At 36.7% G+C, this 232425-nt stretch overlaps 1 protein-coding gene, 2 long non-coding RNA genes and 1 other non-coding gene across 5 annotated transcripts; 3 read left to right on the top strand and 1 right to left on the bottom strand.

The window, feature by feature from the left end:
- The first annotated feature begins 10762 nt into the window (after positions 1-10762).
- On the top strand, positions 10763-222852 carry LOC121734005 (serum response factor). 2 transcript variants are annotated; one of them, XM_042124417.1, is made up of 7 exons: positions 10763-11282; positions 39246-39488; positions 87077-87112; positions 219266-219393; positions 220165-220412; positions 221434-221554; positions 222635-222852. In XM_042124417.1, exons 1-6 carry the CDS (start codon positions 10887-10889, stop codon positions 221550-221552), a joined length of 1170 nt encoding a protein of 389 aa, XP_041980351.1. In that variant the 5' UTR covers positions 10763-10886; the 3' UTR covers positions 221553-221554; positions 222635-222852. The 2 variants fall into 2 exon arrangements, with proteins under 2 accessions (XP_041980351.1, XP_041980352.1); XM_042124418.1 differs by lacking the exon at positions 87077-87112.
- Positions 89795-110629, top strand: LOC121734006. Its single transcript, XR_006036641.1, has 3 exons — positions 89795-89943; positions 93553-93555; positions 110605-110629. It is a non-coding gene; the product is annotated as an uncharacterized LOC121734006 (long non-coding RNA).
- On the bottom strand, positions 93368-107420 carry LOC121734007. Its single transcript, XR_006036642.1, has 3 exons — positions 107326-107420; positions 106662-106666; positions 93368-93379 (listed from the first exon to the last, which is right to left on the bottom strand). It is a non-coding gene; the product is annotated as an uncharacterized LOC121734007 (long non-coding RNA).
- Positions 135086-135157, top strand: Trnac-gca. Its single transcript has one exon. It is a non-coding gene; the product is annotated as a tRNA-Cys (tRNA).
- Positions 222853-232425: the final 9573 nt, after the last annotated feature.

Here is a 232425-nt window from a genome sequence, read left to right as displayed (position 1 = left end):
TATTAATTATTGTTGTTATGTGTTTGACTGTACGCTCTACCACTGAAGTTATTGAGATATTTATACAGTCTCTCTACGTTGGTCCATGATGAACTAATACGGCAGATAATGGATGTGGACTGTAATTGAGGATCATATTCCCATTATGTGTTTGCCCATGATTGTCATAGCAATTATAATGATAATCATATATAATATCTATCATGAGCCAATGTAGAGAGGATCTTTATATTTTTACACAACACTATTATATGAAATTACAAGTAAGAATGACCAGGAAAGTAATTATTTCGCTCTAGCGCGGAAAATTATAGAACATTGCCATTATATTTTAACCAATCACATCCCAGCATTAAGTAGGGTTGCTACCATAAAAATAAGACGCGCATGCGTCTACTTTCCTGGTCAAGCTTAATATGGTGCATACTTCACACTAGTGTCTAGTGGTAGTAAGCGAGCTATTATTTGAATACCACATCCCTAGGCGGGTTTAGGAATGATATTCTAAAGGTGTTAGATACTAGCTGTTTAGGTGAAATTTTAGTCCATTTCGACATATCGGTGCTTGTGAAGGATTATTCCTAATATAGTTATATGTATTTGTAACGCACGATATATTATGGTAGCTAGTTAATATAGATATAGTGCATAATATTTTTTGTACGCAGTAACGGACGTTGCTATGACGTAGCCGCCATATTGAAATGTAAAATTCTCCTTCTTCTTTTTATGTCAATTTCGCACGTGGCAAAAAAAACTTATTTGATTTGTAAATATTAAGTTTTAAAATGAATAAGCATAATTTAAAAACTCTTAGCCAAAGACCCTGACGACTAGTCTCGAAAATGTATTTATGTGTTTCGCATTTATGTTAATTGGTAGGAATGTCTCATTGTAGGAGTTACCAACGCTATATCAAGACAGACTGACACAAAGTTTCATTTTATTGTAGTCATATTGCTAGAATCTAAATGTACAGTAGATAATTTAGATTTGTATTTAGATTTAATTTGTGCTGTAGTTTTCGTATTCAATTTTGAATGGCCTAAACGTGAAATATGCAATTTTTTTCACAATAGTAAAAACAGTGCTAGTAAGTATTTTGAAATAGTAAGTAATAATTATTGTAAAATGTAATCCTGACAATTTCCCTTATTTAAAAAATATTTTTGTTAATTTTGTTATCAGTGAACGACGTTTATTTCGGTATTATATTATTCTATTTAACTAATTATTATAAAAGTTCTAAGTTTCTATATCTTGCTTGCATGGGCAAAGTGGTGCCCTCTTTTACATAATTTGACTTTGTTTTATAAAATTAATAACAACACAGGTTTTGAGTTCTAAATTTTTACTTTTAATATTTTTTTTAACTTGAAATTATTATTAATATTTTATTATGTTTATTATTAAATAGTAAAATTCTAATACTCGGGCTTAGTCAAGTTTAGTTTAAAAACATTCTATGTTCTACTGAATTGAATTATGCATAATTTTAATAAATGAATTATAATATTTTAAATAATATTTGTTTGTACGAGTTTTTGTCGCATTCAGTGTATCTAGGTTTAAGAATAATTGTAATTTGATCTCGTAGAACCTGCCATCACTAATCACTAGCCGACTATTATTATTTTATTAAAACGTAAAAAAATGTTGTATTTACTAAAGTATTTAACTGCAGCTAACTTCGAGATATAAGCGAAAGAAACCTAGTCTATTTATGTATCTATGTATAGTCAAAAGCAAAACCTGAGAGGGCAAAGAACTATAACTCAGTGAATGTGACACCTAAAAGTAAGTTCAAAATGGTCCCAAACAACGTGATATTGTTTAGGGCCATTTTAAAACAAAAAGCATATTAAAATGAACGCATTTGATCACGCTCTATAGTCTATACTCTATACCTTGACTTGCCATGACTTTAACTATACGCAGGTGATCAATAACTTATAAAGTTTTGAGGCTTTTCTCAATGTTTTAAATGTACAGAAAATAGGTCCATTTTCTGTTAATTTGTATAACCCTACCGGCTAATTTATAATTAAAAACACTAACAGATTAATAGGCCTACCGCCTACTCATTAAGAGGCACATCGCGTGACATAAGAGGCCCTTAATTTAAGTAGCATTTGAGTATTTGACCAAGTACGCGAGTTATTATACATGTAGCAATTCTGAAAAGGCCTACACTGTTTGTACCTTTCTTGTAAATCGATCTACGTGTTCCGTGACCCGAGTATACGTAGAATTTTTTAACCTACTTTCAAAAGGGAGGTTATATTCGACGAAAAACTCGTACATAACTAATGTTTTGAATATTTTGTTATTTTTATACTTGTGTAGTTTTTTTGTATTTTATGTACTTAAGAGATACTTTTATTTGTTGCGATTTGTATATCCTGTAAATACTAATGTGAATAAAAGGAGACATATCAATTTGTAAAAGTGGTTTTAATTAACATTGTATCACACGAATTGGTGAACAGTCTGCTCGTTGATTAATTTGAGTCGTGTTCTGAAACTGTGAGTTTTTATTTTACATTTCAGTAAGTATCATAGTTGGCCCCGTGGAAGAAGCATAAAATTGAAAACGATAGACCTAGCTGAGTGCTACAGATATTACTCTGAGATTGGCTCACTGGCCTATGCGATCTGACTATATGTGATCAAAGGATCTGACGAAAGATTGGCTACCAAAACGTCTGATGAGTGATGGCTTGAGCCATCCGTTCCCGTCCGTCGTTAGGACCTATCGTCGTTGAAGAACCAAAACTTTTTAGGACTTATTTACAGAATTTTCCTGTAATTTGTAACGAAAATTATTACAAATATTTTAAGAACACACCATTGTTTACAACATAATTAAAAATATTATGAAACGTAAGGTATAAATTAATGAAGTAAGTTTACTTACATAAAACAATAGTTACCTACATAGAAAAATTATTTGCTTTTAATAAATTCATTCTAATAATGATTATTAATATAAGACATCATATTATTATTATTATGTAACTAGCTGTCCCGGCAATGTTGTTTTGCCTGTTTTCCTGCTTTTCTCTTGAAGTTTTGTCTGATTTTTTTTTTTCTATAACCTCACGGAGCCCGATACCTTTCCACGGAATGCAAAACCGTGGAAATCGGTTCGTGGGTTCTGGAGTTATAGCGTCAGGAAGGAAAACCCGACTTATTTTTATATACATATTATATAGAAAATAGCACGTTAAACAAGAATGTCATAATTATTTTAACAGCTTATCTACTACCGTACTACCGTACTTAATTACTACTAGCTGTTTGACCGAGAGACCGAGCTTTGCTCGGTCAAACGATATTTTTGGTGTTGCCAAAATAAAAATAAATTTTCCCATTAAGGTGTTAAATATTATACGTAGACCTCTTAAAAAATAATTGTATCCCGTTACCTCTTAAATAAATTTTATCTTAATTTAAATAAATTTTATCCCGTTCGAGTCACGGAACCCTACGTATTGTGTCGGGTGGTATTGTCCTACGCGGCTGCGCCGCGCTTCGTTCGGCCGCGGCTGCATAACGACGCGCGAGACGGGCGACACGACAACCACTTTTTACGCACTTGATTCTACCGACATTTTTAAAAATACTTTCTTCGACCTTTTGTTTTTAAATTTATTGCATTCGTATTTTTACAGTAAGGTTTTTGCTGAAAATTCCTCTGTTTTTCCGCCAAAAAGCCGGCTAGTTCGCTGAACCTAATAGGTGGCCTACCTAGTTAGGCTTTTGGCGGGCTAGCACTTAGCCAAAATAGAATATCATAGCACTTAGCAGTCAAAAAGCTTGACTATGTCCGTCTTTATCCTAGTTGCCAAATGCAATCCTAGTTTCGCATAATATGCATACGTATCTACAGTCTGTCAAAAAAGTCATGAAATTAAAAAGTGGCAACATCGTAGTGTCATCCCTTTTTTCTTAGATTGATTTGAAAGGGATGACACTACGATGTTGCCACTTTTTAATTTCATGACTTTTTTGACAGACTGTACTATCTATATATACTTACGGTCTACTTTTTTCTTATAGAAATTAATGAATCATGAATTTCATGACACAAAAGACTTATTAGCGTAGATATTGCCATAACAAAGAAGATATAGTTTAGAGTTTAGACTCTGCGCAGAATAAATACAACACAACAAGCACAATACAGCAGACCAAACTAAACCAAACAATGGGGAGCAACAACGATTAAATGAGAGCACTATCTGGGAACATTAAATTGATCTTAATAACAAATAACAATAATCAATGCTTCCGAGTTGGCATTCTATTAGGCGGAAAAGATGCAATCGGCCGAACAAAGCCGCGGCCCGTCCATATATCGGTGTTTACTTACGACTGGAGTGTATTGTCGTATACACCAGCGGTAGGCCGCAAATCGCTCGACCTGCCGCCTTTGTGGCACCGACAAGGCACGCATTGTAAGTACTAACACGGTAGGTGTTAGCGGCCAGGCGAATATGTAGCGAAAAACAAAACACCACGATTTATCGCCGCGTAACACGCCCCGAGAAATTTTAATTAGAATGGCCTTTTAATGAATAAAGACATAAACTATGTTTCGGCATACCGTCGGCCAGATTTGCGGATAATTAGCTACTAGATGACGATATTCCGCCAATCCGACTTATTTTAAATGCAACGATAGAATGGGTATTCTTGAATAATAGTCATTCCTCGTCATTAGCTCGGGCTTCCGCAGTCGTCTATTCGTTGTTGGCTCCTGAGTTTTATATCCGATATCTTAAAGTACTCACTACTCAGCTATCCTCTTTTTCTGCGTATCGTTTGCATTCAACCTTTGCTCGAGACCGTCTTAAAAGTATCAAGTTTCAGTATCATTTTGTCGCGAGAAAAGTTTTCTTTTTTTTTGTTCCGTTGGGGAATGGAAAACAAAGGTCTCTAAAAATAATTAGTCCAGTGTCTTCTCCTGGTAAATAGTTACCCGTGAAACTCATTAAGTAAGTAATTGTCGTTTTTTTCTTGTCTTACCGCCGTACTCTGAGACAGAATAGAATAAAATAGACAATTCTTTAATTGTACAAAAACTCAATTACAATGTAAAATATTAAATAAAACAATAAAAGAATCTGTACAAAGAGGCGGTCTTACCGCTGAAAGCGCTAAGAGTTAAGACATTTAATTACGATTAACCTTCAATTTAATGAAGAGTTTGATAATGTATAGGGCTTATGTCATTTGAATAATTACATTTAAGAAATTAATGATCCACTCTTAGTGCGGCAGTTAGACTGCGAATAACTATGAGTTTCTATGCATATGCATTCTATCATTATCAGCAATGATCCAAGTCTTACTTAGGCATTTTGGAGTTTAGACACCAGAACTAGAAAGTATCTGTAGGAGTCAGTCAATTGATAATAGTAATAAGTAAATCCTACCATCCAATGTATTATTACCTAGATAACTATACTTGGAGAAGAGTAATAAAATACAGTATTGAATGGTTCTTGGCTGGTCCTGTAAAATCTAGCACATTATTACGCATTCATCGATTTTCCTAAAGCAGAAGCCTTTCATTATATGCTATGATCTCATCGTGACAGAATAATAAAAATGGAAATTCGATTCACCAACGCAAGTTGAATGAACGCAACGTATCTACAATAAAATAACCTAAAAATGGAAAAATGGCGAAATAAACACAGCAGTGGGCGAATATCCGTAGGAATCTAGCAAATTTTCGCAAAATGTCCAATAAAATCCATACGGATTTAGAAATATAATTTTCCTAATTCAAACCTACTCGTTCTAATTTCAAGAAGCGCGCCAAATTCGTATTTTACCGTTAGCCACAGAATGAAAACAATCCTGACGTACGTGACTCGTCGCTAGGCCAAATTGCTACTTCGGGAGTGTTGCCTTAAAAAGACAACTTAATTACCAAAACTGACATTTATTGCAAAATATCCAATTTTTTAGCCCTTGAATTCAAATGAAAATCAGTTAATTAATTATATGACCATTTAAGCAAATCTTACACAAACGAGGTATAATTTCGTAAGCTCAATTGGTTTAGAATTAACACGACTTGAAAATATTAACTCTATTAAAGTAAAAAAGTGAAGAAATTAAAAAGTGGCAACATCGTAGTGTCATCCCTTTTTTTCTTAGATTGATTTGAAAGGGATGACACTACGATGGTGCCACTTTTTAATTTCATCACTTTTTTGACAGACTATACTAATACGTAGCCGTAATACATATTATATATTTCTTATAAAGAATAATTAATCTAAGTCGGTTTTCTTTGTTTAACATGCAACATTACTTTCTCTTCTTACAAGCAGGCAGGCAGGCCTTCTTTAGTTATTCGCTGCAAAAATATTTTTATCAGTAAGGTGGTAGGTATATGTACTTAATTATATTATGTAGGTGCTAAAATAGTAACATAAACGTTAATGAAGGTCTTGTTTCATTAAAATCGGCTACCGTAACTAAATACCACTTAAACGAATTAAAAGTATTACTGCTGCTAAATATCAATTAATATTCCACAAACGATCTCAACAAATTAAATTTAATGAATGCTCATCAGATAAGTAACAAAAGATCGGACTCGATGACGCAGGAGGTTTTGAATATAATAACGTTACCATTTTCAGCGCATGAATCTAACTTTAGTTCATCGAACTGCCATGACAAATCGCCGCAGTGACCACATTTCATTTAAAATTATAGTTTTTATGTGTTTTTATATTTGTGTAGGAAGTTGTTTTTGTTCATTTGGCTGGACATCGCAATTCACAACTTTACAACACAGCGAAGCTACTGGTTGCTGTTGTATCAGCTGGCTGATCCTTGAAAGCCTCAAGCATCAGTTTCAGTGGCTTAGGGCTTAGGGTATGGTAACAGTTGGTTGTAATCAGTGTCCATAATCTATAGTCTGTCAAGAAAGTGAAGAAATTAAAAAGTGGCAACATCGTCGTGTCATCCCTTTCAAATCAACCCAAGAAAAAAGGGATGACAATACGATGTTGCCACTTTTTAATTTCTTCACTTTTTTGATAGACTATAGAACTGTTACAGCAATAAACCTGAAAGAGTAGATATTTCGTCGTACATACATTCGGAGTCGTAGTCTGCATTGCTTTTAGATGATTCTTGCTGAGAATGTATCAATATAATTATCATCATAAGTGATGAGTTGATGATAGATGAATAGGGTTTGGAAACATAGGTGGTAGGTTTTTGTGCAACAGCCCTGGTTATTGGTTCACCAATCACCTTTATTTATTTCAGACTAGGTAACGCCCTCAACTCCGTTGCGTCAAAATTCGTTTATTCAAAGTATCTCTACACAAAATTTCAGCATAATTGGTTCAAAGGTTTGGGCGTGAAGAGGTAACAGACAATTCGCATTTATAATATCAGTAGCAGTAGGGATGTATTTTCTCCAATCCTAGATGGTCTTCATAGCACGTATTCAAGCATGGTGTCCCTACAAAGTGGCATACTGAATGGCATTGCGTCAAAGCATCCCGGTGTCTCCAAGTTTGGGTCGGAATGTGCACCAGCTGTGAAAGTTTCTGCGTATCGTATGTGGCTAGAGTAAGCAGAAACATTATCTCAATAGATACTCGCGTTACATATTGATCTAATGCACGCGCTATTCATATAGGTGTATTATTTGAAAGTAAGGAGCTGTATTTAGAGTACGCGCTTTTCTTTTCTTTTTAACCGACTTCAAAAAAGGAGGTTATCAATTCGACTCGTATGCATGTAAAATTTCTGTCTGTCATGTAAAGAACTGTCCAGTTTCATATAATTTAACTAAGATGAAAGAGACGCTTTATTCAACTTTTAAAATTTAAATTGTTTTGTAAATACTTACTTATTAAATAATAATTATACTCATATATATAATTTAAGGTGCCACCAGTGGTCATTGACCTTTTTAGTCTAGGAGCTATGTGAAAAATACATGCAGAAAAAATTGAACTGATTCGTCGGAAAACCACTTGGTAACTCTTAGGGTGGGTTGCACTAACTTAATTTACCTATAACTGTAACTTTAACTTTAACTACAATGCATAATGTCAAACCTTTGGTTAAAGTTAAAAATGGACGCCATCAAGACGCCATATTTAACCATAACCATAGAGCTCGACAAGGCTTTAAATGCACGTGGCGAAAAAAGGAACAAACGCTGTCATCATACAAAAACGCCATTTTCGACAGTTCTCCTTTACCAGCAGCGCCCCCGCCCACGTTCTATCTTATCTTATCATAAAAAGTCTTATCGGAGCAGCAACGTCTTCTGTCAAATTCTGTGGTCAAAGTTAAGGTTAAAGTTAAAATATTAGGCTTAACTATAACCATAAATTTGACCATAACTTTAATTTTAACCACGCCTCTGGTGCAAACCAACCTTAGTAAGATAATCTCCAACTATTTATGTGATATTACTTCATACTCAGTTCACATCGAGTATGCAAAGTACGATATCGCCCTTAAACTAGAAACATATTCTGTCAATTTTCATTGTCAATCGCGGTTTGTATAGAAAATGATGAAATATGACAAGTTTTTTGACAGGGGGTCAATGATCACTATGGACAGGATTCGGCAATTTGAGAATAACATTATGCATTACCTTATCAATGCTTACCAAAGATTTTCCTCATGTAAAATATAACAAAATTTGTTCGGTCATAGGAAGGAAAATCAAAAACAGAACAGAAATGAAAATTCTTCCGTGTAACTAGGTTAAACGTTGTGTTGATATGCACAGTATAATTATTGCAATGTATACTTATTTGTGTAATATCTGCAAATGCTTTCGAGGGCACTTGTGAACCAGACCACTAAATAATTTTGTTGGTTCAAACTTATTTTTTTTTTGCAAGAAAAACATCTATTATAGTATCTGGCATCTCTTCTTCTTCATGACATAAGTGAACTACCGTCGCCCTTGGACACCCAAAGGGAGTCACAAGTGCGCTGTCGACTTTTTTAAAAGGAGTAAGTACACTCTTTTCGTGTAGTAACATTTTTAACCGACTTCCAAAAAACGAGAAGGTTATATGTTCGGCTGTGGATATTTTTTTTGGCAATGCTATTTAGTAGGTTTGAAAAGGTTGGCAATATCTGATTGGATGCAAGACGGCATATGACGGCCTTTCATTATAAGTTATGCAAGCTAGACGGTCGACGGACTTCCCCACTATTGCACTTTTGGGCTAGAAATATTTTGCAGGTGATAATAATCAAAATATTAACGAATTGAACACCAGTTATAACTTATAAGTAAAAGGATCACTAAATTAATTACTTACGTAATCCAAGAAACTCCAAAAACTCCTTGGTATTGCCACTCTTTTTCAAGCGAGTAGTGTACAAAACGGGAAAAAATTGCCGATCGTTTTTTTGTAACAGGTAGTTTACATGTCTGTTTCTTAGGTCACACTAACTCTGCAATGCTGTTTTACGCACTGGGCCATATGAAACTAGTCATTTAAATATGGAAGTTATTCACGCTAGATGGACTTACCCCCCAGACGGACTTCCCCAAGTTGACCTTACCAAGAAAGTTATTATAAAAAGTACGTAAGTAATAATGATATCAAAAAGTATTGCTCTAAAATTATCTACTAACTACAAGATACCTGAGTCATGATATTTTTATTGGAAGTTTTCAAATTGTAATATATGACTTCCAGGCTCGTTTACTTTAATTAATAAACCTTGGTTACACGGTCCTCTAAAAAAGCTTATGTTGCTACGAAAAATTTGCACATTATCGGGAAAGAGTTGTGTAATTGGCAACATTAAATAAAATTCTTTTTTAAATTTGAAAATATTTTGTAACTGTTCTTTAATTTACAAGTACGGTAATTATTTTAGATATAAGAAATATCGTTAATTAGTTCATTTATAAAAATCAAAATGATCATGAATTTGAGCCTTTATCTAAGTACGGAACATGAAGCTATTATAGTAGCTTCATGGTACGGAACGCCCTACGAAATCGACACGAGTTTTAAAGTACCGTAGGTACCTACCTACCCTACTTACGAGTATCTATGAAGAAGTATTTTGATATCGTTGGTAAAAGTTAAGAAGTACGGTATGTAAAGAACTAATACATAATTTGTAAAACTTTGTTCAATGGTAAAACTTTTACAGGCAAATAGAATTTCCTGAGTCCTGACTCGTAGCCAAATTAGTAAAGCCAAAGCGCAGTTTGAGTTTCGCACCAAGGAAAATGTATTGACACCGTATCGACGAGTAGTTGGCGAATGACGTCAGTACGTAGGTAATATTATGTACTGGGCAGGTATGTAATGCACAATGAAGTATGTACGTGACAAAGTTTTAATTATTAGACGTGAAAATCGCCATCTGCGAGTAGGAGGGATTTCAGTGGCCCCCATTTGACCGCCATTGCCTTATTTGGAATGCCTCGATTCTAAATATGGCTCGGGGCCGGCCCACCGCTCCGCCGCCGTTCTAGCGCCGCTCGCTTCCGACTCTATTATTTCTATTTACGAAATAAACTCAAAATAAAAGCTCTATTTTAATATAGATTTCGGGCACCGAAACGTTCGCGGTATCCCGATTCCCTGCGGATGTGTCGGGTTACGCCGCAAGGCTATCCCCGTCCCTGTCGCGCGGTGCGCCGGCGGGCCGCGCTGGAGCGAGACGGAGAGAGGTGCAGGCGCGCGGGACGGTACCGCGCGAAGTCAGTCGCGGTCCGAGCGGCCGAGTCGTCAGTCCCGCCCTCGGTTCTTTCGCGCGTTCGGTCAGTCTCCGTTCGACGTTCGAACGGTGTGGTGTGATAGCGCGTGCGCGCACCGTTTACTGTGGCGTACTGCGAGGTAATCATGGACGCGCCCGGCGGAGCGCGGGAGCCCCGCTTCGGGTCGCCGTACGGCATGGGACTGCTGGGGGACGTACCAGACATGTACAACACGGGCCGGCCGCCCAGCGCGCTCGGCGGAGGCCTGCGGGCCGGCATGCAGGCCTGCCCGGTGCCCCGGGGGGTGAAGAGACCCTCGGACCAGTGCTACGACGACAGACCCTCACAGAGCATGGGCTTCGACCCCGGCGCCATGCCCGACATGGCCGACGACGGCTACGCCTCCCTCCAGCCCAAGAAGTCGCCGCCCTCCAACGGCAAGAAGACCAAGGGTCGCGTCAAAATAAAAATGGAGTACATAGACAATAAACTCCGGCGGTACACCACATTCTCCAAGCGGAAGACCGGGATCATGAAGAAGGTGGGTTGCGGAACCGCTTTTGGCAATATTCCATAAAGTTGGCCTATCCGGCCCGACGCTCGCTGTAATTGAAAATAGTGTGAAAGTGCTGTTCGCCTCACTGCAACACAGTACATATAGTGAATTGAATATGCAACCGTGCCTAAAATATAGAAAACTTTGGTGTTAAAATAAATATTAAGTTTTAACGGAGACACTGGTATGTTGTGCGAACTCTTGCAGTGTCAAGAACTTCTTAAGTTCAAGCTTATGCATTTCATTAAATTGTTTTAGAAGTATCTCATGGTTCTTTATATGTTACAAAAAAGTTAATTTTTAAATTACATCAGATCTCTTAAATTTAAAACACAACAACAGTAGGTATTGTTCTAGCAAGACTGAATTCTATAAGAATTTTTGATAATATGAATAACAGAATAACTTGGAAACCATAAAACTTGGTTGTTAGTAATATAAATATACCTAAAAAAATAAAAATATGAATAAATACACCAAACCAAACCATAACCAAAACAAACTCAATGTTATCAAGTGTCAGCGTGTATGAAGATTGCCAAAATAACCAAAAGTTTGGTGATATTTGTACCAAATAAAATATTCATGTGTTGGAGACTGTGCCCATGAACCAAAATGAGTACTAAATCTATATTATGTGCAAAAGTTCACAAAATTATACCAGTTGTTAAGTTCATCAGTTTTAGGTTATAAACAGAATTTTTGTTGTTGCTATGGAATATTGTCAGAAGTTGATCTCAAAGTATTTTTACTTCTACTAAAACATATTTGCAGTCCTAGAATACGATAAAATAGGTGATTTATTTGTGTTATTTGTGTATTTGTGAGCATTTGTGAAGAAAGTTTTGACAGTTGACAGCAGATGTCAAAATATGATTCGTAAGTAAACAGCTAATTTTTCATTGATAATAACGAATTAAAGCTATCTATACTACCTAGTCGAACATGCTTTATGTAATAATCGTTTAATATAAGTTATATTATTTATTTTTTACTACTTACATAAAAAGAAAATCTATATAAAGGTGCCTTACAAGTGTTGCTTTCTAAATTTACTAATAGATGGCGCTAGGGGTAGCGAATTTGTCTCAGGAATTTGTGTATAATTCTTGATTTTTTACCTTTTTATTATTTATTTTATGCACACAGCACAGGATTTATATTCAACATTTAATGCAATTTTATTGCACTGTCAATACTAAATAAGAATTAACAGTTTTAGGAAAATAAAATTTCTCATAAGTATGATAATTTTAAAATTTTATTCCTTACCTATATTATTGATATTATTATTATAATTTATAGGTAAGTACCTACTTAGTAGGTACGGTAATTAACAAATTCCTGTAGTTTTTCGTTAATTGTTCGATAAAATAATAAGTTTTTTAAATAAAACAAAACAACAAACATTGGCGTTATCAAATTGAAAACTAAACCGGAAAAAAGTAAAATGAAATGCGCATTAAACTAATCAAAGTTTTCCATATAAAAATTAGAATTATTTTGAACTTCGCAATGATGAAAAACTCAAAGCAGATATGTTACTACCGCGCGCGTTGTGAAGCTTCAAATACGGCCCAATTGGGTCGTCTGTTGTTTAGTCTGCATCGAGCGCAGTCAGAGTGCAGAACGTGCCGCGTCTTGTCTTACCTAAATAAATTGAAAATGACGTCGTGCGTGTTTCGAAAATGTACCAATTATGACTCAAAAGAAAACAAAACACATGGAATCTCTTACCACATGTCTTGATTGCAATAAATACCTCGATTATTTACATTTTCAATTATTTTTTCGAACAATTTGGAAAAAATCCAATTTTCGTCATAGCTCAGGCGAAGAAAGAGACAGCGATACGATTCGACGTTTAAAAATAGAACTGTCTCTTTTATGCAAATGGTTTTTCGTATCTTTTGTTTCACTTATCTGTCAAATTTGTCAATGTTTGCAATTTTGAATTTGAAAATTGTTCGGAAGACATTTTAGCCGGAAAATAGTATGGACGTAACAGATCTGTATAAGTAGAATATCATTGGTACTTCGTAAATCATTGGTTTTGTAAATTATATTTTGAATTCCAACCTTTTTTTTTATAAAAGTTTCCTAATAAATAACTGGGTTTTACTACTCCCGAGTCCCGATCATGTAATTTTTTCTTAAATAATTAATAATTTCTATAATCCGCAAACATAATATTTCTCTGCCTTTGCGACCGTCGTTAAAAATTTCTCACTTTCAAATTCGGAACTTAGAAAATAAAATGGCCGCAAGCGAGGGCATCATTACGCGGGAATCGGGATGTCCGTCTTGTCAGTGTGATGGACAGACGGACGCCTGATCGCATCTTTACATATCTGTGAAACATCTTGTGAGTGACCGTACTGCGGAGTGCGGCATTGCATTCTAGGATGTCGTTAAGAGTATTCGCATTTTTGCCTAAAGATGTTTTTAGTCTGTAAGTGTAGTAAAAGAGTAGTTTTTAGGTCCATACGGTTACAGTGTGGAGGAGTTGATAATTCCGAAATACTGATAGACCTATAATTCATCATCTTAAATTATTTTTTACCGATGTTCTTACTGACTGTAGAATATAACATTAACAGCTATAATCCGAGATAATAAGTATAATTATATTATAGTCAATTTTACTCGTTTCGACATTATTAAGATGAATTATTTATTGACACCTCATTATTTTCTTTTCGTTCGCTGGTTTAGACTGGGTGTGCATTCGGCCATTCAACCAAATGGCCGGTCAATACTCCAAAAACGTACGTAAAAATGTACGTCCATTTGGATGGAAGCCGGCCATGTCCTAAAATCAAAACGCCTGTTCCGTCAATGCATGCACATAGGCGCTACTGTTTGTACTATATCTGAAACATACATAACTTATGGCAACACTCAGAGAGCTTTAATGATTAACTTGAATTTAATGAAAGCTTCACACATTTAATCTGTCAAAAGCTTAATTAATAATGTTACAGTACTCCTAAATTAATAATGCGCATGCAAATCTTCGCTAATTGTCGTAATCACGGTAACACCTGAGTCTACGAAACGTAAGAGCCCCAAACAATGGACTTGCATTTTGCACCTTGTTCGAAAGAAATAGAAGTAAATATCATAATATTATAGTAGGTAGTCGGTGGCTCGAAGAGGGGTCTGCCGACCACCAGGCAGACGACCGCTGGTGGAGTTGCGGTCGCGGTGTCGTACCCGTGGCTCCGTCGTCGGAGAGAGGGCGCACCGCCAAGTTTTAGTGGGTAGGGCTTTCGAGTGAGTCCCACATATCCGCGTCAGGATCTCCCATACCCCGCGGAATGCGTAAATGCATTTCTTGGCGTAAAAAAAAAAAAAAAAAAAAAAAAAGGTAGTCGGTGGCTGTCGCCTGTCGCCGGTCCGTCAATTGTCTCTATTTTTGGCGCATGCGCCACAAAACCTTTTATTGCGCATGTCCAAATCATGTCATGCCATGGCAACGTCATCAAGAAGTTGCTAAATATTATTTGGTTACGGTCAAGTCGTAAACAGTTGCCGCTGCCATGGCATGACATTATTTGGACATGCGCAATAAAAGGTTTTGTGGCATCGTCTTCCGACGCTCGGGAAAAACGATCGTTGCCGAACAATGACACACAATGACGAAAATTTCTATATGCGCATTATCACTTTGGGAGCACTGTAAATCATAATCCTTCGATCGTGGATTCTTAGAAATCTATTATTATTCTATTGTGTCTCGCTCACCGGTGAGCTTATGGGGCTTGATGGGTGTCTCTGAGTATGGCCGATAAACTGCCAAAATCACCGTTTATTTTTGGTAAAATAAGAAGCGGCCTTATTATAGCAATGAAGGCCCCGTAAGCCAAATTCTAAATGTGAGCCTCAGCTAATATTGTCCGTCGTCAAACATATATTTCTTTGGCTTTGTTAGCTCATCTTTTATTTTTCAACTAAACTGTCGTTCGCAAGACGGATAAAAGGATAGGGTATTCACATAAAATGTTTCTTTATTCTCATGTCCGTATTCTTTATCTTTAGAAAACCCTTAATGCTACTTCAACTAATATTAGTAGCGTGGTACTACATGCTACTGGCTTTATGTGCTATGCCTCATTTTTTTATGGAAAGTATTTATTTAATTTATAACCTTCTAAAAATTACCTTTTGACTGCACAATGCACATCCATCGCATCGGACTACTACGGCTCAGTACGCAATACGCATACTATTTAAAAAACATTATCTATTCAACTACAAAATAAAAAAATATATATATCCATAGCCGAACATATAACCTCCTACTTTTTGGAAATCGGTTAAAAACAAATTTTGACGATGCAAATCGCAATGTAGCTGAACCCAAAAATAAAGAAGAAAGAGATAACATAATACAATCTATGACTAACTAATCTTTAAGCCAGATAAGAGTATGCACTGGATGTGTAAATTTTGACGATGCAAATCGCAATGTAGCTGAACCCAAAAATAAAGAAGAAAGAGATAACATAATACAATCGACTAACTAATCTTTAAGCCAGATATGCGCATGTTTTTTCGCTTGATGTACCACTCTCATGTAATATTACCAATAATATTGATAAATATTGTTCCTGGTAAGCCTCCGGGTTGCACGCAAACAGCGGGACGCTGTCGAGCTGAGTTAGCTGGTAACCAATAACCGTGTCCATTAACCGTCTTTATTACATGTTATAGATGCCCGCATGGAGCAGAAAATGGGTTTATCGCGCGGGACTGAGTATTTTCGGAAGAAAAATTGTGTAATGTCCTCTCCCGGAACTTAAAGTACCACGACCTTTATTCAAAATCTGTTTTAAATCGGTTTAAACACGAAGAGGTTAGATACACACACTGCATTAGTATTTATTACAAAATTCGTTTTTTATTATATATTTTTTCGGGATAAAAAGTATCCTATCTCCTTTCCCGGAACTCAAAGTATCTCCATACCAAATTTCAGCGAAATCGGTTGAGCGGTTTGAGCATGAAGAGGTCACAGACAGACAGACAGACGGTCAGACACACTTTCGCATTTATAATATTAGAATGGAAGTATGGATTACGAAAATCAGGTTTTATCCAGCGCCTTTGTTATTCTCGCGTAGCATTGTATTTGTTTTGGACAAAAAGTAGCTTAAATAAGTTAAAACAGCCTAAACGGTTACCAAACATCAAAACCGACGAGTAGTATTGCGTAACTAAGTAACTAACATCCTAGTAAGTAACTACATAGGTAATAAAATATGTATTTTGTAATAATACTATTTAAATTTATTTAAATCTCCACCCTTCCTGGTTCTGTATGACAAAACAAAATATTTTATTTATTAACAACTATAATAAAGCGAAAACGAGAAGGCCCCAAAGGTCCCAACCCTGAAGCATAATTGAAGAACATTTTCTTTATTGACACGTACCTCTAATCTTGAGAAATATCAAATGCCTCATTTATTACAATGTCGGGCAAGACCTAGGTGGCGAACCGATGTATCCGGCCGGTAAGCCACACTAAAAGCTCCGACTTAATTGAGCTTCGGGAGATCACGATCGAGCTCCGAGTGAAGCTATGAAAGCTCTCAGCTTTTGTCCGGAATGGGAATAAATTATACAGTCCGATATAGACTAGATATAGTCCTTAAGGAGGACATTTTAATAAATTTAAAATAACGATTATCGTCCGGAGTCGTGATTTCGTTAGTTCGTGGTCTAGACTCTAGGGTCTGGGCTAGGAATGAGTCGTCACGAGCTATTACTAAATTAATTAGGCTGGGATGTAGATTGCGCCCGAGATTATTTTCCCACAGCGTTGTCTCAGATCACAAGATGGTCCTACGACTTTATTAGCCCCTACCTATCACCTGGGTCGCGGCACGACGTCAGACAACTCCTCTCTGAACTAGAATGTTGATATAAAATATTATGATATAAATATTATAAAATGTTATGTTACCAGATTTGGCACTTTACTTGAGTTTTGATTAAGATCTAGCTTTCAAAGCTCCAAGTTTGTATGCCTGCATTGGAAATACTTATTTTATACTAGCGACCCGCCCCGGCGTCGTACGGGTATAAAATATATACCTATAGCTACTGCAAAATTATTAAAACCGATAGCCTTATATGATCCTTCACGTGGTCTACTTCTTATGTGTGCCAAATAACATAGAACTTGCTCCAGTAGTTCGCGAGATAGGCCTTTTCAAATAATTTCCCCCGTTTTTTCCACATTCTCCTAATAGTCTTAGCGTGATAAAATATAGCCTATAGCCTTCCTCAGTAAATGGGCTATCTAACACTGAAATAATTTTTCAAATTGGACCAGAATTTCCTGAGATTATCGCGCTCAAGTTAGCATTTTCAAATAATTTTCCCCGTTTTTTCCACATTTTCCTATTAGTCTTAGCGTGATAAAATATAGCCTTCCTCGATAAATGGGCTATATAACACTGAAAGAATCATCAAAACCCGTTGCATAGTTTTAAATATTAAAGGGAACAAACGGAGAATGAGGGAAAAAGCGACTTTGTTTTATAACATTATACAGTATAGATTCGTCAGCTCATCTAATACTAAATTCTTAAATTATCAACTTGATTCAATTTTAGAACATGACATTAGAACTCGACAAGTTTTAATTGCAGATAATATTTTAATTCAAATCAATAAAACGGTTACGAGGACGTATTTATAAATTGTTAATTGTTTTAATGAAATAATTTCCAATTGACCGAAGCTAAGTGAATTAGTGAATAATAAACGTGTACCCCGGGTATTTCGATTTTTTTAAGAAAATACCTTTTAATTGCTCAGATGGTAATGCCAGAACATTACGGTTCAAGTAATTAAATCTTTATTGCCCAGCGAAAATAATAATAATTATGGAAAGTTATTGTCTACTTTCCATATTTCAAGACCATTAACTGCCCTTTATATTAGCTGTATCTCTTATTAGGGCCATAAAGAATCATTACCAGCGGAGTGAGTTTAACGCCATGATTCGGCAATGCGCCGCTAGATGGCATGCTAATGTGGGCTGCAACTCCCTCGATAGCTATGCGCGCCTGGTACTTTTGGGATACATATTTGGCACTTTCGATTTTGTTTGCCGATTGGGATGGACTCGCATTTTCTTTTTTTTTTATCACTTGGTTCTTTAGTTTGGTATTTTGGTTGCGGATGAGATGAGTTTTTTTATTTAATACGGCATTATTTGCTTGATCGCAATGACGATTGGAAATTCATGGGAAAATGTAAAAAACAAGGTAGAGGTAGCGATGTGATATCTCCTCGCAATGTTAATGGAATTCCAACCAGTTTGTAGGCGAAAAGCGAAATAGCATCAAGTGCCACACAGCGAGCGGATTAGCATTACAAAACAGCAGACCGTGAGATATGGGTCGCAGATGCACCGTAATTAGAATACGCAACGTATAATTGTTTCATTTCGGTAAACCCTTTTCTGCACTTAGGCAATAATACCAGTTCTAATAGTCTTAATGCCTGGAGCCCTGGATAATATTGAGAATATTGCGAAACTTATAAACGTCCGGATGTGACCGCGCAACCAGCTCAGCTACCAGGGCATCACGCGGGTCGCGGAGATACTCGTAAAGATGTCTATCACGCTATCGCTCCGCGGCTCGATATGAAAGTGTGGTATCGGGGGGTAGAGCTCAGATCGATTGGTCGATAGAAAGGGAATGTCTGGCGCCGGCCCGCCTCCCCGAGACACCTGGCGTCACACCTCGCCGCTATGCGAGCCTAGTACCCGGTGCCCCGGCCTACCCGCCCGTGCCCCCAATAAAACCGAACTAATCCGTTTCATTAAACCGAATCTCAGCGCGCAGGCCGGAATTAACATCGAAATGTGTGTATTTATTCGTTAGGCGGCGACGGTCGCTAGTTTCTAACGACCGATCAAACCAGAGATTGACAGTTTGTCGACTAATCGCTGAATATTATATCTGTTAAAATCTCGTTCGTTAGTCGTCGGTTCATATCAAAGGAGAGAGGATCACGACTTAAACGATCACGCGGTAAGTTTTCCAGAAAATAGTTAAGTCGCGCCCTTTAAGGGTCTCTATTGTTTGAGTGCGACATGAGGTTATATTTTGGACCCAATTATTTAAATTTAAGCTTTGTCTCGTTCGATGCGCTGCATCTCGAGGTTTAAATTTAGAGTGCATTTCGTGTGGAGTAATTAATTCGGATTTCCAATCGCTTGCGTAACGAGTAAAAGTTCTCAAAAGTGAGTTAAATTCCGTCCGCGAAATATCCGAAAATTTTAATTAAAGATCTGTAATTATCTGCGCGGCATGCGCGGGCTATGTCCCCCAAGCGCCTGCCATTACCGCCATAATTTACCCACCGAGAACGTTTCGAATGTCTCGAGACTTTTTGTGGATGTTTGTCGGATTTCTGAAATCTCTGTTAAACGTTATAATTATACTTTTAGTGATGTTTTTATAAGTTTAACGGCACATTAACTTCGTTTGCTGTAGAGGTCGTAATGTTTCCAAATTAATTGAATTTTTTTATGATGCTGAAATTGTACCCACTTCTGGTATAAAATTCAAGGTTATTTAGATCAAAGGTGGGTTTAGGATTACATGGAAATTCATTGCAAGTTAAAAAAATATACTTTACTACTGTTTTTACTTTTAAGGTAATTGCTGAAACAATTAAGGGAACGTTTTAGTTAAAGTTAAGAGCTCACCTGACTCTAAAAATCAAACATCGTTCTTCTCTCTTCACACTCACGCCCGTCTTTCATATGCCAGGTGAAAAAGGACGGCGCGGAATCATCGCCGAGTTAGTTTTACTTGAATAAAAGACGAACTATAATGATTATGAAAAAAGTGTTTTGAGCAGGTTTTATCGTGTTTTCGTCTTGAGCATTTAATCTTCATGAACTGAAGTTACTTGTGTCAAAAAATCAGTTTTCTAGACCTTACAGATTTTGAGATCTAGGTTAAAGTATGTAGTCAAGTTAGGGTCATATGGGCTGTTAAGGGCGATCGTAAGATCTGATCATATTACACTTGCAGATAAATCCACTCATTATCGCTTGTAATGAACGCACTGTGGACAAATAGCTGCAAGCGACGTACTGCAGCGTTTAGAAGGAAAAAAATCTGGTATAAATGAAAAATAAAAATACTCATAAAATTTGAGAGTAAGATTCAATTACATCATATCAAAACAAGAAAAGATAGAGGCGCTGTTTTGATGACCACACAAAAACTGGAGTTTAACAAAGCAAGAAGCAATTCAAAATTAAACTACGCACCAATTCACGTTCCATTGCAAGAGTTTCGAGCCGAAATCACATCTTTACTTTGACTTTAAAGTGAATATTCTCCGAAACATTTAGCTCGTGTCAGCCCTACCGTCCAGTTCATAGTTCGTAATAGTCGTAGATTGTATCAAGACGTTTTGCCATGTGCCTGCAATTTGCGATACACTCATACATCTCCATTTAGGATAATAGTCTGTCTGCAAACAATTACTATTATAAATGCGTAAATGTGTCAGTCTGTCACCGTTTTAGGCTTAAGTTTTGGGACAGGATTTAAGGATAGTGTGGAAACAGCATGTAGCTTAAAGTTGTAAACTAATTTTTTAACAGTTAAGCTGCATAATTTACTGTCGCCTTATTAAAGCAATTCATAGGCAGTGACAATATTTTTCAATTTTAATAGCCAAACATATTCACAATACGTATAATATATTATTATTTATGTTTTTATTAATGTATAGAAATGCGCCATTGTACTCAGCGGGGAACAAAATTTATAAGCGTTATAATTTTAAATTCTTTATTATCTGGTTATTTTTTAATATATTGGACATATTATGCGATGGAATTCGTTAGAAATCAATTTTTACTTGATTTCGCATGACTAACGTCGAAAATATTTTGTGCGAGATACTTGTTACATATTTAATTTTATTAACACACAACGACCTTTTAATCAAAACATCGCCTACTTCACTTGATTACTTTTGAATTACTTAAGTAACTTTTTTATCTCTAGCCTCTGCTTAATTCAATTAATGAGAAAAACGATGTATAGTCTGTCACGAAAGTGAAGAAATTAAAAAGTGGCAACATCGTAGTGTCATCCCTTTTTTCTAAGATTGAGTTGAAAGGGATGACACTACGACGTTGCCACTTTTTAATTTATTCACTTTCTTGACAGACGAACTACATAATTTTGTACCACCCGTGCTCTAAACGGGAGTGAGTCGTCCCTCGTCTGTAGCTTGTAACGTAGTAATTTGTAGCACTTAAAGCGACAATGTGTACAGAACTAAGTCGCTAACATTTTAAAGTGCTAATCGCTTAAGCGCTTGTCGTGTGTCGCGAAATTTGTAATGCGTAAGTGTGATGCCCGAGCCGGTTCCCCCGCCGTAAGAACCGTGGGACAAACGCCATACTTCTTTGCTGAATTGGCGCATAAATACCCGACTTATCATTTGTCCTCCCATCGGCGAAATTCACTTGTAAATTGCCCAGATAATATCTACTAGCGTTCACTCTTAGCGCCGACTCGATTGTAACAAACTGACTACAGCTAATGACTGGCGGCGTTTAAATGTCCCCTTATTTATGTTTAAGTTGAATTATCGCATTAGCGGCTGATGTTTTAAATTATTTTATACGCTACACGGATATTAATGACGCAACATAGTCACCTCGCATGCTAAGTTATAATTCTCCGGAACCATCAATTTCGCGTCTAGACATGAAATATGCGGACGGTGCAGCGAAGACTGCATAATTACAGTAATCCCTTAATGTATAAATAAATTACGCGAGCATCCCCCAGCTGCTGAGTTCAGGTGTGCTCGTCGCACTTGGACATTCAAATTCCACCGCAAATGATCCACGCGAACGGTTCAACTTGTGCTCCCAAACTGACGACACAATCACAAAAACATCTAAATTGTTAACACGATAATTTACGAGAGTGGAATCTATAAATATTTAAATAATATTAAAAAACCGTGATCGTAAATCCCGGATGGCGACGGTCACGAAGACAAAAAGGCGAAGTTACTACAGTTATGTATTGTTCCATTTGACCTTTCGCTTCTAAGCGAGCTACATTTTCTATATAATGTTGCATATAAATTGATCGTTTATTTTTATCGTTTCATTTCTCTTTTGGAGCCGTGTCGTCTCATCTCGGGCAGAAGAGTCTTCTACAAACGAGCCTTAGATCTGCAGAATGTACTACACGCGGTCGTTATTCAGTTCAGATAGTATCGGGAGCGGTCAGCGGGAAAAAGGCTCCGGCATGCCCTCCATACTGTTCGGTGGTATCGGGTCGTCGAATATCGGAGCCCGCGGGGCATCCATTATGGATGGACATCGACGTCATACATAAAACATTAACGAGGAGGTTTTTATTTGATTGCGGCTCGAGCTGAGCGTGTTTGTTGTTTTTCGTCAATTAAAAAAATCCAGCAAACGTGGTCGTTTCGGTGGGAAAGCGCGGCTCGGTCGGCGTCATGCGCTCGCGGGAATGGCTCTTTTTGCCATTGTTTCCCGGAACGGGTGTCGTTTTGATTTAAAATTGGAGTCCGCCAACATCACGTCCTCACTTCGAAACGATCTCGTTTTTGTGTCGATGGTTTACGGGGACAACTGTTACACGCGATCCGTCCTCTCGTTTCAATCTAGTTACTCGCCACTCGACTTTATTACACGATTTCTGCTTGGTGCAAAATCGAAGCAATTTCTTCATCTACCTCTTAACTACTTCGTGCTTAAATTTCTTCTGTTTTGTTATGCATTTAAACCGACATTGTTTCAGGTGCGCAGAACATAACATGTAAAGTTAACAACCTACTTTATATCTGAACCAGAACAATTGCAGTTTCAAATCCGCAAAACCGACAAAATGGTAGATTTTAGCTGCGGATAAAGGCAAACGATGTCAGTGATGCCTGCGCCGCCCACGCGAGCGGTCGTGCGGCGCTAAGCTCAAAGTCAAAGAGGTCACGTGCCCTCCCACGTGACGCCTACGGCCGCATTGCGTTGCGAAAAAAACCAAATCTCGGCGTAACTCCCATACCGACCTTGAAAATTAATTCCTCATGTGGGCTCCTCGGGAGTATTTCCTCCTGCTCACTTCCATAGTTTAATATATTAAAGTCCATGTCGGCACGCCGAGGATTCAAAGGCAGCAGCATTAAGATCTCGTTTGCGAAAATGTAAAAAATGTAGAGCGACCTAGTGGCGGTGGCTCGACGTAATTGTGGATAATGTTCGCCCGGCCGCGAGCTCCGTAATGAACCATTCGGATAATCTCAATGATTCCCGAGTCGCGTGTTAGTCGTTAATTAAGCTATTTGTCAGGTGGCCGACAATTTACATTTCTCCCGAAGCATCCGTTCGCCGCGGACGGGGGCACGGAAACGACGTATTATTATCCTTTTAGGGAGGGCGGCGCTCTTAGAGGCGCGCGGTATCTACCGATCCTTTTATTGGGACCACCTGTGTTTATTTGCATGGACGTCTGAATCGTTCAGTAAATAAGCCGGGCCCGTTCGTCCCCGATGCGGTGAATTTGCCTGCCGGAATGGGAATTAGCATTTAACACGGCTCTCGCGATCGGTATCTATGAATTCGGGTTGATGTCCGCGAGGTTTGCGGTCAAAACGATACGACGGGCAGCTTGCGAGTCGCATTAACATGTGAGCAACGGCGAGACAGGGGTATAAACTGTCCTGCAGCACAATTCAAGGGAACCCGTTCCTCTGACGGGCCATCGAGTCGGCCGGTTCGCAGGTGAAATGTATTGACGAGTGGTCTTCCTTGATGTATATCGTCGTGATGGTATCGGGCGCGGCGCTTCAGACGGCTCCCGGTGCCCTGCACCGTTGGAGATCACCGATAACTTTAACACTAAAATCCGCCGAGGAGTCATTAAGAAGCGTGTGAGCCAGTTTTCATCTGCGATGAATTTAATAAATTCATCTCGCGCCACCTAGTCATTTAGCTCGGGGCTTCGATTTCCTCCGGCTCGTGTTCCGAGATAATTGGACGCGGTTTAATCCGTTCTCGATGAACTTCATAAATCAAGGTCAAGTTAGCGCCTCAAATGATAGGCTGCGACATTGGAACGGTAGCGGAGCGACTTATGGTAGTGCCGCTGATGTATTAAGGACAGGACGGCCATTCATAAACTTCGCCTACATTATGAATGAAACGAGTGTTGCTACTCGCTAGCGAGAGACTTGAGTATTGATTTTTCTAGACGAGACAAGAATAAATTCCCTTTAGCAAGTAGATACTGTAGATGTTCCCAAACGTTTCTTCCAAAATAGTTGGGTGAAAATCTTAATTTGAATCACTTACCTTGTATATATCTGGATTTCTAACTTGAAGATTATATTTATTACGTTAAGATTTAGAAAATATCCCAGTTTCTTAGTAAAACATCCATAAATCGAGTAGAATCGGGGTCGTCTTCGCCTGTAAATCACGGGTGAATCGGCGGGATCTAGACATAGGTAATTAGGTTGACAACACTTAACTACAAGGCCTCAATTATCACTACAGCTATTGAGAACTGGATCATTTAAATTTACATACTGTGGCGCACGACTCCATTATCATCATCAGCTTGGAGCCCACCAGTTGCGATTGAAAATAGAGGAAGCATTCTATACCTATGTTTAAATAATGATACTTCATTGATGTCTTTACATTTTGATCTTACATACGGTTAAAAAAAAACAATGAACATCTATGTTTTAAAATTTGGAGATGCCTTAAAGTTGGGGGTAGATGATAAAAATCATTTAAAATTATCTGAAAATCCGTCAGATTTATGTGAATAAGTCTGACCATTTACCATCTTGCTCCATTTTTAACAGATGTTCATGGTTTATTTTTTAACCGTATGTAAGATATATCAAAACTTGGGCGAAGTTAGTAGAAGTTGTACCAGTCAATTTTGCATGACCAAAATATCATATTCATTTTACGAACGTTGGGTAGTTAGGTTGTTTAATGTTTATATTAACATATCCTAAGATCCGACCGTAAAATCCTGCATGAATCGTTTTTTTCGATCAAATATATTTTAAAATAATCTTTAGAACGTATAGAATGGATTAATGTTGGGTTGCCTTATTAAAAGTAGCCGCAAGTAATTGAGTAAAATGAAAGCCCGTTATACAAACTTGCGTGTATTCAATGGAAAAATAAGAACTAAGAAGGAATGACATTGAGGAATGACAGGACACTACGCATAAAAATAAAAACGCCTGTTAAATAAAAATTGCAATCTTGCGTGTTCTCGACGTCCTCAAATTCTCCCAGGCATAATAATTGTAGGCCTGATCATTTGTCTTAAACAAAAGTGATGGCAACCCCAGTTTGCGGCTATCGTGCAACCGGCAACCATGGATATTCATGCACAAAATGCATAAAACTTTAATTTTGTATCAAAATTATTTAAAAAATCGATGCTTAAATTTTGATGATGAACTATGTCTGTTTACGGGCTGGAAACCCTAGGTTGCGGCCGACTTAGAGCTGGCAACCATTTACACCTTATTTTGTCTCGTCATTTTCTTTCAAATGATGTAAATTTTACTGAAAAAAATATTCAAACAAATTATGCATTTATCTCATGAACATTCAACTTAATTAGAGCTACTTTTGACAAGGCAACCCAACATTAATCCATTCTATACGTTCTAAAGATTATTTTAAAATAAATTTGATCGAAAAAAACGATTCCTGCAGGATTTTACGGTCGGATCCAATACTAACAGAATTTGTGCAATTTTGAAGTGAGACACAACAGTAGCTGGACCGATTAGTTTAAACGGTTCAATAATAATTGATTACTGTAACCAGATCATTATCGCGAGCGAATTGCGTCCAAGAATAACAACTTTTAGCGTTCACTGTTCGTGAAAGGGATAACATACGTGAAAGGCTCTTAAAAATATATAATTAAAATGATAGCTTATTCAACCGAGTTTTGTAACTGTCCACATTATGGATCAATTAAATTTATATTATATTGAACATTCAACTCTTATCATAAGTGTCATAAAATGCCTAATTTACGAGCTCGAGCTTAACACAAAACACGTTAATGACTTAAAATTTGTAATAATTAAAAATGAGTTTCTCTTAACATCTCAAGACAGTATTGTGTAGTAAATATTATCGTTAAGTCCCTTATGTCTAAATGCTTACTTAAGCATTGAGTATTGACAGAAACAATAGAGGCGTTCACACTTTTAAAACATTTTTGGGACTTTACGATAAGATTTAAGAAAATCTCAGAAAATTCTAATACTGAATTTAGGACAAAATAAAAACTTTTTAAATTATCTACTAATTGCAGCGTCAAAACTCATGTAAATGGAAGTTGTACCAGTAAGTACATAATATTATAATAATAAACTGCAAGTAACCTACCGCCCAAATGATATGCTTTACTAAACGCCATGTAACTTAACACTACTTGTTATGCCATCTGTGACGATTAAAACCTCGTTAACCGAGTCATCTGGCATAAGAAACATTATATTTAATCTGTCGCTGATCTCTTTAATCGTTCCGTCTTCCGTCTCTCTCTTTATATCTCTGTCCTGCTCTCAAAGTGGCTGTCAATTTGTATGATATATTGACACTTTGTTATCTTCATCAGATGTTAATTATGTAGTTGTTAATGTTAAGCGCGACGTCGCATTATTAATATTTTTTATTACATCTGTTTCTACTACTGTTTTCTTCGGTCTCTGAAGTTTCGTCTGTAACTGCCCATTAGCTTGGAAGTTGGAAGGTTTTTTCGGTTTGCTTCGGTAATTTTGCACTTCTATTACCTTGCTTACCTACCTTTTTACCTAGCAAATAAAGTTATTTTTTTAAATGAAATAAGGGGGCAAACGAGCTAACGCGTCACCTGATGGAAAGCAACTTCCGTCACCCATGGACACTCACAGCATCAGAAGAGCGGCAGGTGCGTTGCCGGCCTTTTAAGAGAGAATAGGGTAATATGGGAGGGTAGGGATAAGAAGGGAAGGGAATAGGGGAGGGTAGGGAAGGGTAGGGGATTGGGCCTCCGGTAAACTCACTCACTCGACGAAACAGCGCAAGCGCTGTTTTACGCCGGTTTTCTGTGAGCCCGCGGTATTTCTCCGGTCGAGCCGGCCCATTCGTGCCGAAGCATGGCTAAATATTCATCCACTTTTCAGGTACATCAATAAAATTATGCTTAAGGGCCCTTAAATTTAATACACCAATAACAAACACTTTATAATCGATCACCTTAATCGTCGTTTCTGTTTTATTATAATTTGATGTCCATTATATTATCCAGTTACTCAGGAGCTATTTTATCGGTACTTAATTAAAGTTTTGTCGTAATACATTGTACGGTTTCGGCGGCGTATCGCCGGGTTGCAATTTACATATAGTACCGCTATTCAAGGAAAGATCCGCCGACAGGTTTCATTACTTTTTTGTACTCCAAACTGCTCGCCTCTGCTCAAAACAAACAAGGTTTCGGTGCTTTTTGTACCGCGGTAAATCACAATTAAATTGGACTTTATGGTACCGTCGACAAAAGGTACTAATCCCAAAAGTTATTGCTAGATCACATACACAATTTAAACCACTGACTCTAAGGCTGCGTTTCCACCAGAGCTGAGCGGAGCTGTGTTGCGACCAATGTGTTTTTGAGAACCAATAGCATCGCCGCGCTGAGCGATGTCATGGCAAAGTCATGTCAATGAAGCGATTCTATTGGTTTTCAAAAACACATTCCTCGCAACACAGCTCCGCTCAGCTCTGGAGGCAGCCTAATTCCAGAAGTTATGTCAAATACACACAAAATCTTTCAAAGCCACATTTGAAATTCTATTACAGTTTATGAAACTCCCTGATCATTCTTTCAGGACAAAAAAGACCACGCCTTTACTTCTGGTACTCCTTTTTATACGAGTTTCTATTTTACTTACGTAACTAAACTATTTTTCTTTTGCACTTAAATACATAAATGTCGTAAGAGGTAAACTAGTAGCCGCATCTGTAATTACCGTCCATGGACACCCACAACACCGAGACGACACAAGTGCCGGCTTTTACCTGAACTTTTGCCGACCGTACCTCGGGTATTTTGCAATCGAAAAGTACGTTTTATCGTGATTAAGTGTGGCTCCCGATCTTGGACCATAATGAGTGACGAAGGCTTTCACTTTCGCATCATTACGGGTATCTCGATAACGGGAGCCTTCGAGACTTAATTATAAAAAGGATGCCTCCCGAAGAATGCAGTAATGATCGAGAAGTAATGAAGACGTTAAATCGTAAAAAAGCTACGTCTAATTAAGATTCGCTAGGTTTTCCCAAAGAATTTTAAGAGACGCATCGACCATCAGGAAGAAAATATATTGTGGAAATCGATAAGGTATCACTCGTTAGAAAATGCGGACAAACCGCTCGCCCATTTATTTTCGAAAATCGAAAGATATCAATAATTTCTGAGACTTCGCGTATTGGTTTCATAAAATGTATGTTATTTGCTCCATAAATTCCACATTTGCCGTAATGAACATGTAATCACCCGATTACGAGGAGGGTTAATTTGGCTTACTGTTCGTAAGCCGACTTAATATTCATTTAAACATCGGTAAAAACGTGGTCAAACACCACCATTTAATGCACTTTAGTTGTGATTAAAATTGATTTGGGTTCTCGGTTAATATTTTCGCATTTTTAATTCGTCTTTTACAGTTTCGTTTGTATTTTTAGAGTTCTTTGCTTCCGCTGGTGTAATCAATCCCAACAAGGTATTCTTTGGCCCTTTCGAGGCATCTCGCAATTCCGTTAAGACGTCTGGCCTTATGCAAATATCAATGATCAGTTGTGACGTGCCCCACGTGGAGAGTCGCTTAGACCATGTACAGCTACCCACAAATATGGCAACCCGATCGCAACCTGTTTTCGGGGGACTACGCTTGTACGCTAGCCGAGAATTATGTCACGCGGTTCTCTTTTTTTGACATTTATGGCGCCAAATGCCAATGTCAATGTCGGATGTTTTTTTTAATGAAACAAATTGCCGTGATATATTTTAGACATCCATATTAAGTTTATTGCAAAAAGGTGTGAGCAGGAAATGTTAGAAGGGCAATTTAACGAGCTAATAGATATGTAGCATGCATTTATTGTTTACGAGGTATTATCATGTTTTACAAGCCCATACATGTTACTGCATAAATTATAATAATTCACTTCTGGTGCTGGTGCAAAAGTATGTGCGAGTACTGCAGAGCAGATACTAAATGATTGAAAAAATTTCCTCAGTGTTGCCAGTGCGATACTCAATAATCTACAAGTGCAATTGACAGGTTCTTACTGGAAGCTTTTCGCTGGCCGGTCGCCCTGTGATTTTCTTTATAATTTATTGGCTATTTTCTTGTTTATTACAAAGTATAAGACCTTTTCTTCGGAAGGTGAGGCGCCAACTTTCTTCGTGTATCTGGCGTCTATACTGCGGTATTATCATTCGAATCGCCGCCATAATGGTTTTTTAACGTGTCGCCTAGCTCGCATAGCCAATTTGTTGCTTGTTTTTACACTTATATTTATAAATATTTTATTTATATGGTCATTGTTTGGGTTACCTTTCTCTATTGATTTTCTTAACATCTCCTTCATCTAAAAACAGAATTTTAAGTGCAATTATAAGTAGAATTTTTAACTGTAACGTAGGAAGAAATCATGCAAAAGCGTATTAAATTGTTCAGTTGTACCATAACGTCTGTTATGAATGTTTATTATGACGTTACACAGTATGTCTCTTTTATCAGTCATAATTTTCATGAACTTACGAGCGTTATACAGGGGGTCTTCTTTTATCAAACGTAATAATTTATTTAAACTACCCAAATGGTTATTGGCCAAATTGAGTCTGCTCGTATCTTATGCAATAAGGTTGTGAGTTGTGAGCAAAGTGACAAAATTATTTACCCCTGACGAGTAAAGCTGTTATACGGGTTTGAGCAACTTTCGCACGACTGAATATTATATTTAGTTAACATATTATTTTTTCGTTCCGAAAACGTGACTTAATTTCTTTTAGAAGGGAGACTTGGTTTTATTTTGGTTAAATTCTTATGACAAGCTACAAGCTTTTTGGTGCCACATTTTTCAGGATATTTCAGATTGTTTACAATATGTTTGGAAACACTGTGGTGGTAGGCCTCAATTGTTTTAAGTTCATAACATTATCAATGCTAATTGCGAATATGACAAATGGTAAATTGTATCTGTATCTTTTAACTATTCACTTTTAAACACTTGAACCGATTTTATTTTTTAAGATGAAGATTAAGTTTCTTGTAGTCCTAGGAAATAGTGATGGTCTTGGTCTTGCTTTTTTAACCGACTTCCAAAATCCAAAGTATCTTCGCAAACTTTACGGTTAGCGCACGCCAAACGAATAACTGCGCGAACAAAGTTGCATGCTCTACCTTTAGATATCACTTGGAGAAATTCATCTGCATCGTGGTTAATATTTGATTCATCATCCTCCATCAGGATTCAGGGCATATTTCGCGAAAATCTCAAAGCATCAACAATTACTTGTCGTAATTTTTGTCAATAAACCCGGCGCACCGGAGTACGTGGGAACAGCGGCGTCTTTGAGCTGCGCAAGCGCAATTACGCTTTTTAGCCGCGGCCACTCGCGAAATGTCACATTTGTCCTCCCAAATTTGAGGGCAATTTGTTAAAGTTACATGGTAGTTCATTTGAGCTATTGTCAGGTTTGGGCCTACGTCTGTATTTCGTTTCAATTAAATCTCATCTAAAATCAAAAAGTAGAGTTAGAGTAAACTAATTCAGTGTCGCTACAGTGAAATCATTTTAAAGTAATACAACCGCAAATTAATTTGGTAATTTAAATTGTTTGAGAGACGTGAGTATTTAACGTATTGCGGCTGAAGTGGATTGCTATGCACTATGCAGATGGGGGACCAACGTAGTTTGGTCGCGTTACGTCAAACCCAGCCGACAGATCACAATTAACATTGAATTGACATGATCCGACCAAATGACGTTGGTCTGTCAACTGCCTAGGAATCAATTTCCTCGATGGTCCATGTTCGTTTTAGTTCCATTTGTAGATTAGTACCTATAAAACTAATACTAGTCTAAGTGGCTATCATATACTTGAACAGGCCAATATTTATAATGCCTGGTTTTGTGTTAAGTTTACAGTAATTTACGAAGGTTTTTACAAGTAATGTTATTACATTTTTATTAATTCAACAATTAATAAAAATGTAATATCATTACTTGTGTTACGAAACACAAAATTACAATATTACGGCCAATTAAGTTACTTCACAACTTAACGAGCAATGCAAAACGTCAATCAAAGAAAAAAAAACAATTCCGACCCGATGATATTCACGGCTGAGATGATTTTGATGTGGTATGACGTGCACGTAGGTTTTGTTAATGAAAAACTGAATAATCTCTTGTTATTGCTTATTTAATGAACAATTATATCACGCTTATTAAGTTTGTATCTGCCGGTTAAAAAAATGCCTAAAGATATTTTTCACGTAGGTACCATCGAGGAAGTTGATTCCTATGCAATTGACAGACCAACGTTATTTGGTTGATTATGTCAATTCAATGTTAATTGTGATCTGTCACTGGGTTTGACGTAACGCAACCAAACTACTTAGGTCCCCGATTTGCATAGGAATCAACTTCTCTGATAGTACATATTCCAATTTTTTTTATACCAGAATGTCTTCCTACTGCAAAACGGCAATTTTTCTGTTTCTTCTATTTGCAATCGTTTAGAATTTCGAAAGATACACCTTCGGATAGATTCGGTTACTTCACACTATGAAATATGGATGTCAGCGGCAATAAAAACGATGAAGTCGTTATCACCTCGTTACTCGATACAAAAACGAATCGTTATAAAAATCGATATTAGTATTCGATTTGGCGCGCGCCGTCCCTTTTTGGTTTTAACGAGAGCTCCCGCTAGTGTGGGGCGGTAAATCATTTCTGATTTATCGATAACGCGTCGATAGACCGGTTGATTGGTTATTTATAGGCCAATCACGGTGAGACGTTTTTGTCGATGCATTGTCAAATGATCATGTTAAACTTCACAAAAATTACATGTTCCAGCTTTTTTCTTGTGATGATCCTAAAATTGGCAATTAACTGCATATTTTTCCCCAAAGTTGACATTTATTGTTCTAGTCTATGTAAAACAATTTCTTTGCACTAAATACTGTTTAAATTATACACTAATATTCAATACTCACATTACTTACAATATAGGCGTAGGTATTTCTTGTTGCTACAAACGAAACAGGAAATATAGTTTGACAGTAGAATATTAACGTATTGTCTATATCGAGTGGAGCTCGTGCTAAAAATTAGCACCAAATCATTAACATCGCCCCTATATGGAGATGTAGAAACAGAATCATCGATAAATGGTAATTATCGACAATTTTTTGGTGAAAAATCACATCACCGTTAGGCTATAAAACATTGGATATAATTGTCCATCTAACGATAATGTTTATAATTATTATAATTGCACTCAGAATTTTGTATATTGACTCATCTAATGATAGGAAATGATCGTATATTATATTTTTTCCTCCTTTTGCATGTACAGCGTCACAGAGAATGTTGTCTATTTTCCGCACCAATAAACTGATGTTCTTTTGAGAGAGACATTTATTTATAAGGCATTAATTAGTTCAATTAGGCATTACTTGGCTTTTGCTAAGATTGTCCTGTGCTTTTCTGTGTTTCTTGGCTCTACGTACTCTAGAAGTCTTTCTCACTCTTCATTCGATGAATCGTTTTATTCTTCTTGTCACAATAAAGAGTTGTGTTTATCTCACATTCTTCGTCATAAACAGCCTCGTTTTCAAGATTTCCAATATAAACTTTATGTATTTGGAAATTTCTTTAAAATTTCAAATATCAACTTGTTCGGTAACTTCTTCTCCAGAGATATTTTGCTTGAGGCTTCCACTCAATTTATTTTCACGTGGATCAATAACACTTTTAACACCTCGGTGATAAATCAATTTCTCGGCTTAACCCACTTGATTAATGCCGACTCTTCGGTGGTCCTTTAATTAAGCCAGGTTATTGTGTAACTTCATCATCATCATTGTCATCACTATTATCGTTCTCCTACCCGCCTGCATCGTGCTTGTCATTATTTTTATTTTATTAACAAAATTAACAATATTTAGGGCCTGTTTCACCACTTCCGGATAGCCGGACAGGCTAACTTGACAGATAGAGAATGGAGCATCTGTCAAAAAAGTTGTGGATATTCTACTCGATACTTTATCAAGAAGAGGTGAAACAGGCCCTAAGTATTGTCATTATCAAAATACGTAAAAAACAACATAAACTTACATTCTCAGCAAGTTATGGTGTAGACTGTAGTCAATGGTTGATCTTGTTATCTGTTTAATTCCTCGTATTAATTAAATAAAATTCACGAAACTCAAAAAATATACAAGGTGTTACAAAACTAAGTGATAAGAGTCTGTATGTGTTCCTTGCAGAAAGTTCACTGTGTAAATGGCAGCGTTGAAAGACCAAACATTTTTTTCACTTTTGTATGGGGAAACTCGTGACGCTAGGGCGCTTGAAAAACAAAAGTAAAAAAATATACTTTGATCGCTCAGCGCTGCTACTTTCACAGTGAACTCTTTACAAGGAACACGTACACTGTACACAGCCTAAAGTATTATCACTTAGTTTTGTTACAACCTGTATATTAACACTCAAAGGGTGAAAGCAGGACTAAACCTTCAAAACTATCAACTGCTCTACTTTTAATTGTAAAAGTCCTGTAACGATAAAAATCGTAAAGTTTAATACCACAATAAATTGTACCAGCAATAAATTAATAACTGTTATACCCGAGTTACGTAGCAATAAAGGTATAAACAACATAATAAAGGCATTATGCGTTAAGTGTGATTTTAAACTCGATATTTCTCAAGCCGATCGCTACTGCACTTTCTCGTTATTAATGGCATTATAGAATGCTCGTGACATGTCCAGATAATTTAAATAAAATTATTTTAAAATGACTATCATTATTGTTGACATATTTTTTAAAACTTTTTTAAATTTAAACATTTATTTTATTCGAGTTTCTGGTTCGTCGCTTGAGATTTTCTTAAATTTTTGCTGTACTTGTATTGTTATGTGAATAAATTCTTGAATTCTATTCTGGATACCACTAAATATAAATTGATAATTAGGTTGCATGTTATTGGATCACTTAAAAGAACTCTACAAACATTTTATTATAACCTACATTATGACATAAAAAGTGAAATGTTTTCGTTAGGTAATTTTTCAAGTCTTTTATGTTGTAGTTTTGAATTAAATTATTTAGATCCTAAAAAAAATTAAATTATTTAGATCTTAAATTATTTAGAAAAAAAATCTTGTCTAAATTCCTTTAAAATTAAACCATTACACTTGTAGATTTTATCTGTGGTCTATTTTAGTTTCACATGTTTCCATAACGTTTCTAAATCGTTTTTATTTCGACTTATATTGTAATAACATCAATCATTGTAGAAAACTGCGAAAAGTTGATGTTTTATTCAACCGCTTGTAAAACTTTACATATTGATGATATGGGGCCCACACACAGTGAAAGTGAGAGATTGCCATGTCGTTTCCAACACATAACCTAACATTATTATTTTTATGTAGAACAATAAAATAAGACCAATCTTATTTTTTATCTGTAAGTGTTAATGGTAACCAATTTTTTTTTATTAAATAAGGGGGCAAACGGGTCACCTGATGGTAAGCAACTACCGTCGCCCATGGACACTCGCAACATCAGAAGAGCTGCAGGTGCGTTGCCGGCCTTTAAAAAATTTAAAAAATTTTAGTGTGTACCTACCGTTAACACTTTTTTCAAAACGTATAGTCTGGGTAAGATTACTTTTTAAAATTTTGGACACTTCCCAATGTACTTACAAGTTACAACCTTTTCCACATATTTTTAGGTACAGATCTGTTTAAAAAAAAATTTTTTTTCGTTCTTAACGTGTGGTTGAAAATCTATTTCATAATGTATATCTTGTGGTTGTAAATCTACGTAGATTCAATATCTTCATACAATCACTCTTTATTTCATAATCCCCGGTTGGTTTAGCAAATAAATTTAAAATGTATTTTTTTAATACTATAAGGTGTCAAAATAAAATTATGCCTACCCTCAATTACACTCACTCAACTCTTGCGCATCCCCGCGGCCCACACAAAAAGCGTTATCAAAACGCGTAATTTCGTCCGCTGTCAATAAATTAATATGTCATTTCTTTTTTAAGTTTTTTTGCGCGTTAATTTACGCGCGCTTAAATTATACTTAAGTACGTAACTTTCCCGTTACGCCCATCGCGAATTATTTACGATAATTTGGCACGGCACAAGTGAGATGTTCCGTTTTATGGATTTTTATTATTATTTCGGAGGTCAGAGGTAAATATTAAAAAGAGAGACTTACAATTTAAAACATTTCGACGAATATATTCAATATTTGCAATGATTTCGTAATTATATAAATTCTGAGCTACTAAATCTTTAGTCTACAGTCTAGACTCTAGACGCCTTAACTTCCTTGTTCGGCAAAATAATGTCAACCATATCCGCAACGCGCAATACGGTGATGATGATGAAATGATCGATGGCCCGTCGATTTTATAACTTCACCAATTTCATAGTATAATAGTATGTTAATGATACAATAATGTGATTTTAAATTTATTAAGTGGTCCGCCTGACGCCCACGAGCGCGGCGCGAGGCGCGAGTGGCGCCGGGTTGGCCGATCCGATGTTTTATGTTTCAATTATTCAAATTTCAAACCAAATTTTATGGTCGCCTCGTGTGGTCAGCCTCGCAACAGCTGAAAATGGCAACGCACATTTTGATAGAGAAGTTGGATTGAACTACTTACATAGAGACTAGAGAAGATTTCTTTCCAGATGCAGTAGGTATAGGTCTACCAGAATCTCATGGCAAAAAGTGAGAAATTAAATTGACTCTAGCAATAATAATTTATTGTAATTGGAATAAAACATTTTGATCCTTTTTTTCCTTTAGCGGCTTATTCTGTGTGTAAAACATGCAAATATAAAAATGTATCCATTGATCAAGGATATTTTTAGGGTTCCGTACCTCAAAAGGAAAAAACGGAACCCTTATAGGATCACTTTGTTGTCCGTCTGTCCGTCTGTCAAGACCCTTTTTCTCAGGAACGCGTGGAGGCATGAAGCTGAAATTTATATCAATTACTCAGGTCTACTGTCCCTTGAAGCTGTGAAAAAATCAAACTTCTAAGCCAACGCAATCAAAAGATACAGCCGTTTATGCCGCAAATTTTCGACACTTGCAAAGGAATCAAAACCTACAGGGTGCTTCCCGTGAACTCAGAATCTTGAAATTTGGTACGAAGCAACGTCTTATAGCATAGATAAAGGAAAAATTACGAAAACCATAAATTTTTAGTTACATCACATAATATATTTTTTTTTAATAATTTTAAACTTACTACCCATTTCCTCATAAACGCGTAGAGGTATTAAATTGAAATTCATACTAAATACTCAGGTCTATAATACCTTTAAGCTGTCGGAACCCTCGGTGCGCGAGTCCGACTCGCACTTGGCCGGTTTTTTTATTTTAAAATCTGCCATCAAAAATTGCCATCAGATTCTGGTAGACCTAGACTAGACCTCTGTCAATCCAAAGAAAAATGGGACTCTTGAAAAAAAATACAAAACGTGGACCCTTATTAAACATACGAAGCAATTCAATAAATAATTATTATAATTTGTGCCTATTAAGGTACCTTAACATACGCATCATTTCAGCAGAATTCTACATACATCTTTTCTTGCATTGTCCAATGTGTATGAAGCTCTTTAACCACAAAACGAGTGACAGTTAAGTCATATCTAATCTTCGAGTTAAACAAACGTGTGCTCTATCTGTTTCCTGAGGAAATAAGGCTCGATGATCGGTATCTTATCCGTGGCCGTTTAGTTGCCTTTTATCTTTCTTTTGCTTTGAAACAAACCTTTTTGAAGCTGGTAATTTTAACAGCCATTGATTTTAACTAATTTGATCAGCTTCATTATTTATGGCGTACTCTTTTATAATAGGAGCATGCTAGAGCTCTAATTTGACTTCCGAAATTGTACATCTTACACAGGTTTTGTTCACGCGAACGGCTTGTCCTGTGCATTTGCTGCAAACAATAAAAAAAACTAGGACAAGATTCGAAGGATAAATTGAAAAATGTTTTGCGATAAACTGGTGTAATAAATTATGTTGTTGCTAATACGCAAAAGAAATGTATCAATGGGTATTTCTAAACACTAAATATGCATGACGGAAGCTGTTCACCATCGCATGAGCAATCAGCTCATTTGCACACATAAGGAGCCTGCATTTACATCTCAACTATTTTATTCCTGTCTAAGTTGTAATTAAAATCGTTCGTTTGATTTATAACAGTGCCTATGAATACTGCAAGGCTAGGTCCAAACAAAACGCTCGCGATTAAAGTTGGGACGATGTCGCATTTCAGTTAGCGGTCGGTCCGACTTTCTTCCATCATCCATCATTGTCTGAAACTGACGGACTGACAAGCTGACGGAGGACGTACGTACACAATATACAATATGCGGTACACGAGAAAACCCAATGCCTCCGCTCGCTAATGAAATCTTTGAAAATATAAATTAGCTGGCGACTTTTATCTTAAACGTTGAGGACGTAATCTCCCGCTTGAAAAACGATTTGTCTCGCGACTGAAGTAAGGCAATCTGTCACGAGCGATAGATATCCGTTGACGCTAAATAGATAGGAAATCGGGAGGAAGCGACGTTCTTTATACCGGGATAGCGATTTCACGTCAAATGTAGGGCAGCGATATTGACGACGTAAATCAACAGGAAGATTTTAAAGTCAATAAGGACAACAACAGTAAATCCGTGTTGAGAAATGAGTTTTCTTCGTTGGAAAAGATTAGTGCTGTCGTAATTACTAATTATTTATTACTGAATTACTTAAGGATAATTTAATATTTACCGCTAATTTCGCGAAAAAGGATACGTGCGTCGAAACAACGGTTTAAAACGGATCATGTTTGTTGTTCTAAGACCGGGTTCAACTTCACACCTATCACTATTGCTCACAATCCTCGCTTTGCTCTCTGCTTAGCATCAATTTGGGCGCCAAACAACTATTGAAGCTACCGATTTTGTCAATCCTTAGCGTCGCGACCGGGGATTTCGATATGAATTCTACGTCAAACATCTTAGGGTCCAGAATGGTTCGTCGGTGACATATTATGTAAATTGACTCGAATCGTGTAGGTGGCGCTTGTAGGTGTGATAATTCCCGGGACAAACACAAAGAGTGCCGTGAGAGAGCGATATTGCTCCCGAAAATTTGTTGAGTTTAACTAAAGCATTAGGGGCGTGGGAAAGGTGAGAGGTCACCTGTGTCTCGTTTAGGTGCTCCAAACGAGGCCAGATTTCAAAGTGATTCAAATTTCTACAGAAACACAAGATAGAGCTAAAATCTTAGTTTGAACTTAATATATTTTTTCAACGTTTCGTTTTAATTCTAAGCGTTCTTAGCTCAAGTTAAAATGTTTGTGATGTAAATAGTTCAATGTCGGATTTAATCTCTGCGTAGGAAACGAGTTTGTTCACAAATGCTCTTTTACAACGATTCTTTTTATCTACCTTCGAGAGTCGTCTACTTTGCTCGTTAGAGTGACTTACGTACGAGATAAAATTTCACCGAGTTCTAACCGTAACGTTTTCCGTTTCAGGCGTACGAGCTTTCGACGTTAACGGGCACACAAGTGATGTTACTAGTGGCGTCGGAGACGGGCCACGTATACACGTTCGCGACGCGGAAACTCCAGCCGATGATCACGTCGGACTCCGGCAAGCGGCTCATCCAGACCTGCCTCAACTCCCCCGACCCGCCCACCATCAGCGAGCAGCGGATGGCGGCGACGGGCTACGAGGAGACGGAGCTCACGTACAACGTCGTCGACGACGAGATGAAGGTGAGGCAACTGGCGTACGCCGGCTCCGGACAGTACCCCATCGAGCACCACCCGGGGCTGGCCCCGTCGCCACTGCAGCAGTACCACCAGCACCCCCCCTGCCCCTCGCCGCTGCCGCTCGGCTCGCTCGGCCAGCCCTACTCCCACCACCTCTCTCACCCCCACATGTCGCACCATCCGCAGCGGTAGTCGGCCCGTCGGATCCCCCCGAGGGCTCTATAGCGATTTAGTCACGTTCTAGATAAGTTTGTATATTGAGCGCGCTGTAAATATGTTTTAGTCGCCGTAAGATTAGATTGCAAGGATTTAAGCGAATCTCGAAGTCTCGAATCGCAAATGTCAAACGCATAAATATTGTTTCGTTATGCGATAGAACAAAAAGTGACCTAATTTTTGCATTCGACTCGTTCAATAAAACTAAAATAAGACCTCGAGGTGCCGAAAGCTCGCAAATTGAAAACGACGGGCAAAATTTAGTGGACGAGGCAGTCGACGGACTGATAAATGTCAGCCGCCACCTCAAATATTATGATTATGGAAATCGGTTCTTTCAATTATATATTCTTAAGGGCCGTTTGTAAATCATAAAATATGGTGAGCGGCATAGACACGCAGCGATAGATCAGTAGCCAGTGATGTCAGTGATCATATGAGTCTACATCGTAAAACCGGTTGCGCGCTTTGGGCGGAGGTTTAGAGGCTACATTGACTTGTTATAATGAATGAATTGGGTTTTCATTCTAATTGAGCTCATGATGGTTGAGTTAAAACGTTATTAGTGAGAGTAATTATATGTTTCAGTGAATCATTGTGTAGTTGCTGTTGAATTGAGACGTCTGAGTAATGATTGACGATATATACTGTCTATAATGCTATTGATTTTTTTCCTTGTTTTATTAATAACGACCGTTATATGTACTGTAGTAATTGGAGAATTGTATTTATTGCTGTCCTATTTTAAAATATTGCGGTTTGAAATACGTAGAGCATAGAGACGTACAATAGACAACCAAGTATTTTAATGCCGGTTAAAAACTTTAATTTCCGATACTTTTGTCATCCAAAATTAATTATCATAATATGAAATCAAAATTAATCTCGAAATATTAACGTCACTTCCATCACGTTAACGTAACCCGGATTATTGAATTTTAATTAAAAACGTATACGGCATTAACCGAGCCGTCGGGCTCGGTTGACGTGATTATAGATTTCGTTTTAATTACATATTTATATACCCAACGGTCGTGGGTGTAATTCTATTTAAATATTTGAAGCGATGGGTGTCGAACAATATTTATTCATCGATTTGTATCCAGTAGTCGTTTTCAATGGCGTATCGGCAACGATTAATCCCCGCTCACATTTGCATACAGTTTTAATTTCAAAGTCATTTAGCGCCCACTACCCTCGAATATCACTCGTCGGTGATGAAATTACCTTGGTTAAGTTATCTCTAGCCGATATCAATTACGAGCTACATTGTCTTTAACGCGCTTATTGTCTTAAGCTCAATTGGTTTTGATAATTTTAGTATCTTGTAATTCATCAATCGAAGTGCCTGTAGTGTGTCTTTTTATCTCGGAATAATGAGAAGCAGTATCTTAAAGTTGTTTACTATTTGAAGCTTGATTTATTTTGATATAATTTCATAATTTAGTACGCTCGTATAAAAGTATGTTATAATCAAAACTCCGACTCCTACAGAGACCGTTTGTTTGATTATTATTTATGGGAGCATGTTATTGCATAATTTGGCAGAAGCCAAACTGTGAATTACCTCTATAAATGTGGATGTCGGTCAGTGCCCTCTCCTCCATATTAGTTTCGTAACGACATAGGATTCGCTTCGGCATTGCGATGAACTGGATATTTATTTTCAACTTCGGACAAAAACAATGCAGCTACCGCTACTGGATGCATTCCTTTTTTTCTCGTCGTCTCGTCATGAGTCATGGATTTCCATAAGACATTCCCGTCTCTCGTCGCTCGTCTCGCGCGCGCCTCTCTATTAACTTATCACTATTGTTTTAATAAACACCTGAGCAATTTCTGTTGACTCATAGTATTGTGTGGCATGATTGTCTGCGTGTAAGCCTTTAGGGCCCTCGGTATCAACAATAAAGCTAATTTGACTAATAGGTGCGTCGTAATCATCGCCGCGTGTGGCTCGGGATCACATTCGACTCTCCGCCGCTCCTTAGCTCGATCAATGCGACTCCAGCTATTGTTCTTTGTACAGCTTTGTTTTTCTAATCTCAATTATGTAGGCTTTGTGTGCAGTTGTAATGCCATAAACTCGATGCAGTCATCTAGTACTCTATGCTCTGGTATGGCGTATTTAGTGTGGGCTACAACAGTGACGAAGGACCCGGTTAATCGTTTATTATTCTTCATGTGAACGTCGGCTCCCTTTTAATTATGAAATGTTTGTGAAATTCGCATTAAACGATCAGGTCAGGCCTGTAATTAGCGAGCCGCCGACCAAACGTACATAAAAAAGAAATTATACGAAAATTCAGCCGGACGACCTGGAAAAAACTAGCCGCGAAACCGATAAGATCTACTCACATTTAAATGTGCATCATTAGCGGGAAATGGTTAAGTACGAACTACGGCGATTCGCCGGATTGATGAGCGAACGCGCTCGGTCGGTGTATTTTCGGAGTTTCGTCCATTTACTATTACGGCCCTGCGCCCGCGTTTCTGTTGCATAATTCAGACGCGAGCCCCGCCGTTTGCATTCCGATACTCGATATGTGCTTTCACATTTATTTATGTACGAGATTTTGTGTCCCCGTAATGTTCGTCGAATAAATAAATCGCGGAGGCAGGGATACAATGGTGAGGGGCTCGTTACGTCGGCCGCTGTAGAGTTCGGCCGCCGGTCGCGCTTGTCACCGCTGAGATATTTCGCGGGATGATGGGCCCTCGTGTATCGTTGTTTAGGGACTTCGTTACACCGGCCGAGGTTTATGTCGCCGCGAACAAATTGGCTCAACGGATTTGTTTTCTAATGCGCGGAAAATATTGAAGGGATCTAGGAAGCGTGGACGTTTGCAATGCATTTGAAGGTATTTTTGTACACGTGTTGATATGAGGACGACTTGTTTACAGTTGATTTTACATGTGTGGTTTTGGAGTTAAAAGCTTCAACTGTTAACGAAATAACTTTTGCATACAAACTTTCCTCGAGTTGCTCGTGAAAATTAGTCTACTCTACCAATTCAAATAGCGGCTGCACGGCTATGTTGACGTGGTAAATAATTAGCAATTACATACCAGCTTAATTACGTCAATCTAAATCATATTAAAGCACTTTAATGCGATTAAAACTTAGTTTGTGTTTCTCTTGATCTAAAACAACCTCGACGGAAAGCAGACGGAGCAGAACTAATCCGAAATCCAAAACATTGTTATCTAACATTCATATCAAACATAATTCCGCGCACATCTCCGTTACCGCAATTCTAATGGTTTGCGGCGGAGGTCCTCCTTTGTATGCGCTGGCGTGACGACTTGTGTATGCGAGGTGCGACTCCGCTATCCCGCGCGCATCGGATCCAGAAACTTCCGCGCCCGATTGCTCTAATTGAAATTTATTCGCCGCGTCGCCCCCATTCCGAAGTTTAAGCGTTTTAAACTTAATGAATAGTGCGCATCGATTGTTGCCGTTTACTTATGTATGCGCGCTTATGCGATCTCGCCGGACGGACTCATCCATTATAGATCGGCCCTGCCCGTGGACGTCTGTGTCATTTCAGTAATTGGACCGCCGATTATGTTTCCAGTTGCGCAATTCACCACATCTGCGATAGATCCCCGATCGACGGCCGATGATTGCGTCATTCGCTCTTGAATCTAATCCACGTCCAATTAAAAGTTTTGCCCGTAATTCTATCCCGGTCGGGCTATTAACGAATGACTTCACGTCGTTCATTATTTCTGCGGAACGCAGTGTATGGGATTCGATTGAGTGTATCGCGCGATAGTTTTTTGTCCGCCGGCCGAGATCGTACCGCGAAAGCGTTAGATTCGGCTCGCTAGATTCGCTGAAACTCGTTCGGCCTAATTCTCTAAAACTAGCCGGAGAGACGCAGATGGTTAAAATTAGGCCCGCCGAGAATAGAATAAACTGAGTGCATGCCTCGTCACCACGTTTCGACCTCACGCGGATATTGTGTTACACGTTACACGCCTAACTCACATCATCGGGATTATAAAACTTTTATTGGAGCTTTTTCGAGGCAGCTCGAATGTTAGTGAATCGGTTTCGAGTTCGAACACAATACGAGCGTCGATATTCCACTGTAGATGGACAAAAATAATGGAGGTTTTTTCGTCACGACCAGAACATACTTTTTGTTATCGGTCAACCTTTTCAAAGGCTATCTGCGAGCACCGGTATTCGAGACGTTGGCACCTTTTGTTTCGTTCGCGCCGCTATTTTGACCGGAGTCTTTATTTTTATCGCGTCATTTACCTCGGAGAATCATTAGGGTGAGTCGAGTTCGGTATCGGGGTTGAGCTCGACCGTTATCTCGTGGGAAATGATTGGAGTTAACCGGTGAAGCTTTGTTAGGATGATTGTCCGGCGGTGGTGTAGATGCGGTGATAGCCGCGTATTGTGAACTCGCTCGTGACAGCTATGGGAACGAGGCGGGTCCGTTTGTACTAGCCGGATTTCAATATTTTCGAGCTCGGCGTATTCTAACGACGCCTCCTCTACACTTGTTATTTTAGTCTCGGCAGTAAATCGCGTAAGTATCTCACTTCAACACACACAAGATTATGATGGAAGTAATTACAAAATTAAGAGTTTACGGGATAACGTAAAATTAAAATTGAAGCAGATAAAGCGTAGCTGCAGGTGTTTCAAGGTTTTGCGTCGACTACAATGAGTTTCGTCTAACAACTAGATCCTGAGTGTCCTCGTTTTCTAAAGCTCGAAGCGCTAATATTTCAACAAACAGTCGTTCCAGTTCAAACACAACAGAACAATTAACACTCGCAACGACATAATGCTCATCCAAATCCGGCTCGATTCGAACACATTCGCGTACCTGCACGTCGTTACGTATGCGTCGTGCGTGCGTCCGACGCAATTCATCTCTGAAAACAAATCGTCGCGCCGTCTATCCATCATAATTTTTCTATTGATCGTCACTCGAGTTCCACAAACAGAACGCTTTCAAATGCTAATCCTCGGAACGTGCCACGCATCGGTTCCGCTTAGGACGTGGGAAATAAACGTTAAATGGTCTATCTTTACACTTGTGTCAACATTGTCTAATATTGTTTTGAAGCTGCGTATTAAAAATTTTAACTATTTTAAAGTTTTCAAACTTATAATATCTAAGAGTAATCAAACTTCTCTATCAATATTTTAGAAGTACAATATCCATTAAATATCGAATAGGGTACACATAAAATGTCAAGCGCGTTGTAAAGAAATCGATAGATAATAGCGCAGAAAATAGGTCAATAAATGGTTGTTATTTTAAACAATTGACCTTATATGGCCACCTACGGGCGGTGATATAATCCGTTCATTCACGTCACCGGCGCGTGGGCGGCGTCCTTCCGAACTGGCGCCAACACACCTTTCCTAGGACAATTTCTGATCGGGTACCTGTTTGGCCAAATTCAAGGTCGAGAATGGACGGAAGGGAAAAACAGTTATTACATCTTACGAGATTCACTTTATTAGCTTTATTGTTGAAAAAGCCGATTACATAATGTCCATACAAGGTGTACAAACGACAGGAGATAAAGCACTTCCAGTTAACAAGCCAAATATTTCACGTTCAAATCGAGCATTACTCGCGGTCTATATAAATCTCGGCGCTGAGGCGGCGCACGCGCACCGCATCCAGATGATTAATGTATGAAACCTTGTTCATTTAACTAGACGTTGTATTATTTGTGCTGTGAATATCTCGTTAATAGCCCGTGTTGATATAATATCGTGTTAATCGTCTCCTACATGTTTAGCTTTTAGTTTATGTTAATCATCAGAATTCTTCCATTCAGCGATTCCATTTAAATTGTTATTTTTCTTAGCGACATCAACGCAACTATTGAATTCTTAAACGGCAGTTTAAATTCAGCCATTGGAGTAATCTCTGACGCAGTTTATGGCGGTGTAATCACATCAACAACAATGCGTTGTAAATTAGTCGGGGCTCTAATTGAATCGTGACTTTGAATATCACAGACGTAGGAAGAACGCGAATTCCGTGCGTAGCTCCGTATCACTCGATTGAATCGTAAAGTGAGACGTTAAGATGTTTGTGTACTGTTACAAATCTTTTCAATAAATAAAAAGGAAATTTATCGAAACGGGGAAACGATAAACATGTGGCAGTTTAAGTTTATCTGATGTGAGCCTAAATTGTGTTTTTAAATTGCAACGATTTTGGCAATAATTTTTATTGCGTCTTTTAATACCTAAAATAAATAAAACTAGTTAAACTTAAGTAACACCGAGCATTGTATTAAAGGGTTTAAAATACGTCTCGAGCCATGCAACCGTCTCTTACTGCAGTGTTTTTATTTAAACTTTACTTTGTAACGAGTTTAATTTACAGTTTATTTCTTATTCGAGCAATATTTTGCTCTTACGTCGCGCAATATACTTGTACTTTGTGATATCTTAACAAGCTCACTCGTATCCATAACATATTTCAAAACATACCAGTCGGGTATCAGATGGAAGGATTTTACAAAAATCGTAATGAAGCCCACTCGCAAAAGAATTTAAATTACGTCATTGTAAATCGAAAGTGGTCATAAAGTTTAGAGCTTTGCCAATGTTGTATCATGTAGTCGATCTGTGACATTGTTCTATTTCACTTCCACTCGCTAGTTTTCGATCGTGCTAGACGAGGATGGCCGATCTTTAATCTCGTGCTCTCACTTCCGTCCGCCTACGGCAGCACAAACGCCGCCCACGCAAAACAAATGCCTTAAAAATTGCAAGCCGATGTGATAATTCTGTCAGATACGTCTTAAAGCCTTTGTGTTTTTATTCGATATTACATTTTTATTTATGTAGCTATAAACATTGTTCAAATTTACGGTCCAACGGATCTTTACTGACGATTCCATGATATAGACTAGCAGCGAATTTTTTGCTGCTGCTTTATCATATCTGTATTGAAGTTCATATTTTAGAATATTTAATGCAATTTGCGCGGAAAAACATCGATATTTTACTCCTATTTGCCGTATACGAGTAAAACCATCGAAATACACTTTGCGAAATAGATTTTTCGAATAACGTCCATATCGAGTATCTTTATCGGGGCGGACGAGGCAACAGCTACGGGCGTAATGTCCTCACGTAGGTGTAGTTTTAAGGCATCGGCCCATCTTAAATATATGACTTAATTCGAATTGTTTTCCGTTGTGATCCGATCTGCATTTCGCAACGGTACATTACCCACTTTCGAAAAGTCACGGTCATCGTCGATAACATTTCGGTTAATGACAGCTGATGGGCCGGCATCAGGTTCGTCGGGGTTACTTATAAATTACTATTAACGAGCGTTGCAATTTCGTTGTGCGTGAATTCTCGCGAAGTATGTACGAATTTTTGATTCATCAAAACGGTATTGTTGAGATAAGGTAAATCAGTGATGTGATGTTCCATAATGACGACGTAAATCTTAGTTGTATCTGCAGGCGTAACAACACCATATAAACTGTTTCTTTCTACGGAAGAATAGACAAAGTGACAGAACTAGACAATGGAAATCCGCCATTTTGTCGATAAAATCTGTCAGTATGTCGATTCTTTCCCATGCCTACTGTTTTTATGCTAGCCCTGCTGTATGCTAGCACATGCGCCTTATTATTTTCAATGTTTGCATCAATACAATATTCTGTTATTGTATTCACGTTAAGAAATGAGGCACTCAGTTGGGAAATGCGAGTTTTGTGAACAAAAAAGTTTGAATACATTATACTCGAGATGCTGCTTAAATCCTCGTAAATCTAGAAAGCACATAGGTCGTTATCATAAAATCTTCATAAATACACGAAGAAAACAATACACAAGCTACGCCGGAGACAGTAGGAGAACAGAACGTGACTCGGCTTACCAAAACGAAACGCGAGGCTTTAGTTCATTCGGAGTTATTTTGCCTCCGGCGGGGCCTTTATGCCGACGGCATAAAGGTCACATAGAGGTCAAATGGCTCTCAACGCACTGGAGCAAACGTAAAAAAAAACATTCGCTATGTAAATTGTTTATTGAAATTGTCGCGTTAACTTTAAGGTTTACTCTAATGCATTTTACTCGGTTAATTCTCAGGCCATTAACGAAGTGCCATCGTCTGTGTAATCACACGGAATACATCGAATAGGTTTAGGAACATACTCATACGACATTAGGGCTTACATACTTCTAAAGTATAGGTGCTGTTTCGATTGCTGCTGCAGTGGTGTCCGGTGATCTCTTAAAATTATTCTCAGTTATATATTTAAAGCTAATATATTGTTGTAATATAGTCGGTATAAGTGAGGTCCGTTCGGCCCTCGTCCTGATATTGATACCTGTATCGAAGTAACGTAACATTCCCAGTATGCGCTTTAGTGTTATAACAGTGTTTGTGATCCATCCAACGTAACTTAAAACTAAGTCCACGTCTCAACTGAGATTTCCCTGATTTTGGTATATTTTTCGAAGAACACCTTTGTTCTTTGTGCTAAATGGTTTTTGTGAGTCGAATGAGGGAAATCTCTGTTGAGAGGTTGGTGTAGAAATAAGGCATGATGTGTGTTTTTAGATTGACTATTTAACTGTTATCGAGTGACGCTGTATTCGTTAACGAGTGACTTAAATTTGGTGCTATGATCAATATATCGATTTTAGAATTACATATAGTTAATAGAGCGTTAATCGATTTGGAAATCTCATCGCGCAAGTTTGTTATGACACCTAGATTTAACGCTAGTGCGATTGAAGCATAATAATGAATATTGTATTTTTGTAATGTTATTTACGACCTGGCGTGATCAGAGACCGCACAGTGTCTTCTAGTGCCTTACAACGATTGGATTAGTACTTAAACGTCTGAGCCAGTATTATTTCCAGAAACTTTTTATATTTAAATTATATTTTTAGAATATTCCTACATCAAGTATTATTGGCCAGATCGATGTAAAAGTGTACTTCATAGCTAGTCTACAATTTGGTTCAGCGAAGTTTCCTATCTCGTTAGAGGGTAGTAGATAATTTTACAATACTTGGAGCTTCTAGCGTAAGGTTTAAAGTTTCAATGGGCTTCAGAAATTTGCAGCTCGACACGAATTCGATTTCAGTCTTTCCGGAGCTGTCGGGGTAATTATTCATGCTGATAAATGAAAGCATAATAATTCAAGACTCGCTTAAAAGTTTTCGTGTTTAGACCTCGCCGACACCTTAAGTAATAGCATTATTTTAAAAGTCCATTACAGGGCTGGAAAGGTTTGAACACGCAAATAACTAGAATATATTTTTTGAAATTATACACTTTAGAAGTATTTATTGTTAAAGTTTTTAAAGCAATAATAGAGATCTAGAACTACTACGTTTATAAAGGCTTACGAAGACTGAAGTCTATTACGTTAGATTGTTAACTCGTCTCGAAGATTTTAGTGGTTGTGATGCAATTTACAGAAATGCCTGGACCAATCTAACTGAAATAGCAGCAACTTATTGTCTTTTGCATAATATTGCGAACCAAAGTGTTCCATGTGCTAAACATTTCAGATGAGATGGTCCGGGCAAGCTCTGGTACCTATATCCTGCGTTCACTGTAGTGACTTAATTCAATTTGCGATGACGTCGAGCTGATCATCCCAAAATGACTCTTAAATGCAATGTGATAGAAATAATACCTAAAGATGCTAGATCATTGTTACTGTAAAATACTTTTTGTAAATATGTACAATAAAATAACAAAATAAGCAAGAGTAATTTTAATACTAGATGCAATGTTGTACAAGTTTTTTTTTCTATTTAATTTTTTAAAGATTTAATCGACCCTATTATTATTAATAATGACTTATTTTATCGTTTCCAATAATTTATATTATGTGTTTGTACAATGTCGTAGACAAAGAGGAGAAGATATTAAAATATATAAAAAATAATAAAACGTTATAAAATTTAACAGGTTTTATATGCTTAGACTAAGTTCCTCCCTTTTCAGCATTTTTGGACTCATTGGAAATATGATCTATCTTGTCTCCTGCATGACCAATAGAAGTTTCAGATGTAAAATTTTAATTTTTTTTATGAATGTAACAAAATTCTGCTTTCATATTATTAGAAACTTCTATTACCGTGCCTTTTAGTGAAATGTGGTTAGGAGTAGTGTCCGATGGGCCCATTTGTAATACCTCATTGTTGTGTCGTCTTATGTCACTCGATTCAAAGGCCTAGAATCGTGTGGTCTTAGGCGATATAATTTTGTGGTATTTCATTTTTGGACACTGCTTATGGAGCATACGGGTTATATTTCCTTGAAAGATTAATATTGAAAGAAGTAATATTAAGAAAAGTTAATTCACACACGTTTCAACGTCCAAAAGTGTTAAAACTAATTATATTAACCATTTATAAGGGCTTGTCCCTATTCTTAATATTAACTTAGTTTTTAAGTGCGTCCTTGGCAAAAGTTTTATCCCTTTAATGATTCTTTTGTGGTACTTTTGATTGTATTGTATTATTGTTTCAATCACATTGTTATTATATAAAACTTTTGGCAACGACCAAGTTTTTCGTTAGTTATAAGATTGGCCAATCTAATCGTGATGAAAATTTGTGCGTCGAAAACAGAAGAAAGAAGACGGCGTAAGGTAAGTGGCATTTGTTTTATCAATGGTTCAACTAACATTTTAACTTTTATAACTTGTGTGTGTGTATTTTCAGATGTACTGTGTACAGGTATCAATTGTTTATAGGAAAACAAATAATATATTAGAAAATATTCAGACATTTTATATCTACAGAGGTAATTCACGTCAAAACATAAAATCCGGATTTTTGTAGCCTTCATTTACATACACAATATTTTATTTTTAAGAAAGAAAGAAAGAAACTTTTACTGTTTATCTTAACATTCCTAGCAGTTCCTGGAAACTGTCTCCAGTGAACTGGAATACAGGTCCGGGATATAATTATTGCGACAGTTTTACCATACAATACCTGACGGCAAGTGCAAATGGTCCAGTAATTTCTCTCTGTGATAGTCGTTTCAATGGTCCCGATTTATCGAGGGTGGAGGCAATCCCTCTGCGGTCTTTATTTACCAGTGTTCCCTGCACAATGGCGTCCATGCTACGTCTATGCGAATATTAATTTCGTTTGCGGATCATTTTGACAAGTCAATTGCTTAACTGAATAATAACGTCCGCGATGATATAAGTAATGATTGTTGACTTCGCTCTGACTTATTGATTCGATTCGATCGTTTATCTCGACTGTCTGAAATGATTTCTAGTTCATTTCATCTATGACTATGTCTATTATTTCGTTTATACAATGATTGATATATTTTTGGATATTTGTCAGTTATTTTTATTAATGTTTTAGCTCTTAATATATTTTACTTTATATATTTTAAATTAAAATATATTCACTCAGTTTTTGTAGATGATTTACTAAAAATGGTTGTAGTCACGCATTAAAAGAAACTATACGGTCCTTTTATAGAAAATACTGGAAATGTCAAAGATAACGGTAACAGTATGATAATACTAGGAGCTACGACGCGATCATGTGTTACATTGTGTTCACTAAAGAATTCCAAGTCGTTACAGACCCCTGCGTCTTTTTCTACTCACTGTTAGGTTTTATGATCTCCTAGTATTTTTATATCACCTTTACGATTTTTCTTTCTTGTAAGTTGTAGGTGTCCTGTTTTCAAGCTTGGCAACGCATTTCATCCGTTACTGTTAAGTGTCATTATTTTTTTAAATAAAAACGGTTAATATCGGTTTATTATTATTTTATTTTAAGTACGATTTACAGAACACATTTTCGTTTTATTTAATAAATGTTTCGCAAAGTTTTCGTCTTCATTACGATGCCGCGATGCTATAGTAGCCAAATAGTGAGAGTAAATAATTTGACATTGTTACCAAATTCAGCCAAAATCCCGCCTAAAGCAGGAAAAACGGGAGCTTTTTGCTAAGAAGGGCCAAAGCAATTTATATTTATTGGGCCCTTTCCGACGTCACCTACGGTCGTTACTTTGGTGTTTTTGCTTGCACAGTTTTCACTTGCGAGGTTTTTTCCGAACCGTAGGGGGTTCGAGTCCAGTTAATTAATGAGTGAAATGTGTCCCTGCGATGGCCTCGTGCTGTGATTAAATGTGTAACTTTTATTATTTAAACGGTTATGTTGTAAAACAGGAACATCTGATGGAATTAATGTTATATTCATTAACGCGGATATAATGAGATAAATTTTCGATGCTGCGTCAAAATTACAATTCGAATTACATGTATTTTATCAACATTCGCTTTTGGTTTGCAAAATTTCAATACACAATTTGCTAAATGTTGCTAAATTGCTATTCATTGCCTTGGAGATCTGACTGTTACTATTGACGGAGACTTGTATCAAACAGGTGATGGGCGACGATCGTGCAGGTAAGTGGAGCTAGCGTTAGATTATTTATAGATCAGCGGCAATATTAAAACATAATTTTATATGGCTATGTTACATATATTTCAAAATATTATCTATTCAAAGACTATTGATTCCGCATAGCATCATGTTATTTGTTTAAGAAAAAAGTCTTAGAAAAATTATCCTCATAAACACTACAACGTCGGCTTCAGAATGATAATCACAATTCCCAGCGATATCCAACTAAATGCCATCGGTAAAAAACGGGAATTTCTAAGAATTAAAAGTGTTAGATCCCCAGTTTTTCCGCCGACGTCGCAGAACTGTTCGGAATTTTGTTGCGAGCTGCAATTTGTTGAAAGTGCTCGCTGCAAAAGCTTTTTAAGCGCTTCATTATGTGAATTCTCAGAAGAATATCGCTTAACTTATCTTCGTCTCTGCTTAAAGGAATTCGAGAGTTTGTGCCAAACTTGACGTGCCTCGAGCAAGTTTTAATTGAAAATTCAACGGAGCCTTTGTGCGAGATTTTGAACCAAGAATAAATAGAAATGTAGATAGCTTAATAAACGCGAGACGTGTGCAAACAACCAAATATGATGGAACTTTCCTGAAGCCAAGTCATGCGTTTCGTTGCAATTTACTTTAATTCTAATGTCCTTAAGCTTTGCTTTTGTAAAAATACCGTAACTGGATCCCTTTTCTTGCTCTTTTCCTAGTTTAAGTGCTATTAATAAGTCTCCATCGTTCTAGATGACCTCGTGACCCCCAATCTGCTGTTAGCGGTATCGAAGGACCGGCGCTGTGGATCGACAAATTGCGGCTATATCTCACAGGAATTTAAGAGGCTCAATTATCCTACTATCGCTATTACAGAACCGACACTAATATTATAAAGAGATAAATTTACTTCCCTTGTCAGATCGTCGAAGTATTCAATAATCCCATCGTCGACGATGGAATGTAGTACACAGTCCTCATTTGAAATTATTTAAATTTTAAACTAACGGACTCTATTTTTAAAATAAGGGATCTAAAAATTCAGTTCATTAGCACTGGATTTCTGTATCTCTATCTGTATTCTGTATCTGATTTCTGTATACTTAAAGCATGAAGGTAAATAATGAATACAAAATCCTATTAGCGATGAGATAGTCAGTAACACCATCCAGCCAGCCATCCAATGCTGCCTGTGTCTAATCAATTCTAACTATTTACACAACCGTTTCAATGCTCATCCTTATTATTAACACGGGCTTTAGGGTCCCGAAAAATCGGTAATAATGGTATTTATCCATTAGGGCTAGGACCGACGAAAATTGTAAATACACGACAATTATCACGCACCTGCCGCGTGTCACGGGCGTGACAGTTTGATTGCGGGGGCAAATTGTAGGGAGGACGATAATTGTCCCGTAATCTATTCGATAACGGATAATGTTTGATCAAGAGAACATCTTGTACTTTATGAGGTAGGCTGGAAAATGTTTTTTTGTCTGTGAATAACTAATAGTTGGAGAGGTTCGACCACTGCAGAACTGTTGGCTTTGCATATTATTTTCTATGATAGAGTAAGGTCAATAAGTAGGCAAATTTAGAAATAAGTAAGCAAATACTATTATTGGTATTGACCAAGACAAAGTAAATTGCAATTTACTTTCAAGTCCCAATAGTATACTCTAATTTCCATAAAACTAAAAAGCTAAAGCTAAAGGGCAATTGCCCAAAGGTTGAAACATTGCAGTAAGCTGATTATCTGAAGAAGAATGGGATACTCCTGGAACGTAAAGTTGCTGATCCGTTGAAATCCGTACTGAAAATTGCAGGAAGCTCTGAAAATGAAATAAAATCTGATTAATGACCCAGCAATTTATTGAAAAACCTAAAGATAAATATTACTTAAATATGACTGTACTTAATCTTAACAGTTTTATGCATTTTAAAAATATTAACCAAGCAAGCGGTAATAGCTTTTTAGTCAATGCGTTTAGTATTACTCCTTATACTAAATGCATCTTCAATCAATCTTAATACTCCTAAATCCTAATTTATCTAAGAATTCCAAAGTTGCGGGAGAGTCAATTGAAATTAGAACTAGGTATACACTAATTCAATTTTACTGAAAATCGATCACTCAAGTGTTTTGTTAGTGCACAGAGTTAATTTCAGTGTAAATTTTCCTTCAACTCTGGCAGAGTAGACAGAATGATATGTCTATTGTGACTCTGGAATTCCCAGTAAGTCCAAACCTATAACCTTCTACTTTTAAGCTAACGAAAAAACATAATACTTTTTCATACCCAAGTACTTAGTAAGATCACAAATTCGAATTTTGATTGCTCGCACATTCCTATTCAATCTTAATTTAAAAGACAGCAGGTTACTGCCTTAGAAATAAAATACAATAATATGAAGCCTGCAGGTCTTCTGTGAGATACACGAATTTCCCCAGTAGCCTTAGCATGGCCACCAGTAGAAATGCGAAAGTATAGACAAGCTGTGGATATAAACTTAAGGTGCCGTTACGATCTTTACCGCGGCTAATCGTGACCGACAAAAATTTAATTAAAATGCCACTTTATAACAGTATATGTCATAAAGTAGGATATTATTTTAATTTTTAGGACTATAGTCAGTCATAAAGTGGCATTTTAATTGAATTTTTCGGAACTAAAAAAGATCGGAACGGCACCTTCAGTTTATCTCCACACTTTGTATATACTTTCGCATTTCTACTGGTGGTCATGCTAGGGCTACTGGAATATTATGCCATTTGATTTAGGGCTCCTACACTTAACTGCGAATTCGCATCGCATCGTCATTTTTTATTATGAATTTTGTCGCAGATATTTGCGATGCGATGCGAAGTCGCAGTTAAGTGTGGGAGGGAGCCCTTAAGTCCAGATGCATCGTTTAGCGCGACGTCAATCCAATCTCGAGTACCAAGGAATTGCCGATTAAATATTACTCAGCGGAACGTGTCGTAGATCCATTCTGAAATTGATAGCTGCATCTGCGCATACAAATATTGGATCATTGTTATCATCAACAGCATTCACATGATCGGGATTGAATGGTGAGGATTAACGGCGGTTCCCAATATTTGATCTATCTCTGGTTTGGCCCTACTAGAGATAGGAATAGCTCACATTAGACATTAGAGACATATATTTTATGTCAATTGTGAGCTATTACCATCTCTAGTAGGGCAAAACCAGAGATAGATCAAATATTGGGAACGGCCGTTAGTCATATTACATTTGATAGTTCCTACAGAGAAGTTAGATATCAAAAATGTAAGATGGGATATTACATATCGCTATAAGTGCTATAATATAAATAATAACATACAACATGACCAAGGAACATTAATGACAAAACTGGGCGTAAATGGTTTAGGGTGTTATGATTTCTGCCCTAAATAATCGTTTCTTTTATTAAATAAGGGGGCAAACGAGTAAATGGGTCACCTGATAGAAAGCAACTTCCGTCGCCCATGGACACTCGCAGCATCAGAAGAGCTGCAGGTGCGTTGCCGGCCTTTTAAGAGGGAAAAGGGTAATAGGGGAGGGTAGGGAAGGGAATAGGGGAGGGTAGGGAAGGAAATAGGGGAGGGTAGGGGATTGGGCCTCCCGTACACTCACTCACTCGGCGAAACACAGCGCAAGCGCTGTTTCACGCCGGTTTTCTGTGAGCCCGTGGTATTTCTCCGGTCGAGCCGGCCCATTCGTGCCGAAGCATGGCTCCCCTACGTTGAGCATGCAAAAATTTCAATCTGCAAGTCTTTTCAGATCCAGTTTTTTTCTTTTCTACACAATTTAAAAGAGCATAAACATAATACTGTACCTTCTAGTAAATTCGTAGCATTCATACCTTATGAAATCGTGCTATATCGCTGACTACGTAAATTATAAAAGTTCTATGTCCTGGTCCAAATATGGCTTTTGTTGTATAGTTAATGGTCAAGACTAGAATTTAAACAAAATTGACCCCAAAAATGTTGGAGTCTGGAATGAAGGACTTCTCATTGTCATCGTTTAAATTAGAATATATTCTTATTATTTCGTAATTAAGGTCAAATTGTCTGTAATCACGGCTAGGAGGAAGGAAAGTCCATCGTCGACGAGTAATAATATTATCAGCAACGTCTCATGGTAACGCCTCGTCGGGTGATTAATCCGTAGTTTGGTTTCCCACTTACTTATCAATAATTTAATTGTAATTAAGTATTCACATTAGTGACATGTAAAAACTTGGTGGACGATAGTACGGAACGGTACTGAACCCCAAAATAATCGGATAAGTGCGAGTCGGACTCGCGCACGTAGGGTTCCGCACCATTATAGAGCAAAATTAGGCCAAAAATTGTGTTTTTTGTATGGGAGTCCCCCTTAATTTTTTATTTTATTTTAATATTATTAATAAATATTAAAGTACACATATGATTAAAGATTTTGAGAAAAATTCAAGTGCCTACCTGTTGTCATTATTGATATAGAGCAAAAAAGGCCAAAAAATCACGTTTGTAGTATGAGAGCCCCCCTTAAATATTAATTTTATTTTGTTTTTAGTACTTGTTGTTATGGCGGCAACAGATATACACAATCTGTGAAAATTTCAGAATTATAGCTATAGCGGTTCTTGAGTTACAGACGGACAGACGGACAGACATCGAAGTCTCAGTAATAGGGTCCCGTTTTTACCCTTTGGGTACGGAACCCTAAAAATAGAAAATCGAACAATGTACTGAGTGTCACTATCAGGATCAAGACGAATCGAATGACACCTCTCAAGCTAAAATCCTACAAACCGTTTAGATCTTTTTTTACATAGGGAAAAGCTTTAGGTACGTGTACCCAGCGGGTATGGGATATCGGCCGGGGTATGTGAGATTCGCCTGCGGTCTGCTTACTAGAACGAACCCCATGGTGCTCCCTCCTCCCGAGATTTTTGCGGGAGAGTTGCAGGTACGATAGAACCTACCGCAACTCTTCCAGCGATCGTCCACATCGTGCAGACTCGTAACAAACAGTTGAGGTCTTAGAGCCTGCCAAAGAAATGTTCATACGTAATATGCTGGAAAATAACTGTCATGGCGTAGTTATTTAAAAATATAAGCTAAGCGCCAACTAAAGGAAACATTTTAGATTAAGGAGATTCCGTAATTTACCATATTTAGAGCCTTATAAACTCATAATTCGAAAGCATGCAGATTATGTTATGCATTCAGTCATAACTTTTTACTGACAGCATAATTTTGATTGCGGTTTGGTAATATCGATTCAGTATTTAGTAGACAATTTTGTTATACTATAGGTCTCGTAAGTGGTGGACATTTGGACTAAACTCCATACATTTTTGGTCATTATCCTTTCAATTATTGTTAAAATCGAACTAGTAGATCAGCTGCTAGAAGGGCACTGTATACATAAAACATAAAATGTCAAAATCATTCCCTTCCTTTTAGCTTTAACGTAATCGGGTAAAAACGGAGCTCCATTCTCATGCCTCGAATGATGTGCGCGGTAATTTGACAGTGTCTCATAACCGCGCACAATATAATTACATGCTGTGTAAGTACTCACATATGGTTTTGCTCGATAGTTTTCTGTTCCGAATCGAAGGAAATGACATATTTGACATATTTAATTCCATCGAGCCGGCTCGAAGCGAGCCTTCGAGCTGTCAGTTTTGCGGTCCACACCACACACGGTGGTTATTGCTCGATTTGGAGTAAAACTAGCGAGCAAAACCTTATGAGAGTACTTAGCATTATACGTAGGCGGTAAGAGAATAATATTCGAGCCTTGAGAGTCGGGTCCCTATGTTCACGCTTCTCGCGACTTCACGGCGAGAACGTTCACGTGTTTAAGCGTGTTACCTCATCGATTCTACCAATAACACGCTACCCGATGCATGCCGTATACCTGTATACGATTACACGGTGCCCATATAACACATAATAGCTTACACAATAAAGACCTACGCTTCAAACGATACCAATTTATTGATACTAGAGATCGCCCAATGGTCGAAATTCGACCTTAGTTTCAACGCCATTAAAAAATTTTGTAAAAAATATTGGCTTTATAATTATTTTTTTTCAACTCTTGTCTCTGGGACTCAGCTGATCTCAGACTGGTCGTGTAAGCATTGTCTAATAGTATCTAAGATTCAATAAAAAAAACTATAATCCATTTTCAATTTGGCAACTTGTTGTCAACAGACTTCAACCATAAATAAAAGAGTATAATTCGTATGTATCGGCTTGTCACTCAAAAATCTGTCATTTTTCATGTGTGTGTGTGTTGCAGTGTGTGTAATGTTTTATTTGTTAAAAAAATGTATGATAAAAGCATAATTTCAAAATAATATTAGTTCGATGCACTCCTTCACCATATAAACTATAACTGTGCAAAATTTCATTCACCTACGTTTCCCCATTTTTCGTCAAAAGGGATAGAAAGTTTTTGGCTCACGTATTAATATATAGATTTTATTGTACTGTTAACTCTATTATTACCCCTTTGAGTATTTTATGTTCAGGTGAAACAAATGTACCTACTGATTGTCAGAGAAGTTGATACGCAGATGCCAGAGCTTTGTAATTTGGTCGTGCTATGTGAAGAAGACAGATTTTGAATATAACATGTTATAAAATATGCGAAAGTGTGTCTGTCTGTCTGTTTGTTACCTCTTCACACCCAAACTGCTCAACTTTTCCGATATCTGGTACCTATAGAGAGACTTTTAGTCCCAGGAAATGATATAGGATACTTTTCATCCAGGAAAATTGTACGGTTACGGAGTTGGAAGTGTGGTGGTGGTAAACATAAAGTTAATATACTTACCTAGCGGAATAGAGAAACAAAGGCCTGAGCAAGAGAGATGTCACTATCAGTAACACTGCGTGGTAAAAAGAGGCATGTAATACATGACAGCAGCACTCTTTTTTTGACGTCCAGTCGGCACGTGCCGCACGTTGACAATTTAATCTCATAGAAATCATGTTCAATCATGCTTGTGTAAGTGTATACGTAGTACGTACACATATTTTTCACATAGATGAAAACCAATTTCGGTTCCGTTTGACAGCTCGAGATTGCTGCTCTATTCCGCTAGATATATTAACTTTATGGTGGTAACGCAAAGAAGCGGGCGTCATCAGCTAGTGTCCCAATAATTTTCTATTCCTAAATTCGTGGCTTTTAGTGCACGTATTTATTTTGTTTTGATGCTGCTGAAAGATGAAAACTAAGAAAATTATTTTAATTATATTTTTAATCTTAGTATGAATAGACTAAATGAGAAACACCAATATGGCAAATAATCCCCTACTATAGAAACTAGAACAATACTCGAAAGTCGGACAAAGTTCGAGTTGTCTGACATTTGACATGCGCCCTAACAAGAACGGTTTTATTGGAACACTATCAGATAAAGTATAAAATCTAACACCTCCGACAGTTAGCTCGCCCACGCCACAGATTATATCGTCATTAATATAGAAAACTGGCTTTTTGTTATAGTTTTATTTTACTAGTTTCTTTTATGACCGTAATATTATAAGATCAATGCTGATTAATTGCTCTGTTGATACATTTATTACGTGAAAGTAATTTATGTGTGCCCTAAAAAGTATCATCATCTTTTTATTTTCTCCATGGAGTCGTATATGTGTTTGTTTTTGGCGCCCTCTACATAGTATAGTCTAGATTCTGGAGTAAAGATAGTTCCTAACTGACAGAAAAAAATATCTAGAAAGATCTAGGGCACATTTTATGAAATGTAGATAACAGAAAGGTATAATTAATTCGTCTTCGTCTTAACGACAATTTTTTAGTCATTTAATGGACCTACCAACCTAAAAAGATGAAAAATCACAACCGATACTCAGAAGACGAACTTTGGCATATCGGAGTTTATAATTCTAGGGAATATAAGTAATTTTTTATCAATTTTCATTCTTGCACTTTGTCTCTTCTTTCAATCATTAGCCTGATTGATATTGTTTATATTGAATGGGAAACATCAGCATTCCTGTCACTCGTCTCATTTAAATCTATTCACATAAATTAAACATGTCCACGCGTCGCTACGTGGCTTGCCGTGGCGTGCATTTCCATTGTCCCATATTATACGGGATCGGATGTAACCAGTTGCATAATTATCTATTAAATACAAAAGTAGGGCATAAAAATAGGTAAGGCCTAAGGGTAAGGATAAATATTGAGCCTTGTGTAACAAAACAAATGAATAATGCTTGAGGGTTCCTATGTGTCCCTTATACATAAAGATTTCACTTTAAAAGTAGCATAAGGGATACAATACGTATACTCTAATTGTGTTTTGTTACACCTCTATAGTTGCGACAGTGAAGTTAGAAAAATGTATGGGATTTTGACAAGACAGTTGCAATGCGCTTTGTCAAAATCCATACATTTTTGTTTCTACCTTTGCGAAATAATTAAATGCAATTTGACTAAGGGGCTGTTTCACCATTTTCTGATAAGTTGTGGATGGCTATCCACAACTATCCGGCACTTATCAGGAAGTGGTGAAACAGGCCCTAAGAGCGCAAAGAGAAGGGAAGAGCAAGTGTATCCAGGGTGCTGCCAAATTTTTCTTACAATTCTCTTTTGATTAAGTTAAACGAATATCTCAATTATTGTTGTTCCTATTATTTTCAGCAATAACAGAGTAGTTTTTTTTTTTGCAAGATTATTTTATTATTACAGTAAGGAGACTACCATGAAGTTATAAAATTTGCGTTAAGTGCAAAACTGATTTTTATTTTCTAGTAAATTAAACGGTGTTATAAAATGTGCTTGAATTAAGCTGTAGCAAAACAATTTATATGCAGAGTGGTAGACAATATTAGTGATAGACGAAATTAAGTTATTCCGTTCATGTTTACATAATATGAGGTATCCACTATCTGCTATCGAGATTATAATCTCCTATGGAAATCACAGTAAATAAGAAATTCTTATACAAGTCACGAGTCTCTTACTTTTATAGGCACATATTAGTTCCCTCGAGACGCGATGGATGGCGCCGCAAGGAGGTGGTCTGCTTCTTTAGCTCGTCTTATTTGATAATTATAATTGCCAATACGGCTTATTTATCGGCTTTTCTTGTGGGTCATAAAGATGGCGACAAAAACTCTGTAGGTAGACGTCGTAGCAAAAAATAGCGGAGCGGAAAAAACGCGACTGAAACAGATCTTATCGTAGTATGAATATCGCATGAGACCGCTCATATGTGCTTATCAGTCGTAAAAAATGAGATCTTATCAATATCGATCGATTTAATGGACCGTCAGCGGGCCAATAAATATGTCAGCGGTGTGACGGTCTCCGGAAAACCGGAGGAAACAATAGCCCTCATATTCCTCGGATTTTAAACTTTTGAAACGCATGTAATAAAGATCTAAGGTCCCCGGGTCGATCGCGCGATAACAGATTTCAGATCATCACTATAGATAAGGCACCGACTATTTGAAAGTATAAAATGTTTGGACAGCTCTCGTATGGAATCTTTCACGTCGCAAGCGCACGATTATGACGCGATTCGCTCGTCGTCTCGAAACCGTGACTATTCAGGACGCCTTAAGGTCGAAAATGGCGGGCTAACGGTCGGCGTACGCTACGTATCCGAGTTGATTATCCGCGGACGAGGGAAAATGGATTTTAACTGGAACCCTGCAAGATCTAAAATGCAGCGGCCGGCGCACTATCGACTCCCATCACTCCGCGTTCGCACGATTGATCGATAGTATTTTTTGCGAGGGCTTTATTTATAAAACAATTGAACGTCTTCGATGCGATAAACGCGATCGCCCCTACCATTGGCCGCGACGTCGGCCCCGCAAAAAACGTTCGAGGGCAAAAAGGTAGGGCAAAAACCGTCGCATTGCAACGCAGTCGTAATTAATTTAACTTCTCGAAACTGTTTTATATTTATTTCCAACGTCATCCCAATCAGCTATTCATAATTGCAAATAAATCGATGAACTACCAGTCCTGCGCGTTCGAGGAATGTCTTTATCTGGTCGCTGCCAACGGTGACCATTTTAGTGATTATGTGCAGGAGCAGCGGTGGCTACGGTTATACGCAAGAATGTTAATTATAATAAACAGTGCCATTAGTTGGCTGTATTACAAAATGCTTAATGGCGCTGCGATGCGCTTCTTATTAAAACACCATCGAGACATTTTAATATTGAGCATAATTATAGTATCCTCGCTGAAGCGTTAAATGCTCTCACGCTAGTAATCGTTGTTTTTATAACAGCTAATGTTAATACGTATCTCCCCACTCCCCAGTTTAATCCACTAGAGTTAGACTGATCGTGTCTTACTTTGTTGCAAAGTTCAAGCTTTGACGTTGAGCATTTGATGTGAAAGCAGATTGTTTAATTCAATGCGCACACGTCTTTTTATGTGTTTACATTTTATAAACACCCATTTCTAAAGCGCATACTTTTTAATTTATTTGATAAATACTAAAAGTCATAAATACTGTAAATTTAACTTTCAAAATCTTATTCCTGAACCAGTCGAAAAATCAAAACTCGAAACAAAATCACGTTCGAGAACTCTAAGTAGGGGTGTTTCAGAATTCGAGTCCCGATTGTGTAACGTCCCCCGGAATCCGCCGGCCTCGTAGTAATTGTCATTTCATTATAGGAGTATTCGTCGAGGCATCGCCAGGCATTTTAAAGTGAGTTTTTTGGCGTCGCCGAAATTACACATAATCGAACCGATCGATAGTTACGATTTATTCAAGCAAATTGTGAGGAATGCTGTCCGTACGACGGGCGAGAAAATTGTGTTATTTTTGTAGTTTCAAAAGTGAGGGATTCTTATTAGTTTAATACTAATCCAGTCCTTAAAGGTTTTCATATAAGTAGGTAATAAACATGCAAATAATCTTTTAATTAAAAACGCGAACCCCAGAAAAACAAAAAAGCTTATTTCGAACGGTATGAAAGCCATCACACGAAAACACATCACAACATTGTTTTGTAATGCATAAGATGATATAATCCATGCTGCGGCACGAATGGGTCGACTCTACCATATCAATACGGCCTAAGAAAAAACCCCGATGTTACGTTTCGTAGAGTAAGTAAGGTAGTCGGAGGCCTAAGCGGTTAGGTATAAGACAACGAACGCATCTTGCAACTTGTAAGTTTATATACGAATTACGAAACTCTCTCTTGTTCATGCATCGGTTACCATCAGGTGATTAGTTTGCACGTTTGGCCCTATTTGTTAAAAAACCGGTCTCCAAAGAACAGCAGAATTTTCCATCATCCTAAAATAACGATACGCTAAGATTAACAAACAACATTTATTCCGTTATTTATTAGAGCCATCTAATAGAGTGCAAGCTTTTAATATTAATGTGTTCATAAGAATACGGTTATCCATCTTACACAGTTTGATGTATTACATTATGTACGGGTATTAAGTATATTACCCCCATACCAATAAAAACATTTACAGAAGGGGTCTGTATGTCTTTATCTGACTGATTATAAGCCACATTACAAAGACACTAACTTGAATGGTACATGTAAAAATATATATATTATAACCCTTTTTCTGTGAATACTTACATTATTTTCATCTAAGTGTAATTAAAGGAAGTCCACCATTATGCAACCTAATTAAAAATGACGTATTTAAACCAAATTTAAACTATAAAGAGATGTAAGGTTAAATAAAAAAAGAAAACGCCAATTTTGAGAGTTCATAAAGTGAATTGAAATGAAGTTCAAAATTTAAAAGTTCAAAATAACCCGCATGTCAAAGAATTTTGTTTAGGCTATCCCACTTCCTACTATATCCTACTTCCTACTTATTATTATATTATATTATTAATATTATAAAGGCGAAAGTTTGTTTGGATGTATGGATGTGCGGATGTGTGGATGTATGGATGTATGGATGTTTGTTACTCTTTAACGCAAAAACTAATGAACGGATTTTAATGAAACTTTCCAATAATATATAGCTTATACATCAGAATAACACATAGGCTACAATTTTAACCGACTTTCGAAATGGAGGAGGTGTTATGTTCGTTTTTTTATCTTCAACGATTACTCCGCCGTTTGTGAACCGATTTTCAAAATTTTTCTTTTGGCGTATAGATTATCATTCCAATTTGGTACCATATTCATAAAAGTGGTGACCTGATGAAGAGATCCATAAGTAATCGAGGGAACTCCTCAAAATTTATATGGAAATATGTGGTGACTTCGGTTTTGTGAGCAGTATTCTAAGCATACGCTACCAACAAGTAAGATTTTGCACCAAGGTATACCATGGTTCGGAAGGTGCTGAGAGAACTCCTGACTCTTTATAGATACAAGTTTGAGAATTTCGACGTTGTTTTAAGAGCGAAAAGCGTATGCTACTATGCAAATTACCTTCACCTTAATTATCATCACTACCATAAACCGTTATAGAACCATGTGTCGTCCCGTTTTGACCCTATTATTGGTAATTTTCATAGTCTTTTATGATATATCACTTAAACCGCGAGTAACACCGCGGGCACAGCTAGTAATGTATATTATGCTATAATAAAAACATACTGGTTTTGACTTCATACTACTTCTAGGATGTTTATTATTGTTAGTTGGGGTTAGGGAACGGGAGCTTAAAAATGGCAGTGTCACGTAGTTGGGGTACATTCCCTTATATGATGAGTATACTTTCTCCATTTACGACTGCGAGTAAAAACTTACGAGCAGCCATGTATATTCATAGTACTACTATAAAACATAATATGTCATCCACGTAGTATCAGACCAATACAATATGTCGATCAGTTTTTACTCTGTCATAACACTATGTTGTATGTTACAATCATAATGTAAACGTTAGGAACAACTAATTGTGAATTTAATTACTAGATATCCTATAATGGCCGTAACTTCATTTATCGCAGACACCTACATTTTTCATTATTAAAACTGCGGGGCTAAAATGGTCACATTTAGCAATTCCTCTCAATCAATTCAGCAAATGAATTGTCAAAACTGTCAAACTGACAAATGTCAAATTAGTAATTCGTACTAATTTGACATTTGTCAGACAAGGCTTTAAATGAACGTGGGCGGTGGTACTGCTCGTAAAGGAGAACTGTCAAAAATGACGTTTTTGTATGATGGCAGCGTTAGTTCCTTCTTTCGCCACGATCATTAAAAGCCTTGTCGAGCTGTAGACATGAATTGCAGGCAGACTTGCATTTTGCGATTTAAAAAAAATAATCATTTTTAACCCCGCTTTTATATGTTTCTTCCTGAATTCAAAGACACACCAAATTCCATCCAAATCGATACAGACAGACACTTTTAAGTTTAGCCACGTAACGCAAAAGTTGCTTTTAATAAAATTTTAATAAAAACCTACTTTCTTCTTCAAAAGCTTTTCAATTTGCGGTAGAGTTCTCTACTTTTCTCTCTATTCTCCTAAAATATATTTTGCTCTCTACAGGTGCCTAATACTAGGTATAACACTTTTTATTATCTCGATAATTAAAATTAATAAGCTCAACAGAATAACATCAAAATATTTCTCCATTTTGATTTGAAACTACGTCGAGCCACGAATAGCTTGTTTTGCTTTAAAAAGTTTAAATATATTTACCCTAAAATGTAAATGTAAATTCCCTAATATCTAAGAATCTAAATATTAATATTATCTTATCCCTAGTGGAGAAGTCAGATTAGATTTTTTTTTTTTGCTAAAATCTACCTACTGCACTGTATGTCTGCATAACATCAACGTTTTGTTATAAAAGCAACAATGGACGCCACATTTATCCTAAAATCTTATGTTCAGTAAAGCTATTTTTAAAGCTTTAAAAAATTAAAATATTTTAACCGTAAAATGTTTTAACGTTTAACTGTATACTCTGTGCATGCACGTTGCATATACATGAGGCTGACATCAGGAAAAGCTGATGCCAGACAAAGAGCTATGCAGATGCCTAGTGTTAATTTGGTAGGGCTGTCGCCTGTCACGCGCTATTTACCCTAAAATATATTCTCTCAGTTTTCTTGCAAATGGAAATATGTAATACTTAATATATTTACGCACTGTAAATACTATAATTTATATGATAATATTTAAATATACAGTGTGTTTCGACACCGGTGTCCGATTCTTTAATGTCATGATCTATGGCATATTTTATCGACAAATTGGCTCTCAAATTTTTTCTCTTCCTCACGGTTGTAAAATGGCAGCCATTTTAGTTTTTCTCGGGCTTTATCACTAATTTGACCAATACTTCTCATGTAAATATCCTATGAAGATAAAAATGTCTCATTTGATGGCTAAACTTGTGGACTACGCTTATATTATAGGCAATATGTTAAACAAATTGTGGAATTAAACATAGAATAACCAAAGTTTAAAGAAAAATTGTGTATTTTTTAATTAATGGCTTTTTGTGAAAAATCTAGCGCATTAAACTGGTTCTTTTTTGTTTTAAAAATATAGAACAGGTTTTCATTTTAAATAAATTCCTCAACTTTTATGCTCTAAGTCAGATAGTTTCTAAGAAGTTATAATGAAGAAGAATTTCTTATGAAGTATTGGTCAGACCGGCGTGAAACAGCGCTTGCGCTGTGTTTCGCCGAGTGAGTGAGTTTACCGGAGGCCCAATCCACTATTCCCTTCCCTACACTCCCCTATTCCCTTCCCTTCCTATCCCTACTCTCCCCTATTACCCTATTCCCTCTTAAAAGGCCGGCAACGAACCTGCAGCTCTTTTGATGCTGCGAGTGTCCATGGGCGACGGAAGTTGCTCACCATCAGGTGACCCGTTTGCTCGTTTGCCTCCTTATTTCATAAAAAAAGATTGGCATGAGAGCCAGAAACAATTTTTTTTCATAAGTTGGAGAAAAAAACTTTTTGAAAGCCAATTTGTCAATTAAATATGCCATACATCATGATATTAATGGATCGGACACCGGTGTCGGGACACATTGTATAACTGTAGACTTATAAAAATATAAGTCTACAGTTTATATTAAGGATTAAGAAACTTATTGAAGGCTATATTGGTCCATGATCTCCCACGATAAACATCTATTGTGCATGTCATCACTTTGCAATCATCATTCGCTATTAATTAGTACCTAATTATTACAACATGAACTTACTACAACAACAATAATAATAGAAATTACAGAACACTTATATCGGACCTGTCCAGTGTCCACCCACATCAATCCGCCAAAAAACAGACCATTAGTTGTCCATTCTGTGATCCTTATCAACCTAAAATGATTCAAAGCTATTTTTATTACGGCTCGGAAAATTAGGCATATATTAAGAAGGCGACTAATCCAAAATTGTCGATTTTATAAATCATTTTTGTACTTGATAATAAGCCCCGAATTGTTTAATTTTCTAAACATAGATACTACATTATATTACCAAGAATTCGATCTGAGCAAAAACACGATATCGTAAAATTTTCTCGATAGAAAAAAATCACATAAATGCATCTAACTTTGACGATTTTTTTCATATATTGCCAAAACCATGCATTAAACTGAGTTAATATTTTTACACATCATATAAAATTCTATCACCGAGGGTTCGACCTAGCGGATTTTTAATATTCTTTATATTTTTTAAGATATTTAAGAAAAACCACATTTGAGTTTCACCGCTAGATTTGTCTCACCTCTCAGTCGCCAACAGTCGCATTCGCGCGCGCCTGAGGAGAGGATGTACTTCTTTTTCCTTTACTCCGGATTGAGAAAATATTTAATCGAAACCATGGAAAACAAACAAAAATTAAATAGACACAGTAAAAGCAACCTTTACAGTAGAAAACGGGAGCCGATGAACAATTGTAAAAGGCTTTTTAATTTAATATAAAATATGTTTATTTGTTTACAAATATGATAATATTATCATGACAAATAATTTATCAAACCCATATGTTGCGGCCGCACATGCGTAGTGCTTGAGATGATACCATTGGACGATCTGCGTGTATCGTCCAATGGTATCGTCTCAGTCGCGTAAGCTTCGTGACGATACACGAATCAGCGGCCGCGGCAGTAGAGATTGAAAAAATAAATCGGCTTTAAATCGATATAGTTTTGACTATATATTAATTCTAACTAATAATTATAATAATAAGTAATAATTGCTATAAATAATGCTAAAATATAAAACAAAGACTAACTTTTGACAAAAAGTAGTGTATGACAGCGATTTGAAAATCGATTTGGTTTCAATGAATGTCGTACTCAATACTATGGAAATATCGAATAAATTTCTTCGGAAAAGATTAAATTGTCAAACAGTGATAACATTATAATATTAAGTATATGCAAAATTCACTACTTCGACCATTCGTTTGATAATAAATAATAATAAGAGTATGAACAAAGGTGACGGCACATTTATGTAAGGATTTAGAAGAGTAAATAAAATACTAATATAATAATATATTACAAGGACTTTTATACCTATGATATTGCCGTTTTGTTTGAAAAATGTTCTTTTTAGGGTTACTGTACCCAAAGGGTAAAAACGGGACCCTATTACTAAGACTTCAATGTTTCACTTGATATCAATAATTGCTATAGCTATAGGGACTTGAATTTTTTACAAAATCCTTATACTTTAATAATGGATAATAAAATTAATTTTTAAGGGGGCTCCCATACAAAAATTACAATTTTTGGGCTATTTTTAGCTCTATAACGGTAAGGAACCCTTCGTGCGCGATTTTCCCTCACACTTGGCTGATTATTTTGAACTTACTTATTTCTGTTATTCAAAGTAATCATCCGTGCAATCAATGCACCTTTGCCAACGCAGTGGCAGTGTATGGATGCCCTTCTTGAAAATATCAGCTGGACGGCAGACTACACAAAATCTTTGACATTCCCGAACACGTGATTTTAGTATATCGAGATGAAATTTGAGCTGGGTTTTTTATCAGCACCAGCATCAGAGACGATTTTAGTGATACCATGGCGGATAACTCCGCCGTTAGTTGACGGATTTGCAAAATTATTTTGTTACTGCATAAGATGTAGTCCGAATTTCGTAACATGTTTTATTACGTTATATGTCTGAATTGATTGAGAGGAATTACTAAATGTGACCATTTTAGCCCCGCTGATGGTGCAATTCATGAGAAATCGAGGGGAGCTAAAAGGAGGAAACTAGCTGACCCGGAAAACATATTATTATTTTTATAGTATCAATATAAAAAGTAAACAAAAATCTATTGTCAGGCCTAATGAATGTACATAGCATTATAATTGGTTGAACCGTTTTGGATGAGTTCGCGCACAGACACTGTGACCCGAGAATTTTATATACATATATTTTGACTAGATGACCCGGCAAACGTCAATTTGCCATATATATTATTTCTATTATCAATAATATATTATATCAAAAAGCAGATAAAAAATTATCCTCAAGCCTAACGAATGTATGTACGCAAAATTTCATTGAATCGGTTGAGCAGTTCGCTTACAAACATTGTGACATGAGAATTTTGTATATTTTAATCTGACAATTAATGTTAATATAATATTTTACGCAAATACATACAAAAACTAACCAAATTCGGACGTGGACGAAGACGTGGCTAGTAGATTATATTAAATAAAGTTATAATATTTTTGTAACAACTACAGCAGAATCGATCCAATAGTGTCAGAGCCTATTCGATTTCGATTAATAAACATATCATAAAGTATTACTAGTGTATAAGGCAAAAAGTATTAATAATTTGATTCTCAAAGTACAGATGGAAAATGTGACTCGAACTTCTCAAAATTTTATCTGATATATTTGGTTATACTACGTTCGAACAAAAAGTGGTTACGAGAATAATTACACAAAATAGCCGCGGTGACATTTTGAATGCGTTGGGCAGTACGGGGGGTATGAAGTGCGCGGGTAAAAACCGACTTTTTTCTGGCATAGGTCGCCCCCTTAATTACTGTACTAAAATTTTAAAAAAGCAATGCGCAGCACGCTTAGCATGGAAGCAGTTTTCTACGGTAGAATAGATAAAGTGACAGATTGACAAAGAAAAAGAACACTTTTTTAAGACGACAATCTTTCGCTTGCTAAAGCAGGTATGTCAATAAAAATTACAGAAGTCAAAATACAAGTCGAAGCACAGAAATTCGCCGAAAAAACTGGAATTACTAAAAACGAAATCTAATGAAAACGGTTGACATTTTCGAATATTTTTAGATAGAGATCTCGATATTTCATGAAATATACAGGACCCGTCTCGGAACAGCGGGGAACTGGAAAAACGTAGTGTAATGTAAACTTCTAATTAATTTTGTATATTCAAATATGTTTTTCGCTTGTGGCAGCCCTGCGCGGTCGGCGGTCGCGGTAAGGCTGTGATTTTATATTCATTATACCCATATGCGATGTTTGTGATAGACGAATTTTATATCTTACTGTTTCACCGTTTTTCTCTAAGCAATTTTTAACTGTAGATGAACTCAGAGAAGTCCTTTTGTTTACAGAAGTTTTATGCCTTCTCTTCTAATTGAGCCATGATTGTGTCACCATGATTATTCAGCTACCTACAGTATGTGCAATTAACGTCTGTTATAGGCGAATCATAGACGAATATTCCGCTTCTACTTTGTACTCATCTATATAAATCCAAAATAAATTAGGATCCAGTCTAATAAATAAAGAAAAAATCTGCCATCAAGACAAAATAAGGAAATCAATTTAATTTCGATCACAAATCTCATGCAGATCTGTTGTAATCAAAGAGCAGACCATAAAAGTCATATTAACATAGTGTGGGCGAAAACTAATAGAAAACCGAACGTCGATATAAATAATTAAGTACATAATTAACGCGGAATACGAAATATACAGCGCGTGCGCACTAGAAGACTTATCAAAGGAAGAAATATATATAAAAATAACACCAACTCTCGACTCTAGATCCTAGGCCAAAAACTGGGACTTGGGAGGGTGAATATGGGTGATGGATATGTATCATGCGATGACTAGACAACAGACGTTTGACTGCAAATATTGCATAATATCAGCTGTCATAATAGTTTTGTATATAAAAAAATAATACGCCTATAGGCTATACGGAACGTGCACGACAGTAGTGACATATTTCAAAAGAAGTTTTAGGGGCATGTGTCAATAAACAACAAGAGTTTGTTTATTTTGTAAAGATTATAGCAAATAAAATAATATTAGAACAATGATTAATGGTATTTGGATTAGATTTAGTTAAAAACTACTTGTGGATAAATGAATATAACCATAAAAACTGGTTTTGAGAATGTAAAACACTCATTTAGTTTCAAGGCCCAATCTATGCTAAAAGGAAATAAATTGGTCGTAGCAGGACATGTAAAGGATGTAGAAGAGCTATGAACTAATGGCAATAGTTATATAATGTGAGCCAATATAATTCGTTGAACATCGGTGACTTTAGCACGCTATAAAACAAGTTCAAACGTAAGTACTGAACCAACCAAAAAACGTGACTAAAAATTTAGATACAGCAAGTCTAAACATTTTTATTCATTCTTACAGATAGATAATGCTCGGGTTGTTGCTGGAGTAAAATGCTGAGCTGCGTAACTTATAACCAGAGTGGCAAGGGCAAACAGCTCAAATGTTTCATTAAAAATATTTACATAACAAAAATACGTGCAATACTTTTTACTTGAAGAAAATAAAAAGGAATGTTTTTAAAAATCTTGTTTTTATTTATATTTTACAACATTAATACTCTTGAAGAAGATTGGAGTCTTTAAATTTACTAAAACACTGCAAACATTGTTCATGTTTCTGCGTCTTTACTATATGTATTAATATACTTTCAATATTATGGATTCTTACTCGAGCAATATCATAAGCCCTTTCGGTTTCTTCTTGAGAGTACTCGTTTTGTTTTGCTCAAAATAGGGGCATACCTTGTAATTTTAACTTTTTTACCCCTTTCATCTAAAACTTGCTTAATTGAAAAACCTTTTTCATTCAAAACTCTATCTCCAGCTTCTAAAAGATCAGTTAAAACCAGATGTAGTATCTGGTTTATCATCACTTTTTGTGAGTCACTGTTTCTTCCACCTGATACTTTGAATTTAAATGAAATATTCTATGAAGCTATCACTGCAAATTTTTCTCGTCGGGTTTTGGAGACCATGGTGATCCACCAACCTAAAACAATAGTTATATCTACTGACTACCTACTTCTCCTGTTATTTTTGCAGCCCACGATACAAAAATAATTAGGATAAATTTCTAAAAATTTCAAAACAAAATTGACAAGATTGTTTGACTACGGACTAATGGCCCCTTTTGTTTCATATTTTTGCCGTGGCAAGCGCGGCGATCGCTTTCTTTGCCCCCTCCACCCACTTCGCACGCTCCGAACTCTTACGAATGAAACTGTAGATCAGGGTATACCATCTACACACTAGAATATTCATCACCGTTAAACTGATTAACCGATTTTGACGAAATTCGGTATGAAGATATTATGTCGGACTCGAGTCCGGACCCGAGTCTCGACATATATTCGAGTAAAGGACGTAGGATAGTCTACGACAAAAGTCGACAAAATGTACGGTTTCCTTCCATTTAAGCTATTTGGCCGCGAAAAAAGAAGCAGGCAACAGTGGTCGCCAAGTGCGCACGACTCACGAGTTTAGGGTTCCGTGGGCAGAGATGGTATAAAATTGGCATTTTTTGCGGCCCACTGAGATTAGTCAGTTTCGACATTACGCCCACACAGACACACAGACGGATTAACATAAACGTTACTAGTGCACAAATGAGATCTTATCTACGGTAAGCGACTCGTTTTGGCTGATAGGCATCTTGGAGGCTTTTAAGTATGTGTTTTACAAGTTTCTGGCTACTTTACAATAGGACTAAGATTTGGGCCGACCGTCGTCGTGCTGATGTTATAGATTTTCAGAATTAGAATTTAGGCCAGCGCGCACTAGGGAGTTAGGGACTTTAGTCACCGTGACAATATTTTTTTTGTCACTGTCACGTCATCACAATTTTCTTAGGTTGAACTTTGCTTGTTTTTAAACGACCCAAAATACGTTTCTATTAACCTACCAATTTGGAAAACTTGCGTTTCTTGTAGCATAAGATCTAAGATATAGGAAAACATCATTAATTATAATATTTATCTTACAATGTTTAACTTTTATAAAGTTTGAACAATTTCCTTTGATAAGCACATGAAAAAATTGATTATCCTTTTCGTTTTATCCGGGAAAAACTGCAACCTCAGCCTTCTAAGAAATCATACAACGCAAAACAAATACAATAATTATTTGTATTCATCTGATACATGAATTAAGGGCGATAGTGCCGACAAAGCGCTCGCAAATCTGGCGATAACTATCTTATTCTTACAATGGCGGTCTCATAAGCCTAATTAGAAATATACCAGGCATTGTAGTGGCTATCTGCAAATGTACAATAAGAAATGCGTTATCTAGGCCGATACGGTTGCGCCGCGAGCGACAATTATCAGCCTTAAGTGCTGCGGAAGTGCCGCCCGGTGTAGCATCCATTGCTGGTTGGTTCACCACCTATAGTGTGTAACAAAATAGTCATAAAACTTTAGGTTGGGGGTGTGCATGTATTACATAGAATTCACCGTTAACGCAGCTCTGAAAGAGTTATTTTTTGACTTCTTTGATTTTATGAAGAGTGCCCCCATGAATTTTGTGAAACAGCGCTGTTCATCATCACTTTTTACTTTCTAAATGCCTCTACGTCGTTACCCACACAATAATTTAAAAAGTATTTCTATTAGCACTGCTAATTAAACAGTAAGCTCTATATAAATAACACATACATAACCTAAACTAGTGTCATTTTTTTTATTACCCCCTTTTCAGGTTAGTATCTTGTGTATTTACTAGATGCTAATACCAATTTTTCACGAAAATCCCCCTCAATAGTCCATATTAAACCAGCAATGGAAGTCGCTATGTGCGTGTTAATCGCGACATAAGGCTGCGCAGGTATCTTCATGGCGGGAATGCGTAATGCTCGGTAGTGCGCGCCCGTGTATTGTTGCAAATTGAATGCGTCGCAGATTATTTGAAATATTGCCGAAGATATTGCATATTTTTCGGTTTAATCAACACTTGGAGAGTAGAGGAAGGTAAATTAAACTGGAAAACGGATTGAGAGGGCAAATTTATGAAATGAATGCTGTAACTAACTGTATAGTAAAATTTATGTGGAAGCGGACAGGATCTAATAAGAAAATAAACTTCATTAGAGCGCTTTTCCTGTCACACGTGTCATCGCCCGCGCGCGGATCTGGTCCGCATTAAAGTTGCCCGCAACATAATATCATTTCATAGATGTTTTTCTTGTCACACGGGCAACACGCGCGTCCAGGAGCATGTTGTCACCCACGTGCGGAGCAGGCCTTGTACCATGAAACTATTTTGAGACTCCAATAATCGGACGAGAATGCTGCGTCCTACTCTAAAAAACGTGAAATGACGTTGTTAGAGCAGGACGCGGCATTCTCGTCCGATTGTTTGAGTCTCAAAACAGTTTCGTAGTAGACCTACAGATCCGCGCGAGGGTGGCAACACGTATTTTTTTAAATATAAAATTAGAAGGCAAACGAGCCAACTGGTTACCTGATGGAAAGCAACAAATGGCAGGAAAAGCGCCTTATATGACATTTCATTTTAGTGTTTTCGTAGTCAGATTTTCTATAGGTACTCTAGTTTGCACTGAATTATTGTGTGTTGTCTTGACACAAGAATGAAAAATTGAAAACACAGATTGTCTACAATCAAAAATTCAAAATGTCTCTAGACATTTTGAATTTTGTATTTACTTCCGCTGATAGGTAATGTCTATAGTGGTTGTATTAATTAAGCCCCCGTAGACGACCTCTCATACGAACTGTGGCTCAGTTGGTGGGCTGTGGGTAGCTCAAGCCGGGGGTCGCGGGTTCGAATTCCGAAAAAGTTCCTGGGTCATGGATGTGTATTAAATATGTGTATCATATTATAATAAAAATCTTAAATATACGTATAGTATAAAAGTACATCTATACATATAAATAAAATTGGAGTGTTTGTTTGTAATATTGAAAGAACCGTTTTTTACTACATGCATACGAGTATGAATCTATATACGCTACATACACCAAAACATGTTGTTTTGGTGTATGTAGCGTATATAGGTTTTACAATTTTTGTCTGTATGTTTGTCTGTCTGTCTGTTTGTTCCGGCTTATCTCTGAAACGGCTGGAGCTATTTTGCCGGGACTTTTTTGGTAGATAGCTGATGTAGTAAGGTGTAACTTAGGCTACTTTTTAACCGACTTCCAAAAAGGAGGAGGTTATATTTTACTTTTTTCATATTTGTTAGCGGACTATCCATCTTTGTTATTATACTATTTTGTCGCGGAAGAAAGTCGCGGGCAACAGCTAGTATTAAATATATTTCCGTTGTCTGGTAATATAGGGTGTAACAAAACTAAGTCATAATACTTTAGGGTGTGTCAATGTGTTCCTTGTAAAGAGATCACTGTGAAAGTAGCAGCGCTGAAAGACGAAATTATTTTTTGTGATTTGTATGGGCAAGCGCCGGAGCGCGGCGTCACGAGTTTTCCCATACAAAAGTGAAAAAAAGTTTACTCTTTCATCGCTGCCACTTTAACAGTGAACTCATACACACCCTAAAGTATTATCACTTAGTTTTTTACACCCTGTATATTATGCAGTAAGGACACGTTATTTATTTTTAAAAAGAGTGCCATGCTCACAACACCACATGACTCATTTTCGGTGGTTTCCTTATTTTTTGGAAAAATATTTAAAGTAAGTAATAATAAAAGTTACTTCTAGAGGAAAACCGTGGTTTGGTCGGGTTGGTGACGTTCGTAATGCTAATTTCTTAGACCCTCCACTTACCGGAAGAGATAATTTTGCACTAGTGTTAATGACCCTTAATTTTTTACATGGATCTTTTTTCATAATCGTCAAAAATGTCCTTTTAGTAACTGTATACTAATTTAGGATTGTCGTTTAAGTAATAAATGCAACGTTTTCTGTTATTCGTAATAATTTAACGCCCTTTATTAATTGTTTTTATTCTAGCGCCCTCTTATGATTTCCTATCAGAAATTCCACTTTAGGAATTGGGATAGATGCCTAATTGCCTAACGCCTGTGTTTAAACTTAAAATGTTACACCCCGGCAAGTGCATTTGCGTTGGTTTGACCTCTACGATTTCCTTTATCAATCTGTCGCTTTGTCTATTCTTCTGTAAAAAGAAACCCTTTCTATGGCCATGCTAAGTGCGTAACATTTAGCGTTTTATACATACACAGATTTTGTCCTCACAAGGTGTAGGTTTGAATGACGGAACTACAACAAAAACAACTTAATTTTATATTAGTAATCTCTGTGGGCGTCGCAGGTGCAAAAATCGTGAGTGGGCGCCGCGGGTAAAAGCTAGTTATGTAAATATACGATTTTGTGGGCAAAATCCATGTCATGTGGCGTCATGCTTTTGTTATATTTTAGGTAATATAGCGGGTCAGTCACCTTCGTTGGCGCTCGAAGAGAGAACTTATGAGGGAGCGCTAACGCTTCGTCCACAACAGAGCCCGTACTGGTTTTTAGATGGTTTTGAGATTCAAAAAATCGGACGAGAATGTTGCGTCCTACTGTAACAAACGTGTAATGACGTTGTTAGAGCAGGACGCGGAATTCCCGTCCGATTGTTTGAGTTTTAAAAACGGTTTCGTAGAGGTCTACAGTTTCGTGCTACGGCCCCTGGCGACAATACTGCGTTTCGGCGTCCTATCGCAAAAACAATATCGCACAAAAATGCGATGCGATGTCGCAACGCAATAATTTCATATAGTATAGTACTCTTTACATCGGAAATTTTTACGATGCGTTCTGCGGCGTTGTAGATTCATACGATGCGACGCCGCAACGCAGTGTTGTGACCTGGCCCTGTAAGTGTCCTTAGACTTGCGACATCAACATTTATTTTTATGACCTCAATGATATGAAAATCCAGGGATTTTCTGTCCTGTTACAAATATTATTATCTTCTTAGCTTAACTAGCTAGTAGCTGAGTTTAGACGGCCATAATGTGGTGCTCAGTTCGATAGAGTTCTACAAGAGATATTATAGTTTACTAGACTCCGTTGCGCCAAAATTCGTATATCGCGCGGGAACCGTACATTTTTCCCGTATAAAAACTATCCTATGTCCTTTCCCGGGACTCAAAGTATCTCCATGCCAAATTTCAGCAAAATCGGATCAGCGGTTCGAGCGTAAAGAGGTAACAGACAGACAGACAGACAGACACACTTTCGCATTTATAATATTAGTATGGATTAATAAGGCAGTTACGGATTTCGGATGAGAAAACGTTCACGTATTTAAATTTAAACTTTTAACATTTAAAGCCTACAGTGGTTATCGAATCGTTTAAATGGGCGGAGGGATATAATTTCACAGCTTGAGTCAATATAATTAACACGTGTGGACACGACCCATCACGACACGTCACATTCCCAAACTTTCCAGCTCATTAAATTCAATCAATAATTGACAAAAGTAATAACACGTGTTGGGAACTTTCGTTCGTGGAAGCTTGTTACACCCGACGCCACGCGTACAAGTTGGATGGCTAGTTGTATAGGGTAGTTGCGTAACGATGGTTAAGTGTTAACTGAGTATTTACTGCCGCACTCAGAGACGAAAATTTTGACACTGGCCCCATACATTATCTGTGAAACTCATAATTAAATGTCCCTGAGTGCGGCCGTTCGCGTTAGTCTAAATGCGTCTCTAGTTTTGCCATTACACTTAGCAGTTAGTGCCTTATCACACTGGCGATTAGCGAGCGATTTGAAAGCGACGTGACTGAGCAGCGCACACGCCGCGGTTGCGCGGCGTGCACGTCGCGACAGCGCAGTGGCGTGGACGCCATTTTGTACACTCGTCTACACAGATTATTATTATATATAGTAGACTCGTCTAGGGAGTGACGTCAGAATCCATTTTGCTGCTGAGTGTCCAAAACCGCCGAAGGCAAGCTGCGTGCACGCCACGCAATCGCGGCGTGTGCGCTGCGCAGTCGCGTCGCTTTCAAATCGCTCGCTAATCGCCAGTGTGATAAGGCCGTCAGCGATGCGTTATGTCAAATCCCACACATTTTTGACATATTCGCTATCGAAACTAGCGATGCATTTTGGCTAAGCACTCTGTTGTATTTACTGACAATATTTTGCCACTTTCACGTTCCCTATGGTCCACTATGATTTTTTTAAATGAAATAAGGGGGCAAACGAGCAAACGGGTCACCTGATGGAAAGCAACTTCCGTCGCCCATGGACACTCGCAGCATCAGAAGAGCTGTAGGTGCGTTACCGGCCTTTTAAGAGGGAATAGGGGAGGTAAGGGAAGGGAAGGGAATAGGGTAGGGGATTGGGCCTCCGGTAAACTCACTCACTTGGCGAAACACAGCGCAAGCGCTGTTTCACGCCGGTTTTCTGTGAGAACGTGGTATTTCTCCGGTCGAGCCGGCCCATTTGTGCCGAAGCATGGCCTTCCTACGTATGATATTATATTGTTCATCTTTATTAACTTCAGCTGTCAAAATCTACTTCATTTCTTTTTGACTATAAAAAAAGCTGGGTACTTACTTAATAACGACTTCAAAACAAGAGTTTTATCGATTTTTTGAACTGTCAAAAACCTAGGTACCTTTTCACCGACTTCAAAAAGGAGGTTATTGTTACCTGATGCCGAACCCATTAGTACACGTTCGGCGCAGTTTTGTCGTCTATAAAATATCATTAGGGCGAGGAGCCCCGCGGGACAATACAATGGCTGGGCATTGTGGACCGCGGGCTGGACTGATGATAAATTCACCAGGACCGACAGCAGAGAAGTTTAGCCGACTTTTAAGGGGGTTTTCTTTAGTATGTATATGTAGCTGTCTGCGTGAGGGAGGGTAGTTTTTTTGCATTGCCGAATTTTGTTCGCCGAGTTTGCAAGAAAAGCTTTACATAGCTTTTACTAACAAGTGAGTCTATGTAAATGAGTTAAATAAACTTTTTCATTTTATAAACTATATTTTATAATAAGTAGGTACGTTAAGAAGGCGATTAACCCAAAAAATCAAACATCGTCCTTCTCTCTTCAAACTCACGCCTCTCTTTCATATGCCACGACGCGGATTCATCGCCAAATTTGTCTTTTCTCAATAACCCGATAAATATACAACATTTTAAAAATCCGCTAGGTCGATCTCTCAATGATAGAATTTTATACAATGTGTTAAAATATTAACTTAGTTCAATGCACGGTTATGGCAATAAATAAAAATTCGTGAAAATTAGATGCATCTTTGTGATTTTTTTCTATCGAGAAAAATTTAAGATATCGTGTTTTTGCTCGGATTTAATTCTTGGAAATATAATGTAGTATCTATGTTTAGAAAATGAAACAATTCGGAGCTTATTTTCAAGTATAAAAATGAGTTATAAAATCGAAAATTTTGGTTTAATCGCCCCCTGTAGCAAATTATGGAGGAAGAGATTAGCGTGAATTGTGTGTACGGAGGAGGATTGTGAAACTTAGTAATTATTTATTATAATAGTAAGTTATGATTTCCTTAAACTAACTCTTAAAAATACATAAAACTATTGAATTATGTACAACGCAATCCAAAATAACAGCAACATTATATTAAGTAGTGAACGATGCGTCATCGGGTATCGGTATGTAGCTTGAAAAACTCAATGTCAAAGTCAGAGTCAAAATGCATTGCTGTCATCCTTCCACTGTTCATGTGGGGGTAAAAATTACCATTAGTCAATCCGTTAGCTCGTTTGCTTTATATTCTAAACTAGATGACGCCCGCAACTCCGTTGCGCCAAATTTTTTATCGCGTGGGAACCGTACATTTTTTCGGGATAAAAAGTACCCTATGTCCTTTCCCGGGACTCAAAGTATCTCTGTACCAAATTTCAGTCCAATTGGTTCAGCTGTTTAGGCGTGAAGAGGTAACAGACAGACAGACAGACAGACACACTTTCGCATTTATAATTTATAATATTAGTATGGAAGTATGGATAGAGAACCCTGTTTTGCTGTCGCTACGGACGTGTGAGCGGACAATATGTTCGTACGTCCATTACGTATACAATGTGAACTATTTGTGACACATATTCTGTAATAACTTCTATTTATCCTCCTCCAAAACTTCACTTATTGCTGTCGCGTTGGCCCATGATGGATTTGGTGATGGCCCATGTGTTAAAAGAATCTTATATCTTTAAACGGAATATAATTGAAATCTCTGAATCGGCTTCAACGATTTTCATGAAATATAGTAATTAGGGGGTTTCGAGGGCGATAAATCGATCTAGCTAGGAATCGTTTTTAGAAAATGTCATTTTATTCGTGTTTAATCGAATACCGAGCAAAGCTCGGTCAAATAGCTAGTATTATAAATGCGAGATTATTAGCGCAATTTAAAAGTCTGGAATAAACTGCCACCAGCAGTGTTTCCGGACCAATACGACCAGCACTTCAAGAAGAGAACGTATTCCCTCTTAAAAGGCCGCACCTGCAGCTCTTCTAATGCTGCGAGTGTCCATGGGCAACGGTAGTTGCTTTCCATCAGGTGACCCGTTACTAGTTTGACTATAATTGCCTATAATCGATATCGATTGTGCATGATTCAAAATCATGGTTATTCTTCTTGGAGACAGTCCTTTAAACTCATCTGCCTTAGCCCCAATTTCACCAACGTATGTTAGTGTTAACAGCTTGTTAAAATGTCATGTCTTCTCTTTCATTCATAAGAAAAATGAAAGAGGTAACGTGATACTAATTCGAGCGTTAACTTTAACAGTCGTTGGTGAAATTGGGAGTCTGTTACAACTTACAGCCAAGCCTGGTCACTAAATAGATGCACTGCATGTATTACATGGCGGTACAAACAAAATCATTATTTTGTATCATCGAATAAATTGATTCAGCGGCAGTTGACGGACCTACGTAATTTGGTCGAATTATGTCAATTAAATGTTAGAGCTCGACAAGGCTATATAATATGAACGTGGCGAAAAAATGAAATAACGCTGCCATCATACAAAAACGCCATTTTTGACAGTTCTCCTTTACCAGCAGCGCCCCGTCCACGTTCATTTGTAGCCGTCGTAGTACTTTAATCGTGATCTGTCTCTTGGTTTTGATACAACGCGACCAAATTACATAGGTCCGCCATCTATTAACTTCTCTGATAGTACTTTGTAATAGAAACTTTTTACACAAGTCTTATAATATTCTGTTTTAAGTTATAAATTAAGAGCGTGGGGTTATAATGAAGAATACAGCCGTATATCACACCCCACGCGTCAGTCCTTGGCCGTATCAACACTCAACACGTGTTGAAATCTAAATGTCCGGTTTTTAATTAAACTATTTCTTAAATTTCATATTTCTTTCGAATTTAAAATAAATAATAAAAAAATAATAATAATCAGGAGATATGATTATTTCTGGTGATCACACAGGCTACCAGCTCCTCAAGTCTTCACCTTGTATATACTACAGCATCATAAAATGTATAACTTTTAAAACAGATTATTTTGAGGACAAATAAATAAATAATATTATTAAGAGCTTATGAGGGTTTTAAAGTTCGTGACATATGACAGCTGTTTGACACGACACACCCTACCTAATAGCTGCGCCCGGTATTTATTAAAATTTCAGGGTACGCGACATATTCTGAAGAAACTAAAAAGAAAAGCACTTTGCCATTGCATATAAGATGTATGCAAACATTAATAACTGTGTCCACAATTAATCTTTGTTTGACTAATACCCCGATAACCGTACATATTGATGGTCTCAACATTCTCAATTGAAGACGAGCGGATGAACTGGGTAAGTAATATTTTACAACATAAGAGCAATTACAGTACTCCCAAATTAATAATGCGCATGGAAATCTTCGTTCATTGTCGTAATCACGAAAACACCCGAATCTATTAAACTTGCATTTTGCACCTTGTTCAAAAGAAATAGAAGTAAATATCATATAGCCGGTCGCTGTCCGCTGTCGTTAACTCACCGAGAAGCCATAGCGGCGTTACCATGGTAACGTCCAAGCAACGTCAGGCGCCTCTACGTCGCTCCAAAGCGCTGTTTTTTTTAAAGTTAAGTTTAATACAGAGCGTGCAGCGACGTCTTCCGACGCTCGGGAAATACGATCGTTGCCGAAAAAATACGAAAATTTCTATGCACTTTGGGAGCACTGTACTCATTTTCCCCTTACAATTTGAACAAACCTTGTAACTTATCTACTTCAACATCTGGCTAATAGCTATAGATAGAATCCACATTTTTTATTTAAAATAATTTTCCCGGTCCTATAGCCTCCATTTATGCAAAGACAGTATGTTAGTTATTCGCTTCATCCAATCATGTCGTCAATTAAAATATGGCAGGTGAGAAATAGTGCGAGACAAAAACTGCATTAATATTTAAAAATAGGCGGACCTCGTTATGCGTAACCAATGAATATTTTTTGCCATCCCTTATTCATTAGGCTACGTTTTTACACTGTTAGTTTTGTTCACGCATAATCTACAGGACTTTTATTTTCTCCGCTGTGGAAAGGTGGTAATTGAATATGACGTCAGTAAGTTTTGTACCTCGTCTACCTAACTCCTTCGGGTTGACCGATGTATTAAAATTATGGTCCTACATCACTATACCTTAGTAGAGGCGTTTATACTTTATACCCTACATGCCAGTTCGATAGTTTTATGGACCATTTAGAAATTAAAACCTAACTGTCCGATTTTTTCAATTAAATTATCCTTTCTTCTGTCACGAACTGTCAAACCATTTTCAAAAAAATACTTTAGAATAGTCTAACTTCCGCACTCAGAGTGGATCGTTAATTACTTAAATGTAATTAATTCAAAATTTTGACATAAGCTCCATACATTATCTGTCAAACTCTTCATTTAATTGAAGGTTAATCATAACGTAATGTCTCTTGAGTACGGCGGTTAGACGCCCATTTTGCGCGCTTGACAGACAAGCTATTATTATCAACGTCAATGCTTAAATAAAAATATGCTTAATTTAAAACCTTGAAATGTAATTCAAAAGATCTAATAGAATAGTACAAGTAACGATTACACACATTGAGCGTCTAGATCTACGTAACATAACAATTGTGATCATAAACTAGTATAACATACGCTCGAAGGACCAACAGACCAGATGCACGTGGTACATAAACGTCTGAACAGCTGGCTCTCCAGATAATTACATGTGCTCCTGTAAGTTATTTTGATCTTTTGCTTCTGTTACTTTCTTTTGAGTAAAGACATGTAAATTTGGGATCAGTTTAACCATAGATAAGTGATAAGTAGCTTTTTCTCTATCGCCCTGAACTTTTCAAAACGAAAGCTTTAAAAACTTCAGAGCGATAGAATAAATAAAGAATAATTAATAATTGCCTTAAAACTTATCCAAAACTAGCCTTTAGCATAATTTGGGAGTTTTAAGAAGTTTCTGCAAAATTGATGCACATGATTTGTAGCTACTCCATTTAATTTTACTTCTTACTTTTACGTAAAGCGACTAGTCAGATTTGAGCTAGAGGCGTTTAACTATCATCAAATCAGCTTAGTTCTGAAATTGACAATAGGTATTCAATGAACAGGTACGCAGGTAATTTTTTGGTTAAAAGAAATACGGTCTCAAATCTTGATTTCAGAATGTCACCATATTACATTTTCCCTCGCAATTTAAAAACCAGTGGGCGCGATGGACTCGTGATGCAACTGAGGTGTCTGAGGTCATCTGACACACATACATACTTACTTCACGCCTCTGCTATATGTTATCTATTATAATATGATATACTTTCGTTTTGTGCTTTCCATTTGTCATATTTTATTAGTTTATATTGTGTTCGCGGTGGCCTATGATGAATAGCCATTATTGTGCAGAACATTCTACAGAAAGCTCATAGACAATTATTCAGACTAACTCTAGAAAGTTTTAAAAGTTCATGATCACCTGTATTTGTCAATTATTTTCTTAAGCTTTGCCGCTCTGATTACTACTTATTACATGCTAGACACTCTAATGTCTAGTCCTTTCAAGACTAGCGTCTGTTAGCTAATTTATCAGTTGATAGGTACAACTACTAACAAAATATGTAATTCTGTATTTACCATGTTTAAATTTATCAATATTCATAGTCCAATAAGAATGCAGCATTCTTGTATAAAATATTCTAGGCAGCAAAAATAAAAATCGCTTAAACAATCAAAACATAATTCTACCTAATAATTACTCAGTTTTTGTGATCTCGGAATCCATTCGAAGCGTGAAATTTTTAATGATCTATGGCAAGAACACGCGAGAAAAAACGAGAAAATTGTTAAATCACTTCTCGAATTAAGCGCAATTATTACCCGACTGTGAAGAGAGGAGTTATGTACAAAGCACAACGTACGTCATAAAGTTAGTAATACCACAGAATAGATAATAGTACAGTAATACGTACAGCTCTTACAGAGGAGTTATAACTTCTTAGTATCTACTAGGTACCCTACTTAGGCCTTTTAGAGCGAGTCTGGGTTATAGCAAATATTTTCTTAAAATTAAAAATAATGTTAGATGCAACACTACAATTAAGTAGCTAAATCAGATATTTAAGTGTATGTTACGTGCTTTAAGGACGCTATCACAAAAATTATTACAAAAAAAAAAGATGCATACAGCCGAACGTATAACCTCCTCCTTTTTGGAAGTCTGTAAAAATTAGCAGGTCAGTACGAATAGGTTATGGACATTAAAATAACATTCAATATCAGCGCGCCTTGTACAGTGGCGGTTACGACGATCGCCGCGTTCTTGATAGGGCAAAAATGTATGAAGAAATTTGAGAGCGTATCTTATTTTTCTTATAAATGGAAATGTTATTTATTTTTATATAAAATATTTAGCTATTCGTACAGGGGACTAATTAAACAACAATTTTTTTCGCATATTTATTTTCCTTAGTTCAGTGTATTTAGCTATAATAGTACCTAATCAAACCCCATTTTTTAAATCTTTTGCGATTAATGTGATGGTAAAAACGTATTTATGTAAAAATTTTGTATGCGGCTATAAGAATTTTTAAGTTAAGAGTTAAGAGTTAAGTGGTGTCAAGATCACTCTGATCAAATTAAAATGGACATATTGGCAGAAAAACACCGGGCCAAAGATTTTAAGGGTTTTTGGAAGCAAACGAGTTACTTAAATTCTAGGCCGAGCATTCCTGTAAGTGTCGGAAATGTAGTAGGTGCAAATGCAAATGAGCGGGAAATTGGTATGAAAATACCTAAATAATAAGTGGGAAAGCACGAAATTACAGTTTATATTCCGAGAAGGCGCCATGGACAGGGTACTAAGGATTCAATCGTTTTCATCTCTCGGTGACATGTGCATTGCGTCGTGCATCGTCAAGGTCCACAATTACGCATGTGGGTCGACCGGTCCGCGTTTTTAACCCGCTGGTTGCGAACGACTGGACATTTCGCCATAAGTCTCCAGTTTTGAGGAAGATTCGTTTTTACACCGCCATGCTGGGTCTTTGCTGCCATAACACACGTTCTGTTGCACCTGTAATTGACATAAAATTAGTTGTTACAACATAATAATTATTGTTAAGATCTCTTATGGTTGGAGCTAAACTTTTCATGATTATTAAGAGCTAACTGCTGCACTCAGAGACATTTAATTATGATTAACCTTCTATTTTCATTTAAGTACTTAAGTAATGTTCGTGAGTGCGGCAGTGAATTAGCCAAGTCGAGCCAGTGTTCTCGAGCTATACAGACATTCAAACTTGATATTCAGGAAATAGTGAGTTTTGGAAGAGAGAGCTTGTCCAAAGGAAGCTGAGATGATTTTCGAAATTGATTTCATGTAAATATTACATTATGTAAGGTAAGTACAGTCCTCCATGACTGGTGTGAAAGTTCGACGACGGCGCGTAATATGACAGCTGTCAATGTCAACTGACACCTGTCAAAGTGACAGTTGCGAGCGCAGTAAATATTTATATTTATTTGGTCGGTTTTTGCTCGCGCTGGCCAATTAAACGCGGCTTAAAATATTCTCGGATGGCGTCAACTCTCAATATATTCTATACGGTATTTACATTTGACATAAATAAAACCGGACAAGCGCCTTCGTGGCACCTAAAGGGTTCTGTAGTCAAATAAAATTGATTTTATATGTGTATTTTTATTAATTGCTATCTACCTACTATCTTTTTTCCTCAGCTAGCTTTTGTCTAAAAGAGAACATAAATAAAAAAATCCATTTCTTTTCTTAATTTTCTATCACTTTCTAATTTCTATACTAACGTGGATGGCTTTAAACACTGTTACAACTTTTCAACTAATAATACTGGGGTCTCGGACTTAGTGCTTTTCTTATTCCCTTACTAATAAAAATATTATACAGTCGATTACTTATCTATGGTTCTTCCTTCAGAAACTTTAAATAATAATTTTATTAGTATGAGGGTACAGTCTGTCAAGAAAGTGAAGAAATTAAAAAGTGGCAACATCGTAGTGTCATCCCTTTCAAATCAATCTGAGAAAAAAGGGATGACACTACGATGTTGCCACTTTTTGATTTCTTCACTTTCTTGACAGGCTATAGATGATAAGTCTTATTTCACTTACTACCAGTGTTTCTTTAACAGTGTTTCTTTACAAAACCCTCTTTTCTTACTTTTCTCATGTTTTACATAATATTGTGGACCTCTTTAACTTCTGTGGTGATTGGTTTTCTTATTAACCTATTAATTTTATTAACAGGACGAGAAACTGAACGGAGACCGAGAGAGCTCTAAGGTGAGTTTTGCTTCATTTTGATTATCATGCTCAGTATGGCCATAGACTAAGAAAAATGTATGTCTACTAAGTAGTCTCTGGTATGGCGAATATAATATTTTTTTTTTTTATGAAATAAGGGGGCAAACGAGCAAACGGGTCACCTGATGGAAAGCAACTTCCATCGCCCATGGACACGCGCAGCATCAGAAGAGCTGCAGGTGCGTTGCCGGCCTTTTAAGAGAGAATAGGGTAATAGGGGAGGTTAGGGATGGGAATAGGGGAGGGTAGGAAAGGGATTAGGGTAGGGGATTGGGCCTCCGGTAAACTCACTCACTCGGCGAAACACAGCGCAAGCGCTGTTTCACGCCGGTTTTCTGTGAGCCCGTGGTATTTCTCCGGTCGAGCCGGCCCATTCGTGCCGAAGCATGGCTCTCCCACGTATAAATCCACGTATTTTTGAGATACAAATAGTAATATACTGCCAGAATGAAGTTACCATAATAATCAATATTATGACATACGAAATAATGTAATGCCATTTTGTTTTTAAAAACTTCTGTCGTTTTTATTATTTTCCGTTGTGGCCATGCTAAGCTTGGATCATATATTTTTACAGCTTTTATTATTTAACTTGCATGCTAGTTAAATAATGTAGTAAGTATTTACTTACCTAAACGATCTCGCGGTTCAATATTAAACCAGAAAAAAATGAAATGTTTAATTTCTGCTGATCATAGTTAAATATCGTACTATGACACTTTAATTTTTTAAGTTTTTATTTTCTACTATTCAGTATGAAATAAAATCCGACAGCAGAAAATATAGAACCAAAATAATAAATACACAACAATAAACACAGGTAAAATAAAAAAATAATGAAAAAATACAGCATAAAAAACAATCAGTTGGGATTTCTTACAAGTAATTTGTGCCAGTAATCTCAAAACCTTGCAGGTAGAGCTCGGCAAGGCTTTAAATGAACGTGGCGAAAAAAGGAACCAATGCTACCATCATACAAAAACGTCATTTTTGACAGTTCTCCTTTACCAGCAGCGCCCCCGCCCACGTTCATTCTAATTTTAAAGCCTTGTCGCACTTTAGAGCTGGCGCGCACTACGACTTTTTGTCGCGCGATTATTTTACCGACCGACCAAAATTCAAATAAAATGTTACTTTATGAAATAGGCTACAGATTTCATTTTCTACCGACATTTGTCTAGCGACCCATGCTGCCGCTGCTTTTCAATGGCGTAGAGCTAAATGAAATCTATATAGCTTATGTCATAAAGAGGCATTTTATTTGAATTTGTGTAGGTCGATAAAATAATCGCGCGACTAAAAGTCGTAGTGCGCGCCAGCTCTTATACAATATTTTAATCATGATATTATCAGGTGACAATTTGGCTTTTATAAACTTCATTAAAACACTTAATTTTACGCATCCCATATTACTAATTACAGAAATAAAAATATGAGATCAATTTCAACAGGTGGTTTCGGCCATAGATATAAATCATCTAGATAAATTATGAACAATATAATTACATCGATGACAGGCTCGTAGATTATGTATCGACGATTAGCGCAACCTTTACTTAAACTGTGCTTAAGTTATGGTTAAGTAGGTACTTAATTGGTTGATTTAGTGGTAAACTTAATAGGGCCTATTACAGTGTACTAGAAAGTAACATAATATTATAATATGATAAGGACGCTATCACATTTTTTCACAAATATCTGCAATTTTCAGGTACCATTTTAAAGAATTAGTACGAATAGCTAAATATTTTATATAAAAATAAATAACATTTCCATTTATAAGGAAAATAAGAAACGCTCTCAAATTTCTTCATACATTTTCGCCCTATCAAAAACGCGGCGAGTGTCGTAAGTTACGACACTCGCCGCGTTTTTGACGCCTTGTACAGTGGCGGTTACGACTCGTAACCGCCACTGTACAAGGCGCGCTGATATTGAATTTTATTTTAATGTGCTTAACGTCGATATTCGTACTGACCTGCTAATTTTTGTGATAGCGTCCTCAAATTCTTTATTTTCAAAGATTCGTTTAATTTTTTTTTGTAGTTAGTACTTTAAAAGTCATCAATGTTAATTTTTCTAAGGGGCTATTCATTACCTTAGTATCATTTTATTTCAGTTTCTATGATTTTAAGTACTTATTGGACGATTTATCCGGACGTTTTGTCTCTTTCCCACCAAACTTCTGGATAAGTTATTAATTGTTGCTTCTCCTAAAAGTGCCTAAAGCCCGTCACAGACTTAGCTATAATAAATATTAATATTTTTATAGCTAGGCATATTACTATAAATTTTCTATACTAATTTTCGCGTGACCGCACAGTCAGCTATAATATATATTTCTGGTAGCTACTATATTATAGTACGGTATAAGTATTAATTAGTGATGCAACGGAAGTGCCTTAGTGGAACCAGAAACGGAAACAGATGTCAAAAGTAAATTTTTGCAGAAACGGAAACGGATGCAGAAACGGAAGTGTAAATAATATGAAAAAAAACAAATGTACAAAATATATAATTCTTTAATAAGTATCAAATACACCAAATCTAGATTAGAAATAGATATATTAGAAATCTATTAAGAATCTTATAGAAAACAATATTACAACTTTGCAACTGAACATATTTTTATTAATATTCAAAATTTAGTAGTTATATTTTATAAAAAGTAATTTGGCCGCCGTCGGTTGTAAACTTCCGTTTAAATCTCCGTTATAAAAGTTGCGGAAACAGAAGCAGAAACGGATGTTGAAAATCGCGCGGAACTTCCGCACTTGCGGAAACAGAAACAGAGATCCGTTGCATCACTAGTATTAATATATATTATAGCTAAGTCTGTGACGGGCTTTGAACAGACTTCAAAGTAAACAAACAGATAGCTATTATCAAAATATTGTCAAACAGTAGACTAGAGACCCCGCAGACTGCAGACTTTGAGTCGGCCGATAGTTTCGTCGAAAGCTTAATCAGTACGAAGATGTATGAAGGTGCGCATACTAAACGATTTGTATCGGCCAATAATAATGTACTGAAACCCCGAATTGGTGAAGCTATCGGCTAAATCTGGGAGCACTTAAGAGGAGTCCACACCGCCCCTTTTTCCATACAAACGTTGTCCCCTGTTTCCTCCCTGGATAATGCTAGTAGAGTTATAATTATTTTCCTGAATATCTACGGCCACTAATAAAATGTCCCTATGTTTTCTTTTTTTTTTTTCATAATTTAATTATTAAATAAGATATGAACGTTCAAAAACCCAAAAAATGGCCAGATTTTCCGCTGTGTTCAATCATCCAGAAAACAGATTTGGCTAGATTATACAAAAAAAAACTAAAACATAGGAACACAGCTCAAGCCTTTCTTTAATCTTTAATGAAAAAAGTACTTAAATCGGTTAAGTTTTGGAGAAGGAATCAGGGGACAACGAATCGTTGATTTTCTGCAACTGTCTCTATCGCGTTCTGCGGTATAGGCTTGAGGTAAGGGAGACAGCTATAGATATTACACCGTACACGTACTTTTTTGTAATTTCTCTAGCCCCTGGTGTATCCTCTTAAGGCACAATACGCAAAACAAAGGGTAGAGTTAGTTCACTATGCGGCTTCAGTTACTCGTGTCCCATTGTCCTTAAATTGAGGACCAGCAATATTTATGACAAAGTAAGTACGTGAGAGTGAAATAATTACATTAGATAATGTTTTTGTTGTGTTAAAACAAGCGATATTTCAGCCCCGTATCGCGCAAATTGCTTTTGAACTGCAGACCCATCTTGACATGGTGACCATTCGTTTGGTTTAAAATAGGACACGGATACATTTTTAACTAAGTGGTAATATAAGCTTCAAAGGAAGTACTGTTATTCGTAAATCGTAATGGACTATGTAGGGTCTGTTAGGTTTGCATAGTTTAGCTTTTAATGCTTACTAAGATTACTAAGATAGAATAAGAAAAAAATGAAAGACTTGTGATAGCATAGCTACAAAGTATAAAACTGTCCATAAGGCCCAAATAGGTGAAAGAAATGTAGCAGTAGTACCAAACCTAATAGTTTATGAGTAGTCTCAACGTGAGACCAAAATACTCCAAAATGAAAAAAATAACAGTCCTACTAAATCCACATGTAGTGTTCACCCCACTTATGTTTTTATCGTACGTCAAGTTAATCTGGCATATATTTCGGGCGTCAACATAACGGTAGCGTCGCGCAGATTCATCTCAGCTATACATCACCTTTATCACCCCATCACCGCTTATCACCGCAGAACCACAGGTGAAGAAATCGCTAGTCCTTGGCCTAAAAAGACCAGGTTTAATCTTCATTATTTTCTGCAACGTCGGCCGGCGCGTCAAAATATTTTCCACAAAAAAATTGACGGCGGATTAATAATGATGTTTCTTTTTAGCGTTTAAAATCGATTAGCTCGGATCGCCCCTGTCGAAATTTGTAGTGTAGGCTCGCATGGGCTTATCGGCCGACACAAAGGCAGATCGAGTAGTGCGGTGCCACCGTCGATAGATACGCCTAACGTTATCGATTTACAATGATGCTCGCGATGTAATTTAACTTGTTATCGTAAAGAACACGAGGCGCCTGGCCGTAATGAAGGGGCCGATATGTCGACACTGCGCCTGATTTAACGAGAACACTCCCAATTAACTAGTGATGCGACCGGTTCTGTTGCGTGCGCGCCGCGCGCAATGATGCGCTTTTTTGTTGCATATGGAATAGATGTTTCGTAAAAAGTCTTAAATTTATTATTATGCGTTCGAGTCCGTAATTTATTTAACTTTACGCACCGTCGGCTAATCTCGGAATAGAATTACGCCGCGGCACAAATGATGAACGTCATGAATAATGTAAGCGTTTTGTGTCAAAATAAATCTCGTATTGGCCGTTCGGTCGGAGTTCTTTGATAAATGCCGAGCCCAACAATCGATGGACACGGAGAATTTATGATAAAAGCAAAAATATTACATAATAACATATTAATGCGACACATGATGCTTATTTGTGAGCTTAAACAATGTAAATAGAAAAATTCCGGATTGTGTTTATGCTCACTTCTTAAATAAATGAATTTATAAATAAATAAATAAATGAACTATCTTCAGATGCAATAATGTGTATTTGTTTCGCTTACAATGACTAACGAAGTAAACTTATGTTTATTACACATCTTTTATTTCGCTTAACTGCGACGATTATATTTCATCAAAACAAATGATTACTCAAGTTCTTATTTATTTTGGCAGCGATTTATCGTGCGTTCAAACGAGACATTAACAAATTGTGTTGTTATCGTACTCGTGCGTAATAAACAACAAAAATGTATTAATAAAATGTCGATATATCGTGGCACATCACTAACTTAAGTGAGCGTTGATACTGAGTTGATTTAATATAAAATGTGCTAAATGCCTCGAGTGCGAGCTAGATTTTTATAATATTTATGAAGTTTTCTACTATGTTCTACTAATGAATTCTATAAGTTATGGTGTTGGGTTTGTCTCAATAATTCTGACTCATTAACTAGTGTGAGTCGAGTGGTTGAATATGATATATTCAGAAATATTATTTCCTCTCAAAAGACATAAATTAAGGAAAGAATTATTGAACTTAGACGGAGCATTTCATACTACGAGTATTTCGCTGTCAAAAATTGATTTTGTAAGATCTTTTATGGTCTGCGCAAAAATGAGGATTATTTATTTTTTAGAATGTGTTTGTGTGCGTTTAGGCTTTAGTGTCTAGGCTCTAAAGAAATATTGTAATATCCTAAAGCCTAAACGATCATTTTTGAACAATCGTAACTTAATAATTTTATTTGACTGTATGATGTTAAAGAGTTTTTTAAAATAAATCTGTAATCCATTTTAAAATTCACTGTACATAACAATCATAAACTTTAAATTACCCAGTGTACAACAATATTATGATTTAAGACAGTCTCACAATAAATCAGAAATCTACATAGTCGCTCTCCGCATACAAAATCAGGACTTGTCCGGACTAAACAATAGATACAGTGTGGTGACCGTAACGAGGATATGACATACAACCGTTAGACGACCACTTCCGGTGCGTGACATATGTCGTAATGTATGACGTCATATTATGTCAGTATGTTAGACTGTTTAGAGAAGAAACTGTCGTCTATAAAATGTACAGATCACTGAGTTATTTTTGAGACTTCACAAAATGAATTCTGTTCTGAATATGAGCTTCTTTTTTTGCTAGCAACTTTCCTTCTTAAAGACAAATCTGTTCCATTTTGTGCTATTTCTTTAATTTTAGTTAAAAAACTTACATCGTTATAAAGTAGGATATTATATTCATGCTTTTCTATTGGCACCAGAAATATGTAAAACGTATTTAAATATTTAGGTCGGTAGCCAGATCACCTAAAATATTGTCAAAGATAGTATCTAAATTCAAACGGCATCTCTACAAAACTAGTTATACACAAACATAGCAATAACTTTATTAAGACGTATTTAATAGATTTAGATTTTAGACAAATCTGTACTCTCTGGCGCCGACCGTATCTTTACAATCTGCGCGTGCGCTCTGCAAACGATCTATTCTTTGATTTCTCTTTCACAACTCAAGCAAAATTAAACCCTGAATCTGTGCTGTAAAGTTTAAAATCGACTGGTCTTGTTGTTAACAAATAAGTCATATCACAACTAAATTCTAGGTGTTGATTAAATTGAGCAGAATCTATGAAAATTAATTTATCTCTTTCCAACGTATTGAGATTGTATATCTGTCTCGATAGTAATTTATGTCTTTATTACGTCTGACTAAATACATTATTATTGGTGATATTTGGTCCTTGATTTTAGATAATTGAAATGTAGGTTTTATCTCCTTTAAAATTATAATAATTTTAGGTAATTGTTAACAACATTAAAATTATTGTTTTATTATGATTACTTTATGAAAACTTTAGGGATGGCGAAATCTTTTAAAAAATGTCCACTGTATAACAAAAACACGCCAGAAAATAAATAAAAAGGGAGTAAGATAGTTACCATATATTTTTTAATTTTGCAAATTTTCACCCCCACGGACGAAATGGGGTCAAACTGTAAATCGAATATAATACAAAAGCAATACATTTTCATGTCCAAGTGTACATTCGAATTCACAATCACAATAACCATTGCGAACCGCCACATAAACATTGTCCGTCCGTCTGTCCGTCCGCATGAATAATAAATGCGGCTACCTGGGGATTCTGTATGCGAAGGTTTCGATGGTACTGTGAGGCAATGTACGTTATTACATGATATCAGATAAATTCATTTATTCCACCGAAACTTAACATTTTTCGCGGCGAAAACTGTTCTTTTCTGAGTGACTTTTCGTCTACTCAAAGTATCTCGAAACTTTTTGGTTCAACGGTTTAAGAGGTAACCCGTAACAGATAAACATTTTTGAGTTTTTATAATATATTTTTTTTATGAAATAAAGGGGCAAACGAGCAAACGGGTCGCCTGATGGAAAGCAACTACCGTCGCCCATGGACACTCGCAACATCAGAAGAGCTGCAGGCGCGTTGCCGGCCTTTTAAGATACGCTCTTTTCTTGAAGGTTTGCAGGTCGTATTGGTCCTGAAATACTGCTGGTGACAATTTGTTCCAGAGTTTTACAGTGCGCGGCAGAAAGTTATTACGATGGATACGAGGGCTGCTATTTATGTATCCGGAACTGGCCACTTACAAGAACAATATTTAAAAAGTAATTACAACATTTGAAAATAGAACTCTTTGGTTGAAGAATACATTTTGTTTCATGTGACTGTCAATTATTTTTCCATTGTGGCGTCATTTTGAAAATTGCGTGTCTTCATTTGCCATGGATTTAACGCGTGAACATTTTCGTGCAATGATTTACTACGATTTTCGGCGTGGGCTAAATCAACAACAGTGCTTTATTCAACTCACCGCAACTTTTGGAGATGAAGCACCATCAAAAACCACTGTTTATCACTGGTACAGTGAGTTTAATCGTGGGCGGTCTATGCTCACGGATGAAAATAAAGAAGGTCGCCCAAAAACAGCTGTTGTCCCACAAAACATAGATGCTGTGCGGGAACTAATAATGCGTGATCGTCATGTTACATATCGCGAGATAGAGGCGTCCTTAGGCATAAGTATGACGAGCATACATAAGATATTACACGAACATTTGGCTGTAAAAAAAACATGTTCGCGTTGGATTCCGCACAACTTGACAATCGATCAAAAACGGGCTCGTGTCGATTGGTGCAAAAAAATGATAAAAAAATACAACCGTGGTACGTCAAAAGCCCCCTAAACTAAACAACAGTCAACGGTGTGGGTGTTCCAAGATGAGCCGAAACCAACAAAAGTTACTCGTGCAAAAAGTACTTTGAAGCAAATGGTCGCCTGTTTTTTAGAATTAATGGACATGTGGCTACAGTGCCATTAGAGAATCGTAAAACGGTTAATTCTGAATGGTATACGACCATTTGTTTACCAGAAGTCTTTGAAGAAATAAGAAAGGACAACCGACAACGCAGAATCATATTACATCACGACAATGCTAGCTGTCACACCTCAGCTGAAACAACTCAGTTTTTGGAGGGTCAAAAGATCGAATTGACTGGTCATCCGCCGTACAGCCCTGATTTGGCACCTAACGATTTCTTTTTATTTCCATACGCGAAGAACAAATTACGTGGTCAACCATATTAAATGATATATGTTTGTTTCTTTTTTTAATTCCGGATACATAAATAGCAGCCCTCGTAGCTATACTTTCCCGTTTTTTAAATCGGGCTTTGGCCCACCACACATCCCCACCACTGTATCTCCTGTGTCGCCAGAATCGACAGCGGTATCCAACCACGAAAACCCTTTGATATGATCTCAGGGACATGCTAAAGCTGTCTTGGGACCCGCAACGAAATTAATCAGAAGAAAATAGGAGGAGTAGGAAGAATTCCAATTTCCCTCCCCAAACAAACTTTCCCGTTGTCATCAAGTGGCGGATTTATGCTTTGTAGTGGACTGTTTAGTATTCTGGAGATAGACAAATTGGAAGGAACATTATTGCCCATTACGTATTGGCGAATTTTTTATCTTTCCGGTCAGTGTTCGTGTCTTGGGAACTCATAAATGGCCTTATGTCATAGGCATAAAGGTGTAGGTAGAGGTAAATAACAATTACAAAGAAGTAGCTCTTATGCCGTAGCAATAAAGGTATTGTTAGAGGTAGAATAGCTCATGAATGACCCGGGCTATGTGGTCAAAGTGGAGCAGTCGGACGGACCGCGACGCGCTTCCTGGCGCGTGCGACCGAGCGGCGCGACTCACAAGCAGAAGCGATTTTCATTCTACAATGTTTAAAACCCACATCAATTCATATGCTAAAACTCAGAAACCAAGTATTAACTCGGTATCTGAGTTCTTTTTTGACAGAAGTGAAGAGTTTATTTATTCAATTTCTGTCAAAAAAAACCTTTAGAAACTGGGCATAAGTAAACTGTAATTTTTTATATGCAGCGTAAAATAAAGACCCAAAAACTCTTGACATCTCATACCCTATAATTACGTACCAGTTTTGTAAGTTTTTATTATAGTAATTGAACTTAGAAAATTAAGAACTTAACAGCCAAAACTCACATAAATTATTAGAAAATTATTTATATTATTAATAAAGTATTTGAGTAATAAATAAATTATTAATATTTGTCCACAAATGTACCACATGCTACGAGGCCAAGCGACTTCCGCTACCAAACACTCGTCAATATAAACCCTATCACCCACACATAGGGTTCACATTGAGCGAGCATTTGGAAGTTTTTGCCGCGCGTATCGGCTCTCAAAAGAGTTCAACGCGAAGGAAGTCCGTCTACACCTAGGCCTAGAATGTGACAGGCATTTGAAATCGTTCGAAATTTGACGTGTTTTTTTACGCGGTTACGTAATGGCAAAGGAACGATAGTGGCAAATCCAAAATTAAAATAGGAGTATTAGTTTTAATATAACTTTTCATATTACTATAATTATGATAATTTTATTGTCAATAATTTATTAAGAGAATTATAAAGTTATTTACGTACTTGTGTTAATATTTTTATTTTTTCCTGTTTACTGATAGCTAAGAATTAGCTTCTATAATGCTTATAATGTGTAATTATATAATTTGTTTGCTATTGAAGTGCTATTAGTGGCGTATGTTTAAAAAACGGTTATTTAACTAAAAATTGCGCACAATTAGAAGTTTAATTAAAACTCAAAGGGATTAGGGTTGTCAAAATGTGTAAAGTAATTCGTAATCTGTAATATTATAATATTATGTCATTTACTTCACTCTATTAGTGGTTGCGGTAAAAACTGTGGAAATATTTTTTTATTAATTTAGGTATTCAGACATTACTTGGTTGGATGTGTATATCTACAATAAATAAATCTATATTGTTCAGTTAAGATGGTTAAATGCGTATCAAAACAGGAAGTAGGAGAAGAAAGGCAATTTGACTTAAAAACACGATTCACGAAGCGCCGGCCGCACTCAGAGTCATTTAATGATTAATTTAATGAAGAGTATGACAGATAATATTTTTATACGTGGGAGATGCCATGCTTCGGCACGAATGGGCCGGCTCAACCGGAGAAATACCACGTTCTCACAGAAAACCGGCGTGAAACAGCGCTTGCGCTGTGTTTCGCTGAGTGAGTGAGTTTACCGGAGAACCAATTCCCTTTCCTATCCTCCCTATTCCCTTCCCTTCCCATCCCTACCACCCCTTATTACCCTATTCCCTCTTAAAAGGCCGGCAACGCACCTGCAGCTCTCCTGATGCTGCGAGTGTCCATGGGCGACGGAGTTGCTTTCCATCAGGTGACCCGTTTGCTCGTTTGCCCCCTTATTTCATTAAAAAAAAATGTAAATGTCGAAATCTCAATTTAATTACAGTTAAGAAATAATATTCGTTTCTGAGTTAGACCGGCAGTTACAGATTTAAAAAATAACTGATTTCATATTTGACAACCCTGTGGTAAGAAATATTATGACGTCACAATATACGTCTTTCAACAGTAATCGACTAATAGTTATCATTATCTCTAGATGATCATTAAAAACAATTAACTATTAAAAAAAACTAATTGCATCCGGAACAAATTTTAATTTAATTGTACTTATTGAATTATTATTAATATTTTTATAAATAATAATTAATATATCTAATTATTTAGTTACGTAGGCTTTTTAATGATAATTATAATAATTAGGATAAAAATATTAATTTAATGTTATTGTGGCTTCAGGAGAGCTTCAGAATCTGGAGTAGAAGTTTCAAAAGCTCTCAGCTTTAGAACTTAAAGCAGAGGTTTCTAAACTTTTGCACAGTTTACATAATAAAAAAGCTTTACCTATATTTACTTAATAATTATACTACACAAGGAGACATTGTTCGAAGTTGAAAGAAATAGAAAACATATATACAAAAATAGTCCAAAGCGTGGGATTTCCTTGGGATATTACCATGGTCCCAGCTGAATCCTTATCCTACAAGGCTACTATTAAACTACATAACTGCTTATAGAAAACTCTGTTGCCTATTGCCTACAAATCCTATGAGTTTACAAGATTTTCTCGTTTAAAGTGTTATAACATTATGTCATAACTTATAATATTATGTTATATATTTTGATCACAACCGTATTAAATATCGTCACCTCATCACGATGAAATAAGCTGATAATAACATACACATATAAAGATATACACGATACTAGCTACGTGATGCCAACACAAACACTGACTCAGATGTCCTAGGACCTAGAAACTAGATAGTAGATACAGCCCGTACCTAAAATATAATTATTTTCTACTTCTTAATAATATATTATCATTTCACAGTATAACAATATATTTTCGTAGTATATTGTCAAATACATATTAATAATATTGTCAAAAGTGTTTCTATTGAAACAATTTGAAAACTATTACCATGCTGCAATGGGTTTGGAACACTGACCTCCATTATACAAGTACGCTGGACTTATGATACCCACCTGCTTTTTGTGCCTATTTGAAGCGGAATGCCCAATGCGGGAGAAGAGACCTAAATCAGACGTAACTTGCAAATGGCCGCTTAATCGCTATCGGTTGTCATCACTAGTATTAGTTCCAAATACTCCCACTACTGCAATCAGCGCCAATATGGCGACATGATGGCGACTTTCAAACGTCATTTTTACGTCAAATTTAGTTCTCTTCCCCCGCATTGGGGGCGCTGATTCCGCTTCAAATAGGCACAAAAACCAGCAGTCATTTCAAAGGGTATCGAAAGTCCAGCGTACTTGTATAATGGAGGTCAGTGGTTTGGAAAAAACAAAAATAAGTATCGCTAAATGCTAGCACCGTAAGAGTTTCCAACGCCGGTTCTTTGTAATTTGAAATTTCTACAATATTTTTGATTTATTCCTTTCGTAGTCGGGTATAATTTAATTGGCACGACAAAAACTTTACTAAAACATGTGTTAAAGGTGCATTCAGTAACGAGCAGTTAAAATTAACCGCTTCTGACGTTAACTGGCACAAAAACTAGATGAGCACTAACTGTTGAAGTTCTTTGTTTTTTTTTTATGAAATAAGGGGGCAAACGAGCAAACGGGTCACCTGATGCAAAACAACTTCCGTCGCCCATAGACACATGGAACATCAGAAGGTGCGTTGCCGGCCTTTTAAGAGGGAATAGGATAACACGTAAAAACGTCTTTGTTTTTCAATTAGAAATATTTTGATGTAAGTAGATGTAAGTCTTCTAGTATTTGGCTAGCGTAGTAGATTACTTAAAATACCAAATCTCTATAACAGTGATTCCTGAAGTCGTTTCCGTCGCGTAGACCTAGAGAAAAAAGTTGCCCCCTTTAATTGTATAAAACTAGCTAAAAGCCGAGCTTTGTGAGTAATTACTAATAATCTTTAAGGCAGTTTTATTTATATTTTAATAGTAACTAAACCTTGACTGACTGATGATAACACATATACATAATATAATATTATATAAAATTTACTTTTTTAAAGCACACATTACTAGGCGTGATAGTTAGACAGTTAAGTGTAGAGTGCTCAAGTTGTGGGATATAGTAGGGCTCGCTTCGCTCGTTCTGAAATGAAGTTTACCGCTACCCCACTTTCTACCCTTACCCTGCCAATTCAGGGAACATTGAATTTGTTTAGCTGGGTGTTTATTCCTCTATGTGGATAGGAATGGTAAAATTTTAAATTATAGTATATACGTGGGGGAGCCATGCTTCGGTGCGAATGGGCCGGCTCGACCGGAGAAATACCACGTTCTCACAGAAAACCGGCGTGAAACAGCGCTTGCGCTGTGTTTCGCCGAGTGAGTGAGTTTACCGTGCCGTGGTCACGAGTGGACTGACCACGGCCACCACCACGGTCAGTCCACCCGTGACCACGGCCGCTGTAAAGTAGCCGAAACGTCTTGATTAATAAAAGTGCTCCGCGACAAAATCCGTAAGTGTTTGAACCTTGTAATATAATGAGTGATACTCGCGTAAACCTAAGAAATCATTAGATAAAACCGACTTCAAAATTATACGTAATTGAGAATTAAAACTCCGTATCTCCAAAACTACTGAACCGATTTTGATGAAACTTGCACTATTCACTAAGTTGAACAATACCTAGTAGAACAAAAAAAGAATTACTGAAATCGGAATGGTAGTTCCAGAGATATGCGAACACAAACATAAAAACATATAATACATACACTTGTAATTTGGCATATTTTTTCAGACGCTGATACATATTACAGACTAACATATACGAAAATTGGACAGTTCTGGAAATATTACATACATACGCGTCGAATTGATAACCTCCTTTTTTTTAAGTCGGTTAAAAATTTATTACTGAGAGTCGAGCGATTAAGATTATAAACCTTCGGCTTCGGCCGAAGGTTGTAGCGATTGCCGATTAATCGGCTTCGGCTTCGGCCAAAAATAGACCTTCGGTCGGACACTAAAATTCGTTTAATTCACACTAATTTATATAAAAAATAGTCAGTAATTATATATTTAACCCTTTGTCTGCGCTCGTCGACATTGACCCGTAATTGTTACATCATCATCATGTCGCCTGCTATTTATATCATTATCACTCAAGTAGTTATTTATCATAATATTATCCTTAAAAATCTACGCTGTACCGTGACGCCATTTAGCTTTTCCTAGGGTTGCCATCACCCAAATTCCCTTCGCCGGTCAGGCACGACAAAATTCCCGGACATTTGGCTGAAATGTGGTTATTTCCCCGGACACCTCAAACAGTATTTACGATAACGTCTTGTCAATTTTTGCTTTTCCAACAAGAATTTGTAAAAATCTGACTAACTCAAGTCCGTGCAAGAAACCGTGTGTATGCTTAGCGAGTTTTTATCTGTCGTTTATTGCTGCATGACTTAAAAGTTAAATTTCTCTCATCAAAGGTGTCTGGATCTCACCCGGACGCTTTTCAAAAAAACCGACCGGACGCCCTTCAAACTAGGCCGAATCCGGGGTAATCCGGACGGATGGCAACCCTAGCTTTTCCTACGGAAGAATAGAATGACAGATTGACGAAGGAAATGTGTCATTTTAACCCTAAAGTCTGTCAATATTTACAATCTTGTAGAAGCAATCCGAATACTCAACAAAGTCAACAACAAGTTGGACTTATTCATAATATGTCCTTTGAGTGAGTTCACAAAAGTGACACTATCGGTCATATGTTATACATGAATTAATTTAATTATTAATCTATTTACTACGCTATCGAATTGGATATTAGTCTGTAATGATAGTTGTAAGAATGTTTAATAAATAAATAAATAAATAAAATATGGCGGCTTGTCTAATGACACTATAGCTATGTCCACACTATGCAATTTAATCTTCAATTTTCGTCATCATCTTTTTATTCAACTTTCGTTTGGCATATTCATAAATTGAATGCGTCAAAATCCACCCGCATAGGAAAGAAAAGTGTCATAGCGTCGAGGGCATGCCTTACGTGCGATGTTGACTGCGCTATAACGCATGCTCTCGTGAACAAAAATGGCACAGTGTGGACAAAGCTTATGACTATTGTAGAGCTGTACGCAATACGTTTATGACTGTCACAGAATCCTGCCATTTGTAATACCCAATGCAAAAAGAAGAGTGTTATAAAATTGACGGGTCTGTATGTTTGTAGGTATGTCTATGTATCATTTCAAGCGATCTGTAAAGGTAACTTAACATGTGCGAGTGTTTTTAGACATGTTATTATGGTGAAATTTAAAAGTGGGGAAGAAAAATTTTGTGTCCGGGGTTTCCAATATTTTGTAACCGTTATTTTTCTGCGTTTAGTAATTTTTGAGATGTTTTAGGATGAAAAAGTATCTAGCGACACATGCTAAACAGCAGGAGACTGTCTCGGTGTGATGGTGACGGCGCGGCGCCGCTGAGTCACGCGGCCAAGGTTGAGGCTGCGCGTGCGCATGTGTCATGTGTGCTACTTACTTTCGGCGTGATCGCCGTGTAGTGTGAAGTTGATGTGATTTGGCTTCTAGCAAGTATTCTTTATTCTTAAAAATTGATAATGTAAAAAAGAATTCCAATTTTAAAGTAGACGTTTGCAGGCCAATGGCGCGTACAGCAAGTCTGTCAATTTAATGTGTGTATTCTTGTGTAGTGTTTTATGCACTAACAATTTAGTTTTGAATAGCTCGTTTTAGAAATTCATCGCATCGCTTCGTTACGTTAAAATATGCTGCAATGTAAAATTACCCTAAGTGATGGAGCAAAGTGGCTAAAAGCTCACTACTATGTCACATTTTTTTTTATGAAATAAGGGGGCGAACGAACAAACGGGTCACCTGATGGAAAGCAACTTCCGTCGCCCATGGACACTCGCAGCATTGCCGGCCTTTTAAGAGGGAATAGGCTAATAGGGGAGGGTAGGGAAGGGAATAGGGTAGGGGGTTGAGCCTCCGGTAAACTCACTCACTCGGCGAAACACAGCGCAAGCGCTGTTTCACGCCGATTTTCTGTGAGAACGTGGTATTTCTCCGGTCGAGCCGGCCCATTCGTGCCGAAGCATGGCTCTCCCACTTTAGCCTTTTGGATCGTCTTAGACTGCAATAGTTCAGGAAGCGAGCTTAAAATCTTTGGGAGTGCTAATGATTTTCAAGAGGTGTGAATGCTTATCCCGGCTTCGCTCGTTGTTTGGTAAAACCACGTAATAGCCAATTAAAGTACTTACAGTTCCCACCCCGCCCACAGATGTTTACACAAACTATTGTACTGTAGTTTATATTAGGTGGTAACGAACTGATGACCACACCAAACGTGATACGGGTACCACCATAAAGTTAATATACCTAGCGGAATAGAGCAACAATCTCGAGCTGTCAAACGAAACCGAAATTGGTTTACATCTGTGTGTAAAAATGTATTGTGTATACACTTACACAAGCATGATTGAACATGAATTCTATGAGATTAAATTGTCAACGTGCGGCACGTGCCGACTGGACCCCAAAAAAAAGAGTGCTGCTGTCATGTATCACACGTCTCTTTTTACCACGCAGTGTTACTGGTAGTGACATCTCTCTTGCTCAGGCCTTTGTTTCTCTATTCCGCTAGGTATATTAACTTTATGGGTACCACCCGTCTAGTTCTACAGTATAAACCTTCAGTAAAGGCGTGAACCGTGATTTCCGATATATTTTGGTAGCAAAACTGCACTGCAGTATATATTACTAGCTGTTGCCCGCGACTTCGTCCGCGTGGACTTTAGTTTATAGCGCGCGGTGTCAACAAAATGTGTGTCAAATTTAAAAACTTTTTAAAACCCTGGTAAGTGGTACCCCTCTTAGGGCCGCGCTACACCGGAATGGCAGCGCTGAAAGTGCTCGCCTCGCCGCTGCCATTCCGGTGTAGCGCGGCCCTTAATTAATCAAAATACCCAAAAACAGCTGTGCAGTGTGCACATAATCTATACTAACATTGTAAATGCGAAAGTATCTCTGTCTGTCTGTCTGTCTGTCAGTCTCGCTTTCACGCCAAACGCCAAAAGTATCTCTGTATGTCTGTCTGTCTGTCTGTCAGTCTCGCTTTCACGCCAAACGCCAAAACTACCGAACCAATTGTAATGAAATTTTGTATACAGATAGTCTAAAGCCTGAGAAAGGACATAGGCTACTTTTTTTACTGGAAAAAAGGGTTGTAAGGGGGTGAAAATGCGTAAATTTGTTCAAATTAAGTTAGTTCCAACAGTTTATAATAGATGGCGCCGTGCGTCTTCTACATCGCGCTGACGCTTGCTCAAAAGTCTTTCTATAAGACGTGGTATCATCTTACATTTAAGTTTCGATTTTTTTCGATTGTTATATCTATTCTACGGTATTAAATAAGTCAGTACTTTATCTGTGCAGTGACGTAACCTTAAATCTATCAATGATAAATAGTTTATGGGTAAAGTTGTGTAATTGGAGGGCTAAATAAGATTTAAAATTTGGCATAAAATATAAAGTTTAATATAAAAAAATGAAATACTTATTGTGTGCACACACATTGGTACGTGGGAGAGCCATGCTTCAGCACGAATGGGCCGGCTCGACCAGAGAAATACCACGTCCTCACAGAAAACCGGCGTGAAACAGCGCTTGCGCTGTGTTTCGCCGAGTGAGTGAGTTTACCGGAGGCCCAATCCCCTACCCTATTCCCTTCCATACCCTCCCCTATTCCCTTCCCTTCCCTACCCTCCCCTATTCCCTTCCCTTCCCTACCCTCCCCTATTACCCTATTCCCTATTAAAAGGCCGGCAACGCACCTGCAGCTCTCTGATGCTGCGAGTGTCCATGGGCGACGGAAGTTGCTTTCCATCAGGTGACCCGTTTGCTCGTTTGTCCCCTTATATCATTAAAAAAAAAAACACTGCACAGCTGTATTGATTTAAGGGGTACCAGGGTTTTTTATAAAAGCTTTTGACACCAATTTTGTTGACATCGCGCGCTATAAACTGAAGTCCACGCGGACGAAGTCGCGGGCAACAGCTAGTATTATACATAAAATATGTTTAAGATTTTTGAAATTTTATTTTAATACACATCCAAGACCCAGGAAAATTGAAAACTTTTTGTTTCGCCTGCGGGACTCGAACCCAGGACCCCCGGGATGAGCGTGGGCACGCGCAATGCGAATTCATTTTCATCGAAATTTTCATGGAAATAAGATATTTTCCCACATCAAAATGTAGCCTATGTCCTTTCTCAGACTCTAGAATAACTGTATACAAAATTTCATTGCAATCGGTTCAGTAGTTTTGGCGTGAAAGCAAGACAGACAGACAGAGATACTTTCGCATTTATAATATTAGTATGGATTAAACATCATATTCTTACGTATTAAAAACTATAAACAAAAACATACTAACTAATAAGTATGATTAGTTCAATGTTACAATAAAGTAAAAAATAAAACGCCATCTGTTGAATCGTATTAGAACTAAAATGTTCATTCCATCGATATATTTCTGGATTTTTTATAATATTATACATAAAATATGTTTAAGATTTTTGAAATTTTATTTTAATACACATCCAAGACCCAGGAAAATTTAAAACTTTTTGTTCCGCCTGCGGGACTCGAACCCAGGACCCCCGGGATGAGCGCTGGCCACGCGCAATGCGAATTCATTTTCATCGAAATTTTCATGGAAATAAGATATTTTCCCACATCAAAATGTAGCCTATGTCCTTTCTCAGACTCTAGAATAACTGTATACAAAATTTCATTGCAATCGGTTCAGTAGTTTTGGCGTGAAAGCAAGACAGACAGACAGACAGACAGACAGAGATACTTTCGCATTTATAATATTAGTATGGATTAAACATCATATTCTTACGTATTAAAAACTATAATCAAAAACATACTAACTAATAAGTATGATTAGTTCTATGTTACAATAAAGTAAAAAATAAAACGCCATCTGTTGAATCGTATTAGAACTAAAATGTTCATTCCATCGATATATTTCTGGATTTTTTATAATATTATACATAAAATATGTTTAAGATTTTTGAAATTTTATTTTAATACACATCCAAGACCCAGGAAAATTGAAAACTTTTTGTTCCGCCTGCGGGACTCGAACCCAGGACCCCCGGGATGAGCGCTGGCCACGCGCAATGCGAATTCATTTTCATCGAAATTTTCATGGAAATAAGATATTTTCCCACATCAAAATGTAGCCTATGTCCTTTCTCAGACTCTAGAATAACTGTATACAAAATTTCATTGCAATCGGTTCAGTAGTTTTGGCGTGAAAGCAAGATAGACAGACAGACAGACAGAGATACTTTCGCATTTATAATATTAGTATGGATTAGTATGGATTAAACATCATATCCTAACGTATTAAAAACTATAAACAAAAACATACTAACTAATAAGTATGATTAGTTCAATGTTACAATAAAGTAAAAAATAAAACGCCATCTGTTGAATCGTATTAGAACTAAAATGTTCATTCCATCGATATATTTCTGGATTTTTTATAATATTATACATAAAATATGTTTAAGATTTTTGAAATTTTATTTTAATACACATCCAAGACCCAGGAAAATTGAAAACTTTTTGTTCCGCCTGCGGGACTCGAACCCAGGACCCCCGGGATGAGCGCTGGCCACGCGCAATGCGAATTCATTTTCATCGAAATTTTCATGGAAATAAGATATTTTCCCACATCAAAATGTAGCCTATGTCCTTTCTCAGACTCTAGAATAACTGTATACAAAATTTCATTGCAATCGGTTCAGTAGTTTTGGCGTGAAAGCAAGATAGACAGACAGACAGACAGACAGACAGACAGACAGAGATACTTTCGCATTTATAATATTAGTATGGATAACTTCGTGTATGTAGAGTAAGTTCGTTTGTAGAATTAAAATCGATTATGAAGTCTTCCTACGTAGCATGTAGCTATTTCTCTACAGATTGTAACATAACGAAGTGATAATAATATTTTAAAGTGTGTATATTGTGTCCCTAAGGCGCAGCGCAGACGACAGACTATCCGTGACGCACTTTTTAGTCTGTGGAAATAGAAACTATGCATTATGCCACACGACGCGCAGCGCAGACGTGTGCGTTACTGCATTTGTTCTATTTCCACAGACAAAAAAGTGTGTCACGGATAGTCTGTCGTCTGCGCTGCGCCTTAAAGAATTTACTGTGAAAGTAGCAGCGCAGAAAGAGCAAATTTTCTTTTACTGATTTGTATGGGAAAGCGCCCCAGCGTCAAGAATTTGTCCATACAAAAGTAAAATAAAAATAATTACCCTTTTAGCACTGCTACTTTAACAGTAAACTCTATATATAAGGGACTAGTATACCTACATACCCTAAAGTATTTTCACTTTGTTTTGTTATACCCATGTTATACCCTTAGTACGAAAGCGCATAATATTTTTTTCCTCCGTAGTAAAAATTATAGGATTTGTAAAGCGGCTCAGGTTAAAAATGCATGTTATTTAAATTACAGCAATTAAAACATAGCGAGCGATATGAACGAGGTCGCACCTGGAAATTCATGTTGAAATTGCAGAACAAATTATAAAATTATGAATTACTTTGGTATTTATTTTTATTTATCTTTCATTATCATAATAATTATCACCTCCTACTTTGCTTGCGAGCTTGTCTACTGGTATCAGGGGGGATAGACTAGTATATTTCTATTAACAAGTAATTTTTAACCGAAGTGGTAACATCACTTATGTTAGAATTAGAATTAGAATAGCAAGTTGTAAAACTTACAAGCTATACAAATGGACCGGACATTTTACAGAAGTTTCTTGCAGTCAGCGCCACTATTATTATTAGCATTAATTATTCTAGAGGCACAGATTAGATACGCTAAAGAACCAGCCGCGAAGCTGCAAATAAAATCACAGAACAATAAACCATTATCACATACAGTCGGGTTCTTATCGCGCCGCACGCAGAGAGATGCAGCTGCAAATTTGCGGTACAGGGGGCCCACAGTGGTCCTAAATCGCGTAGTAGTCATGTATAAATATGAAATAAATAAATAAAAATAAAATAAAATAAATATGATCATTAAAAAGTTCCGTTAGTTTTTTGTGCTTTTTATACCCTCTATCTTTATTAACTTTTTAATTTTTAGGGTTCCGTATCCAATGGTTAAAATTGGGACCCTATTACCGAGACTTCGATATCTTTCCATCTGTCTGTCCGTCTGTCTGTGTCGATAATCGATAATAACAACAGATATGCACTTTTAATGTTTACAAAATACTTAATTACATTCGTACTTTGATATCTAATAATAAAATTACAATCAAATAAATAATTAAGGAGGGTCAAACACTTTTTTTCGCTCTATCACGGTACGGAACTCCTTCCTGCGCGAGTCCAACTCGCACTTGGCTGATGATTTGAGCTTTCATTACTTGATGATTTGTCACTCCCCCACTATTGTATGTGTGAGAGTTTCAAACGTTTCAACCCGCGTGCTGCAAAAGGATGTAAGTGCTGCGAGTGCGAATTTTCATAAATAAATAAAAATAAATAAAAAATGTTTTATTTCTGAGTAAATTTGAATCAAATTTTTTCAGAATGTCTACCTGATGCCTACCACCGGTTCGGGAACTACCCCGGCGAGAAGAACCGGCGTAAGAAACTCGCACGGGATCCACTTTTTGCTAAAAAAGTGAGAGAAAAATTATTCTTTTACTCGTAAAATAAAGTTTACAATAATTTTATTTGTCTTAAAACGCCATTCATTGAACATTTTATGCAACACATTTACTGTTGTTCGTACAAAACCCTATCGGAGGATATTTTTTTCCAAAGTTTTTTACAATTTTGCGAAAATCTAGTGAACATTATATTAGCGACTAGCGGCCCGCCCCGGCTTCGTACGGGTGGACATTGATTTTTAAATATTTTTTTTTCAATCTTTATTTCTTAGTCAATCTTTATGTTAAGCAGAACATAAAAATGGTTTACACATTTTTTTTTAAATTTTTTTTTAATGAAATAAGGGGGCAACGAGCTAACGGGTCACCCGATGGAAAGCAACTTTCGTCGCCCATGGACACTCGCAGCATCATAAGAGCTGCAAGTACGTTGCCGGCCTTTTAAGAGGGAATAGGGTAATAGGGGAGGGTAGGGAAGGGAATAGGGTAGGGGATTGGCCCTCCGGTAAACTCACTCACTCGGCGAAACACAGCGGAAGCGCTGTTTCACGCCGGTTTTCTGTGAGGACGTGGTATTTCTCCGGTCGAGCCGGCCCATTCGTGCCGAAGCATGGCTCTCCCACGTCAAAGCCTGTAACTACTATATTATAATTATTATACACATTTTTGTTTTTTTATTTTTTATTTTAAGTGTTATGTTTGATTTATAGTTATAAAATTAATTATAATAGCAATCAAAAATAATAGTCATTCAAAACGTAATGAATTAATGAAGCACTATAATATTATCCCATCAATGAAGCGGCACCCGGCTGTCGCATAACTATTATAGGTATTATAAATCTATTGTGTCTGCGATTCCCATGATCGAGTTAATAATAATTAATATTTACGTGGACTCTCCGGGCGAGCACACCCGCGCGGCGCGCCTTGACGACGCCCAATTCGCAACGTGCAGCAGAAATCGTAATATTTTAATTTCGCCATAACATTAAAACCAAACGTCCAATTTTAATCATTCAAAGACCAAATATTATCTACATTAACTGTACTTAGTAATGAAATAATTTATTTTGATAAGAATTAACGCCATGAGTAAAATAAAGGCATTTAAATGTAGCCCAAAAACATTTCAAGATTTTTTAATAAAAAAATGGTTATTGTGCCTCACTCAACATAGATAGGTATAGTGTGTAGCGGACTTTTTTGTAGATATTTAAAAGATCTACAATTACTTAGAACATTTTATGGTTCTATCTTTTATAGTTTAGGCAGCGTACGCGAAAAAAGTAACATTTCTGGTTGATTTTTTACACCTTGCGTCCGAAAATCCCAAATATCTTACGGAACCCTATTTTTTTCCAAAATAAAATTTAGCCTATGTTCAGCAGAATTAATGTAGGATTCCAATGGTAAAAGAATCTTTCAAATCGGTCCAGTAGTTTCGGAGCCTATTCAAGACAAAAAAACAATCAAATCTTTCCTCTTTATAATAGTAGTGTAGATTTGAGACCACTGTGGGGCGGTGCGAGCGGTGCGGGGGGCGGGGGCGGTAATTATTATGACAGCACAATAAGCGCGCGACAACGCGACGACAGCTGTTCCTGTCGCTCCCCGCGATACCATCGCGCAGGGCTAGGAGATCTAGGGAGTGGGACAAACTGGAGAGCTATAACAGCTATAACCAATATAGCAAGCATATACAGGGAGTAACAAAAATAAGTGATAATACTTTATAGAGAGTTCACTGTGAAAGTAGCAGCGCTGAAAGACCAATTTTTTTTTCACTTTTGTATGGGGAAAATCGTGACGCTCGGGCCCTTGCCCACACAAAAGTGAAAAAAAAAAATTCGTCTTTCAGCGCTGCTACTTTCACAGTGAACTCTCTACAAGGAACACGTACACACCCTAAAGTATTATCACTTATTTTTGTTACACACTGTATATGTCAGCTTTGACCAAGGTAAACGATTTAACTTATGACGAGACAAAAGTATGAAATACCAAGCTGCTGGAAATTACTGCAGACTTTGTTTTCCCTGACAAATGATTTCTAATTTAAAATGTTACTCACTAGCCACTCCACGGCTTTCTTAATCCGTGTTGCTAAATCATTTGAACAAAAAAACATAGACCGTACATTTTCCGAAATAAAATCTATCTATCCTACGTTCATTCACAGGACTCCGAGTATCTTCATACCAAATGTCAAAATCGGTTTAGCCGTTTAAGCATTGTGAGGGAACATACAGACAAAAGCTACATACATAGAGAAGTACTAGACCTTCCTTGTTTATCTTTTATATTAAGTTAAAATAAGGACAAAAACTGTATTCTTAATTTTCACAGCCCTAGTGTGTAGCGTTTGTATCATTAAGCTGCCTTGATTGTGCCCGTTATGATCTGTACTGACTTCGTAATGAAGATCGTATCAGAACTTATCATTGTCACATCCACTTATGATAAAATTATTAACGAAATCATTGAATCGGTAATTAAGATTTCGTCGATCTCATTTGTACACAATCTTTTCATTATTCTATAGTGAATTATTTAATAAACACCTCCGTGGTCTAGTGGTTAGAGCGTCGCTCTCGACTCCGGAGGTCGTGGGTTCGAATCCCGCGTTGGAAACATGTTATTTCCAAGTTTGGTTAGGACAATGCAGGCTGATCACCTGATTGTCTGACAAGTAAGATGATTCATGCGTCGGATGGGCATGTAAAAAGTCGGTCCTGCGCCTGATCTCTCACCAGTCGTGTCGGTCTTCCGTCCCACTGGGTTATGAGAGTAAAGGAATAGAGAGTGCTCTTGTGTACTGCGCACACACTTGGGCACTATAAAATTACTCCTGCGTACCTGGTCTGGTTTCAATGAAACCGGCCACCGTCAACCACCGAAACCGGTGTGGGGAGTATTATTATTATTATTATAATTATAAATCTGACCCCTTGAAACAAAAACCTCTACACTGTTTATTCTGACGTCTTTTTGTTTTGTTTTTGTTCTATACGTTAAAAAGTCTCTTCACAGACTCGGATAAACCATTGTGTAACTATAACATCCAATATAATGTTAATATTTTATCTGTAAGCAGGTAAATTGAAGTTCTGTTTGAAGTTAATTGTTGTCAGGAGTAAAAATAACTGAGTGTTCGTAATTGCTTTGTTTTCTATTTGCCGTATTTCTTAATTGTCTACTGTCACTGTGTTTACATTTTTCACGACATCTTTCTGGTGTTTTACATCCTTATCAGGTGCTGTAAACTCGTTTTCTGCTTCCGTAAAAATGTTTTCATTTCCATCCACGAATTTCATTTAAATAATACTCTCATTTCGAGAGCCTTATAATTTAAAAAGGTAATCATCTTTTGGCATTCCCTTTGCGAAATTCTTTGAAAATTTTTGCATTACGATGAAATCTTTTGAATGTAAGAATATTTAATATTCTCATCTCAGATTAGGCGGACGGGCTAATTCTGATGAAGCTCCGGAGACATATTATCTAATGAATGCCGCAAATTGACACTGGGCTTTTGTTTAAACAATCATAGTAATTATAATACTTACATTTAAAATCGGTTTTAGACCAACAGGTAGCACAATAATTCTAAAACTATTTCTTAAAAAATTAAACAAATGTCTATTTGTTGTATGAACCGGTGGTAGGCACCTTAGTTCCAACGTTTGAAAAAAAATTGAAAAAATTAACTCTGAATAAAAATTATCTGGTTTTGATTTTGCTTGTCCCTCAGACATCCCTAGTATTTTATATATATCATAGAGTTTTCGTGGTTGGCAAACACTGTTGATCCTGACACAACAAATACACAATATCATTCAAAAAGTGTATCATGATACCCATTTTGAATAAAAAGATATTTTATTTATTTCTTTATTTATATCGTTTGCGTTACGTACCATCCATTTGAAAAATATATTATAGGATGCTCTAATAGAAGTAAATACTGATTATAATCTCATTGGCGTTGGATGAGGTGCTTAAAAGTTATGATTTTGATTCATGTTGCATTACGCGAGATCCTTTTATATTGGCGTTAGATGTGGATCATAAAAAAATACGGTTTTGATCCAAGTCGGCTTATGCGGCATCCACTTTGTATGTCTGTAGAGTTTTTCACATCGTGTAGGCGTGCGTTGGCGGCGCAAAAGGTCAACTTTTAAATTGCGTATTTGGTTGTAAGTCAATGTAATTACGCGGCTAGTCATTGTTATATCAGAACATTGTCTTTTCACGAAAGGGAACGCCTAGATCTACCCTTAACAACAAAAACATAATATAAATATTAAATACTTGTATTGAGAAACCCCTTTTTGGAAATCGCTTTTAAATATGATTTAATTCAAACTGTATAAGAGCATGGTTATTTATTTCGTTTTTTTTAATAATGTACATTGTACATCTTTTATATTTTGTTACTTTATTTGGATTGAACTTTAATTTCAGTAATAGCACAACAATTACTAGCACGAAAACGGCAATGTTGTGACTTGTGATAATACGAGTATGTGAGTGTACTAGTAGTTAGTACACTCTGTGCTAAATAAGTAAATTCCTAATAAATGTCCTTTTTGTCCAGGAACTGTACATTTTACTGCGATTAAAAAGCCTTTTTTCTAATTTTATTCTTTTAAAATAAATAGCTTGGACCCCCTGAAATTACGCCGAGATGTAGCTAGCTTGGACCCCCTGGAATTACGCCGAGATGTAGCTTCACTCTGCATCCTCTATCGGTTGTATCACGGGGAGTGCTCTGAGGAATTGTTCCGAATCATACCACCTGCAACTTTTCGCTATCGTCCCACGCGAAAAACATACCATCCTCATCACCTTGATGAGTGGCAGTCTTCCACAGTGCGTTTTTTGCGTAACTGTCTGCCGCGCACTGTAAAACTCTGGAATAAACCAGCAGTATTTCCGGACCGATACGACCTGCAAACCTTCAAGAAAAGAGCGTACTGCCTCTTAAAAGGCCGGCGACACACCTGCAGCTCTTCTGATGTTGCGAGTGTCCATGGGCGACGGTAGTTGCTTACCATCAGGTGACCCGTTTGCTCGTTTGCCCCCTTATTTAATAAAAAAAAATATATAAATATATTTTGCTTTAAATAAAGTTGTATTCTTTTTTCATTTCTCCAAAATCTATTTATATTTTTTACAACTTTCGTAAACAATAACTTATTATAATTTAATAGAATGCTGAGCACATTAATAAAACATTAGCACGAGCCAATTTTGACTACAAATTGTGGTTTATCTGTGGTTTATATCCCCAACAACAGATTAGAACCGGCTCCATAAGTTATGTGTAGAATAAAGTCGTCAATATACTAAATATACATAAATTATCCAAATTACACTTATTTATACTTATATTATACATAGTTTAATAGAAACAATGGTTTTAAGAATCAGGTCATAAATAAATCGTAAAATTTAGTTTATAACAATTAAGTTGTGGAATGTTTTCTATTACTTAATTTATTATACTTTATTTGGCAATTTATGGCATATTTTACATCTTTTTTAGATCAATAAAAAAAACAAGATTTAAACCAAAGTTTTAGGTAAAATAAAAAATATGAAATTTTTACTGGGCTTGCGAGTACGATGATAATTCCAACTTACCTACTTTATTTTAATACAGATTTTATAATATGTGTAAAAATTATTAAGGTATTGATTTGATAGGTATAAATTGCAATGTCACAGCAAAAATGATACCAGAATGAAAAAAGTTCTTGAAACTATAACTTTAAGATTAAAACAAAAATAATGTGTACTTAACTTAAATTCTGTGCCACTTACAAAATGGATCATCTACCACATATTACCGCATTCTACACTTATCATATAGTATTGTAATTTATACACATTAGACCAAGAGCCCACACATAGACGCCACGTGGGTGGGACTCTACGAAGAGATGAGCGTATCTGCTAAACCACTCTGTCAGTATTATCATGCAGACAGAGTTTTTGTGTTAGCTAAACACAGAAGCATTATTGACTATTTTGTTCTTTTCTTTTAATAAAATTTATGTTATTTTTTTTATAAAAAGTGTATCAATATTGGAGAATTTATTGGTTTCCTGTTTGGAACGAGTTGATAAATTCGAAGTTATTAGAAACTAGATGACGCCCGCAACTCCGTTGCGCCAACATTTTTCGGGTTAAAAAGTATCCTATGTCCTTTCCCGGGACTCAAAGTACCTCCACACCAAATTTCAGCAAAATCGGTTCAGCGGTTTGGGCGTGAAAAGGTAAAAGACAGACATACACACTTTCGCATTTATTATATTAGCACATTAGTATGGATAGCCACGAAATATTGCTAGATGTTGCGCACAATTTTGCTCCGAAATCGTCCAAAGTTTATCGTGCTGTAGCATGTAAAAGTAGATTTAGCCGCAATAAAACCTAAAGGTACAATGTTTTTTCCGGGACTAAAACTGTATCTGGTTTTTCTCCTTATTTATAACAATTTTAAAAGAGCATCCGTGGCCTAATGAACCTTTGGTTCGCACTCGTAGAGGGTGGATCAATCCTGAAGGGACGTTTTCGTGAGACATTTTCTGATCTCAAGTAGGCACACAATGCGGACACTCGTACGGTGAAGGAAAACATCGTGAGGAAACCCGCTTTTACGTATTGACTAGTTCTTTCCTCTGGACTAGGCCGACTATGTTGTGAGAATGCCGTACGTGCTTGGGCAACCATACGGACATTTAAAAATCTTGTCCCAGGCAATATACAGTATTTGAGGAGTGGTTACTTCGCTCAATCAAAAAATCAACCACAACAGATGTAAAGGCCTAGGTTTTATAACAATTTTATGAATATTGATTGCCTGGTAAATATTATAGACTACCTAATGTTTAGAGAGTAACGTTGTCTATAGAATATGTTTGTTAATAAAATGTTTAATTTATTATGTACCAATTTTCGCTTTTTGATCATGAGTAACATAAAAAACGAATTATCAGATACGTCGTGTTACTCGTGTGTCGTGTGTAAGACAGTAGCGGTGTAGGAACAGTGAAATATTGTGTCGATGCCATCTATAAATTGTTTAATACATTGTAGGTACAACTTGATCTACTTAATCATAATATTATGTACTTACTTAGCTAAAGCGAAGCCAATAAGAAAAGTAATAGTTTTATGGAATGTTTAATTAGCGCCTAAATAAAGTCTTTGTTCTTCTTGTGGTATTTAAATTATTATATTATAATTATTTTCAATACTATAAATGCTTAATGTGTTTGTAAGTTTACCTTTTCACACAAAAAGTTCCTAACCTAACCTACCCCCAAACGCAGTTAAGTCAGTTAGAACTTAAAACATTTTGTTAACTATATTTCAGATAAGCGTGATGGCATCACTTTTGTATGGGTCAGCGCCCCAGCGATACGAGTTTCCCCATACAAAAGAAAAAAAAAACGCTTTTTCAGCGCTGCTACTTCCACAGTGAACTTTCTACAAGGAACATATACGCACCCTAAAGTTCACTTAGTTTTGTAACACTCTGTATTTTTTTTTATGAAATAAGGGGGCAAACGAGCTAACGGGTCACCTGATGGAAAGCAACTTCCGTCGCCCATGGACACTCGCAGCATCAGAAGAGCTGCAGGTGCGTTGCCGGCCTTTTAAGAGGGAATAGGGTAATAGGGGAGGGTAGGGATGGGAAGGGAAGGGAATAGAGGAGGGTAGGGAAGGGAATCGGGTAGGGGATTGGGCCTCCGATAAACTCACTCACTCGGCGAAACACAGCGCAAGCGCTGTTTCACGCCGGTTTTCTGTGTGAACGTGTTATTTCTCCGGTCGAGCCGGCCCATTCGTGCCGAAGCATGGCTCTCCCACGTATATTATATACTTTGTATATCCGCATTCCTAATGAAATTTTGTAAACTTAGCTTCTAAGAGACTGAATTTTATACATATGCATTAGACCTCTTGACCCATACATACATTAAAAAACTTTATATTGCTTAAAAACAAAAGGTTATACTTTATTTATTACTGTTTATCCTTATATGATATCGTTTATCTAAATATTGCATTCTTGCATGACATTATGACAAAAAAACTTCCCGGATTTTTTGGTATGTTTACGTACAAATCAAGCGTTTGACCCACTTTTGCAGGTTTTTTTTACTATTTTTAATATCATTTTGTTATTCTTTGTTTTTGCCTCTATAAAAAGTTCGTAGCTTTGTTTTGAAAAAAAAAACAGTAAAATAAAATGTTTAAGTTATGTTATGCTTCATATAAACAAAACATAACTTAAACATACTATTATTTTACTGTTTTCTAATGTCTAATTTAATTTAACTCCCTATTAAGAGCTCACCTGACTCTAAAAATCAAACATCGTCCTTCTCTCTTCACACTCACGCTCGTCTTTCATATGCCAGGTGAAAAAGGACGGCGCGTAATCATCGCCGAGTTAGTTTTACTTGAATAAAAGACGAACTATAATGATTATGAAAAAAGTGTTTTGAGCAAATTTAGGTTTTATCAATACCTTTTTAGATATTAAAAAATATTAAAGAAAAGACAGCAAACTTCGAAGATCCAAGCAAAAATGTGTCTAAAACAAGGTTTTTTGTAAAAAAGAAACTATCGAGCATTTTTTTGAGTAATCGTGTTTTCGTCTTGAGCATTTAATCTTTATGAACAGAAGTTACTTGGGTCAAAAAATCAGTTTTCTAGACCTTACAGATTTTGAGATCTAGGTTAAAGTATGGAGTCAAGTTAGGGTCATATGCGTTCTTAATAAACGGTACATTACGATATTTTATAATTAGTAATTTCGTACTGCTAAACTTACAATAATAATCTTTATACCTACTGTTTTAACAGTTATAATGTATTATTATCTTCTAGAATGAATATTATGAAATTAGACTAAAATATGATAAAAAGTTCTCTATATTATCTCTATAAGTACAATTATAATACGGTACTTTGCAGTTAGCACTGTGTGAATAAGATTCAAATGTAATAACTTTTAACTTAATAATATGCCAATATTGTTAACTTCTCTACATTGTCAATCTAGTTTTTGTTACAATTTGTGTACAAAAGACCAATGCGGGGAAATACGTTATTGTCTTAATCTGTCCGTCTGTCCGTCACAAATATTGACTTCCCGACACACATCCGCGCTAGATTTCCGAGCCGCGGTATACGTTACATTTTAACTTTCGTCCATATTATAAGTGATAATTAAATGATAATGATAATATTTTTGCCAGAGATAATATAATATTTAACTAAACCAACTTGGACTGGAATAATAAGTTTTACATACATGTTAGAAGCTTGTTAGGTACTCAAAATTAGGTATTTTCATGGTCCATAAAATCGGTGCTTGAACTGTAGCCTGTAAAGTACTTCGGATCTTAGTTGAATCTCAAGATGTAAAAACCTTAACATGCTGCCATAAGGAGGGTTTCTTTCTACGGTAGAAACAAACAAACTGAATAAAGAAAACTGTCATTTTGTTGTTTTCTTTCGCATTTCTACTATAGCCTATGCTAAGCCTGCTGAGATGCGAGTAACAGTGATGTTAATGCGTGCATCACCTCCAGGGCATATAGTCTAGGTTCTAGGAGATGACATAGTGTAGGAGTTAGTAGATCGCGGTATAGTCGGGGAGCAGGCATGTGTCACAATAATTTTTACGTAATCTAGGAGGCAACAAGATAATAGGGATGATTGCATTCTTTGCTCATAGTCTAGGAGTTAGAAGATCGGTATAGTCGAGGAGCACGCTGTGTCACAGTAATGTTTGGTGTTTACATAGTCTAGGAGCCAACGAGATAATAGGGATGATTGTATTCTCTGATGATAGTCTAGGAGTCGGGAGATGGCGGCGGCGTTTATAGTCGGGGAGCATGCACCCGCCGATGGTATCTGTGGCGATGGTATCACCACTGTAGTCGCCGCCGCGTGTTCGAAAGTACTTTATCTTGTCGGTACTTTCAAGTCATGTAAACAAAGGTGGTCTAATTGTGGGGGAATATTGTTGTAAAACTATAATATTTTAATAATTTGTCATCGCTAAAGTAAACCATTATTATTTTATCAAAAAGAGACTATATCGTGCTAGGGTGCTGGTTACTTTTCTGAATTATTGTAGATGTAAGTATATTTAATAATAATAATTGAATATTATAAAATAAATCTCATTAAATTCAACTATACTCTACGCTAAGCTAGTCATTCAGTTGCCACCATTAAAAATACAGCCGAACGTAGAATCTCCTCTTTGTATAGAAGACGAGTTGTTTTATTGACAAAACAAAATCTGTGAAATGAAAGGATATTCCTAAAATGTGTCAGTATTTCGTATTCTTTCGCATTTCTCCTGCGATGTCCATGCTAAGTTAGCTGGTACAAGTCGGGTGGCGAGTATAGTCTATATAAATATCGTATTATCATAATGCGGTATAAAATACGAGGTGTCATAACACAATAACGGCAGTGGGCCGGGTGTGGCCGCCGCCCACAACCTCACAGAATAACACTACAGTAGGACAAAATTTATACGTGGGAGAGCCATGCTTCGGCACGAATGGGCCGGCTCGACCAGAGAAATACCACGTTCTCACAGAAAACCGGCGTGAAACAGCGCTTGCGCTGTGTTGCGTCGAGTGAGTGAGTTTACCGGAGGCCCAATCCCCTCCCCTATTCCCTTCCCTTCCCATCCCTACCCTCCCCTATTACCCTATTCCTTCTTAAAAGGCCGGCAACGCACCTGCAGCTCTTATGATGCTGCGAGTGTCCATGGGCGACGGAAGTTGCTTTCCATCAGGTGACCCGTTTGCTCGTTTGCCCCCTTATTTCATAAAAAAAAAAACATGCTAAATGTAATCGCATGTAGTCGAATTATGAATGAAATATCGATTGTTTCATTTTGTTTGCCAGCTTTGCATTACCTTGACAATATTCTCTTGTCACAAGATTTTAGTAGCTCCGTAATTGCAAAATAAAGTTCATATTATATTATATTATAAGTATCCTCATGCAAGACTTAACGAGAAATAAAAAAAGATATATTGAAAAACCTTTTCTCTATAGTCTATAGGCATTCTAACCTACTATTCATTTGGTCTGCGGTAAAGCTATAAAATCACTGTTTAGGCCCGATACAGTTACCGATAGTTTGTTACCTCTGACGCTGAATTAGCGCAGGTAAACTGACGAGATTCAATAATCCATACTAATATTACAAGTGCGAAAGTGTGTCTGTCTGTCTGTTACCTCTTCACGCCCAAACAGCTACACCGATTTTGCTGAAATTTGGTATAGAGATACTTTGGAGTCCCAGGAAAGGACTTAGGATACTTTTTATCCCGGAAAAATGTACGATTTCCGGGCGATAAACTAATCTTGGCGCAACGGAGCTGCGGGCGTCATATAGTAAGATATTAGACAAGAACTATCAGAAAAGTCGATTCCTAGGCAGATGGGGGACCTACGTAGTTTGGTCGCGTTACGTCAAACCCAGCTGACAGATCACAATAATTGACATGATCCGACCAAATGACGTTGGTCTGTCAACTGCCTAGGAATTAATTTCCTCGATGGTACGCATCCTGTCTGCAAAGGTACAGGTGAATCTGCAACTTTAAACTCATTTTATGGTCAATTTATTTCCCAACCCCCAAACTATTAACGTCCTTTAGCACTATTTCTCTGTTTTTATCAGGTTAATATTCCCACCGCAGAATTATTGGCAATCAAGTTTTATTATAATGGTCTCAATTATCGACACTTTCTTTGCGCGATAAAAATATTTGAGATCGAACCATTGGGAGGCGATATATCGCCGGTCATCACACCTCCGTAACGACCTATTGATAAAGATGTTGGAGAAAAACTACCATACAATAGGCCGGTCGGTTAAGTCTGGGGTGCACAGGAGTTAGGAGTCAAAACTGAGCAACAAAGAGCCCGATTTCTCTCAAATTGGGCAATGAAAACGCTTTGGGCATAGAAAAGATCGACAGGCAAATCTGTAAAATAGATCCGTAGAACATTGGAAAATTGCCGTCTACTGAAAGAATGAAAATATCTGCTATGTCCGGACTCCGGAGAACCTTCCTGCTCTCTTCTGCTGCTCTCATCTTTCTTCACCGAGGGTGAACGAAGATGAGAGCGTCCATGAAGAAATACGTCAGTTGGAAGTCACAACAGTTCCTTGATTTTAATAAAGATCAGAAAACTGTGAAGAACTTTTACCCTTACAGTCTACAAAAACCTCGGCAAAGTCCCAGGCACGTGTGACTTGTCCCCGGGTAAAAACGCCGACGTGGACTTGCCGATATTCGCCGATACAGGCAAAACTTGCCGACAGTTGGAATATAAACAGTAGCCCATCTTCATAATTACTGCCGCAATCAGCGCACGCACATATAAGCGCGGTTTCATATAACTGAAGGGTTTTAAGGCCGGTATAAATAGTCAGTACTCAAGATGCATCTCGGTCTCGAGACACGGTTCAGGCTCTGTGATTGGTTGGCTGTCAAAATTTAGACCAATCACAGAGCCGAACCGCGTCTTGAGACCGGGTCGCATCTTAAGTACTGACTATTTATACTAGATTAAGTGCGGGCTAGCGTTCGCTCAAGACACGACAGTCTTAAGAGTTAAGACAGACGATAATTGCTATACAAAACACGTGAAAAAGTGGTCTTAAATAATAGTCTTAAGACTGATTTGTCTAAAGTGCGCGCTCGTCTTATGGAGATTAAAACGTTAAAATTGTCTCAGTGCTAAGCGAGATTAATTCCAAAGACAGTTTAGTTATAATCTACTGTATATTATTACATTGTGTACAAAGTGACGCCATACACACAGACAAAAGGCATTTCAGACACACGCAGACAAAAAACGCACAAATTCCGATACATTCCATCAATACAATGTTTTTAGTGACAATTGCCTTTTGTGATCAAGCGTGAAGAAATGCCTTTATTTTTCTCCAGACATCGAAAACTGAAAATTCCTTTGAGTTCAGTAAACTTATCAGAAGCTTAATATATCAGGGTATCTATTATTATTATTCGAAGTACAACTGAAACGCTATGTTACTAAACTCCACTCGGGCTAACTTGTCGCTAGCGGTCATTGACTCTCTGTCAAAAGCTTGTCATTTTCCATATAAAACCACGATTGACAATATCTGACACTTCATTGTCAATCGCGATTTATATGGAAAATGACAAGTTTTTGACAGGGTGTCAATGACCGCTAGCGACAAGTTAGCCCGAGTGGAGTATAGGCCAAAATTATAAGCATTTTTCGACATGTCGAGAACACCACTTTACTAACCGACTTCCAAAAGGGGGTAGGATCTATATGCTGTGGTTGAGGATATATAATTATTTAGTTTGATAGGAAACGAACTAAATAGATCAATGGCCGGATCAATAGAATCGGTGAACAGAGTTCAATTGCCTCAAAATATCGCGTTTTCTAGGCCACCTGCGAGGGAAATTTTTTAAACACTAATTTTAATCTTAATTTTATACACACCGTTACGCTGACGAAATTTAATTAAAAGAGAGAGTGCTCATCTGCCGCAGGGTCGTAAGTTATGAATTTAACTTTAATTAAATGTTTGTGCAACTTTCTTTATCGTCCTCATCGCCCGTAACTCGCCACTCCAAGCCACATCCAGGTTTATTCTACCTGTAATAGGTCTCTTATAGCCAACTCATAAGGATCAATATCGTAGAAATTCAGAGGAAAATTAATACTGGACTGATTATAGAGTATTTACACTGAGTGTGGTTAGGGACCTGTTACATGGGACGAGTCTTCAGAAAAGTGTTTACTGTATTTAGGTTATATGTAGGGTAATAGGGTTATATGAAGAAAAATGTTCAGTTTCGGCAATGTTTTGATAATATATTAAAGTCTACTCAAAGGTTGTCCTGTGCTTAATTTATTTATTATTTATTTATTCGTAGAAAAACAGATTTTCTATTTGGTAAAAGATGGCTCTGTTTGAGTTTCTTACACCGGTTCTTCTCGCCAGGCTATTTCTGAATCGGTGGTAGTCATCATCAATTTTAAGAGAGCACAGTTAAGGCGCTCCGCCTACGAAGATGCCTTAATTTACCGATTTTCAGAGCTTTATAACACATAATTTGAAAGCTAGAAAATTGTAATAAAAATACAGCAATAATCTTCAGTATATGAACATTCCTTTCTTTGTTATTAATGTCCTATTTTTGTTTATTATACTCATGATATAAGCTTCCAAAGTAATACCAATTTATTTAAATTCAAGCATACATTCAGCATCTCCATAGTATTTACAAATTACGTTTATTTGAAACACACGCCAATAGATCGACAATATTGTAAACTACATATTCCACTTTTGAATTTTTTTAGGTCAATTTTAAACTAAGATAAGTAAAAAAAACTAGGATTTTGGTTCGATCTCGGCAACGCGGCAAATGTACCATACATTTGCCGCGTCACAAGGTCGTTTGCTCAGGGGATGGCCTTAAGATTGAGCTCGAAACCCTTCGTATGGTGGCCAAGCTAGCCCATAACTCCCATAATATTGTGAGTCACCAAGCCCATGTACAGGGTCCGCTACACCTCGCCCGCTCCCACGGCCCGCGCGCACAAAAACGCGCTTGCGATGCGGCGTGCGACAGTACGTACCATCGTAACTTTTTACAAGCGTATTGAAATAACTGTAGTATTGGAGTATTTAATGATTGTGATAGTAAATACTTTTATAACGTACTGTGCTGGTGTAATTTTCCTGTCGTTTGGTGAGAAAAATCGAAATTTCTTTGAATGGTTGAAGTTATTACAACTTTATTCAAAAGTTTAGCAAACATGCATCGGTTTATGTTACAGATCTTTTAGTTAAATAACCGTAATTAATGAATACAAAGAAAACAGTAATGGAATATTATGCGATTTGACATAATAAATTATTATCCCACAAGCAAAAATCATCACCTTTAACCGGTGTAATTTAATGTGCTAGTTCCAATTTTGGCCACGCATCAAAACGCGCTTGCTTTTTGTCAGGATTATTTGAGTTTAGACGTTTTTTATAGTGTTTCTGAGGTTTCTAATTGTATTTTAAAAAGTACGACCTCTTAAATTTATGTTTACTGTCTATACCAGTAATAAACTGACATGAAAAAAGTTACTTCTGTATCTAATGAACCAAAATAATTTCTATCCAAAGAACCCTACATCGTCTGTATTTAATCAGGCATTTTTCATCCAATACATTTCAACGCAGTTCACAATTATTTCACCTCTACACTTCTATTAAAATGACCCTTACGTCTTTGGAATAGAGTCCTTGTAAAATCAGTATGCTCTAATCACCGTGTGTGAACGGTTTCCGTAGTTTTTGCAGGGGCATAGCTAATACCTGGGAAAGGGGGCGCGTCCGGCAGACCGGTGGGCGCCTTCGCGGAACCAACGGGAGTTCTAGTACGAGTTATACTTACTAGTTACTACTAGACGGTGCGGAAATGTAGAGGTCGTGAGATTTTTAACATTTTACAATATCTCTCTTTCTGGAGCAGTCGGGTAAAAAATTGAAAACGAGAGTCATGAAAATTTGTTTTGTGAAGTCGCAGAAACTCAAGACAGTTTTCTTGAATACTATTAAGATTTGATCCCTTTTTAATTTAATTTATTTTATTTAATTAACCTAAATTGTCCCAACTCCTAATGCTGGACAAAATGGGTCTTAGACACTGGATCTTCCATTTATAATAATTGAAATTCAGCTTATGATTCTTAGACAATTATTTTTGTGATAATAATTTGAAATGTTGATAAATGGTAACAAACATATTTTTAGACTTAAATATTTTGTTTTCTTTTTGCTTCATTTGTAAAAAGCTACGGCCTTAAAATTACACGTTCAATATAATACTACCCTTTTCACAGTCGAGTGAAATGAACTGACATAACTAGGCAGTATTCCGTAGCGGTGTTCCCGGTAATCCTTGACTTGCGGGTAAAAACTTTTAATTAGCGTCAATAACCCCACATGTCCTCATACTTCTGTTGACGTCACTGATAAATGATAATGCTGAGTACAGTACATACCGTCATACGGCATGAGTTATAGAAAAACGTTATTGTTAACTGTGTAGCAGCATCACGGTTCAAACTCACTAGGACTTCACTGCAACAGTTGACTTCTGACTTACTGAAACTCTCTGACACTTGCGAGTGAGTTGCGATCAAGACCTCTAGATTCGACCGCCTGTTTTCGGGTGTAATGTGAGTCAACTAGCGCCACTGGCCACAATCCTGCATCGCACTAGCGAAGTTTTTTAAGTGCGGCTGTATACTATGTACGAGTGCTGAAATCAATATTATAATCTTATGTATTGGTCTCCGGCGTGATCGAGCCGACCATCTTTCTTAGTTAAATGGTCTTCCTTTGTGGCCGCCGCTCATATTCCCACATAGTAAGTATAACATATGCCTCCTTTGGTTTGGAAGTCAAACTTTGATCCTATATTTTACATCCTAAGAAGAAACAAGTTTGAAAAATCCTTTCTTACGAATGCTTACATAAATAGCTCTTTGAATCATCTATGTCATCACCCTTTGCAAAAATCTTGCCCAATTTCTCTGTTACAATTACTCAAGCGACTTAACATCTAAGCTCGCCGCTATCTACTTTATATATTTCCTCGGAGTTTCAGCCTTATGTTGTGGAAATAAAGGTGCTGTAGAAGGTAAAATAAATCTGAATGTTATGTAAATTCCGTCGCGTGCGCTCTGCTCTCTGGCCTGCAACCTCTTGTGTAAATAATCTTTGGCAAAATCTCCGACTTTTGACCGCCACTTCTGATAGTATGAACTTGCGTAAATTTAATTTTAAAAGTATTTAATAAAAGAAGAAATGTGTTTATTTTCCAGTTATTTTCACATGTTTTATTACGAGTGCAATTTTCTTCGTCTATTCTTATTTCTATTTCTTTTAGTAACATACCTTATTATATCATAGGCATCGGATTCAACAATATACTACATATTTCTAGAATTCTGTCCTAGAACTCTTGTAGAATTCTGATGCCCCCAAGGCAACATCAATAGCGTAGAATTTCGATCCTTGCCTGGAATTTTGCATATTCCGGATCAAAACTACCCTTCATCCTTTCCAACTTGGTTTAACGGCTTCTTAAGCGTGAAGAGTATAAACTCTAACTCTAAGACAGACTCACATTTTTAATATTACTAGTAAAGATAAGCTTTCATTACGAATTTTCTTTAACCACCGTAACTCCAAATTAAAATTATGAATTCCACGATACGTTTAATGCTACCTTTAAGTTGTTTTAATGAGGACGGTAAGGTTTTTAAATTGTATATGAGCAATGAGAAACAATGGTGATGGTCCACAATAAAATAATCAGGCCGGTCGTGCGGTGAATCTTTTCCTTTCTTTTGCGATCTTTTCTTTTCTTTTGGTATCTTTTTTGTTATCTGCAGATCTGTGCAATGATCATACAAATGTAAATGCGTTGTTGGGGTTTACTGAATTTTACCAAGGTATGTTGTTAGCTACGAATAATCTTATAGAAGAGTTACTGACTCAAAGAAATGGTTCGACGAAATACGTAGGTGCATTTCGTAAAATTTTCGTAGTTTCCTTTGTCAAAGTCTAGTCGGTCATACAATTATCGTTTCCCTAGCTGCTTAATAATTATAATATAGTATTTTAGTAAAGTTTTGAGTGGTCAAAAGTACGAGGTAAGAGAGTTCTCTACTTTATTAATTTTGATGGTTGTTTGCATACATTTTCTTAAGTACCTATCAGAGTAAGCCCCAATATCACCAACGTCTGTTAGTGTTAACAGCTTGTTAAAATGTCATGTCTTCTCTTTCATTCGTAAGAAAAATGAAAGAGGTAACGTGATACTAATTCGAGCGTTAACTTTAACAGTCGTTGGTGAAATTGGGGCTAAGTCGAATTAGCTTAACGGTCGCAATCGGAGGCATTTAATGATGATTTAACTTCAATTTAATGAAGAGTTTGACAGATAAATAATAATATATGGGCTTATGTGAAATCTTCACTTAAGACAATTAAGCAATTAATGTTCGTCTCTGAGTGCGGCGTATAGACTTATTGTTAGGAAATGGAAGGTAAAATGGACCATTCCCAAAATTTTGTTCCAAATATCGGGCCTTGGTTAAGGCGCCTTATATAAATAACTGCTTAATGTGACGTCTTTGCAAATCTCATCTTGGCTAAGGATCCAACCATTATAATACATCCCTGTTCTTTAGACTTAACTTATATGTTCCTAAACGCATAAAGTAAATAAATATTAAATGGATCTGTCTGTAATTACTAATTGATGCAGTCGCGTCGTGCGGAGCGCCCGGGGCGAAGCCCTGATATAATTAGTACCCCGGCGCTTCGCCCCACCAGCTGTAATTATAATCATTGACTATTGATAGGATCGAGGCTGCTGTTTTCTATTCAGACTGTTATAAATTAAGATTTTATTGTTCATCTCTTTATGGCGGTCGGTAACCTTTTGAGTCCCAATCATAAAGTTAATATATCTAGCGGAATAGAGCAACAATCTCGAGCTGTCAAACGAAAAAAATTTGGTTTTCATCTGTGTGAAAAATATGTGTACGTGTACTTACACAAGCATGATTGAACATGAATTCTATGAGATTAAATTGTCAACGTGCGGCACGTGCCGACTGGACGTCAAAAAAAAGAGCTACTGTCATGTCTCTTTTTACCACGCAGTGTTGCTGATAGTGACATCTCTCTTGCTCAGGCCTTTGTTTCTCTATTCCGCTAGGTATATTAACTTTATGGTCCCAATACGATTCTTTTAAAAAGCTATTTTCCTTATAAACAATACTTTCTTAGTGGTTATTTATTAAACTAAACAATAGTGAGGCAAGAGACAGCGTTGTCAGCCTGTAGTCTTGTCCTCCGTAACCGCGCGTTTTGGGTTATATTTCTTTGGTGCTATTTTATTTATTATCTAAACTTAACATAGTGGCTAGACCAGGGGTTCCCAATCTTTTTCAGCCTGCGGCGCAGTTACACGTCACAATATTTTGTCACGACGCCCTACTGTACCTAGCTAAGAGTGCTAAGACAGAAGGATAGATAAATAAACATATTTAATGATTCGGCATCTACCGGCTTCACACAAGGGCGTCGCCAGGGGGGGGCAGGGAGGGGCAGCTGCCCCCCCCTAGAGACTCTAAAAAACGTTGCCAAATATAATGCAAAAGCAACGACCACTATAATATTAAAATCTGGTAATAGATGTAAGGCTCGTAGTACAAGTGAAAAGTTTCATGTGCTATCGACTTTACCTACAATTCATACCTACTTTTCTCATTTATAGAGAGTGAGTAAAGTATGAATTGTAGACTGTAGTAGGTAAAGTCAACTTGCTCCCCCCTGCGCCATCGGCTGGCGACGCCCTTGGCTTCACATTGTAATTAATATTATATTTTTATTCTATAATATTTATGGTTTTGGATAATGATGGAGGAACGACTCACGGCGCCCCTCTTGCCTTTCCACGGCGAATCAGGGCACAGTTTGGGAACCCCTGGGCTAGACAATAATTTGCGGTAGGTTCCGCCGTACCCGCAGCTCTGCTCTAAGCGGGGAGTGGAGCGCCATGGGGTTTTAGTGGGTAGACTTATACGGCAGGGGAGCCCCACATACCCCGGCCGATGCCCCCACTCCCCGATCCGCCGCGGATGCGTAAAGCTTTATAATGTTAAAAAAAGACAATTATTGTAATCTATATTATATATTATAATAAAATATATAATCTATATATATTATTATAATCTATAAATAAAAATATCGCTAAACAACTGAACCAATTTGACTTGTTTTAGTCTTGAAATGTTCGTGGAAGTCCAGAGAAGGTTTATAATATCAGGATGGAAATGATACGATGTCCACCGGGTGATCTACTTATCTAATGAAAATGTATGCATTATAGATTATTATAGCTACTCCCTTTTTCTCTTGACAATTACCATGTGAAATGTAATAAGCTTAGACAGCGCGGGTAATTAATTACTTCATTCTTGTTCGTATCTGTTTTGTGCCTGGCAATTTTGTATATTCGTCTTTCCTACAGATACAGCACAATCTGAATATACAGTAGTGTAACTCTACCGTTTACTAGATATCAAAGTGCATCAAAAAAATTAGTTTGCTGCGCGCTCTACTTTATTTTATAGGTTTAAAATTGAGTGAATTATATAATGTTTTGGGTAAAGCGAGTAATAATAATAAGGTCATTTTCAATTCACCTATTCGACATATTTTCAGCAGAATGTAATTCTATAGAAAACTATCAAATTACAACAACCAACAGAACGAAATTAACTATTGTAATAATATTTCATTGACTATCTATAATTGGAGGTTAGACAGCAATAAATTTAAATGTACGTCTTTCACTATTTTATTAAAATGAAAAAGAAAGAATGCAAAATTTTGATAAGTCTACGAGAACGCGCAAAAGCCTTATACGTTTAATTTTTCTTCCACACACAACATGAAAAACTAATTATGAGTCCAATTTAGGCCTGCTTCTCTTTAAATATGCCTCAGGCATAATATTGTCTGATTTTGGCGGTCTAGTAAAAGTTCATTTACTGTATACTATTTACACTGTGCCTATAGTGACAACTGACCGGAAATTAGTAACTGAAATTTGACTCATCCAGGATAATGATAACTCCTGAGTGATATTGGTGCTAAATATAATTTATCTCGGTTTCAAAATTAAGTACCATCGAGGAAATTGATTCCTAAGCAGTTGACAGACCAACGTCATTGGGCATGACATGACAACTCAATGTTAATTGTGATCTGTCGGCTGGGTTTCACTTAACGCGACCAAACAGTAGGTCCCCCATCTGCCTAGGAATCAACTTCTCTTAAGGCGCATTTTCATTAGTCGTTAACTCGTACGGTATACAGCATATGGGGAGTCTATAACAACTAATGGCGCATTATCATTGGTCGTGGCAAGGGTTTCAGAAATCTCCCGCACCCCGCATGCGGGCCCTATCGACCAGTGAAAATGCGCCATTATAGTAAGTACATAATATTATTACGAGGGTTAGCACAATCAGATTGAGGCATACCTTCGATAGTAGAAAAGAAAGTAAAAAAGTTACTCTTTCAGTGCTGTTACTTTTACAGCGAATTCTATCCCCGCTGTATACCCATACACACCCTAAAGCAGGGTTTCTCAAAATTTTATCACTTAGTTTTTTTCGCTTTGTATACTTCTACTACATACCGCGACCTACATACTTACTACCTAGTACCTACCTACTACCTACCTACCTATCCCGCTACCTAATCTACCCGCGACCCGCAGCTAATTCGGTTAGCGCGGGTCACGGTGGGTTTAGCGAATCAGCGCGTGCTCGCTACAGGCGTCTAGTGATGTACCGTGTTGTAACGATATCGATAAGTCCAAGTCGTAGTCGATAAAAGATAAAGTCAACAATTATATTTTAGATTACAATAGAATATTTTAATCTAAAATGAAATTGTTGACTTTGTCTTAGTACAAGAAAAAGAGGATAAAAATTAACTAAATTTGAATAATATACTTTTTGAACATTCAGGGCTTTACAGAAATTAATTAATGTTATGTAGATGGCACACCTACCGCGTTGCGTTGTTCGTGTTATGTGTATTAAGAGTCCGTATACGAAATTTCGCCAATTTCGCTGATTTAACAGACGTGATTTAACAGTTAAAATACAGTATTTCTATAAGTTTTAATGCACAACATGTAAGATCATTTCAATTATAATCTAATGTTGGAGCTAGATTTTTGTTTTTTTTTTTTAAGTATTTAAATAATCCAACTCAAACTCGCGACAGTTTTGTGATTTTTGCTGCAAAAGGTTTAGAATATCACCTGTTTATGGATTGTATTGACGTCTTAACGGTATGAAAAAAATACAATGTACTGTTGAGAAAGTCGTCTATACAATGTTGGAATTACTTTTTACCACTTTAATATGAAATAGTTGAGTAAAAAAATATGTAACTCGGCAAAATTTTAGAGAAAATGGGCAAAGAATTGCTGTTAATTTCGGCAACTTGGAGCTGTAATTCATAATAAGAAAACGACAGAAATAATCTATAGATAAAATTCTATCCAATTCGAGAAAAAAGAAAGCAAATTGTGCCAAAAAACATGATTCAAAACAACCTAAATCTCAAGGCTGCCTTGCGGCGAGTAATATAATGTGGGATTTAGGTTGTTTTGAATCGTATTTTTCGTCACAATTTGTATTTTTTTTTCTTTTTTCTCGAATTGGATAGAATTTTAGCTAAGTATTATTAAGATATTTCTATATAAGATTATTTCTGTCGTTTTCTTCAAAATTTCGGCAAAATTTCGTATACGGACTCTTAAATCGCAATCTTTTTGTCGACCTTCATAATATTATGACCAAATTATTTGTAAGGGTCTTTCATCTGCCTATTTATCCTAAATCTTAAAACTGGAATGCTACAAATCACAGATGAAAGTCCAAATTTCAGTAAGATAATTGACACGATTATTTTGTATCTTATTTCTAACATTAATTTGTAATTTTAAGCTAGAAATGCCTGTCATGGATTATGGTGCGTTATTAATGATTTTGGCAATATTATTCGAATAATTCAGATCAGAATATAATTATTCGCATCACCTCCACGACGGTAGCAAAACGGTGAAGCCATACATATTTACTGATAATATGTAGAATTTGTTAAAGTTAGGGTCGGTAGAGTTAGGCCGTGTAGATTCAGAAGCTTGGCTCTACATGAGATCTGATTGATATCCTTTGTACAGGGCAAAACCTTATGTGGTCGTCATGGCAACATTTTACATGAAATGTTTTTGGTGGGATGTTATATAATCGACTTGTGTTCGTCCCTAGCGTGGCATAGTGATGCGCGTAAATCGGTGCGCGTGCGCGCCCCCGGCCGCCGCCATGCCGCCCCTCACTTTACACGGACACAACTCGCCCAGTTATTCACGGATTTATTTATAACCACTTTTATGAACTTTATTGGACTTTATAAGGCGGCCCTAAGCTAAAAAGTTAATACATATTAAGTAACTGGATGTCGCACGTGGCTCCACTCGCGTGAATGTAATATTTTGTGGAAATCGTACATTTTTCGCAAAAAAGACCGCATGCCCTTTCCTGTAGTATATTTTATATCTGTACAAAATTTTATCAAAATCGATTTGTGTGTTATCAAATTTGATAATGCTTTTGAATTCTATTCAATGCAAACAAAAAAAAAAGTGTTTTTCCTCTTTATACGTAGTTTAAGTAGATCATTTTAACGAAAAGATTAATCATGAATCATGATCGTATAAAATTGTATTATCTAGCTAGCTGCTTTCATGCAGACATTAGCATAATATTAAATTATTCCAAATTGTTAGAATTATGATTATATTAAAACATTTATGTCTGATTCCGGAGTTAATAACAGTAGTATCTATTCCTTAACGTTTGTGATTGGTTATGCGTTTGATGTTAGCCAATGGAACGCGCAATTGAATCAAACACAGAAACCGGAAAACAGTTTTCAAATAAAGTTGTCTTTACGATTAATAAAACCGCTAAATCGACGAATCAATAGTAAAACTCAATTAATGTTTTATGGTTAAAGAGATGAGTGCTCTCCTCCCACTTTTAATTTACCGCTGCGACTTTCGTGTCCAAACGAATCGAGCCCTGGGGTACTCCTCGATTACACTTTATTTATTAGCCGGAATTATGCTAAGTTACCTCCTACTTATGATAATAATGAAGCAATAATTTCGCAGACGAAGCCGCGGTACTAACAATGTATGGGCGCGCTTTGTCCGGCCGCACAAAACGAGCAAAACCGACGCATATCATTATGGCGAGCAATATCCGAAAACGATTGCCATCTTATCCGACCATCGAGACATGACCGACTACTGTTTACACGCCACGATCGTTTCAGATACGTATCGTATTGATTCTATAATAAAACCGTAAAAATACACATACTGCTACCATTATCTGGTTTATATTTAGTTATGATAGAAACATTATGGTGTAATAAGCAATTTTTTCTCTCTAATAATAACTTAGACAAGTCTAAAAATATCTTTAAAAATCCTTGTAAGCTTAATGCGCAGCGCAGACGACAGACTATCCGTGACACACTTTTTAGTCCGTGGAAATAGTACGTATGCAATTATATGCAGTAACGCACACGTCCGCGCTGCGCGTCGTGTGCGTTCTATTCCCACGGACTAAAAAGTGCGTCATGGATAGACTGTCATCTACGATGCGCCTAAGAATGTATCAAGCACATACAAAAGTACGACACGCTTAAATTAATTTGGCATAATTGCTTCCATAGTTTCCTCAGACTAGTTAATTTATGCGTGTATAGGCTTCCTATTGGCGCTGTTGAGTAAAAATACAGGGGTCTGAAAAAATGAAAATGTTTATTATGTATAGTATATGAGATAAGTATAATAATTGTAAATAAAATAGCTTTCAAAAGTCGCAACCCCGTGATACCTCGGAGAGTGAAGAGTTACGTCTCCCAAAGTTGTACGATAAATCGCATTTGCCTTATCGTGTCGTACCTATCTTCAATACCGTGTGGTATAAAAGTCCCCTTATTAATGCACTTCTGTGATACGTCCCGAGGGCCGTTGTCCACTTTCTTTTGACCCCACTTTTACTGAGCATTACAATATTCATATTCAAATTGTCTCTTGAAAATCTACGAAACATTAAGGTTCTAAAAGAAAATACTGAAATACGTAAGATTTCATTATATCTGAAGTCGTACGCCCAAACCTTAATCGTTGTACGGTTGTGTAATTTTGAGATTAACTCTATGTTTTCACGTTTATTACGATTACCCTATTGTAAAATTAAATATAGTGTTCGTTCGATTCATAATACTTATAAAAAAATAAAACGTCAAATTTTTTTTTTTCTTCAAGACTATAGCCGCAATATATTGTGACCATAGTCAATTTACCTTAAGAAAAGCGCGTAAAAATCTGGAATAGTCTAACGACGGTCAATTAAAGGGCCCAGAGTTATTTTCTTGTGGAATTTCGCGGCTCGTAGTCTTGTCAATAAAATCCATATAAATTGCCCGCTCGGCCGAATTTGAATATAATAGCTATGGCTCGCTTTGCGGAGACAATCTCTGTCCGATTATATTGTAAGCAAATTATCTTCGAGATCTGGCAGGATTTTAAGGGCCCGTCTGTACTTATTATCGACTTTTTTGGATGATTTATCGATATGCGAGAACGTCACTATGATATTATGCGAATTAAAAAAAAAAGAAAATAGAAATGTTACATATGCGAGAACATCACTATGATATTATGCGAATTAAAAAAAAAGAAAACATAAACGGTAACTGCATTTTTCTGGACTTTGAACTATTTTAAGTTTAATTTCGAATTATTATAATTTATCTAAATTTTATCGATAGTCCATAATCTATGCTGAATACATCACTATAATAAAATGAATAAACGAAACTCAACACATTCTAATGTCATCTTACACAGGTGTCATTAATTTATCGATATTATTTTTGTCGTGGCATATGGTGGACATCACTAATAAAAATGTCGAAACTCGAAAGCCATTAACTAGTGATGTCGCTAATTTACTGCTAATTTAATTAGTAAAGCGTTAATATGAAAGGTGTTAGATACTTCTGCCCTATGTGGTGCTTTACGATTATACATATATTATGCTAACGTACTCTGCAATATGGCTATCGATAATATTAATTAAGTATATTAGTAATGTAGTTTTTCGTGAATATATTTTGTTCTTATTATTTTCATTTGTATGTTTATTCTCTTTATATTAAATAAATCTTACAATCCTTTCATTTACAAAAACTTACAATCCTTTTATTTTCGAAAATAATTTAGAAAATTGTTTTTAAAACTTTTTAAAAAGAAAAAAATTATAAAACTACTCGATAATAACTGTTAATAATTTTAAAATATTGTACGTAAGCTTTGGATGACGTAACCACTCGATAAAACAACTGATGATAAGTTTCGTTGCGTCAGCCAACGGGGATATAGCTCAGTGGTAGAGCATTCGACTGCAGATCGAGAGGTCCCCGGTTCAAACCCGGGTGTCCCCTAGTTCTGTTTTTACTTTTTTTCATTTCCTTTCAAACTAGCAGACCTTCGTTTCATGGTCACGTTTTCACTGAAAAAAAAATACAAAAGAGTTATTTTTAATTTAAACAATTTTATTATATAACGCAATGTACGCATTTAAAATCACTTATAAATAATTTATAAACAAAATAAAAAGGTAGATTATGCAGGTATTCCTAGATATTAGAATACACTTACTAGCAGCTGACTAGCACCTGCGCATATTATTTTTTGGTCTAAGACCTAAGTCATATCTGCATGCTGCATGCTGCGTAATGTTTTATCTCTAGCCATTTACAGCCTACAATATTTATTTACTTAATATAATAGTATTTTAAAAAGATAAAACCGACTTCAAAATTGTACGTAATTGAGAATTAAAATTGCCTTATCTCAAAAACTACAGAACCGATTTTGATGAAACTTGGAGTATTCCCTAAGTTGAACGATACCTAGTACAACAAAAAAAGAATCACTTAAATCGGGCTTGTAGTTCCGGAGATATGCGATCACAAACATAAAAACATACATACTTACCTACATACACTTTTGAAATTTGGCACATTTGTTCAGACCACGTTCAGACACTGAAATAGACTGACATACACAAATGTATGTATGTAATATTGTTGTAGTATTGTTGTATGTAATATGTATATAATATTTCCAAAACTGGGAAGTTCTGGAAATATTACATACTATACATAAGTACGCTTCGAATTGATATCCTCCTTTTTTTGAATTCGGTTAAAAATAAACACTTAATACTAATATTAATTGTATATCTTTAACAGCTATGTAATTAGTGTAGTTTACTTTTTTCAAAATGAGGAATATCCCATAATATTCAGCTTTTAACTTTAATGAGCGTATTAAATTATTAAAAATATAATTATAAAAAAAAAGTAAAATGAAACAATTTAATTTTCTAAATTCATTATTTATTCCATTAAGAGTCTTATAATTTACCCAAATTATTATTTTATTAAATTTAAATTCTTTCCAACTTTTTACACAAATAATATAACAATCAAACATCAAACATTTAAATAAATCGATTACTTATTTACTTAAAAAGTATTATATAAACTTAAAACACAGCAACAAGTATCTTAATTAATAAAAAAAAATATCAGTATAGTACAATACTTATCTTATTTCTCTGGTTGCTCCTGTCTCTCGACACAAAACTAAACTTTTTCACTATTGACTCTCGTTTTTATACCATCCAAACGGATATTAACAGTTAACAGTCTTAATATTAAATAATTTCAGAATCAATAAAATATTTCCGGTATACTACCGGAAATATTTTATTCCGGAAGTATTTTTTAACAATACTATAAAAACTAGTAAATAAATCGGTAAAATATAAAAATATTTTATAATAATAATCTGATTTTATATATATTAAATAAATTATTAAAACAATAATTAACTTTAATAAAACATTACTCAGACTAGCGGAAATATTTTATACCGGAAGTATTTAAAAACAATTTGTAAAACCTGGTAGAAAAATGACCAGCCTAGTGAAATAATGTCACTTTAGATTTAACATTAATTAGACTAATTAAAATTATTATTCTTTACATTTACATTTAAATTTCTAACTCTTAAATTATTTCCGCTAACCTTTTAAAATATGGTTTTAGTACATAAATGTATTTATCGTATTATTATTAATTATTTAACAAGCGCAAACCTTTGCCTTCCTACGAACGAGTAATTTTCAAAACATATTTTTATCACCCAAAAATCCATAGCTTGTCCACTGCTACGCCTTTACGCAACTTAAAACTGCTGAACCGATTTTAATTATAATATCTTGTTTTGAGATTTGAGATACTTCTTGAGGGACAAAGGATATTTATATCGATTTTATTTTGGGTAAGTATCGAAGTGGTTATCAATAATTTCATGTACTTATTACTAAAGTCCACTGCTAAAGGTCTCCCCCATTGAGCCCAACCATCCCGATCTTGGGCAGCCCTTATCCATTCGCTTCCAGCCACATTCGTCAAATCGCCGGTCCAGTCCTCTGGCGAATGACCTAATTAGGAATTTTATCCACCAGGGACACTCCCAAGTCCCAACATAGCTCTTTCATAATATTATAATGTTTATTATTATTGCAATAAAGATAAAAAACACACATTGTATTATTTTATTTCGTATATTTATTATCAATTTTCGTATCGCGTCTCGCGTGAAGGAAAGTTCTTGAACAAATTGACAGTGGACACCGCGACGACATGTTAGTTTCAATAATTAAATGTTGGGCTCGGTGTACACTGATGATACTGAAAAAAAAACGGAAAAATAAAAATGACGTAGCTTATGCTTGATTTCTAATGTTTTTTGACGAAAAAGCTAGTTCTAGCGCCGCTTTCTACTAAGATCTACTTACTTAATTCGTAAAGTTAACCATTTATAACGCTATCGAAGAGATGAAATGCTGTTAAATACCTCATAAACTTACTAATGAGTAACCCGAGTCCCGACACAATACAACAAGCTACAGGATACAGCTCAAGTAAAGAAAAACATTTTTCAAATCCTTAAGTTAACCAAATCTTTACCAACTGCCAGAATTTCTTTATACATCCTAGATAAATAGATAAGTTTCTCAATATAGATGTGCTCGAAATAGAAACTATCGAACTACGAATTCTTTTAACTATTTTTTTTTAACTTACGAAGTTTAATATTTTTTTACAAAGTTTTTATTAAACAAATTTTATCAATATATTCTATCTTTTGCCCGCGGCTTCGCTCGCGTTAAGAAGTATTATTATATACAAACTTTCATCCCCTATTTTAACCCCTTGGAGGAGGAATTGATCAAAATCCTTTCTTAACGGATGTCTACGTCATAATATCTACCTGCATGCCAAATTTCAGCCCAATCGGGCCAGTGGTTTGGGCTGTGCGTTGATAGATCACCATGTCAGGCACCTTTGAGTTTTATATACAGGGTGTAACAAAAACAAGTGATAATACTTTAGGGTGTGTATGTGTTCCTTGTAGAGAGTTCACTGTGAAAGTAGCAGCGCTGAAAGACCAATTTTTTTTTTCACTTTTGTATGGGGAAACTCGTGACGCTCGGGCCCTTGCCCATACAAAAGTGAAAAAAAAAATTCGTCTTTCAGAGCTGCTACTTTCACAGTGAACTCTCTACAAGGAACACGTACACACCCTAAAGTATTATCACTTATTTTTGTTACACACTGTATATAGATAGAAAATAGTTTATACTTTTGCAGCGAGTGTACCCCGCGCCTTACAGTCGGCGGCAGGAGTTTGGCAATTAAATCGAAATTTTACGTTTCTCGTTACTCACAACTTACATTTTACACCGCTACACACAATATTTGTTAATTATTGCAATTAAATAGGTATTGCGTAATCGTCCTTGATACGTACTGTAGCTCAGTCAGCTCAGTGGTAAAAGGTATTATAACTTGATGGTGCCCGCAACTCCGTTGCGCCAAAATGTATCGCGCGGGAACCGTACATTTTTGGGGATAAAAAGCATCCTATGTTCTTTCCCGGCACTCAGTATCTTCAAACAAAATTTCAGAAAAATGGGTTAAGAGATTCGGGCGTGAAGAGGCAACAGAACTTTCGCATTTCTAATATTAGTATGCATCATAAAGTTAATATACCTAGCGGAATAGAGAAGCAAAGGCCTGAGCAAGAGAGATGTCACTATCAGTAACACTGCGTGGTAAAAAGAGACGTGTGATACATGACAACAGCACTCTTTTTTTGACGTCCAGTTGGCACGTGCCGCACGTTGACAATTTAATCTCATAGAATTCATGTTCAATCATGCCTGTGTAAGTGTATACGTACACATATTTTTCACACAGATGAAAATCAATTTTGGTTTCGTTTGACAGCTCGACATTGTTGCTCTATTCCGCTAGGTAGGTATATTAACTTTATGGTATGCATGTAACGATGTAGGATAAAATAGTTCGGCGTGCAGCCGTTGTCTGATTGCCATAGCTCATAACACAAGTTTTTACTTAGCATGGGATTAGACGACGTGATGTACGCTACCTAGCTTTTATAGTTATTGTATACTAGATGTCCCGCGCGGCTTCGCCCGCGTAAATTAGGAATTTTACAGAAACCATACATTTTCCCATACAAATAGCTATGTATACTCTCTTCACGTAGTCTACTCTATATCTGTGCCAAATATTGCTATAAAAATTGCTCCAGTAGTTCGTGACATAAACCCTTTCTAATATTTCCCCCGATTTTCCCACATTTTCCTGAGTTTCTTCGGTCGTATTAGTCTTAGCGTGATATTAGCCAATAGCCTTAATCGCCTCGATAAATGAGCTATCTAACACTGAAATAAGTTTTTAAATCGGACCTGTAGTTCCTGAGATTAGCGCGTTCAAGCAAACATACTCTTGAGGTTTATAATATTAAGTATAGATTTTTTTAAATGATCGCTCGACAAACTTGAGTCTCGATCTAAAAGACTATGAAGAGTACCAATAACAGGGTCATGATAGGCTCATAACCATTGGTCGATGCATGGTATAATATGGTAGTGATGATGAATGTAAATTGCATAGTAGCATGTGCTTTCCATTCTTAAAACAACGCCGAAACTCCCAAATTTGTTTCTATAAAGAATCAGGAGTTCTCTCAGCACCTTCCGAACCACGGTATACCAGGTAGGTATACCTTGGTGCAAAATCTTACTTATTGGTAGTATATGCTCAGAATACTTCTCACGAAACCGAAGTCACCACATGTTTCCCTATAAATTTTGAGGAGTTCCATCGACCCTAGCTGACCCGGCAGACTTCGTACTGCCTCATCGATAAATAAAAGACCTAATCTTTTGTATAAAATGATTTTAAAACAAACAAAATAATTATTAATGAAAAAGCATTTATTGAATAAAGCATGAAGTTTTATTATTATTTTCGATACATCATGTTGCTTACTTAGAAATCAGAGTTTTCCTAAAATACTGGCTATTTATAAGGTTTAAATTTGATATTCACAGACACACACTGTGAAAATACAGTCTGTTAATAGGTCTACAGTCAAATTTATTAATTACATTTTATTAATTACATTTTATTCTTAACTTGTTAACTTAAGATTTATAATTTAATTTGTCTTTATTATTATTGATTTATCTTTCGATTTCTATATAGTCTTATTAAAAAAATAATCGGACAGAGTAACAACTTAAGTTAGCTAAAATAAAAAAATAATCGGACAGAGTAACAACTGAAGTTAGCTAAAATTGTGTTTATTTATGTACTATGTATTTTGAGACTATGCAATTTTGTCGCGTTCGCGATTCACTTTCACTTTTGTTGAGTTTCAGAACGCGATATTAGGTCCTCCAACGCGCACGCGAATTTGAACTTTATGCAGCGGTAATAAATTACAAATTGACTCTCCATTTTATTTAGAAAACGTTTGTATGGGAAATAGAAAAATGCTGTTTTGAGGATTTTCCCGGCAATTATTCGAATTTTTCTCACCTTTTAAACCTTCCCTAGACCTCCACGAATAATTCAAGACCAAGATAAGATAAATCCGTTCAGCCGTTCTCGAGTTTTAGCGAGACTAACGAACAGCAATTGATTTTTATATATATAGATTATTGTATGCTTAATAAAGAATTTGAATTTGAACAGTATAGGGCTAACACGGAACACCTATTTAGGTTTCACTGCAGGGAGATTTGAGATTAATCCGATAGAGTTAGCGAGAAGAAGTAACAGATAGACAATTTATGTTATTAGTAAGGATAATGGCAATTCTAACGGCACGCGCAACTCCAGCAGCTACATAACTCAACTAACTTATTGTTGGCAAATGAAAATAAATACAACAATTAACTCTGTGTGGTCCGGGGCCCCGGGGCTGAGGCCGCGGTGCCCCGGCTGGGGCCCGCAGTGCCCCGACTTATGAGTGCCCCCGGGTGGGTATTGATAGGGTTGTGTCTAACTAATTATTTACTTTGCTCCGTCCGGGTTTATTTAGAACGGGATTAAGAGGAAAGCTTTTGTATTTTAATAGAAGCAAGAGGAGAAGACCGATTGTGATTTGTGATGAAATCTGGCATAGATTATTATGCAACATATTTTTATGGCAAAAAATGCATGGTTTCCCGCGAAAGGAGGAAAGAGGCTTCAACGTAAAGAACAAATGAATTGACAGACAGATACACACGCTTTAGAAGCGCTTACACGGGCAACAATTGCGGCAATAATTGCCCGGCGACCCGAATGGACCGATCTGGAGCAATTTCAATAAATTGCGGCAATTATTTCGGCGATATTGCTCTAGATATTTCATATCGCTCGATGTCGCCGATACGAATTGACCAATATCCGATGGGCTCGTGTATTACAGTATTTAAAGTAATAAGGCCGCCTTTGTGTGCAGTTCAGTTAATTATATTGTACTCGTACCTATTTGTATTTGTAATGTTATCAATAATATGTGCACAATAAAGTATAAAATAAATAAATAAATAAATAAATATTGCCTAGTAATTAGTCGATGAAGTTGCGCCATATCGCTCAATTGTATTGCGCAATATTGCTGCTTGTTGCCGAAAATTGCTTGATGTAGTCGTGACGTCAAAGTTGACGAGAATTGACTGGAGTAGTGCAATTTTAGTTGTGGTTTAGTTTAGTTTGTTTGTCTATAATAAAATTATTGACCTTTACTAATACATATTAACAATATTATTTTACTTCTGTGTGTGCTCAAACTTAACTTTCTCAAACAAACTGATCTCTTGTACGATGTTTTGCTGATCGAGAGCTTTATAACTTTAATTAAGATATCCGTACCCGACGAAACGAAACGCGTCAAACGAAACCAAATAATTGGGAAACATTTTTTATTCGGCGAAAGAAAAATCGTTAAAGAAATTGGCGACGAAATATTTTTTCGATATTCAATTTTTAAGCGCATACACTAAAATCGACCGGCGTAACTTGAGCTGCGGCACCCCAGTAGATCTACCCATTATGAGGTCAAGTTACATTGGTTTATCTCGACGCGGACTATACAGCGTGCTGAATTTTAAGCGTTCAATTATACAGGGTGGCTGATTTATGGGTCAATTTACTTGAACACTGATTGTGTGGTATTACCGCGGTGGGACGAGTCGCCGAAGGGGGGAGAGGAGGGGAGAGGGGTATGAATTATTAGCCGAAACTTTATCATTTGTAAATATTTAATAAAGTACGATTATTGATCGCGTAAGACTCGCCCGGAGGCTATGGCGGTGAAATTTTCGTACTAATTCCCATGCTAATTCCATTATATTAATCTTGAATTGGTAAAGGATTAATATTACTGACGAACATTTAATCAACTGCTATAATAATTATATATTACATAATTTTAAAATAATAATTCTGGGTAATTGTGTTATTAACTGGGTATTTGGTTTAACTATTTTCTTATTTTGTTTCAGGTAAGCAAGCACAGATTTTGTAGATATAGACAGTAAGTAACAAGGCTATGTAACATGCCATGTAACTGCCATGTTACAATAATAAGTTCGGGAGAGTTCCCTCACCTATTGTGGCTACTGGCTAGGTACTGATGACGACTTGACGTAGCCATTTTAATATTTAAACGGCGACTTTTCAAGCTCGCATTTTTCTAGCACTCAGAGCTTAATGATTTTAATTTTATGAAGATTTTAACAGAACATGCAAGTATGGAATTTATGTCAAAATCTTCTGCAAACTCATAAAGTTAATATACCTAGCGGAATAGAGAAACAAAGGCCTGAGCAAGAGAGATGTCACTATCAGTAACACTGCGTGGTAAAATGAGACGTGTGATACATGACAGCAGCACTCTTTTTTTGACGTCCAGTCGGCACGTGCCGCACGTTGACAATTTAATCTCATAGAAATCATGTGCAATCATGCTTGTGTAAGTGTATACGTACACATATTTTTACACACAGATGAAACCAATTTCGGTTACGTTTGACAGCTCGAGATTGTTGCTCTATTCCGCTAGGTATATTAACTTTATGTGTTAACTAAAGTCCAATAATCTAGAGTCCGCCATCTTGTAAACAATGTCACACAATTAAGTGGCGTCACAGTTCAGCCATTGTGGCCACAATTAGAGCCGGGCGTGGATTACACGCCTTTCAGCAGTTTAGCTGACGGCAGGCAAACGGCTATGCTGATTCATATCAGACCTTTAGAAGACTGCTAGCCATAATGCTATAAGTCTAGTTATTAGAACCTTCATATTTCGAGCAAACCATGTATTAGTGAGAGTGTAATTTTTAGAATAATAGAGATCTCCAAGCCTAACAATGATCATAATATTATTACCGAGTGAGAGTCACCTTAGTCGGTGTTTGAACGTGAAACGAAACTGCTGTCGCATTAAAATACTGGAATAGGGGTCCAGCAGTTTGACAGACAAGCCAGACGTTTGTTTTGAACCTGCCGAGTAGATAGCCGTTACTAATGATGCGCATTATACGTGTAACAACGCTCATTTCCACAGCGCCAGTTCTTGCGCGGACCACCGAGTAGGGGAGCCTTATTCTGGAATCTAAAAGTAGTGGTGTTGCAAGGCATTAGAGGGCTCCTATTAAAGCTGTAGGGATCTCTACAAAATCATATGGGTAGCAGAATAGGTACATTTTATACAGGCGTAGCTTCTGCAAATGTTGTGATTTGTGAGTTGTGACATTATAAAATCTGTTGTTACAGCTACTGATCCTGATAGATAGATACAAGTGTTATTTTTTTTTTTTTTTTTTATGAAATAAGGGGGCAAACGAGCAAACGGGTCACCTGATGGAAAGCAACTTCCGTCGCCCATGGACACTCGCAGCATCAGAGGAGCTGCAGGTGCGTTGCCGGCCTTTTAAGAGGGAATAGGGTAATAGGGGAGGGTAGGGAAGGGAAGGGAATAGGGGAGGGTAGGGAAGGGAAGGGAATAGGGGAGGGTAGGGAAGGGAAGGGAATAGGATAGGGGATTGGGCCTCCGGTGAACTCACTCACTCGGCGAAACACAGCGCAAGCGCTGTTTCACGCCGGTTTTCTGTGAGAACGTGGTATTTCTCCGGTCGAGCCGGCCCATTCGTGCCGAAGCATGGCTCTCCCACGTATAATTACAGACATAACGGTTTATTTTGTTCAGTGAGTATTAGATACATGCATAGAGTGTTTAGATTTTGAAAAGATAATTTTGAAGCTACAAGTTACGATTATTTATACATTTGTTTTTATTTAACTTTTAGAAACTCCGTATAAAACGTCTATTAATTTTCTTACACTGTATTGACTCTACATCGCTCGCATCGTCTTTACTTTTGGTTTAACGTTAGCCAATTTGCCGCAACGCATAATTTTTAGAATAATGCGAATTTCTTAAAACAGGAGTCATATTTTTGCAGCGTTAAAATCGTTACGGCATCGCTTATCCACATCTCTCGTCTCCAGAATAAGGCCGTTCAACGCAAGTCAGCGGGCGTCCAGTTGCGTTATGCGTAATTCATTGCAGTTTTTGCGTGCGCACAATTTCATACTCGCGTGTACGTAACGCACTGTTACGTACACTGGTAGAAAAGTTCAAAAACGTTAAAAGTATACGTCTATAACATACAAAGTATCAGAGCTAAATATTTCTGGGCCTATTTTTGCTGACTTACAATTAAAACATGGATGCACATCCATATTATAGTAGTTGCGGATCTAAACGTATGGCGGAATGAAAATAAAACGTATATGCTGACTTCAGTAACTACAACTGTGTTGTAGGATGAGAGAAAAATGTTAAACTCTCTTCGGGGCACGTGACATCACTGAAAATTCGTAAGACGGAGGGAGGGTAAACTGGTGACGCGACATAGGAGTTGAAGTAATAAAGATAATTCTTCTCTTTCTACCGCGCGTTGAAAGTGTACACCTGCAGGCTTAGAATGGCCACCATAGAAAGGTTTATTTTTACGGTTAAGGTGATGGATTAACAAAGAAAATCTGTCAGTTGTCCGCAAAAATTCTCAGCGTTTCTATTCTTTCGCATTTCTACTGTAGCCGTGCTAAGCCTCTAAGCTCGTGCTGTTGTTTTCACATTCTGCCAGCACTCCCAGAGTTCATCCGTTGTTTTGTCCACAAGTAGAGATAATAGAGACACTCGTTTCGAAAACCTGGATTTTCTATGCTTTCTAAAGGTTTTAAATGCAAAATATTAAATTAATATATAGTCGATAAGCCAAAGTTAATTGCGCGCGTAATAGTCGCCATTATGACAGGCTGATTGAATCTGAGCTGATTAATGAGGCTGATAGAACAGTCTAGATAACATCTAGATTACGGCAGGTGTCTACTTACCCCTTGTTACAGTTTTAATTATGATTAAATTATAATAGCCTGTAACAGAAGTTGTAGATAGAAGTTGATTCATATGTAGATGGCGGACCTGCATAATTTGGTCGCGTTATATCAAACCTATCCGACTGCTCACAACTAACATTGAATTGAGATAATCCGATCAATTGACGTAGGTCCGTCTCTCTAAAGCTAGAGCTTGTGCTAGAGCTTGACTGTAGAGAGTGGTAAAAGAATATGAGAGAAGACCATAATATTATTACCAAAACATTCTTGGTCGAACCCCTATTAGGCCCTATGTTCTAGATGTTATTTAAATGTTTCGAGTATATTCCCAAAGGACAGAGCTTCAACTCAACTTTAACTTGGTTTAAAATTAATCGCCGTTTAACTCACACGTACAATGAAGACTTTGTAAAGAGTATGGAGTGTTTTTCCGCACACATAAAGACCTTCATTTTCTCGTCAAATTGTAAGTGCTTCAACATAAAGGCTCCTCTTCACGTTGACATAATATGTTGGACGAATACTAGCGACTATAAACGTAAAATGAGGCATATTTGCCCATCTCCACATCAACGAATTCGTCCATGATGGATAAATGTAATTGTAAAACGGTCTATAGTATGCACCTGTGGTATGCACTGTTGACTTAGATCTTTACACATTATGTAATACTATCTAGATGACGCCCGCAAATCCGTTGCGTCAAAATTCGCATATCGCGCGGGAACCGTAAATTTTTCCGAGATAAAACATTATATGTCCTTTCCTGGGACTCAAAGTATATCCAAGCTAAATTTAAGCAAAATCGGCTCAGTGGTTTGGGCGTGAAGAGGTAACAGACAGACATACAATATTTCGCATTTGTAACATTAAGTATGGGTCTCTACATATTCGTAGACATATACTTATTATGTGTGTCATGGTGTAAACTATGGTAAGTATAACATGGGAAGACCGCCCAAGATTTGCCACGATCGTGTACAACTGTATACTATAGAGTATAGACACTGTGCGGAATCTTAATCATCTATCATGGCCCATCGTGAAGTGGGGCCTTAAGAGTCAACTTCACCAGCTGTCACAGACCCTATCACACTCATCACCATCACATCACACTGACAGTGACGTATTGTTTAGGTCCAGTTTTTTATCACCAGCGATTTTGTCCTTATAAAGTTAGGAGCTTGGTACGCTGAAAATTCACAGAATGCTAGGTCTAACAGTAGATTGTACCTAAGTATTCGTAAAGTTATGTGTTGTAAGGTTTCTAATATTTTTAAATTTTATATACTCTATCATAGCCTGACAGAATTAATTTGGCGGTATTATTATCATAAATGTATATTGACAAACATTTAAAAGTCCTGTTGGTTCATGTTAGTGTTAACTGAGAAGTGAATAACACAATTTGGAATTAAACTCACGGAAACTTTAAATTGAAAGTGGCAAAATATCTCCATTAATACTCTGTAAAAGAAGAAAAATAATTAAATCAAAATTTAAAATTGGAACGCACCTGTGACAAAATTTAACGGACACCTATTTAAAGAAGAAGGGGGAGTTTTTGGAAGAATGTGAAAGAGTGATGATGTGTTTTTATATTATTTTCCTAAAATTGTGTTATCTGGGTTTTTAATGTGTAATATTGGTAGGATATTAACCATTAAATATTCGTTATCGTGCACAAGTGTAGGAAAGTGATATAATAACCAGAAACGTGCTCTTTTGTGTTCCCTCCAAAACTCCATCAAAAGTTTCAGTAAAGCGTCCTACCACTTTACTGAATCGACCGACTTGACTTCTTGACTGTATTGACTTTATACTTAGACTTTGACTAGACTTTAGACCTGACTGACCTGACGATAATATAGAAAAAATTGTATTAAAGAATATTGTTTTCCCGCCATAATATTATACTCGACACTGGCCATGGTTATAGCCGAAGTGCCATTATATGAAAAAAAAATAAAGAAGAAGGAGGAGATTTAAAAAAAAAAACATCCGTATAAATTCCCTGTCCCCCGTCAGCTGTCGCGCTCGCTAATTGCGCGTTTCCCGTATTTGTTCCCGCGGAATTCCACGCCCTGGACAATTTTATATGCTAAATTACCATCGAAGTATGGTAGTGCCTGTCATTGCAATAATTTCAGGTGGCTGAGGTGGAATAAGATAGCTTAATCTGGGATGATATTGTCTTTATTGCATAGATTTTGTATGATTTGAGCTGCTTCTTTTAATTTTTCTTAACGGGCACTAGCCAACCACACATTTTCACCACTGCATGTCTTGTGTCACCAGGATCGCCTGTAACCATGAAACCCTTTAATCATTTTTAACCCTACCATGTAGTCTACGTACCATCTACCTTAGGCTTACCATTAGACTTACCTTATGTACCTACCATTTTCTATTGCGATGAGTTTAACCGGTCCCACAACTTTGCCTTAAGCGAGAGTGGACTATCATGGGGTTTGAGTGGATAGATCCCATAGGAGATGGGGAGTCTTACATACCCCGGCCGATGGTCCCAATCCGCCGGGGATGCGCAAAGCATTTCCCCATGTAAAAAAAGTAAGTACCATTTTCTAAGAATGATCAAGTTCTTCCAAATATCCGGGCGATCACCGGATGATATTACAAATGATCGGATCGCTAGAATCAATTACGGTAATGGCGGGTGCGGTGGGCGGGGAGGAGCAGCCATCATACTTTCTTATTTGTCATCCTACACAATTGCCCACGTGGTCCATGTCATGAGCGAGTAGCTACATACTTTATTTATAAGACTAGCGACCAGCCCCGGCGTCGCACGGGTATAAAATATATAGCTACTGAAAAAAATATTAGAATCGATAAGCCTATGATCCTTCACGTGGTCTACCTACTTATTATTATCTTATTTTAAATAACATAAAAATTGCTCCGGTAGTTCGCGAGATAAGCCCTTTCAAATAATTTCCCCCGTTTTTTCTACATTCTCCTATTCGTCTTAGCGTGATAAAATATAGCCTATAACCTTCCTCGATAAATGGGCTATCTAACACTGAAAGAATCATGAAAATCCGTTGCGTAGTTTTAAAGATTAAAGGTAACAAAGGGACATGAGGGAAAAAAAGCGACTTTGTTTTATAATAAGTATAGAAAATTTAAAAAAAGTGTAACTTGGTAAAGGGCGCAAATTATTATACAGACCGTGCCATGTTTGTTTTTCAAATGCACTCTATTAGCTCTAATGAAATGACCTTTCTACGAAGACTAAACTCAAAAAGCGTAAAAAGCGTGGTTTTATTTTCATTCAGTCAGTATGTACTTTGTGCGCTAAAAATCCTAAATCAGAGACAACCCAACCACTACTACTAAGGTAAATTTCGTGACTTCTACTCTACTTTTGTTAGGAGACATTATAGTTCGAGAGCTAATATTTTTATAATAAACTTAAAACAGTGTTCTTTGAAATCGCTTTACGCTTCTCTCGTGCACCACACACCTACAACTTAATAGTTTTAAACAAACATTCCTATTACGTTTCGGAGGTACGTCGTTACAGACGGACAGGTGAGGGGTAATAACAGTGTTTGATCGCACCTCGGACGAGAAAAAAGGTGTTGATAAGTGATTGTGGCTTAGAACTCAGAAGGGAGATTATAGATTAATTTCGTTCTTGATTCTTTATGTTTAACTTTGATATCTTTATTGTAAGATAAAATATGAGTTAGGTTGTTTTGGCTATAGCATAACCTTTAGGCTTTGGACTACGTCATATTGTGATGTAGTAACTAAATTTAATAAACTGTGCTATGTGTGCTAATCGTTTTTGTGATATGCAATGATATTGTATGAAAAACTCAAAGGTGATACTTATGTCATTTGTTAGTTTGTTACCAATAAAATATATTTTGAATAGTAGTTTTTTACGTTAAGCTTAAGTTTTATTAAAATCGAGGTGATTCTATGAAGGGTTGTTGATGTTTTTAGAGTTCCGTACCGAAAGGGTAAAAACAGGACCCTATTACCAAGACTTCGTTGTTTGTCCGTCTGTCTGTCTCCAGGCTGTATCTCAAGAACCGCTGTAGCTAGACTTCTGAAATTTTCACAGATTGTGTATATCTGTTGCCGCTATAACAATAAATACTGAAAACAAAATAAAATTAATATTTAAGGGGGCTCTCATACAACAAACGTGATTTTTTCGATCTTTTTCGCTCTATATAAATAATGGCAAGAGATAGGCACTTGAATTTTTCACACATTCTTTTGTTATAAGTGTACATTAATATTAAATAATAATATTAACATAAAATAAAAATCCCATACAAAAATCACAATTTTTAGCCTATTTTTGCTCTGTATCGGTACGGAACCCTTCGTGCGCGAGTCCGACTCGCACTTGGCCGATTTTTGATTATTTATAGTTTCAGATGTCGCCTACCAAGCCCTTTTAAAAATTTTCTTAATCAAGGCTAAATTATCTTGTTTTTAATGCTGACTTGACGAAATTACTTAAACCTAATTGAACACACCTTATTACTTTTTGACGCCATAGTCAAGACCACCGGACGTGTTAATTTAATTATAATTACATTAACAAATATAACCGAAATTCCCAATCAGGTGAGGGGAAAGTCGCACGCTGAGAGTTACGACCCGCGCCCGCGGCCAAAATAGTGATGTGCTCATGTCGATAATAATTGTTGAATTTATATCGATAGCGATAAAATATATTTGAGAAGATGGTCTTGTTAAATTCTACTGCGTTATTAGTTATAGTGAAGTATATTGGGTGCTGAAAATAAAAAATTAATGCATTGAAATAAAAAATAAGTAAATTATAAAATTGTAATAAGCAATTAGGTACCTATATTTAAGTTACCTGTAATGTCTACACCACGTGTAATGTTACACGAGGAATTTCTTCGATGAAGGTGGCATAGTTCACCTATGGTTTAGACATAGATGCTGAAAATTTATTGTATCACTGTTAAACAAAACAACAGGTAGCAAATAGTATATTTAAAAACAATGTGAATAAATACCTTAACTGTGCGATCTCCATTAAGTTGAGCAATAAGCTATATAAATTGTTTGTAAAATAGAAATATACGATAATATATAGTCATAGTCAATAGTCATAGTAGGAATCTCGTTCTCGTGCACATATTGCTAGTATATATTTGTAGATATGTTCTCGTGTTTGTTTACACTTTACACCGCGCACCGCAAAAATAAGCTGACATTGACATTCTTTTTCTTTTATTGTCTTCTCCTTCGTCTTTTTGTTGCATATTTTTAATCAGTGCATATTTAAAAATGTTTATTGCATTGACAAAGACACAGGTTTATTGTAATAATTTGTATGTATTTATTGATTATTGATTTTTTTTAATGATTATATTAACCATTTTATTATGTTATGACTAATGACTACTTTCTAATAATGTCTTAAATTTAATTTTACTTATCATTATTTGCATGCCTAAATACTATAGGTAGAAAGAGTGAACCATGTTTAATAATTCGACAACTTCTTGTACTTCTTTCTGCAAATAAATTATTATTATTATTATTATTATATTACCATGATATTAAAATTATTATAAGGATAATGTCGGCGAAGTTGTTTAAAACGCACTTACGCACAGTTTATATTTTCAGTCAGTATTTTACATATTGTGATAATTTCACAACTATTATTATAATTTTATTCATATTTTCTATCTGAAAGCAATATCTGTAAATAAAAATGAAATTCCTATTAACAAAATAGGAATTTCATTTTTTCAGTCTCGCTAAAACTCAACTGGCTATGTGTATGGAGTATGGCTCAACTAATTTAGCTAATTTTAGCTTATTTAATAAGAAGTTTTGCGGGTCATCTAGTATAGAAATATAAACATAAGATATTTAGTGAAACTGTCACGTGTATTTCAAATTCCTGCCCAATTTGTGAGATAATGATGGAGTATTTTGAGCGTTGCTGATTCGATCTCACTCGGCAGACCGTGCGATGTGTGGTTGAACGAGCAAACCAGCGAGCGAATGACTGAGTTTGGGACAGTATATTTTGATGTTCGTAATTAGCAGATTGATAACTATTATTTAATCTGGTAATGTGTCGGTACACTTTCACAACTGATGATACATATTATTTAGTTTTTCTATATACAAACTTATGTCTCTGATCTTCGAAATTTTGCATAAAATCAATTTAGGCTCTATTGAGTATTGAGGATAAGAGATGTACTTATATTTAAAATATTTCTGCTATATTCAATTTAACCTCTATTAAGAATAACAGAGGTATGTAAAGTTTTTTATTATATTAAAAAAACCGTATGCTATCCACTTTACCACTATTGGGATATACTAATTAATATAGTAATTACACTTGGACTTTAAACATAATAAGAACCATAATCAACTAAAAATTTTTATAATTTTCTTTCTATTTTAGATTTTTGTGTTGTTAAGTTTTATTATGATGATATAAACTTATTCTTATCGATATCGACACTTCGCAAGGCCCAGCACTAGCCCACAATTACAGTCACGTACATGAAAGGCGCCGAAATCCGCCATCTTGCGATGGTAACTATTGAGTTTTTGCCAGCAGTGATGACACACATAGATCATACCGTCCAGTCCTCTTGAATATAAATTAAGTACTTAAAAACGTGAAACTTAAGGTAAAACGGAGCGATGTACGGCTGTGATGCAGCATTGCCGATTGTGTGTTGATCTTACGTTAATACGGCTTTAATCCTATGTGGATATAACTAGGACATACGGTGGTTCTTTCAGACTAGTCCTAGTTCCATTTTAGTGCGGTGTAGCCAGACAATCAAAGCAAAAAGTATAAAGGAGGGTCAAAAGATGACATAAAGTTCGTTATTATGTCATAACTCAAAATCGAGATTTTACTAAGAATTAGATGATGCTCGTTACTTAGTACTCGCCCATGGAAACCTGGCTGTAATTTCGCATTTTTCCGAGATAGAGTAGCTTAAATTGAGTTTTGTCTCGTTTTAATTTTACACATAATTATTTACACATTAATCACCACAGACAAGCCGCATACCATACACAACAATAGACACGAATCACGATTATAATCTGTCAATTCCTGGCTTATCAGGCGATAGGCCGGCCTCTAACGCGCGAGGCGTCGGCCCCTTAGAATCCTAGCACCTGATATTCGGCGGTGGCCTCAAAGCGCAGATACGCCGATAAGATGGGCAATTTACTGCGCGCGCGCGGCGGTGCGCGGCGGTATCGCGCGCAGTAAATTTGCGCGTTAGATAGAGACGTCCGTGCAATTATTGCGCAATTGTTATTGGTACAGTCGGGGACAGTAACTCCCCAACTGCCGCGCGGGCTTAAAGTTGTAACCGGCCTACTTCCGGTAGGCGTACCGCGTAGCCCGTGTATAACTTTAAAATTGCTGGAAAACGCATCTTCGTCTAATCATATTCTTCCAATCGCCTGATCACTTATAGCGAAGCCATATCTAGCCCTATAATGATCGAAAGATCCAATTAAAAGTGCTTTTCATATTTTGTTGTTTACACCAAACTAAACTATACATGGATGTTTAAACCGCAATTAGAACGGGCACTGTATATTGTGTCACTTATATCAAATAGGAGTTAGGAGACAACCTTTTCACACCCAAGCCTTCCTTTCAATGTTATCCTGGAAGTGAAATTTTGATGCCCATTTATAGGTTGCTAAATTTTGAATTACAGCGTCACACAAACGCCTCATAACATGATCAAATACACGCCTCCAAGGATTAATAAGAATAATTATTACTTGTAGGTGTGTATTGCATGTGAGTGTACGCAGCCCCGTCACCATGGCAACGGGTATGCGGTCTAATCTGACTCCTCGTGTTGCGGACAGTCTGCAGTCTGTACTAATCACTGTGATCGCATACCCTACGCATTCCTCTAGGTCAGATACCTGGGCTATTGTAGTTATACAAGATGTTAGTGTAAACATCATTAAAACCATCAAATGAGCCCGTCAAAATGAACAACTTTTTCTATGAGAACAATGCTGGGAACTCAAAAAAATCCAACAGACAAACAAAAAACCCATACAGATTGCGGATCCGGGCATCCGTATGGGTATGAAGACGGCATTTCGTTTTTAGTTTCCAGCATTGTTCTCATAGAAAAAGTTGTTCATTTTGACGGGCTCATTTGATGGTTTCAAGGATAACGGTGTTTACACTAACACACTGTATTAATTTACATTTTACATTAATAGAACTACAATAACTAAAGAACCAGCGAGATCCAGACTTTATAAAAGCTGTAATTTTTTATGTACATGACTCATTGACTCCTATAGAAGTAAGAATGACAAGCAGCAAATAGCAACTATGGACTGGTCGTGGTTACTTTAGGAGGTTCTGTTCTGAAGGTACCTTGCCTTTGATAAAGTATAACGCTTAGTTTTGTTATCTTATTTTCTTCGGTATAACTGTACGAATCTTCCCTCATCTGACTGACAGACCGACAGACATTTTGCTATTTATATTATCGAATCGTAGTGGTTAGGAGTTTATAGATTTTAGTAATGCCCACTAACCACTAGCGCCAATTAGCCAGCGGGCAGCGCGTCCATCATTAGCAGTAATTGACGTGCACAATGTGGTCGGACCTGTACGCGGCCGCGCGGTACACTCGCGCAAAAAATATAATCTATCGATACTGCACTCCACGTTTTTGTGTGTGCGCAGCGATGTAGTAGAGCTAGATAGAGATGCGATGTTTATTTTATGTTGACAGAAATTTAAATGATTTCAATCAAGAGCATTTCAGGATTTGTTTTTAAATAGAGTCATTTTTTGGTAAACTGTTTAACGATAGCTATTTAAAAACTGTAGTAGATAAGCTTGTGTCAAAAAGCCACAAAAACTGGTTGTTGTCGTTTAATGCTAAGTACTCACATACGGTTTTACTCGATCGAGCAATCACGTAGAGTAAAAACCACACGGCTCGGATTATCGTCCACACATTCAGCATTACTCGATAGTTTTACTCCAAATCGAGTAAAAATGATCGTGTGGACCGTAAAACTCACACGCTCGAGTATGGCTTGAGTAAAGCTCGACGGCTCGCGTCGAGTAAGTTCGAAGGAAATTAGATTTATTTAATTCCATCGAGCCGGTTAGATGCGGGCGTTCTAGCTGTGAGTTTTGCGGTACACACGGTAATTTTTACTCGATTTGGAGTAAAACTATCGAGTAAAACCGTATGTGAGTACTCAGCATAAGACTAACTTTTAACCATGTTTGCCATCATGTTGTCGTAGCAAAATGCACAAACGCGTTGAAAATTGATAGTAACTAAACACGAATATATGGTTTTTGCGGTTTAAGCGTCTTTTTGTAGTAAAAATAAACTTTGATATTATAATATGTTACATATTAATTGTTACATACTATTAATATGGATTTTTATTTCATAGTTTTCATTCCTTTTTATAATCATCTTTTATAATTTCTTAGCTCTACGAGCGCCGTAGAACTCTGACTACGAGTTGTGTATATTTGATACTGTTTTACGCTTATCCGAATTACGCCTGTTATTATTAGACATTGTATAAATGATTATATTATCGACATATTACATCAAGTTTAAAATACCCCAACTTGCGAATTAAAAATTAGACAGTACATTTATCATGTTTTAAACATTTTTATTTTCGAAAAATACATTTATTTTACCAGAGATGTGACAATTTGCTTTACTGACATTAATGTAGCAACATATTTTTTTAATTAAGGAATAACCAATAATTAACTTATTAATTCGTTTCAACATTCAATTACCTTTGTTATAATCTACGAATAATAAAAACCAAGGAATCGTAACTCCCATACTATTACCGTTTTAAATTTGGTTCCTTTTGATCTGTCATGTAACGTCAGCCTAGTACCGCTCAAGGTCACCTAAATATTGCAAATGTATTGAAATGTGTACCTAAGGTACACTTTTTGACAAGTATTGTGGAGCATGTTTTTGGACGGAGTTACTTTTCCTTAGTTTTTATTATTCGTAGGTTCTCACATAATCTCTGCAATTAGTAGCTACATCCAAATGCAATTAATTTAATGTGCTTTATCTACCTTATCGCATATCGGTGGTTATCGGAACAATGCAACTGTGAGATACGATCACGGCAAAATTGACTTTATCTTCTGATTATAAGGTCTATAATCGTATGACCGTTGAATAATCCAGTCATACGCGTAAGTGAAATAAACTATTCATGAATTAGTCATGAGTATCGACAAATAGTGCGGCTAAAGGTCGCAGCCAGGCACCTGTTTGATTGGCTGTCGAGTTGACACGAAAAAACTAGCCAGTCACAGCGAAATCCACTGTTCAGTTTTTTTGCTGGTATAATTGGCGTGACGTCAGATTAATTGATCTGTGATAAGTCTTTAAATATTATTTGATTTAAATATTGTCTGCTTAGACAACAATAATTAATTATAGTCTAAATTAGTGCCAAAACATCATGTGACACAACATAGACTTAGTGCTTAAGTATACATTGTTAAAACTTTTTAAACCTTACACGTTAAATTACTTTCAAGCAAACATAAAATTGCCATTTAAGTAATTTATTAAATTCCGTTAGATTAAATTCTTTGCATCAACTCAAAATTATTAAAAAAAACTACGGAGGTTCTATTTTCAAACGGCGCGGGAAAGCGGCGCGGGCGATGGCCGGCAACGCCCCGCCCCGCCCCCCGCCCCGCCCACTCGCGCCAACTTCGCTCCGGTGCGGAAAGTGGAAAGCCTAGTGGGGAGGCTTGATTTACTAGCGCACACTAGAATATTGTTGGTTTTACTTGTATTTACTGGACTTATAATAACAATACTTAATTTACATGTTAATAATCTTATCGGTTTTATAAAATATCTATACTTAGTAAATGTAAAATATATTTTTAATTGAATATAATAATATAACATATTTTTTCTTATTATATCAATAAAATTTCTAATTACTTACCATTTTATACAAACGTGATTATAGTTTCACGAACTCTAGCATTCTGTATTCGACTTGTATAATAATAGGTCTACCAGAATCTGATGGCAAAAAGTGCTAGATAAGAAATTGACTCTAGCAATATATATAAATAATACCCCGGTATTTGGAATTAAACTTATTTTGATCCTTTTTTGTCTTTATAGCGGCTGATTCTGTGTGTGAAACATGCAAATATACAAATTTATCCAATGATCAAGGATATTTTTTGAAAATCTTCCATTAAAATTTGCCATCAGATTCTGGTAGACCTATAATTAAATTTTATACTGGGTTATGTGTTCATATTATTATTTTATAATACCTTAACACATAACATGGGTTAACTTTAATCTGATTCTTTTGATACAAAAACTAAACGCCTTTACAAAGGGAAAACTAAATATTTGAACTTTGTCTTTGTCAACTAAATAAAATATAAGTTTGTGTCACTTTTAACGTATCAGACAATAAAAGCAACCAAGTTATATTCTAAAACATAATTAAGATTGTCTTGAATTAGCTAGTAGGAGTAGCTGTAGTACACTTGTACTATTATCTATTCTGTGGTAGTACCTAGTAGTTAGCAAGGGAGGGAGGGAGGTTTTTTTGGGGAATTTAAAAAATAAGTAAAACTCTACGTATTTTTATTACTGCGCGCTCAAAAACTCGCATTCTTAAACCCTGATGCAAAAGAGTGGTGTTATGTGTCTCTCAGTGGGCTTGTTTGTGTCTGTCTGTCTGTAGCATAGCTCCCGGTGACAATTTTATTTTTTTTTGTATTAAAAGTAGTTTATAACAGGCAGCATAGCCTATACTTTGCAACTTTTTACTGCTTTACATTTAAACCCATATTGATGTTAACGAAAACTACAAATGTTGTAATTAGATAGGACCTTTCTGCGGGAGAGAGAGGGGAATAAACAGAGATTACGTAAACAAACACAGATCACGGAAGTACGTGCTAGGGCACTTTCTGCATACAATGCTTTGAGCCGCCGCCGGATATCCTAGGTTACCTGGTTCACGCCTGTGTGGTCTAGAACCTAGGACTTAATGAGGATTAGAATTAGTTTAGTTTTATTAACACTCGCACTATAAAGTATCCCATCAGTGAGAAATTGTTGGAAATTGTTGTAGGCTACAAAATAAAATTAATCATTATTATTACAATTCCATTCAGGATTTTAATTAAAAAATTAAAATCCTTAATGGAATTGTGGAAAATGGAAAATCTGAAAAAAATTGTCAACTAATCACTCCAAAATCGCTTTTAATCACTCCAAAAAACTACAACAAAATCCATTTAGGAGCTACAGATAGTCACTCAAAGACATTCAACTTAAGCACTTCTTTATTTGTAGGGGAAAAAATTAATCAATATCACTTTGGTTTTCAAACAGGAACGCTCTCAGCAAATGTACTTTATTGATCGGTAAATATGGTATAAAAGCGAGAAAAGTTTCTCCAAATCGGTAGTTGTGATAATAAGCTCCTTGTTTGTAAGCAATAGGTTATGTAACCACTTTTAATAGGTCAAACTGGATCTATGAAGAAGTTATATTATGCCACCCTGAAGGGAAATGTTACTTTGTCCTTGTTTAAATATTAAATTGGTTGTGATCATTGTAGGGACTTTTGTTGATATAAACTGTAAATTGTGGGTATCTTAGGTTGCTTTCAGAATTAAATTATGATTCGGAGAAATGAAAGACAAATCATTAAATCATAACTTATCTAGAGAAAAATCTATCTATAGCTTTATATCAGTTTTGGCTTTACAAAATTTTCGTGATCTTTAATTTGGGCTGTGGGTTTCTTTTAACTCCACGGTTTCCTGTTTTCAAAAATATCCAGTGTTGCTTACCAGGGACGTTAGTGTTAATTTTTCGTCACACCGCGTGGGCGTCACATTAGTCCATATTTGGCAACACTAAACTCCAAAATGGACAATTAAGTTGTTTTCGTCCAGAATGTTTCACGACGGCTACCGCTGTCTAGCTGATAGCTATATAAGGGCTGTATAAGATCAGTTATAATTGTTGTCGTTGATAAGAGATGAGATTACGTAATGTGGTAGCTGGGAGGCCTTGTTTGGATTATGAATATGAGGGGATTGTGAATTAATGTTGGTTTTTAATGTTTGGGTTTTTACTTTGTACAAAATTTTGTAGATGTTCATTTGTCATGTTTAGTGTTTTACCTAGTGCACAGTTTAGTGACAGTCGGATAAATAAACGTCGAGTTCTGGATAAAAGTATTTATTGTCTTAGCTCTACAAATTACAATTCGTACAAGTTCCTAACACGGAGGTGAGGGAGAGGTTACACAAGTTATTAACATGTAACACACAAGTCAAAAATGCAAGCATGCACCCAGTACTAGAAGAAATATTATGCTTTATTCAACAGTATCTAGATAGGTATATATCTGTATGATAATATCCTTTTATTTAAATTTTAATTTAATGTATGTAATTGTAGCCAAATTTCGCCAAAATGAGTTAATGCTGAAACTATTTATTTTTGTTAGAAAAACTCACATTTCAGTTTCCGCGACTCGAAATCTACAAACGAATTTTATTAAATCTGCTAGCAGCTGAAGTGTGAAGAGGTAACAAACTGTAATGGTCAGACAGACAGAAAAATATTTTTGCATCTACTAATATTATAAATGCGAAAATATGTCTGTCTGCTATCTCTTGACGCTTAACTTAGTATCGGAATACTTTGAATGCCAGGAGAGAACATATTATGATAATTTTCATTCCGGAAAAATGTACGGTTCTCGCCCAATAAACGAATTTTGCGGCCTGCGGGCACCAACTAGGTACATAGTTAATAATATTGATATGGCTGAATTGAAATAGAGTACTAAGAAGGTATATTTTTATATGTTGTATATAATATGATCTGGCACGTGCTATGATGAATCAGCGCCGGTCGAGGGTCGCCAGTAACCGGACACCGGACACTTCACCGTTTGGGGCCATGGGTGGATTCCAGTAAGACTGACAGTTAAAACGACGCGTGTACTCTCGATCCATAATATATTAAAAATGCTAAAGCGTCTGTTTATCCGTCTGCCTGTCCTCTTCACGTCCAAACAGCTAAACGTGGGAGAGCCATGCTTCGGCACAAATTGGCCGGCTTGACCGGAGAAATACCACGGACTCCCAGAAAACCGGCGTGAAACAGCGCTTGCGCTGTGTTTCGCCGAGTGAGTGAGTTTACCGGAGGCCCAATCCCATACCCTTTTCCCTTCCCTACCCTCCCCTATTACCCTATTCCCTCTTAAAAGGCCGGCAACGCACCTGCAGCTCTTCTGATGCTGCGAGTGTCCATGGGCATCGGAAGTTTCCATCAGGTGACCCGTTTGCTCGTTTGCCCCCTTATTTCATAAAAAAACGGATCTTTCTAAAATTTGGTATGGAGATACTTTGAGTCCCGGCAAAGGACGTAGGATACTTTTTATCCCGGAAAAATGTACGATTCCGCGACAAACGAATTTTGACGCAACGGAGTTGCGGGCGTCATCTACTATGCTATGATTTTTAATTATAAAACTTTACTACGAATCGATGGCTATAACAGCAGATCTCTTATAGTTTGTTAAAGAGTTAACATTCAACATTTCTTGGTAGACCTTTTAAGAAGTGCCAATTTTGTTGGACCCCCAAATAAAGAAGTCTTTGAACGAATTGTCTCCATGCTGGTATGTAGTTATTTCTAAAAATAATTTATGTACAGCTTGCGGAGAGGCGGCCTTTGCGGAGTCCCAGAGCTCCGCACACTTTGAGAATGGCTGGCCTAACTCTTTAGCTATCGTCAAAATAAGTTAACCTTAAACTTAGGCCGGTATAAATAGTAGTCAGTACTCAAGATGCATCTCGGTCTCAAGATACGGTTCAGGCTCTGTGATTGGTTGGCTGTCAAAATTTGGACCAATCATAGAGCCGAACCGCGTCTTGAGACCGGCCTTAGTGCCAAATTTAATTTTTTATAAGAGTAGGTACGCCACTTTTGTATGTACGTATGCTGTAGGATCTCGTTGGACGCTGCCGCCTACGACGCTGCTGCCCCTAGGCCGTGGCCTATAACGGCCTCTTTATAAATCCGGGGCTGCTTAAACTGCTGAACCAATTTTGATGAAAAGCATTTAAATACTTCGACTCAGCAGAAACCGTCCATTTTACTTGTTCAAACTACGATCAATTTTGTTTTGAGAATACGCTGAAATTCTAGTTCAATAATATCCATAGCAGATCATTAGCTTAGCAGTTAGCACCTCGCATAATGGCCCAAATAGCTGTGTGTATGTATCGTGTTACATTACTCGGAAACACGTTACATCAGCTATCATCACTTACGCGTAATTAAATGTATGTATGTATATTTCTACGAAACTATTCTTGATCTATATTCGTAGCGATTCTGGGTAGGAATTGCTATCATCTTGAAATATGTAAAAGCTGGTTAAATTTGATGCTTCGTCACGGATAGGCCTGTTCAATCCGCTCAATTGAGTTCTGATTTCGGCCAAAGGTGCAGCTTATCCGGATAAATAATACGGCCTCACAGAAAACAGACGTAAAACTTACGCCTATGTCTTGTGTTTCGCTGAGTTAGTGCTAAAAGTAAGTAAAGTATAATATGTATTGACAATCCCGAGACCAGAGTATCTCTATCCTCTTTAATACCCTTCAAAATCGTTTTAATAGCCGTTTAATCGTGAAAAGGGTGCTGACAGAGAGACGGACAGGCAAACTTCCGTATTTTTAAATATTGGTATGGAATATGGATACATAGGTGATACATTAATAATACTTTAGGGTGTGTACAATGTACATGTTCCTTGTAGAGAGTTCACTGTGAAAGTAGCAGCGCTGAAAGACCAAAATTTTTTTTCACCTTTGTATGAGGAAACTCGTGACGCTCGGGCCCTTGCCTATACAAAAGTGAAAGAAATTTTTCGTCTTTCAGCGCTGCTACTTTCACAGTGAACTCTCTACAGGGAACACGTACGCATCCTAAAGTATTGTCACTTATTTTTGTTACACACAGTGCACTGTAGAATAGCCTGTAAGGCGCCATGCTTAGAATTTAATGACTTATGAATATAATTACCGAAATCCATCATAAATTCTGTTCGAGTTCGAATACGGAAGGACTGGGGTGACCACGCGCGACCGGCAGCCGGGACTGTTCCGACACGTGCGCGTATCCGCCTGGATTCGGCAATTATTGAGGTGACCATGGTTTAGGTGATATCGAGGAATGTAATATTTTGTAATTAAGTTTTTTGTTGTACGAGTAGTCAGACCCTCTCGAAATTATCATTAATGAAAGCCATGATTGTTAAAGTAATTTTAGTGTTTGATTTTTTAATGACACCAAAATTTGTCTGAAACGTCGTCGCATAGAACTTAGTTTGTTACGCAGAAACTGTACTTTTCATGATAAATATATTCTGATATTTACCGAAATTAAAAAAGTTAGCGGCTAAGGCTAAAGAGGCAAGACAGATATATACTTTCGTTTATTATTTTATTCCGAAACTTAAAGCCTGCCTCTATATTCTCGAAACTTACTCAAACCAGAAAATGAAACTTAGAGACTATCCTACCTTTCCCGCAGCTCATGGGCACCGTGTACCGTCAGCAGCATTGTCAAATTCGTTGCATGTCATCGACACCGGGCAGCGCGGAAGTCTCTATTGTGCAGTATTTTTTGTTGAGTCTATTTTTATTTGCAGGATATTACATTTTTTTAATAGAGGTACTGTTGGCAAAATTAAAATTAAATTACTTTAAATGGAGTTAAACATTATTTTACAGTGACAAACGTATACGTTTGGAGCATAAGTGACGTATGTCATAATATACATTATACATAATATTATTATGACATACGCCACGTATGCTCCTCGTTGGACCATGATACTACTAGATAACCATGTCTTTTTCATGTTTGCAAGCTGTCTGCAGAATAGTAGTCAATCTTGAACAATCATAGAGAAACATATTATGCTGTTCGTTCTTAATCGCTTGTATAGGTCTGTCATAATCTAATTGATACTTGACGGTTAAAAAGAATTTAAATTAAAAAATAAATAAATTGCGTTACGTAATTTATAAAATAGGTAAAATAATTGCAGTTTGCACTTTGTGTTAAAGTGAATACATTTTCCGAATCAAAGCCTTTTTATTGGAGACGAGTTAGGAATATCGATTTTTAAATGAACTTCTCTCGTTTTATCGTGCCAGGGAAAAGTTTATGATGCCCTTTAATGATGAGATTGTATAAAATAGAGGATTTTTTTTAATTAGTACTATTTAATAAATGCCAGCAACGCACCTGCAGCTCTTCTGGTGTTGCGAGTGTCCTTGGGCGACGCTAGTTGCTTTCCATCAGGTCACCCGTTTGCTCGTTTGCCCCCATATATTTTTATGTAGAAAAATTTTTTTTTGACGTTCTACATTTCAGAATACGCAAACAAAATATTTTTACATGCTATACCCGTAATTTTGAAAATATTAGTCTACTTATTTTGCTATCCGTGCGTGAGACAGGACATGTCCTAGCGACGACGGGCATGTGGGAACACTGCCGTTTCATAGGAAATTGGTTTTCAGTGTGTACGGTGTGTGCATATCATTGATATCAGAATCGCCCGAACTGATATTTCCTATTTCGTGATTCAATGAATTCAAATGTCAAGTACATTGATATTTGATAGGAATATGGTGGACACATAATATTTTGTATTCTCAATAATTCTGGTTATTAAGGGTAGAAAAACGAATATTAAATTAACTAAACATCGCCCGCAACACCGTTGCGTCCAGTTTTGGGTATCGCACGGGAACCGTACATTTTTTTAAGGATAAAAAGTATCCCATGTCCTTTGCCGGGACTCAAGGTAACTTTATATCAAACTAGAACACCTCCCCCATTTTGAAAGTCGGCTAAAATTGTAGCCTATGTGTTATTTTGATGTATATGCTATATTATTGTAAAGTTTCATTAAAATCCATTCAGTAGTTTTTGCGTGAAAGAGTAACAAACATCCATACATACAAACTTTCGCCTTTATAATATTAGTAGGATTTCGGCAAAATTCGTGTAGTGGATTGGGCGTGAAGAGGTAACAGACAGACACAATTTCGGATTTATAATATTAGTATGGATAAAAACAGCTTAAGAACGCAGAATTTTAAGAGCTGAAGTTAGGTATCGTCATATGAAATCAAGATTCGAAATCGATGTAAAACTTAATCATCCATAAATTTGTTTAAAACTCTAATGTGCTAAAATTCACTAAGTACATATTATATTTCGCCGCATTGCATTTGCGTAATTTGAATACAATAAGTGATAGACTAAGTTCTTGTTGCTATGTAGTGGGGGACAGATCGGTCTTGCCACTTTTCGCTTTTACCGACTTCCAAAAAGGAGGAGGTTATGCGTTCGGCTGTATGTATCTTTTTTTTTTTTTGTATGTTCAACGATAACTCAGCCGTTTGTGATCCGATTTTCAAAATTCTTTTTGTGTTGTTGTGTTGTATAGGGTTTAACTCAAATTTGGTACCATGTTCACAAAAGTGGTGATCTGATGATGGGATCCTGGAGGAATCGAGGGGACTCCTTGAAATTTGTAATGCTACCAAAAAGATCCGAAGGTACCCAACAGAACTTTTGAATCCTTATAGATACAGGTTCGGGGATTTCGGCGTTGTTTAAACAACTGAAAGCATAAGCCAATACATCAATTTATTTGATCATCATCATCAAAATCATAATTATGCCATGGGTCATCACATTATGACCCAATTATTGATGCTTTTCGTAATATTTTGCATCGAAGCAGATGTTTTTGGTGATTATTTCGCTGTTTGCGAACCGATTTTCGAAATTCTTGTGTTGTTGTATAGGATATAATCTTGATTTTGTATAATAATTACGAAAGCGGTGAGCTGATGATGGGATCTATGAGCAATCGAGGGAAATCCTTGAAATTTATCATAAGACTCATAGTGGTTAAAATGTCGTTTCTAGTAACTTAAACATATGTTACGAATGAGAAAAAGATCATACGAAGGTGTCTCTTGGTCCAAAGGCACTAAACAGAACTCCTGAACCTTTAAAGATAAAAGTTTTTAAATTGCAGCATCGCTTAGATAACTGCAAGCATTTACCACAATTTCGCTTACAGTAACATAATGTGAATAGTTAACATTCGTAGTGGTTATTTACGCATAAAGCCTTATCTTGTAGATAACTAAAAAGAGTGAAATTATTATTTTTAACAAATAATTAAAACCGACTTCCAAGGTAAAAACAATAATAATATGAACTAGAAAGTATTAAATAACTCTTACTCTATAATAGTGCCTTTTTTAGAATTCGTCTAAATCTCAACTATTTCTGTACATACTACAGTCTTCATTACTTTGAAGTCGGTACCAGACCCAAAAGCTTCAGATATTCTGACATTGACTGAACTCACGATAAAATTAGCTGGTGCCGACTTCAAATAATGAAGACTGTAGTACAGAAATAGTTGAGATTTAGATGAATTCTAAAAAAGGCACTATTATGGAGTAAGAGTTATTTAATACTTTTTGTTCATATTATTATTGTTTTTACCTTGGAAGTCGGTTTTAATTTTTTGTTAAAAATAATGTTTCTTGGTAATAGATTCAAAAAGCCGAACATACCTTCTCCGATTTGAAGGTCGGTTAAAAAGTGAGAAACTGGATGACAAGATGTCAGCCGTATCAGTGGCGACCTGAGGGCGACATAGTGGCGAATTTATATTTTTTATGAGTGTAGGCTTCTTTATTTCCGCCGCCCCAAGTCGCCCTATAGGGCCACCTTGGACGCTGCCGCCCCTAGGCCGTGGTCTATAACGTCCTATTTATAAATTCGGGGCTGAGCCGGAACCTATGTTACTCGTAAAGGTTCTAAGTTATAGACTTATCTTTTATTTATTAATATATAATAGACAGGACATATCGAGATTAAAAGCGTGGCCAAATAAAAGGCCCTACGTCAAAGTCGTTTGGGGCCATAAGTCGTTTCAGTTTTGGATTATTAATCCTGAACTCTAGAATGAACTGTCATAAGCAGTATTTCCGAACCAATGCGACCTGCTGAGGCTGCAAACCATCAAGAAGAGAGCGTCTTTCCCGGCAACGCACCTGCAGCTCTTCTAATGTTGCGAGTGTCCATGGGCGACGGTAGTTGCTTTCCATAAGGTGACCCGTTTGCTCGTTTGCCCCCTGAAAACTTTGCTCCTAGTCATGTGACTTGTTCTCAAGTCTCTCTGTGAACCCTTTTGTCCTATGTTCCTCTGACTCATGCTTCCCCAAAGTTCCTCGCTGTCTCGTTTACGTTTCCCGTCACGTGTACGGGACATTGTCACGCGTTGTAATTGCTGCACCCGCCTGCATAGTTAACACGTAGCGCCAGGACGCAGGCGGCAGGACCCTGAGAAAGCAATAAGTAATATTATGGTAGAGTGTGTTTGTGTACGTGTGTGTGTGAGAGAGAGAGAGAGAGAGAGAGGAGGAGAATCTGTACAGAGAAATCTTTAATCCATAGCTATAGTAGATATTATATATTAGCTGTTGCTCGCAACCGAAAAATATCATTTAAATTGGCTGACGCTGAGCGTTGAAAGCACGTTTTAAGCCTGAAAAACAACAGACAAAAAGACAGATCTCGAAATAATAATAATAAATAATTTAATAGATATATTTTTAGGCCTATGTTCATGCAATTTAAAAGTTCAAACAAAAATTGACGACTCTTTTGGCTAATGACTGAATTAACCTAAAGAGGAAGTAGAGTTACCGACATGGAAGTACCACCGTTACTTTTTTAATTATCATTGCGACCATGTAGAGACGGAACAGATAATAAAAGTGTGAATGAACCGCACTTTTGGCAGCGATCATCATAGCTACGTGCCTTCCGGACGGAAATCGGAGCCAAGATAAGAATATCGATTTTTAAACTCATTTCCCGCGGGAGTTTGACGTTTAATTTTTTTACGACAGCGAAATTTGGCTATGACTTGACTCCAGCAAGTTTTGCCAATAAAGGTAGGTACTTTACAAATTGTGGGCAAAAGATTAGATCAGATTTTAATATAATTTTGGGTTTCTGATACAGGTTATTTTCTAACGTAGCAAATATAGTCCTAGTGCAGGACTATATTTTATGCTATTTTATAACTAAAGCAGAGTTAAACACCGTGAAATATTATATTGGCCGCTAGAAGAACCATAATTTCATACAATACGTCGATTGTAGTGACAGGTTGGCAGGTAATAAAATAATATATCCACGGGAAGCGCTAGATAAGGCTAAACTTTTTCTCGAAATAATTATAAATGTATGATTTCTGTAAATAGTCACTGTCGCCAAACATGGCGAAGTGTCATGTGCGTTTCCGATCGTGTTCTTTTTTTGAAAAAGGAAAATGGCGGATCCGTTTCAGGCGAGAACGAGACGGGTATACAAATTGAAACTAAAAATAAGACGGAATATCACTTGAATTTCTTTAAATGACATTTGAATTCTTTATTTGAATTAGCAGGTGAGCTTAGAAGTGGATAATACGTAAACACTTTAATATTCACAGTTTTTGTGTGGTACAACATTATCGTGAAGTAAAGTTGTATGGTAAAATGTAAATAAAAGTCATGAATTACAAAGCAGACTAAAAAAAGTTGCCTCCCTTGCTAATTATATAAATTAACTTTAGGTTTACTTACTATAGATGCCTATATTATAGGTAAAATAAAAATTAAAAACAACTCTACCAGGATAAAACTGACTTCATAGTTTCTGTAACATTTTCTACTCCACCTTAGAGAGAAACCTCTTATTTGCTAAGCATAAACATTCAAAGGTACCTACCTAAAAGCTAGAAATAAAGCAAAAATTATATAAAGAAATAAAGTAAATTAATAAACAGATATTGATAAAATTGTACATGGTGTTAAACAGGTGCCCTAATGGGATAACCTAATTGGTATTCTCATAATTTATACTCCTGTATCTGTATTAACGCGATTAATATCAATTATAGGATTATATTGTCGAACGGCTTATAGCTAGCCGGTTCAGATTAATATAGAGTACTAGCTGTCCCGGCAAATGTTGTTTTGCCATAAAATGATTTTCCCTGTTTTCCTGCTTTTCTCTTGAAGTTTTTTCTGATTTTTTTTTTCTATAGACCTCACGGAGTCCGAGACCTTTCCAACGAATGCAAAACCGTGGAAATCGGTTCGTGCGTTCTGGAGTTATAGCGTCAGGAAGGAAAACCATTCATACGTGGGAGAGCCATGTTTCGGCACGAATGGCCCGGCTCGACCGGAGAAATACGACGTTCTCACAGAAAACCGGCGTGAAACAGCGCTTGTGCTGTGTTTCGCCGAGTGAGTGAGTTTACCGGAGGCCCAATCCCCTACCCTATTTCCTTCCCTACCCTCCCCTATTCCCTTCCCATCCCTACCCTCCCCTATTACCTCTTAAAAGGCCGGCAACGCACGCGCAGCTCTTCTGATGCTGCGAGTGTCCATGGGCGACGGAAGTTGCTTTCCATCAGGTGACCCGTTTGCTCGTTTGCCCCCTTATTTCATAAAAAAAAACCAGACTTATTATTTGTATATATTAGATTACATTATCATTATGTAGGAGGGGTACTGACTTGCGCTCAATGTTCTCGCACGTTTAGTGCAAAAATCGGTTACGTCAGTCACCTGCGAGCACACGAACGACGCTTGCAATAGCCGTAAACCCAAAGTAGCTGTGGCCGAAATCGGTCAGGATAGATATATATATATATTAGATTACTTATATTGTACTAGAATCTAGATGATTATTATGATGATGATGACAACTCCGTTGCGCCAAAATTAGTTTATCGCGTGGGAATTGTACATTTTTCCGTGATGGAAAGAATCCTTGTCCTCTCCCGGGACTCAAGGTATCTCCATACCAAATTTCAGCAAATTCGGTTCAGCGGTTTGGGCGCGAAGAGGTACATCCATAACTATACTTCCATACTATTTACTTCCATTCTAATAGGTATTTATAATATTAGTATGGAAGTAAGGATATGGATGTTTTTGTTTTGATACTTTACAATTAAATTAAAAAAAAAATGGTCAAGTGCGAGACGTCCTCGCGCACAAATGGTGTACGGAACCATTCGTGCGCGTGATATTTTCCCACAGCAAAAAGTAGCCTATATGTTAATCCACGGTATCAACTAACGCCATACCAAAAGAGTTCTAAACTTTTTGTATGGAGCGTGGCATACCTAAAGTTATTTTTGTGTACACCTATGAAACATACGCCAATCGACAGAGAAAATTATTACAAACAACAAATATTCTTTGACAAAAATGTCGAAAATCATATAATTTTTACATTTTATGTTATTTATTTTACATTATTTTACATTAAAATGTTATTTATTTTACATTTTCAAGCTGAAATAACTCAGAAAGTATATTATTTACTACATTTTGTCAAAGAGTATTTATTGTTTGTAAACATCTTCTCTCTCAATTGGCGTATGTTTCATAGGTGTACTAGTTGGTGTACACCAAAATATGACATTTATATGAGGTTCGTTGTTCTTTATTAAAATCGCTCCTACCGTTTAGACAACAAACTCACAAACTCTACCTAAAGCTAAGTAAAACTATCGAGCAAAACCGTATGTCAGTACTTAGCATTCGTTTGATAACAAAGGCGTTTTAAATTTAACATACAATATGTTTATGAGTAATATCAGTTTGGCGGTCACGTAAATTGAATCATAATATAGGAATGTTTTACGTTAGCCTTACATGGTGATCTATAGATCATAGAGGTTTATTACGTGGTTTTCAATTTTAATTACCAATATTATGCAGATTACTATGGTATTTAGGGCCTGTTTCACCTCTGTCTGATAAAGTACCGAATAGGCTATTCATAACTATTTTGACAGATTCTGCATACTTCATCTGTCAAGTAAAGTGGTGGATATACCCTATTCAGCACTTATCAGGGGGTGGTGAAACAGGCCCTTAGACTTGCATTTGATAATATTGACAGAGAAGTTAGAAAGAAGATTAAATGGAACGATTTTTCCTGAGAATCTACGTATTTCCACACAAAATTTCAGTCAGATATCCTTATGGCGATGCCCTTGCCTCTTACTAGTTGTTATCACGGAAAAAATATACTTTCCGCGCTATGAACGCATATCAACAAAGTTACGGGCGACATCAATGTACTTAAGAGGGCGACTAACCCAAAAAATCAAACATCGTCCTTCTCTCTTCACTCTCACTATTGTCTTTCATATGCCAGGTGAAAAAGGACGACGCGGATTCATCGCCAAATTAGTTTTTTCTCAATAACTCGATAAATATACAATATTTTAAAAATCCGCTAGGTCGATCTCTCAATGATAGAATTTTATACAATGTGTTAAAATATTAACTTAGTTCAATGCACGGTTATGGCAATAAATGAAAAATTTGTGAATGAAAAATTAGATGCATCTTTGTGATTTTTTTCTATCGAGAAAGTCGAGATCGAATTCTCGGAAATATAATGTAGTATCTAATTTTAGAAAATGAAACAATTCGGGGCTTATTTTCAAGTATAAAAATGAATTATTAAATCGACACTTTAGGGTTAGTCGCCCCCTTAACTCAAGAGGTTATGCAAAATGTCAAGTTACCAATACTATAAATATTATAAAAGCGAATGTGTGTCTGTCTGTCTGTCTGCTACCTCTTCATGCCCAAACAGCAAACCTGATTTTATACTTTGGTATACAATTTATTCTTTGGTATATATTTTTATATTTAGTATACGTACTTGAAGACCCGGAAAAGGACAAAGGATACTATTTATCACGGAAAAATGTAGGGTTCCCGCGCTGTAAACTAATTTAGGCGCAACGGTGTTGCGCGCGTCACCCAGTAACTCATAAGTCATAAGTGCGTAAGATGTGCCAAACATTACATTTTCCCGACAGTACAGTTAGTCGCTACCATGGAAATATCCAGTTGGATTTTTCAACAGTAGCGACTGATATTTGACTAAGCGCGTCTAATTAAATAATATAAATAACAAATTATTATGTTGTCCGTGCGTTGGTGTGTGCACACGGTACGAAAATAAGCACACATCGTAAAACCCACTCTATTTCTTTACAATAAGATTTAAAATTGAGTTGATTTGTGTAGAGTCCTTTCCTGCCTTATAAGGAGCTAATAAAATTGAGGTTACGTCTAACATTAGTCACTTCAAATTTTTATACCAGAGCAGTTTTCTTCGTATAAAATCTTGAAAATATTTTAGGTTATGTTAAAGTAGATTAATGTTAGCTTTTATGCACAGAAACAGTGCATTTTGCTAGACATTAAATGCATATAAGTGTCATAATATTAGATATTTTTGTAATAATATTATACATCTTTACATAATAATTATATCTTACTGTGTGTAAAGCCTATATTGACGCTAATATCACTTATTTTTGTTACACCCTGTATATACATGAGACAACCATAATAAAAATATTGTAATTATAGAGATTATAGATTTATTTATTTTAGTACTTACAGCTAGCGGTACTAACACCTGTCTTGATGGGAGTGGCGGTATCCATCATGGTAACCTGCTCATAGTTCAGACTTTTTTACCTCCAACATGACCTTTATTTTGCAGTAATAAGGATCATTTTTGCACAACTCCGAGGTAATCCTGGAAGCTGCTAACAGAGCCATTAGTATGTAGATTGTGTAACGGAGTGAGGAGTCTGTGTTTATTGAATTATTGGTGAAGTGGAACTGATGATTGGTTGATCAAATAATCAATTGGTAGCTGGTTTAGGCTACTGATATGTGAATCAATAGTTAAGGTGTTAGGTGATCCTTAAATTCCTCCCAAAATTAGATCGCTCCCCCTGTAAAATATATGCCGTTTTGCATTTACCTATTTAAAGTTTGTTCTAGCAATAGATTCGTGATTTTTTTTTTCATTTAAAGAAATTTGAATATTCCATAAATACATTCTTAATTAATTACTAGCTGTCCCGGCAAACGTTTCTTTGCCATATAAAGTATTTCGCCCGTATTGTTTTATTAAAGTGACTAAATAAGAATGTCACCGTGGCGCATGGCAACGTCCATCGCTATCCCGTCGCACAAACAATGGTCGCCGTCAGTGTAATAATTTACTATTATTTATTCAACAATGTAAAATGATAATATTATGTGCATCATATCAATATAACAGTACTCAGTATCCAATTCTCAGACCCACTGAATATGCATATAAAATTTGGTTAAAATCAGTAAAGCCGTTTCGGAGGAGTACGCGGACTAACATTGTGACACGAGTATTTTATATATGTCGTAGGATGATTTGATAAATCCGTGTTTTCGCGAAATCCCTAGAATTTTCGCGAAAATTCTAGGGATTTCGCGAAAACACGGATTTATCAAATCATCCTACGACATATATAAGATTATCATAATGGATGTAGGAACAACCATACCTAGAAGTTATTCTTAATTCAGTTTTTACCTCGTAGTCGTAAAATTACTGATGAATGTTCGAGTGTGAGGCAGATCTCACAACGAAGAGGTTTCAAGTCCTCAAAATCTTAACTTAATGTATATCTATGACCGCTTCTTATCCATACTAATATTATTTTGCGAAAGTGTGTCTGTCAGTCTTTTTTTTATGAAATAAGGGGGCAAACGAGCAAACGGGTCATCTGATGGAAAGCAACTTCCGTCGCCCATGGACACTCGCAGCATCATAAGAGCTGCAAGTACGTTGCCGGCCTTTTAAGAGGGAATAGGGTAATAGGGGAGGGTAGGGAAGGGAATAGGGTAGGGGATTGGGCGTCCGGTAAACTCACTCACTCGGCGCAACACAGCACAAGCGCTGTTTCACGCCGGTTTTCTGTGGGAACGTGGTATTTCTCCGGTCGAGCCGGCCCATTCGTGTCGAAGCATGGCTCTCCCACGTAGGTCTGTTACCTCTTCACGCCCAAACCGCTTAACTGATAAAATAAAAATAAAATAAAATATCTTTTTATTCAAAATGGGTATCATGATACACTTTGGAAAGTCGAACGAAGAAATTACGTTGCCTACCACCGGTTCGGGAACTACCCCGCCGAGAAGAACCGGCGTAAAAAACTCGCACGGGGCCATCTTTTACTAAAGAAATGGAAAATTACAATGTTATGGCTTACAGCTATGTAACAAAAATAAAAGAAAAGTAACCTGCATGGAGCCACCCTATTCCCAAGGTGTGCTGTCCTCGAAGAAATCATTGACTTTATAATACGCTTTAGCACACAAACATTCTTTAACTGCTTTTTAAAATTTGTTTAAATGTAGATTTTGAACATTTTCTGGGATTTTATTGTATAGGCGTATACATTGGCCTTTAAAGGATTTGCTTATTTTGGCTAGAGATTTTTCTGAAATTTTGTATGGATATACTTTGAATCCCTGAAAAGGACATAGGATATTTTTATCCTGTAAAAAATTACAGTTCCAGCGCCATAAACGAAATTTGGCGCAACGGAGTCATCTAGTTTGTTATAATACGACCTACAGACATACACCAAAGCATCCGGAATCATTATAGACATCTTTCTATCATCATTCTATCAGTATTTTTTCCCCAATCACGTTTCCTGTCAGATAGCGGTCATTAATGTCCAACTCGTTCGTTAGACCGAGTGAAGGTGCTGAATGGATCATTAAAACATTCACTCAGTAATTACATGTTTGGCCTGATGATGACGAGTTTCCGCTTTTAATAACAACTATGAATTACTATGTTTGAATTTCGAAGATATGCCCGAGGCACCTATCTGCTTCCTCTTGGTGATGAAATCTGTTTGTTGCTTTGTTAGAGGAAGAAAGAGTCAGGCTGGCAAAACACTTGGGACGAAGGTGTTGTGGGTGTCCATAGAAAGTATTGGTTAATAAGGAAATATGATCTATAGATCATGTATGTTTGATCGCAGAAATGTCAGTTCGAGGCATCGATATTCGCTTGTGACATACAATATTTTATTCCATCGCTTAATATCTCACCAAAAGATTGAAGAGAGAGAAAGAATTGGAAACAAACTATTTTACAATTAATTTACAACAACAGAATTATGCCGTAGGTATACTGTTTTATCCATTTACTCCATTTAGTATCGACGAAATAAAATCGACTACATTTAAAATTTAGAATATCTTACTAATGAATGATAATAATTACTTATAAATTGTCTGTCGTAAAAATGTATGAAAAACTTAATAATTTCATTGCACGCCATTGTTATGGCAGAATGTTAGAACCATAAGAATTATTAAGACCTTTATATCAACAACATTCTGGCAATAAAGACATTTGATTTGATTTGATTGATAAAATACGTCATAGGATTTACCAGCGAATAAAGCTCGCATTTTTTTTACTTATTCTAAATTTCGATAGGTTTTAAGCATGTTTAAGTAGTTATATGATTAGGTTTTAAGCAGCTCTACAAATTGGCTGTCAGATATTTCGCCCTACTGTAACGTTCACGCCTCATCAAGTTGCAAACAAAAATTCCAAGCACTCCTGCACTAAATATAAGTCGATATAGTAAAAAGCAATAAATTCTCGAACAGAAAGCCCTTGACAAGAATTCGGCGGTGAATTAATACTGGTACTGGCGAACAAAAACGACGCTTAGGACCACATTATGCGGCCTACTATGCCGCGGCTATTCTGAAATCGTGCGATATTTTATCGAACGGTTGCCAATTAAAAAAAAAAACGAATATTATCTACTGTTTTACTATTATTAGAGGTCCACAATTATCTTTATTTATAAAGCATGTGTTGTTATTATAAAAAACGAAAATTGTTGGGTGTCCTTTAGCAAAACGGCGAAATTATTTTTACTAACCTTTCTAATGTGAAAGAAATAAAAATCATACATTTTATTTGTAATACCATAATATTAGTGTTTTTGCTAAATGTTAATTGTTAGTAATTGTTACATGTTACTTTATTTAATTGCTCCACGACATCATAATTGCTTACCTATAAGTAGTTAATGACTGTAGTGTTAGAAAACTCATATAAATCAAAGTCGATGGCTATTAAACAAACGTTACCCTTTGGTTTCTAATAATTCTGCAAAAAGTGCAGTAACATCGGAAAGGGCAACCAGCGAAGGGTGTAAATGTAGTCAAGTGTGAATTTCGAGCAATATGTATCAATCTAATGATTTTAGATACGAGGGAATGTCATTATCGTTTAGCAAAGCGATGTGGCAAACGTTATAGTTTGTAGCAAAATGTTACAGAATCTCGTTTTTCTTCTTTTCATTTTTCTATTTCGAATGACCTTTTTTATTCAACCATACTATTGTTATATTATAATTGGTAAATTGGACAGTATTTTAAAGAAACATGATTGTTATCGCTGTTAGAATTAACGATAAAAGCTAAAAGAACATGTAATCGAGAAAAATAACGAACGATTTTCAGAATCAGCCCCTCTTGCATGAATAATGAGACATTGGAACTGGTCAAAAAATAGCTTGTAGTCGTGTTAGCTTGTATACATGTTTTTCCTCCTTATGTTCACCATACGCGGGAATGCCAAAATCTTGTTCACACTTTTTGATAATCGCAAAATTGTGTTCAACAATGCTCCCAGAATGCTCCTGTTTTTGGTCTGAATTGAATACAATGAGAGAAAAATTAACACGAAGAAGTGGCAGATGAATAAACATCTCTGTCGATGCTTGCTTTAATTATTGTTTCACTCGATAAAAAATAATTCGTTTAACAGCCGCCAAAACATTTATTTGGAGAAGAACATGGGACCTCTTTGCTCGAAATAAGAAGTGATTTTGGTTTTAAAACTTTTGTTTTAATAGGTCTTAAAACCCTTGTCCTGTTGTAAATAAAATATTATCAGCAATATTAGCGATAGCACAGAATATATATTAGTAGGCGCTAGGGTATGGCTTATATTGTCTGATACCTTGGAAAACCTTGGACAGACAAGGACATGGATTAACGAATAGCGTGAGGTAAGGTGGAGAAAACACACATGTCAAGTTTTTTTTTTTCAAAAGAATTATAATTCTGTGAGTCGGGAAGATCTTAAATCAAGAATAAATTAATCCAGTGCGTATATTCTGACTGATTAGGGTTCCTGCCTGGGTGATCTGATTTTTTTTATTTTTGGTTCCAACTATTGTTTTATACTATTTTTGCCGACTCTTTTGTTTCTCCCAATGACTTACTTACGTAATCTGTCGACTTGTGTGGTCCGGGGAACACAAAAACCTATCGATTCGGTTTTTACCGATTAACCACGATATAAATGCGGTCTATAATTGACCACAACACTCAAAACGAACCCTAAATCCGTACAGATAAGGCTAACATCAGAAGTGGGATTAAAAATTAACGTTGTCGGCCATTTTAAAAATTATATAATTGTCGTAAGGCTTGTCAGCGAGGGACATAATTGTCGGCGGAATAAAAGGGTATTTGGTCGAATAAATTGCGGATTGGCCGAAAAAGGACCGCCCAGCGGTGGTAGGAAACGATGATAGAAATGATTTAAAGCGATAATGGCTGCGAAATTTTCGACGAAACTGGATTCGACGCAACACGAGGTCGACAAAAAGTTTTGTCGCAATAACGATACCTCCACGACCTCCTGCCAGCCTGGTAGTTTGGGTATGCATATTCATTGGGATCCATGGGAAATTAAAGTATTTATTTGGCTTGGTCGCAAAGAAAAAACCATTGTCGCCACCAAAAACTTATGGATTTCGGATACTACAGGATACTGCTTAATCTTCATACAAAATACATACTGGATTTTATAGAATTTAGATCTTTCCGACTGTTACAGTCATATATTTATTTGAAAGACCTTTTGCAGAATTTTTATTATTTTAATAATTGAATCCTACAATGATACTCAGCAATTTATTAAAAAAACTGCAGAAAAAAGCTCTCCGTTTTAATTAAACAACGGATTTCCGATTATTCTATTACGGGCGATAATCCAATTCAGCCGTTTTTTGGCGGTTTTCGACGTTTATGTATAAACTAACTCATATTTCATAACTTTTGGATACAATTGGGGATGCCTCGTTCGGTTTTGGACCTTCGATAGTTCTGATACGGTTGGTTTTATGTATTTCGATAGTCCGTATCATTGTAATAGTATTCTCGGGCGATCAATCATTTGTCACAGCCTTCGATAATCATGATTTGTGTGTCTGGCTGTGTAAACGGATTCACTTTAACATTATTTTACGGTTTCGTTCTATGTTCGCGTATTCCCTCTTAAAAGGCCGGCAAAGCACCTGCAGCTCTTCTGATGTTGCGAGTGTCCATGGGCGGCGGTAGTTGCTTTCTATCAGGTGACCCGTTTGCTCGTTTGCCCCCTTATTTCATAAAAAAAATGTTCCTGGAATATTTTCACGAATTATCAATTCTTTTGTCTCTCTGCTATTTAATTGTATATTATGCCTTAATGTTCAGAGACCGTAGCCAAAGTCCCTTTCGTTAAAAATGATGACGAAATTCGTTATCGAAATGTCATTTAGCGATGACTTATGTCAAACCGCATACATTTTGATAACGAATTTCGTCATCGGATTTAACGAAAGATACTTTGTCTAAGGCTTCTGATCTGCATGCAGCATTTGAGTGTGTCATTTTGATTGTTATACGTGTTTTATTAGATACAACTGCACAAAAATTACAGTTCAACGTTACACTACATTTTTTGAACCGGTGCAGTAGTATTACATATATTTTCTATTTTTGATTTAGGTTCCCTTTAAAAAAGAAGCTGTTTGAAACTATTTGACCTGTTTATATTGAGAACTAGCTGTCCCGGTGAACTTCGTGTCACTTAAAAACCTTCCCTGGACTTCTACGAATATTGTAAGACTAAAATTAGCCCAATCCGTTCAGCTGTTCTCGAGTTTTGCGCTTAGCAACACATTCAGCGACTCATTTTTATATTATAGATTATTAGCAACATTACCGTTTTTGAACCGGGTGGCTAAGTAGTATTATGGTAATAGTTGCCTGGGTAAATTATAATTTTATGGACACTCATGACTGAGAATCCTGCAGGGCTAGCATACAACAACAGTATAAGTATAACAACAGTAGACATGGGAAAGAATCGACATACTGACAGATTTTATCGACAAAATGGCGGGTTTCCATTGTCTAACTGTCACTTTGTCTATTCTTCCGTAGAAAGAAACCGTTTCTATGGTGGCCATGCTAGCCTGCTGAAGTCTGGTTGCTCTTACGTTTTTCATTGTGTCGCAGGCGGATCCTAGCTTATTTAGTTCTTACCCTAAAATCAATAATACATTCCTAACTCTTTAAGTTTTTCGCCCCTGTATTGAGGCGTCACCCGGCCGCGATGTATCATAACAGACGTTCCATGATTAATGTCCCCCGGGGCCTTTTTGTCCGACATTTTGTCCGAAACCCCCCCAACCTTACATCATCCTGTCTCATTAGGACGGTTTGTGATGTAAAACGCTCGAGCCGAGCATAAATACATCCGAATTCGAGCTTCAACTGCGAACGTTTATTTTCGGAATGTCAATTTTTGACGTCTCGGTCTTCTTCTTCTTTTAAATGGCGTCGGAATGTAATATGTAGCAATTGGGTCCAGGAATCATTTTTGACTTCCTCCTTGATTATGTGTTGGTTATTACCACAGATTTTAGAAGTAATGTTTTATCTTCCTGCATTGTCACATTCTCTTGCGGAAATTAAAGTTAACCCTAAGTTAAATATCTTGTCATTTGTGTCATTCTTCGTATTTAAAAAGTCTTCTAATTTATGAAGACAATACCATATTTAACGCAGCATACACTTAACCCAAATTCTTGTTACTGGCCCTAACAGCCGCACTGAGAGAGATCAGAGAATCAATGATTACCCAACTTTATTTTAAAAAAGATTTTGTCACCAACAGCACACATTTCCAGTCAATATCTTCATTAAAATGAAGTCATCATTAAATATCTCTGAGTGAAGGTGGGAAAGTTGATGATGATGATACTGTGATACAAGCAGTAATGCGCGGGGCACAAGTGCATGATGTATGAAGTGACAAAGCGTCAGTTATTTATGTGGACAGTCTCGCAGCAGGACGCTGAAGGAACAGGGGCTACTGGATGGGTGAACATACTTCATATAAACGTCGGACAGTCTTTTTAACGTCGGATACTCTATTGCTTTAGCATTTTTCCTTAGATTTTTTTTCAAAAATGGAACTAGCCACATGGACGCTTCGTTTTAAATTGCAATACGAAATGCCTTTTTACGAAAAAATCTAGGAAAATACCTCCTCTATAAATATCGATTAACTTGTTTTTCTTTGTTCACTTAGGGTGTATTTTATGCTTTAAATATTCTTCTTTTGATATTGATGCAGAATGCAAAAAAGTAACATGTTAGATGTTGCACTGGAATTATTAATCGCGCGGGAACCGTACATTTTTCCGAGACAAAAACTCAAAGTATTTGCATACCCATCAAACTCCTTCATCGGTATCATCATGAATAGGTTACAGACAGACAGACACACTGTCACATTAATATTAGTAATATTATCCTACCGACTGCCCCAAAGATGTGTACTCGTAGGTCGGGGTCAGATCGGCGCGCGATAGTATCGGCATCGTGTAGGGCAGAGGGCATTGTGTGACGGCGCCCGCTGCTGCGCTTTTTCATATAAAATAATACAGAAGTAAGAACATGCTGCAAGAACATGGGACACTGGGAGTTTTTTTTAAATAAAATAAGGGGGCAAACGAGCAAACGGGTCACCTGATGGAAAGCGACTACCGTCGCTCATGAACATTAGCGAAGAGCTGCAGGTGCGTTGGAGTAGCTGTTTTGTGTGGATTGCTTTTGATTGTATCGGTGTAGATTTCGCAGATTTTTGTGAAATGGAGATTTTAATTAAGGAATAAAATAAACGTGGAACATGTTTCTTTTAATTTTGGGTACTTGTTATATTCCTACATCTTTTATGTGTCTAGAGAAGAATTAAAATTATCAATACTATTGGCAAATTCGTTTTACTGTACATGTGTTTAAGCTTTAACCTAGTCGATGAAACTGTACCTTTTTAACATCTTTGTACAGCTTGCAAAAAAGGTTTTCTTTTTTTATTTCATCGTTATCTGAACCTGCGAAATACAAGTTTGACGTCATTAAGTCAATTAGCTGCCTAAACTCCCTGAAGACTGCATTCAAAAGGGAATTTCCGAGCAAAAAGGCCGATAAATCATTTCATATCTCGAAATTATCTCGATTAAACTATTCGATATAAATATTATAGGGGAGATATTTTTTAATCTCAATTTCAATCGCGCAAAAACTGGCATCTGGGACTTTCGAATCTGATTCTGGACAATTATGCCCATTGTCCTCCCGCAGATGATACGATAAATTATAAATTTGATAGATCCGAGATGAGAGGAGATTATGATTTTGCATCGATCGCGAACCCCTGAACCTTTGTCTCCGCCGAGGTATTCGACATAAAAATCTCCAAAAATTAATAATTTAACGAAATCGATTATATAGAATCGATTCCGAAACATCGACGTCAATCATAACTTTGGCGACGTTATCCGAACGGAGTTTCTTGCGGCCGACGACAATTAGCTATTGTTTATTGTATTGCGAAATGTGAATTAGTGGTGCGTCCGCGCAAAAAGGGATTTTTATTCGATACGAGAATCGATTTATTTTCGATCGGGCGAAATAAATACATGTTGCGTTTAACCGGGGAACAATTGATGGTTTTCTTTGCGGGACCGCGAGTATTTTTGCCCGGGACACCGCGCATTCTAATGTTAAAATCCCAATTTATATGCTAGTGTTGGGCGTTTTTTTGACGAATCGCGGCGATTTCTGTTCCGCCTGCGACCATTTGGTAGGGAATGTCTTCATTTGGTTCGATTTGGTGCAATAAAAGTGGAAATGGACGTCGCTAGATTAATATTTATAAAGTCATTTGGGCCCGAACATGCGTATTGCTCTGTTTTAAACATTCCATAAATTTGAATTTTTATTACATCTCAATTGGTGTACACAAAAACTATAGGCATGCAGACACAATTTTGCTTTAAATGTATTTACCACAGTTTTAATTTTATCCGTTTGGAGAGTACAAAGCAAAAAATTTAATGGCAGCACTTCGTTCCTAAGGCACCTCTCTATGTTGGCTGAATGATGGGCCGGCTCGACCGGATAAATACCACGTTCTCACAGAAAACCGGAGTGAAACAGCGCTTGCGCTGTGTTTCGCCGAGTGAGTGAGTTTACCGGAGGCCCAATCCCCTAACCCCTACCCTATTCCCTTCCCTACCCTCAACTATTCCCTTCCCTTCCCTTCCCTACCCTCCGCTATTACCCTATTCCCTCTTAAATGACCGGCAACGCACTTGCAACTCTTCTGATGCTGCGAGTGTTCATGGGCGACGGAAGTTGCTTTCCATCAGGTGACCCGTTTGCTCGTTTGCCCCCTTATTTCATTAAAAAAAAATGAATCGAAAATCGAACACTAGTATGAGAAATCAAATTATGATCTCTACAAATTCGTGATCGCTTGTACTAATAATTGTGTTTTTTTCTTTACAGGTAAGTCAAACAGCGGTAACTGGTAATATTGTTGCGTCTCTTGTAAGCTTTCCCTATCACTCAAACCCTTAATTTTTTTTATCAATTTATTTAAGGGGTTTTGTCGGTGACCGACAATGCCAGTTGCCACCCCCATAAAGCTTATAAACAAATTAACCACAACATAATATTATATACTATCTATATCTAAATATTACTCACAACGAAATCTAAATATATGTCTAGATAAACAATAAAATATGTTTAGGTAAAACAGATCATCATTTAAATATGATCCCGATTTATTCCCAACTACATTTCACGAAATTTTTACCTGTAAAAAAAACCTGTACCTGTAAAATCTACTTGTTGCAAAAAAAAACGACTATTACAATTTCTTCACTTCGTACCACAAACCTGCAGTTAAATTACGGATAAATATAAGTAGTAGGTCAGCTGTTATCCCTACTTTTTAAACCATTTTTCAAGTTTAATTATTTATTTGACTGTAAATTTTTAAGTAATATTTAAAGTAAAGGCCTCCGGCGTAAGTTATTTCGCCTGCTATATGTTATCGCTGATCTTCGAGATAAATTGTTTCGGAACCACAAACAAAATGCCCGACACCTCATTGTTTCATTAAAGTTTAAGCATTTTAAATGTGTTGTGTAACAATCCTGTCAGTGGCGAAAGCTGGTGCTTCTTAAGAAAGTACGTTGTCCGGTTTCTGCATTTTTTTAACAAGGTTGCCATTCATTTCCATCAAATCAAAAACTTTGAATTTCGTCTAATTCAGTGTTTTAGATTGGTTAACATTTTGACGTACGCCAATCGAAGGCGTTAACCCATATATAAACTTTTCTTCTTTGTATGTCGCAAGTATTAAAGTCTGAAATAAAATCCAGTCAAAAAAAACCCGAGTGTATAAATCTGAATTTCAAAGGTGCAAATAAAGCTATTATAGGATTTATAGGTCTACCAGAATCTGCTGGCAATTTTTTACAGCAGATTTTCAAAAAATATCCTTGTTCATTGGATAAAATTTTATATTTGCATGAATCAGCCGCTATACAGTTTGTAACAAAAATAAGTGATAATACTTTAGGGTGTGTACGTGTTCCTTGTAGAGAGTTCACTGTGAAAGTAGTAGCTCTGAAAGACGATTTTTTTTAAACTTTTGTATGGGCAAGGGTCCGAGCGTCACGACTCACGAGTTTCCCCATACAAAAGTGAAAAAAAAAATTGATCTTTTAGCGCTTCTACACAGTGAACTCTCTACAAGGAACACGTACACACCCTAAAGTATTATCACTTATTTTTGTTACACCCTGTATAAGAAAAAAAAGGATCAAAATGTTTTATTCCAATTAATTACCTACCCCGGTATTGCTAGAGTCAATTTATTTCCTCACTTTTTGCCATCAGAAAAATAGACCTATAACACAAGTCTGCGTAATGCAGATACCGCCTTTTCGAAAACTACTTAGCTATAGTGAGCCACGCCACCCCGTCAAGTGCGCCATACTTGACGGGGTGGCGTCGAACTAATAGCTATAATTCCAAATTAAAACACATTTTACTGTCAAGTCAAGAACAAAACAGTTTTAGGCTGCGTTTCCACTAAAGCGGAGCGGAGCTTAGCGGTGCCGAATTGACCAATCACCATGCTCGAAATCTTCGCTGTCATTCCGCTGGAATAGCACGATTGGTCAATTCGGGCACCGCTAACCTCCGCTCCGCTTCAGTGGAAACGCAGCCTTAAAATAAACTTATTCAGTTTTCACAAGTCCACTCTAAATAGCTCGCCACATCGATTTTCAGTTAAACGACAATTATTATGCAAATTCCAATGCATTTTGGTTTATATTCTGCGCTATTGAAACAAATTTAATTTACTGGTGGTGTATATTGACAATTATGTGTCTATTTTTTTATAATTGGCTTATAACAAGGCAATTGAGCGACAAATTTTAATCTATTATTATTAAGTTATATTTGGGGCTTATAATATTTACAATTAAAATTAAGTACCAGAAAATTTTATAAAGTTACAAACATTAATTAATGTCAGTAAATTTTGTTAAAGCACACTCATAAAAAAAAAATAGTATAATCGCTTTCATAAGAAAAAAAAAACGCTTTCACACGAAGCAAGGACGCTTGTTATTTAAGTTACAAAGAAAAAAAAAACATCAATATTTTTGAATATTCATAGATTGTTAAACATTGATCTACTTCAATGGTGAATCAGGACTCCATCCATCATGTGTCACAACCACAGCGTCACGTCACACGTGACATTCGCGTCACAGTGACAGTGTCACAAGTGTCACAGCCGATCGCGAACTCATTAAATTCAATTCATCCTTAATTTTCGTAGTCACGACATCTATAATGATGCTCTATGTCGCGAAGAGACGTGCATACGAAATTCGATCTATTTGCATTTGGCATACGATCCAAGTTTCTTTGGTTTACCATCCATGCAGGCGACAATATAATTCCTATTTTCATCACCGCGTATGACGGTAACGGAATAACCTGGGTTATTGTAATTTGGACCTTTTTCGTCGGATTTACAGTCGGTTTTGGCTAAAGAGCGTCCGGTGGTTATGCCAAATGGTATGTAAGTATGTAGATGGGTCTGATGAGGAGGTGTATCCATGTAGGGTAGTCGCGTGGACATACAGAAGGTTAATTACACAAAAAGTGTCGTGTAGAGGAATGCCTGTGGCCACCAGTTTGGACGATGCATATGGATGGGGCTTAAATGTTTGGGATTGTTGTGTTTTTAGCGGTGTGGGTGTCCGATTTTTGATTTTGGGTCTAATGGGGTATTAGGGGTGAATTTTTTGTGTAGAAATAGAGCGACAATTTATTGAAGTAACTGCAAATTATTGGCTTAGAGATGGCATTCTTTCATCCATTTTACTATCCATACATACGATTTCTGTCTGTCTGTTACGAGCTACCTCTTCACGCATTCCGCTGAACCGATTTTGATGATATTTGGTATTAAGATATTTTGAGTCCTAAAAAGGATACAGAATAGCCCGGGAAATGGTTTCCGCGCGATAAACAAACTCCGACGCAATAATATGCGGAAAACATCTGGTATGAAAATTAAAAGCGCTGTTATACTGTATACATGTTACGTTAGTAACATAGAATATCATTGCATTATACATTCAATTTAAGTTTAAAATTTGAGTTGTAACAAATTGCAATATAGTTAAATTTAAAAAATTTTAACAAATTGCAAACTTTGAAATATATTAGCCAAATCTGTATTCATACGTAGTCCAATAACAGGTACACAAATTACATAAATCTTGATATATTTTGCTCCAACCCCGGTGCAGGTTGTCTGTCTAATGTTTTCTTTTTCTAATTCATTATAACTTGTTTGCTATGATTTTCTGGTGTGCTAAACATTTGGCGTTATAAAAAATAAAGTTTAAAATGTTTTTATATTTTATCATTCGTCAATTCTTTTCCCAGAATTTCGGGGTTTTCCGTTCAGAATGAATAAAGCTCGAAAACAACGCAAGAGTATCGTTTGAATTTATTGGTGTATTTTACTGAAAAAATATCCAAACTGTAGATATTTACACAAACGTTAAAGATTTTTTAAATTATAATACATATATAAATATTGACACAGCAAATAATAATAATTAAACAAATTCTTTACATTGGAAAACTCACTTGTGACACAAAAGTGTAATTTAATGTTTTTATTGGTGTGGACAGTATAACTTCAAATTTAGTTTGTTATTATTTTTACGTGGCAATGTAAAATTACCCTAAGAGCTGGAACAAAGTGTCTAAAAGCTCACTACTATGTCGCTTTTGGATCGTCTTAGACTGAAGTACTTTAAAATTTAGTTTGTTATTATTTTTAGCAATATTCCGCGAAAAACCTTAACCTTTAAGTAAATGAGTGAGTGTGCGTACAGCACCTCCCTCCTCTCCCACACTGCCTATGCGTACACTCGCATGCAAGAACCTGCAAACACCACCACCACACAAGCAATAATGTTGGCAAATCCGTGCAAGGCCCCTCACCACCATGCAGGTTGAAAACCTCGACGCGTTTCGCCCCAACACCGGAGCATCATCAGGATGAGGACTCTACGAACAACGTCCGTCAATAACAAACTAAATTTTAAACTATGAATTTCCGCAAAGTGACGCCTGATACTATCAACTACTTGAAGTACTTCATTATGTATAAAAGTTTTTTTAACAAGTTGGCTAGGCCGTTAGTTGTGTACCCCTGGGCATTTCCTTATATACGTTGCGTTTTTTGCTTGCGCGCCGCGCGGGGAGCCAGCACAAGGCCTATCTAATTGAAGGATTGAATTGTAAATACGACATTATGTGCACATGTCTGTTTGTTTATGGAGATATACCTCGTAAACTATACATATCAGATTTATGTACAGGCTATTTACGATGATGTGAAAAAGGTATGTTGTGATTTTTATTTGTGTTATGTATAGAAAAGCTGTTTTTCATTAGACTACTTCCATGAATGTCTATAAGAATAATAAGTATTTTTACGTAGTAATCATGTTCTTTTACCGATGTGACAATGATGATGATTATACTATTATAGTACTATAATACTAACTGGAATTCTAACTAATCGTCAATAGTCAGCAATTGTAAATTCCCAAAGGCACTTCAACTCTAATCTGAAGGTTGTAAGGTTGATTTGGTGTTGCGAGGCATGGCATTCGAATACCACATCCATCGATATAGCTGGAGATAGGCGGAAACAACATTCATGTAATATCTCCGCCATTGTCATCTCGCACCCTTATTCTGAAAGTGCCGGATTAACGAAATATGCAGCATTATCAATAAACGAAGAAGACAGGCCTAACAAATTGATGTTGTACTGTCCTTGTACTTTGTATCTGACTCTAGCAAATGGCTTTTCCATTTGCTAGAGTCAGCTACACCCAGAATAAGTTGGTTATGTCTTCAGTTTTATTCTTTACTAGCTGTCCCGGTGAACTTCGTGTCACTTTAAAACCTTCCCTGGACTTCTACGTATATTTTAAGACTAAAATCAGCCCAATCCGTTCAGCCGTTTTCGAGTTTTAGCGTTACTAATATAATTGAAAATCTATTTTTATATATATATATATATATATATATATATATATATATATATATATATATATATATAGATTTATGAAACACCGTTTATAATTACTGACGATATGCGTTTATTTATAAAAATAAATAAAAACTTGTTAACTGTTTAATACAAAATGTGTTACCTTTAAAATATACCGTTTTATTCATTTTATCGTTTCATTTAACCGTTTCATCAAAGGTAAAGTAAATAAACTGACTGAAGTAAAAAGGTTAACTTTAAAAGCCAACTTTTAAAATGTTCATTCACATTAATTTATTAATATAGTTTTCAACTATGATTTTTTTGAACACATGGACAAATACAATACAATAAAGTTATTAAAATTATTTCTCCTTCTAATATTATAATTTTATACTCAAATCAACCTCCTAAATCTAATCTACATTTATGACACTATAGTCATCTTCGTTTCAAGATGATTTCTGTCTCGTCAAAAGCGTACAGAATAAGGCCGTGAAAGTAGCGAATATTTGGAGTTGTATGACCAACAATTTGTTGGTGTTTTTGTGTAGAATTCAACGGTCAATTTTGGGAACGACGCGATTGTTGCATGTTAACACGACTTAGTCATGTCGTGTCGTGTGCCGTACATTGTAAAGGGAGGTTTTATTGCTTATGTTGATTTTTGGTATGCCGATGCTTGGGATGTGCAAAATTGTAGATATACGAACAAGTGGAAGCTAATGTAAGACACTAAATGTAAACGTGCAAGCGAATACAATATTTCTACGTAAGTGAATGTATACTGGTAGTGGGACTTTACTCAAGTTGCAATTGCTTATTTCGACAGCACTTTAGAAATTAAAAATGTACAGAATGTAACATTGCGGATCACTAATAACGACGCTTTATTGAAATAAGACCATAATTTTCGATTTCCAATTTCGATTCCATGTCGAAAATATCAAATGCAACTTGACTAAAGGCCTAGTTAGTACGACCCACGATAATAGACATAACAAACAAGCTAGAGTTTGCAAAGCAGACTATCATATATAACGGCACGTTAAAAATATAGTGTTATTTGTCAATAATTGTTAAAGCCTGAAGCATGGTCAACGAATCAGAAGAACTTATATTTTCATCAACAGTCCACCCATCTAAGTAGAAAACTTTTCATCACTCTATCACCTTATAATTTCATCACTCCGTCTTCTACGAAACCACTTCATCATCACACTGCTCAAGACACTCAGTCCATAGTATGGAGTCCACACTCCACGGTCATAATATATCACTAGTAACGGTATGTGCGCGCGTCTGTCCGTCTGTCACACAAAAACGCTTACTCGTACGAGTGCGTAAGTTTTTCGCCGCACGCTCCGTACATGGCCACGCTGTTACACCGGTTCGTGGCCCAACGTAAATATGCTGCAATCAATTTTGAACTCTATAGCCGTAATTTTAAAGTGGTATTTTGTGTGGAATGTCCGTGGTGCGTGCCGGTATTTTTGAGTTTCGTTTGTTTTTGCTCGGAGAAATGGCCTCCTCGATTTAATTCGATTTCCATGAAGTGATGCTGCATGCTTTAGTGATGGCTTGAGGTCTTACGCATTGTTTGGAGACACGTAGATTTCGAAGTCTGAAATTAAAAAAATCTCAATACTTACATTTTAAATTGTTAAGAAAATTACGCACAAAATAAAATGAGAATTTATAAGAATTTTATTATTTAAGATGTAATTGTTAACCTAAATATCGTTTTATCATAATTATAATAATCCAAACCACAAGAATTCTTGTGTTTCTTAAAGTTATAAATCTTCTCTGGGCTTGAGCTATCGTTAAAATAAAAATAAATAAATTAATATAATACCTGTTATAATTTGTGGACGCTCCTTAGATTATTTTCATAATATTTTTCAAGCAATATATTTTTGCTAGCCCTATAAATAAACACAACTACAAAACGAACGGACCAATTACGGTGAAACTCATATTCATTTTCCGTCGACGCACCTAATTAGTCGTCTAGAAAAACGTCCGATAGTCAACCGCGGTTCCCACGTGGTCCCGGGAACCGAACCCGGAACCTGGAGACAGCGGGTTCCGTAATAGGGCCGCGACATATGGACCCGGATTCCTAATGCGCGAGATGGCACTTCGACCAGGAATTTATAACTCCTAGGAACCTATTCGTAGTGGTTCATCATTGCGACAGTAAACAACGTTAACTATTTTTTGAAATGAAAACTTTTTGGGGTTGTGACCTTTTTTGGGATGGGTCAAAAATTCATTAGCTGCCAAATCGGGTCACGTGACCTGGTCGAAAATAAGTAAGAACAATTTTCCACCGCTTGTCTTAAGACACGTGCAAATATAATAAGCCTGATTCTAAATTTACTGAATAATTTATCCAGAAAAAATATATTTTAAAGTTTATTTAGAAAAAAATAATACATAGCATAACAGTGTTTACTACGTGTGCTACGGCCTACGACACATCTCCGTTTGAATTGTTTTTCTTCAGTACATTAGACTTCAACGATCTTTGTTCGTAGCAACTTTGGTGTTTTTATATAAACTAGCTGTTCTTCGCTTCAGCTTTGCACCGATGCATTTGTGATACCAAAGTGAATAAAACTATTGATGTGGAAAAAAAATATTTATTAAAAAATACCTTGAATATTTTTCAAGATCTATGCTACACGGTGAAAAACCGCTTTGATTAACCTATACTGCGAAGTAATACTACTAAGGTTGGGTTGCACCAGAGGCGTGGTTAAAGTTATGGTTATAGTTAAGGTAAATTTAACTTTAACTTTAACCTTAACTTTGCCCGGAGAAATTGACAGATGACAGCTGATCCAACAAGGTTATAAATGAACGTGGGCGGGGGCGCTGCTGGTAAAGGAGAACTGTCAAAAATTGCGTTTTTGTATGATGACAGCGTTAGTTCCTTTTTTCGCCACGTGCACTTAAAACCTTGTCGAGCTCTATGGTTATGGTTAAATATGGCGTCTTGATGGCGTCCATTTTTAAATTTAACCAAAGATTTGACATTTTGCATTGTAGTTAAAGTTAAAGTTACAGTTATAGTTAAAGTTAGTTAGTGTAACCCAACCTTAGTAATAGAAATGAAAAGTTGAATCTATAATAATACAAAATATTGAAGCTATAATTTATGCTTTCCTAGTATCTGCTTAAGTAGACTAGGGGACGCCTATCACACTTGACTAGTCACAAGGACTGCACTTAGTACTTGTAAAGGTGTAAAAAAACCACCGTTTTTTATGCCTTTAGCTGACGAACACTGAACAGACAGACAATCTGTAAACGGTTACTTTAGGGCCTGTTTCACCACTTCCTGATAAGTGCCGAATAGGCTATCCACCACTTAATTTGACAGATGAAGTATGGAGAATCTGTCAAAAACTTGTGAATAGCCTTTTCGGCACTTTATCAGAAAGTGGTGAAACAGGCGCTTAGTCTATGAAACACGTGTTTAGTAGATAGCAGGATTCAGGAACAATAATTAATAGTTTGTGGCGGTACCCACAATTCGCCTAACATTCCTGCATCGCGCTATCGAAGTTTTCTGCGCGCGTCGGTATATATACGAAAACCTCGCTCGGTCGGAAGATCTTCCTTTGTGTCCGCCACACGCTTATTGCCACAAGTTTTATGTATTGAAAACGCCGTAAATCATAATCCATACTTTATAAATGTGAAAGTGTGTCTGTCTGTTTTCTTACGCCCAAACTACTAAACCATTTGGTATGAAGATATTTGAGTCTTGGAAAAGGGCATTGGACACTTTTTGCCCTGAAAAATGTACGGTTTCCGCGCGATAAACGAAATTTTGAGTGTCATCTAGTATATAATAAATAATTAATAATGCTATAAAATACAGAAGTACTAATGCATGCTTATGTGCTTACCTAGAGTGCCTGCTTAGGTAGACTAGGGGACGCCTATTACACTTGACTAGGCACAAGTACTGTGTGGTTTTTATGCCTTTATCTGACGAGCAGACATACAGTCTGTAAGCCGTTGTACATTATGTCTACGTGTTTAGTATTTAGTAGGAAAAATTAACAGCTACGTATTTGAAACGTTTGGGTGTTATATTTTTCATAAAAAATCTGCAGATTTTGCTTGCATTTATCACGGCTACGTACTTTCTTTGTTTTATGTAACAAAAGTAGGTATTAGAACTAATTAGTACTTTTGATGCTGATCGCCTGGTAGAAATTCTTACAAAGTGGACCGACTGCGATATACCTTTTTTAGGGTTCCGTACCCAAAGGGTAAAAACGGGACCCTATTACTAAGACTTCGTTGTCTGTCCGTTTGTCCGTCTGTCTGTCTCCAGGCTGTATCTCAAGAACCGCTAAAGCTAGACTTCTGAAATTTTCACAGATTATGTATTTCTGTTGCCGCTATAATAACAAATACTAAAAACAAAATAAAATTTATATTTAAGGAGGGCTCCCATACAATAAACGTGATTGTTTCGACTTTTTCTTATCAATAATGATAACAAGTACTTGGTCAATAATGATAACAGGCACTTGAAATTGTCACAAAAGCCTTTATTATATGTGTACTTTAATAATTAATAATAAAATTAAAATAATATAAATATTTAAGGGGGCTCCCATACAAAAACCACAATTTTTGGCCTATTTTTGCTCTACAACGGTACGAACCCTTTGTGCGCGAGTCCGACTCGCACTTGGCCGATTTTTTTTTTTTTTGTAACTAAAAGCTGATAATTTGCGTTAAAAAAATATTATTACCTGGTCACATATCAGTAGGTGTGTATTTGATTACGGCTATCATGGCCACTGTGACTAATAGGAGTTTAGTCACGCCACGTGCACGGCTAATGACTGAGATAGCCTAAACAACAGAAAAGACCAACTAATTTTTCATAGTTATGATGAGGGAATTACTTTTACTAATATTCTACAGAGGTAATGTTTGTTTGTTTGACACCGAATTATTTTAACGAATTTGATTTTAGTATTGACGTATAATAAGTGGACGAGTAGAGTCTTTACTCTTTAGTCTGTACTCTATACTGTCTTCGCTAATGTCCTTGTTGTCCTCTTTATAACTAAGGGTTGATTCAGACCGCAACGCCACGCGTAGATGGATTTGACAGATTCGCAAGACGTCTCACGTAATTGAAATCTGTCAAATCCATACAAATTAACGCCTCGCCTCGTCGCGTTGCGGTCTGAATTGACCCTTAGTAGGTACACCAATAGGCTTACTGACACTCATAATATTATAACTAAACTTACAACACAAAACTTTATGGCCATGCAATGCCTTTTTTTATGTAATAAGGGGCAAACGAGCAAACGGGTCACCTGATGGAAAGCAACTTCCGTCGCCCATGGACACTCGCAGCATCAGAAGAGCTGCAAGTGCGTTGCCGGCCTTTTAAGAGGGAATAGGGTAAGGAAGGGAAGGGAAGGGAATAGTTGAGGGTAGGGAAGGGAATAGGTTAGGGGATTGGGCCTCCTGTAAACTCACACACTCGGCGAAACACAGCGCAAGCGCTGTTTCACGCCGGTTTTCTGTGAGAACGTGGTATTTATCCGGTCGAGCCGGCCCATTCGTGCCGAAGCATGGCTCTCCCACGTATTAACGCCTTACTTTATTATTTATTAATATGCCTACTCTGCCGCGCAAAAAGTACTGAACGGATTGGAAGTAGATAAAACAGGCCTATTTACTTTTAGGCAAGTGTTCTTACACCGTCAGAGCCTTCTCAAAGTACAAAGCGAATCGGCATGGCTATTTATCATAAACTAGATCCAGTATTTATCACAGCTAGACAAATGGCTGAAATCGCTATTAGCTGGCGTCGTGATAGGCGCAGCGCCGCCGGCGGGTCTGACCCCACTATAAACATTTATAATTTAGTGTCAAAAAGTGCCAGCGATTGTTCAGGGCTCTGATAAGACTAACGGCAAACAGTTGTGGAGACCAGACAATTAAACATTTGTCGTAAAATATTATTACTTTGGCGTACCTGTAGCCACGAAGTACGAAAGCGGTATATTGTTGCGCATGTGATGTTAATATAGGATTTTTTAAAATACCAACCCGAAAATACTTTACTAGTTATATCACTTGTCTTGACACTCGAAGTCAAATTGTGTATCAAGCGTCATTTAAAATCCTTTTCTTTGGTTGCGAAAGTTGATAAAAAACCGCTTGTTAAGAAATGGATCATTGCACAGCAATGTACCAGGAGATTATAAATGCTAAGGAGTGACTTTTGTAATGCTTTTGCGCAGGTAGAATAAAAGTTCTAATAAAAACTTGGTAGGGATGTTGGGTCGCCTCTTATGATAGTTTTCATTGACTTACTGCACAAATTTTTTGTCATTGTGGATTATGCCCCAGCTTCTAAGATGAGTTTGTTGGTAGCGTTCGAGTCAAAAATATTTTTAGTAACACGTCTTTAAAAAGTATCACATCATAACTACATAATTTATATGTAGCCTTTACCTTTTTATACGTGGGAGAGCCACGCTTCGGCACGAATGGGCCGGCTCGACCGGAGAAATACCACGGGCTCACAGAAAACTGGCGTGAAACAGCGCTTGCGCTGTGTTTCGCCGAGTGAGTGAGTTTACTGGAGGCCCTTTTCCCTTCCTTACCCTCTCCTATTTCCTTCCCTACCCTCCCCTATTACCATATTCCCTCTTAAAAGGCTGGCAACGCACCTGCAGCTGTTCTGATGCTGCGAGTGTCCATGGGCGGCGGAAGTTGCTTTCCATCAGGTGACCCGTCTGCTCGTTTGCTTCCTTATTTAATTAAAAAAAAATACCTTTAAAACTAAGTATCCAGCAGAATCGATTTGAAACCTAACATCGATTCGAAATCGATTCGTGTAGCGAGTCGCGAACGTGACGAATGCAGATCAAACAGCGAAATGACAGGTCGTGCGTCCCTCGGGCTGGCTGGCGGCGGCTGCGAGCCCCATCATCTACCATCTCACCTCTGTGTGCCTGGTACTTGGGGGCCTGATTCTAATGCTTCGAATGCAACCTCGATTGTAGGCTTTGTGTGTCAAACAGCATATTGTGTGCGCGCAAGCCTCCGATGATGCGGTGGGTGTTACCGTTGCTTAAGCGAGGAGAGGAGCACCAAGGGATTTTCAAATGTTCTCAATCTGCCGGGGATGCGAAAAGCATTTCTCCGTGTAAAAATGGACTTGCGATCGAAGTGACCTTCGAGATACGAGAATTAGCCCCTTGAGCGTGCGAATATTGCCCGTTAAATCGCGCTTATAGTGGGCTTATATCGTGGTGAGTGTGATCCGTTATGCGTGGTTATACCAATGATACACATTGTAGTCACGATCAGGGTAAGCAGAAACTACGTATGTGTGTTATCGAAGCCTGAAAATTATGACAGGTACACAAATTCGATAACGGTGTGATTACTTAATTTTCATGATAGTGTAAGTTTTGTTTTGAGTTCAACTTTGTATTCAACAGCGGTCTATCAAGCATAAATTAAACTTTTTAATCGGGACTTAACGCGACTTATTTAAGTAGTAATGCTACTACGAGTACATACTTTTTCTCGACGTTTCGGCCGTGTTGCAACGGCCGTGGTCACGAGGGGACTGAATAAAATGTTATCAAGCATAAAGTTAATATACCTACCTAGCGGAATAGAGCAACAACCTCGAGCTGTCAAACGAAACCAAAATTGGTTTTCATCTGTGTGAAAAATATGTGTACGTATACACTTACACAAGCATGATTGAACATGAATTCTATGAGATTAAATCGTCAACATGCGGCACGTGCCGACTGGACGTCAAAAAAAGAGTGCTGCTGTCATGTATCACACGTCTCTTTTTACCATGCAGTGTTACTGATAGTGACATCTCTCTTGCTCAGGCCTTCATATTACACTGTGAAGTGTAATATGTTCGGCAGCATCCTAAAAGTCACCGCGTTCCGAAGGAACCTTGTCGGTTTGAATGAGTATCTCCATTATTCCTGCTTACTCTATCAGGATATTTTGTGGGTAGCCCGGATATGTAGGGTTCTCACAGACAGATCGAGGAACACTAAAACTCCATGGTGAGCACTATGGAGTTTTAGTTTGCGTAAGCAAAGTTTCGAAAACTATGAAACTCTTTGCAACTAAGGTCTATCATCTATTTTTATAATTTTTCGTGTAACACCGGTTTCTCAGTGTTCGGCAATATTATTTGCACATTTACATTTATTGGCGGTGTATCGAATCGATCGAACTCAAATCATCGGCACGTGCAACTTCGCTTTTTAACCGACTCCCAAAAAAGGAGGAGGTTATTCCACTTTTTGTCAGTAAATCTGAAAGTGCTTGTGTGATTAAAATATTATTATATGAAAATCGTATCATAAATAGGAAATATTGTGACTCAAATGTAATAGCAGGGTTGCGAAAAAATATATTTTGTTAAGACATCTAGAAAAGTAGTAGGTAAATAAAAATTTAAATTTTACAACTACATATTAAACTATAGTATATTGTTAGCATTAAAATTGATAATATTATGTTCCATCAAATAAATTGTTTCAATTGTAGATGATGATGAAATCTACGCTATTTAGTCGGGTTACGTCAGACTTTTCTATACTTTTTCTACTCTACTACAAACCCTGGAAATTCCTCCTTTTCCTCAAACAGTCAATCAAATCCACCGGGGACAGAAGTTCCCCACATAAACTCCGCGCTCCGACTCCCAAAGGCAATAACCCCACTTTCCAACAAATTGCTGCTTTCATTCCAATCACATTTTTCACTTTGAATCGATTTCCTGTGTGAATATTCGAATTATTTCTATTGAATAACGTTTTATTATTTATTTATATTTTAGTTTATTTTTCCTGCAACTTTCGCCGAAATTTATTTATACGCGAACCGTACATTACTCCGCAATCTCGTACCGCGGGGCTAAAATGGTCGCTTTGGAGAATCATAATATAATTCATTTTTAAACTCCACTTTGCGTGCAATTCATATAGTGATTAGCTTCGATTAATGATTGGTCACCGCGCGCGAGCGCCGCGCGATAGAAATCATTGATGTAAGCGAATCACTATATGAATTGCACGCAAAGTGGAGTTTAAAAGTGATTCGCTTCGATTAATGATTGGTCTCCGCGCGCGAGCGCCGCTCGCGGAACTAATCATTAATCTAAGTGAATCACTATATGAATTGCACGCAAAATAGAGTTTAAAAATTAATCATATTATGATTAATTATATGATTCTCCAAAGCGACCATTTTAGCCCCGCAGTACTCAAAGTACGCCAACTTTCAGCAAAATGGGTTCAGCAGTTAACGCTGGGCACTTCACTAAGTTTTGGTTTTATAAACATGAAGAGGTAACAAATAGACATGCACACATTTATAATTGTAGTATAAAAGGCCATTAAAAATGAAACCTGTTCACATTGTACCTATTTGAATCAATTTTATCCACCACAAATTATCACAAAATAATTATAAACGCTCCTTCTATTCGTGCTATTACAGTAATCTTCCGAACACTCGAAAGTGATAAACAACGTTTTAAATAATAAACAAATCATTTTATAACAATAAAACTTAATAGTTTTATTCTAAATAGGAAATTACATATAATTGAGATAATAGCCCGACGAAATTACGACCATCACACATTTCATAACAGTAATTTCTTTGCTCGGTAAAAAAATTAATTTCCCGACTTATAACACTTTGCCTTCACGCCTCATTGACACATGATAGAACAAATTACACAAAAAATGGCCGCTTGATATGTTTTGGGCGATTATCTCTCGGGTCCACATTAGCTACGCCGCAGTATATAAACAAACTCTTAAAAAGTGTAGAGATTGGAGATAAGGCAGATTTATATTGAGTCAATAAATAGTGTAAAGGCAGATTCACATCGAGTCAGTGGCTGTCGTCACTATTGTGCTGACTTGACACTATGGCAGTGGCAAGATTAGCACTGCAGTTACTGGTCACTAAATGTAAATCTGACTTTACAGTTGAACAATAATCACGCTATCTTATCCTTATCCTGGGAAGTAAACGTTTCTGCTCTTTTTTATCCTCTTTAGGGGTGATTTTGAAATATCCAAATCAAATTCTAATTTTTTTCCTGAGTGTTTTTCTTCCACAATCAAATCGAAATCAAAATTGTTTTATTTATGAATTAATTTAAAATAAATATTTTCAGAATGTCCTACATGATGCCTACCACCGGTTCGCACGGGGCACTTTTTTACCAAAAAAAGTGAGAAAAAATAATCTTTTAAAATAACGTCTACAATTTTGTAACTTAATATTATATACATACAATATCCACATACATAATTGTAAGTCCTATAATAATGAAGAAGTAGCCTTGCAAGAAGCCATCCTACTCCTAAGATGTGCCATCGTTTATGAAATCGTTGACCTTATAATAGGCATAGTTGCAGTTAGTCAGATAACTTAGATACTGCAATTCAGGATTTCCGACTTTATGCGATGGTTAGCCGGTGATTTTAGTTACAATCGTTTTTTTCAAAGATAAAAATAGCATTTTCCTACAACAGTATATTTTGTACATTTTATTCCTTTACATGAAAATATGAGTAGCACATTTAAAGTTACAAGCAAATTTTCCGAAAGGAATGCTGGAAATTCACAATTTAGTTTGAATAACTTCGCCCAGCGTTTCTGGAAAATTTGATAAAACTATTTGTATACGACTTGCATACTGGAAGTTAGTGCATGCATGTATATTGTACAATATGCTATATCGTACTATGCATCTTTTGTGCTATGCACCTGTCACCTTAATTTTGTCTAAATCGTCCGTATTTTGCTTCAAGTGATGGTCAAGTTACATCGAAACAAGACAAAAAAGCAATTTTGAATTTGTTCAAAGATTAACTTTGAACAAATTCAAAATTGATTACGAGTATACCCTTTTAATGAAACGTCTATCTTGGGGCCACTTACTTAGATCTGTGCGAATGGGCCTAAGTCTTAAATTAATTTAACCTACAAATTAAAGTGAACCCTGAGTTAAGTATCATAATTCATAATATAGTTTTTCGTGTTCTTTAAATTAGATCACCTTATAAAGTTTAATTGAGTATTGAGCTTTATTTTTGATCAAACATAGCGTCAAGTATCTGTGTGCGCAGACCCTTAGCCCCGGAAACGCAGTCTGTCTCAAGCTGTGTAAATAATGCAATATGCCGGAGTGGATAACTTTAAATTATATAATATTTCCTTCCTGGGAATTGTATTAGTTTGAACTAAGTTACAAAGTAATGTTACACAAATGTTGCAGTTTCTTACATTTGCTACAAATTGAGATTTACAGGATAAATCTACTAGTAGTAGTCGTACTATTTTTTTTATGAAATAAGGGGGCAAACGAGCAAACGGGTCACCTGACGGAAAGCAACTTCCGTCACCCATGGACACTCGCAGCATCAGAAGAGCTGCAGGTGCGTTGCCGGCCTTTTAAGAGGGAATAGGGTAATATGGGAGGGTAGGGAAGGGAATAGGGTAGGGGATTGGGCCTCCGGTAAACTCACTCACACGGCGAAACACAGCGCAAGCCGTTTCACGCCGGTTTTCTGTGAGCCCGTGGTATTTCTCCGGTCGAGCCGGCCCATTCGTGCCGAAGCATGGCTCTCTCACGTTTAGGATAACTATGTTAGGATCTGATATAATCTTTTGAGATAAAAACATTATTTTTGACCATTATATTATTTTAATTATTATAGGTAGAGATTTTAATTAGTAGATCAGCGTAGCTAGCACGGGGTTTCCCAGTCGATTCTTCGGAAGAAAGTAATGGCAGTTTCTTTCCCATGTCTACATATCTTATTCCCGAGCATGGCACCACCCATCGACTTGAGTTTCAGTGGACAAAGACAAGAAACTCTTTCCATAGCAACCATTAAAGCAACGGCAATTATTTTTTTTTGACATTTAGTTTCTTGGTTCTTTTTTTTTAATTATGGCACCTCGGCTATAAAACCATGGCCGTGTGTGTGTGTGAGAGCCTAAAAGTAAACACTGTGTCTGATTTGCTCCTCGAGTTTTTTAAAGAATTCCTAGTCCTCGGCTGCCGTATACACTAATACTTCAATGGATATCCTAAACAACACCTTGAAGACCTAAAGTAGCGTGCAGGTGAAGCTGAAACACAATCTTCAAGACACTTTTTTTGGCTGAAAAGGTACAGATTTTCAGTTTTGTCCTTGATCGGCTTACTCACACATAGAAGACGTTTTGAAAATTATCCAATCAGCAAAGATTTTAACGAAATAAACTATTTTTTCGTTATTAAATTTGTAAAAACAGCTGTCATACTTTGTTTATACCGCCTGAATTATTTGAACTGATTGACGTCTGACAGGTGACAACGCACCTTGAGTACTGTCACCGCACATAGACTATATTGCAGCGGTGTTGCCAGCCATACTTCTTCTTCTTCTTATAAACAGGCTTTTTTGCCACAAGAAATCCAAGTTGTGCAGAATGTCACAACAGTTATCTTTTCACTGCTCAGGATGTAATAATTACATAACCGAAGGGAAAATCAAATGCTCAAAGTGCCGACGTTTCTACGACACCGTGTGCGCAGACATCTCAGGCGAGGCGACACTGACCCCTGAGTTCACCTCGAACTGGACGTGCCAGGAATGCCGGTGCAAAATTCCTAGAGGGGATAACTCTGAAACCCCAATACGTTCTCGCACTACCCATCATAGCGAGCCTTCCATTGGGACTCCAGGTATTTTTTCTTCGCCAATGTCTATTGAAAATGTTACAACTGTTCGTGGATCTCGTCGAGCTCATGTTGAAGCTGTAAATGTCCCTAACGACCATAACATAATGCGAGAAATCATTAACGAAGAGCTAGTGAAAATTTTCGAACAAAAGGTGCCCGAAATTATCACTCGTGTTCTTGAGCCTTTTAATACTAAATTTATACAGACAGTGAATGTATTAAATCAAAAAATAGATAGTCTCCAAAAACAACTGCAGTCGTCAGGGTATAAAGCTAACTGTACTCCATCCTCCAGTGCAAGAGCTATGGAGACCTCCGCGAAGAAGCTCTCAGAAACCCAACCATCTACATGCCCCAATGCTGCAAAGAAAGGCCAAGCTGATTCCGATACCATAACATCTCGAGCTAAATCGTCTAAAAATGCCCGACCAAGACCAGATGCATATCCTTCTAAGCGAAATGCTGTCACTTTGCAGCCTAGCACCCATGCAACGCAGCCAGTCGCTCTGTCCGGCAATACTATTGATGACAAAAGAAACGATATACCATCCGCTTGGCAAGACACTTCCTCTCTGCCCCCAGCAACTGCCCAAAACACTACCTCCTTGGAAGAAACTGGCTGGACAGAAGTTCAAGGTAGGCGAACTCGGTCATCGTCCAGTTCCATCTTACGAGGGACGGCAGCGCCTGGAACAACCAACCTGCGAGCTAGTGAGAAATGGAAATATTTGCATCTCTACTATGTCAGAAAAGGGACGTCGGATGAAGAGATACGTGCACACCTTGACAATATCATTGGTGAAAAGAACACATGCACTGTAGATGCTCTCAATTCTCGTGGCAATTACGCTTCTTTCAAGTTGGGGGTACCAACTAGATTAGTGGATAAAGTTATGGCACCCCAAAATTGGACAGAAAATATTTGTATTAAGTATTGGCGCAGAAATTTTTTACACACAAAGGCCCAGTAGCTCACCCCGAATTCAAAATACCTACCATCACGCCCACTCCCAAAGTCCGAAATACAAACGTTCATATCCTGTACCAAAATGTAAGAGGTATCAAAACAAAACTTTCTACGTGGCGATCTAATATGATGATTACTGAACATGACCTTATAGCAGTGACCGAATCGTTCTTAGACACTTCGATTGATGATAATGAAATCTCTGCAGGCAACTGGAGCATATTACGCAGAGATAGATTATCTTTTGGAGGCGGAGTTTTGCTTGCATCTCGCCCAGGCATATCATTGAACCGATGTCGTCAACTCGAAACTGATCATGGGGAGGATTTATGGGCCTCTTTCTCCTATCTGGGCTCCTTAATTTACGTCTGCGTTGTTTACCTCAAGCCAACTGCAGCAGATGATGAGTATATGTCATGGTTCTACAAGGTCGAAGAAATAATTTCTAACTTGAAGGGACATTTCATAATTTTGGGAGACCTTAATATGAATAGTGCATCTGTTACCATAAAAAATTATTATTGTTATTTCTTAAGTTATTGTAATATGTATGATGTAAATGATGTGATGAATATGCATGGGAGTAAGTTGGATGTTGTTTTGACGCGGAAGGGCGCTGTCGCTAGTTGTGACTATGTACCGGGAATGGAACTGGTCCCGATTGACCTATATCATCCTCCTCTTGACGTTACTGTCTTCATCGTCTCGTGTAAGCCCACTGAGGCTATGGAACCTAGTAACGTCAACAAGCGGCATGATTATAATTTTACCAGAGCTGATTTTGTGCAATTATACCATACTCTGAAAACTGCCCCTTGGCACAATGTTCTAGATAATACTGATACCCATTCTGCTACCGATACATTTTATAACATCTTGTATAACGCTTTCGACACTTCTGTTCCCATGAAAAAAAGACAATCCTCGGGCAACAGGCGGTATCCTGTCTGGTTCACTGCAGATATACTTAGTGGTCTAAAACAAAAGAAACGACTGCATAATAAATGGAAACGTACTCGTTCTGAGCTAATCTACACTCAATTTAAGAACCTGCGTTCGGAACTGAAAATGAAAGTAAAGGCCGAGTATAGCTCCCATTGCTCTGCCATCGAAAGCAGATTGTTCAAATATCCAAAGCAATTTTGGCAGCACATTTCCAATTTAAAATCTAAGGGTGGGTTTGAACCAACTGTATCATTTAACGGTTCTTTCTATTCTGGAACTAAAAGTGCAGAAGCATTTGCTCGATACTTCTCTAGCGTTTTTCTCCCTGATGTACCTAAACTAGATCCCAATTTGGAGTCTGTAAATACAGTGGGAACTAATATAATTCTTCCGTCTTTAATCTATGGTGACGTAGAAAAGGCTATCGACAAGCTAAAAGCACACAGCTCGATAGGCACTGATAGTGTACCCCCATATGTCCTAAAAGCGTGCAAAGACATATTTACCGTTCCGTTATGTCACCTGTTCAACACATCACTCAAAGCCGGAATATATCCTGAACAATGGAAATTATCGAGGGTCATACCTATTCCCAAAACGAGCGATCGACTGTCTGTAGAAAACCACAGACCTATAGCTGTATTGCCTTCTGTTGCCAAAGTTTTTGAGCTGGTACTTCATAATATATTAATGAAACAGATCCGTGGAATTCTTTCTGACAACCAGCATGGTTTCCGTCCTGGTCGCTCTGTCAGTACGAATCTTCTAGCTCACGTTGACATAATTTCTAAGGCTCTTGACGCAGGCTATCAAGTGGACGTTCTATACTTTGATTTCTGCAAAGCCTTTGATAGAGTCGATAATGATGTCCTCCTCAAAAAGTTGAGCGCTCTTGGGTTCTCTCCTAGTCTTGTTCGTTTTTTCGCAGATTATCTTCGTGATCGGAAACAATTTGTGAGGTATGGATGTTTTGAGAGTGCCCCTTATCATACACGCTCTGGTGTTAGCCAAGGGTCAGTGTTGGGCCCACTCTTATTTCTTATATTTATTAACGATCTTACAACCATTCTTAAGTTTGCTAAGTGTTTACTGTATGCCGACGACCTCAAGATTATTATGATCATAAAATCTCTTTATGACTGTCTTCTTCTGCAAAAAGACTTGGATGCTGTACAATACTGGAGTATTTCCAACAACCTTTTGTTTAATATGAATAAGTGTAGCGTAATGACTTATGGGCGGAAGCTACACCCGATCATCTTTAATTATTCTATGGATGGTCATATTATTTCCCGTGTCCATAGTATCAAGGACTTAGGGGTGTACTTTGACAAAACTCTTACGTTTAGGGACCACATATATGAGACGGCTCAAGACAGTTTCAAACGTCTAGGTTTTGTACTCCGCAACGTTAAGGACTTTAAAAATCCCGCCGTTATAAAATTGCTATACAACGCACTAGTACGCAGCAAGCTAGAAACAAATGCGTGTGTCTGGGCTCCCTACACAGCTACATCAATTCTGATGCTGGAAAAAATCCAAAAGGCGTTTCTCAGATTTTTATTTAAGAAAGTGTACGGATACTACCCTTACATGTACCCAACTGGCTATCTCTTGGGTACCTTAGGTTACCAATCTCTAGAGGTCCGACGAGGCGTTGACCTACTATTGGTTGCCTTAAAAATCCTTCGCAATATAATCGATTGCCCTGAACTCCATGCCTTAATGTGCCGCTTGTTTGTGCCTGACAACTATCTAAAGCACCGTCCTAGCCGTCGGCCAAAATTATTCGCACTGCCGACATCTCGGACTGTCGCGAGAGCTGAGTCCCCGCTGTACCGAGCACTAAACTTGCTCAACGCCCTTCTGTCGGCTAATCCTGAATGTGATGTGTTTGTTGATAAGTGGTTGGATGTGAAGAGAGCATGTGTAGGATTTTGTGAAAGTAAGTACGAAAGGGTTTCTTCTATTACTATTTAATCTAATTTGTTTATGTATTGTAACAATGTCATAATTAATTTTAAGTTTTAATTTTAAGTCAAGATTGTAGTTAATTATTGTAATTGGGGTAACCCGTTTTAATTAACTTTAATAAATAAATAAATAAATGGCCAGTGTCGAGTAAATGGCGGCAAATTCAAAAAATCGACGTATAGCAACCTTGTCTATAGCCGGAATTATAGTTTTGATCTACGAAATACGAATAATAAAAACTAAGGAACTTTATTATTCGTAGTTTGTAGATCAAAACTATAATTCCGGCTGTAGACAGGGTTGCTATTCATCGATTTTTTGAATTTGCCGCCATTTACTCGACACTGGCCATGGTTTTATAGCCAAGTGCCATAATAAAAATAAAAACAGAATCAAGAAACTAAATGTCAAAAGCGGATCGTCATGCTTGACATATAGATTTTCAAAAGCGAAAGATATCGAGATACGAAAGAAACTTTTACTCCAATGTTTTTCCGGTAAAACTGTCAAAATTTAGTTTCTTTCGTTTGTCTACGTGCTTGTGCTAGCTATGCAGGTGACTAAAACTACTGTCTATCGATATTTTTTATGACGAAGTTAGTAATCAAAATTTTTTACAGGATTGACATGATCGCAAGTTGTAACATAGATACTTATAAGCTTTTCGTTATTGTAAATCGCATGATCGTTGATTTCTTACTTCGATGTCTACATAATCAAATGCAAGTTGGCTTAGAACAATGAAATAAAAATAACAAGTAGAGAAGTAGAGAACTGAGATATACTGAAAATAACGAGTCACAGAGTTTTGACATTATAGAAGAAGTTGTGTTGGCCGTTTGGACTTTCAGTTCGATTTTTATAAAATCTTGGTTACGAAAGCTCCTGTTAAAAACGTTTTATTATGAAGTGTGATAGTGATGATGATGATGATATTAATGATCACAATCACAGCTGTGCATTACACCACAGTACTGTCCCGATCACAATTAAGTGTTGTAATTTCTCTATAGTATAACGTGCCCATTATGGCGCGCACTACGAAATCAGAGCAAACGGACTGAACGAAAGCGATGTAACTCACAATTTCGTAATTTTATAATATTTTCTACATGTACATTGTTAACTTTTAAAAGGTATTAAGTATTATTTCTTGCCTCTTTCATAAATACGGGTCAACAAACTATCGTAATATGTTATATTTTGGATCTTAAGATACCAAGGTTTTGCCAAATATAACAAACGGATAGAAATAAAGACAGACTTTCATTTATTATTTATCTCTAGTATCAAACACCTCGCCTTTCTTATTAAACTAAACAGCACTTTCTTTAAATAAACCATCGATTAAATTATCGTCAACTCGCGTACACGTTGATAAATGAATAATTTATCACCCCTAATTGAATATACCATTAAATATTCAGCCGATATATTGTTTACGCGCTTCAAAAGGATTTAATAAATTCCACGCGAATCCCAAACGACTCACAATTCACATGCAAATGGCCGATGGGATTTTTTGTCGATTTCCGACTTAGTGCGCATTGCCGCGGGCCGGCGCACAATGGGCGGCGAGATGAAAGGCTTGCGTAACACTTGGGCGACTCCGGAGGCTCTATGACTATTGTGAGCTTAATGCCGTCTTAGATAAACAAATGAATGTGTCTTTGTCAATCATATTGGTAAATAAGTGTGGGAAATGTCAAAATAAATACTTATCGTATGAGGCCACATAGGATAACAAAAATTAAAATATTTTAATTTTTCTTACATTTAAATTTGCGTAGTAATTGCAGTATTAAGGACGCTATCACATTTTTTCACAAATATCAGCGATTTTCAGGTACCATTTTAAAGAATTAGGAGTCACACAGCGAGGATATTTTGGTTTCAAATGAAAGATAATATATTCATCTCCACGTCTATATTATAAAAATGTTATAGCCGCATACAAAATTTTCACATAAATTATACGTTTTAACCATCACAATAATCGCAAAAGATTTTAAAAAATGGGGTTTGATTAGGTACCATTATAGCTAAATACACTGAACTAAGGAAAGTAAATATACAAAAAAATTGTTGCTCAATTAGTCCCCTGTACGAATAGCTAAATATTTTATATAAAAATAAATAACATTTCCATTGATAAGAAAAATAAGAAACGCTCTCAAATTTCTTCATACATTTTCGCCCTATCAAGAACGCGGCGATCGTCGTAACCGCCACTGTACAAGACGCGCTGATATTGAATGTTATTTTAATGTTCTTAACGTCGATATTCGTACTGACCTGCTAATTGTTGTAATAATTTTTGTGAAAGCGTCCTTAACAAACAGACCGAAATTTTAACAGATATTCGGAGGTCGGAACTATCTACTAATTGACTCCGCCGAATCGACATACTCGTAGATATTGTTTACGATATAATCTCCTACCCTTTCCTAGAAAGCCTGGAGATGGCCCTAGTAAATAAAAACGTTTTTATCTTCTCCGATAGTCAAGCTGCACTTAAAGCACTGACTGCCGCAGAAGTCTCGTCCAAATTAGTTCTGGAATGCGTTGAGACGTTAAACATGCTAGGAAGGAACAACAACATCCGCCTAGTATGGGTCCCGGGCCACAGTAACGTCCCCGGCAATAAAACCGCTGACGAACTGGCTAGGCTTGGGGCCGAGAGTCTCATATATGGTCCAGTACCAGTCTGTGGTATAACTCCCAGTACCACAAAGCAAGTGCTCAAGGAATGGGGTCACAGACTATGCAGGAAGCAATGGGCTAAGACCCCTGGCCTTGAACACTCCAAGGCACTAATTCCTGACTTCAACAAGAAACAATCAGAATTAGTGCTCACCTTGGGTAGGAACCAATTAAGAATCCTTACCAGAAGCCTAACTGGGCACTGCAAGCTGAACAAACACCTAAACAGAATGGGTATTTGTAGCATAACGACTTGCAGATTCTGTGAGGAGGAGGATGAAACACCTATTCACCTTCTCCTCGACTGCCCTGCTCTACTACAGAGCAGGAACAGGCACCTTGGTCGCCACGAATACTCGTCCACAGAGGAAATTCGTGGCACCAACCCCAACCATATCGTTCAATTTATGAGCAGTATTGGGTTGGGGATGATACTCCAGTGCGAAGGAGTCACAATAGATCCTCATGGGTCGCAGTGACGTCAGGGCTAGCGACCTGCCTTCTTTATAAAAAAAAACCCTTCCTAAGAGTACTGTACACTCATTATTGTTTTAGATATTTATCTTTCCCATTAAATAGTCTGTGATTAATTTCACCACACATTAAAAAGACGACATATCGTTATAAAACTGCATGAAATTGTTGAAGCGTGGGTTGCATCAGAGGCGCGGTTAAAGTTAAAGTTATGGTTATAGTTAAGGCTAATTTAACTTTAACCTTAACTTTATCCACAGAATTTGACAGAAGACGTTGCTGGCCCGACAAGGCTTTAAATGAACGTGGGCGGGGGCGCTGCAGGCTGGTAAAGGAGAACTGTTAAAAATGGCGTTTTTGTATGATGACAGCGTTAGTTCCTTTTTTTGGCCACGTGTATTTAAAGCCTTGTCGAGCTTCTATGGTTCAGGTTAAATATGGCGTCCATTTTTTACTTTAATCAAAGATTTGACATTTTTCATTGTAGTTAAAGTTACAGTTATCTACACTAATATTATAAAGAGGAAAACTTTGTTTATATAATTGTAATGAATAGGCTCAAAAACTACTGGACCGATTTTTAAAATTCTTTCACTATTCGAAAGCTACATTATCCACGAGTAACATAGGCTAAGTTTTATTTAGGAAAATTTGGTTTCCGTAAGATATTTGGGTTTTTCGGAGACAAGGTGTAAAAAATCGACCAGAAAAGTTACTTATTTTGCGTACGCTGCCTAAACTATAAAAGATAGAAACATAAAATGTTTTAATTAATTGTATATCTTATAAATATCTACAAAAAAGTCGGCGACACACTATACCTATCTATGTCGAGTGAGGCACAACAACATTTTTTTTATTTAAATAATCTTGAATTTTTTTGGACTAAATTTAAACGCGTTTTTACTCATTTTTTACTCATGCTATTAATCCTTATCAAAATAAATTATTTAATCACTAAGTACAGTTTATGTAGTTTATTTATTTGGTCTTTGAATAACTAAAATTGGACGTTTGGTTTTGAAGTTATGGCGAAATTAAAAAAGGTATTACGATTTATACTGCACGGCCCGTTGCAAAGTGGGCGTCATCAAGGGGAGTTTAGATCAGAGCTAGAATATAACACGCTATTAATATTTTTTTAAATATTTGAAAATGCCTAAGAGAGCCCGGTCGGACGACCATGGCATGGGACCATCATGCCATACTTATATATTAGTCACTTCAATAAAATAATATGGGCAAAACAACGTTTGCCGGGACAGCTAGTAGTTTAAATAAGTTGGTGCAACCCACCCTAAGAAACGTCTTTGTTATCATACGATCTCACATCTCACGTTACAACAAACCGGGTAACCGTGTCAAAGCCTACGCGGCCCGCGGGCGACACGACCATGAAAAAACAAATTAAATTCAGATTTCGAAATAAGTAGCAAATCCATAATAATATTATAAATGCGAAAGTGTGTCTGTCTGTGGCCGCTTCACGCCCAAACTGCTGAAACTAGATGATGTCCGCAACTCCATTTAAATTAGTTTATTGTACCGTACATTTATCGGTAACAAAAAGTATCCTGCCCCTTTAGCCAAGACGTTTTCTTTATCGCTTCTTTATAGAATCGCCGATCAAAATTTTTGATTTTGAAAAATGTATGGAATTGACATAGGCGTTAATTTGACGTTGACGTTCGACTCATCTAATGTCAATTCCATACATTTTGATTGCGGTTTCTATAAAGAAGCGATAAAGAAAATGTATTGGCTAGGGACCTGTTCTTTTTAGGGTCTCAAAGTATCTCGTTACCAATTTTCATCAAAATCAGTTTAGTGATTTAAACGTGAAGAGGTAACAGACAGACAGAGGGACACGCTTTTCCATATTTTATAATAGTTATTAGTATGGATAGAGTGTTCCGACTGCTAAAAACAGTTTTTTGATTATTTTTTGTCTGGTGCCTGAAGTTTTTTACCGGTTGTTTTTACTAGCACTTTTCATTGGCTATCCTCAAAACATGAACCAATCAAAAACGATATTGAAGAGATAATAATGACTCCCATACCGGTTTCGGTGACGGTGGCCGGTTTCATTGAAACCAGGCCAGTTACGCAGGAGTAATTTTATAGTGCCCAAGTGTGTGCGCAGTACACAAGAGCACTCTCTATTCCTTTTAGTCTCATATCCCAGTGGGACGGAAGACCGACATGACTGGCGAGAGATCAGGCGCAGGACCGACTTTTTACATGCCCATCCGACGCATGGATCATCTTACTTGTCAGACAATCAGGTGTTGACAAACAAAAGTCGGCGACACACTATACCTATCTATGTCGAGTGAGGCACAACAACATTTTTTTTATTTAAATAATCTTGAATTTTTTTGGACTAAATTTAAACGCGTTTTTACTCATTTTTTACTCATGCTATTAATCCTTATCAAAATAAATTATTTAATCACTAAGTACAGTTTATGTAGTTTATTTATTTGGTCTTTGAATAACTAAAATTGGACGTTTGGTTTTGAAGTTATGGCGAAATTAAAAAAGGTATTACGATTTATACTGCACGGCCCGTTGCAAAGTGGGCGTCATCAAGGGGAGTTTAGATCAGAGCTAGAATATAACACGCTATTAATATTTTTTTAAATATTTGAAAATGCCTAAGAGAGCCCGGTCGGACGACCATGGCATGGGACCATCATGCCATACTTATATATTAGTCACTTCAATAAAATAATATGGGCAAAACAACGTTTGCCGGGACAGCTAGTAGTTTAAATAAGTTGGTGCAACCCACCCTAAGAAACGTCTTTGTTATCATACGATCTCACATCTCACGTTACAACAAACCGGGTAACCGTGTCAAAGCCTACGCGGCCCGCGGGCGACACGACCATGAAAAAACAAATTAAATTCAGATTTCGAAATAAGTAGCAAATCCATAATCTCTAAATAGTATAAAACAAAGTCGCTTTCCGCTGTCTGTATGTGTGTATGTATGCTTAGATCTTTAAAACTACTCAACGGATTTTGATGCGGTTTTTTTTAATAGATTGAGTGTTTCAAGAGGAAGGTTTATATGTATAACATATGCATAATATGGTAGAGAAACACTGATAATTTTAGAGGTTTCTAATGTTATGTCGTAAATAAATTCATTTTTTTGCGTTTATATTGCAAACGCTGGCTAAACCCTACGAGATAGATCAAAATAATGTACTACAGTATTGTACACCTTAATTAGGTAAACAAAAAAGTCCGCGATGGTATATGTCTATTTCTTAGGGATAACTCACAATAGCCATTTTTGTTCTTTACTTTTTACGAAAAATAATGGCTTATTTACGAAGCGATTTTAACAATTTACAACATTAACCCTTATCCAAATAAACATGTTTGGAAGCTAAGACATTAAATGTAGATTATAATTGTCTTTTACACTATACAATTTCGATCAATACTTTAGAAGTTTTCAAACGTATAAACTTACGCGGAATCAAAAAATATGTCGCGCGGCGGCGGCCGAGGGACATAGCGGTTACGGCAGAACCGGCCGGGGGCTCTCATAAGCTTCGGGCTTATGTTATTGTAGTAGATAGTGTATTTCGTCATTGTGTGGTTGTGCAGACGGTAACGCAGAGGAGCAACCACAGCGCTTTCTTTCAGATATTCATTGTTTCTGGTTCTTTGGTTTCTGAATTGTCGATAAAAATATATTTGACTTGCGTTAGAAAAACGGACTTTTGTTTTTGCTTTGCGATTGGGTTATTTGTTGCTTAGGTCGTAGTACAGTGAATGCCAAAAGAGCACGTTCAGCAAGAGATGAAGAATCGTCAACGGAACGTGAGACTCGCCTCAGCCAGAATAGTGATAGAAATCGGATACAGAGAGAAAGAGAATCATCTGTAGAGCGTGAGGCTCGCCTCAGCCAGAATAGGGATAGGCATCGAATACAGAGAGCAAGAAAATCATCCGCACAGACACATAGCAACACCGAACAAAACGAACAACCAAACAGCCACAGACCCGAGAGAGTAACTAATTCATGGGTAAATAAAGAAAATTCTGCCAATTTTTGCGAAACTTTTATCGTTTACGCAGCACAATAGGAAAAATCACCCGATTTTGAAACATTCTTCATTGGTGCTCCGCTTCTATTGGTCTTAGCGTGATAATATATTATAGGCTACATCCTACTAATATTATAAAGGCGAAAGTTTGTTTGGATGTATGGATGTGTGGATGTATGGATGTTTGTTACTCTTTCACGCAAAAACTATTGAACGGATTTTAATGAAACTTTACAATAATATGGCTTATACATCAGAATAACACATAGGCTACAATTTTAACCGACTTTCAAAATGGGGGAGGTGTTATGTTCGTTTTCTTATATTCAACGATTACTCCGCCGTATGTTACCCGATTTTTATATTCACAAAAGTGGTGATCTGATGAAGGATCCATAAGTAATCGAGGGAACTCCTCAAAACTTATAGGGAAACGTGTGGTGACTTCGGTTACGTGAGAAGTATTCTAAGCATATGCTACCAACAAGTAAGATTTTGCACCGAGATATACCTGGTATACCGTGGTTCGGAAGGTGCTGAGAGAACTCTTGATTCTTTATAGATACAAGTTTGGGAGTTTCGGCGTTGTTTTAAGAACAGGAACCATATGCTACTATGCAAATTACATTCATCATCATCATCATCATCATCATCATCATCACTACCATATTATACCATTTCATAGTCTTTTAGATCGAGACTCGAGTTTGTCAAGCGATAATTAAAAAAAATCTTTATTTTATGTCTAAAAATAGTTTGACGACCTCTGTGGCTCAGTGGTGAGCGCGTTGGTAGCTCAAGCCGGAGGTTGCGGGTTCAAATCCCGCCGACGGAACAAAAAGTTTTCAAAGTTCCTGGGTCATGGATGTGTATTAAATATGTGTATCATATAATAAAAATCTTAAATATATGTATAGTATAAAAGTATTAAATATATTTCCGTTGTCTGGTACCTGTAACACAAGTCCATCAGGTACTTACTAATATAACAACATTGAAGAGTATGTTTGCTTGAACGCGTCAATCTCAGGAACTACAGGTCCGATTTAAAAACTTATCTCAGTGTTAGATTGATCATTTATCGAGTAAGACTATAGGCTATATTATATAATATATTATCACGCTAAGACTAATACGACCGAAGAAACTCAGGAAAATGCGGGAAAAACGGGGAAAATATTTTTTTATGGGAAAATGTACGGTTTCTGTAAAATTCCTAATTTACGCGGGCGAAGCCGCGCGGGACATCTAGTAATATTATAAATGCGAAAGTGTGTCTGTCTGTGGCCTCTTCACGCCCAAACTGCTGAAACTAGATGATGTCCGCAACTCCATTTAAATTAGTTTATTGTACCGTACATTTATCGGTAACAAAAAGTATCCTGCCCCTTTAGCCAAGACGTTTTCTTTATCGCTTCTTTATATAATCGCCGATCAAAATGTATGGAATTGACATAGGCGTTAATTTGACGTTGACGTTCGACTCATCTAATGTCAATTCCATACATTTTGATTGCGGTTTCTATAAAGAAGCGATAAAGAAAATGTATTGGCTAGGGACCTGTTCTTTTTAGGGTCTCAAAGTATCTCGTTACCAATTTTCATCAAAATCAGTTTAGTGATTTAAACGTGAAGAGGTAACAGACAGACAGAGGGACACGCTTTTCCATATTTTATAATAGTTATTAGTATGGATAGAGTGTTCCGACTGCTAAAAACAGTTTTTTGATTATTTTTTGTCTGGTGCCTGAAGTTTTTTACCGGTTGTTTTTACTAGCACTTTTCATTGGCTATCCTCAAAACATGAACCAATCAAAAACGATATTGAAGAGATAATAATGACTCCCATACCGGTTTCGGTGACGGTGGCCGGTTTCATTGAAACCAGGCCAGTTACGCAGGAGTAATTTTATAGTGCCCAAGTGTGTGCGCAGTACACAAGAGCACTCTCTATTCCTTTTAGTCTCATATCCCAGTGGGACGGAAGACCGACATGACTGGCGAGAGATCAGGCGCAGGACCGACTTTTTACATGCCCATCCGACGCATGGATCATCTTACTTGTCAGACAATCAGGTGATCAGCCTGCATTGTCCTAGCCAAACTTGGATATAACATGTTTCCAACGCGGGATTCGAACCCACGACCTCCGAGTCAAGAGCCATGCCTGAACCACGGGACCACGGAGGATTTTTTTTGAAGATATAAACTCCTGACAAATAAAACCCTCCGAAACCGGACATTCCGCATTAGCGCGTTTGAAACTGCGACTCAACCATGACTCAACCTAATGGTAGACTCAACACCTACAATCCTCTTCGACAGCTAGTTAGGGCATGTGCTCTCAATATCTACGTGCAGTGGCGGAGCTATGTGGGCGACTGTAGGGGCATTAGCGGGATTGACAGGAACAAGGGGCTTGTTACCGAGATGCGTATCGCCCCTGCTACTGTTCGCGTATCTTCCAACGTGGATATACGCCACTGGATGCGACTGTTGGAAACCAAAGTGTGCTAAGGGGGGTTTATTTTAAAGAAAAAGTAGTAGTTTTTCCTCCATCTATCGCTTTGACGATTCTTCTCTACAGATTATCCTTTACTTCTACAAGTAAAGGATAATTATTGGTTTTAGGTCTCAGTTGTGATATAAATTATATGGATGGCACTGGCTTATCTTATAACGCATTTAGTGCCTATAACAGTCCCCTCCACAAGTTGAATCATGATGGATAACTGTGGTTGCCACCATGATTGCAAAGTTTTCTAAAGTAGGTATGCAAGACCGTCGGTGACCATGGGCAACCAATGAAGAATATGACCTTTTGTAATCGCTTTTATTGGTCCATCGTGGGCTAGTTTGGAGGTACTATCAGAGAAGTTGGTTCAAAGGCAGATAGGTCCGCCGCCTACGTCATTTGGTCGAGTTATGTCAAGTCGTGATCCGTCGGCTGGGTTTGACATAACTTGACCAAATTACGTTGGTCTATGGATCAACTTCTCTGTTAGTGCATAATAACTTCGAATTCTTACGATGGTGTCCCAGCTAGAAAGAACGACCACAAAATACCAAGTCTCATCCAGGGAAACCCGCATCCCCCGAGCTGGGTGTAAATGGGTGCATAATAAGTAGCCATTCAAAATCACCGGCTTTCGGCGTATAATAGGAATGTCGAACACGTGTCCTCGGCCGGGGACAGTTGTATGGTGCCGCCATGATATACGACGCGAAATTGGTAAAGAAACCTCTTCGACGCAGGTTTTAACCGAAATATAGGAAGGAATTCTGGATTTTTTGGACTAGGACTGTAGAAAATATTATAATCATTATGTACTTACTTAATTTAAACGCATAATAATTATAAATGATAAGACTTCTTTAAATATTTTTTCAAAATGTCCAACACGTGTCCTCAGTCGGGAACGGTTGTATGTGTGCCGCCATGATATACGACGCGAAAAGAAAGAAACCTCCCCGACAAGGGTTTTTACCGAAATCTAGAATAGACCTTCATTAAGGAACCTGGAGTTATTTCAGGTAGGCAATGATTATTATTATTTCCGAAGTTGCAATCATTGCCTACCTAAATACTAACCAAATATTATGCCAAAAGTAGATACCAAATGTTGAAATAAAATTGCTGAAAATATTTTTAACTATATAGGTGTTAGCTATACATACGCCTTGTTGCTTTGCATTACACAGGTGTAATGCAAAGTTATGTTAGTGAAAAGTTTAAAACCTTCATGGAAAAAAAAAGATTTTCATCACAAGTTCAAGTATGCACTTTTGTTATTATGTTCATTCCTACCTATCCAACTTACCAAACATAGTCCTACTTCACGAATATATCAAAAAATTTGGTTGAAAATCACGGGGTTGATTTCATCACTGCACGGTGTACCTTCAACAAGGAAAACTCGCCTGAATTCAATTCATCTCATTAGCTGTCATCGATAGTATGTAAAGTATGTTTGGTCTCCTAATACAGAAGCGGTCGATCTTCTCAATATGGCGAGTGATCCTTGGCGACCGGATCACCTTACACATTATCATAATTATATCATAAGATGCACTTCCTATAATTATTATTATCTGAAGGGATTCTGCTATTTCTAATATTATTAAAGCTTCGAAACTGTTGTGAGAATATTAAACAAGAAAATATTAGTCTCATGTACGTCAAAAGATTTTTGAGGTTTTGGCTGATCTATATAATAATACAGATGATATAATTACATTACCGTAACGATATTGTAAGATTATTTAACAGAATCAACCTACTGAGGCCGTAGCCAAAGACCCTTTCGTTAAAAACGATGACGAAATTCGTTATCAAAATGTATGGAATTTGACATTAGTCTTCGCAAGCGAAATGTCATTTAGCGATGACTTATGTCAAACCGCATACATTTTGATAACCAATTTCGTCATCATTAACGAAAGATACTTTGTCTGGGGGCAGTTCTCATCCGATGGAAAATTGAATGAAAATACGAATTTCGGTTGGCGGTCACGGAAAACTATCGAGACCGAAATAACTTTTAAATAAACCCAAGACGTTTAAAATGTTTAACAACTTTGAAGTATGGGAGCGTCGCGTCGCATTGCCGAGTACCTTGCTCTCAAAAGGTTGTCTAATATCTAATAATATGGATATTATAAAGTAAGAAAGAATAGAAAAAATCGGCCAAGTGCGAATTGGATTCGCGCACGAAGGGTCCCGTACCACAATGGAGCAAAAATAGGGTGAAAATTGTGTTTTTGTATGGGAGCCCCCCCGCCCCCCCCCCCCCCTTAATTATTTCATTTATTTAAATTTTATTATAAATTATTAAGTACTAATAAAACTAAGTATTTCGTAAATATTTCAAGTGCCTATGTATTGCCGTCATTATCAAAAAATAGCAAAAAAAACACGTTTGTTGTATGGGAGCCCACCTTAGATATTTAATTTATTTTGTTTTTAGTATTTGTTGTTATAGCGGCAACAAATAAAAATTTCAGAAGTCAAGCTATACCGGTTCTTGAGTTACAGCCTAGAGACACAGACAGACGGACAGACATCGAAGTCTTAGTAATAGGGTTCCGTTTTAAGCCTTTGGGTACGGATTCCTAAAAACATACTCGTTATAATATAATATTTTTTCAATTGCATCTTTTGAAAAGCTTAAAAAATTCTAGAATTTACTGTAACCTCTTTATTGCAGATTTAAATAATGTGCTGCCACACTGCTTTGTCAGACTCCCATTAAATTATTATAATCCAAACACACAAATAACCCACAGGTGTAACAGTAACTTAGGGCTTATTCTGTAATTTAAATCGGCTCGGATCATAATAGGTCTAGATTACAAAGCGTCGTAACTTGTAGCCTAACTCTGAGGCGGTGGTCCGAGTCCTTTGCTGGGATCGCTGGGATATTTAGTAGGGTATAACAAGTGTTGGTAATTGCTACCCTATTATGTATAGAAGATATTGAAATTTATTTTCATAAGTAAGCTTGTGTGATAAGGAGAGATGAAGTAAACCAAAATTTGAATGATTGATTGTGTAAAATGTGAATCATAGGAATGTAATATAATACTGACTCTACTTTTTATAACCATTGCCTAAATACTAATTGGAAAATACTACACTTCAAAGTTTAAACACTATGATATAAATCATTTTTTAAATGTTTGTTGCTTTTTTAGCCGACTGTACTAAAAACATTGCAACAAATGATCCTATTGATGCTCCGTATTACGTACCGAGCGGGCGATATCGCGGCGATCTCGCGCCGATACAACAGATAACATCTTCAATCGCGCCATTCACGAGGTGTCAATTAGATTTGTGAATTGAGCATCGGTGCTCACTTAACGCTGGTTTGTTCCCAAAATCGCGCTAAAATCATTTATATAAATACGTATTGGCAACGTTGTTGAAAGAGAATAGTACGAAGATTATGATAGCATCGGTTTAAAATTTGGAAACGTAATAAATATGTTTAACTCTCAACTGTTAATACATATTATAATAAATAAACAAATATTTATATTAAGAACTTTCGGTCATGTAATTTAAAAATGTACTAATGATTTGTTTACATTATCTTTATCTACAATTATTATTTAAATCTCAAAACAATGTTGAGAAAGGCTGTGAGTCAGAGACGGAAAGTATATCGGACAATATTGCGACTTCATCCCATGTTTGGTCCGTAACGGTTGTCGCGCTTTCCACGGCTGACGTCACCCCGCGGTGTCGCTTGTGATTAGTTGCAGAATAAGGTCATCAGAGTGCCTGAAATGTCACGTACTAGTGTTTTGTTTATAATTTCATCATCCTAAGTTTGTTCTTAGTTCACTAAGGCCCGATTCGACCAAACTTGAAGTTACACGAGTATAACTATCATGAGAATAATTTTACTCCTTTAATTTACTCTAGGGTATTATCGTTTGCATTTTACCAAGTTACTCAAAGAGTATGAAATAAAATGTCAATTACAGTTCACAATGACACCGACCGTGACAGTTGAACCCTGTTGTGCAACTATTCTCAGTTTAATATTTACTCCACCAAAATAGCCCGTGTAAATATTTACTCCCGTGTAATTACCTCATTCTTGGATTAGAAGTTGGAAAAACGCAAAACCAGCTTACTCTTAGATTAGGAGACAGTTATACTCGAGTAAAATTTTACTCCAGTTTGGTCGAATCCGCCCTCAGCAATTTATATTCACTTCCACGATTTAATGCTTTATAAATACATTTAAATACATTCGGTAGTCGGTCTAATGTTTAATTTTGAGTTTAAGCTCTAGAGGCATCACTGGGAACTAATAAATGAACCGTCAGATATCAACTTCTTGTTGTAACATTTCTTTTTTACTAAAAATAATTCTGTGAAAAATTTCGATACGAGTATTTTTTTTACCGAATGCTGACAAGATCACTATTTAACAGTCTCGGTACTAACGGTATATCACCTTTGAGTACCCCATACCACACAATGCATAAAGACAATCCATATTCTATTCTCTTCTAAGCTTCCAATGACTACATTTTCTGGTATTCCCTGAAAGAGACAAAGGCCTTTGATCGATGGAGCCGAACGGGAGACAAGCGCACAATAAAACTGCCACGAGCGAAATATGCCACCTCTCTCTTTCGTTATGCCACAAGCAATTGCCACCTTTATCCTTCCTTAGTCCTTCATTATGCCTAAGTTATGCCCTTTCTTTGTATTTCCCTAATCATTGTATAATGTTATGGTCTATCTACACTTTACGATTAGACTTTTCTATTGAAAGGATTTTGTTTTACTTTCCCATTGATTTGATTTTTTCAGTCAAGGCATCTTTGTCAAGAACATTGAACGGTACGTATTTGAAAATTGATAATGCGGAATTTAGATTCAAAATGTAATCTCACCCCTACTGACTCGCGATTTATCAGACGAACAGACGTCGAAGCAGGCCGCTAGATGGCGGTAGTCTGAGGTAGTCAGCGGTAGTTAGTTAGCGAATATTATTTAGTGCGGCACACACAAAGGTGACGCCCACGTGCCAAACTACGTTGGTTATAACGTGGATGAGGCGACAAAGGTATTATATTCTTTATGAAATTGTAATAGAATCGTCAAAAGATTTTCTAGAATTAGAGCATTGCAAACTTAGATAACTTATGTTATCGTTTTGAAAATACATCGCGAATTAAGCAGAAATCATTAGTACCTTTGAATTAGCTATATATATACGGCTAAAACTAAATGATAGCACACACTTTATACAACCTTTCGGGCTCTAGCCCGTAGCCCTGACATTAATTATTATTATTGTTTACTAGATGACGCGGTGAAATTCGTATCTCGAAGCTCCTAATATAAACCTTCCCTGAACTTCCACGAATATTTCAAGACTAAAATCAGCCAAATTGATTCAGCCGTTCTCGAGTCCGTTATAAACATGAAGATGAAAGGTTTGTCCTAAAAGGTTAATGCATTGCAGGTTTTCAAAAACTAAACACATTTTCATATTTTGTAACTGAAACTTTCCATTTTCATATCAATTAAAGACCTCTCAAACAAAATTCAAGATACGTCGAGTTGCATCTTAGTTCGATTCTATTTTTCTGAGAATTGGAACTCTATATTCTAGTCCTATCCATACTAACCTATCGTCCGTTCCTCGATCGTATCAATGCAAGCCGGGCGTATCAAATCATCCTTTGTGGGCATTTACTAACAACGAGATCTGATACAAATTCATTACAAACAATATCGGCCATGTTTATGTCCCATTGTGATCCGTTTGCTGGTATATTTGACGTTTGCTAATTAATTGTGGAATCACAAGAGAAAGTTATTTATTTTTGTTTATTTGCTAGTTTTTCCTGCTTAACCTATCAATCTCCAAGCGGCACGCTGTCGCATAATAATTGAAAACCTATTGTGTCTGCGATTCCCACGTTCGATCATCGAGGTATTAATACGATATTCCACGGGATTGTTGTTCAGGTCAAACAGTATCCTAGGCATATGTCAGACGAGCATAAAGAAGGTACCGCCTCACCAAAAATGGTCAAAGCCTGTTTATTTTCTGCATAATGTTATAAAAGCTCTGTCTGTCTGTCTGTTAACTCTTCACGCCCAAACCGCTGAACCGATTTTGCTGAAATTTGGCATGATACTTTGAGTCCCGACAAAGGACATAGGATAGTTTTTATTTCGGAAAAATGTACGGTTCCCGGACGATAAACGAATCGGAGTTGCGTGCGTCATCTATTTATCTCTTAATCTTACGTGTTTATTTTAGACAATTGTTTCCCTTTTTTTCTTACAACCTTCTTTTGACCTCAAATTTCTCTGCCCAGGACGAGCCGGCGTCATCCGGGGACAGCGGGGACGAGAGCGGCAGCGAGCCGGACTCGCCCGGGGACAAGCTGCGGGACAACACATACAAGAGCTGGACCAACGACGCACACGACAGGGATAGCCATAGGTGCGTTATCCATGTAAAAAGTGTGATTGTCTGTGGTAATTTATCTATTTGTATAGTGTGTCTTAACACAGTATGTTTGTCTGTCTAACTGACCCTGCTTAGCATACGCCAACGAGATATCTCACTCTCGAGATAATTAAAAACTACTCGTCTCATAATGTCAAAATCTCGACATTATCTCGACAAAACTCTAAAAAAATGTGTTATTTCGATGATAGATTTACGCGAGGAAAAATGTTGGTCATGCTAGGGTCAATAGAGATGAAGACACAAACCATCAAACATCTAGAAAACATGTAGAGTGAGATATCTCGTTGGCGTATGCTAGGCTGACTTTGATAAAATATGTTATGTAGAGATTTTGAGTCCATAGAGTCCCAAGTTCAAGAATGTTCGTTCGTTCAAAGAGGATCGTTTCATGTTGAAAAGAGTATTACGTATTTCCGCACGATAACTCTTTTTAGCGCGACAAAGTTACGGTCAATTTCTTATTCTCCATGGATAAAATAAAATAAAAAAATATTTATTTCTGAATAAATTTGAAACGAATGTTCTCAGAAAGTCTACATGGTGCCTACCAAAATGCAAGAATGCAAAAGCAATCGTGGGAAAAGAACTATGTAGAGTCGGACAAACGCTCGGTGTTCCCTATTTCTTGCTTTCATCATTTTTTCCGTTGTAATAAATTTAAACTATTGTCAATAACATTTCTGATGCTTGACCAATGCTACAAATGTGGCTATGCTCTAAAAGTTTCTAAACCACCACCAGGGAATCTCAAGACAACATCCCCTCCACATCGTCTTCCAACCCTGAGCCCGAGAGCAGCAAGGCGCCGTCCCTAGCGAAGATACTGCCGAAGATCGAGCTACCAGGAGGCGCCATGCTGTACCCCCCAGCCATGATGGCCGGTATGCCAGGCCTGGAGAACCTGGGCACCAACCTGGGCCTGGGGAACTTGGGAATGGGATACCCGCCCGGCTTTATCCTGAGTCTACCCAATCAGACACAAGATGGCGGTAAGTTAAGGAGTAGGTACAGTAAAGTAGCGGTGCTTACTTATCCCAAAATATTAAATGAAGAAAGCACACTTTTGGTTTTGATTTACTGCCGCATTAAGAGACGAATATTAATTACTTAACTGTAATTAAATTTAAATTTTGATATACTTAAACCTCATACATCATCTGCCAAACTTTTCATTAATTTAAAGTTATTTCATAACAAAATGTCTTAATTACGACAGTTAGTCTTTCAATTTTTTTTTTATGAAAGAAGGGGGCAAACGAGCAAACGTGTTGGAAAGCAACTTCCGTCGCCCGTGGACACTCACAGCATCAGAAGAGCTGCAGGTGCGTTGCCGGCCTTTTAAGAGGGAATAGACGAGGTTAGGGATGGGAAGGGAAGGGAATAGGGGAGGATAGGGAAGGTAATTGGGCCTCCGGTAAACTCACTCGGCGAAACACAGCGCAAGCGCTGTTTCACGCCGGTTTTCTATGAGAACGTGGTATTTCTCCGGTCGAGCTGGCCCATTCGTGCCGAAGCATGGCTCTCCCACGTAGAGCAAATTAACAATAAGGAGTAATATTCCGTAATAGCGGTCCGCCCCGGCTCTGCCCGTGGTACATAATTTAATATAGCACTCAATAGCTATTGTCCAGTGTCCACACTATGCGCTTTCGTATTCAATTTTCGTAATCTTCTTTCATTCAACTTTCGTTTTGGCGCATTCAATAATTGAATGCGTCAACGAACGCAATTGTCATTTTTGTTTTTTGGATACGGTCAGAGGGAATGCGTCGCGGGCATGCCTCACGTTCGCTGTTGACTGCGCTATAATGCATGCCCTTGACGAACAGAAAAAGGCACAGTGTGGACAAAGCTAATGACATCTTATCATACATTGGTGAAATAATTTTTAAATCGGTCCAGTAGTTCCTGAGATCATCGCCTTTAGACAAATAAACAAATTCTTCAGCTTTATAATATTAGTATAGATTGATTATATTTCAACTTATCTCACTGACCGTCTTTCCCCAGCGTCATCATCATCAACACCACAGTTCATCACCATCCCGCTGTCGATGGCGATGCCCAACGGCTGCTCCAGCGACGACAGCAGCGAGCTGCAGGACCTCAGCACCGGGGGACGGAAATGATGGTGAGAGAGAAAGAAAGAGGGAAAGAGACGAAGAAAAGAGAGTAGTATGTTACCACCTGACACGCCGAGAGGATGTGGATGGTAGATACTTGTAATAGACATACAGTACGGGAGCCCTAGAACATTTTTTTTATTACTATCAAGCAAATTTTTTGTGAGTAGCTTCATTAACCGACTTCCAAAAAACGAGGAGGTTATATGTTCGGCTGTGGATATATTTTTTTGATAAGACGAACAACATTATTTTTTATTTGCGAATAATCTCGAAAGCGGTAGCCAACAGAGGTAGAAAGGATTTCATACTTTTAATTATTGATGGTACTAAAATATAGACTGTTTTATTTGTAGGACAATGTTACCCTAAATTATATTACTATTAATCTATTAATATAAAAAAGATCAGCTCGTTAGGGTTCTGTAATCAACAAAACTTGGTTGACTACTGAACCCTAAAACGGAACCCTAACAAGCTGATTCTTTGTATATTGATAAGATAAAAGTTAAATAATTTAAAAGTAACATTGTCCTACAAATAGAACAATCCTTATTTTAGGACCATCAAGTCAAAGTATGAAATCCTTTCTATTTCTGTTAGCTACCACTTTCGAGATTTTTGGCAAATAAAAATGTTGTTCGCCTTATCAAAGTGAAACTACTCACAAAAAAAAGCTTGATAGTAATAAAAAAATTGTTCTAGGGCTCCCGTACTAATATTATTATTGAATGCTGCAGTGTGTAAAAGTTTGTAGATTGTACGTAGAAGGATGAAAAGAAAATATTATTGTATTTTTTGTAGACGATTCTTGTAATTAAAACCTGTACCACGGTTGTACTGTTTAAACGCAAGATTACTGCATCTTTTTGATTCAGTCCATCGATCAAACTACAAAATAGTATTCTATTCAAGTAAACCAACAAGGAATGAAGATGCAATCTTGCTTTATTTTAATAAAATCGTGGTATAGTAAACACATTAACTACTTCACTGAGTAAATATATTAGTTTAAAGTTTCAACATACAATTTTAATACTCTTTAAGTTGAGTTCAAATATGAGTTTAAAGTTGAAATTTTGTTCCAGGCGCTGCCGGCAGAGTTTCACTCAAATCTCACCAATCTTCCTGATAGACCAAAATGGATCCGAGACAGGGGTTGCGAACATTTGGTGCGCGTGACAATAAAAATATGCTATACTTGCCGTTAGAAAATTTTATGTAAATATACTTGAAATAATCAAAATGAATAAACCTAGGCATATCATAATTGAATTTTCAATTGGTTCTAAAAGTTTGAGGTTCTGTTATAGGTCTAGACAAAGTCGAAATATGATTTGAGAGCCTCCTTTGAGTATAATTTGAGTGTTAATTCAAAGAAAGCTTCATGCATTCAAAGAAAGCTTTAAAGCAATAAATATTAACTAATTAGGTACCATATTATTGTTGCGCTTATTGTATTCAAAACTACCGTTTACAATGGTATAATTTAAACATGGTTTATCTTTAATCTTGTTTCAACTAATTACGGTTAAGCTGAGTGCGATATCCTTTGTCTTAAACTTTACTAACTACTGTAGTTTATTTATTCTTGTAAACTGTACTTGCAATTTTCAATACGTATAAAAACTTAAATTAGTATACGTTAATTAAAATATTTTATTATATTAAAACAAATTTTAGTACGCCTTATATCATTTTGATTATGAACAAATAATGATAAATTGCTGTGATGTAGCAATAATTTTAAGAGCTTTGATAATAAAATTAAAATTACGCGCGCAATGTTCACAAAAATAGTGATTTGGCCTAAAATTGTGTATTAAATACTGTTCTTATGATTAGCCAATTTAAATAAATGTAGCTTTTACCACAAATGGTAAATATAACTGCGACTCATATCTATTTATTACTTAAAGTAAGATGTAACTTAATCTAAGTATTTTTGTACCAAAACTATCCTAACTTGTATATTAATGTTTATTATGTGACTGACGCGAGCTCTAACGTGTATACTTTTTTTGAACGGCCTGGGCGTTGAACGAGCTGGCTGATTTAGTTGTACATCTCAGCCAAATAGTCAAGTGGCCGGAATGTTTACATTTGTATTATAATAATTTGGCTCGTAAGCGATAGTGCTTGTGTTGGTACATCTATTTTAATATTTTGATGTAATCTTGAAGCTTAAAGCTTTGACCATTTAGTAAAATGGATGTAATTGATTAATTGGAGTTAGTTACCGTTGTTAGACGAATAACTATATTGTAATTGTCAATAATTTAAGTTAGCTTTTTTTATACTGTACTCGAGGAAACATGGTGGTAGCGGTCGTTGGCTACCTGTCAAAAACATGTCATTTTCTATATAAATCGCGATTGACAGTGAAATGTCAGATGTTGTTAATCGCGGCTTTGTATAGAAAATGACAAGTTTTGACAGGGAGTCAATGACCACTACCGCCATGTTTCACCGAGTACAGTATAGTTATTTTTAAGAGCGCCTTTTTCATTTTTTATTTAGTCATCTTTATTCTTTAATTTGTTTTTTTTTTAATGATTTGCGTATAAAGTTGAGTATTAGTAGTGCAATCTTTTTATTTAACTTTTCGTTTCGTTTTGATCATATTTTCCACTTTCCCTTAAATTATTTACGATTACCAAATTGAAATTAGTAAATTATTATAACCATGTTTTAGTGTGATTTTAAACTCACAGCAATAATAATAATAGTAAAATTAATAGGTTGTGACTCAAATTTAGATCGAGAAGAGCAAATTAGAAAATTGTATTATAAATCTAAATTTAAGTTACAATATTTCCTATGGTTTCGACCTATAGTTTAAGCATTTAATGTACTCTTTTAGTTTGAATTAGTTTAAGTTGTGTATTAACACGCTATTTAAAGTGTTCTTCCGAGGGCGAACGTGTGGGGTTTTAATTTTTTAATGAAATAAAGTTTTTTTTTATTTCATTGACAGTTTATTTTTTTTATGAAAAAGGTTAAAAACGTTAATCCCACAACGTTCACAGAAGCAGGTGGCCGCAACATTTCGGAAGACATTATGATGTTCCTGATTTTATTTCCTGATGTTTAATAAACTATTTAAATATTTAAGTTGTGTTATTGCCCTTTATTCACTACTTAAGGCCGGTTTCAGATGTCGTCTTTTCGTTTACTGGATAATACGTTTGCATCAGCCAATCAAAAATGCTAGGGAATAGATTAACTACAGCTGTCAAAAGCCCCAGAAACCGGGTATGAGACAGAAAGTAAGTAAGAAGTTTATTAAAAACATACCTACTTTATTTATTTTGAGGGTTCCGTACCCAAAGGGCAAAAACGGGACCCTATTACTAAGACTTCGTTGTCTGTCTGTCTGTCTGTCTCCAGGCTGTAACTCAAGAACGGTAATAGCTAGAGAGTTGAAATTTTCACAGATTATGTATATCTATTGCCGCTATAACAACAAATACTAAAAACAAAATAAAATAATAATTTAGGGGGGGGCCCATACAACAGGCGTGTTTCTTTGCTCTATATCAGTAATGGCAACAGGTAGGTACTTGATTTTTTCTCAAAGTCCATAGTTATACGTGTACTTTAATATTTAAATAATAATATTAAAATAAAATAAAAAATTAAGGGGGGCTCCAATAGAAAAAACACAATTTTGGCCTAACTTTGCTCTATAATGGTACGGAACCTTTCGTGCGCGAGCCCGACTCGCACTTGGCCGATTATTTGGTGTATAAAGCTTATCAACTAGGGTCGGCTTACACCGTGGTTTACACTTTATAAAACCTATGAAACCTAAAGAAGACTGAAATAACTTCAAAACGAAGAAAAAAACATAAACAACTTTAATGCTACAGAATTAAAAACGCGCTAAGTGGCTTTTTGCGCTGTAACTTAGACTTTAACTGAAGTAATTAAAATATTTGGTTCACATACCGACTAGTTGTTTCCGAAGCCAATTATTGGATACCACAGTCCACACTAAAATGGCTGAAAATATTATATTATTGCAAAATAACGTGAGAAGTGTAGAAACACAGGGTTCTGACCACGGGCGTATTAGCTTTGATAGGGGGGGGGGGTCCCTAACGTAAAAAAGCGGCCAAGCGCGAGTTGGACTCACCCATGAAGGGTTCTGCAGCAGCCTAAATCCCTTTTCTGCCTACGGACACATCACACAATCCATAATATAACAATTATTATTATAAATAGAAAAAAAATACCTCGCCGATAAAAATCGGTGGGTACATAATATATTGTCGATTGGACAAGTAAGATGGATAGTAATGGGGGGGGTCCGGACGCCCAGGTCCCCCCCTTATATACCTACGCCCATGGGTTCTGTAATTAGTGTAGAGATTTTAAGATATATAGAAATAATATTAAGTAATGTGTTTAAAGTCCCTGTTATTAAAAAGAAATAAGTAGACAATTAAAGATAATACTTAATATAAAGGATTAAGTAGATTGTAATGTCATCAAATTAGTAACATAATGTAATAATAACATAGAGACTTATTTGTAGTCGAGTTATAACTTTTTAAACTTCCTAACGCGTGAATATATTAATATAATAATATTTTTCTGAGAAGAAAATAGTAAGTATGTATTTTCATTTTTTACTGGTTCTTGAAAGTTCAGCCCTACAGCAAGGGTTCGAAGACCATTAACATTATAACAAGATCATAACAACTATATTTATAGATCCACACGTTCAACAACCGATTCTTTACATACATTTTTTGTCTCGCCTCAAGTTTGCAAGACAAATTGTTTATAATTACCTCGGCGCTCACACGATTGTGGGTGTTATGTATATGTAATAAACGCGGTATTTGCGTGTATATAGTCCTAGGGTTGGGTACATAGTTTTTGCTGCATTTATTATAGATTCGGTCACAATGTCAATAATTTGCTGGCTCGTGATTGGCTGGCGGTCGACCAATGGGCGTCACCGCTATTAACTTTACGATTACTGACAGAATGGAGTCGAATTTTATTACAATTTTAATTTTACATATTATGAACTGTCAATATGTTCTAGATCTAAAACCTACTAATAAGCAATAACAATAATTACGTAAGAAGTCGTTTTCATTCCCTATTTCTCTAAGACTCTACATATTTTAATGACACGAGTGTTTTCATACTAGCCCAAAAATTATGTCAGACAGAGAAACACAGCTCAAAGCGCTGTTTCACGCCGTTTTTCTGTGAGCCCGTGGTATTTCTTAGGTCGAGTTGGCCCATTCGTGCCGTAGCATGGCTCTCCCACTTTGCGTTAAGTGTTAACTAAGGAACCTTATGTGATTTATATTAAAAGCTTTAATATTAAATGGATAAATGGACTCCGACGCTAATGCAGTGATTTTCATATAAGGCACACATAGAGCTGTCGGACATAAGCTATTTTTCGGCTTGGGAAGATGTACGGTTACTGCAAAAAGTCCCGAAAAATATAATAAAATGCTAATTAAAGAAAATTAAAAGTTTAATTCTTAATTTAATACGACTCTACGGACGCCATATTTTTATCGTCAAGTATGCACGGAGGTGGTCGACCGAAGTCCGAACGCAAATGGCGATGTCGCTTGTACTTTTCATTTTACTGCTGACAGACATAAGAGGGAAAGTTGTGAGGTTGTGTGGATGATAGTTAATACTTAATAATAATAATAAATTCTTTATTTGCACACACAAAAGAAAATACATAAAAGCACATAAAAGAGACAGAAAACAAAAGAAATATAAAAAAATACAAAATTGTGCGAAAAGGCGGTCTTACTGCTTTAAGCAGTTTCTTCCAGACAACCGAACTCTCTCAGGTAACAATAATAATTATAAAATATACTAGAATCCTAAAAAAATTCCGTCCCAAAAGACTTTTCTTGTAAAATCAATAAATTTTGCAAGAAATTTCTTCTGAATAGAAAATCGTTTGTAGCTGAAGTTTCCATCGCTTCCTGTCTTAGAAAATATTATAATGGTTTTGTTTGACGATCGCTTTTTTACGATCCAAGCTCAAGAAGTTAATAGGTTTATGAAATACGTATTATACTTTGCTAGCATCTCCCGTGAGCCACAATTTGCGAACTTGTTAGAAATACTTTAACGCGGGAACCTTTGACAGTACCTTAATGTACTCGAATTCGATGTTCAAATCAAATTTACGTCACGAACGAACTGACGAACACACCTTCGTATTTAAAACATTAGTACTTATAATTGGGAAAGTGTTTTCTTTCATCTCCACGCCTACAACGCTGAATTGATTTAGGTGATGTACAATTTGAATCCCTGCAGGAAAATACATAGGAGAGGCTTTATCCCGGAAAATTGTAGAGTTCTCACGTGATATACGTCTTGTTAATTACAATAATATTTTATCTCCTTTAAATAAGAAATATGAAAAAAATAGCCGCAAGTTTTGCATGTCTCTTGGACGGTTCTGGAAAAAAAGATGGACGTTGACTAACGAGCCAGTCTAGTTTACTGCCTGTATAATGACAGTCATTCCTAGAATATTTAATTTATTTATTTTTTTATGAAAGAAGGGGGCAAATTAGCAAACGGGTCACCCGATGGAAAGCAACTTCCGTCGCCCATGGACACTCGCAGCATCAGAAGAGCTGCAGGTGCGTTGCCGGCCTTTTAAGAGGGATTAGGGCAATAGGGGAGGGTAAGGGTGGGAAGGGAAGGGAAAAGGGGAGGATAGGGAAGGGAATGGGGCCTCCGGTAAACTCACTCACTCGGCGAAACACAACGCAAGCGCTGTTTCTCGCCGGTCTTCTGTGAGAACGTGGTATTTCTCCGGTCGAGCCGGCCCATTCGTGCCGAAGCATGGCTCTCCCACGTAAATAAATAAATAATTTGGAGTAGTCAAAATGCTAAAAACACGCTTTTCGTTTTTCAGCAGGCTTAGTATGACCGCAGTAGAAAGGCGAATGAATAGAAATGATATGATAATCTTCTTATATATATTGTCAGCTGTATATATATATATATATATATATATATATATATATATATACAGCTGACAATGTTAGTTACCGTCAGCGTTGCCAGATTTTTTTTGTACCAAGTCGAGACTTTGGAACTTTTTGAGTAAAAAAGCGGGAGTCTTCAGTCAAAAGCGGGACAACGTAAAAAAAGGTATAAAATCAAAGGTTTTTCAATTTTTTTATCTTTTTAATTGCGTTAATATAACGCTTACGTGACAATAAAATATAGCTAAAGTAGCCAAAGAAAATTCACGCCCCTAGCTCCCACACTCTTATCTTCATTACGCACCTTTCTTTCTCAGCACGCTGCACGTACGTTCGGGCTTTCCCCGAAACGCGGGACTGAGCCAGTCCCGCGCGGGACATTTAATTTTGATGAAAAAATCGGGACGTCCCGCCAAAATCGGGACGTCTGGCAACGCTGGTTACGTACTCCTCCGAAACGGCTTTACTGATTTTTACCAAATTTTATATACGGTATGCATATTCAGTAGGTCTGAGAACCGGCTACTGGCAAATTTTTATATTGATAAGTGCATTTGTTGAATAAAATATAATAGTTAATTATTACAACTCGAGACTGACTGCGACCATTGTTTGTGCGACGGGATAGCGATGGACGTTGCCATGGTGCCATACTTATTTTGTTACTTCAATAATATGGGCGATATTATAATACTTTATATGGCAAAACAACGTTTGCCGGCACAAGTTGTATTATATACTTTACTAGATGATGCCCGCAACTCCGTTACGCCACAGAAAATATATAAGTAGTACCACAGAATATATATTAGTAGTACCACAGAATATATATTAGTAGTACCACAGAATATATTATATTAGTAGTACCACAGAATATATATTAGTAGTACCACAGAATATATATTAGTAGTACCACAGAATATATATTAGTAGTACCACAGAATATATATTAGTAGTACCACAGAATATATATTAGTAGTACCACAGATATATATTAGTAGTACCACAGAATATATATTAGTAGTACCACAGAATATATTATATTAGTAGTATCACAGAATATATATTAGTAGTACCACAGAATATATATTAGTAGTACCACAGAATATATATTAGTAGTACCACAGAATATATATTAGTAGTACCACAGAATATATATTAGTAGTACCACAGAATATATATTAGTAGTACCACAGATATATATTAGTAGTACCACAGAATATATATTAGTAGTACCACAGAATATATATTAGTAGTACCACAGAATATATATTAGTAGTACCACAGAATATATATTAGTAGTACCACAGAATATATATTAGTAGTACCACAGAATATATATTAGTAGTACCACAGAATATATATTAGTATTACCACAGAATATATATTAGTAGTACCACAGATATATATTAGTAGTACCACAGAATATATATTAGTAGTACCACAGAATATATATTAGTAGTACCACAGAATATATATTAGTAGTACCAAGTAATCCATCCAAAATCGAGATAAAGAATACCCTATGTCCTATATTTAGCAAAATCGATTCAGCGGTTTGGGCGTGAAGAGGTAACAGACTGACAGACACATTTTCGCATTTGTAATATTTGTATAGTTTTTACTTTAGCTTTAGTCTCTATAGTCCATGTCATAAAATTAAAACGTGCATGATTTCCTCAGAAACTAAGCTAAGTGAACTTCTTTACTGTGGACTCTATATATTATATGCATTAAAATCGGTCCAGTTGTTTCGAAGCCTATTCGACACAAACAAACCTAATTATTTTATTTCTATATTAGTAGTAGAATTTAGAATACTTTATTATATTTTCTTAGTCCTAAGTTGCTTTCTGATTTTCGTTTAATTATATTGTTTTTGATAACCTACCTGTATAGCTTACTATAAATAATATTAATTATGCCCGCAACTCCGTTACGCCACAGAAAATATATAAGTAGTACCACAGAATATATATTAGTAGTACCACAGAATATATATTAGTAGTACCACAGAATATATATTAGTAGTACCACAGAATATATATTAGTAGTACCACAGAATATATATTAGTAGTACCACAGATATATATTAGTAGTACCACAGAATATATATTAGTAGTACCACAGAATATATATTAGTAGTACCACAGAATATATATTAGTAGTACCACAGAATATATATTAGTAGTACCACAGAATATATATTAGTAGTACCACAGAATATATATTAGTAGTACAGAATATATATTAGTATTACCACAGAATATATATTAGTAGTACCACAGATATATATTAGTAGTACCACAGAATATATATTAGTAGTACCACAGAATATATATTAGTAGTACCACAGAATATATATTAGTAGTACCAAGTAATCCATCCAAAATCGAGATAAAGAATACCCTATGTCCTATATTTAGCAAAATCGATTCAGCGGTTTGGGCGTGAAGAGGTAACAGACTGACAGACACATTTTCGCATTTGTAATATTTGTATAGTTTTTACTTTAGCTTTAGTCTCTATAGTCCATGTCATAAAATTAAAACGTGCATGATTTCCTCAGAAACTAAGCTAAGTGAACTTCTTTACTGTGGACTCTATATATTATATGCATTAAAATCGGTCCAGTTGTTTCGAAGCCTATTCGACACAAACAAACCTAATTATTTTATTTCTATATTAGTAGTAGAATTTAGAATACTTTATTATATTTTCTTAGTCCTAAGTTGCTTTCTGATTTTCATTTAATTATATTGTTTTTGATAACCTACCTGTATAGCTTACTATAAATAATATTAATTGGTTCCAATTTCGAACTCTTGGCCTCAGTCCTTTAAGTAAATTCCTTTAACTTTATCTTAGATGTAGATTATATCAATTTACTAACTAACCGAAACAATTAAATCTACAGATAGTTTACTTTATGCTGATTGATGGATATTGAGTTCTGAGTTCTGACCTTTATTACCACGATGTAAGGATCAGTCTAATACACAGGGGTAAAATGATTGTGAACGGTATCTAGTTGTTACAAAACATTGTATAAGCCACCTGCTTCTTCGCAACAACCGGTGGTCTATGTAAATACTAGACTACATTCGAAAGCAAGGAAGAGGCCCGCGGCACTTAAAACTTACCGAAAAAAAAAGAAATTACGAACGCCAACTTCTTCGCCTCTTTGGTGTAAAATTGAAAAAAAAAATGGGTGCAGCACACTAGTTTTTTTATATGTTGATCCCTTAAGTGGGCGACTAACCCTAAAGTGTCGATTTTATAATTCATTTTTATACTTGAAAATAAGCCCCGAATTGTTTCATTTTCTAAAATTAGATACTACATTATATTTCCGAGAATGCGATCTGAGCAAAAACACGATACCTTAAAATTTTCTCGATAGAAAAAAGTCACAAAGATGCATCTAATTTTCACGAATTTTTCATTTATTGCCATAACCGTGCATTGAACTAAGTTAATATTTTAACACATTGTATAAAATTCTATCATTGAGAGATCGAACTAGCGGATTTTTAAAATGTTGTATATTTATCGAGTTATTGAGAAAAAACTAATTTGGCGATGAATCCGCGTCGTTTTTTTTCACCTTGCATATGAAAGACGGGCGTGAGTGTGAAGAGAGAAGGACGATGTTTGATTTTTGGGGTTAGTCGCCCTCTTAAGGGGACTCCTTGGTAAAGCAAAGATTACGGCACAGACGTTGGAGACATCTGAACGCTAAGATCAAGCCTGTCCTTACGGTAAGTGAATGCAAATTTGCAAACACAATATAATATACCCCGATGGCTGATAGCTGAGGGCTTTCAATTCAAATCCGAGTGACAAACAAGTTGTCACTGAGAAAGGGCATGCGTAAA

Source organism: Aricia agestis, chromosome 14 (genome assembly GCF_905147365.1).
Source record: "Aricia agestis chromosome 14, ilAriAges1.1, whole genome shotgun sequence".
Classification (NCBI taxonomy): Eukaryota; Metazoa; Arthropoda; class Insecta; order Lepidoptera; family Lycaenidae; genus Aricia; species Aricia agestis.
Note: the sequence above shows the minus strand (reverse complement) of the source record. Positions and strands in the feature narration are given on the sequence as shown.

What these genes read in the sequence shown, in the direction of transcription:
- LOC121734005 (XM_042124417.1), top strand. Translation starts at nt 10,887, where the DNA reads ATGGACGCGCCCGGCGGAGCGCGGGAGCCCCGCTTCGGGTCGCCGTAC. An exon ending in TCGTCGACGACGAGATGAAG is followed by an intron (nt 39,489 to 87,076) that starts GTGAGGCAACTG and finishes TTTTATTAACAG; the next exon opens with GACGAGAAACTGAACGGAGA. An exon ending in CACGACAGGGATAGCCATAG is followed by an intron (nt 219,394 to 220,164) that starts GTGCGTTATCCA and finishes AACCACCACCAG; the next exon opens with GGAATCTCAAGACAACATCC.